This window comes from Podarcis liolepis (assembly GCF_965112155.1).
Source record: "Podarcis liolepis genome assembly, chromosome: 9".
NCBI classification, from domain to species: Eukaryota; Metazoa; Chordata; class Lepidosauria; order Squamata; family Lacertidae; genus Podarcis; species Podarcis liolepis.
This window is the reverse complement of record NC_139564.1, coordinates 2,259,381-2,543,164: the sequence shown is the minus strand read 5'-3', so window position 1 is coordinate 2,543,164 and position 283,784 is coordinate 2,259,381. Positions and strand designations below refer to the sequence as shown.

Below are 283,784 nucleotides of genomic sequence, written 5' to 3'. Positions count from 1 at the left end.
AATCTGTAACTTAAGTACATCCCTAACTCTCTCTGTGTGACAGCAGCCAGCTGAGACCAGCTTCTGTGGAATTGCAAAACCCCCAAAACTCCTGGCTTCCTTTGACTTGAGAAAGTGTTTATCATTCTTGCTGTTCTCTGGATCCTTTCCAACTTGTCACCCACATCCATCTTGAACTGCAGTGCCCAGCACTGAACCCAGAAGGCTGTTCCCTTCTTCTTCTTCCTCCTCCTCCTCCTACCTCCCTCCCAAGATGTCTCATCAGCGCTGAACGATGAGCGTTTTAAGTGATTGGGCCCAGAATGAAAACAGCTGACACAATGGGGGACTTCCCAAAAAGGGGAGGCAGATAAAGCTGTCCCAGACCAGAAGTTCTGCATTCTCCTGGACCGCTTTGTCCTTGAGGTCCAGCATCCTGTTGAGAAGCCCAGAAGCAGCATCGCTCCATTGTGTGTGGCAGAGAGTTCCAAAGGACCGCGGAGATCTGTTGCAGGAGGAGCTGCTTTCTGGGAAAAGGCAAGGCAGACCCGTTTCAATCATGTTACTGGTTGTTGTTGTTGTTGTTGTGCTTATTTTGTACTTGGTAGCCGCCTTGGGCATTACTGATTATTTGAGAGTATGCAGAGTTGGAAAAGGTTTGGAAAAGGCTATGAAGCAGCTCCGCTACGAAGGAAGATTGCAGCGTTTGGGACATTTTAGTTTAGAGGGAAACAGAGTAAGAGGTTACACGATGGAAGTTTAGAGAATTCTGCATGGCGTAGAGAAAGTGGATTGGGAAAAGCTTTTCTCCGTCTCATAACACTTGCAGACATCCAGTGAAACTGAGGAGTGGAAGATTTGGGACAGATAACACGAGAACAGGGCCTTTTCTGCAGTGGCTCCCCGTCTGTGGAATGCTCTCCCCAGGAAAGTTCGCCTGGCACCTTCATTATACACCTTTAGGTGCCAGGCAAAAGCGTTCCTCAGGAACCAGGCCTTGGGCTGACTGACATCTAATACCCTTTTAAAATGTGCTGGGGAAGGGGGAATTCTTGGGTTGTTTTTGTTTTTATTATGTTTTTTGTGTTTCTACATTATGAATTGTGTCACAACAACTTATTCATGCAGCACAGAGTTGAATTATGGCACTTGCTCCCATAAAGGCACGTCAACCCCATGGGGCTGAGCCCTCTACAACCCACCCCCAATATCTGCTGGGACAGGGCTAAGCCCCCCACCAATCTTTTTTATATATAGAGAAAATCTTTATTAATTTTCACATAGACAAATGTACGTAACATATAATACAAAAGACGATACAAATGGAAAAAGAGTAAGAAAAGACAGAAAAACAAACATAAACAAATGCAATATATTACACTTACATAACAAATTAAAATAGTAACTTCCAATAATTCTCATTATACTTATATTATCTGTATTCCTTGCAGAGATTCATATTATTTTATTTTGTATATAGATATATAAAATCCACTATTATATTTTAGATAATTCTTGGTTAACAGTATCACTCTATTTCTGCAAGCATCTTATTGTTTGTACTGTACATTTTCAAGTATTCTTTAAATATTTTCCATTCCCTAAATACCTTTTGGTTTGACATTCCTCTAATTTTTCCAGTCGATTTTGCTAGTTGCAGGTATTCTATCATAATAATTTGCCACTCTGTAATCGTTGATAAGATTTCATTTTTTCCCATTTCTTGCCACTATTATTCTGGCACCAACTTTGGAGAGGCCTGGCAGAATTTCGCCCTGGGCTGCACTACATTGGGAGATGTGACCTCACCCCCCAGCACCATGTTGGCCTCAACTCAGCGCCTGTGCTCCCATAGGGGGCAGGGGCAGCCCCCAACGTGGATGGCTTTAAAAGAGGATTAGACAATTTAATGAGGAGAGGGCTATCCATGGTTACTAGCCAGGATGCCTATGCGCTGCCTCCATGGTTGGTGGTAGTGAATGCCAGTAGCTGGAAGCACCAGGATGAGAGAGTTGCTCTTGTGTTCGAATCCTGCTTGCAGGCTTCCCCCAGAATAGAATAGAATTTATTATTTATGCCCCACCCATCTGGCTGGGTTTCCCCAGCCACTCTGGGCGGCTTCCAACAGAGTATTAAAATACAGTAGTCTGTTAAACATTAAAAGCTTCCCTAAAGAGGGCTGCCTTCAGATGTCTTCTAAAAGTCTGGTAGTTGTTTTTCTCTTTGACATCTGGTGGGAGGGCGTTCCACAGGGAGGGCACCACTACCGAGAAGGCCCTCTGCCTGGTTCCCTGTAACCTGGCTTCTCACAGGGAGGGAACAACCAGAAGGCCCTCAGCACTGGACCTCAGTGTCCGGGCTGAACGATGGGGGTGGAGGTGCTCCTTCAGGTCTACTGGGCCTTTGAGGCCATTTAGGGCTTTCAAGGTCAGCACCAACACTTTGAATTGTGCTTGGAAACATACTGAGAGCCAATGTAGGTATTTCAGGACCGGTGTGATGTGGTCTCGGCGGCCGCTCCCAGTCACCAGTCTAGCTGCCGCATTCTGGATTAGTTGCAGTTTCCGGGTCACCTTCAAAGGTAGCCCCATGTAGAGCGCATTGCAGTAGTCCAAGTGGGAGATAACTAGCGCATGCACCACTCTGGCAAGACAGTCTGCGGGCAGGGAGGGTCTCATCCTGCGTACCAGATGGAGCTGGTAGACAGCTGCCCTAGACACAGAATTGACCTGCCCCTCCACGGACAGCTGTGAGTCCAAAATGACTCCCAGGCTGCACGCCTCTCTCTCTCTCCCTCCCTCCCTCTCTCAGAGAGAGAGAGAGAGAGAGAGAGAGAGAGAGAGAGAGAGCCATGTCAATCTATTCGGCTCAATCAAAGCTTGGTATGTTCCATCAGACGCTATAAAATTCCCAAGTGGAAATGGAAAAACATTTAAAAGCTTGAATGATGGATAGGCAAGGAGGACTTGATCCCATATCACCCACATCCCATTTTCCTCCCACGAGATCACAAAGCAGCCTTTTGGACTCACTGAAGTAGGTTGGGCTGAGAGAGAGTGCAACAAGGCCACTTGGTGCTTCAAAACAAAGCAGGGAGACTCATGGAGGTCTCCCTCTGGTCCACGTCCAACACTTTCCACTTCTATCCTTCTGAAGGGGGGAGGAAATCCAGACACACAGAGAGAAACCAGTTTTCAGGGTTCTGGATTAGGGTACCTGGGGGAGAAGTTATTGTTACACACCGCCCCTGGCAGCAAGCACTATTTTTCATTTTAAAATACAGCATTAAAGGTAAAGGGACCCCTGCCCATTAGGTCCAGTTGTGGCCGACTCTGGGGTTGCGGCGCTCATCTCGCTTTATTGGCCGAGGGAGCCGGTGTAGTAAAGTAGACATATTTAGAAAATCATTCCTTGGTCAAGTAAAAGAGTGTGGCCTTGTGGGTATTTCATCGGCCGCAAGGACCATGGGAAAAGGGAGTTGTGTTTCTTTAAACTCCAGACAATTTGGCTCCTTGGCGTGAGAGGTTTATGGGAAGAAAGGAATCCTTGATTTAATGAAAGGCCTGACACCTGGGTTTCGGAGTGTGAACCTTCCCCCCCCCCCCTCAGTGAGGTTATCTGTCCTTAAAGTGCTTGGGAATGGGGATCTGGTTAATTTCCACAAATGGGAGGAAAATTCTTTGATTGGGGTTCAGACCTAAAATTGACCCAGCTGCAAAAGAGTAAATTGGTCAATTAGGACTTATGATTGGCTAGAAAGTTACGACGCCAAGTAAGAATTGTAAATAAAAAGATCAAGGAATTGTTTGAGAGTGCTCTCTGCCATTGCTCTGCAACTGCAAAGATGCCCGGCTGTAACATCCACCTAATAGCCATCGTTTCGTCTTTTGAAATGGAAATCTCCAAACAACCTCAATATGCAGATGCTTGAAAAGACTATTGACTATCCTAACCGTTTGTCTTTGTGAGTATGTAAAGTTAGTTAGACTATACAATGCTTTTGTTTTCTTCGCTTGTAAGTTTCATAAGATGCGCCTGTTGGTTTCAACATGTTTTTTGTTATTCTTTTAAAATAAATTTTTAAAGAAGAACCTGTTTGGTATCTGCCTTTTCCGAGGGAATAGCTAAATCCTAGCCTTCCGCTTAGTTACGCTCTACCGTGAGAATTTCTGTCTGCAAGTCTGTGGATTCAGCTTGTGGAGGGGGGGAATTGCCAGGTTAACGGGACACACCCTTCTCCCTGGGTTGTGGCTCTGGGTTCCCCTGAACAAAGGGAGTGGTGGCAGCCCTACCAGTGTTATTTCGGCCTGTGTTTCTGAAAAAAGTAAACCTTCGCCAACCAGTCTGCTCAAGAAACCTGTCCTGGCCGGAGAGCAAAGACAGGTGAGGGAGGGGCAGTTGGGGGCGAAGGCTTTACCACAGCCGGCGTACAGCTTCCGGGTCATGTGGCCAGCATGACTAAGCCACTTCTGGCGAACCAGAGCAGCACATGGAAACACCGTTTACCTTCCCGCCGGAGCGGTACCTATTTATCTACTTGAACTTTTGGCATGCTTTCGAACTGCTAGGTTGGCAGGAGCAGGGACTGAGCAACGGGAGCTCACCCCGTTGCAGCGATTTGAGCTGCAGACCTTCTGATTGGCAAGTCCTAGGCTCTGTGCTTTAACCCACAGTGCCACCCGCATCCCTAAAATACAGTATTAGAGAGCTTGTATTCTTTAGTGGTTAGTGGGTCAGGCTAGGACCTGGGAGATCAGGGTTCAAATCTCCACTCAACCACAAAGCTCACTGAGTGGCCAGGGATCAGATAGAGTTTCTTGGCCTAACTCACCTCACAGGCTTGTTGTGATGATAAAATGGGATGGGAGAGGGAGAGAACCATGAATGTGACCTTGAACTCCTTGTAGGAAAAGTGTGATATATTCTGCCAACAGAGATTTAGCAGGCACCTTCTGTTTTAGCACTGAAACACCTGCTGATTTTTTTTTCTATTCCGACAGCCAATTAAGAATACATCTTTCCATAATGGTTAACTGAGGTGCATTTTTAACTTTAACTTTATATATATATATATATATATATATATATATATATATATAGAATGGTTTTATGCATTTCTGTTGTAAGTCACCTTGATTTTAAAAAATGAAATAACTACTTTTAAATAAATAAGTAATAAACACATGTCAGAATAAATAAATCCATTCGAACATCAAAAACTCTCCTGAAATGTGAACCCTGATTTCCCAGTGTAGGGCTTCAGCAATAAAGATTATCGTATCGTATCTAGGCAGTGGTTTCAACTAGATGACTCTAGTCCAACACTACACTTCTAGGATTCCAACTGTTGCCACATAGCTCTGTTGGCTCCCACAGTGGCATATTAAAAAATAATGAATAACTGTTGACCTGGGCCTGACTAGCAGAAGTGCAAAACTATTCCTCCTCATGTTATGGTTTCAGTGACGCACTATGGGCTGGGAAGGTCTATCAAAAGCCAGTGACATCTGGCCATTTGCCTGAGCATCCCACTCAGACCTCCAAATAGCAAGTGGGCCAGGGCGTTTTTTCAGCCAGAACTTGCTGGACCTCTCAGGTGGGTGCCATTGCAATTATAAGAGAACAAGGGAGGCGTTCGTGGTGAGTTCCAGCACTTCTTTTTCTAGAAAAATAGCACGGGGGACATCTATCAGGGAGAAGAGGAAGGGGAGCGTTGCTCTCCATCTCCCTTTCGAAACGTCCCGTCTGTTTCCTGAGCTCAGCCCTTGGCAGCAGCTTCCAAATGAGTTTCGTTTCTTCCGATCAGCCTCACCCATCTGACCCCAGAGCCCAAGTTCCTCTGCTCGCAGCAACAGGGCCTGACCAAGGCATGCAGAGTGGGGCTGTCTCTGATGGGCTCTGAAATCCAAAATCTGGATTAATGGTTTCAGTTTCCTTTGAGCAACCAACAGCCAATGGCCATTAACATCTGCGCGCGTGCGTACACACACACACACACACACACACACGTGTATTTTCCTTGCAGAAGTCTATCTCTGGTCCTAAAAGGATTGACGCTGGAAGGCAATTGTCATTGTCCCATACAGAACAACGACATTGAGAAATCTGCATAAGACATTCAAAAACCAACAAGCCTGCTATCCCAGTCATCCCAACCTGGTTAGCCCCCTAAAAACTCTGATACCCCATAATTAAATACAATATACTCCCATAGAGACTCCTTACACTGCATTTAAAACCAAAATCACATGGATAGAAACTGTTTCTCAGGCGGCTAGTCCTAGTCTTTATAACCCTGGACCTGAAAGAGAAGCTGAAAGAGATCATTTCCGGGGTGCACACTGTTGTTGTTTAGTCATTTAGTCGTGTCCGACTCTTCATGACCCCCTGGACCAGAGCACGCCAGGCACTCCTGTCTTCCACTGCCTCCCACAGTTAGCTGCTAGGTAGGTGGGTGAGCTGAGCTGGAAGAAGGCAGGAAGCTATAGACCCAGAGACCTGCTTGCTCTGTGCAGGATCCAAAGCTGTGACTAATGAAGAGGCAAGATATTTTAAGGTGTTGTTGTTGCAAGCCCCTCTGTCCTATGCTCAGGTTGCATATATAGAAAGCCTCCAAGTATCTCTATTTTCCAAGGACAGTTCCGGATTTACATAAGCCATTCTCATTTCTGATTTGATCCTGGAATGACCTGCTTAGGACAATCCTGTTTTCATTGGAGAAATGTTGGAGTGTATGTAAGACCGGATATCCTAAAGACAGCCTCCACTAGGCAAGTGCCTGGAACCCCTGGTGTCTCTAACCGCTCAGAAACTGGGGTGGCATGTGACGTTATTATTGCTGCGGTCGTTGTTGTTGACAGATTTTACAAACAAGGCATTCCCTGCCTGCAGGCTTGCAGTCTCCTGGGCACGACTCAAAAGGGCAGTGCTGACATCGCCTTCATCATTGCAACAAAAACAGCAATTCAGCTCCATTTGGTACACAGGATGAGACCCTACCTGCCTGCGGACTGTCTCGCCAGAGTGGTGAATGCTCTAGTTATCTCCCACTTGGACTACTGCCATGCGCTCTCCGTGGGGCTACCTTTGAAGGTGACCCGGAAACTACAATTAATCCAGAATGCGACAGCTAGACTGGTGACTGGGAATGGCCACCGAGACCACATAACACCGGTCTTGAAAGACCTACACTGGCTCCCAGTACGTTTCCAAGCCCAATACAAAGTGTTGGTGCTGACCTTGAAAGCCCTAAACAGCCTCAGCCCAGTATACCTGAAGGAGCATCTCCAACCCCCATCGTTCTGCCCAGACACTGAGGTCCAGTGCTGAGGTCCTTCTGGTGGTTCCCTCGCTGCGAGAAGCCAAGTTACAGGGAACCAGGCAGAGGGCCTTCTTGGTAGTGACACCCGCCCTGTGGAACGCCCTCCCACCAAATGTCAAAGAGAACAACTACCAAACTTTTAGAAGACATCTGAAGGCAGCCCTGTTTAGGGAAGCTTTTAATGTTTAATAGACTAATGTATTTTAATATTTTGTTGGAAGCCGCCCAGAGTGGCCAGGAAAACCCAGCCAGATGGGTGGGGTATAAATAATAAATAATAAATTATTATTATTCAGCACATTGAGAGAGTGCATAGCTCAGAGACTGAGCACATGCATTGCACAAAGAAGGTCCCAGGTTCAGTGTTTGGTGTCTCCCCCTGAAACAGGGACAGGGAACCTGAAGGCTTCGAGATGCTCATAGACCCCAGCTCCCACCAGCCCCAATTGCAGGGAATGATGGGAGTTGTAGTCCAACAGCATCTGGTGGGCCACAGGCATTCCACATTCCGTGGCCCATTTGGTCAAAGGTGTGCTCATCTTTTGGTGAGGTCTTGAATCTAACTGTGAACTTTGCTTTGCTTCCCCCTCCAGGAATTTGCCCTTGAATCAGCCGCTCCCACCGGCTATGCCTTTGCCCTTCTTCCTTTTTGCATTCTCCAGTTATGTCGCCCAAGGTATGTTTGCTAAATACTAAACCTGATTGCTGAAATGTAGCCTAGGGTGAGCGTTGCTCCCAGAACAGGGAGGAAGGAGTCAAATGACACCGAGGTTGATTCAGAGAAAGAGTTTATTCTGCTCTCCGGATAGCAGAAGGCACTTGCGTGGTCAGTTCACAGCAAGCCCAAAGAAATGAGAGATTTCATGCAGTATATATATCCTCCAGGCACCGTCTCCCCCCTTCCCCAGGAATCCAAACACGTAAGCTTATACATGTAAGTTGACATCACAGATGTTCCTGCTCGTGTACTCTTAACCATAAAAGGGTGTTCCTGTTCCTGTGCTCTTGACCATAAAAGGGTGTTCCAGTTCCTGTATTCCTTATCTTGGGGTAAGAAGGTCACCAATTCTAAGAGTCCTCCTGGCGCCGTTCCCGGGGGGCTGACAAGGTCTGTGCGTCACTGTGGTCAGGAAGTAAGATAAGACCCAGACGTGCCATCCCTGCTCCACTGGAACTGGCAAGGCCATCCATTGCCGTCACGGGCTGATAAAGGAGAGGGCTTTGAGCACTTGTTTATACAGCTGGCTTTCTGTTTATACATTGACTCAAGAGCTCAAGTTAATGCATTTTAGAAATGCTCCCTTGGAGGAGGAAAAATGAGGATTTTGGGTCCCGTTTCAGACTGACTGCACAGAACCCGTTCCTTCCCCCTTCAGTAACAAGTCCTTTCAGGGGAAAAGGTGGGATATAAATAAATAATAATAATTCCTATTGCAGCCTTTGGTTCCTGGGCTGTCACGACCCCCGAACATTTGAGGAGCGTCAAAGACTCCTGCGTCGTCATCCCGTGCACCTTCAGCTACCCCAGCGACGTCGCTGCCCCAAATGGCATCACGGCCATTTGGTACAAAGAAAACACAGGGCAGAAGGTTTTGGTTTACCACTCAGCAACTCCTGGTAGCGTTGAGGGTGGGTTTCAAGGACGCACAGAGCTGCTGGGAGACCCCCTCCAGCGCAACTGCACCTTGCTCCTGAGGGGTGTGACAACCGCAGATGCCGGCAAGTACACTTTCCGGTTCGAAATCAGCGAGCGGAACCGCTGGTCCGGTCAAAAGGGGGTTGATCTAACCATCACTGGTAAGTACCCAGACACTCCCTGCCCACAAAAGTCTGCTTTGTGATGCATCCCGATTTCTCGACTGTTTTTGCTAAGCCTACCCATCCTCAGGGCTTAAGCCAGCCTTCTTCATCCTGCTGCCTTCCAGATGTTTTGGACTACAACTCCCATCAGCCAGGGAGCTGGAGTGCAGAACATCTGGAGGGCAAAGCCTGGCTTAAAACAACTGAATGTTGCTGTTTAGTCGTTTAGTCGTGTCCGCCTCTTCGTGACCCCCTGGACCAGAGCACAACAGGCACTCCTGTCTTCCGCTGCCTCCCCCAGTTTGGTCAAACTCATGCTGGTAGCTTCGAGAACACTGTCCCACCGTCTCGTCCTCTGTCATCCCCTTCTCCTTGTGCCCTCCATCTTTCCCAACATCAGGATCTTTTCCAGGGATTCTTCTCATGAGGTGGCCAAAGTCTTGGAGCCTCAGCTTCAGGATCTGTCCGTCCAGTGAGCACTCAGGGCTGATTTCCTTTAGAATGGAGAGGTTTGATCTTCTTGCAGTCCATGGGACTCTCAAGATTCTCCTCCAGCACCAGAATTCAAAAGCATCCATTCTTCGGCAATCAGCCTTCTTGATGGTCCAGCTCTCACTTCCATACATCACTACTGGGAAAACCATAGCTTGAACTATACGGACCTTTGGTGGCAAGGTGATGTCTCTGCTTTTTAAGATGCTGTCTAGGTTTGTCATTGCTTTTCTCCCAAGAAGCAGGCGTCTTTTAATTTTGTGGCTGCTGTCACCATCTGCAGTAATCATGGAGCCCAAGAAAGAAAAATCTCTCACCGCCTCCATTTCTTCCCCTTCTATTTGCCAGGAGGTGATGGGATCAGTGGCCATGGTCTTCGTTTTTTTGATGTTGAGCTTCAGACCATATTTTGTGCTCTCCTCTTTCACCCTCATTAAAAGGTTCTTTAACTTTAAACAACTGAATGGAAGCTACTAAATTAGGAAAGGCTGCGCACCACTGTATCAAGCTGGAAAAACCCCTCTGCTGTTTAACCAAGCCATTTATAGAATCATAGAGACATCTAGTCCAACAAACTGCAGTGCAGAAATATGTGGTTTGCCCTTACCGGGAACAAACCCATGACCTTGGCTTTATCAGCACCACGCCCTAACCAGCTGAGCCACCTGCAGGCCATTATCATCAGGGATTTGTGATGGAGTGAAGGCTGTTCACTGATTGTGGTTGGCTGAGCTGCTCTGAGGTCACAGAGAGGCAGGGCAGGCAGAAGGACCTGGCTGTGATTGGCTGGACTGCTTTGACCTAAAGCACAGTTGGCCAAAAAAATTTCCAACATGAGGGCTGTATTGATGGTCAGGGCCACATGCCAGGAATGGGCACAGCCAATATATCTGTTTGTGTGTGAGTGTGTACACCCACACTGCATGCAGCACACATGTGAGATGCACACAGATACACTCGCCACTAGGGATGGCAACAAAAGTGAACAAAAGTGAACAAAAGAGCAAGCCTGGCTCATTGCAGGGGTTGCATTAGATGACCTCAGGATTCCTTCCAGCTCTACAATTCTATAAGCACAGTCTGATCACAAGCGGGGAGAGATCTGTTGTGCTCAGATTCTGCTGCCAGGCTTCCCATGGAAATCTGGGTGGCCTCTGTGACGAAGTGGGCCGTTGGCCTGACCCTGCTGCAGGTCTCTTCCTGTGGGATATATTGATTAATATTATCCTTCCTAACTCGTGTTAGCAAGTTTCTTCACTTTGTTGTTGTTGTTTAGTCGTTTAGTTGTGTCCAACTCTTTGTAACCCCCTGGACCAGAGCACGCTAGGCCCTCCTGTCTTCCACTGCCTCCCAGTTTGGTGAAACTCATGCTGGTGGCTTCGAGAACACTGTCCAACCAACTCATCCTCTGTCGTCCCCTTCTCCTTGTGCCCTCCATCTTTTCCAACACCAGGGTCTTTTCCAGGGAGTCTTCTCTTCTCATAAGGTGGCCAAAGTATTGGAGCCTCAGCTTCAGGATCTGTCCTTCCAGTGAGCACTCAGGGCTGATTTCCTTCAGAATGGAGAGGTTTGATCTTCTTGCAGTCCAAGGGGCTCTCAAGAGTTTCCTCCAGCACCAGAATTTAAAAGCATCAATTCTTCAGCGATCAGCCTTCTTTATGGTCCAGCTTTCATTTCCATACATTTCCCTATTACTCAGCAGCTAGCTGGCTTTCCCAGACTGAAATACAGTGGTACCTCTAGTTACGAATTTAATTCGTTCCGGAAGTCCGTTCTTAAGCCAAAGCGTTCTTAAACCAAGGCGTGCTTTCCCATAGCAGCGGGGGACTCAATTTACAAATGGAACACACTCAGCAGGAAGCAGAACATGTTCTGCTTCCAAGGCAAAGTTCACAAACCAAAACACCTACTTCCGGGTTTGCAGCGTTCTTAATCCAAGTTGTTCATAAACCAAGCTGTTCTTAAACCAAGGTACCACTGTACTGGGGACGATACGATACGATACGATATCTTTATTGTCATTGTCCCGTACAGAACAATGAAACTGAAAAATCTACATAAGACATTCAAAAACCCCTAAAAACTCTGAAACCCCATTTTAAAATGCAATTATCACTCTATCTTGCACCTCCCAGTACCAAATACAACTCTGAACGGCATGATGCAAAGCCAAAAACCACTAGCAGATCCCCAAGCAGCTTCCTGACTAAAGATGTAAGATTTAACAGAAATACAGTGGTACCTCTGGTTATGAACTTAATTCGTTCCGGAGGTCCGTTCTTATGCTGAAACCATTCTTATCCTGAGGCGCGCTTTTGCTAATGGGGCCTCCGGCGCACGATTTCCATTTGCATCCTGGGGCAAAGTTCGCAAACAGGAGCAGCTACTTCCGAGTTAGAGGAGCTCGTAACCTGAAGTGTTCGTAATCAGAGATACCACTGTATGTTCTATTATTCCTGATAAGACCCCTTTGATCCCTCCTAAAAGAATAAAGACACAACAATCTTATTCAAAAGTAACAAAAAGAAGTTTTACTCGCGATCAGGTGATCCCTGAAGGCAGGCTTTAGGCTTAAATTTACAAATACTGTATGTACAAACAGGTTTACCCCATATAGGTGATAACCAGGTGAAGCAGGAAGCATGCAGAAGGAAAAAGAAGGAAGAGAGAGGGAGGTGGCTACGTGACTTGGCTTTCTACCAGGTTTGGAAAGGTCATGCCCACTTACTAGTCACATGCAGAAGGAAGGATGCTCCAGCCAGGTGTAACAGGAAGTTCAACTGGCTGGACCAACATTCCCCTGCATGTTCACTCTAGGCAAGCAGGAGATGTTGTACTTGACTGCTCCAGAGGATTACATCCCACACTTCCAACACGTTTATGTTCAATTGTCTGTTTAGAATGGAAGGGAGGTTGGGTGTCCAGACCCGGCAGTTAAAGAAATGTGGACATTGTTGAGGAGGTTCGTAGGAGAGGCTGAGCCAGCACAAACCAGGAACTGAGAAGGAAAATGAAACAGTCCATTGCACATTGTGGATTTTTGACTGCAGTGTGATGCCTTTCATGGGCACCAGAGGAAGTGCAGGCAGGCAGCCTGGCGCCCGCGGGCACTATGTTGGCTACCCCTGATCTAGTGCTGCTTCTTATCTCCCTCCTCATTCAGACCATCCTTTTCTTTTCTTTTCTTTCTTTCTTTCTTTCTTTCTTTCTTTCTTTCTTTCTTTCTTTTTGTTTGCTTTATTAAAGATTTTCTTGATATACAGAAGTATGTGTAATGTCTCTCATATTTTTTCCATGTAACATTTTTACAAATCAGTTTCATTTGTTGAGGCATTAGGAAGAAAAAGGATGGAGGGGGGGAAGATGGGTGGGGTCAGGTGGCGATGTTCCTACTTTCAGCAGCCAGAAACACCATAACCAGACACTGGAGAGACCTGTCAGGAGTAAGCATGGACCAATGGTACCAAATAGTATGGGAAACAGCCCTACTAGAAAAATTAACTAATAAACTGAAACTGACACGGGGACAAACAGAAGAAGACGCCTTCACCCTGGTATGGCTCCCCTTTATCACATACACAGCCCAACAGGACAGTGACAATAATCCACCAACAGCATACAAATCAATATGGCTAACCTGATCCAAAACACCCACCCACCCCACTCACACATGAAAACAAAGACCGCCACACCCTAGGCCAACTCCAACCTCTCTCACCACTAGAGGAACACAAGTGAACAGCAGAGAACCTGCACAAGCAACACTGACACCAAACCCTACATACATTAAGCAAAACAGACCATCCCTTTCTATTCCCTTTTGTTTAACCAGGTTGGGGTGTCTCCTTCCAGCTGATTCTCTTCCCATCGCCAGCTTCCCCTCAGTGATAACCATTCACCGAGTTTATGCACAAATTTGTCCTCCCAACCCAGTGTACACCCAGCACACAGGCACTCTGCTTGGTTCCTCATTCTATCTTTAGCCCAGGCATTTCTCAGGCTGTTCCTCCAACAAACAACAACAACAAAAAAAACTTAAGAGCAGCTAATTAGAGCTGAAATCTGAAACTTAAGCATATTTGCAATGGAAAGCCTGTGTCCCATATTCAAAAACAGAGGATATAAGAGCTGAGCTGAGATTCACTTCTGCATGTTCATTTCTAACTGCTTTTAGCCTGTGATGTCTTCCTTAGGTCACCTTCCAAACAACCTGTTTACATACACTCCAAGGGACAATCCTGGATTTACGGAAGCCGTCCTGGTTTCTGATTTGATCCCAGAATGTCCTGCTTTTCCTTTGTTGTTGTTGTTTAGTCGTTTAGTCGTGTCCGACTCTTCGTGACCCCCTGGACCAGAGCACACCAGGCCCTCCTGTCTTCCACTGCCTCCCGCAGTTTGGTCAAACTCATGCTGGAAGCTTCGAGAGCACTGTCCAACCATCTCATCCTCCGTCGTCCCCTTCTCCTTGTGCCCTCCATCTTTCCCAACTTCAGGGTCTTTTCCAGAGAGTCTTCTCTTCTCATGAGGTGGCCAAAGTCTTGGAGCCTCAACTTCACGATCTGTCCTTCCAGTGAGCACTCAGGGCTGATTTCCTTCAGAATGGAAACGTTTGATCTTCTTGCAGTCCATGGGACTCTCAAGAGTCTCCTCCAGCACAATAATTCAAAAGCATCAACTCTTCGGCAATCAGCCTTCTTGATGGTCCAGCTCTCACTTCCATACATCACTACTGGGAAAACCATAGCTTTAACTATACAGACCTTTGTTGCCACGCTTTTCCTTAGGATGCCCCTATTTTTATCAGAAAAGTGTTGGAGGGTACGGAATTACCCTCCAAGCCAAGGAGATAAGTAACTGTACAACCTTTAGAAGACATCTGAAGGCAGCCCTGTATAGAGAAGTTTTTTTTTAAAAAAAAAAGTTTTAATATACGTTGGAAGCCACCCAGAGTGCTGAGGCAACATTCTGATGATGATCATCATCATCACCTCCACCAACACCATGGAACAGAATGTCCCTATTTTCAAATGTTGGAGGGTATGTGTTTATTGAGCATTCACCCTGATTGGCTGGAACCAGATTGGCTGGTTAGACAAAGTTGGCTATTTAATGAGCAGCCTTTCTGATCTGCGGGGAGGTTAGCCCATGTTGTATCAAGCAAAAATTATCCTACACTTTCCAGTTCATTTCCCAGTCGTTTTCCTTTTTGCAAAATGCCAAATCAGGTTTAATAGCGCAACCTGAATTTTCTGGTATGTAATTTATCCCACCTGAAAATCACGCCCATATGTTTCCCCCACCCCCCACCCCAATAATTATGTGTCACTCTTCCCCTCTTCCTATCTACAATTAATCAAATGACAATTAATCAGTCATCTGTATCTGTGCGAATATGATATTGTTGGTTGGTTTGTGTTTTATTGTGTGTTTTATGTTCTTATTTCGTATTTTTATGCTGTGAACTGCCCTGTGATCTTCAGATGAGCAAAGAGTTGATCCTTCCTAACTCAAAAGATTCTGCTCAGCTAAGCCCATCCTTTTGCCCTTTCTCCTTAGACTCGGTCGACATTCCCACCATTGCCTCCCCGGACGACCTTCGCGAAGGGATGGAGGTGTCCTTCAGCTGCTCCAGCCCCTACACCTGTCCCTATGACAGCATCTCCATGAGATGGCTTGGCTACGACACGACAGCCTCGCTTGTGTCCAAAACACTGCAGCTGGACACAGCAGCATCACTCAGGAAGCAAACCCTGACCACTTCCTTGTCCTGGAAGGACCACAACCGGGAACTGAGCTGCGAGGTGTCTGTTGGGGATCAGGTGGTCACGGGAAGAATCACACTCAACGTGAAACGTGAGTTTATCTGTGTGAGGAGGATGGAGCGGCCAGGAGGGGCAGTTATCAGTGACAGCAAATAAATTAGTTCTACAGTGGTACCTCTGGATGCAAACAGGATCCGTTCCAGAGCCCCGGTCGCATCCTGAAGCGAACGCAACCTGCGTCTGCGTGGGTTGCGATTCACCGCTTCTGGGCATGCGCGTGACGTCATTTTGAGCGTCTGTGCATGCACGAGCCGCAAAACCCAGAAGTAACGCGTTCTGTTACTTCTGGGTCACCGTGGAGCGCAACCCGAAAACGCTCAACCTGAAGCAACTTCAACCCGAGGTATGACTGTGCAGTGGTATCTCGGGTTACATACGCTTCAGGTTACATACACTTCAGGTTACAGACTCCGCTAACCCAGAAATGGTACCTTGGGTTGAGAACTTTGCTTCAGGATGAGAACAGAAATCCTGCTTCGGGGGCACGGTGGCAGCGGGAGGCCCCATTAGCTAAAGTGGTGCTTCAGGTTAAGAACAGTTTCAGGTTAAGAACAGACCTCCAGAACGAATTAAGTACTTAACCTGTGGTACCACTGTACGTCTAAGTCCTGTGTAGAAAGGTGAACAGAACGGTTGTTGTTATTATTGTTGTTAATAAGTGAGTTATGTGGCTTGATGATGGCGTCCGGCACATTCTGCTGCACCACACTGGTCTCCTGTGCTTAGCTCACCGTCAGCGTCCTTCAGCAGAGTCTCCGCAGCAGTAGAAACTGTTGCAATGTGTGGGTAATAAATCAGACTGTACGCAGGCTTGTTGCTTATCTCCAACAGTCTTTAATCGTGTAGCAAAACATCTTAAATCATCCTGGCGAAATAGCACACATCTTTCACCTCTTGGTCAAACCGAAAGAAGACTCACACACAGAGAAACCACTCCCGTATGTGAACATAGCCACGCCTCAGAATGTAAGACGTCACTCAGAACTGTTTAACCCTGTAAGTTCTGATTATCTTCACAAGTTAGGGGCTTCCCCTGCATGCGAAGACAGGCTTTGGCGAACGGAGCAGACGAGATCATGAGTGGCTCCAACAGGCAAGAATTCGGTTCTGGACATGTTGTAAAGAGGGAAGTGAGGGGCAGATGAGGCTCCTCAACCGGGGAAGGTGGCCCCTCTAGGAGAAGAGAACTCTGATCCTAAACCACAGCTACCCTGAGGGACATCTTTGGGAGAAGAAAAGGCTCAGGAGTAAACACAAATTATAAGTGGAGTCCCTAAGATGGTTGGATGGCATCTTGTGCTCCTTCTTCCGGCAACTCCTGCAGCCTAGCTGGTGCCAAACGTCTTACTCTGTTTTCCTTTGGACCCCATCAGCGAGGTGAGGAGGGGGGGTTCTTGTCATCTGGGCAGCCCAAAATCTCCAGACACCCTGCCCAGGCTTGCTCCCCAGAGAAGTCACTTGAGTGACGCAGCAGCTAAAAAAGCCAATGCAATTCTGGGCTGCATCAATAGGAGTATAGCATCTAGATCAAGGGAAGTAATAGTGCCACTGTATTCTGCTCTGGTCAGACCTCACCTGGAGTACTGTGTCCAGTTCTGGGCACCACAATTCAAGAAGGACACTGACAAACTGGAACGTGTCCAGAGGAGGGCAACCAAAATGGTCAAAGGCCTGGAAACGATGCCTTATGAGGAACGGTTAAGGGAGCTGGGCATGTTTAGCCTGGAGAAGAGGAGGTTAAGGGGTGATATGATAGCCATGTTCAAATATATAAAAGGATGTCATATGGAGGAGGGAGAAAGGTTGTTTTCTGCTGCTCCAGAGAAGCGGACACGGAGCAATGGATCCAAACTACAAGAAAGAAGATTCCACCTAAACCTTAGGAAGAACTTCCTGACAGTAAGAGCTGTTTGACAGTGGAATTTGCTGCCAAGGAGTGTGGTGGAGTCTCCTCCTTTGGAGGTCTTTAAGCAGAGGCTTGACAACCATATGTCAGGAGTGCTCTGATGGTGTTTCCTGCTTGGCAGGGGGTTGGACTCCATGGCCCTTGTGGTCTCTTCCAACTCTAGGATTCTATGATTCTATGAGTGCTGCTAACACAGTGATTTGACTTCACCCCTGGAGGTGAATACTCCATTGTCTCTTGAGATAGATGGGTGCCAGCAGCAACCATTTATGCCCTGCCTTTCTGGTCCAGGTAGCTTTCCAAGAAATTTAATGAATAATAAGGATGTGTTTGTGGGAGCAGAGTTCTTGGGTTTCTTGCATTTTGTGTTCCCATTTTGCGTGGTTATGCTGTAACATGCCCTGTGATCTTCCAATGAATGGTACCTCAGGTTTAATTACAGTGGTACCTCAGGTTACAAACACCTCGGGTTGCAAACACTTCGGGTTACAGACTCCACTAACCTGGAAGTAGTACCTCGGGTTAAGAACTTTGCTTCAGGATGAGAACAGAAATAGTGCAGGGGCGGCAGTGGTACCTCAGGTTAAGAACGGTTTCAGGTTAAGAACGGACCTCCGGAACGAATTAAGTTCGTAACCAGAGGTTACCATTGGTGCTGGTTTTGACCTTTAAAACCCTATGTGGCCTAGGACCCACGTACTTATGGGACCGCCTCTCCTGGTATGCCCCACGGAGGACTTTAAGGTCCATAAATGACAACATTTTGGAGGTCCCAGGTCGCAAGGTGGTTGGATTGGTCTCAACTAGGGCCAGGGCCTTTTCAGCACTGGCCCCGACTTGGTGGAACGCTCTGTCCCAAGAGACTAGGGCCCTGCAGGACTTGACTTGCAGGCCTGCAAGACAGAGCTGTTCCACTGGCCTTTGGTTTGGACTCAGTCTGTCCCTTATGTTTCCCTCTCCTTATGGTTTTGATCTATGGACTACTTTTAAAATGAGGCTGCATTTTAAATTGCATTTTAACCTGTATTTTAAATTGGGTTTTTTTCTGTTTTCCTATTATGTTTTTACTGTAATTTTACTGGTGTTAGCTGCCCTCAGCCCGGCTCTGGCCGGGGAGGGCAGGGTATAAATAATAATAATAATAATAATAATAATAATAATAATAATAATAATTACCACCACTGTAATTAATAATAATAATACAGCACCCTAATAATGAAAAGACAGTGATGGCTGCCAACCTGTAAAAAAGGTAAAGGGACCCCTGACCATTAGGTCCAGTCATGGCCGACTGGGGTTGTGGTGCTCATCTCGCTTTATTGGCCAAGGGAGCCGGCGTACAGCTTCCGGGTCATGGCCAGCATGACTAAGCCACTTCTGGCGAACCAGAGCAGTGCACGGAAACGCCGTTTACCTTCCCTCTGGAGTGGTACCTATTTATCTACTTGCACATTGACGTGCTTTCAAACTGTTAGGTGGGCAGGAGCTGGGATCCTAGTTCCTGGAAGCAACAGGAGGGGGAAATGTTGCTCTTGTGTTCGAATCCTGCTCTACTGGGTTTCCCAGAAGAGGCATGTGGTCAGCCACTGTGAGAACCGGTTGCTGGAATAGATATTCTGTTGGCCTTACCTTCTTATGAAAAGACAGCCTTCATTTCCCTATGATGGATTCAGTGCTCAAGAAAATGGATGGTATTTTGTTTTTCTTTCTTTTTTCTTTTCTTTTTCTTTCACTGTTATTTCTTTATGCTGACTTTACACTTGCATCTGAAAAAAGCAATAAAAATATTTTTTTTAAAAAAAAGAAAATGGATGTTGCGCTCAGCGAGCCACCGTCATTCCTGTTCTTCGTCTCAAAGTCTTCCGCTTGCTCTTAGATCCCCCCAAAGGCGTGAAAGTGTCGCTCAATCCCTCCTCCAAGAATATCCGAGTGGGCGATGAGGCATCCCTGACATGCACTGTGGACAGCAGCAACCCCGAAGTCACCGCCTACAGGTGGTTCAAAGATGGCGTCTCCTGCGGAAGCGAGCCACTTAAAACCATCAGCAGTGCTGCCCGTGAGGATTATGGCCTGTACCACTGTGAGGCAGAAAACTCTGTGGGCACTGGGGTGGCCGAAGGGGTAACCCTCTATGTTTTCTGTGAGTACCAAGGAGAGGGACTTTGGTGTACGTATCTGTGTACATATTTATTCATTTTTGAGCCAGTTACATGCATCTTCATTTAAAGCAAAGGATTGTGGGAAATGTAGTTTACCCCTGAAAGAGCTACGGTTCCCAGAATCTCTTAACAAGGATTCTTTGCTTTAAGTGGTGTATGTGTGATCTAAATCCAGGAGATTAAGCAGATGGCATGTGTGGGGAAGGTGGGCTCCATCCCATATGGCCTCTGCTTTCAATTGTCCAGCTGTTGCTTTTGCTTAATCTCTTGCTTATGCCTGAAATTATTTTGGGAGTTTTGAGTGGTACCCATGCAAATGGAGAACTGACCTGTGGCTAAAGAAAAATAAGCTGAATCTTGCAAATCATTACAAATGTGCCACAAGGTTTAAGTAGAATATGCTACGCAAGCCTGTCGATGTTTCAGACTTCCATCAGCCTCAGCCAGCATGGCCACTGGGCTGGGATGATGGGAATTTGAGTCCCACAACATCTGGAGAACAGCAGGATGGGTAGCAATATTGTCCATTCACCATGAATGGGGTAACTGTGCCCCTGAAAGACCAGGTGTGCAGCCTGGGAGTCATTCTGGACTCACAGCTGTCCATGGAAGCGCAGGTCAATTCTGTGTCCAGGGGTGCTGGAGCATGGTGATGGAGCATGGTAAATAGAGCATGGTAAATAGAGCATGGTAAATAGAGCTACAAAGCTCTTTGCTGTCCCTTGACTAGGCGTGTCACCCAATGAAGGAGGGGAAGTGTGACCAGCGCCATTAATTCCGGGGTCATTCCATTTTTATTTCTGGTTTTCAATTTTATACATTTCAATAACTTTACAATAATTTCAACATTTTGAAAATCGGCTCCCCCCCACCTTTCTGCAGTTCCTTTTTTATATATTTTCTGCATATTCCAAATTAACTTAACTTACTCATTTATTCGTCTGCTTTAAATACATACTCTTATATAACTGCAGGTTGTACTGCAAGATTCCGGGGTCATTCCAAGTATGGCATTACTGAAACTAGCTTTTTCTCACGGTTCCTTCTCCCCTAATCTTCCAGCTGCTGTGCTGTCCATCAGCCCTTCTTCCAGTGTCAGGGAAGGGGAGACGGTCACGCTGACCTGCGACGTCCCTGGAGAAGACAAGCAGGAGATCCACTACAGCTGGTACAAGAATAACATCTGGATCAAGGAAGGCAGCGCCCGGATCCTGGTCTTCCATGAGGTTTCGGTGGGAGACACTGGCTATTACTCCTGCAAGGTGCAGAATGACAAAGGGAGTGAGACATCCCAAGCTATTGGCCTGAGCGTCTTCTGTGAGTTTCCTGATGTTCCCTCTTGCGCTTCATGTTCAGGGCACACTTCGTATCAGGGATGGGGAACCTGTGGTTTCTCAGAGGTTGCTGGATTCCAACCCCCATTATCAGCCCCAGCCAGCATGGTTAATGCTCAGCAAATAGGGGAATTGTGGCTCACAGCATCTGGGGGCATCTGCAGATATATATACAGTAGACCTGAAGGAGCATCTCCACTCCCATCGTTCAGCCCAGACACTGAGGTCCAGCGCCGAGGGCCTTCTAGCGGTTCCCTCCCTGCAAGGAGTGAGGTTACAAAGAACCAGGCAGAGGGCCTTCTCATAATAATAATAATAATAATAATAATAATAATAATAATAATAATAAATTTTATTTATACCCTGCCCTTCCCAGTTCAAAAACCGGGCTCAGGGTGGCTAACAACAAATTTAAAACACTTAATTGTAAAAGCAGCATAAAATACAGTATAAAAACATGAATGACAATAAAATTCAAAGTTCAGAAATAAATTTAGGGGAAATCCATCTAATAAGCATTCTCAGTACAGTCATACCTCATGTTACGTCACCTTCATGTTATGTTCTTTCAGGATACGTCCCGCAGCGACCCAGATGTACTAGAAAGGGTTACTTCCAGGTTTCGCTCCTCACACATGTGCAGAAGCGCAAAATGACGTTACGCGCATGAGCAGAAGCAGCGAGTCGCAGCCCGGCAGGCGGGCCGCTGTGGGTTGCATTCTTTTCATGTTGTGAACGGATCCCGTTCACAACCAGAGGTACCACTGTAGTGGCGCCCTCCCTGAGGAACACCCTCCCATCAGATGCCAAGGAAATAAACAACTATCTGACTTTTAGAAAACATCTGAAGGCAGCCCTGTTTAGGGAAGTTTTTAATGTTTGATGTTTTATCGTGTTTTTAATATTCTGTTGGAAGCAGCCCAGAGTGGCTGGGGAAACCCAGCCAGATGGGTGGGACATTAATAATAATAATAATAATAATAATAATAATAATAATAATAATAATAATTCCCCACTCCTGCTGTATCTGAACCTTTCCAACAGTGGATAGGAATGTTTTTCAACCTGTAGCAAAATCCCTGCATTAAATGGGGGTCATCTGGCATAGAGATGAAATACAGTCGCTTACAGATGTCCCCACTCCCATGAAAAAAAACGGAACTGATTCACAAAACCATCAATTTTCACTTGATTGGGTGCTGAACAAATTGGCTGGAATTTTATACAGATAGAAATAATAGTTCTGAAGCAATCAACATACTCCCTTGCCTTAATCCATCCTTTCATTTCTTTAAAAGATTCATTTTTTTAAATTATTACATTCCTATCCCACCTTTCCTCCAAGAGCTCAAGGTGGCGTACCTGGTTCTCCTCCTCCCTAGTTTATCCTCACGACGACTCTGTGAGGTAGGTTAGGCTGAGAGAGATACGGTCTGGCCAGGGCCGTCTTACCCATAGGCGCTAGGGTGCGGGGCACCCGGGCGCCGGGCTCTCAGGGACGCCAGGCCGAGAGTTTGCGGCCCGAGAGTTGAGTCCGGGGAAGAGCCCGTCTGTTGGTCAGAGCGCCGCAGTGGGTTCTTCTGCGAGTTCAGGGGGAACCGAGCCAGCGAGACACTGAGGCAGCTGGCCATCCAGTCCCACCCCCCTGCATGCCTGGGACTGGGCAACCTGGGGGGGGGGGCGCACCAGGCAGATCTTTGCACCCCTGTGCTGCATATGCTTAAGACAGCCCTGGGTCTGGCTCCTGGCAAACTGAGTGGGGACTTGTTTCCGAGCACAATTCAAAGTGTTGGTGCTGACCTTTAAAGCCCTAAACGGCCTCAGCCCAGTATACCTGAAGGAGTGTCTCTACCCCCATCGTTCTGCCCGGACACTGAGGTCCAGCACCAAGGGCCTTCTGGCAGTTCCCTCATTGCGAGAAGTGAGGTTACAGGGAACCAGGCAGAGGGCCTTCTCGGTAGTGGCGCCCGCCCTGTGGAACGCCCTCCCACCAGATGTCAAAGAGAACAACTACTACCAGACTTTTAGAAGACATCTGAAGGCAGCCCTGTTTAGGGAAGCTCTTAATGTTTGATGCATTACGGTATTTTAATATTTTGTTGGAAGCCGCCCAGAGTGGCTTGGGAAGCCCAGCCAGATGGGCGTTGTAATCAATTATTATTATTATTATTATTATTATTATTATTATTATTATTATTATTCCCTGTTCTCCCAGGTCCTAGTCCAACAGCAACACCACACAGGCTCCTATATGGTATTCCTAGGGTCGGTCACAACCATAGAGATGATCTGCAGGGCCAGCCCTACAATTAGGCAGATTATTGTCCGGTGTTGGTTTCTGTGGGGCAGGAAGTGGCACTGAGGTGTGGAAAGACAGAGCTCTGCGTGCCCCTTGCCCAGCCTGACATCCTCTGAGCCAAGGATGGGAAGATGTCAGGTTTGCGGAGACAACTTAGGTCTCGGTTTGCTTTTTACTAAAACCCTGAAATCCACATGCAAAATGGCAGTTTGAAATGGGAAGCAGCATGCACAGGGCTTATTCACACTTCATTTTCGCCCTACACTTTTCAGGGCAGAGGTCTGTAGTTTAACACTTCGTGTCCAAAGGTCCTTCTCCCTCCCTATTTTTCTCCGAAAATTTCCCCCATGCAAACTGCTCTTTAAAGCCAAATCAGAGCCGGCAGCAATTTGGGTTTTTCGCAGATTGATGTTTGTTCCAATTGAGCTCTAAAGAGCAGTTTTTCTGGGGGAAAGCTCCAGAGAAGGGAAGCTTGGACACGGAGCTTTAAAGCACGGACCCTGCATGGAAAGAGCAGAGGAAAAGTGAGTGTGGATGAGGCCTTAGAATTGTGAGACGAGGGACGTCTGGCCCTGCAGCCGATTCTGGAATTCCCTGCCACTTTAGGCAGCTGGGATTCAGGGTAGAGTAGAAATTCAGTCCTTATTGAAATGCAAACTTATCTAACTTGTACTTCCTGGGAAAATACGCAAACCGAAATGCAGCTCTCTTTTGATATTCTCTCTTCCTAGAATTTTGCAGAACACCTCTCCCACCAAAAGTGCAAACCTGAGCAGAGAGTGTGCGCAGCCATGCGCATGTTAGTGGGAAAGACATACAAAAAAGCATTATATTAGAGAAAATCGCATGCAAGAATGTATGTGTTAGGAGAAAATGCACACCCACATATGCAGCATGCAATATTTTGCAAGCTAACATGGAAATGTGGAGAACTGAATTTAAGAAGGGAGACATAAAAGACGAGAGAAACTGAAAGTGGTCAATTTGTCCGTCCTAATTTGGGATCAGTGCGGCGTTTCTGTTCAGTTGGAGGGGAGGCCCTCCTACGAACCTGGAAATGTACCTGCTCCTAAGATGTGCATGCAACGATCTTGTTTCTCCTGCACAGACCCTCCGAGGGCCCCTTCCCTCTCCTTGTTCCAGGAGGCCCAGGAAGGGCAGCTGGCCATCATCTACTGCACCGTCGACAGCAACCCCCAGTCCGCCCTGAGCCTTTACCGGGACAAGCGGCTGATCGCCACCACCAGCTCGCACTCGGCTCCCAGCCAGCGGATCAGCATCAGCACCACACGCAACTCTTTGAAGCTGGAAATCCAGAAGGTCGTTCCAGAAGACCAGGGCGAGTACCAGTGTGTAGCCTCCAACGCGTACGGGAACGCCACCACTGCGAGATTCTTCGGTGCTCAAAGTAAGATTATTGCAATGGGCTGTGTGTGTGTGGCTGCCTCTGGGACTTCAGCTGGTGCAGAAATTGGCAGCCAGGTTGCTCACCAGAGCAAGCCGCTTCGAGCGTATAAATCCAATCCTGGCTGCCAATTAGTTTCTGGGTCAAATTCAAAGTGCTGGTTTTGACCTGTAGTGGTTTGGAGTTACTCGTGCGTAAACTGTCCCCTTTTGGAGCTTGGCTGCCTGAGTTAAACCGTCCTGACTGCACAGCCCATCTCAGCGTGGCTGCCTCAGTCGCTCGCAGAGTCTGTCTGTGGGCGTTTCTTAAACCATTGCCAGCATAAGAGTTGCTTGACTCCCAATCGTCTCCGCCTCTCATTGCGCGGGAGTCTCCTGCGCAAGGAGGGCGTGGGTAGTGGAGGACCAGGGCTCTCCTCACTGACTTCCAAGGAAGAATCCCGGAGCCCTTCCACCTCTTCTCCCATTTGCTCTCCTGGCTCCTTGGTGTTACGCTGATTTCCTTCCCCCTCCATCAAGCTGCGTCTCCCCCTAGTGCTTGTTCCTTCCCCTGCAGAATCAGAGAGCCTCTCCTTCGCCTGTTGCTCTGATGTCAGTTTCCTGACATGACCTATGAAAGCTTAAATGGCTCAGGGCTGCAACACCTCAAGGACCGCCTCAGCCCATGTGAACAAACCCAGACCCTGCGATCATCCTCTCAGGCCCTTCTTTGGGTGTCTGCTCTGCGAAAGGTTCAGAGGGTGGCAGCACGAGAACAGGACCTTTTCTGTTGTGGCTCCCCACTGGTGGAACACTCTCCCCAGGGAGGCACACCTGGCGCCTTCATTCCATATCTTTAGGTGCCAGGAAAGAAACATTCTTCATCAACCAAGCCTTTGGCTGTTCAGCAATCTATGGCCTTTTAAATGTGTGGTGGGGTATTGTTCTTTATATCATTATGTTATGCATTTTGTCTTTTTATATTGCAAAACATAACATCTCCAGTTAAAAGACTCTCAGGCAGAGCAGAGTGAGACCCCAGAGTCTGTTCAGCTGCGAAGTCCAGTGATTCGGCTCAATATGAAACCTCTTTGTATCTCCACTTGATTAGGGCTTGCCCTTCTAGCTTTGCTTGGTCAACACCACTCACCAGTTGGATGTGGTTTCTGCACAGCACGGGGGTTGGACTAGATGACCCTTGGGGTCCCTTCCAACTCCACATTTCTATTGTGGGAATGTTCTGGGGTGCAGGAGAGGATATATTGACTAATTATATCCTTATCCAACTTGTGCTAACAAGTTCCCAAAATATCAGCAGAGTTCATATACATTCCCCTTTAAGTTCGCAACGGTAACGTGTGCACAGGTTCGCTAGAACCTCTATAATAATTACTCTGGTAATTTCCCCTTTGTTCCCTCTTAAAATACAAGACACAACACAGTCTTCTGTTCACAATATGATCCCAGAAGGCAGACAGGCTTAAAAAGGTTACATACACTTAGAATCTATCTTATAGCAAGATAGACCTTATCTCCTCTCTTGGCTGAGAGCCACGAGGGCATCTTTAGATGCTTCCTCATCGAAGGAAAATGGCAGAGAGAGAGAAATGGCTGCCTGCCCTGTGCTTTTGTCATTACCTGCACAGGTGAGGCCACACCCACCTCTGGTCACATGCAGAGGAAGTCCGTCCCCAGGAAGTTTACCTGCTTGCTGGACAGACATCCCTCCCCATGTTCTAACATGTACACTCTAGGAATGTTGTCATTGACTGCTCCTGTGTTTACATCCCACATCTATGAGGTTGAATCCTGACAAGAGAGAAGTACTGTTTTAGGGGACAGGAGGCGGGTGGGTGTGGGGGACTCCCTGGTCCTGAATGGGGTAACTGTGTCCCTGAAGGACCAGGTGCGCAGCTTGGGAGTCATTTTGGACTCACAGCTGTCCATGGAAGCGCAGGTCAATTCTGCATCCAGGGCAGCTGTCTACCAGCTCCATCTGGTACGCAGGCTGAGGCCCTACATGCCCGCAGACTGTCTCGCCAGAGTGGTGCATGCTCTGGTTATCTCTCACTTGGACTCCTGCAATGCGCTCTGTGTGGGGCTACCTTTGAAGGTGACCCGGAAACTACAACTAATCCAGAATGCGGCAGCTAGACTGGTGACTGGGAGCAGCCGCCAAGACCACTTAACACCGGTCCTAAAAGACCTACATTGGCTCCCAGAACATTTCCGAGCACAATTCAGAGTGTTACTGCTGACCTTGAAAGCCCTAAACGGCCCAGTACACCTGAAGGAGCGTCTCCACCCCCATCGTTCTGCCCAGACACTGAGGTCCAGCACTGAGGGCCTTCTGGCGGTTCCCTCACTGCGAGAAGCCAAGTTACAGTGAACCAGGCAGAAGGCCTTCTTGGTAGTGGCACCCGCCCTGTGGAACGCCCTCCCACCAGATGTCAAAGAGAAGAACAACTACCAGACTTTTAGAAGACATCTGAAGGTAGCCCTCTTTAGGGAAGCTTTTAATGTTTAACAGACCACTGTATTTTTTTTTAAAAAGGAAAAATTTAGACCACTGTATTTTAATACTTTGTTGGAAGCCGCCCAGAGTGGCTGGGGAAACCCAGCCAGATGGGCGGGGTATAAATAATAAATTCTATTCTAGTCTATGATTCTATGATCAACGGTCTCTGTTTGCTCTTCTCCCAGCTGCTAGGGTGGTGGCCAGCCCTTCCCAAGAGTTACCCGAAGGCGAGCGAGTCACCCTGACCTGCATGTCCACCTTGGAGATGGGAGATGGGACCAAGTACACGTGGTACAAGAATGCCAAGTGGCTGCAGGAGGGGGTGGAGAGCTCCCTGGTCTTTCCGGCGTTGGCCAGCGGTGATGCAGGAACATTCCACTGCGTTGCTCGGAACGAGAAGGGCAGCAGCACATCGCCAGCCATCACCCTGCGCGTCTTGTGTGAGTAGCCCATCCGACCCATCTCATAAAACGTGGCTGGAGCCATAGCGGTCTAGAGCAGGGGTAGAGGACCCAAGGGCCACATTGCCTTATGGGAACCCTATAGGGCCTGCATGTCACTGGTGGGTGGTGCTAGAGGAAAGGTGTTATGTACTGAAGTTCTCACCCTGGGCCAGCAGGGGGATACTGTAGATAGTTATGCAAAGCTAAAAAAGCCAATGCAATTCTGGGCTGCATCAATAGGAGTATAGCATCTAGATCAAGGGAAGTAATAGTGCAACTGTATTCTGCTCTGGTCAGACCTCACCTGGAGTACTGTGTCCAGTTCTGGGCACCACAGTTCAAGAAGGACACTGACAAACTGGAACGTGTCCAGAGGAGGGCAACCAAAATGGTCAAAGGCCTGGAAATGATGCCTTATGAGGAACGGCTAAGGGAGCTGGGCATGTTTAGCCTGGAGAAGAGGAGGTTAAGGGGTGATATGATAGCCATGTTCAAATATATAAAAGGATGTCACATAGAGGAGGGAGAAAGGTTGTTTTCTGCTGCTCCAGAGAAGCGGACACGGAGCAATGGATGCAAACTGCAAGAAAGAAGATTCCACCTAAACATTATGAAGAACTTCCTGACAGTAAGAGCTGTTCGACAGTGGAATTTGCTGCCAAGGAGTGTGGTGGAGTCTCCTACTTTGGAGGTCTTTAAGCAGAGGCTTGACAACCATATGTCAGGAGTGCTCTGATGGTGTTTCCTGCTTGGCAGGGGGTTGGACTCGATGGCCCTTGTGGTCTCTTCCAACTCTATGATTCTATGATTCTATGAAATGATCGAAAGTGACGTTCAGTGATTCAGCTCAGTTCAGAGGGTGGCTGCATCTGGCTGTGCTCTGATGTCCATCGATCCCACCTTCGTCGCCAGAGTTAAGTTTGATTGGATAGTTTTAGAAAGTTGTTACAGTAATGTGGTACTGGAGCTCTATATAAGCAGGCTGACTGAGCCCTTCAGTTCAGTTCTGTTCTGGCCTCTTAATAAACAAGAGCTGTTTGAAGAATCGCTGTGTCGTCTGATATGTTCACCCACAACTTAACACGAAGGTGGGTGGAGCGGTGATGGGACACTTAGCTTTGTTCCAGGAAAGGGTTGTGGTTGATTCTTGCACTGCAGGGGGTTGGATTTAATACTTTGTTGGAAGCCGCCCAAGGTGACTGGGGAGACCCAGCCAGATGGGCAGGGTATAAATAATAAATTATTATTAAATTATTATTATTATAACGGATTGTTCTCCACTCCAAAGATGCCCCCAAGCAGCCGGCGCTGAGGTCCTTCCTGGAAGCCCAAGGAGGACACCTTGGTGTCATCCAGTGCACAGTTGACAGCGAACCAGCCTCCGAGATAACTCTGCGCAAGGGTGACACGCTCATCGGGTCCACCACCATTGCCCACTCCTCCGCCGACCCAAGAGTGAGCGTGATCCAGTCATACAACACACTGAAGGTGACCATCAAGGGCGTGAGGCTGGAAGATGAAGGAGAGTACTTGTGTTCTGCTCAGAACCGCTATGGACAATCCACAGCCTCCATGGACTTCACAGCAGAAAGTAAGTCACAGAGATTTGAGAAGCTAGCGGTCCAGTTGTCAAAAACCTCCCCCCCCAAAAAAAAATGGAGGTTACGCTTTATATTACATTCAGACCCTGGTATTCTTTCCTTCCTACCTGCCATCCTTAAGTGGCATGTTATGTACTGAGTTGAATAGGATCCAAAAGGCAGCAGTCTGATTGGTCCTAGAACAATAGGATCCAGAATGCAGCAGTCTGATTGGTCCACAGGAGCCACCCAATCCAGCTCCTGGTGGAAGTGAATCCGCAACCTGATTGGCCTACAGTCCTGGAATTAGCCAATCACGTGGGGCCCATTGTGTAAATAATGTATATAAAGCAGATATTTGGGGGAACTCCTATTCCTCACTACTATGAGCTGAAAAAAGAGCATGAAATCCACACTCGACTCCGAGTATATTTCAATGCCCCTTGAGGGTCCCTTCTATGATCGATTGCTGCTGTATCTGTGTTAACCCATTAGGGTTTACTCCCCTTTAAGGCACTCACCTCTGAATCACAGACTTGTAGAGTTGGAAGGGACCCAACTGCCTGCAATACAGGAATTGTTGTTGTTGTTTAAACTTTTTAAATTTATTTACAACATAATCCACAACAGCTCATACATACAAACAAACCCACCACCATTGACAATTAAAACATATCAAAATTAAACTCCTATCCCCTTACACAAAGAAAACATATCATAAAAATAAAATTTCCCTTATCTTGTAAATGGCCTCCTTATTTACTTCTTGTATACTGTTTCTTTTATATGTGATTATTACAATTTTTCCTAATTATGACTTTAAAAACCGCAAAGTCTCCTGTAGGAATTAATCGAAACAAGTCCAGGTGTATATTTTGGGGCACTGTTTGGTAAAGTAGTCTCTGCATTTCCCCCATTCTTTTTTAAATTCTTGTCTAGGTTGTCCCCTAATTGTCTCTGTTAATCTGGCCAATTCAGTATAATCTAATAATTTATCCTGCCATTCCTTTTTCGTTGGCACAAATTCTTTTTTTCCAATTTCTGTTGTTGTTAGTTATTTCTGCGGTTTATATACTGCCCTTTATCTAAAGATCTCATGGTGGTGCCCAGCATCAAGGACACAAGAAGCACACCACAGCTAAATGCAGGAATCGCAGCTGACAATTGCCCCTGTTTTATTTCCCGCCCAACTGTCCTCCAGCTGCAAGAATCACCGTCTCCCCGTCCTCAGCGGTGCGTGAAGGTGAGGCGGTCCAGCTGTCCTGCGAGGTGAGCAGTGATAACACCACCTCCAGCAACTACACCTGGTACAAGGATGGCCTTCCTCTCCCCGAGGCCCGTGGGGATTCCCTGGAGTTCCAGCGAGTGTCCAGAGGCGATTCGGGAAACTATCGCTGCCAAGTGGAGAACGAGAAAGCCAGCAAGAGCTCCACCGCTGCCACCCTGTCTGTGCTGTGTAAGAGTCTCTGCCTTTTGCAGTTTTGTTCAAGATCAGAGGTCAGCAAACTTTTTCAGCAGGGGGCCGGTCCACTGTCCCTCAGACCTTGTGGGGGGCCAGACTGTATTTTTAAAAAAATAATGAATGAATTCCTATGCCCCACAAATAACCCAGAGATGCATTTTCAATGAAAGCACACGTTCTACTCATGTAAAAACACCAGGCAGGCCCCACAAGTAACCTAGTCGTTTAGTCATGTCCGACTCTTTGTGACCCCCTGGACCGGAGCACGCCAGGCACGCCTGTCTTCCACTGCCTCCCACAGTTTGGTCAAACTCATGCTGGTAGCTTCGAGAACACTGTCTCACTATCTTGTCCTCTGCCGTCCCCTTCTCCTTGTGCCCTCAATCTTTCCCAACATCAGGGTCTTTTCCAGGGAGTCTTCTCTTCTCATGAGGTGGCCAAAGTATTGGAGCCTCAGCTTCGGGATCTGTCCTTCCAGTGAGCAGTCAGGGCTGATTTCCTTCCGAATGAAGAGTCTCCTCCAGCACCAGAATTCAAAAGCATCAATTTTTTTGGCTATCAGCCTTCTTGATGGTCCAGCTCTCACTTCCATACATCACTACTGGGAAAACCATAGCTTTAACTATACGGACCTTTGTTGGCAAGGTGATGCCTCTGCTTTTTAAGATGCTGTCTAGGTTTGTATTTGCTTTTCTCCCAAGAAGCAGGCGTCTTTTAATTTCGAACCTGCTGTCACCATCTGCAGTGATCAAATAACCTAGAGATGCATTTTAAATAAAAGGACACATTCTACTCATGTAAAAACATGCTGATTCCTGGACTATCTGAAGGCTGGATTTAGAAGGCGATTGGCCCGGATCCAGCCCCCGGGCCTTAGTTTGCCTACCCATGTTCAAGATGCTATCAAATTAGACTTCCGGAAGTCTTTCCCCGCAAACACTCTCTCACTCAAAAATCTCATATACATATAGCAAAAGTAGGCAAGGCGATTCCCTCCCGTCAGCTGGCTTCATGGCTGTAAATTAATCAGCTGCTCTCAGATCTATTTCATATGAGATAATCCAGGATATCACATCCACGTAGGAAAACAGCATGTCCTCTGTAACCTGCCCCACCTGTCTTTGGGCCACAGCTCTTGGATTTAAAGACTAACAAAATGCAATGCTAGAAAAAGAGGCAACGTCATAAATGTTTGTAAAATTATGCGTGTCCTTGAGAAAGAGAAGAGAGGCAAGTTTTGTAGTGCATATAAAAATAATAATAATTATTATTTTATTTATTTATTAAATATGTATACCTCCTTCATCCGATGATCTCAGAGGAGTTCACAAGATAAAAATACAGGATAAAAGCACACAATAAATAGTTAAGACTAAACTAAACAATAACCCCACTCCCACTAACACATTTAAAAGGCCACAGAATATTCATCAGCCAAAGGCCTGGTTGAAGAGGAAAGTTTTCGCCTGACACCTAAAGATGTATAATGAAGGCTGAAGGAGCGTCTCCACCCCTGTCGTTCTGCCCGGACACTGAGGTCCAGCTCTGAGGTCCTTCTGGTGGTTCCCTCACTGTGAGAAGCTAGGGAACAGGGAACCAGGGAACCAGGCAGAGGGCCTTCTCGGTAGTGGCACCTGCCCTGTGGAACACCCTCCCACCAGATGTCAAAGAGAAGAACAACTACCAGACTTTTAGAAGACATCTGAAGGCAGCCCTGTTCAGGGAAGCTTTTAATGTTTAACAGACCACTGTATTTTAATACTTTGTTGGAAGCCACCCCAGGGGGCTGAGGAGACCCAGCCAGATGAGTGGGGTATAAAGTATTAGAATTAGTATTAGGCTCCAGATGAACCTCCCTGAGGTGATACTATAACCTTGAAAGATAGCCCTGGTGGGACCCTCCCTCTGATCCTTGCTCCTCCCGATCCAATGCCTTCAAATTTCTCTTTCTTTCCCAACTCCTTATAGTTTCTTCCTATAGTTTCTATAGTTCCAATCCTATAAAACATACTATTGGCCAAACACTCTCTATTCAAAGTTATACATTTTCATCACATAAATTAAATGCTATTATCTGATCAGTTGTCAGGCAACTCATTCGGAGCAAGAGATATAATTTCGCATTATATAATTTCGCATTATATAATTATCCAACTTCTTATAGTTTCTTCTGAAGTTTCAGTCCTATAAAACATATGGCACTGTTAATTATAATGCAATTTCGCATTATATAATTTCACATTGGCACGGTTTCATTCGTTAAAAGCCTGGGTCTCACATGTGTGTCCTCTGGTTCCAGACCCCCCTGGGAAGCCTCGGGCGTCAGTCTTTGCGGAGACGGAAAGAGGTCGGGTCGCCATCTTCCAGTGTTCAGTGGACAGCAACCCTCCATCCCAACTGGTCCTGTATAAAGGGGGTGAAGTCGTGGCTTCCAGCAGCTCAGTGAACAGCGCAGCCTCCCAGAGGGTCAGCATCACGGCCGCTCCCAATGCCATGCGGGTGGAGATGAGAAACATTGAGCCACAGGACGAAGGCAGCTACAACGTCACAGCCACCAACACCTACGGCTCTTGCTCCAGGCTGGTGTACTTCCGTGTGCAGAGTGAGTGCAGAGAGGCTGCGATTGTGGCGCCGATAATAGCCGTGTGTCTATTTCAATGTTGCCGCCATATTGCCAGGCGTGGAGAGTCCTCTCCTCCCTTCGGCAACTTCACAGATGAGAATTAACGAGCAGTTTATCATTTATAGTCCTTTTTATTCAGTCGTCTGGTTGCAAGCAAAAATCCACATCTCTCAACAAGGAGGGCAGTTGGCTACTCCAGATCCTCCCCCTTTCCGGCCCCCACAACATCCTGGGCGATAACAGGAAGTGTGGTGTAGTGGTTAAGAGCGGTGGACTCGTAATCTGGTGAACCAGGTTCGCTTCCCCGCTCCTCCACATGCAGCTGCTGGGTGACCTTGGGCCAGTCACACTTCTTTGAAGTCTCTCAGCCCCACTCAACTCACAGAGCGTTTGTTGTGGGGGAGGAAGGGAAAGGAGATTGTTGGCCATTTTGAGACTCCTTAAAGGGAGTGAAAGGCGGGATATCAAATCCAAACTCTTTTTCTTCTTCTTCTACATACTTTGTTCTCTAATAAGGGCAGATCTCCTAGTTTCGGGAGAGGGAGGGTCCCCCACACCACTCAGTGTGATGTAGGAGAGCCAGTGTGGTGTAGTGGTTAAGAGCGGTGGACTCGTAATCTGGTGAACCGGGTTCGCTTCCCCGCTCTTCCACATGCAGCTGCTGGGTGACCTTGGGCCAGTCACACTTCTCTGAAGTCTCTCACCCCCACTCACCTCACAGAGTGTTTGTTGTAGGGGAGGAAGGAATAGGAGAATGTTAGCCACTTTGAGACTCCTTAAAAAAGTAAAGGTAAAGGAACCACTGACCATTAGGTCCAGTTGTGGCCGTCTCTGGGGTTGCACACTCATCTCACTTTACTGGCCAAGGGAGCCAGCGTACAGCTTCCGGCCCATGTGGCCAGCATGACTAAGCCGCTTCTGGCGAGCCAGAGCAGCGCACGGAAACGCCGTTTACCTTCCCACTGGAGTGGTACCTATTTATCTACTTGCACTTTGACGTGCTTTCGAACTGCTAGGTTGGCAGGAGCAGGGACCGAGCAACGGGAGCTCACTCCGTCATGGGGATTCGAACCACCGACTTTCTGATCGGCCACATGACCCGGAAAGCTGATTGTGGACAAACGCCAGCTCCCTCGGCCTGAAAGCAAGATGAGCGCCGTAACCCCATAGTCACCTTTGACTGGACTTAAATGTCCAGGGGTCCTTTGTCTTTACCTATACAGTCATACCACATGTTACGTTTGCTCCATGTTGCGTTTTTTCATGTTGCATCCCACGGCGACCCGGAAGTACCGGAAAGGGTTACTTCTGGGTTTCGCCAGTCGCGCATGCACAGACGTGCGAGATAACATCACGCACATGTGCACAAGCGCTGAATCGCAACCCATGCGTGCACAGACGTGCCGCTGCGGGATGCGTTCCTTTCATGTTGCGAACGGGCCTCCAGAACAGATCCCGTTCACAACCAGAGGTACCACTGTATAGAAATATCTGCATGAATGAATAAATCCCCTGAGCATTCATTCTTTGCTGCATTTAAGCCTGTTACCTAGTTTCCTGGAATTCTAGACTTGTTCCATTGGAAGGGGTCATCTAGTCCAACCCTCTGCAATGTTGGAATCTTTGGCCCAACCTGGGGCTCGAACCCATGACCCTGAGATTAAGAGCCCCATGCCTGACTTTCTTCCCCAATCCAGCTGCAAGAGTTCTGGCTTCGCCATCCCCCGAGTTGCTGGAAGGAGAGGCGCTCACCCTGAGCTGCGACGTGATGGGGTCTGCTCCCGAGGAGTCCACCTTCTCCTGGTACAAAAACAGCAAGCGCCTCCAAGAGAGCGATGCCAGCACACTCACCTTCAAGGCCATCACCAGCAGCGACGCTGGATCCTACCATTGCAAAGCCCACACGCTGGATGAGGCCAGCACCAGCGTCTCTCCAGCCATCAGCATAACTGTCTTTTGTAAGTGCCGGTGTTTTGCCGGTAGCATCCCTAACTTGGATTAGACTCCCTTCAGTCAGCTTGGGGTGGGCGATAGCCAGACGTTAAGCATGCAATGAGGAAATGCCACATCCTTCCCAATCCCAAGGGACAGATTCATTAACATTAACAAAAATGAGGTCCAGCGCCGAGGGCCTTCTGGTGGTTCCCTCCCTGCGGGAAGCCAATTTACAGGGAACCAGGCAAAAGGCCTTCTCGGTGGTGGCACCCACCCTGTGGAACGCCCTCCCACCAGATGTCAAAGAGAAAAACAACTATCTGACTTTTAGAAGACATCTGAAGGCAGCCCTGTTTAGGGAATCTTTTAATGTCTGATGCATTATTTTAATATTTTAATATTTTAATATTTTGTTGGAAGCCGCCCAGAGTGGCTGGGGATACCCAGCCAGATGGGCGGGGTATAAATAAATTTATTATTATTATTATTATTATTATTATTATTATTTCTTAACATGTGCCCTGGAAATCTGGAAAATTGGATCCCCTCCAAAGTGATGCCAAAGTTTTGTGATGTTTTGTGCCACGAACCCTGCATTTCATGCCACCCCCTGAAACAGAGTAATTCATACTCAGACCAGGAGCAATGGGTGCCCCCCACAAAACCCAACACCGTCCGATTCACCCCAAACCAGTGCCAAACTTTTGCAAGAGTTTTAATAAAAATTAAAACAATTGTATTATTTATAACCCCACCACCATCACATCCGGCTGGGTTTCCCCAGCCACTCTGGGCAGCTTACAGAATATATAAAACACAATAAAGCTGTTTTGTGCCACCCCACAAATGGAGTAACTGATATTCAAACCAGGGGCCATAGGTATCCCCACTAAAATCCAACCCTGGAGGGTGGGGATTCTCAACACACAACAGCCCAAAATGAGCCCAAAACATTGGCATCGGTTTGGAGTGGATCCAAAATTCCTGGTTCACGCATTAATGAAGCTCCAAGGGACCTCCAAGCCATTTCAAACTGGATTCCTCCATGGCACTGCCTACAGGTGATCAAAAATCCGGTTGTGTGTCTCCTTGAGAGTTTATAGACAAAATCTTTTCATAATCTATGGCCTTTTAAAGGGATGACATGAGGGTATTTTCTCTCTCTCCCCCTCCCTTACTATTATTATATTAAGTATTTTGTGTTTTCTGTTGCAAACCTCCCTGGTCTCTTGAGGAAGGGCAGTTTTATAAATACGATAAAGGATAACGTAATAATCATTTGCCTGTCCCGAGTCAACAATCAGCTGGAAAGGAGGTAGTCTCCACCATCGACCCTAAAGCTGGCGTCTCTCTCCTGCCTGCACAGATCCGCCTCGGAAACCTCAGGTGACCTCCTTCCTTCAGACACAGGGCAGGCAAGTGGCCGTCATTCACTGCAGCACCCAGAGTGAGCCCCAGTCCCAGCTGGCCATCTACAAGGGTGGTGAGCTCCTGGCCTCCACCATCAACTCTGGCATGGTGGTACCCAACCCGCGGGTCGGCGTATCAGCCTCGTACAACAGCTTGAGAGTGGAGATCTCCCACGTGGTGATGGAGGACGAAGGAGAGTACTTCTGCTTTGCTGGCAATGTGCACGGCAACGCCAGCTCCTCGGTGATGCTCATCGCAGAGAGTGAGTAGGAGAAGGGGTGCGATTGTGTGAAGGGTGGCTCAGCAGGTAGAGCATGAGACTCTTTATCTCAGTGTCAGGGATGTTCCTCCCCAGAGCGACAGCGAGGACTCCGGAGAGGAAAGAGGGCAGACTGGGGGGGGGGGGGAGTAGAGACTTGATTCCTTCCCACATTGAATCATAGAATCATAGAATCATAGAGTTGGAAGAGACCACAAGGGCCATTGAGTCCAACCCCCTGCCAAGCAGGAAACACCATCAGAGCACTCCTGACATATGGTTGTCAAGCCTCTGCTTAAAGACCTCCAAAGTAGGAGACTCCACCACACTCCTTGGCAGCAAATTCCACTGTCGAACAGCTCTTACTGTCAGGAAGTTCTTCTTAATGTTTAGGTGGAATCTTCTTTCTTGTAGTTTGGATCCATTGCTCTGTGTCCGCTTCTCTGGAGCAGCAGAAAACAACCTTTCTCCCTCCTCTATGTGACATCCTTTTATATATTTGAACATGGCTATCATATCACCCCTTAACCTCCTCTTCTCCAGGCTAAACATGCCCAGCTCCCTTAGCCGTTCCTCATAAGGCATCGTTTCCAGGCCTTTGACCATTTTGGTTGCCCTCCTCTGGACACGTTCCAGTTTGTCATTGTCCTTCTTGAATTGTGGTGCCCAGAACTTGAGAGTGATGTAAGTCCTTCACGCTCTGGATTGCAAGCTGTTGAAGCCGGCTGCAGGGCAACAGCCACTGTTAGATTTGGCTCAAGAGGAGGAGGGGCTGGCTCCTCAGAGCAGGAGGAAGAGCTGGGTATTAGGGCAACGTCGGCCCAGCAGGAGGTGGGGGAAAAGGTGGAGGATATCCTGCTGGCGCAGACAGCAGCATCCAGTGGGACCAACTGATTCATCCAGTGGAGCTCAGATTGCAGCAACTGTGTAATTACTAAATAAATCTAAGAGTAATTAACCTGCCAAGGGACGCGGGTGGCGCTGTGGGTTAAACCACAGAGCCTAGGACTTGCCGATCAGAAGGTCGGCGGTTCAAATCCCCGCGACGGGGTGAGCTCCTGTTGCTCGGTCCCTGCTCCTGCCCACCTAGCAGTTTGAAAGCACAAAGTGCAAGTAGATAAATAGGTACCACTCCAGCGGGAAGGTAAACGGCGTTTCTGTGCACTGCTCTGGTTCGCCAGAAGCGGCTTAGTCATGCTGGCCACTTGACCCGGAAGCTGTACACCAGCTCCCTCGGCCAATAAAGCGAGATGAGCGCGCAACCCCAGAGTCGGCCACGACTGGCCCTAATGGTCAGGGGTCCCTTTACTTTTAATTAACCTGCCAGCTTGCCGTGTCTTGTATGAGAGAGACATTGTAACTCCTGACACTCAAAGTCATGGGTGTTCGAGCCCCAGGTTGGCCAAAGAGATTCCTGCATTGCAGAGCAGCCTTCCTTTTTTAGATCTGCCCATTAACAGAGCTCTGTTTTCCTGCCTTCCATGGTCGGTCTGCTTAGCTGCAAGAATCTGGATTTCTCCTCCGGATGTTCTCGAAGGGAATGCAGTGAACCTCACCTGTGCAGCTGACAGCAATACAGCTGGCGATCCGCACTACACCTGGTATAAAAACAACAGGTGGTACGCTGAAGGCGCATCGAATATGCTGTCAATTCCCCACGCTACTGTGGCTGATGCTGGCTCCTACTACTGCACAGTGAAGAACCAGGAGAGGGTTCGGAACTCCTCCTTGGGCACTCTGAACGTCCTCTGTAAGTCCCTGAATTTACAAACTGTTGTTGCCCAGTCTCTGTGGTGGTGGGTGCCCATAGAGCAGAAGGAAGGGAGGCCACCTGTAGGTGGCGCAAGAGACAGCGGCAGGCAGAGTCAGCCAAACGTAACTTTCTTCTCCTACCTGTTGAGTTCTACAAAGGCAGCACTGAGACTATGAGCTGTGCATAAATTCTATGGAATAAATAAATAAGGATCAGGAGAACTGAGGCCTGCAATAATAATAATAATAATAATAATAATAATAATAATAATAATAATAATAATAATAATAATTTATTATTTGTACCCCGCCCATCTGGCTGGGTTTCCCCAGCCACTCTGAGCGGCTTCCACAGAAACAAAAAATACACTAAAATCACACATTAAAAACTTCCCTGAACAGGGCTGCCTGCAAAAGACCCCTTAACGCTACCCCTGCCTCCCCTCACCAAAAATGCAAGTATGATGCTTCTAATTTGCATAATTTTCGAGCAGTCGAAATCTCGCAAGTTAACTGTGCATAAGATGCAATCACACTATGCTGCATTTTAATGCATTCCCCTCCCCCCCAAAAAAACTTGCTTAGATCAAAACTGGAAAAAAGAATGGCTTGGCTACATTTTAAACCCAGAATGCGTACGCACATCTTTTTGTTACTGCTGCATAACTCAGTCCCCTGATTCTGCTGATTTCTCTCCTCTTTCCCCCTACTGGAAGATCCTCCCAGGAACGCTTGGGTGAAGTCTTTCCTGGAGACCCAGAAAGGGATGCTGGCCATCATTGTGTGCTCTGTCGAAAGCAACCCCGGGTCTGTGCTCTCCCTCCTCCGAGGCAACAAAGTCCTCGCATCAAGCTCTTTCCAAGCCAGCCGGGCGCCAAACCACAGGCTGCGCGCTGCTGCCTCTCCAAACTCCTTGAGACTCGAGATCAAAGATGTCGGCCTGGACGACGAGGGGACGTACGAGTGCCTGGCTAGCAATGGCATTGGCAAGACCAGCACCTCCTTAGACTTCACAGTGGCGAGTGAGTGAAGACACCTGGCGCTTGGGGAAGGGTTGTATCTCAGTGGCAGAAGGTCCCAGAAAGTCAATCCCCAACAGCTCCTCTAGGTAACTGGGGAAGTAGGTCAGACCCAAGAGAGCCCATCTAGTCTAGTATTTTGTTTTGTGGCCAGCCAGGTATCCCAATAGAAAGCCCCCAAGCATTACCTGAGTGCAGCATCTTTCTCCCCGCTTGCGATTCTCCAGCAAGTGGTCTTCACAGGTGTATTCAATAGTGGTAGGAGAGCACAGCCATGTTAAGATTCCTGCTCCGTGTTTGCAGTCATGAGATTGTTGTCTATCACATGACGGTGTATGTTTTCATTCCACAGGGTGGGAAGTGACGGAGACAGGATGTTTTGGTGTTACTGTGTTCCGTGAAGTGGGACTATTGTCCTTTGTTCTTTCTCTCTTTGCTGTCTGATGAGAAAGAGGAAGGAACAAAGGGCAAAATGTGCAATATATGTAATATATGTAAATAAACGTAGATTAGCCACAATGCTGTGCTACTGAGTTTGTTACGCAAACTGCGAATACTCTGCAGGATCCCTAAGCGTGCCAATGCCTTTTGGCATCAGTCGCTGTGATGGTTGGGCAGAAGAAAGCTTTTGACGCTCCTGAATGATTTACCAGGAGGGAGAGAACATGCCAGCCAGGTGTGTGTCTCTGCCAGGGTCCTACACGAGAGTAGGATGCTCCTAACAAGCCATTGTGGCTAGTGGCCATTGGTAGACTTGGCCCCCATTCATTTTGTCTAATCCTCTTTGAGAGCCATTGAAGTTGGCGGCCATCACTACATTCCATGGCTGCTAATTTCGTTGTTTACTTCTGCACCGTGTCAAGGAATGCTTCCAAACAATACAGGCACAGTATATTTTTGTTTTCCATGTTAGTGTACATTAAACAATGATACTTAGCACAGGCCAAGGAAGCCAATAATTCCCTGTTGGAGCTGGTGGCTTCAGTCCGTTTCAGCTTCCTTCTTCTCCATCTTGCAGCTACGAGGGTTGTGATTAAGCCAGTCTCAGAGGTGCGTGAAGGGGATCGGGTCTCTCTCGTCTGTGAAGACAGAAGCTCCCCATCAACAGCTGTCTACACCTGGTACAAGAATTCCAGGTGGCTGTCTGAGGGCCCGGCCCCCTCCCTCATCTTCCAGGCGGTGGCAACCAGCGACGTGGGCTCCTACTCCTGCCAAGTTCAGAACGAGAGGGGGACCAGGAAGTCTCCACCTGCCGCCCTGAGGGTGCTCTGTGAGTACAGCAAGAATTCCCTTTTGGAATGGGTTTGTGCGTGGACTTACGAAATGTTCCTTAAACCATGGGGCTGGTCTTGCAATCTGCACACTGGAGCCTGTTAAAATGACCCATTTTGGCCAGGGAAGAGTCACTGTGCACAGTGCTGATTGGCTAGCACCTGTGCCGTCATGAGTCTACTTTCCTTCTCCTCCTCCACACCTCCCAAACTCCCAGGGTAGTTTTTCAACTTATAAAACGTTGAGTGGAGCAGGGGACAGGAGGAACTTTTTAGGAATGGACACATAGGGCTCATTAACTGGGAAAGGGGGATTCTTCTGCTATGAAAAATCTTGAAAACTTTTCAAAAAGGAAAGAAGAAAGAATGACTTGTGCCTTAAATATGGAGGCAGAAGCTAAAGTGACAACTAACTCAGCGTTCTTATTGCTAATCTCTGCACTTTCTGATTACAATCTGAAAGGGAGGGAATCTGGGCTCTCTCCCCATGGGGAAAAACACTTGATTGTGACTTCCATTTCGGAGACAAGATTGTCCTGAGAGACATTTTGAAGACTTGGGGATGGAAGTGCCTGTCAGCCTATTTCCTTCCTTCCTTAGGTACAGTTCAGTCTATTTCTGCAACCATTTGGGTTAGTTTTCATACATTTCTACTGATACAGTACACATATTTAGCACCCAGTTTGATCTAACATATGCCTTATTGCAAGCCATTTCTCCTAATCTGATCCATTTTTGTGAACACTTTCCCTTAATATACAGTACACTTCTTTGGTTGGATAGCTGCGCTGCAAAATCCAGAGAAGTACAAATTAAAATGCTGCTTGCATTTCATGTCTCATAGTGAAGTGCAAATTGGAGGGGGTCACATTAAAAAAATGCAAAACAAATTTCTCTCCCATTCTCAGTGAGGACTAGAAACTCTTTCCACAAAGCAATCTGAGGTTTGCAGTACGTACCCAGTACTTAGAATTATAGAATCATCGAAGAAGTGGAAGAGACCCAAAGGGTGGCGCTGTGGTCTACACCACTGAGCCTTTGGGGCTTCCCTATCAGAAGGTTGGCAATTCAAATCAAATTCTTCTTTTGTGTTTCAAAAGTTTTCAACCAACCTAGCTCCTGCCAACCTAGCAGTTCGAAAGCATGCCAGTGCAAGTAGATAAATAGGTACTGCTGCGGCAGGAAGGTAAACGGCATTTCTGTGCCCTCTGGTTTCCATCACGGTGTTCCATTGCACCAGACGCGATTTAGTCCTACTGGCCACATGACCCAGAAAGCTGTCTGTGAACAAAGGCTGGCTCCCTCGGCCTGAAAGCGAGATGAGCATCTCACCCCAAAGTCGCCTTTGACTGGACCTAACCGTCCAGGGGTCCTTTATTATTATTTATTGAATTTATATACCGCCCTATACTCAGGGGTCTCAGGGTGGTTCACAAAATAAAATCAAGGTATAAAGCCACAAAATATCTAATAAAAATAAAAACAACAAACCAATAGCCCCCCCAGAAAACACATTTTAAAAGGGCATAGTATGTAAATAAGCCTGGTTAAAAAGGAATGCTTTTGCCTGGCACCTAAAGGTGTATCATGAAGGCACCAGGCAAACTTCCCTGGGGAGAGCATTCCACAGACGGGGAGCCACTGCAGAGAGGGCCCTGTTCTCGTGTTGCCACCCTCCGGACCTCTCGAGGAAGAGACACATGAAGAAGGGCCTCAGAAGATGATCTCAGGATCCGGGTAGGTTCATATGGAAAGAGGCATTGTGAGGTATTGTGGCCCTGAGCCGTTTACCTTTACCTTTACCTTTACCTTAGCTAGTCCAGCTCCCTTGCAATGCAAAAATGCAGGTATCCATGGTTTAAATCTGGCCCTTGCTGCCAGGCCACCACCTCTTGTGAAGAAACATCTTGACACGTGACATCAATTCTCCCCCACAGATGCTCCAAAGCAGCCCTCCCTGACTTCCTTCCTGGAGACTCAGTCCGGGAGCCAGGCCATCATCGAGTGTACGGTTGAGAGCCACCCACCCTCTGATGTCACCCTGTACAGGGAGGGCGTGATCCTGGCTTCCAGCAGCAGTTCTGGGACTCTCCCTACCCAGCGGCTCATTGTCCACTCAGCCCACAACGCCCTGAAAGTTGAGATCAAGGACCTCCGCCTCGAAGACAACGGGCAGTACCGATGCTCCGCTAAGAACACCTATGGGGAGACCACCGCTTCCATGCGCTTCAATGTGGAGAGTGAGTGATTCTCTGCCACCCTCTCCCCTTCCTATGTGGGGGAATGACCCTTTTATGGGTGTCCAGCAGAAGCACGACTGCCAACATGCGTGCCACTTTCGGCCCCAGAAGGGGGCAGAACAGGATAGGACAGGGGCGGAAGAGGCTTACGCATGATGCACCAGATGCCACAAAACATAATAATAATAATAATAAATAGGTATTGTTGTGGTGGGAAGATAAATGGCATTTCTGTGCGCTCTGGTTTCCGTCAGTGTCCCATTGTGCCAGAAGTGGTTTAGTCCTCCTGGCCCCATGACCCGGACAAACGCTGCCTCCCTTGGCCTGAAAGCAAGATAACCATCCAGGGGTCCTTTACCTTTTTACCTTTTACTTAAGGGCTTTCGATACTAATAGCAACACTTTGAACTTGGCCCAGTAGCAGATGGGCAGCCAACACAGACCTCTGAGCACCGCTGTTCTGTGACTACAAAGCATCCCTCCTGTCAGCAAGGGTGCTGCAGCCTCCTACACTAAGGTTACAAGATTTTTTTCAAAGAATCCGGGAACACTTTTTTAAGAGAGAGAGAGAGAGAGAGAGAGGGGGGGGGGAGTTATTTTAAAAAAGATTATTATTTTTCAAAAAGAAGAAGTAATATCTTCTCTTCTGTGGTTTCCTCTGTCGCGTGGCCTTCCTCTGGGCCCCATCCTGCTCTCTCAGAGCGCTAGCCGCTGTGGAGTAGGCTCAGGTCAGACCTGGGCTCGGCCACATGTCCGTGCTCTCTTACCTCTCCTCCTCAGAGGCGGCAGTGGCGTGGCAAGGTCAGGGCTCCCCTCTTTTTTCTCCTTCCTCTTTCTCTCTCTCCCTTCTCCCAGTGGCGTAGCGTGGGGGTGCAGGGGGGGCCGGGCGCACCGGGCGCAACATCTGGGGGTTAGGGGGCGCAAATCCACGGGTTAGGGGGCGCAAATCCATGGGTTAGGGGGCGCAAATTACTTGCCTTGCCCCGGGTGCTGACAACCCACGCTACGCCACTGCCTTCTCCTTCTCCTCCTTCTCCCTGCATCGGCTCTGGGGTTTTCCTGGCCCCAGAGAGCCGCTGGGCAGTTGGCCGGGTGCTCTCACTCCCGGCTCAATTTGGGTCAAGGGGAGGTCAGCAGTTCCCCCAGCTGACACACCGGGCATCCCCGGTTCCCCCTCGGCAGTGGCAGCAGCAGCAGTCTCAGCAGTCCGGAGCCAGCCTGGTAGTGCAGTTGGCTCTGGCTGGCTTCAGGAGCTGTTTGCTGCCATGGCGCCCGCCATTTTGCCTCACCGGAAGTCCCCGTATGATGTGTCTTGTACCGTTGAACCAATCACGCGACATTCATTCCCTACTAATAAATCTATAACCAGTGGTGTAGCGTGGGGGGTGCAGGGGGGGCCAGCCGCACCGGGCGCAACATGTGGGGGGTGCGCGCTCACACTTTCAGCTCTCTGCCCCTACCTGGCTCACTCACTCTCTCTCACTGCAGTGCTGGCTGTGCGAATCCGATCCGAGCCGCCGGGTCGCCGCCCACTGTGGAGGGGGTGGGTGCCAGGCGTGCAGTGCGGAGAGAGCGCGAGGGACTATCTGGGGGAGGGACAGTGCAGCGGCCGCCCAGCGCAGCGCTGAGCACGGGAGAGAACCACACAACACCAGACCAGACCAGGCAGCAGCAAGAAGAAGCTGGCAGCGGCGGCAGGTTAGGGGTTAGGGGGCGCAAATTACTTGCCTTGCCCCGGGTGCTGACAACCCACGCTACGCCACTGTCTATAACACTTAAAATATAAATCCGGGGACATTAAATGAAATCCGGGGACATTCCGGGGACGGATTTTGTCCAGGGACAGATTTGTAAATTCAGGGACTGTCCCCTGGAAACGGGGACATCTGGTAACCATACCCTACACCCATTGCAGCTTCCGCATCAGGCACGAGCAAAGCCTCGCATACAGTGCATTGCAGTAATCCAGCCCTGCGGTAACCAATGCAGGAAGCAGAGGGCGACAAATGATTTTGTTTTCTGTCTTGCTCTTTTCCCTACTCAGATGCCAGGGTCGCGATTGAGCCCTCTCCCGATGTCCAGGAAGGAGCCGTGGCCAACATGACCTGTGTGGTGGTCAGCCAGGCGGCGGGAGAAATGAACTACACGTGGTACAAGAACAGCAAGTGGCTCCAGGGTGGTCCAGAGCGGTCCCTCCTCCTGGTGGGCGTGGCCAGGGACGATGCTGGCTCGTACCACTGCCAGGCAGAGGGGAGGACGGGAACCGTGACCTCTGCCTTGGTCATCCTGAACGTGCTTTGTAAGTTTGTGAGTCTTTGTGAGATCTGTGAAGGCTGCTCCAGGGCCAGCTCAGCCCACTGGGCTGTCCCACCTCCGATTCATAGAATTGTACCATTGGAAGGGCACCCAGGGTCATCTAGTCCAGTGTTTCCCAATCTCAGGTCTCCAGCTATTTTTGGACTACAACTCCCATCATCCCTGACCACTGGTCCTGCTAGCTAGGGGTTATGGGAGTTGTAGTCCCAAAACAGCTAGAGACCCAAGGTTGGGAAATACTGATCTAGTCCAACCCCCTGCAGTGCAGGAATCTCAGCTCAAGCATCCATGACAGATGGCCATCCAAATCAAGGGAAGTAATAGTGCCACTGTATTCTGCTCTGGTCAGACCTCACCTGGAGTACTGTGTCCAGTTCTGGGCACCACAGTTCAAGAAGGACACTGACAAACTGGAACGTGTCCAGAGGAGGGCAACCAAAATGGTCAAAGGCCTGGAAACGATGCCTTATGAGGAACGGCTAAGGGAGCTGGGCATGTTTAGCCTGGAGAAGAGGAGGTTAAGGGGTGATATGATAGCCATGTTCAAATATATAAAAGGATGTCACATAGAGGAGGGAGAAAGGTTGTTTTCTGCTGCTCCAGAGAAGCGGACACGGAGCAATGGATCCAAACTACAAGAAAGAAGATTCCACCTAAACATTAGGAAGAACTTCCTGACAGTAAGAGCTGTTTGACAGTGGAATTTGCTGCCCAGGAGTGTGGTGGAGTCTCCTACTTTGGAGGTCTTTAAGCAGAGGCTTGACAACCATATGTCAGGAGTGCTCTGATGGTGTTTCCTGCTTGGCAGGGGGTTGGACTCGATGGCCCTTGGGGTCTCTTCCAACTCTATGATTCTATGATTCTATGAACCTCTGCTTAAAAACCTCCAAGGAAGGAGAGGCCACCACCTCCCGAGGGAGCCCGTTTCAGCCCGTCGAGCAGATCTTACTGTCAGAAAGTTCTTCCTGAAATTTAGTCAGAATCTCCTTTCTTGTAACTTGAAGCCATGGGTTCGAGTTCTACCCTTCAGAGCAGGAAATAACAAGCTTGCTCCATCTTCCATGTGACAGCCTTTTAGATATCTGAAGATGATGATCATCTGTTTGGGTGATTGGTTAGAGTGTGATGTTGATAATGCCAAGGTTGCTGGTTCGATCCCTGTATGGGACAAATGCATATTCCTGCATATCAGGGGGTTGGACTAGATGACCCTCGTGGTCCCTTCCAACTGCATAATTCTATGATTCTAATTACAGCTTTGGCCAACCCGATGCCCTCCAGATATTCTGATCATCCTGGCCACCCTCCTCTGCACACCTTCCAGCTTTAAGGAGGGCATGTCAATATCCTCATTAAACTGTGGTGCCCAGAACTAGACACAGCATTCCCAGGGTTGGAGAATCCTAGAGGCTCTGGGTGAATTGGGGAAAACTGCGGTGCCACCTGAGACCCATCAGAAAATGGCGGCAAAATGGAAGAGTAATGAAATTCCCTCTATACAAGATTGGATTGAAAAGCTGACAGGATATGCAGAATTAGTTGGTCTATCAGGAAAAATAAAGAATAAATCAAAACAGGAATTTGTTTCAAAGTAAGTAAGTGTTCCAGTTTGCGAACTTTTTTCAGAAGCCAAATGTGCTCCGTTTTGAGTCTTAACGCTTCCGATTTGATTGCCACACTTCCGTTTTGAGTGTTGCACTGAGCTCTGTCTGTTTTTGCTATTTATTTTGCGTTTTTGCGGCCTTTTGTTTTTATGACTCTGTGGAACCCAGTTCAGCTACTGATTGATCGACTGATTGATTGATTGATTGATTGATTGTGTGACTGCAGTACATTGTTTATTGCTTTCATTTTATGGATCAATGGTCTTGTGAGATAGCAAAATTCATATAATTATTTTTTTTTAATGTCCAGTAGCACCTTAGAGACCAACTAAGTTTATTCTTGGAACGAGCTTTCATGTGCATGCACACTTCTTCAAATACCTGTTTTAGGGGTTGATTTTAAAAGCCTGGAACAGATTAATCCATTTTGCATTACTTTCTATGGGAAAGCACACCTTGGTTTGGGAACGCTTTTGTTTTGGAACGGTCTTCCGGAATGGATTAAGTTTGAGAACCAAGGTACCCCTGTATTTGGTCAAGAGAGCCATGGACTCCAAAAGGTTGAAAACCTCTGCCCTAGGGGGTTCCCCCAGCTGCAGCCTCCTAGCACTCCTCTGCATCCAGCCGGTCCTTGACACCTCCGGATTAGATGGACTATCTTTTTTTTCTATGTTCTTACCCATCCAGATGCACCCAGCACCCCTGCCATCAGTGCCTACCTGGACAACCAAAACGGGAAGATGGGCATCATCGACTGCAAGGTGGACAGCCATCCCCGCTCCCTGCTGGCCTTGTACAAAGGAGATCAGCTCCTGGCTGCCACCAACCACTCCCATGCCGCAGCCGGCCTGCGCTTCGCCATGTTCCCCTCCTACAACAGCCTGAGGGTGGAGATCCGAGATGTCACGCCAGAGGATTCAGGGCGTTATGTCTGCCAGGCTGCCAACCCATTTGGAAAGACCACTAGCACCGTTGACTTCAGCGCGGAAAGTGAGCAGAACTCATGCGGGGGGGGCGGGAGACAGAAATGGAGAAATGAGTGGGGTTTTCAGAGGAGTGGGGAGTCCATTTGTTTTCTAAAAACCAGTACACTATGGGGTGGCCACCACCATCCCATGGGCTAAATCTGACCCACAAGGCTGTTTTCCCCCAAACCACACCTACCTGCCTCACACCAGGCTGTCAGGAGCTTGGCCTACACTCGAGTAGGACCCTGGCAGAGACACATGCCCGACTGGCATGTTCTCTCCCTCCTTTCTTCAGCCCGAACATCACAGTGACTGATGCCAACAGACATCGGCACATTTAGGGATCCGCAGAGTTTGCGCATTTCGGGTGAAAAACTCAGCATTTTGGCTAATCTACTTTTATTTACATATAAACACACACGGAGCACTGCAACTTGGCTCCCTCTCTCTCTAGCATCAGACAGCAAAGAGAGAAAGAACAAAGGACAATAGTCCCACTTCAGGAAACACAGTAACACAAACATCCTGTCTCCGTCACTTCCCACTCTGTGGAGTCAAAACATATACTGTCATGTGATAGACAACAATCCCATGACTGCAATCACGGAGCAGGAATTCTAATACAGACATCGTAAGTGGCGTCAGATGTGCGGCAGGTAGAGATGAGGCTGGATCAGCTGTGTGACTGAGTTTCTCTTAGGGAACTCAAATGCACAGTTGATCCTTCCAGACAGGAGACGTGAAGTCACTGCCTATCAGCTGACAAACTTGGAGGACTCAATTCTTCAGCCGATTCCTGCAGAAAGCAGGGCTGAGGTCACCACCCACCCATCAGCTGGACCTCTTCTCATAATCCCCAATCCAAGAGGTCCTGTATGATGGAATCATAGAGTTGGAAGGGACCCCAAGAGCCATCTAGTCCAACCCCCTGCCTTGGACCTCAGCTAAAGATGGCCATCCAACCTCTGCTTAAAAACCTCCAATGGAGGAGAGTCCACAACCTCCTGAAGGAATCCATTCCACTGCAAAGTGGCTTGCGGTGGACTTCTTCAATCAACACACCACTGCGATGCCAGAGAGAGTTTTGCTTGGTCAGAACAACAGCAGCCGGTGGAGAACCTGCAAAAGTGGAGTCCTCCGTCCTGTAAATCACACAGGTTTGTGTAGAGGCATTCCCACTTTACACATGCCCAGAAATTAACACACATTCTCAGAGGAAAAGCATATCTGCGTTATCAGTGCTGGATGCCTGATTCAGTGAGAAGGACAGAGCACCTCCTTTCCGTTGTTTTATGTTGTAAACCGCCCTGTGACCCTGGGTTGAAGGGCGATATATAAATTTAATAAACAATAATATCAGGCTAGCTCAAGACTGGGCTTTTTCCTGTACAAGTCTTCTTGACACACTCCTAATAAGGTTTGAGGAAGCAGGTTCTCCAAACAATATCCTTTTCTGCCCTTCCTTTCACTGCCTTTACATCTTAGGCTAGAAATATGCTTATTGATAAGCCTCCCACCATGGGTGGTTCTCAGTGTCCTCTTCTGAGCTATTTTCTCACCCACTTCAACCTCTGTTTGCCTGCAGCGCTCTCTGACCTCCACTTGTTCAAGATCCTGGCTGGGGTGTTCTTTGCCTTGACTTGTGCAGCTCTGCTTTGTGGCTTGGCTCTTGGGGTGCAAACATATTGGACCCGGTAAGGCTGGCTGGTGTTCGCTTCCATTGATCATTAACACAATGGATTCGGGAAGAGGAAGCCTGTCATCTGGTTGGCCTCTGAGATAACAGGATGCTGGATTTGATTGGCCACTGGCCTGATCTAGCAGGGCTATTCCTTTGTTCTTATTATTTCTAGGACCTTTCTGGGGGGAGGAGTCCATGGGATTTGCTGCCACAAGTTGTAGCGATGGCCACCAACTTCCTGCCCTCCAACATTTCTCCAATGAAAATAGGAACGTCCTATTCCATAATTTAGGACACAGGGGGCACTGAGGTCTAAACCACAGAGCCAATCAGAAGGGCAGTGGTTCGAAACCCCGCGACGGGGTGAGCTCCCGTTGCTCGGTCCCTGCTCCTGCCCACCTAGCAGTTCGAAAGCACATCAAAGTGCAAGTAGATAAATAGGTACCTCTCCGGCGGGAAGGTAAATGGCATTTCCGTGCCCTGCTCTGGTTCGCCAGAAGTGGCTTAGTCATGCTGGCCACATGACCCGGAAGCTGCACGCCGGCTCTCTCGGCCAGTAAAGCGAGATGAGTGCCGCAACCCCAGAGTCGTTCGCAACTGGACCTAATGGTCAGGGGTCCCTTTACCTTTACCTATTCCATAATAATAAATTTATTACTTATACCCCTGCCCATCCAACTAGGTTGCCCCAACCACTCTGGGCAACTTCCAACATATATAAAAACGTAACAAAACATTAAACCACTTCGCTATACAGGCGTGCCTTCAGAAGTCTTCTAAAGGTTATATAGTTATTTATCTCCTTGGCTTGAGGGTCGCATAACTCCATACCCTCCAACATTTCTCTGTTGAAAATAGGGACGTGCTAAGGAAAAGCGGGGCATCCTGGGATCAAATGAGAAACTGGGACGGCTTCTGTAAATCTGGGAGTGTCCCTGGAAAACAGGGACACTTGGAGGGTCTGCAACTTTTACAAGGATTAGAAGATAAAGCTAACAATTACCATGATTGCATGCTGCCTCCTGAATTTGCTACCACTGGCTGGGGAACGAGAGTGAAAGAGGGCCGTTGACGCCATATTGTGTTGGTTGCTTCCCATTTGGTTGACTGAGGTTGACTAGATAAATACTACACCAGCTGGCTGGGGCTGATAGGAGTTGCACTCCCAAAATATCTGGAGGGCATCAGGTTGGCCAAAGCTGTACTAGAATAATAGAACTGTACAGTTGGAAGGGACCACGAGGGTCATCTAGTCCAACCCCCTGCAATGCAAGAATCTTTTGCATGGGGCTTGAAGCCATGTCCCATGCTCTGCCAAATGAGCTATCCTAGATCAGGAGGTCCTCTCCTTCTGTTTCCACTTGCATTAAACCAACGTAAGTAGCGATAGCCACCCACCTGGATGGCTTCTAAAGAGGAGTAGAGAAACTCGCAGAGGAGAAGGCTGTTGGCAGCCACGTTCTCCCTCCTCTGTCCAAGGCAGGAATGCTTCTTGCTGCCAGCTACCAGGAGAAATCGAAAGTGGGGAGAGGTGCCACTGTTGCCCTCAGCTCCTGCTTGTGGGATTCCTCCTGTGGGCATCTGGTTGACCGCAGAATGCTGGACATAGGGTTGATCCAGCAACCAGGCTATTCTCAGTTCCTAAGTTTGCAGCGCAGCCACACCCAAAGAGACAGCCCCTCCAACCTCTTGTGTTATATTTTCCAGGATCAATGAAGAGTGCAAAGGGTGGAAGCAGGAGAAAAACAAGAAGGCGGAAGCAGCAGCAGGGGCAGAAAACAGAGACGAGACTGTCCAGGTTCATAGAATCATTGGATTGTAGTGGGCATGTTCAGGGATGCAGGAGAGGATATATTGTTTGATTATAGCCTTTCCAACTTGTGTTAACAAGTTCACAATTTAGCAGAGTAACATTCCCCCTTTTAAACTCACAGCGGATGCATTTGCTCAGGCTCGCTAAAGCCTCTATAATAACTGTTCTGGTATTTCCCCCTTATTCCCTCATAAAAGGTAAGACACAACACAGTCTTCTAAAAAAGTATAAAAAGAGTTTACTCACATTCTGTTCACAATTGGATCCCAGAAGGCAGACTTAGCTTAGAAAAGTAACATACACCTGGAAACTATCTCATTAGGAGACAGTCCCTTTGTCCTCTCTTGGCTGGAGGCCAAGAGGGCATCTTTGGCTAAGCAGATGTTGCTTCTTCGATGCATGTAGTCAAAAGGTGAGAGATGACTGCCCTGCCCTGTGCTTTTGTCATTACCTGCACAGGTGAGGCCACACCCATCTCTAGTCACATGCAGAGGAAGTCTGTCCCAGCCCAGAAGGAACAAGAAGTTTACCTGCTGGCTGGATAAACATTCCTCCCCATGTGTAAACATGTTCACTCCAGGAATGTTGTACTTGACTGCTCTTGTGCTTCACATCCCACAACTGTAAAGATAGTAGGGGTCCCCAAGGGTGATCTTGTCCAACCCCCTGCAATGCAGGAACCACAGCTAAAAAATCCTTGGCGGGTAGCCATTAGGCCTCTGTTCCAAAAGCTCCAGTGATGGAGAGTCCACCACCTTACAAGGGAGTCCATTCCACAGTCAAGCAGCTCTTACTGTCAGCAAATTCTCCCTCATGTTTAGTAGAACTCTTCTTCTTTGTCATTTGAATTCATCAATTCAGGTCCTGCCCTCTGGAGTAGCAGAAAACAAGCTTGCTCCCTCTTCCATGTGACAGCCCTTCGGATACTTGGCTTTCATATCACCTCTCAGTCTTCTCTTCTCAGTCTAAACCTACCCAATTCCCTCAACTGTTCCTCATATGGCTTTGTTTCCAAAGCCCTTTATCATCTTGGCCACCCTCCTCTGCACAACTTCCAGAGAGTTTCAACTCTCTTCAAAGCTATTGCCTTGCCTCCATCCAAGCCCCTAGCACTAGGATTGGATAGGGACACAAACTCGGAACAGGAGATTACTTCTGCCTTAGAATGGGATCAGTTGCTCTGCAATGTCAGGGCTGCACGTGGCGCAAGTTTCCTTTCTTGAAGTCATGTGGAGGTGAGTCACTGGTGGGAACGACTGATTGATCGTGGGCAAGTGTAAGTAATGTGATGGGGTGGTGTAAGCCGAGGTTGATGAGGGAAGACTCTGCTCTGGTCTTCAGGAATCCCTGTGGGGCAGAAGGTGTTTCCTAATCCATGTCACCTTCAGTTCCTCGCTTAGGCTACTGGGTCACATTGGGAGCTGCGAATCAACCTCAGGAGCCTTTTTGGATTGCTGAGGTTCCATATATCTGACTTGGTCACTTGGCTCTTTCCACAGCTGAGTGAGCAGAACCCAGGAACGCCTCCAGCCGGCCGGTTCTGCCTCTCCTACAGGAAGCTGCGAGCAAAGACCGACATTCCTCCACAGGAAGAACCCTCTGAACAGAGCTGCACAAGCGCCTTGTGAGCAGTGGGAAGAGATCTGGTGGGAGTCACAGCAACCAGAAGACCATGCCAGTTGTGGAGGACGAGGCAGAAAGTGTGATCATCTAAAGGCTGAGTTGGAATCATAGAATTGTAGAGTTGGAAGGGACTCTGAGGGTCATCTAGTCCAGCCCCCTGCAAGGAAGGAACCACAGCTAAAGAGGGACCCACAGCCTCATCATTTCAGGCACCCCATTTTTCACCAAACCACCATGAACCTTTTCACTCATTTAAAGTTTCAGAATCAGTTTTGGATTTTGAACTTCATCAGATTTCATTTTTTTAATATATATATACAAATTTTTATTAGTTTTTTAACATACCATTTTCAACAGTGATTAAACATATTTTTACATCTTCAATTTTTTTGACTTCCATCAGTCCTGTCTGAAAATTTTCCTGTCTAATCTCTTAGTATGCATTTCTTATTTTCCCTATTACATTTCAAACTCATAACCAATATCTCTATCTTTTTCTACTTTGTAACACTTCGTATGGGACGTGGGTGGCACTGTGGGTTAAACCACATAGCCTAGGACTTGCCGATCAGAAGGTCGGCGGTTCAAATCCCCGCGACGGGGTGAGCTCCCGTTGCTCAGTCCTGTTCCTGCCAACCTAGCAGTTCGAAAGCACGTCAAGTGCAAGTAGATAAATAGGTACCGCTCCGGCGGAAAGGTAAACGGCGTTTCTGTGTGCAGTTCTGGTTCTCCAGAAGCGGCTTAGTCATGCTGGCCACATGACCCGGAAGCTGTACGCTGGCTCCCTCGGCCAGTAAAACGAGATGAGCACCAGGAATAGCAGAGCAAAACAGCAGCCAGTAGGCTCGGTCATTATTGAAGATTGTTGTGACAAAACTCCCACCTGCCACAAGGTGGAACAAGATGGAAGCCCCAAACAAAAGAGCCCCCAAACTTTTATTACGGTAGCTGCTAATCCCCATGTTACACCCCCCTCAAACTACATCATGGTTACATCATGAAAGGGGAGGTCTGGTGGCAGGAATCTGAGCATCCTGGACCCTGCCCCTTGGTTCTCCTTCCCCTCCACCAAACACCCATCAAGTGAAATAATAATAATAATAATAATAATAATAATAATAATAATAATAATAATAAATTATTATTTATACCCCGCCCATCTGGCTGAGTTCCCCCAGCCACTCTGGGCGGCTCCCAATCAGTGTTAAAAACAATACAGAGATATTTACATTTCCCTGTTTCCCAGCCAAGTTAATCACACCCTTTTGGCTTCATCTGGGTTTGTTATTTGTGGGATGACTACCTGTCTGGCACTCAGGTATCAGGAGGCCAGGAATTATCACTCAGGCAGAGGGGCTGCTGAGTAGCTGATTTCACATGTCTATATGAATTTCTGAAGTTTTCCCTGTGATCCAGTACAGAGATACATTGATCAGTGAATTCTTACATTTGGTATCGTGCAGCAGAGGCCCGTTGAATAGATAGGAAGAAATTGTCAAATCACAAAAGTCACAAAAGTGATTGTGCTGGTTTTGGTAGTGGGCTGCATGTGCATGATATCTGCAGGAGGGGCAACCCTCCCCCCAACCTATACATAAATTCCTGCAGCACATTCATATCTCACTTTTTTCTTCAAGGAGCTCAAAGTGGCAGACATCGTTCTCCCTGCCCTCATCTAATCCCTACAACAACACCCCTGTGGGGTAGGTCTGGCTGAGAGGCAGAGACTGGACCAAGCTCACCCAGGGAGCTTCACGGCCGAGTGGGGATTTGAACCCAGGTCCGGGTCCAATTCACTAGCCATGCTGACTTCCCTGCGAGACTTGGCTCAGTCATGTTGCAAAGGATGAAATCACACCTTCCTTTTCAAAGTACTTTAAAGTCACTTGAGAGTCTTCCTTTGCTTCAGTTAACACACATCCCCACATTCTCCAGCTACACCATTCCATGTGCAAAAGCCGCCTTTTCGGAAGTCCGGAAGACCCAGTTTGAAAACTAGTGAGGGTGACACCTGGTGGAAAACGGGTAGAAAGGCAACAGGCTAGCCTAGCCTTCAACAGCTCTTTCCAGCTGATAATGGTGGGGGTGCAATTTGGTGGGGGCTAGGACTCCAAATGGAGATGGCATGAGGAAGCTGGGACCAGCTGGCTTTGCATTCAGCCGACCCAATTCCTATTTTTTGCAGAAACAAAGTCAGCTGAAGGGATTATGGTTTCTATGATGATGAGCTGCCTTTGCTCCGTGGAGTTTGCAGTGCTGATTTGGTCTCGAAAACGCTATGTGCATGTCCAGATGGTGACATATTGGGTTCCCGCTCATTCGAAATGCTTTCAGAATATATCCCCGTTTTGCAGTGGGAGGCACACACTCAATCTGCCCTCACCACCAGTGAAATTTCTACAGTTCCAGCTTGTACAGGCACAATGCTCTACCTCCTGATAGCACCAAGATGCCCAAGAATACGCCATGTTGCTGCTCCATCATTTGAATTGCCATCTGGGCATTACAAGAGGCACCTATAAAGTCCTAAGGTGTCTTAAATCCAAGGCACCTGACATTTCGAAAGCACGTCAAAGTGCAAGTAGATAAATGGGAACTGCTCCGGCAGGAAGGTAAACGGCGATCCCGTGCGCTGCTCTGGTTCACCAGAAGCGGCTTAGTCATGCTGGCCACATGACCCAGAAGCTGTACGCCGGCTCCCTCGGCCAGTAAAGCGAGATGAGCGCCGCAACCCCAGAGTCGGCCATGACTGGACTAATGGTCAGGGGTCCCTTTACCTTTACCTTTAGGTCTAAACCACTGAGCCGAGGGCTTGCCGATCAGAAGGTCGGCGGTTCGAATCACCCCGACGGGGTGAGCTCCCGTTGCTCGGTCCCTGCTCTGCCAACCTAGCAGTTCGAAAGCATGTCAAACTGCAAGTAGATAAATAGGTACCACTCTGGCGGGAAGGTAAACAGCATTTCTGTGTGCTGTTCTGGTTCGCCAGAAGAGGCTTAGTCATGCTGGCCACATGACCCAGAAGCTGTACGCCGGCTCCCTTGGCCAGTAAAGCGAGATGAGCGCCGCAACCCCAGAGTCGTCCACAACTGGACCTAATGGTCAGGGGTACCTTTACCTTTACCATTTTCCTTTCCAGTTACCTTTACCATTTTCCGTTGTGACACAGCACACAGTTTGGCTGTGGAACTCCTTCCAACTGGAGACACTGATGGCCACCGGCCTGGGTGGCTTTAAGAGTGGCTTGAACAAATTCATGAAGAAGAGGGCTATCAACGGTTACTAGCCAGGATGACTCTGCTTCAGGTGTGCCAACTCCATGTCCACTGGAATGGGGCTCAGCCCCCACCCACCCCCAATCTTGAGGGGACAGAGGAGGCCTGGCAAGATGTCACCCCGACATGGCACAGCCTGGCAGCATGCTGCCCAGGGCTACACAGCATCTCTGGATGACAGATGGCCTTCTGGGAAGTTGCCCCGGGCCAACCAGCGCAGCCTGGCATTTGAATGTTGCATTGGGAAGGAACCTGGCAGGCCTCTCCCAATGCAACAGAGACAAGGTAGTATAAACTAGAACAATTTGTCGTGGAATTCTACTCAATATTTATCAGATCAGATTCAAACATATACAGTATAGTGGGATCCGTTCCAGAGGCCCGTTCGCAACATGAAAAGAGCACAACCCGCAGTGGCGCATCTGCACACACGCGGGTTGCAATTCGGTGCTTCTGTGCAAGGGTGTGGTGTCATTTTGCACTTCTGCACATTTTGCCCTCCATCTTTCCCAACATCAGGGTCTTTTCCAGGGAGTCTTCTCTTCTCATGAGGTGGCCAAAGTCTTGGAGCCTCAGCTTCATGACCTGTCCTTCCAGTGAGCACTCAAGGCTGATTTCCTTCAGAATGGAGTGGTTGGATCTTCTTGCAGTCCATGGGACTCTCAAGAGTCTCCTCCAGCACCAGAATTCAAAAGCATCAATTCTTCGGCGATCAGCCTTCTTTATGGTCCAGCTCTCACATCCATGCATCACTACTGGGAAAACCATAGCTTTAACTATACGTACTTTTGTTGGCAAGGTGATGTCTCTGCTTTTTAAGATGCTGTCTATGTTTCTTCCCTGGCCATTTTGTGCACCATTTTGTGGGTTTGCCTCTGGCACCAAAATGTCCTGAGTTGGCCCTGACGAAGACTTCTAGTGGACTCACGAAAGCTTGGTGATGTTTGAAACCTGATTTATGTATAAGCTATACAAGCTATAGCTTGGGGCCCCACTTTCTTGGGAACCCCCCCAAAAAAAAAATTAAAGGGGGCGGACTGAATGTACATTTCCAAAATATAAGATAAGAAACAAATAAAATAAAACCTACATACAGCAACAGTGTTTTGTGTTGTGTAGGCTCCTGTGATGTAAGTCATGGTCCCCGCCTGCTAGCCTGCTCCCTAAAATATCAGTGGTTAGATACCTATTAGATCCATAAATGACCATATAGCACATATTCAACTCAAAAAACAGCGACAATTTGTTGTTGACAAAGGACAGCTGGACATATAAAGGGTTCCGTTACCTTCAGTAGCTTAGGGCCTCATCAAACCTAAATCTGGCCCTGGATGTTTCCATTGGTCATAATAAAGAGACTTTGGGTTTTTTTCTAAAATAAAAGTAGCTGTTTAACCCTTAGCCATGCATGCTAAGACCATCTATTTCTTCCTCTGCTTACTTCTTTTTCTTTGGCATGCAAAACATTAGCAAGTAGTGCTCCAGGAAATGACATCATTCTATCATATATCATCATATAAGCCACACACCCTGGCCATTCCTGCTCCACTGAGTTGGGTTCCACCTTGTAGTACCAAAAATGCCATAGTTTAAACTCTGTTTTCTTCTCTCTGCCCTGGATCTCCCAGCACTCAGCTCCATCAGATGCCCTCATCGGTTTCTAACATTATGAGAGAGGGAGAGAAAAATTCTACCCACTTTCTCCACACAACACATAATTGCATGCGTTTCAATCATTTCCTCCCTTACTTCCCCCCCCCTCAACTAAAAAGCCCAAGCATCACAGTTTTAATAGTTAATTGGTTTTGTTCAAAGGTGTTTTTGCAGGATACAGTATGCCAGTTAATTGCTGTAAGCTGCCTTGCGAGGGTTATGCATTAAATATAAATACATTAAGTGAACAGATCAGATCAGAATTAACAGATGGGTCTGTTCAAAATTCATCAGCTTAAGTGACTGACTGGATCTACCTTATCTTTCTCCAGTCCCAGCCCTTCAGCCTCCCTTTACTCACAGGGAAAACAGGATTCTGTCTAATACCTAGCCAGACCACTGCTCCATCTAGCTCAATATTGCTTGATCATTGCAAACCACTGCTGACATTCCCAACTTGTGGGAATGTTCAGGGATGCAGGAGAGGATATATTGTCTGAATTTAGCCTTTCCAACTTGTGTTAACAAGTTCACAATTTAGCAGAGTAACATTCCCCTTTTTAAACTTGCAGCCGATGCGTTTGCTCAGGCTCGCTAAAGCCTCTATAATAACTGTTCTGGTATTTCCCCCTTATTCCCTCATAAAAGATAAGACACGACATAGTCTTCTATAAAAGTATAAAAGGTTTACTCACACATCATTCTGTTCACAATAGGATCCCAGAAGGCAGACTTAGCTTAGAAAAGTAACATACACCTAGAAACTATCTCATAAGAAGACAGTCCCTTTGTCCTCTCTTGGCTGGAGGCCAGGAGAGCATCTTTGGCTAAGCAGATGTTGCTTCTTTGATGCATGTAGTCATAGAGAGAGAGAGAGATGGCTGCCCTGCCCTGTGCTTTTGTCATAACCTGCACAGGTGAGGCCACACCCACCTCTAGTCCCATGCAGAGGAAGTCTGTCCCAGCCCAGAAGGAAGCAGGAAGTTTTCCTGCTGGCTGGACAAACATTCCTCCCCATGTGTAAACATGTTCACTCCAGGAATGTTGTACTTGACTGCTCTTGTGTTTCACATCCCACACAACTAAACACCAAGAAGAATTTTCTGGCAGTAAGAGTAGTTTGACAGGAAACGGTCTCCTTCGGGAGGTTGTGGACTCTTCTTCCCTGCAGGTTTTTAAGCAGAGGCTGGATGCACATCTGTCATGGATGCTTGAGCTGAGATTCCTGCATTGCAGGGGGTTGGACTAGATGACCCTTGGGGACCCCTTCCAATTCTACAGTTCCAATATTCTAGGATCTGATGGCAATACAGTCATACCTCGGGTTACAGACACTTCAGGTTGGGGTTTTTTTGGGTTACGGACCACCGAAACCTGTAAGTACCGGAACGGGTTACTTCTAGGTTTCAGCGGTTGCTCATGCACAGAAGCGCCGATTCACAACCTGCACGTGCGCAGATGCGGGTTGCAAACACTGTGAGTTGTGAACATGCATCCCGCATGGATCACGTTCGCAACCTGAGCACCCACTGTATACATAGTCCATGTACAATTACAGATCAGTATGGAATAAAACAGGCATGAAATAAAACCAAAGGCATGCATGAGGCCCAGCCAAGGAGCAAATGTCCAGAAGAGACCGGAGGACCACACCTATGCTGCCGGTAAGATGATGGAGACCAGAAGGCTCCTTTCACCTGCCCCCTGTGGAAGACCAGGGGATGGCTGAAACTGACTGGAACATGCTTCCCTGCTGTTCAGTAATGCAGTAATACCTACTTGCTTGCCCTCTGAAACAAACTTGTTAAAAAAGCAAATTGGCCAGGCATATTATTTGTTTATATTTGTCCTGATAGTTCCTGCACAACCAAAAGCCATATCTAGGTGGCAGTGTTGGAGCAGAGATTAAGACATTGAGACTAAAATGTAGACATTCCCTCCACAATGAAACTGTCTTGAATCTTGATGAACGGATTTATTTTTTTAAAAAATAATTATTATTTTTTATGCTCACATGGGGCTGATCCTCCCGTAGGAATCTCAAAGCAGCAAGCTAGTGAACCTCGTGGACCTAATTATTTCATTTGTTGTTGACTCGATTGATATAATTATGACCTGACAAGGGTTCCAATTGGGCTGGCTTCCCCCAAAGCCATCCCCACCTGCCCTACACATGCCATCATAGGGGCAGCATCCATCTATCAATGCTGGCCTGCAGGGGCTGGAAAAAGCTGGAAAAGAACTGACTGAATCCAGTTCTTGTACGAGAGCAACAGGTTTCATCATCTAAACGTGATTCTCTCTCCCTCCCTCTCCCCCCCCTCTCTCTCTGTTGTTAATAACAGTAATGAGAATACATCATCATCCTCATCATTACACCCTTCTTTCCTCCAAGGAGCTCAGTGTTGCTTACATAGGTCTCCTCCCCATTTTATCCTCATAACAACCCTGTAAGGTGGGTTGGGCTAAGAGCAAGTGGCGGGCCCAAAGGCTAAGTGGGGATTTGAACTCTGATCTCCCAGGTCCTTGTCTGATACTCTAACCACTGCACAACACTGCCCCTCACAGACCAAAGGAATCACAGGCCAGCTCTCTGGTGCTCTGCAGCGCCACTCCTGCAACTGCCATTTACCTTCCCGCCGGTACCTATTTATCTACTTGCGCTTTGACATGCTTTTGAACTGCTAGGTGGGCAGGAGCAGGGACCGAGCAACGGGAGCTCACCTTGTCGTGGGGATTCGAACCGCCGACCTTCTGATCAGCAAGTCCTAGGCTCTGTGGTTTAGACCACAGTGCCACCTGTGTATGAAAACATTTAAAAATGTTTTTAAAGCAACGAAACACAATAAAACAACTAGATAGTGTGTCTGGGTAGACAACCTTTTCTGCAAGGGTCTTGCTGTAACTGCAAGCAGCTCAAGGGGGCATGAATAGTTCCCCTCACTTCACATTTTATCCTCACAGCAACCCTTTGAGGTGTGTTATGCTGACAGAAGGCGACTGGTTCAAGGTCACCCAGTGAGTTTCACAGCTGAATGGGAATTTGAACCCAGGTCTCCCAACCCCCTAGCCTAACAGTCCATCCGCTGCAACACACAGTATCTCCTCCTTAGACCCAAATCATTTTATGATGTCCTATACAGCAGAACAAGATGTTTTCCTGAATATTCCCCACATATTACTATTTTTCAATCTAATCTTATTTTATTTCGGTGTCGGATGTTTGACGTGTCGATATCTGGAAGTGTTGTGCCACAATTAAGAATTTCGTTTAACAAGTGTTTGAAAGCTGACAAGGCAATGGCATTTAACATTTGACAATACTGGATGGTTAAGAATGTATGAGATTACATAATTGGCACCTGACTCCATCAAAGCAGCCCAATGATGCCAAGAAGTCTGAAGTCTTCTAATTCAGAGGTGGGTGGAATTTCACAGCCTTGACAAATATTCATTTCAGGTTTAGCATAATGCAGATTATAAGAAGATTATAAGGAGGCAGCACACTGGTTAATTATCATTTATTACTGGTAGCTTCTTCATCTACCAGCTCAGAATATTGGTCCATCTAGCGCAGTATTATCTACACTGACTGGTAGCAGATCTTCAGGGTTCGAGACAGAAATCCTTTCCCAGCCAGGGGTTGAACCTGAGCATGTGCAGAGTGTCTTTTCTCAACCAGCCAGGAAGCAAGCCCAGCTCCTTCCCATTCAGAGCAGAGATGAAGCATCAGTAATTGAGCTCCAGTGCCTGTTGATTTATGAATGAATTCCTGGAGTGAGCAGAGGACCACTAATGTCTGAATGAGCTTCATAGACTGGATGAACAAGGTGGGAGGAAGTTTGTTACAGTACTCATGTTAGCAGTAGACTGGAGGGGTGTAATGGAAACCCCACTTCTCCAACTTGTTCCCCTGAAATCTCGCTGTGTGCTCCCTGTCGGATGGATTTAGATGAGTAGGAGAGGATATTTTATTTAGTAATTATCCTTTCTCTTTCTCACTTATGTGAGAATGCAAATATTTATTACAGTAAAGTTTAAAACCACCATCTAGGCACAGCTTATCTTTAGGAGCTATGAGGACAAAGTTGCAAAACCTTCTAGAACAATTATGATATGTGAGGATGCTTAGGGAAGCTTTTAATGTGTAATAGGTTATTGTATTTTAGTGTTCTGTTGGAAACAGCCCAGAGTGGCTGGGGAAACCCACCCAGATGGGCAGGGCATATAAATAAATTATTATTATTATTATTATTATTATTATTATTATTATTATTATTGGCAGACTTGGATTATTTTCTCTTGTTTATGTTTCCCTCATAACAAAGAACTCTCAGACTGTAAAATAAACAAGAAAATCCAATGTTTACTCACATCAAAACCTTGCCAGGATTCAACAGCTACAGTGATGAAAATCAGGCATGCAATAACCCTTAAACGTTACAAATATCCAAAGTCCATCCTCCAAAAATATGGGCATGTAAACCTGTGTTCTTTTCCTTCTTTTCATCTCTTCCCCTATTTGCTTGTATGACAGTTCATAATAATAATAATAATTTATTATTTATATCCCGCCCATCTGGCTGAGTTTCCCCAGCCACTCTGGGCGGCTCCCAATCAGTGTTAAAAACAGTTCAGTAGTTACTGAGCATTTACATAAACATATACATTAATATATGCCATTCATATGTCAAAATAAGCATCCAAATGAGACTGCCAATGGTAGGATAAACGTTCAGAGGTGGAAAGAGAAGTAAAACCTTCAGACCACAGAGCAACAGATAGTGGGTATTTACCCTTCCAGTCATAAAGCACAAGTCTCTTTGCTCACAGGATCCACTGTCATTGTCCACCTGTTAATCCCCACATCACATCACATCACAGGTAAAGTCATGGGTCGGCAAACTAAGGCCCGTGGGCCAGATCAGGCCCAATTGCCTTCTAAATCCAACCCGCGGACGGTCCGGGAATCGCCGCGTGGATTGACAGCATGCACGTTCTTTCCCTCTCCCTCCCATGGCAGCGCCACTACCGCTCCTCCCTCCCTCCTCCTGGCTTCTCCCTGCCCTGCCTAGAGGAGGAAGGGGGCTGGGCTTTCTTGGTGCCAGCAGCAGCCCCTCTCCAGAGCCCTTTCACGCACCTCTCATTGCCTTCCACCACCTGCCGCTCACAAGACACAAGGTAAGAAGCCACTGGGGCTCTTGCATCATTCCCCCTCCCCCGAAATATAGTCCAGCCCCCCACAAGGTTTGAGGGACAGTGAACCGGCCCCTGCTGAAAAAGTCTGCTGACCCCTCTGATTGTGTAAGGTTGTGTTCACCTGAATCTTACATTGAAATCAAAGCGCCTTTTAGTATGCTGTGGCCATGCTGTTCTGCTGTGCAAGATCTACCTCCTTCGAGGGATGGGACTTGCCTGCACATTATATTTTCTGAGAATCCTCCGGAAAAACAATCTCTCAAAGGACCTGTTGATGGCATTTTACCATTGTACTGTGGAGAGTGTATTAACTTATGGTTTCTCTGTGTGGTTTGGGAGCTGCATGCTCAGGGGAAAAACAATGCTGTCCAGGGTTGTAAAGACTGCAGAGAGAATAATTGGGTGCACTCTTCCCACCTTGGATCAAATCTATGCTTCCAGGTGCCATAAGAAAGCTGCAGAGATAGTGCAGGACAGTGCGCACCCCGGAAATGATCTCTTTCAGGTTTTGCCTTCTGCAAGAAGGTCCAGGGTTATAAAGACTAGGACTAGCCGTCTGAGAAACAGTTTCTATTCAAATGCGATTTTGGTTTTAAACACAGTGTAAGGTAGTTTCTGTGGGACACAGTTGGTGCTGTGGGTTAAACCACAGAGCCTAGGACTTGCCGATCAGAAGGTCGGCGGTTCGAATCCCCGTGACAGGGTGAGCTCCCATTGCTCGGTCCCTGTTCCTGCCAACCTAGCAGTTCGAAAGCACATCAAAGTGCAAGTAGATAAATAGGTACCGCTCTGGCGGGAAGGTAAATGGCGTTTCCATGAGCTGCTCTGGTCCGCCAGAAGCGGCTTAGTCATGCTGGCCACATGACCCAGAAGCTGTACGCCGGCTCCCTCGGCCAGTAAAGCGAGATGAGTGCTGCAACCCCAGAGTCAGTCACGACGGGACCTAATGGTCAGGGGTCCCCTTGACCTCTACCTAAGGTAGTCTCTATGGGAGTATATTGTATTTAATTATGGGGTATCAGAGTTTTTAGGCTGAGATAGCTGGGATAGCAGGCTTGTTGGTTTCTAATGTCTGATGTAGTTTTTCAATTTTGTTGTTCTGTATGGGACAATGACAATAAAGATTATCGCATCGTAACGGCTATTTCAAGTTCCCTCAACTGTGCCACACTCGGTCGGTCGGTCGGTCGGTCTGCTGTGGGTGGCATGGAGTGAGGTTGAGAGGAACTTAGCCAGAGAAAAAGAGACACTAACACTTCTAAAGTTTCAGAAGCTGATCCTCAGAAGCTGTCTGTGTTGAATTCTTTGGGTAGCAATGCTGCCTTGAGACAGCTTTCCAGTATGGCTGGTGTTGCCACTTTGCTTACAGCTTGCTCTTCTGAAAACAGAGCATTCCAGAACATGTTGCTTGACCAAACTCATGCCTTAAGAAATGCCATTATTGAGCTCATATTCCAGGTGAAGCACACAGCAATCTTGGATGGTTGATGCAATAAGGTCCCATATGACGACACACTCTGCCTATGTGACCGACCTCAGGAGGAAGGCATCAGACATGACTTGGTAATCTGCCCTTTATGTAGGGATCCAAGAGATCAACTCCATTGCTAATTCCTGGAAGCAGGCTTACTATGGTTTGCTTCATTTTCTGTGACGCTAACAGATTTGTGGCACATAAAGTAGTGCTTTATGCTCCAGCTGCAAGGAAGATTAGAGAGAGCTAGACAATATTGCAACAAACTGCGCTGGAAATTCAGAGGTCTAGTGGAAGTTCAGCTAGGTATGAGGTAGCAGATGATGATGATGATAAAAGTGTGGTTTAAATTCGCGACCTTTCAAACATTGGCTTTTAGGATATCGCTGCTGAAACAGACATATGGTAAAATGGAACGGGTGTGAGTGCCTGCAGAATTTTAAGGGAGTGGCTTATACTCGGGTATTGTCTTCCCCCCCCCCCTTGAATTTTAAAGGTGTGGCTTATATTCTGGTGCGGCTTATATTCAGTTTTATTGCAGTGTAAGGATAGTATCGCTATTTGGGCAGGCAGAGACACATACCACTGAAACAAAATGCTATAACAGCACAATCGTACAAAACGTCTACTCAGCAGAAAGACCCTTTGAGTTCAGTGGAACATACTCCTGTATAGGATTACAACCTAATTTATCCTTCCTGTCTGTGACATTTTGAAATGGGCACTTAGACAGAAGTCCTATATGGAAGCTGGCCAGGTTGGACCCATGTACGTCAGTGGGGCTAATCATGTTAAATCCAAGCTTAATGGCTTGTAGATTGGGAAACTCGGGGGCGGGGGACGTGCAAGACCCCAGTTCCCCTTCTTTGGCTTCCATTAGGGTCCTTCATTTGTTAGCTACACATTTCAGGCTGGGTAGATTTCAGTTAACTACTGTGGGGCAGGCCCTCTTGGTGGGCCATTTCCAGCTTTGGAGGACCCCTATGCATCATAAAGGTCCGTAGAGTTCAAGCCATGGTTTTCCCAGTAGTGATGTATGGAAGTAAGAGCTGGACCATCAAGAAGGCTGATCGCCGAAGAATGGATGCTTTTGAATTCTGGTGCTGGAGGAGACTCTTGAGAGTCCCATGGACTGCAAGAAGATCAAACCTCTCCATTCTGAAGGAAACCAGCCCTGAGTGCTCACTGGAAGGACAGATCCTGAAGCTGAGGCTCCAGTCCTTTGGCCACCTCATGAGAAGAGAAGACTCCCTGGAAAAGACCCTGATGTTGGAAAAGATGGAGGGCACAAGGAGAAGGGGACGACAGAGGACGAGATCGTTGGACAATGTTCTCAAAGCTACCAGCATGGGTTTGACCAAACTGCGGGAGGCAGTGGAAGACAGGAGTGTCTGGCATACTCTGGTCCATGGGGTCACGAAGAGTCGGACACAACTAAACGACTAAACAACAACAAATCCATCATAAAATTAAAAACGACAAGTGAAAACTTAATAAGGCACCCCAGAAAGAGAGTGAGGGGTTTGATTAGACCAGTTGTTCCCAAATTTTGGGGGGGCCACCACCCGCTTGGTTCCAAACACCTATGCCCATAAACTCATCCCCTATAACAAACGTTATTCAGAACAGCAGTTTGCATGACACACTAGATAGCAACACAGTGAAATTTAAAACGGTCCCAATTAATTGCATATTTATTCACAATCCAGTCAAAAGTCTTTAGTTTAATTAATAACAAAATGGATGAACTTTTCAGAGTCTGATAATCATTTACACCTCCAGCACCCAGCTGCCTCCATACTGTGAGTAAACTTCTTTTTACTGACTTTAAATAAGATTGTCATGTCTATTCTTTTAAGAGGGACAAAAGGGAATGACCAGGAATCCTATATTTAGAAGCTCAAATGAGCTTGCAACAAGCAAACCGCTGTGCATTTAAAGGGGAATGTTTAAAACTCTGCTAAGATACAGAACTTGCTAGCACAAATTAGGAAGGATATTATTAATCAATATATCCTCTCCTGTCTCCCTGAACATTCCCACAGGTACTGCCCCCTGGAGGTATTCCCTGGGGGGGCTAAGAGGCAAGGGAATCATCATAATCATTTATTATTTATACCCCGCCCATCTGGCTGGGCTTCCCCAGCCACTCTGGGCGGCTTCCCAAAAAATATTAAAATACTGTAATACATCAAACATTAAAAGCTTCCCTAAACAGGGCTGCCTTCAGATGTCTTCTAAAAGTCCGGTAGTTGTTGTTCTCTTTGACATCTGGTGGGAGGGCGTTCCACAGGGTGGGCGCCACCACTGAGAAGGCCCTCTGCCTGGTTCCCTGGTACCCTGTTCCCTAGCTTCTCGCAGTGAGGCAACCGCCAGAAGGCCCTCAGTGCTGGACCTCAGTGTACGGGCAGAACGATGGGGGTGGAGACGCTCCTTCAGGTATACAGGACCGAGGCTGTTTAGGGCTTTCAAGGTCAGCACCAACACTTTGAATTGTGCTCGGAAACGTACTGGGAGCCAATGTAGGTCTTTCAAGACCGGTGTGATGTGGTCTCGGCGGCCGCTCCCAGTCACCAGTCTAGCTGCCGCATTCTGGATTAATTGTATTTTCCGGGTCACCTTCAAAGGTAGCCCCACGTGGAGTGCATTGCAGTAGTCCAAGCGGGAGATAACCAGAGCATGCACCACTCTGGCAAGACAGCCTGCGGGCAGCGAGGGTCTCATCCTGCGTACCAGATGGAGCTGGTAGACAGCTGCCCTGGACACAGAATTGATCTGCTCCTCCATGGACAGCTGAAAGTAAATTGAAAGTAAAATGGAGTCCATTGAAAGTAAAACGGATCAGTTCATCAGTTCACAATTGGATCCCTGAAGGAAGACTTAGGTTACAAAATATCTACACGTGGAATCGATCCCATAAGGAGATAGTCCCTTTGTCCTCTCTTGGCTGGAAATTGACAGGGCATCTCTAGCTGAAGAGTTGTTGCTTCTTTGACAAAAGCAAGAGGGAGAAGAGAGAGGAAAGAAGAGTGGAGCTGTGCGCCTTTTGGTTTTGTTACCTGCACAGGTAAGGTCACACCCACCTCTAGTCAGATGCAGAGGAAGTCTTGTCCCAGCCCTGGAGGAAACAGGAAGTTTGCTACCGGCTGGTACAAAGCATCCTCTTTGGTTTAATTAATTTTTATAATGAAATATTTTTAGATTGTGTGACTATTTGACTGTTTGATTATTTGATTGTTGTTAGCCGCCCTGAGCCCGGCTTCGGCTGGGGAGGGCGGGATATAAATAAAATTTATTATTATTATTATTATTATTATTATTATTATTATTATTATTATTATTATTTCTACTCTAGGAATGTTGTACTTGACTGCTCTGTCTTTGGGAACTTTGGGAACTTCTGATTTATAAAATGAGAGGAAACCTTCATTGTGGCCTGATCTGCTGCCATCAGAACACGCCCGTGTTAATTCTTTCATATGACAAGACCTGTATCAGTTAACCCCCCAAAATGCGGTTTACCAAATCACATCTCTTAATCGCTTAGATTTGCCTCTCTAAACTGAGAGAGAATATGTGGCATTTGGGTCTGGTGTGCATAAAAACAGGTGGTGAAATGCCAAAAAGAAATTCAAAAGTGTCTAAATCTGAGGGTCAGACTCAGGGAAAATGACCCACCTACCCAAAAATGACGTGAGGTTGTTGGGGTTTGAACATATTTTATTTGGGATCTGGACCCTTAAGTAATGTTTAGCAGAGAGAGGGGGGGGGGAGAGTTTTAATCTTTCAAGTCCACTATCATTCTAAATTTCCAATAGTTTTGAATTATTGTCGTTATTTTTTCTTAGTTACAATTTTATTGTTTTATCCTTTCTGCAAACCGCTTTTAGGCTTGTTACAATCAAGTGGTGCATAAATTTCATTAACTAAATAATGACTAATAATAGATAGGAAGATAAGATGCTTGGTCCTCCAAACAGGAGGAAGGTATCTCAGTTCAGTCAAGTTTAAAAACGGTTCCGAGACAGCGGTGGGATTCTGCAAAGTTCTTAAATATTTCCTCATGGAAATCGAAACCAGCGGGACCCGGAAGCGTTTTAATCTTGGATCTCCGGCACCAACACCTCTCTCAAAACTGGTCATGGGATTTAAAAACCGTTCCGGCCATTGGAAACCGCCTTGGATAGCATCGGGTTAGCAAACCGGTCCAGCCACCCCGATGGGCGAACAGCTCTTCAGAGTCCCAGAATAAGCTCCTTTTAAAGGGGGTTGCTGAGGAGAGGACCTGGGCGAGGGGGGTTTTGCAGGGACTCATCCGGCCCCAGAGCAGCTCCCCCAAAACCCTCGTGTAAATCCCCCGAGATTTCTTGAGGATTGACTGCGGCTCAGCTGGGGCTCATGTCCAAGACATGTTGAAGCAAAACAGCAAAGGCGTCTCCCTGCTCCCCAGTGTTGAATGACAGAGTCCCCAAGACCAGTCAAGTTTGTTTGTTTGTTTGTTTGTTTGTTTGTATATTGCATTTCATAGAATCATAGAGTTGGAAGAGACCACAAGGGCCATCGAGTCCAACCCCCTGCCAAGCAGGAAACACCATCAGAGCACTCCTGACATATGGTTGTCAAGCCTCTGCTTAAAGACCTCCAAAGTAGGAGACTCCACCACACTCCTTGGCAGCAAATTCCACTGTCAAACAGCTCTTACTGTCAGGAAGTTCTTCCTAATGTTTAGGTGGAATCTTCTTTCTTGTAGTTTGGATCCATTGCTCCGTGTTCACTTCTCTGGAGCAGCAGAAAACAACCTTTCTCCCTCCTCTATGTGACATCCTTTTATATATTTGAACATGGCTATCATATCACCCCTTAACCTCCTCTTCTCCAGGCTAAACATGCCCAGCTCCCTTAGCCGTTCCTCATAAGGCATCGTTTCCAGGCCTTTGACCATTTTGGTTGCCCTCCTCTGGACATGTTCCAGTTTGTCAGTGTCCTTCTTGAACTGTGGTGCCCAGAACTGGACACAGTACTCCAGGTGAGGTCTGACCAGAGCAGAATATTTGTTGTTGTTTAGTCGTTTAGTGGTGTCTGCCTCTTCGTGACCCCCTGGACCAGAGCACGCCAGGCACTCCTGTCTTCCACTGCCTCCCTCATGCTGGTAGCTTCGAGAACACTGTCCAACCATCTCATCCTCTGTCATCCCCTTCTCCTTGTGCCCTCCATCTTTCCCAGCATCAGGGTCTTTTCCAGGAAGTCTTCTCTTCTCATGAGGTGGCCAAAATATTGGAGCCTCAGCGTCAGGATCTGTCCTTCCAGTGAGCACTCAGGGCTGGTTTCCTTCAGAATGGCGAGGTTTGATCTTCTTCTAGGTTTAATATTGCATTTATATCCCACCTTTTCCTCCAAGGGGCCATATATTGCCCTCCCCTTTCCTCATTTCATCTCCACAACAATCCTGCGAGGTAGGCTAGGTTGAGAGGCAATAGCTGACTCCCAAAGTCACCCAGTTACTTGCATCATGGTCCAGTGGGAATTCGGACCCTGGTCTCTCCCAGGTCCAATTCTGACACTCCAGCCGCTACCACACTGCCTCTCAGAAAGAAAATGTTCCTCTCTTAGGAGGAAGATCCCACGGACTCCTCTCCTCCGCCTGTCTGCAGTAAATACCCAGACAGAGTAATTCAGAGTAATTCACACACGAATAATTCAAGGGATCATTAACCATTTTTCACAAACTCAAAATTTGCTGCCTGAGGCATCTCTGCCTAAGGATAGGACCGGCCCTGTGGAGTTCAGCCCCATAATTTATCAGCTGCAACGGGAGCTTCTCCTGCTCAGGCACGCTTCCGAAGGAGACCCTTTCAGCTGGATCAGGCCCGTTGTGGTTTCTGCAGCCAATACCGTATCGAACCACTTCGGGTGTCAAGCGCTTTTCTGTTGCGGTCCTCTTCCTACTTACCTCGGAGTAAGCCTCATAACTCTTAACGGGGCTTTACCTGTGAGTTTGCACGCTTTGAGAGCATCCCGTGTCTGCTCAGAAGCTGAGTCCCGTGCTTCTCACGGGAGCTTACTTCCAGGTAAAGATAGAGTTCCACTTTCGTAGAATCAGGGAATCATAAAATCATCTAGTCGAACACCCTACAGTGCACGATCTCTGACAGATGGCCATATAACTTAGTCTTTCAAACCTCCGCTGAAGGAGAGGTCGCCACCTTCCGAGGTGTCCCGTCCGCTATCCAATGAGATGCTTGCATGGTCGGGGGTTGGAACAGATGGCCCTCGTGAACTCTTCCAACTGCACGGTTTTGTGGTCCTAAGGTCGAACACCTTTATTTCGTTCCATGAATTGAACTCGCTGCAGCGAGGGCCTGACAGGTAAGAGCGCATCCTTTGGGGCCCTTGGTTATGCATCCCAGGATGCCAGAATCATAAAATCACGGAACTGTAAAGCTGGAAGTGGCTCTGGAATTGAATTCGGAAGTGAGAAGCCTGGAGAGCAAATCCCGGGAATAAGATCTCCTGCGCAAACCCTCTGCAAAAGCCAATGGGGCTTGCGCAGAAGAACTTCCGGGTTGGTTCTCTGCCACATCCCCTCCGCGCTCACAGTTTGTTCTAATAAAGCTATCTAGTTAAAGCTATGGTTTTCCCAGTAGTGATGTATGGAAGTGAGAGCTGGACCATAAAGAAGGCTGATCGCCGAAGAATTGATGCTTTTGAATTCTGGTGCTGAAGGAGACTCTTGAGAGTCCCATGGACTGCAAGAAGATCCAACCTCTCCATTCTGAAGGAAACCAGCCCTGAGTGCTCACTGGAAGGACAGATCCTGAAGCTGAGGCTCCAAGACTTTGGCCACCTCATGAGAATAGAAGGCTCCCTGGAAAAGACCCTGATGTTGGGAAAGATCAAGGAGAAGGGGACGACAGAGGACGAGATGGTTGGACAGTGTTCTCGAAGCTACCAGCATGAGTTTGACCAAACTGCCGGAGGCAGTGGAAGACAGGAGGGCCTGGCGTGCTCTGGTCCAGGAGGTCACGAAGAGTCGGACACGACTAAACGACTCAACAACAACAACCATAAAGGACAGGGCATGTGGTGTAAAATAGAATGGGGGGGTGCGCCTTTCTCCGCTGTTTCGCATCCGCTTTCAAGCTCATCCCCACCCCGCGCAATAATCGGTGGGAACTGTAGTTTACACCCTCGAAGACTCCTGGGAACTGCAGTTTACTCCTTCAAAAAATCTTGGAAAACCGTAGTTGATCCTTCGCAGAGTTGCAATTCCCAGCACCCTCGGCAAACTACAATTTCCAGGAAGCTTTGGGGCACGTGTGCGCGCTTTGAACTGCTTTGCGGTTCTGGTTGCGCGCAGACGGGCGTGCTCTCTGTGCTGGCGAAGATCAGACCGGGTGACACATTTGCCCTTTTTGTCCCCAAAAAAGGAACAGATCCATAGCTCAGCCGCCTGCCCCCATTCCCCCCCCACTTTCCTAATAAATGCAAGCCTATGCGCACCTGTTTGCAATTGAAATATATGGATTTGCTCCCAAAAAGCGGGGGGGGGGGCGAGAAATGCGCACTTCATCGTGTTGTGGTTCAAGGGCTGGCGAGAAGCGCCCCCGGAAATTTAAGCGCTCACATTGCAACCCTATATCTACTCCGCTAAATTCAATGAAACTTGCTCCCAGATAAGCGTGCACGCAATTGCAGCCATATAAACTCCCCCCTAAAATATGTCTCCGCCGCAATTTATATCCCTGACAGGTTCATCCTATAGAACCCTACTTCGAAATTATGTCTCACTGTGTTCAATGATATTTATTACCAGTATTGCAGCCGAAACCACTTACTTCTGCCACACACGGACACACACCAAAAAATCTATTATCCGTATCAATATATTCCTATAAAGTGTGGGGGGGGAGAGAGAGGGGTGATGGGGAGACGCCCCACACTTAATTCTTCTTAAATTGTAGCACAGTTCCACATTGAGCTCGTAAGGGATCTCTCTGCGGCTTTTAAATGAATTATTCCGTTAAAAGGTCCTCCTCCAAGAACGAATTCGTTTTAAAAACAGCGTCGCTAACCAGCAGCGACAATAATAATCCCGTCACTGTTTAGGACGGATCTCGAAGAAGGAAGTGGAAAGGAGGCAGATTTTCACAGCTAATAAAACAGATTTCAAAGAAAGTGTGCAGCGGTGGAAGATACAGGGTTGCTGTTTTATATCTATATACGCCTTTTGGAAATATAATCTTGCACGGTTCTTGCAAACGTTCCTCAAAGAAGTACCGGTATTATACAAAATTCCATTTTTCTTTCGTCCTGCAAGGATAAACATGGAGAGCTTTTCGCTTCCTCCCTTCCAGTCAAAGCTATTAACTTTTCAGGGTGCCCTTGATTTAAATGGGGGGGGCTGAAACCCGTGATGACTTCTCCCGCCGTAATCCCGGAAAAATCACCTTTATAACTGCCGGATTGGAGTCTCAGGCAGAGGGGCATCCTCACAGAAACCCCCTTCCCAAATTGTGGCGGGGCACACACCATAGGAGCCAACTCCTGGGGGCCGAAGGGCTTCGCCTCCCCTAAAATATTTGATGGGGAGCCCCCCCCCCATTGACGGGAATTGCCATTCAAATAGTGTGCGTGCATCGCGTCATGTGATCGAATATGTGGGGCGGGGCTTACTTGCCTGCCCCCCCATATATTTTATTCAAGTTGGCACCCCAGCCACAAACTATACCTCTGAGGCACATTCCCTCACCCCTCTTCTCAAAGGATTATGGGCACCTGAGTTTGTTGTGGGAACTGTGACCCTGTAAAATCACAGCACCCCCAATTATTTGAGGGGTGGGGGAATGTGCTTCAGGTTTACACACCCCTTCGTTTCTGTCTCGGAGAAAAGATTCCCAAATGTATGTGTTGGTGTTGTTTATTATTCGGCATTCACCTTAAAGTCCCATTATGGATTTTTGTTTGTTTGTTGCATTTCTAACCCCCCCCCCCACAAGGAGCTCAAGCCCTCCTCCTCCTTTAATTCCCAGGTCTTCTCCCGGGTCCTCCTATTCCGTCTCCCTAACCACTATGCCACAAACACTCTCTCCCGCTCTTCCAGGTTTTCTTCTCCCTATTTCGAAATTCCCTCCTTTCCCATATATTCCACTTTCTCTTCCTCTTTTTCTCCCCCACCCCAGTACCCTCAATAAGATGGGGGGGGGATCTGACGCGTTCTGGGCCAACCCTCCCTCTCCCTGCGCCATCCTCTGGCCAAGGGATCCACAAAAACTATTGAGAAGCATTGAAAGTATTCCATTCTGCCCCCCTCCCCTTAAGAAAGCTCAACAAGTTTGGTGCGTGATCTCCTTTTTTAAAAAAGGGAAAAGATCAACAGCTTTGGCTGCCCCCCCAAAAAAAATCCTGGGTACGCCCATGCCTCTGGTCCTTAAGTGGGGCTGGGGAAACGCTTCACCCCACCCGTGGCATGACTATTGAGAGCCCCTCCCCTTGCGCCCAGCTGCGCCTCCCACCGCAGCGCTGCTGTCCCGCCGAAGCCGGCCCCTCCCATCTCCTGCCCCCCCCCTCGCAGCCGCAGAGCGAGACCAATGTTTGTAAACACGCTCAATGGGGGCTTTCATCAAAGACAGACAAAAGTGCTTCTTGTGCTGCCCCGGAGCACCTGGGACGAGACGCCACTGGAGACGCCACGGGGGGGGGGGGTAGGAAGGGGGAGGGGGTGGGACCTTCAGTGTCTGGAGGTCTGGGCGAACGGGGATGTGGAGGGAGCAAAAAGGAGGAAGGGGGAGTGGGAAATAGGGGGGGTTGTTCCTCTCTTCCTCCCTCCTCCCCCCCCATTTACTTGCATTCTCCCAGCCCCCCCCCGCTCCCCACTAGTGCATTTAGCGCTCTCTCACACCCACACACCACTTCAGACTTGTAGGGTAATTCCCAAGAGCAAAACCTTCTCACCAGGTGCCAACCTGAATAAAATAGGAGGGGCAGGTAAGGTCCCAATTCTCCTTCCCCGGGGGTTTCTAAGCAGAGGTTGGGTGGCCCTGTGTCAGGGATGCTCGAGCTGAGATTCCTCCCTTGCAGGGGGTTGGACTAGATTGCCCCTGAGGGTCCCTTCCACCTCTACCGTTCTCCGATTCTGTGATTCTATAATCGATCAGAAGACGTGGGGCACGCACACCATCTGAATCGTCACCATCATCATTTTTAATTTGTATACCGCCTTTCTGTCTTGCAACACTCAAGGCGGTTTACAAGCTGAAGAAACAAAAAAATGTACATCTTATAACAATGTAGTGCAATACAAAAACGTGATAATAAAACAAAACTTTAAAATAAGCAACCTACGTCAAAAAAGTAACATTCGACCATTATTAGAATAGTATAAAATAATAATGTCAACGTATAAAAGTTAAACAGAAATGCACTCAGCAGGTACAATAAATAATTTCTAAACTATGATCAGTAAAACAATGGCAAGCCGCGGTACATAAAATAATACAATGGAAACTGAGAAGCAGAGACTAGAGGGTGGGGCATGGCAGATGGAAGGATAGTCTCCCCCCTCAGAGTTTTTCCTCCAATGCCTGTCAACTTGGGGGGGGGAGCCCCCTCAAATATTTTATTGGAGGCACCAAAGGGACCTCGTCCCCTAGGACTTGGTTTCTATGCCACTCGGTGACCTTGGGCGGACAGTCCTGGCCTCTCAGCCTGAAATAGGAACTAGGAAGCGGCCTTATCCCGACCACAGGGTTCATCCACCTAGCTAGGCATTGTCGACACTGGCTGGTAGCAGCCGACCAGGGTTTCAGGCAGGGGGCGTCTCCCCCAGCCATACCTGTTGCTGAGCTGAAGGCCTGCGGGCCTACATCGCAGGGTGGTTGTGGGATTAACTGGAGACCAGGAGACCCATGTAACTGCCACCCCCTTTATCTTCATGCAGAAAAAGGTTGACTATAAATAAAGTAGTGATGTATGGAAGTGAGAGCTGGACCATCAAGAAGGCTGATCGCCGAAGAATGGATGCTTTTGAATTCTGGTGCTGGAGGAGACTCTTGAGAGTCCCATGGACTGCAAGAAGATCAAACCTCTCCATTCTTAAGGAAATCAGCCCTGAGTGCTCACTGGAAGGATAGATCCTGAAGCTGAGGCTCCAAGACTTTGGCCACCTCATGAGAAGAGAAGACTCCCTGGAAAAGACCCTGATGTTGGGAAAGATGGAGGGCACAAGGAGAAGGGGACGACGGAGGACAAGATGGTGGGACAGTGTTCTCGAAGCGACCAGCATGAGTCTGACCAAACTGCGGGAGGCAGTGGAAGACAGGAGTGCCTGGCGTGCTCTGGTCCAGGGGGTCACCAAGTGTCGGACACGACTAAACGACTAAACAACAACAACAACATCAAACAACTCCGATTCGGATTATTCCTACGAGGCCAAACGACAGCAAATGCTCTTCGATGCTCCCTCGACGTTTTGCAAATGAATCTTGAAATATCTCCAAGAGCTTATTTTTGGGGGGAGATCCCTACGTGACGCCCGGCCTCCGTGTCGGGACCAGGTCAACCCAGTGGCTTTTGCTTTCATACGTTCTCTGCAGTTTGCAGGAGATTATAATTTTTATTTGCCTTTTACTTGCTACATTCAAAGTGGCTTGCAAAACATGACACTCCCCGCCTCCCAGCAAAAAAATATAACCATTCATTCCTTCATTCCTTTAGATGGAAAAGCAGAGGAGCCATTCACACAAAACGCGCGTCCCTTTCCCAACCACACCTGTTTTTCGTGGGATTCACAGCGATCCTCAACACCCACCCACACAGGGAAAGATACTCTTAGTTTTATTATAAACAGCCATTCATCAAAAGCTCCACCCGGGTATTATTTTCCAGCTCCCTCTGACATTCTCTAGGGTCTAATATTAATCCCTGCGCACGTGTGAATAGGGAACTGACGCGCATGGATTGAGGGGCAAAGGAAGGCGCGAGGGGGATGTTGCTGTAGGGCTCTGGGAACACAAATGCGTCAGAGAGAGAAAAGGATAAGGCAGAAAGGAAAAAGGAAGGTCACATCCGGCGTTTAGCTCCGGGGCTCTCTAATGCTTCGACTTAAATCTTGAGAATTATTATCTTTTCTTCCGGGATATAATTCTGCTGCTAAGAGAGCGGAGGAGAGGCTCTGCCCAGGAGCCAGCGAGGCTGTGGCTGAAAATAAAAAGGGGATTATTATTTTTGGGTGTTTTCGTTTTAAGTAAATCCTGCGGGGCAGATTTTAACCTGGAGTCCATACATCGCCGGAAGAGGCTGCGCGTGTAGCTGGGAAAGGAAAGCGGGGAGCAGCGGCGTGGCCGGGATTTTTGTTTGGGGGTGCTAGGACTTTTGGGGGGGGGCAGAACCGAGCTATCTGCAAAGTGATTGGTCAGTTAGTTAAGAATTTTTACTTCATCTGGGGGGGGGGGCAGCTGCCCCCCTCTGGTTACGCCCAAGACGGGAGGTATTTTTTAGGGGAGGGCAAATCTCAGAAGAAAAGTGGGGTCCACCTTCGCGCCCTCCAACCAGCCCATCTTCCTCCTCTCTTCCGAAGGGCGTGGGCCCGATTCTCCTGCCCAAGTCCCCTTTCCCCTGATCCGGCCCATTTCCAGAGCCTTAGTGCAGGAGATGGCTGGATCGTACCCCTCACACCTTTCCTCCTTCTCTTCTTCCTTTTCGGTGGAGATCTTCCTTTCCTCCGAGTAAGCTCCCAACTCCACCCCGCCCTGCGTGGTCCCGATTCACCTCGGAAATAAAAACAGCAAAACCTTTGTTTTGTTTGTTTAGAACAGAAACGAAAGACATCATCACAAGCCCGCACAAAAAGCTATCTGCTTTTTAACCTCATTCCCCCCCACCTCCGATATAATAATAATAATAATAATAATAATAATAATAATAATAATAATAATAATAATAATAATTTATTTATACCCCGCCCATCTGGCTGGGCCTCCTCTTCCTTGTCCCTCCAGGCTTATTGCATAGTCTTTTAACGCCTTCCAAGGATCCTGCACAGTTTACATTACACAGAAAAAAGCACTTTGGCGAAAATAACTCGCAGATACCCGCTGCCCTGCTCTGTCCCTTGATCTGTTTTCGTGTGGTTCGGTATTATTATTTTTTACTAATGAGTAATGATGTTAATTTCCTTGATTTTTAGCCACGTTGGCATCCAGTGAGATTCACACGGCTGCCTAGGCCCCGATCCTCCACGGTCACTGAACTATTCAGTCCGGACACTAAAACTCTTCGCTGATTTCAACCCGAGCAAGAAAAGCGTTTTAAAATGCACCTTTACAGACGTCTACTCGGAAGTAAGCCCCACGGAATTGCATACAGGAGCTGCGCTTCCCTGGGAGTAAATCTCATCCTGAGCTAGTCGGGACAAGGGTCTCTTGACAATGAAGAATGAATAAGAAATCTCGAGGAATCCTTGTGACTTTGAAAAGCAATACTTTTCCTTGTTTAGGAAAAGTCAGAACAAACATAAAGCCATATATATGTATGTATATATCTTTTGGTGAGGGCGCGTGTGTATTTAACGTATGTATTCCATTTGGCTGCCGCCTGCCCTCCAAACAGCACAAGGCTGTATACCTACTTCTCCCCGACCCCAATTTCGCCCTCACAACATCCCTCCGAGGCAGGTTGAGAAGCAGCAATTGCCCAAGCGCCACCACTTCAGCCTGGCAGCCCCTGCACTTCGGAACTCCCTGCCGATTGAACTCTTTTCGGGGCCTGCTAAAAACGTTCTTGTTTAGGCAGGCAAGATCTTGTTTAAGCCAGATCTTTAGAAAGTTGGTGCGTGTTTGTCGTTTGTTGTTATTTTAACTTCTTGAAAATTTTACTTTATTGCTGCTGATTTTTCTTATTGATTATTGCTTTATCTCTTTTATAAACTTCTTTGAGGTGTGGGTTTCTACAACCAAGTGGCAAATGTATAAATATATAGATATATACATGCCAGCTTCATGGCTGAGCGTTGAGGGACAGAGTGAAAAGAATGTTTTGTTTTGTTTTGTTTTGTTTTGTTTTGTTTTGTTTTGTTTTGTTTTGAGATGTATACACTTTGACACTTGAGATTTTGTGTGGGTGTGTGTGGGTGTGTGGGTGTGTGGGTGTTCGACCTTATTTATGTGGCTGGAAGTTGCTTTAAACTGTTTCTAACATTGTGTTTTAATTGTATTAAAACAATTATTAAATTTGTATACCTTCCTTCATCCCTAGATCTCAGGGCGATTGATTGCATCAATCAATACGTTTATTGTTCTCTAGCCAAAGGCCCTGGCAAGTTCAAAAAATGATATTAATAAAATAAGGCAGAACATACACCCTTAATATAAACTGACTTCCATGGTGTTAAGAGAAAGAAGATACTACAGACACCAAGGTGGAGCTTAAATCTAGTTTAATTTCAAATTAAACCTCCGAATCACCGCAACAACTTAAAGCGATTTGATCTAACTCATTTTTCCTCTTTTTTGAGGATTAAGTTTTAATTGTGCAAACTTTGCATTGGGACCTTAGGGGGACGGGTGAGTAAATTAGCGATGATGATTGTAAAATGTCCCCAGAACCTGTAACACCACAAAGAATGATGGTTGAGGCGTCACCTGTTCAAAGGAGGGGGAAATGATGGGTTTGTCGCAGGACAAGGGGCTCAGCTACATTCGTAAAGGTAAAGCGCTTTATATGCGTTATAACACTGTGACACCAGAGGGCGCTGTGGAGTCCCTGCTTTTGCCTACCGGATTTCCCTGTATGAAGTTTACCACGCGTTTAACTGAAACGCTTCTTTAATGTGTCTAGATCCAGCCAAGGTCTCCAGGCCAGAGTCAGACACCAAGGACCCCTGGCTGGCAGGAATCCGGAGTCTCTCTCCTCCCGCACCCAAATTTCTCTGACTTTGGGGGAGCTCTGGGTGGGTAGGCGGTCAGGTCCTGCTGGCGGGCCTGATCCAGCTTCCAGGTTCTTCTGATGGAAAGAGGACCTGGGGGGGTGGAGAGGTGGGGGGAGCTACTCAAGTGGCAGCTGCCTGTGTTTAATAGAGGCCAAAATGCGCAAGCGAGAGAAAAAAGGCCTCTTGCAAAGAATGATCATGGATTCTTGGAAAGGTCCTACTTGGGGGGGGGGGGGATATCAACAACCTCAGGTATGCAGATGACACAACCTTGATGGCAGAAAGTGGGGAGGAATTAAAGAACCTTTTATTGAGGGTGAAAGAGGAGGGCGCAAAATATGGTCTGAAGCTCAAAAAAAACGAAGATCATGGCCACTGGGCCCATCACCTCCTGGCAAATAGAAGGGGAAGAAATGGAGGCAGTGAGAGATTTTACTTTCTTGGGCTCCATGATCACTGCAGATGGTGACAGCAGCCACGAAATTAAAAGACGCCTGCTCCTTGGGAGAAAAGAAATGACAAACCTAGACAGCATCTTTAAAAGCCGTATGGCTAAAGCCATGGTTTTCCCAGTAGTGAGGTATGGAAGTGAGAGCTGGACCATGAAGAAGGCTGATCGCCGAAGAATGGATGCTTTTGAATTCTGGTGCTGGAGGAGACTCTTGAGAGTCCCATGGACTGCAAGAAGATCAAACCTCTCCATTCTGAAGGAAATCAGCCCTGAGTGCTCACTGGAAGGACAGATCCTGAAGCTGAGGCTCCAAGACTTTGGCCACCTCATGAGAAGAGAAGACTCCCTGGAAAAGACCCTGATGTTGGGAAAGATGGAGGACACAAGGAGAAGGGGACGACGGAGGACAAGATGGTTGGACAGTGTTCTCGAAGCTACAAACATGAGTTTGGCCAAACTGTTGCTGTCATTGGTTTCCTTACGCCGCCGTTTTGTACAATGGGCTTACTTCTGAGCACATGCGCCGTTAATGCTGGGTAATGATCGGTGCCAGAACAGTATTAAGAGTACTAGTAGTGACACGATCTTTGCCCGTGAATACATCTCACTATGTATATGAATGCGTAAGGAAGCCAGGACCAGGCAGACGAGCGAAAGACCCAGCGACACGCTTGTGCTCCGTACACACGTGCACGCTCAAGGGGCCTACTCTCTGCGTGTCGGACGCATCAGTCCTGCATAGCCATTCCGAAACTAAAGCTGCATCGCGCCCTTGCTCGCTAAAACGCGCGTGAGCGCGGGCGCGCACCACTAGCGGCAGCCCTTGCCCCTTGGCCTGTACACGCTGCTCTCTGTCTCCACGTGATCAGCACCGTAACTCACGGCGCAGACACCCCTGACCTACGCGTATCCCTTATTTTAGAGAGGTGCGGGGAGTCCTGCGCGCACGGGAAGCGGCCCCTTTCACCTTTCAAAACCAATTGCTATCACTCGCTCCCCTCCCCCCCCCTCCGCCAGCTGTTTGCTTGCTTAAACAAATAAAGCACATAACCCGCTGCAGCCAAAGAATCTGCTAGGCGCTTTCCAGGAAAAAGCGTTTTCTGGCGCAGCTTGGAGGCTTCCGGAAGCATTTGATTCATTTGGTTCTTTCGCTGTATTTCCGTCGTGGAAGCAGCAGCTGTAAGGTACCTGAGACTGAGAGCGTCGTCGTTTGCACTCTAGCCATTGCACAGCTGGCTCCTCTAATCCTACTGAATAAGAAGACCCTTGGAAATTCCTGCAAGAACATCAAGAAGGCCCTGGCACGTCTGAACAACACCGTTTTGCACGGGATCAAAACCCGACGCTTCTAATTGTTTGCTGATGCGTTGTTCAGGTATATTCACTCCAAAGAAAAAAATCAGTTCGCATTTTCGGCTGCCAGTAAGTAAAGGAAGTGAGGGAGAGTAAAGGAGATAGATGCACGTGTGAATCCAACTCAAAGTCCTTTTGGCATCGGGCTGTGAGTCGATTAGTTTTCTTCTCTGCCATTTATCAAAAAGAGGGAAACTTGGCACAGAATAAAACGTTGCTAGCCAGGAAATGAAGGCTGAGAATCACAGCCCATCACTGAAATCTAAAGCAATGGAATATAAACAGCCTCGGTCCAGTGTACCTGAAGGAGCGTCTCCACCCCCATTGTTCTGCCCGGACACTGAGGTCCAGCGCCGAGGGCCTTCTGGCGGTTCCGCTGCTGCGAGAAGCCAAGTTACAGGGAATCAGGCAGAGGGCCTTCTCAGTGGTGGCGCCCGCCCTGTGGAACGCCCTCCCACCAGATGTCAAAGAGAAAAACAACTACCAGACTTTTAGAAGACATCTGAAGGCAGCCCTGTTTAGGGAAGCTTTTAGTGTTTCATAGGTTATTGTATTTTAATATTCTGTTGGAAGCCGCCCAGAGTGGCTGGGGAAGCGCAGCCAGATGGGCGGGGTATAAATGATAAATTATTATTATTATTATTATTATTATTATTATTATTATTACTACTACTACTACAGACTGTAGTAGTAATAATATGATACAATGATACAATCACTGCTAGTTAACACAGGAGACGCGTTTATCTTTTACATGCGATGTGTACGTATAATAAATCCGAACATAGGCAACGCGGACGAACCAGTCTTAGGAACATAAGAAGAGCCTATTGTGGGAAGCCCGTAAGCAGGATCCGGACTCAAGAGCCCTCCCCCCTCCTGTGACTTCCAACTGATATTCCCAAGCATGGCTGCCTCAGACCGTAGAGGCAGAAGATAGTCATCGTGGCTACAAGCCATCCAGAGCTCTCTCCTCCTCCATGAATTAAAATCCTCTTTTAAAGCCATGTAGGTCGGCGGCAATCGTTGCCTCCTGTGGGAGGGAGTTCCACAGGTTAACAATGCATGGAAAAGGAGCTTCCTTTTATCGGCCCTAACTCTTCCAACAATCAGTTCGTTGGATGCCCACGAGTTCAAGTGTTCCTCAAAACGAAAAGTACTTTTCAGTTCCTTTGGTTGCGATGGAGGGGGAGAGATTGTTTAGATTGCAGTCTTGCGGTCCGAACTGTCTCTTCTCAAGGCCTGTGCCTCCTTGAACCGCTAAAATGTGGGGGGGGGGGTGGGATGGGGTTCCTCGCGTGGAAATCTTTCCAGGAGAGGGCTCCCTTCCCACCTAAGGGGAGTCTTTGCTCACAAGTAATGAGGACGCGGGGAGCGAGTGAATAGCCCAACACTCAGACGTGTACAAGGCAAACGTCTGAAGGGAGTGAGGGATCTTTCCCGTATATACGGCGGGAGGGAGGTGATTTGGTGGGAGGCACCACAGGACGATTCACAAAGAGGCTTGGGATACTGGCAGGATACAGCCCATTACAAAACTCTGATATGAATGCTATTTCAGGGAAGTTTTTAATCTGTGATATTTTACTGTATTTTTGGTTTCTATGGAAGCCGCCCAGAGTGGCTGGGGAAACCCAGCCAGATGGGCGGGGTACAAATAATAAATTATTATTAGTAGTAGTAGTACAAACTACTTGGGTTTCTTATTATTAAGCTGCTAAATAAATAAAAGCTGATTCCCACGTTTGACAACGCATCATCATCACCATCAGCAGAACTATGGAGCTGGGAGATTAGGGTTCAGATCTCCACTCAGCCAGACAGCTCACTGGGCGACTCTGGGCCAGTCATTATAATGCTCGACCTAGCCTACCTCGCAGGGTCGACGTGAGGATAAAATCGAGAAGCACGAACTACGTGTACTGCTTTGGAGAAAAGGCAAGCTATAAACATACTGAAAAAATAAAGAGAAATAAGAATTATATTTGCACCCACTTACTCTTAACCACTTATGGAAGTGAGAGCTGGACCATCAAGAAGGCTGATGGCCGAAGAATGGATGCTTTTGAATTATGGTGCTGAAGGAGACTCTTGAGAGTCCCATGGACTGCAAGAAGATCAAACCTCTCCATTCTGAAGGAAATCAGCCCTCAGTGCTCACTGGAAGGACAGATCCTGAAGCTGAGGCTCCAGTCCTTTGGCCACCTCAGGAGAAGAGAAGACTCCCTGGAAAAGACCCTTGATGTTGGGAAAGATGGAGGGCGCAAGGAGAAGGGGACGGCAGAGGACGAGATGGTGGGACAGTGTTCTCGAAGCTACCAGCATGAGTCTGACCAAACTGCAGGAGGCAGTGGAAGACAGGAGGGCCTGGCGTGCTCTGGTCCAGGGGGCCACAAAGCGGCGGACACGACTAAACGACTCAACAACAACAACAACAACAACAACTCACAAACCATCCATGCAGGGCTTCAGCGTTGAGCGAGCTGTTCCTCCAGGCGTTTGCCGGAAGGGCAAGAGAGAGTCTGGAGATGGTGCGATGAGCTTTCGGGGTCTTCTTCTGGTCCAGATGAGTCTCCTGAGGAGTAGGACGTCCTCTCAGGGAGGGAGGGAGGAACCTTCAATGGAGGCTGCCCCCGCTCCCCGGAGAAGGCCCCAAGTTGCCAACTTGCCCCGTCCATCCAAAGCCTTGCGCTCTTGCGCGATCCCGAAGAAGCTGCACCTGGCAACGGATCTCTGCCCTCCCGCTGGGAGCAAAGTTCAGGAGGGGTCTTCTGCGGGAGGAGGGGCCGAGCAGAGCAGAGCTTGGCAGCAGGCGGCCGTGTCCTTTTCACAACCCGGGACGCGGTTCATTCACCTCCTGGCATCTGGAGGGGGGGACGACGTCCCTTCCCCGGCGGTTTTATTGAGGGTGGCAGCAGGTGGGGGGAGGAGGAGGAGGAGGAGGGGAAGGGATCACGTTCCTCAGGACGAAACCTGGATTAGCCCCAGCAAAGGGGCCTCGTGGGAAGGAGGAAGCGCGCAAGGCTGGCTGAGTGCAGAGAAGCGGCTGTGCGGCACAGTGGTTAAAGCACCCTTGAACCCGGACACAGTCAGACTCGCGCGAAAGTCATCCCTGCTGAGCTTACTGCCTCCCTCCAGCAGGTCGGGCATTGGAGACGGAGGGACGTTCTCCTGCGAAAGCCCCCTGAAAACGAAGGGGCCCCGCTGAGTCTAGTTTCGCCACGTTTCTTGCTATAACTTCCAGCACTTCGAAGCATATCGTTGGGGGAAGATTCCATAAAGCTTGTGCAAGAGGAAGTTTGCAGCGGTTTGGGACTTTCTAGTTGAGGGGGGGCACGATAGAAGTTAATGCAATTCTGCATGAATGCGGCCGCTAAACGGGTGACTGGGAGCCGCCGCCAAGACCACATAACACCGGTCTTGAAAGACCTACATTGGCTCCCAGTATGTTTCCGAGCACAATTCAAAGTGTTGGTGCTGACCTTGAAAGCCCTAAACAGCCTTGGTCCAGTATACCTGAAGGAACGTCTCCACCCCCATCATTCAGCCCGGACACTGAGGTCCCGCACTGAGGGCCTTCTGGTGGTTCCCTCCCTGAGAGAAGCCAAGTTACAGGGAACCAGGCAGAGGGCCTTCTCGGTGGTGGCACCTGCCCTGTGGAATTCCCTCCCACCAGATGTCAAAGAGAAGAACAACTACCAGACTTTTAGAAGACATCTGAAGGCAGCCCTGTTTAGGGAAGCTTTTAATGTTTAATAGGTTATTGTATTTTAATATTCTGTCGGAAGCCGCCCAGAGTGGCTGGGGAAACCCAGCCAGATGGGCAGGGTATAAATAAAGTATTATTATTATTATTATTATTATTATTATTATTATTATTATTATTATTATTGATAGAGAAAAGTTCCCCCTAGAACTGTTGGATAACCACTGATGCCGAAGGTTAGGAGATTCAGGATTGCCAAAAGCAAGCCGTTCTTCATGCAGCGGATAGTTAAACTGTGGAACTCTCTGCCACAGGAGGCAGGGATGGCCACCACCTTGGATGGCTTTAAAAGGGGATCGGACAAATTCCTGGAGGAGGAGAGGACTCCCCCCTACTAGCCACGAAGCCTTTGCTCTGACTTCACAATGAGAGGCAGCAACGAATACCAGTTTCTGGAAAGAGAGGGCTATTTTGCTTGAACCCTGCAATTCAGGTCCCTCTTGGCGTTTGGGTGACCCTTTCCATCGGGGCCCCGCTTTAAAAACTATAAAACCTTGATTGTTTAAAGCCCGATGGATCGGTTTGCTCCCACACACCAAAAAGTCGCTTAGCCACCCCGGATTTATTCTTCTTCTGTGATAGTGAGCAGGATATAAGTTAGAATACATATATGAAAAAGAAAAAAAAGAAAAAGAAAACTGAGGTAGGTCAGGTTAGGAAATGGAATCGGGTCATTTTGTGTCTCCGGACACATTTGGCTCGCTTGCCCTCGGGATCATAGCTGTCAACTTTTCCCTTTTCTTGCGAGGAATCCTATTCGGAATAAGGGAATTTCCCTTTAAAAAAGGGAAACACAATAAAACATCAAACTCTTGAAACTTCCCTATACAGGGCTGCCCTCAGATGTCTTCTAAAGGTTGAATAGTTGCCTTTCTCCTTGACATGTGATGGGGAGGGCGTTCCTCAGGGTGGGCGCCACCACCGACAAGGCCCTCTGCTCAAAGGCTGCAGCTCAGTGGACCAGCAGCAGTCTGACACCCGAAAGGTCCCAGGTCCAGTCCTCGACTTCGGACTGGGAAGGCGCCCCTCTGAAACCCTGCAGACCCAGTCGGTGTAAATTAATGGTCTTCAACTGGCGGGTCCGGACCCAGTTCCGAGTGATGGCTCGATCAAGGTGGGTCTTAACTCCACGACCTGCTAAGGTAATAACACAACGAGATTCAAACCAGTCATAACTGAGGGCACATTTATTCAAAATCCCATTAGTTTAGCAAAACTGAGACTGGCTTTTCCATGCCTGATAGACATTTACATCTCCAGCCCTGCACTGCCCCACCACCAGGGGGCAGCACCGTACACTGGGGTAGTTACACATATAGGCCGGTGGTCTGGCTCAGTAAAAGGCAGGTTTTCTCGGCCACAGGACCTTTTCTGTCTAGCTGGTATCAGCCGAGGGTCGCCTCCTGGCTCTCAAGAGCGACTGAGCAACCCTCTGGCCTTTTTCTCTGTCAATTAACTATAACATTTTGAGAGTTTTTCCCCCCTCTAAATTTGCGTCCGCCTTTCCTCGTCTTCTCCTTTTTAAGCAGCTTCTCTCACCTCAGAATTAAATCCACTTTTAAACCTTTGGGTGTTTTTAAAAAAAGCTATCTCGTTCAGCATGGCTAGGGCAACCCAATCAGCTGGGCGAGGTATAAATAAAAAAATATTATTATTTCAGTTTGGTTCCCAAACAGACCCACGAAGGTAAGCGTAAGAAATTGCAAAAAGCAATTTGATTCCATGTCTGAGTTCTGAAAGATAAGATGACGTTTCATTTTTAAGCATTTTTTTCAATAAAGAGCTCTTGATTTCGATGGAAATAACTTTCGAGTAAGCACGTGTAGTTTTGTAGTTTACTTTTAACCTAATTGTTTTAATTCCCAGGTATGTTATGTTAAACATCTCAGTAGTGCTTGGAACACGTTGTTCCTAGAGATCCAGACTAAGACCTGCTACATCTGATCTACCAGTCAGGTGAACGTGTGAACACCCTGGTAGAGTTGTTGTAGTTCATTCCCTCCATTTTGAGACCATGAGCTCTCTCTCTTTGTTATTTTATTCCCCTTAACTTCTCCCTACCTTCGCTTGCCCCCCGCCCCCTTCTCCGCGTGGAAAACCTCTAACAGGAAAATCATGAACAATGGGATTTCCTAGTGATCTAAGCATGTCGGGATCCTGTCCCGCACTTCCTTCCGAATAAGAATTTTTAGTACGGTAGACCTAAGGAAGGATGCTCTCCTGCGCAAGACCTCCAATGACTGGGAAGTTCACCTTCATTGCAGTGGGGCTGACGCAGGAGATCTTCCCTCCCAGCTAGTGTAAGGTCTACAGACGGATCTTCTCGCGTTTCGTTCGTTTCAAGGGGACTTGCGCAGGAGAACGGCCTGTCTCCTCCTCATTGACCGTTCCTCGAAGGAACCTCGCCGCCTGCCTCTGATCCATCTCATCCCAAAATATCCTGCCACAATAAATCTCTCTATTTCCAATTTTTTAGAACACATTTCTATCCATTTTTCCTTCCTTCAAAGGAACAGCAGGACACGTGATTCCCAGGCGGTCGCCCCCCCCCCAGGCCCTGATGCTTTGGGAAAGTGGGGGTCCTATTCTGCCTTCAGACCCTACTCCAGGCGCGTCGGTCTTCTCAGGTGAAACGCACACAATTTCAGACAGCCCCATTTGTTGGTTTAAAATCTACGGTGCCTGTTTAGGATATTTCATAGTCAGTTTTACAGCTGAAGCCTAATCCCGCTCACTTGGGCAATATACTCCCATTGACTCCAGTCGGACTTTCCCTTCCAGCAATTCGGGTTAAGATGGCAGCCTCTAAATCGCTTAACGTGGGCCAGGATCGTTTCCATGCAACCTCCGCCTCAGCTGTGGTTCCTGCACCGCAGGGGGTTGGATTAGATGACCCGGGGGTGGGGTATCTTCCAACTCTACAAGATTATGACCCCGTGATTCAATCGCAAAGTCAGTTGCTGGCCTAAACCACAGGTTGTGTTTCCCACTCCTTGCCCATCACTTCCGGGGCGCTGCGATTTCCCTCTCTTGGGTGCAAGGTAGTAGATTAGCGAGTTCTCTAGTATCTCTCAGTGGTATCTCTCAGCAAAGCAGCTCTGGCGAGTTAACGCGGCGAAATGCTTTTCTAAAGGCTCCACAGTGCTTGCTGTTAAAGACAGAGGCTCTTGTACCCATTTTACAGACGGGGGAACCGAGACGCATTAGGGATCGGGGTGGGAATTTCAAGCGCGCACGAGGCAGGAGCCGGAGGGAAGGGAGAATGCAATAGTTCCCCCCTGGTTACTATTCAGGTCTCTAATAATCAGCGCCGTTGCTTTTATTTTTCAGGGTTAAACCTGAAAGGGGCTGGGGTGGATAATAGGACGACGCCCAGGAGAACTTCCCAGTAGACTGGGTCCTAAATATTGACACCCAGGAGAATTAAGGTCACCCTTGGAGAAGCTGAAAGCAGCAAAAGTTTGTAAGCAAGACTGCGGGGGGCTGGGGGCGTCCTGGATGGCAGACCCGAGGCGCGGATAATCTTCAGTTAAAGCGGCCTAACGCGCGCGCACCAGACATCTAAAGCATATTTAAAGCACACGGCTCCCCGCAACGAATCCTAGCAACCAGAGTTAGTTTAGGGTGCTGGGAATTGTAGCTCTGTGGGGGGCAAACTGCGGTTCCCGGGACTTTGGGTGGGGAGGGGGGCTCGGTGTGCTCTAAGTGTGTTTTATGCGTATTGCTTTCAATGAAAAACGCAGTTCAATCCTATTACTCAGAGGCAGGTCTCAAGAGTAAGTGTGCGTAAAACGGGCTGCTTAATTTGCACCCAGGCTGCTTAGTCAACAACCACCCAGGATGTGAATGGACGAGGCACGTCTACTCTTCGGCGATGGTGACACTTTAATCCTTTTTCTCTGCCTGGATTTTCCCGGAGAATATTTTTCTCTATTTAGCAGCACATTAGCGTTCTCTCTTTCTCCTTCCTGCCCCCACAGCAACCTCCCTCTCAGAGCCGAAACATCCTATAATCTAGCCAGATTGCTTTCGGTTAGTTGGGGGTTTTTTTTATTAAAAAACAACATTATCCGTCCCAGCGCTTTCTCAAAACCCACAGCCCAGTCTGGGCTCTCAGACCGGCTTTTCTCCCAGCAGAATTGCAGCTCCATCTGCATTTGCAGGGTGGCTAAAGCATCCCTCCGCAAGATGAATTCTTCCCAAATCTTGAGGAATGCCGCCATTCGAGCGACCTTGTTCTTTCGGCCCTGCAAAAGATCTCCTAATAAGACACTTTCCAGGTCGGCGTTTTCTAGGCTGCGAAGTAGGCAGCGAGAGGGAAAATAAGGGAGACGTTTGTCAGTTTCTTGCCAGCCCCCCCCCCCCAACTGTAATTGACACCAATCCGTCGACAACGTCTCCCACTGCAGCGAACGGCAGGCTGCGGTGCTCTTGCGCTGCTCCTGTTCATTGCAGCAAGGCTGTGCGCAGGAGACCTTCCGGCTGGATCGCGCCCACTCAATGAACCATCGAGCCAGATTCGCGCCCCCGGATCTTCGGGGGTTTCTGGGAAGGGAGGCGAGCAAAACAAACCCCCTGTTCGACTGCATTCCTAACATTACAGAATTCAGAAGAGGTTTTTGCCCCTGTTCTCATAGTGGCGGAGGTGGTTGTTGATGTTGTTGTTGTTGCTGCTGTTATAACTATTATTATTATTACACCGGTTCTGTCCTCACAGCCTGCCTTAAAATGAAATCTATCTTGAAGGGTAACGGCCACAAAACGCTGCTCGTGAGGACTGCCTCGCCCTCGTCGTTTTCCTACAGGCCACTGGCCTCGGCTTCCAGGCTGGACCGGCGGAAACGCATTGCGGAGGGAACAGCGCGTCCCCTTTCCCGGCCAGCTCCGAGGCCTGCTGCTGCGTCCCTTCCTCTGCTCCCCGAGCAGGATCCTACCCGGAACCCCTCACTCCTCTCGTCTCACCAGCAGCGCTGGAAACCGGGAGAGTTCTATTATCTGCCATCTTTTCGTCTTCCCCTCTTTAAAACTGGAGCAGGGATGGCGAATCGGCGAACCGCAGCGACTGCAAAGCGGAGCTTCTTTGGAGAAAATGCGAAGATGGACGGGGAAGAGGGGGGGGCTATGCACATTCCCACCCAGCTCCTCATCTCAGTGGGTTTGAGACCAAAATTTGACAGGAAGCAGCCGGCATCCCAATATCAAAAAATGTTGAAAAGCCAGATCCGGGCTCCGTCCCAGCCTTCTCTTGAAGCTGAAATTCGGACTGGCGAGCGCTTTGCTGGCTGGGCAGGCAGGCAGAGCGAGGCCGCTTTCTCGGCTCCTCCCTACCTGGACCTACTGTTTGAGCTCGGGGAAAGCCGATTTCTTCGCCCCCTGAGAAACCAACGGGCTTCTCTGCCTCTCTCTCCGCAAAGCTTCGGATAAAATAATTTTTTTGCCAGGGATTCTAAGGAAGAATTAGGCCTCCAGAACACGCAACGCCTTCTGCAGTGCGTGGAAGAACAACCCAGAATCTGGTCGCGTCTTTAAAGGCTCACGCCATTTTATGGTGGCGCAAGCTTCCGAGAACCGGAGTCCGCTTTCAGTCCACGCAAACTTATACTGTATCTATTTATTGAATTGTTATACCCTCCTTCGTCCGTAAATCCCAGGGCGATTCTCAGCATAAAAATGCGAGATAAAAACACAAAACACATAATAAAAACAGGAATAAACTAAACCAATAACCCCCTCTTCCATAATCAAACAATGTGATGGCGTTTGAGGCGCCGCAATATTCCTGGGCGGTTTAGCTACTACAGGATTCTAACACAGCGATCTTCAATGCACGCCTTTGTTTTGGGCAAGCCTCTCTTGCAACAGTTCAGCCTTTATAAAGTTGTGTGTGAAACACGGTGTATAATCGTAATTTCATTTGCCCAGGCGTACAGCTCAGACGTGCAACAGGCGCATTGTACCATCACGCCGTAAAGTTACCAGCCTACAACATCTTGTTGCGCGTGCGGACAGGGCATCATCGCGCTAAAAACTCCAACCTCCCTTATGGCACTGAGAGGCAGGTATACCTGGGCGCACCTGGCTGCTCCTGTTTCGTACGCCGAGCAGGCGATTTTGTCCGAGTTCACTTTGCTTTGGCCTGGTTTGTTAATTGCCTGTTTAGCGGCCTGTTGCCTCTCTGAGCTGTCAGTTCATTTTTGGCCCATCAAGCAGGGACATAAGTTTGAAAAGTGATCCGCACACAAACGATGCAACTGAACATAGTGAAACATTCAGCAGAACGGAAATGCCACTTGTTGTTGTTGTTGTTGTTTAGTCGTTTAGTCATGTCCGACTCTTCGTGACCCCCTGGACCAGAGCACGCCAGGCACTCCTGTCTTCCACTGCCTCCCGCAGTTTGGTCAAACTCATGCTTCCCGCAGTTTGGTCAAACTCAAGCTTCGAGAACACTGTCCAACCATCTCGTCCTCTGTCGTCCCCTTCTCCTTGATCTTTCCCAACATCAGGGTCTTCTCCAGGAAGTCTTCTCTTCTCATGAGGTGGCCAAAGTATTGGAGCCTCAGCTTCACGATCTGTCCTTCTAGTGAGCACTCAGGGCTGATTTCCGTAAGAATGGATAGGTTGGATCTTCTTGCAGTCCATGGGACTCTCAAGAGTCTCCTCCAGCACCATAATTCACCTTTATAATTTACAGAGAAACCCTGAGATTTCCTGGGTTTTATTGCAGGTGGGGCTCAGGTTCCTCGCGTTGGCGACCCTCCACACCTGAAGATCCCAACATCACCCTGAACGTCTCTTATGTCCTTACATTTCTGTCCACAGTTTCGTCCAGGCGGCTTCCAGGCGGTCAGGCACTGACCATCCGCCCTGCTTTAGCCAGGTGGGGGCCTCAGATCTTCTTGGACTCCCCGTCTTGTCTCCATCTCAGATGGATCGTCCTCTGGGGCGCCTCCTCGGCACATTTCAGCCTCAGTCTCCCAAACCGAGGTCTCAGAAGGGACACAGGCGATGCCTGAACCGGCGCGCAGCCGGATCCTATGATTGTTTTTCAGACTGCCTCATACTTCCTCTCTGCGTATATGCGCCCTAAACATTAAAAACAACAACAGCTATGGGGCGGCATAGAAATGTTTTAAATCAGTCCATAGCAATCCTACACATTCTGGTTCACAATCCCCACCAGCCTATTGAAATGTGTGAGTGGATGGCGCCCATTAAAGAGCCAGCGCGCCTAAATTAGCATTTTAGGAACCGAATGTTTGCTTAAGTAGCTACGTGAAGTTCTCTCCATGTCATCCAACCGGTTCCCACTGTCTGTCTACACAGAGGGAACTCGTGATTTTGAAAGAAGATACAGGCAAGAGACGTTATGTGACCTCATTCAGACGCCATACCGGAAATACACCAAAACGCAGCCGAGGCGAGGTCGGTGTGCTCCGAGAAAGGGACACACCAAACTTCCTTCTGCCCAGGCAGCCTCTGCTCCGCGCCTCTTCTTCGGCTCGACCGCACCTTGGCCGCTGCCAAGGTCAAATCCAGCAGCGGTTAGAGAGACAGGAGTGTGTGTGTGTGTGTGTGTGTGTGTGTCAGTCACTGACTTTCAGGAGGCCTGAGCTGGTCTCTTTTCAGAACCACAATGAAACCCTCAGAAAACGCGTTTATTTTCACTTGGAGGAGTGGGTCGCTGGGGATCCGGGTCTCCCTGGATCGCTGTTGCCTGCCGCTGACTCGAGAGGAAACATGAGTTCCACCTGAGACTCCTAATTCCTTTTCAGTGTAGAACGAGGGACACTCTGGCACCACTCTTGCCCCGAAGGAGACCCTGTTTTTCCCCTTCTCGGAAGTCTTTCCCCTGTTGCATTCCAAGAGGATACAAAGTTAAAAATTAGTTGTTGGTCTGCCGTAGTCGAAACAAAATAAAAAAATTCATTCCAGTAGCACCTTAGAGACCAACTAAGTTTGTTCTTGGTATGAGCTAGAACTATGGAAGGCACCACATTGAGCCGCATGAAACGAAAGCCCATCATCCGGTATCTGAAGAAGTGTGCAGGCACACGAAAGCTCATACCAATAACAAACTTAGTTGGTCTCTAAAGTGCTACCGTAAGGATTTTTTTAATTTAAAAATTAGTGCAACGGAAGCAATGAAGGAACGTAAAATTGCAAAGAGGTCGCATCCAGTTTCGCACCAGAGAAGGAAATGAACGAGGGGTCCCTAACGCTGTTTTCTTGGGAGCGTTGAATGGGGCTAGTAAGAAATACTAGCTTTCTTTCTTTCTTTCTTTCTTTCTTTCTTTCTTTCTTTCTTTCTTTCTTTCTTTCTCCAAACCTTTATTAGGCATTACAGATACAGACCATCTTAAAACATCCATATATGTACAAATAAACAGCCATATAAGATTTTTAGTAACAGAAAATTTCATTGGAGTGTCTTCCTGATAAACTGTGCCATTCACCACTCTAAGAGATACTATTGACAGAAACTCAGCCGCCTCCGGTTTAAGATCAGACAGGTAGAATCTGATATTTTAATTGTGCCATGATGTTAGACTACCCAAAAAGAGAGATAACACGCGTTTATGTAGCTGGTTGTACAGTGGACAGTAGAAAAGAATATGTTCTAAAGTGTCCCGCACATTCAAATAACATCAGCAATGTTAATCATTTCTAGGGATGGTTAAATATCCGCTCTTAACAAAAGCTGAGGGGAAAACGTTCAGTCGGGCTAACGTAAATGTCCTGCGTTGGGCTGGAATTATTAACTTTGAGATAGAAGTGATCCTGTTATCGGTTGTATTTAAACCACAGAACTTGGGGGAACAGATTTTATTTACAGCTGACTCAATGTTTTGTTTTTCAATGTCCCTTAATCTAATTTGGATATTGTGATAAATATATTGATCACTAGAATTATACAGTACAGTAATTCCAAGTCAATACCAATAGGTCTAATTTTGCTGTGCATGAACTGGAGCCATCTGGATTTATAGGAGTCCTTAAGTAAATCGGAAAGGAGACTCGAAGGCTGGGAACGACAATGGCGACGCAGCCAGTATTTTATAGTGCTAGTCTACACTTACTTACTATATATTAGTATATATTCTGCATTACTTATTATAGATTAGTAACTAGTATACTCACCAGTATGCTTCCTGTATATTAGCATATGTTCTGTATTATTTACCACATATATGTTCTATATTACTTACTACAAATTAGTAACTAGTATACTTACTAGTAGTTTGCTTACTAGTACCTCTGAGTAAAAAAGTTGCATCGGAAGGCTAGCATGTAAGTTAAACTTCAAGCTAAAAATGTATTTAGCTAAATGTGCCTTCCCCAAAAAAGACTGACGGGCTAAGAGGAAGGAAGAGATGGACCGTGATTAACAGTTGATATACAGGGAGATAATTTTTTTTTTCTGAGTCATTTTGTCCAACAGAGCAAACAAGTAAATAGATACAGGATCGGGGCACATTTGGGAACACTTTGCTTCGATATAGGGTGCGGTTGGCAAGAGGCGGCGATGGGCGCCTTGCCAAAGAGATTTCTGGTACTTCGATGCCGCAACTGCAGCTCTCACGTGGAAGGCTAACTCCCCCCCCCTTTCCTATTAAATGTCTAAGAAAGCAGCCCCGTCTGACACCTGAAAATGATTATCCTTTTAAAAAAAAATTTATACATATATTCCACCGACCGACCATTCCAGCTCCGGGTAATAATCAGCACGTGAGAAGCATTCAAACATGAAGGGAATGGGATGCCATCCTGCAGACACGCGAGGTTACGATCCTGCCAGCACTTTCAAGCGCCGTTCACTTTAATGGGAGAGCTAAGCACGTGCGGGAAGGAAAGACGACGGCAGAAGGACACAGAAGTGTGCTTGTGCCTTTGCTCTTGCCACACATACGTTTTTTAAAAGCGAATATTTTTCCAGAAACTGATATTCCAGGCGGGCACCGTCTCGACTGCAAGGCGTGCAGGCAAACTCCCTCGGAATCGGTAGTCACTCCGGATTTAGGTCAGCGTCCCTGAAGTTACCGCAACTGACCAAAACTGTAATAGATCAAATGCTGACCTGCAGCTAGAAGAGCGGCAGACGGTGGTCTTCGGTCTGGGTCGGTGTCCTCGGGGGGCCTTGACTTTTTACCTGTAAAAGAAGCGAGTCGTTTGCGTCTCGACGTTTCCCGTGACTAATAAAAGCTGATCTCTGCCTAAACCAATATCTGGAACTTTCTTCATCCCCCCCCCCCCTCTCCTTTCCCCGGTCTGCCTAGTAAACACGTTGTGCGAGGTTTATTTTGATTTTATTTCCGATTTCAACAAGTGACTTGAAAATAAAATACGTTATCCGACGAGGACGCATTCAAGCACTCAAAGTGGCTTTTAAAGCGCTTGAAAAATGAAATGAAAACGTGTCTCTTTATGTCTTGGTTTATTTTGGGGTGTGTGTGTTATATCTTTATTAATAATAATTATTGTCTTTCTTTCTCTGCAAGTCGAGACAGGGAAGAAAGGAAGTAGCAGGGAGAAGCTTGAGCGCCGAAGTCCTTACGAGGAGCTGCAACCTTTGGGCCCAATTTAGAGGGAAGTTCTCCTGCACAGTTCTCCCTCCGTCTTCGGAGGAAATGCACTGGAGCTGTGGGGGACCCGGGTCATTGCATCGGGGCTTGCGCAGGAGAACTTCTCGTTGGCGAAAGCCAGGTTTTGAAACCGGCCTGTGCCTAGATTTAGTTCCCTCTTTCCCGGCGCGCTTTTTTACACCATCCAAGTCAAGAACGAAGATAGCTTCTCCCCGCTTTCTTTCAATTGGAGAGTTTTAACTGGTCTGGATACGCAAAGAGGCCGAGATTGTGCTCTGGGCTATACATTCCTGTGCACGCCTTGGACAATTTGGGCTTACACCCAAGTAGACCACCATAGGCTGGCTATGCAACTTGGGTTCCATCGCCATCTCCAGCAGAGTTTTTCGCATATATTTTAAATGCGAAAAACGTAAACACCCGCACACTTCCAAATATTTTATATTTTTTTGTGTGGAGAAACCATCCCAATCTCTGAAGTTAAGAATAATACTAGTAATTTAAGGCAGCCTTTTGAACCACAGTTCGCTGCAAAGGGCCCGCTGCCTTGAATGCTGCGGGCAGGTCAAGCAAGGGCCATCCTCGGGCATTTCCTATGTTGCAGCAAAAGCCCTCTAATAATTTCTAGGGCCTGAGGGAAGGGAAGGATCCGGGCCAGAAAGGGATTCTTGGGATATAACCCTGGGAACGCTTAGCAGGAAGCATGTAAGCTGGATTTGCTTATGAGTAAACATGCAGAAGAAAGATGCCCTGTTTATATGGCGATCGGAAAGTGAAATCTCCATGATCCTCAACTTGGCCCGCGCCTGCCACGCCAAGCCAGCCAGCGGAGGGTCCCAGCCTAGCTAAACCTGACCCTTACTGGCCTCCACTGAAAGCAGTGGGGCTTCAGGGAGTCGAGACTGGCTTGTTCCCTCGACTGGGTCCCGAGTCCCGTTAGCTGGCTCAGGAGTCAGTCGGTGGAGGAGCGTTGCTGCGAATTACACCGGTGAAAGCAAGTTCAGATAATGTATTTTTTGGCTGTGGCTTTTACGGCTCTCTAGATGCGCAGCCGGTGAGGCCATACAAATAAAATCAGAAGCGGACAGCTGGACCTAAGAGGCTATATCGTTTATTTCCAGAGTTGCTCATCTCCCCTTTCCCACCACCCACAGCCCAGAAAGCAAATCACTCCGGGTGGAGGCGAAGGGGAGGGGAGAGGCACAAATCCCAGGATCACTTGTCAGTCAGGTGGAAGGCTGTCACTCGAGGGATGAAAATACACACAAGCGGCCCATTTCGGCCCTGCAAAAGCGGCTCCCTGTGTTGGAGCAACATTTGCAGAGATGGCGGGGGACGTTTGCGGGGCTTAGAGAAATCACTCCTCTCTATAGACACACAATTCAATCAGCTCCCCACCCAAATAAACCCGCCTCACCCACATTATCCCCCTACCAGCCCCCTTTTATATATATATATAAAAGGTTGCTTAGAAATCCGAAAAGCACCCTCGATTCCTCTGTCTCTTTTTCTCTCAAAAGGAAATGTTTCAGGATCACGCCAACCCTTCCATTTCCCTTTCAACCGCCCTGCTAATCATAATAATCAGCGCTCCCCTAATGAAGCGGGAACAGAAGGCACCTTCCAAAGTGGGCGAGACGTTTTCACCCGTCTGTTGAAAACAGCGACAACAAAAACACCCAGAAGCGCCATTCACCTCTCCATCCATCCATCTCTCCGGAGGGGAGCGCGCGCCTGGTCCTTGCTCGGCCTGCTGAAACGGACTTTGCCCAAACTGGCCAAGCATTCAGAGCCTGAAACTGACTGGCTGCCTTGTATTTGACAAGAGCAACAGCTTGAAAGTGGCGCATTTTAATTCACTTTACAGTGCTCACAGTTGCCCGAAAGGGAGAGCTTTAAGCAAGCCCACCAATTGTTCCTTACACTGTATTATTATTATTATTATTATTATTATTATTATTATTATTATTATTATTATTCCTTCCCTGGCAATGCTTCTTTTGACAAAGTCCAAACCCGGGGGGAGTTTTCCTTTGCGGAGCGGGGGGCGAGAATGCGTGCAGAGCCGAGCGGCGATTCTTTGTTTTGCCAATGAATGGCGAGGGACTCGCGAGCAGGAAATTACGTGTGTGGCCGCCAGTCCATTTGAAATCGCTCCTTTCCCTTCCTCGCCTGGCTCTTTATCCCCAGCTCGCTCTGCTTCCCTCCTCCCCCCTCCCGCCCCTCAGAGGAACATTAAAGTGCCAGGGACGGAATGTGTATGCGTGTAGGATGGGGGGGGGGGGAGAAGGATTTCCTTTCTTCAACAAATAAATGGGAATTGGGAATAGGAAAAAACAACAACAACCAAGCGGTGGGTGGAGAGGAATTATGGATTGTCTCCTTGCCTCCTTCCCTCTTCTTTTTCTTCTTCCTCCTCCTCCTCTTCAGCGCCACCCTCCTCTGCCCCCCCCTCGCACGCCGAAATTCTCTCCACCCACGTTGCCAAAGACGCATCGATCTCCCATCCGCGGAAGGTCCAACCTGGAAGGATGTGAAGTGCAGGGGGGGGGGGGGAGAAGCCGGAGGGAGGGGGAGGGAGAGGGAGGGAGGGCTCGCTTAGCTGCGCTCTCGCCTCTCGCGCCTGGTCCTCCTTTTCTGCCTTTGCTCATCAGAGGGAGACGGAGGGAGAGAAAGAGAAAGAGGGAGAGAGGAAGGCAAGAGAGGGATGGAACCGGGCGGCAGGGAAGCTCTCGCCAGCAGGCCGGACCGGTGAAGTTTGGCCGGGGCTGCCGAGCCGAGGGGCAGCGGCAGTTCCAATGGGGGTGGGGGCAGCTCAGGAGCCTGGATCCGAGCGGGGAAAGTTTTTAACTCTTCGCCTGCCCGATTGACATCCTTTGGCTCCGCACCTTTCCTAAAGGAGAGCGTTCCCGGGAAAGCAGCTCGGAAAAGGAAGAAATCAGTCGAGGCGAGGGGTTTCTGGACACCTCAAGACGGGGAAAACTGGGGGGCAGATCCGCCTCCCAGCACCATGCTGCTGCTGCTGCCGGCCTGGGTCGCCTGGCTGGGCTTCCCGGCCCCCGATTGCTGACCCTCCACTTTCGGGGAGCGCAAACGGGAGGCAGCAAGAGGAGCGGGGAAAAGTGGAGGGGGCAGCCGGCGGATGTTCCATCCCCGGGCCGGGGCGCCCCCAGGCATGAGCGATGGGGGGAGCGAGGCTGGCCGACGCGCCCTCCTCCTGGGGGACCCCGGCGGCGCCCCGGAGCGAGCCCGGGACAAGGAGGCGCGCGCAGCCGCGCTGGAGAGCGCAAAGTTGCGCGGAGGGGCTCCTGGAGGAGGAGGAGGAGGAATCAAGGACCTGACGGCGGGGACCTCGGCTGCCAGCCCCGGCTCCTCCAAGGAGTGCGCCCCAGAGACGGAGAGCCAGCCCTCGGCGGGCGAGGCGGACTACTGCCGCCGGATCCTGGTGCGAGGTAAGGGAAAGGCCCCCCCGACTCGCGGAGGGGCGCGCGGCGGCTCTTGTACCCCGGCCTTCCATCCGATCCCGAATCCAACTCCTTCGACCAAAACGCACACCTGCTGCATGTATCCCGACCCACCCACCGTGCGGTCAAGATCTGCCTCCCCCTTCTCCACATCTGTCGCCAAAGTCCGGCTCCAGAGACTTCTTCACCCAACCCCACGTTGGACCCTTTTTGCACGCTTCCTGCTCCACCTGTTCTTTTTTTGGGGGGGGGGCATTTTAAAAACCAGAACACCTCTGTCTTTCTGCAAAGATGCGCGCCAATCCTAACATCGCCCTCCAGCCACACTCTGCCCCCCATTCCTTCTCCCTCTGCCCCTCTCTAAACGCTTCCTGCCCTTTCCCCCTAGCTCTCCAGACCCCAAACCCCGCTGTGCCTTGGCTTCTCCTTGCCCCAGCCTGCGCCGGGTCCCTCTCTGCTGCCAGTCTCCTTCGCCTTCTTGAGACCCGGCCGGGTCTCGGCTGCCCAGTTCACTGTCTCCAACCGTGGCTAGCCTGCAATTGTGTCCTCCCACCGCCCAGCCAGCCAGCCATCATCTCCCTTCCCCCTCAGCATCTCACCCTCCTTGAACGCTTTCCCTGCTCCAAAAAAGCGGCCCTCCTCTCCCCCCATGTATCCCTACTTCCCATCACATCCCTCCCCAAATCTGGCCCCATATGCTCCTTTCCAGGACCCTGCCGATGGAGCGAGGAAGGGGCACAGCTAGCGACAGGGGCCCGATCGCGTGGTTACTGCTAAGGGCGCGAGTGGGGGGCTGATTTGGGCTGGAGGTTTTCTCTGGCGCGGGTGGGGGGAGGTTGGGACATTCCAAGCAGGCAATGGCACGGGGGTGGCATTTGCAACAGAAGCAGCAGATGGAGGTGATTTTTATTAAGGGAATCGGTCTTGCCCTCGTCTCTCTTTCTCCCCGGACCTGACCCCTTCCCCCGGAGCTGCGCGTCTTTGGGGGGCAACGCGTGTGCGCGCGTGATAATAATTCCAGGTGGCTGCCTTGGCTGGCAAGCTGTTGTCGCAGGAAAACAGCGTCACTGCAGCACCAGCAAGTCAAAAGCTATTTTCTCCCCGCTTCTCTCTCTCTCGCACACACATCCTGCACTGAGCTCTTGGAAGGAAGGCAGAGGCTGGAAACGTTCCCCTGGGTTCCCTCTGCTCGTGACCCTCCCCGGCTCTGCCCGCTCAAAAGGGGCTCAACCCTTTGCACGAGTCTTTCGAGGATGGGGACGGGACCCCACAGAAAGGGGGCTGCGCAAGGGGGTGGGGAGACCCTTTCACTGGAATCCAAGCCTGAGATTCCAAGCTGTAAATACTTCCCCGTTTCGAAGGCCGAATTATTACCCTGTAGACGCACAGTAGACTGAATCGAAAGGCAGCACAAAGAATATTCTCTCAGTTCAGAGCTGGTTTTGCTGAAGATGGCAGTAGCAGTTATGCAGGACTAGAAGATTCACACAGCTAGCAATTTCTCTCTCCCGATTATCTTTCAATCTGTCGCGCTTGGGTGTGGGTGTGGGTGGGGGTGTAGACCCTAAAAACTATGGCAATCTTCATTAGATGCACGCCATAAATCATAAATCTCTGTCTTGGTTTGGCTTGTTTCCCCCCATTCTTTCTCTCGTTTCCCCCTGATGCTTATCAGCTATCCTTGTTATGAGACTTAGTCTGGAGGCGCGTGAATCTATTTCTCACAAACACAACATTTCAGCTACATTTGCTATATTTTTTTACTCGATTGACCCGTCCTCTTTTTCCGCCCGCCCAAATCTAATTATTTTCGTTTCGTGACGTTTCGTTGTTTTTCTCCTTCGTTGCGTTTCGTGATGATAGATAGATGAGTTGTTGTTGCTGCTGCTTGTCGAGGATCCAGGGACGCCTCTCGACCACATTTGCGCTCAAAGCAGGTGGACAAAATTAAATAAAAGGAATCGCGGGTGATAACTGAGAAATGCGTCCATGCAACTTCTTGCTTTTCTTCCGAGGCCTTCCGAGGCCTTTGGAGACTCTCGGAAAGAAATCTCGGGCGGGCTGCAGGCCTTGCGCCTGGCGATGGCCGGCTTGTGTCTTCTACAGCAGGGTCCGGATCCTCTCTGGAGCTGGCCGGTTGCTCTTTGCAAAAAACACCCCAAAGGGCTGCGGTGGCGGAGGAGCCATAGCCAAGATGCGTTCCCAAGAGATCAGGGAGGGAGCATAGGAAAAGGAAGGAAAGTCAAGGGCCGAGAAAGCCCTCCTTGTCTGCTGGGCCTGAAAAACCACGGCCCTTCATTGTTTGAGTTACTGCCGGGATTTGCGCCCTAGAGACATCAGCCCTTCCACGTACATGCACACGCCACACACAACTGCTTATCTCCTTTTGCAACGAGGCCTTCCCAACGAAAGCTCAAAATATTTGAAGCGAATAGGCGTATTCTCCTTGCAAAGATTTTAAATATATTTTTGCAACGGCGGGAGCGAAAAGATCGGAGACCTGCCTAAAGTGGCGACCGGCCCTGTGTCCCTCTCAAGCTCGCCCGTAACCCCTATGTCTTTCTGGCACCCACCCAAATTGAAGAGGAGGGAAAAGGCGGGAGAGGCTTGAATTCTGCAGATTTGAATTGTGTGTATGCGTGTGTGTTGAAATATAATTTGCCCCTGAGAGACTGGCACGAAGCCTGGGCCTAAACGGCGAATATTTGCAGAAAATCCCACAGAAGGAGAAAGAGAAATCTGGGCATTTCTGCTTCCTGGGTCCTGCCCTGGTTCTCCCGTCGCCGTCTGGCCCACCCAGCGAAGCCTCCAGCCATCTTTTTTCCATGCCGCCCTCGCTCTCATCCGTTTCTCTTTCCGTTTCCCCAGCTTAGCCCCGAAGCCTGCGCGAATTCAAGGTGGTTTTTTAGAAAGATTTCCGCGTCACCGTCTCTTTCTCCGTCCTCCTCGCCTGCTTGCTGGGAATATATGGCTGATGCGTGTTACAATTGGCGGATGGATGGAAGGATGGCTAGATAACCGTAGAGCCATAGGTCTGAAGGCAAGTACTGTGCGTTTGTACACACCGCCGAGTCATTCTCGATGGTCAAACAGGTCGGATCCACGCGGCCGTGCAGACTCCCTGACATTTGCACGGAGAAAATTGCAAAGAACAGAACAAAAACCGTGGCGCGTTCCAGAGCGAGAGGAATGTGCATTATTTGTTTGAAATAAGTGATTGATTTAAATTCACATGCACACACATATGGAAATAAATTTAATAGGCAATAGAGAGAAAGGCTCGCTTGTGCCCCGAGGCCTGGCCGTTTGGCACGCTTTGTTTGCAGTTATTTTCAACGGGAGTTGAAATCAGCTTGGATCCAGATCACCTCAAATGGGTGATGGGATCTGGTCAGAAGAGGCAAGATTCAGTCGGATCGCCCAGGCACTTGGGGTAGTTTCGTTGGTTTCGGTGGGAGAGTCGAGTGTCTCCTATCGAAATCTACGCGAAGGCGCTTACTTTGGGGCTGGATCGTGCCCTGCTTTGGTTAGGCAGCTTCCAGTGCAATTCTGCACGTGTCTACTCAGAAGTAAGTCCCATCGTTTCCCGTTAGGCTCTTTAGCCTCAGGAAAGCGTGTGCAGGACTGCAGCCTTCGCGTTATCTAACCTTGCAGGATGCGGTGGCTTTTGCAAAGATAGTATTTGTTCCACTGATGATTTTATTGGTTTGTTTTTTAAAAAGTAGGATTTGTACGCGTTGCTCACGTAAGAAAGCAGAAAGGGTGAGGGAAATGGCAGGGGTTTGAGCTGACCTTCGCTGCCATTTGAGGACACAATCGAGGCTAAGAGAAAACAGCTTTGAAAGTCATATTGATTCCAGGGCACCAATCCACCGGGAAGGTCTCCTGCGCCAGAACCGGTGGAAGTAACTGCGCTTGTCTGCGCAGGAGATCTTCCGCGCTGACCTGCCCAGAGTTAACGCTCGGATCCCTTACACTGGAGAAACAGAGAGGAAATCTGGTCAGTAGAGCAGGCCATGCTCAGTTATAAAATATAGCTGGTTGCGCAAGGGGTGTGTGTGTGTGTGTGTGTATTTGTAAGCCTCCCTTGCACCTTCCCCTTCCCTCATTTTCGCTCTCCACCTACATGTACGACCATTTGCGAGAGACAGTTGTGTAACCTAACCTCTTAGGCCCATGATCTTTTTATGTAAGTTGCATTAAAACGCGCGCGCACATCCTCCTCCCTGAGGTCCCTGAGTCTCGCTCACCTCTGTTTTCCCCTAACGCGGAGGCACCCCTCAATTTTCTTCTCTAGAAAAATGCTCCTAACTACGAACCAACCTTCCTTCTTTCTCTAAGGCTTCCTCTTTTAGTTCCTCCCTTCCCTCTCTGAAAGACCCTTGTTTAAAAGCCACCACACGTCCCCTGTTTCTTTTCCTACTGACAGAGAACAGTAATGATGATAACAACAACAACAACAACAACAACAACAACAACACAGTAATAACAATACAGTCATAATAATACAGTAATAATATTGTTATGTATATGCCACCCATATGACTGGGTTGCCCCAGCCACACCGGGAAGCTTCCAACACACCTATATTCTTAGTAGGACCCCCACTCTCCCTCCCCCGACTTGGTCAACAGATGACCTGCTTCTGAGGGCGTCTGGCCTGGCTCTGGCATCACACACAAGGGGGGGGGTGGCGGAACAAGCCAAGGAGGCCTCTTGTATGTTTCAGTTTCATCATGTCAATTTCGCCCTAGGACCTTATGGGGAGGTGGGTTTTGTTTAGTTTCCGCGAGGCACATGGCTTTGTGTAAGCGCAGATCTCAAATTTTGCATCTTGCGGGGGCGGGCTGCTGCTGCTGCTGCAGGGAATTTAGGGCGGGGAGGAAAGGGGACCCGAGATTGTGTGTGCGCGCGCGCGCGTGCGCGCGTGTGTGTTTGTGTGTGTTTGCGTGCCTACGTGTGTGGAACTGGAGTGTGTTCCAGGGTTTGGCCTTATTTTAAAGCTGACGTTTGGAGGATGCACCGGATACCTTGAGAGAAGCCGGGGTCATCCCGAGGGCACCGGGACGCTTATACTCCAAGCTCCTGCGCTCCCTTGCCAAACACTTTAGCAAGCAAAAGCCCGGGCGCTCGTTGGGCTGGGACGTGCCTCATCAGATCCTAATCAGCCCGGCTTGAAACTAAGTTATCGAGACAGATTAGGCCGGTAGGTGGGTCGGTAGGTAGGTAGGCAGGCTGATTACTGCACAGTGGAATTAGAGGGGGAAACGAGGGTCTCATTGGTAGCTAGAATCCGCACCGGGCAAGCGGTACAGGCCGCAAAAGAGCCGGGCGGCGCTAAGTACTTCCAAGTCACATTGATTTAAATGAGAGGGTTAAGCGCGCGTTGAAATCCCACCCGTGGAAAGCGCTGAGCTCTGGGTGGATCGGGCCCAGTGCTCGCTTGCCAGCAAAGCCAAGTGCATTCGCCTACTTGCCTACAACACGCCCCCCCCCCCAGGACACGAGATGAGGTTTTATTTCTGCTCAAATTGAGTGCTATCTAAAATCCTGCCGTGTGTAAACAGATCGGGGATTTATTTGCAAATATCTAACACTGCCTTGGCGAGGTTTTGGGTGGGGGACACACGACTTCTTTAATTTATATATAATTTATAGAGGACCCGTCCTATATCCACTGGCGTAAACCGCTTACAGTTCATAACTTTAATATGTGGTTTAAAAAATAATAATGATAAAATGGAAATATTTAGGCCTTTTAGAATCACACACCACGAAAAGGCGTTTGAAAGTCTGTTGATTCCCTTCCCGTGGATTGTGGCTGGACTGGACTTTACATCCGAGGAGCCCAGCAGCGGTAGGCCCCTGGCGTCCAGGAGACCCTGCTCAGGAGCCCGACCAGCTGGATCGGGCCCCGAAGAGGAATAAAGGAACAAACCCTAATTCTGACCATATAACGATTTCTAGGGCGCTTTTCTCTGGTTGCGCGAACGCCTGACCCTTTCCGAAATCTGCTTCCAGGCGCCCGCGGTGCCATTTTGAGGATGTGGAGCCGCGTTTGCTCTTCCAAACAAGTAGCCAGAGGCCTTCGTGGACCGTTTCTCCCACGTCACTTGCCTTCCCAACTCCTCGTCTCCTCTCCCTCTTCGAAACCGGAACGCGCCTCCCTTTTCCTGCAGCATCTGATTTTGATCCGGATTGCAAAAGTTAAAGGAGAAATGAAGAACCGGAGGCGATTCCGCTTCGCGCTGTCAGATTTCCTCCATTTTGCCGCAAAGGCACCCCCCCCCCACCCCCAGCTCTGACAAAATGGAGGCAAAAAGGGTGGTAATTCCATAAAAAGGACCCGGACAGACAGTCCTAAGATCCCTTGGGATCAATGCCCAGAACTCTGCCGGATTGTGATCAAGGCCCGAGCGCGCAAACGCAGCTCCACAACGCTTTTACGCAGAGACGAAGACCCACTGATTTCAGTCTTAGATTCACTTTCAAAACCACCGCAGGTTTATATGTGTGTATCTGAGTGTGGTTTATATTTATAGCCTTTTTGGCCTAGCAACTCCAATACATGATCTCTATGGTTTCGAAATGTGTCTAACTGCTTCGGCCTCAAGAATCGAGATTTGAGGATGTCTTCCTTTCCGAAATCCGGCCTGGAATTTTCTTCGGGAAGCAAATCCTCTCGCCCTCTCGCAATTTCCGCCTCTACTTTCTCTCTTTTAATTCCGATATAGATTTCTTTGTTGCTGCTTTTGTGAGAAAAATGGGAAATTGTTGCGGATTCGGGGGCTAAATGTATGAATTTCATATTAGCAAATATACACCGGTGTTTCCCCCCACCCCCCCAAAAAAAAACACTCGGGGCGGATCTGTCCTCGAGGCCTGCTGCTCAAACCTTCCCAGGGAACACCGTAGCGGTTTTGCGCAGTAATTTCCGCCGGGCTTGCGGAGACATTCCCGCTCCGTCGCTTGAGAGCGCCGCTTCCTTATTTATCTCAGATAATTTCATGATTTTCATATTTTTATTATTGCCTCAACTTCGAAAACTGTGTAAGAATAGTCACTATTAAATGATAGATGGTATATTTCTTTGTTTTTTAAACGATATGAAGTGTGCCTGTTCCTGTGTGTCTCTCTCTCTGTGTGTATGTGCGGTCCTACTCTTTCCTGTGGAGAGATTCTCCCCCTAACATGCTTTGTGGTGGGGGTGGGTGGGAACTGAACACAGTCCAGGGATGCAATTTATCCAGGGATAAATTATTGGGCGTCACTGAAAAAACAGGAATTCACTGAGACTCGCTTCATGCCTGTCTTTGCGGCATGAAAACAGTGTTTTAATTACTATCATTTATTTCGAAATTATTATTTTTTTCTATCTTCAAAAACTGCGGGTAACTGCTAAGAGAAAGTCGACTCCGCCTCTTCCCTCCCCCGTCATGTTATAACTGTTTTTATTTCACATTTACAAGGGCGCTATGAATATTTCTGGATAATTAATACACCCCAGTTTTGAAGACTTTTATTGAGCGATCCGAACGCAGCAAAGCAAAGAACCAAGCGGCTAGATATTCCTTCGGAACATAAAGGAGCCCAGTCCAAGATCAGTCAAAAGGATGGGGATATTTTCGTGGAAGCGAAGAGGGCCGATGGCAATGGGGATTCACATGTAATCAGAACCGAATAAAATAAAATTTGGTAGGAACCTGCTAGTTACGACTTTGCTTTTTAATATACACCAGCAACACCCGTAGCGGCGCAGTCCATTGGCTTATCTTATACTGTACTGTATTCCCATGTGCCTGTGTATGTAATCATTATATGGATAAATTGTGTGTGTTGAGAGAGAGAGACATTATCTATCTATCTGGTGCTGGAGCAACATGAAAAGTGCTATACATACGATAACGCAGGAAATTCTGTAATACCACGCTGGCAGATAATATACACGTAATATACAGGGTTCGCGCGCACGTATAATTTGCGAGCGTAATTCTTCAGACGAGGCATCCGCGCGGAACCGAAAGGACCCGAGGCGCAAAAATAAGCGCCAAGGGATCCAGTCGATCCAAGGTCTCGCGGCCGCTTCTGCACGGGCCGGAGGAGCGTTTTGCTCCGCGAGAGGATCTCTGGGCCTCTGCCCGGTCCACGGACTGGTCGGGATGTCCCGCCCTATGGCCTAGCCCATCTCCCACAGAGGAACACCGTGGGCTGAGGACTCGGATCCTGCAAATCAGCTCTCCAAACTCCAGGGCTTCGGCTGGACTGATGAAAGACAGAAGCCCCCAAGAGTTTGGTGGCACCTAGAAAGAGACATCTATTTATTAAGGCAGAAGTTTTAGGGGATCTCGTTCCCCTTCGGTCAGATACAAAAGCAGAGCGGAACTGGGAATCTACTGGCTCCTCGCGGGAGAGAGATCTTTCCAGGGCCCACCCTAATCTCCAGACTGTAAACTTGTTGAATCTTTAATTTTGATATTGTTGTCACCCGCCCTGGGGCCTGATGTTGAAAGACGGGGCAGAAATCCAACAAATGGCGTTATTATTTATTTATGTATATTAGGATTAGGATTATTCGCAGGTGCCACGTCCCACGTTCTGCATTTGTAAGAACTCGGTATTTTAGTGTGGCAGCAGCACCTGCACTTTGGAACTCTCTGCTTATTGATAATCAGGGAGGCGCTTCTTTGCGTTTTCGGAGGCTGCTAAAAACATTCCTGTCGAGACAAACCCACCCAGATCCTTGGAAAGTTGAGGGGAGTTTTAAATCGGCTTTTCGTCTAGTGTTATTTTAACTTTTTGGAAGTTTCGTGGTTATTTTAAATAAGAAAGCTGCGGTTTGTTTTTAACAATCAAGCGATGTGTAAAGCTTATGAAATTTATATTAATAATTATAGAGATAATATTTGTAATGATAGATATAGATGATAGATAGATAGATAGATAGATAGATATAGATAGATGATAGATAGATAGATAGATAGATAGATAGATAGATAGATAGATAGATGAAAGTGGTCCAACCGTTTTCACTTTCATCTGGAAATATTACTAGAGTTTCCTTCCTTTCCAGAGAAGTGATTTCGATCACAGACGGGAAGGTCTCAGTAATGGAGATATAATAGACGATAGAAGAATACAACAGAACCCACAGGCGAAGCGCCCTTTTCGATGCGCGAATATGTCAAGATATGGTCCGCTGTCCCGCCACGTCCCTTGCTTTTTCTCGAAAGCGGATACACTTGATGTCTCTGGACTTTCCCCTCAAAGCCAGATGAGATCTGGCTGGCCGTTGAAAGGGCCTGTGGATCGAGGCCTTTGCATTCTCCTTCCCCTCCGGCTTTAAGAAATCTAACTAGATAGCTGCCTGGGTTTTTGCGCAGCGAGCGACCGCGTCATCTCCTCGTCACGGCCCCGATCCCCTGGAATGGCAAGATCTGCTTGCTAGGGAAGTTTTCCCATCACCTCCCTCGATCCTCGGCTTCAGCCGCCTCCAGAAAGCGGCCCCATATTTCTCGTTTGATGGGAAACTGATACCGGGAGAGAAGAACGAGGGGCAAATCCAGACACGCGGATCACTAGCTTCCAGCGAACGGTGTGGATGTGGACAGGTACCCGTGAAGGCACCAAGGCCGCCGTCAGAGCTCTTTTACTCCACGGACCTCCGTTCCAGGAATTTTGCATTTTTATATTACACAAAGTCTGCCCAGCGCCTGCTGCGCTAGGCGGCCCCTTTGCCCATAAAATACTCGTGTGTATAACAGCAAATAAAACATCAAACCATGCAATAAGACCAGAAAAAAATTAAAACATCAATTAAACATTGTGGAGAGATGTATTTTGAGTTGCCTGCCCAAGCCTGGTGGAAAAGGAAAGTTTTCAGCAGTCTTTAATAATAATAAGTTGGCACGATAAAGTGGGATAAATCAGTTTCCTTCTCCTCTGTAGCTACCAACCGATAGCTCTCCCTGGACAAGTTGAATTCTTGAATTCGCTGGGAAATATCAGACAAGCTTTGCCGCCTTCGCGGTCCTGCGAGGGGTGAACTCTGCGCGGCCATAATTCCGGTTGGACAGCCGAATCCAACCCGTTCCTGCGCCCCTTACGCTGTCTCCATTCCCAGCGCGGAGGAAGAACCCGCCTCCTTTGGAAATTGGCAACAATCAAGGTTTACTCAAAAGAGAAGAGAGGGAGGGGAAAGGAGGAGAGAAAGAGAAGCCAAACTGAAAATACTATTGCGCCACCACGCACGAACACTCTTGGCGCCCCTACTTTTGAAAGATCTCTGTCTGGTTCTTGGCCCGGGCTGGGAGTAGCGGATTCACACGTGCGCCCGTGACCGCTGAACCTGGCGCATTCCCCCAGCTGGGAGACGATGGCTGCCGCTGGGTCATTTATAGTGCACCCCCCAAAAAAGTGCATTTATGGTGAAACGGCTTCCGGAAATTTTATTTCATTTTATGGGAAGCGTTTGATAAATGACACTTGGGGACGCTGGACTTTTCTGGGGTATTCCATCACGTGTGAAGCGCACCATTCAAATTTCATTCCCCGCTTTACAACTTCCTGATATATTTGGGGCGGGGGGAGGGAGTGTCACTGAGAAAGGAGGTGCGGGTCAGCTCGCCAGGCCCGATTTTATTTTATTTTATTTTTTAAGAAGGGCGTGGGGAATCCTCTGAGCATGTGCAGCTTGGCCTTTTAAACTCGCTTAAATTATAGCTCCATCACGACTGTGGGAATAAAAAAGGGGTCGGTTTCTGCAGCCCTGAGGTCGAGTACATTTCCTCTGGAATTAAGAGCCGTTGTGTTGCTCTGCAACAGTTGCAGGGCAGGAAAATATGTTTTAAAAGGAAAAATACTAAAAGGAGCTTCTGTAGCTATATGTGCATTCCTGGCTGCAAACCGAGATGGCAAAAAGGTAGAATTCAGGCCGCAGCTGCACCAGTGGGCCTGGCCTGGAGTGTTCGTCCGGTGCTGCTGGCCGCTGCAAATTTTGGAAACGGCTGGGCTGCGAGGTCCTGAGTTCAGTCCTGTTGTTGTTTAATCGTTTAGTTGTGTCCGACTCTTCATGACCCCCTGGACCAGAGCACGCCAGGCACTCCTGTCTTCCACTGCCTCCCGCAGTTTGGTCAAACTCATGCTGGTAGCTTCGAGAATACTGTCCCACCATCTCGTCCTCTGTCGTCCCCTTCTCCTTGTGCCCTCCATCTTTCTCAACATCAGGGTCTTCTCCAGGGAGTCTTCTCTTCTCCTGAGGTGGCCAAAGTCTTGGAGCCTCAGCTTCAGGATCTGTCCTTCCAGTGAGCACTCAGGGCTGATTTCCTTCAGAATGGAGAGGTTTGATCTTCTTGCAGTCCATGGGACTCTCAAGAGTCTCCTCCAGCACCAGAATTCAAAAGCATCAATTCTTCGGCGATCAGCCTTCTTTATGGTCCAGCTCTCACTTCCATACATCACAACTGGGAAAACCATAGCTTTAACTATACGAGTTCAGTCCTAGGGAAGAGTATACGGTAAAGGCCCCTACTTTACTCGAAAGTAAGTGCAAGGTGGGGTGCTTCTTGTGTTTTCTTTTGACCGTCTTTCTCACGAGCAAGCCCCCTTGAAACGAATGAGAGACGCAGAAGTTGCATTTCTTTAATACTTACATTGATATAGCCCGCCTTTCCTCCCAAAGGAGCCCAAGGCGGCGAACAACCCAAACCTCTAAAAACAGTGCCAGCCCAGAAAGGCAGACAGGGAGGGACCTCTCCTTTTAAAAAAATCATTGTGCAAGAGACAGATCTTCTTTAGTAGTCTGGAGAATTGAGCAATTGGTGTGCCTCTTGCGAGGAGAGAGGTGGACACTTGACCTGGCGTCCTTCCTTCACACGATCTGTCCCCTCCAAGAAGAGGCCGTTTCTGGATAACACCCAGCTCTGTGATCTGCGCCCTCAGCTCCACGGCCTGGTCCAGATCATCTGCCCAAGACCTTTAATAGCAAAAGAGGATGAGAAGGTTGGGTCCTCTCCCACCACCAACTTCTCTGCAATATCTTGATAGTAAGGCTGGCCTACCAGACAGGGTTGGTGTGAAGATCGCTCAGATGAAATACGTTAAAGCTTGAGATGCGCGCGTTACAGTTGCTACAGCTGCAGCCCTGACGCCCCTGCTAAACAAATCGTATTTAGCGCTGCGCCGCGCGCCGCCGCCCCTCTGTTTTTCAGAGAGAGACTTGGCTCTTTCAACTGCTCTTACCAGCAAGCGTAAAATGACCGTTGCTTCCTGCTAGTCGCCTCGGAGTATGCAAAAAGAGGCCATGCTTTTCCAGGAGGGTGTGCGCGATTTATCTTCTTTATCTTCTCTATATATTAGCATTCTATTTAGCTATATATTTGCGCTTTGATTCCTGCATTGCTTCAGGGGTTTGGACCAAGCGATCTTTGGTGGGGATCCCTTCCAATTCTACAGTACGATGATTCTATATCCCACCACAAGGCATCCCAACAGGAAAAACAACAACAATTGCACCATAATAATGTCAGCCACTTACGACACAGAATGTCTCAAAGTGACTTATGAAAATGCCACACCTACAATCGCCACAGGGAACTAAGCAACTTCATTTACTAAGAGTGCCCATCTTGCAATATTATATAAAGGAAAAAGCCAGCCACGCCCTGCTAAAATATGAACCCCCAAACAGGCGAGGGGTATGGTCCCAATTAAAATTCTAGCGTTTGTAATCTTGTATTTTTATGTTGTGAACTGCGCTTAGGGCAGTATATAAATTTAATAATGGTGATGACGATGATGATGAATAAAGAGGAAGAAAGTCCTTGCCTGGCAGCTAGAAGTGGAGAAGGATGGCTGGGGAGAGCACCCCAAATATAATTATTATTATTATTATTATTATTATTATTATTATTATTCCAACAGAACACTAAAATACAATAACCTATTAAACATTAAAAGCTTCCCTAAACAGGGCTGCCTTCAGATGTCTTCTAAAAGTCTGGTAGTTGTTTTGCTCTTTGACATCTGGTGGGAGGGCGTTCCACAGGGCGGGTGTCACTACGAGAAGTGAGCCACTCCTGAACAGGCCTGTTTCTGCTCTCCACCTTCAGAGGGGGCACATGAAGAAGAGGCTCCCCAGGCACACAGGGGCTGGCTTCCTTCAGGTGGGGAGAAGCAGACCTTGAGATCCTGGGCTCCTCAGGCACACCAAAGCTTTCCCCATCAAAACCAGCACTTTCAACTGAAGCCAGAAACCAGTCATTTAACTCATGCTATTCAAGGTTGCTCTCTCTAAGCAGATATAGGGTAGGATGACCAGGTTTTATATCACATCCAATATATATGTGGGGTGGAAGGGGCTTCACGAAACGACACCTTCCGCACCTCCAGTTTGGTATATCTGGGTTGTTGATTTTTTGACAAGTACTGCTGGAACTGTGTAGATGAAGAGGTTAATAACGTATTTTGCAAATCTGCCTCTTTCATGCATCTTTCTGTTCTTTACAGATGGCAAAAGCTCCACAGTAATTTTCACTACATAAAATGCCAGTGGACAGCGTCTATTGAGAAGGTCTCCTGCACAAGACCCATTGCTATAAATGGGAGATGTGTAGTAGTAGCACTTTCCACATGCATAGCATCCAGTGACTTCAGAGGGACTTGTGCAGGAGATGCTCCCAATCAACCATAACCAATTATTCCTTCTTAGATACCATGTGGAACACTTCAAGATGATTTGTTTATCGAGCGTTCCTTAGGATCTGTTTGCAGGGAATTTAGATATTTGCTCCTCGATGGGCATTTGTTCTGATAAGTTTGCAGGGAGGTTAAACAACAAAGAGTGTTAGCTTCACATTTTCCAGTGTGGTTCTCCATCACATCCCTTATTGCAAAATTCTGATCTTTTGAGACAGCAGGTTGGTTGTGCAAGACCTCCTAATCAATGGCTGGTATTCTGAGAAAATAGTGACAGTCTGGAAGCCTAGGAAATTTACTAGTTTGTAGCCAGTCATCTGTCTTGCTCAACTCTGAAGAGTGAACAACAAAATGTCCTGTTGTCTAGGCCAGACAAATAGCTGCGGAGGATTTTCTTGCTTCTGGAAACAACATTTGGAATCAATGGCATTTTTTTTCTGGGTTGTGTCTTTAGGATTGGAAGAAATGGAACTTTAGTCCCACTAAAATGATCTGGGCTGCTCTCAATAGAGGTGGTATTCTTTGGCTTCCTCCAAAAATATTCTTTCTCTCTCTCTCTCTCCTGCCCATTAAAACAAATTACGGTAGGTTAGGGGTTAGAGACATTCTTCTTCCCCACAAGTTCATCCTTTGCACCCACATCCTTCCTATGGGGACTTGTGGGTGCTGCCAAGTCATCGCTCACCCGCCATCCTCTCACTCTTGCATTTTAAAATATTTTGTGTTTTTATACAGTGGTACCTCGGGTTACATACGCTTCAGGTTACAGACTCCGCTAACCCAGAAATAGTGCTTCAGGTTAAGAACGTTGCTTCAGGATAAGAAATCGTGCGGTGGCAGTGGGAGGCCCCATTAGTTAAAGCGGTGCTTCAGGTTAAGAACAGTTTCAGGTTAAGGACAGACCTCCAGAACGAATTAAGTACTTAACCTGAGGTACCACTGTATTGTATTTTTATGTTGTGAACCTCCCTGAGATCTAGGTATGAAGGGCAGTATACAAACTTAATAAACAAACAAACAAACATGCAATTTATGGACTTCCACGATGTTAAGAAAACCAGCAATTTATTTAAAAAAATTCTTTGTCACTATAAACAAGAGCAGGCAGGTAAGAGAAGGGTATGATGAACATTCCAACCCAGATGCAGAGTTCTGAAAAGCAGGTGCAAAACTATCCAGCAGAAAAGAGGATAAGTCATAGAATCATAGATTTGTAGAGTTGGAAGGGGGCCCCCAAAGGTCATCCAGCCCCACCCTGTGCAATGCAGAAATTTCAACTCAAGCATCCATGACAGATGGCCATCCAACCTCTGCTTAAAAATCTCTGAGGAAGCGGAGTCCGCCACCTTAAACAATGCCTCTGTTGTTATTAGGCTGCGGCCACTGCGGAAGGATAGAAAATCCAGTATTTGTTTTCAGGTAGACGGAAGCAGAAAATAACAAGCTAGATAAGGAGGATAAAGCAGGGGGTGGGAATAGATGGGGAGGCTCAGATGGGAAGGGATGTTTTGGGGCGTCAGCTGAGCAAGGGGCCTGATTAACAGGTGGCAAATTGATGGACTGGGCCACATTCTTCTTCTTTATTTGCATTTGTTAGTAACTTTACACAGAAGAATCTGGAGGCAACTGAGTAACAAGTTAAAATACAAACAGGCGAAATCAATGCTGCGAAGCCGCGTCAAAGCAACAGCATGCAATGATAAATTCTTCCCCCCCAAAAAAAAATATTATTAGTTTTTCAACAAAGTTTTAAAACAAACAAACAAATAGACAAACAATACAAACAAACATAAATATTCACTCTATTCAAACCAAACTTCATTAACTTTGTTAAGTGACTTCCTCGTATCTCCCTGGCTGAATTTCAGTGTAAATTATTTTAACGGTTTTCCAACACCAATATTCTTAAACAATTAACTTATTCATTAACATCTTTCTTTCTTTTCAATTCAGCATTACGTCATCTTAATTCATCACTTAACATATTAAAATCCTAGGCCTATCTGGTATTTACAAGCTTTTTCAATTAAATTAACTTAACATGTTTACCTAAATAATCTTTAAATTTCCTCCATTCTTCCTGGTAGTCCTCCTCCTTCTGGTCGCGGATTCTCCCAGTCAGGTGGCCTAGCTCCGAGAAGTCCATCATCTTCATCTGCCAATCTTCCACTGTTGGTATTTCTTGTGTTTTCCAATTCTTAGCTAGTAAAATTCGAGCAGCAGTTGTGGCATACGAAAAGAATTTAACATCTTAATGCTTAATGCTTCCTATGATGCTCAGCCAACAATACAAGTCCTGCCCCCATCCTATTAAAAGATGTGGAGAAGCTAACTTAACCCACACACGGGATTCTTCAGCTATGATTCCTGCATTGCAGGGGGTTGGTCTAGATGACCACTGGGATCCCCTTCCACCTCTACGGTTCTATGATTTTATGAAAAGCCCGAGAAGATGAACATATCTTAGCCTGTTGCCAGGCTTGGAGTCATCACTGTACTCCTTTTGGTGCCTGCTTAAAACGTTTTTGCTCTCAGCATGTAAAACTTATGTTTGCTTTATTTCTTTTTGGCTACTGCTGATTTCAATAATCTTTTCAATATTTTAAAGAGCCGCTTTAACAGCGGTTTAGCAATATTTTTTCATGTTTAGTTTTATGCTCTTGCAAACCACTGAGAGGTATTTGACACGCAAGAAGTATATACACTTTGTTAAATAAAAAAAACTAAATAAAATAATTGGCGGCGGTGGGGATTTTCAGTTAGTCCCACCAGGTTTGAGTGAAATTTGAGGAGCAGTCTTTGTTTGGGAGATCAGGAATGAGAAATGGGAGAAGGGAAGTCAAGGTGGTGGGAGGGAAAGGAAATAGAAAAATCTCTAAATTTGTTTTGAGGAGATGAACTGAGAGCCCTTGAAGGTGAGAGGAAGCTAATATTTCCCTTGAAAGGAGAAGGAAAGAATCTGGGAATAGTTCAGGGAGGAATATTGTGAGATAGTTGGCGTATGAACTTGGATTAAGTTCTTGTGCCCGTTTGTTGTTTCTTTTACTGCACATTTTAATTGCGAGGTTTGCTTATGGAATTGTTTTCTTGCATGCTTTAATTATGCACTTTTTTGTTAATTGGTATTTTATATTTGTAAACTGCTTGGAAGCCACTTTGGCACTTCAGGAGTATATAGAACAATCGTCTGAACATACGCAACTCTGAGAAAACACACCATGCAGAACTGAATATCTGAAAGCCCACCCTTATTTATTTAGTTCATAAAATCTGTATGGTGCTTGATTGTAAAAAACAGCAACCAAATCTCAAAAAAGATAAAACAGTAAATAATAATAATTTTAAAAACACAATAATTTGAATGAATGAATTTTATTATTTCGGTCACAGACCAGTTCCAGCCCGCATACAATATCAATAATTTAAGGCTTTTGGAAAGCTAAAATAACAGTAGACTGGAAACAGATTAAAACTCACACCACCTTTCTATGTACATAGGTGAGCAGGCTTGTCTGAACAAAGATGGGAAGTTCAGGAAGGTGGTGGTAGCAACCTAGGAGAGGCTACTGTTTTTGGCGGCGGCTGAGCTGTGGAATTTCCTCCCCCAGATGTCTGTCTGGTGCCTAAACTGTACAGCTTTAATCATATTCTGAAAAGGAACCACTTCAGCTGGCCTCTCACCCCTGAGATAACCTTAGAGTCCACCTTAGTCTTCCCATCGCAAATGGTTTTAATGGATCTTAATCCTGTATTTGTATATTGTGGCAACTCTACCTGGGACTTTCTGGAGAAGGGCGGGTAAGAAATCAAAATCAATGATGATGATGATGTAGATTTGAAGATGCAAGCACATGGCTTGAACCTTTCCAGATCATCTGCCTCTTACAAACTAAATGTTGTCCCTAAGCCCAAATCCTTGTGGTGTGCCTCTCACTGAGACAGAAAGGTGTGTCTGCTTCAAAAAATTCCCCATGCTCACACACCCTCCAACATATCTCTGATGAAAATAGGGATGTCAAATATAATAATAATAATAATAATAATAATAATAATAATAATAATAATATTTATTATCTATACCCTGTCCATCTGATTGAGTTGTCCCAGACACTCTGGGCAACTTCCAATATATAGCTATCTCATTAAAAAAACCTTCCCTCTACAGGGCTGCCTTCAGATGTCTTCTAAAGGTTGTATAGTTACTTATCTCCTTATCTCTTTGACTCGGGGGTTGCATAACTCCATACCCTCCAACATTTCCCCGAAGAAAATAGGGTCATCCTAAGGAAAAGCAGGACATTGCTGGATCAGATCAGAAACCGGGGCGGCTTCAGTAAATCTGGTAGTGTCCCTGGAAAATAGGCACACTTGGAGGGTCTGTGTTCAACTTGCTAAGGGCATCTCTGAAATCTTTGCAGTGAAGTTCTGATGGGGTTTCCAAGCCGGCTTATGAAGGGCTGATGATGAATAAAAGGGTTGTCTGCTAGGCACACCGCAGTTCACTTACGTAATTGTTGATTTCTTCCCGTAAGAATGGCTATCCCCCACAGCTCTTGAAAGCTGCGTTTATCAATTATATATCTCCTTCAAATCACATCAGATTTTCCATTCGCAGAAACCCTCCCTCTCTCCTTTCCTCAGCAAAATTACCTCAAATGCTCGGCTTATCTTTTTCTGTCACCCTGGACTGGCTGGGCCATCATACACAGCTGGAGACATTTTGCAAAGGCGCAAATTCGTATCACTAAAAATCTTCTGCTTTTGCAGCGAACTGAACCTAGGCTGATCTCATGTGGTGTCTCTGTTCATTCTGAAGCTTCGGTGTCAATGGCTTCAATGTATGCACCTCAAATTTGCACAAGGCCCTCAGTGACATTTGTAAAGGAGCTCCACCTGCATGATTTACTTACACGTGTTGTTTATATCATTTGTTTCTGAAAGTTTTATAAACAACTTTTAGCCTGGTGCTGTTTCCGGGACTGCTTTTCTTTTGCACATCAAAACTTCTTTTTTGGCAGCAGATGAAACTTGCTTCCAAATGGGCTTAGGGGCCATATCTGGTGTACTTTCTCCTGCAAAAGTACTTTCAAATCAGTGGGAAAGTCAGAAAAACTCAAGAGAGTTCCTTCATGGCTTCATTTCCAAATAGCTTCAGGAAAACCATTATTTGGAGTTGCAATCATGAATAAAAAACAGCTACTGTATAGCAGGATTGGATTGGATTGGATCCAGACTTTGCTGAGCTTAGAGTAGGCCTATTGCATACCCTTCAAGTGTCCCTGTTTTCTTTCTTTCTTTCTTTCTTTCTTTCTTTCTTTCTTTCTTTCTTTCTTTCTTTCTTTCTTTTTTCCTTCCTTCCTTCCTTCCTTCCTTCCTTCCTTCCTTCCTTCCTTCCTTCCTTCCTTCCTTCTTTCTTTCTTTCTTTCTTTCTTTCTTTCTTTCTTTCTTTCTTTCTTTCTTTCTTTCTTTTTTGGGCTTCCCCAAATCCCACCTATCTGATTTTCATTTTACTTCATCTTTAGCAGTTTACATATATCATAGTTTCTAACCATCTTTTTTTTATCACTTAAAATAACTTCACATTTTATCACTTACAAATAATACTATTTTAAAATACACTATCTTCTACTTCTATCCCTACAGCCTATATCCACTTCCAAAGCTATTCAAAGATTTATATATGAACATATTTTTTTCAAATATTCCTTAAACTTCTTCCAATCTTCTTCCACCATCTCTTCTCTCTGGTCTCAGAGTCTCCCAGTCCGTTCGGCAAGTTCCATATAGTCCATCATCTTCACCTGCCATTCTTCGATAGTTGGTAAATCTTCTTTCTTCCAATTCTTCGCTAGCAATATTCTCGCAGCTGTTTTTCCTCCTCCCTCCCTGGAGGGTTGGAAGTGCCCAGGGCAGGGGGGCGCTGTGTGAACTCTCTCCGCAGCCCCCCTCCGCAGCCCGCCTCTCAGCTGTAGGGTGGCTGAGGCGGTGGGCAGACACAAGCCCTCGATAAAGCAGCACAGAACTTGCAGGCAGTTCGCTCACCGCCTCCCCCTTACAATACTATAGTAAAGGCAAAGGGTAAAGGGACCCCTGACCGTTAGGTCCAGTCATGGCCGACTCTGGGGTTGCGGTGCTCATCTCGCTTTACTGGCCGAGGGAGCCAGCGTACAGCTTCTGGGTCATGTGGCCAGCATGACTAAGCCGCTTCTGGCCAACCAGAGAAGCACACAGATACGCCGTTTACCTTCCCGGCAGAGTGGTACCTATTTATCTACTTGCACTTTGACGTGCTTTTGAACTGCTAGGTGGGCAGGAGCAGGGACCGAGCAACGGGAGCTCACCCCGTCGCGGGGATTCGAACTGCCAACCTTCTGATCGGCAGGTCCTTTAGCCGCAAAATTGACAGGGCATATCACAAACATAGGCGTAAAGATACAATAAACGGAGTCTTCTCAGATGTTTCCTGGGGCTCCTAAAACCATTGCACTCCCTGGGGTGTGTACTTTGCTGCTGGTGTGCATCTGTGTTCCCGACTACCTTCCCTCAATGATTCAATTTATTTCATAACATTTGCACCCTGCTTGGATGCAAGAAGAAACCTCAAAGCTGTTTGCAAGAAGAATAAAACAAAAAATAAATAAATCCATAAAACAGCAGTTAAAAACATTTTTTTAAAAATCAACAAAGAGCTAAAAGAAAACAGATTAAAACACGCCAGCATTTCTGGGTACGCTTGTCTAAACAAAAACAAAACAATGCTTTTAGCAGGGGCCGAAATGAGGGAGGGCGCCTGCCTTGATGTCAATTGGCAGGGAGTTCCAAAGTGTGTGTGCTGCCGCACGAAAACATTGATTTCATATAAATGAATATTACGTGTGGCGCCTACTGCACCAGCACTGACTGAAGAGTTGGGCATACAGGTGGCGAGGCAATTTCACAGGTCATAGTGTTTCCAGGCCACATTGTGATCTTGCACGCAGGTGTTCGCTTCCCTGTGCAATGCAATAAAAAAAGGTTGAGATGCAAGTTTTCTGATATACAAAAACAGCAGGTTAAATGTCTGGATAAAATGTGTGTGTGTTACCTGGACTCCCTGAGATTCGTTGCGAGCCAAGCAAACCAATTTCTGTTTCTTTTTGAGATAGAAGTTTTCAGAAATTGGCAGGGTGGGGGTTTTTGGGGGGTTTTTTAAAGTGTGTCACGTCCAGCTCCTCCAACAGCCTTCTGGTGAAGCAGGAGCTGAGTTTAAGGTCAAGGCAGAGGTGAATGAACAATTGGAAGCTACATGATGGTCCCTAGGGGAGGAAGGAATTGGGAGCCCTGTTTGGTGCACACCCACCCACTGCAATGTCACCATGATGGGGGATCACCCCTACAAAAAAGGCACTTCTTCACACAGCACAGAGTTAAACTATGGAACTCTCTGCCACAAGAGGCAATGACCAACCTAGATGGCTTTTAAACAGGATTAGACAAATGCATAGAGGAGAGGGATATCAATATATCCTAGGCTCCTTCTCCATGGCCGGCAGCAGCCATGCTTCTGAATATCAGTTGCCGGAAACTACAGGAGGGGAGAGGGCTGTTCTTGTGCCCGGATCCTGCTCGCTGGCTTCCCATTAGGGCATCTTGCCGGCCACTGTTCCTCTTGTTGTTCCTCTGAGCCAGGGCGCATCAGAACATTTCTGCTTAGAGACACATGGCGGCGGCAGTGGGGACACCTCTTTGCTCTGCTTTTGGATTAGGATTGGCTGAGTCGGGCTGAGGGCTGAGGAGATTGACAGAAACGCCTTTATAGATTCAAAGACGTGCGCAATGTGGGGGGGGGGGGCAGAAAAAAAGTGTGCGGCTTTGAGATTTGAAGGAGGAAATGTTTAAAAATGGCTTGGCGTTTTGCAATGTGGGATAGCTGCGTTCCAGTAACCGAACTGGATCAGCTTGCAGCATCAACCTGCAATGATATTGTATTTTTGGAATGAAAGCAGGTTCTCAAGAAAATCATTTTTTGCAATAGATCTACACCAGTTGCTCCCATAGTAGGAGGGACGGCCCCTGGGGGCAATTCTGTAGTGGGGTAAGGTAAAGGTAAAGGGACCCCTGACCATTAGGTCCAGTCGTGGCCGACTCTGGGGTTGCGGCGCTCATCTCGCTTTACTGGCCGAGGGAGCTGGTGTACAGCTTCCGGGTCATGTAGCCAGGATGACTGAGCTGCTTCTGGCGAACCAGAGCAGCGCACGGAAACGCCATTTACCTTCCCACCGGAGTGGTACCTATTTATCTACTTGCACTTTGATGTGCTTTCGAACTGCTAGGTGGGCAGGAGCAGGGACCAGCAACGGGAGCTCACCCTGTTGCGGGGATTTGAACCACTTACCTGAGAGCCAGTGTGGTGTAGTGGTTAAGAGTGGTAGACTCGTAATCTGGCGAACTGGGTTCGCTTCCCCGCACCTCCACATGCAGCTGCTGGGTGACCTTGGGCCAGTCACACTTCTCTGAAGTCTCTCAGCCCCACTCACCTCACAGAGTGTTTGTTGTAGGGGAGGATGGGAAAGGAGAATGTTAGCCGCTTTGAGACTCCTTCGGGTAGTGATAAAGCGGGATATCAAATCCAAACTCCTCCCCCTCTTCTTCTTCTTCTTCTTCTTCTTCTTCTTCTTCTTCTTCTTCTTCTTCTTTAAGAACCCACAGTGCCACCTGCGTTCCCTGTAGTGGGGTGCTAAGAAGCAAAGGGGCAGCCGAGGGGTTGTGGAGGTGTAAATGACTACCAGACTTTGAAAAGCTGGTATGATAGGTGCCAAACTCCCTAGGGTACCCAAGCACCCACAAAATCCCCCACAATGGGGCCGGGCACCCACAAATTTCAAGTTGGCACTCCTAGCTGGTATCACAGCTTCAAGTTCAGCAGTTTTGTTGACTCAATCAAACTAAATAGTTTTAACTGGATTTTGAATAGACCATTAGTGTGCAATTAATTGTGACTGCTCTGGATTTTATTGTGTTATTATCTTCCTTAGTGAGTCAAGGAAACTTCTGTTATGAACGATACTTTTTATAGGGTAAAGTGGGGGACTTGGGTGTAGCCAGGATTCATTTTATCGGGGGCAGACTTTATGCTGGGGGTGGGGGGAACAGAACCAAGTTATCCATGATGCAATTGGTTGGTTAATTAAGTATTTTTATTCGTTTATTAGATTGGGGGGGGGGCAACTTCCCCTCTGCACCACCAGGTGGGGGGTGACTTTTGGGAACCAAGGGGATTTTGACGAAGGAGGCGAGTAACTAAACAAACTTTAGAATAAATCTGAAGGCAGCCCTGTATAAGAAGGTTTTTAAATTTTTAATGTTTTTATATATGTTAGAAGCCGCCCAGAGTGCCTGGGGCAACCCAGTCAGCTGGGCGGGATAAAAATAATAACATTATTATTATTATTATTATTATTATTATTATTATTATTATTATTGAATAGGACGTCCCTATTTTCACTGGAGAAATGTTGGAGGGTATGGTATAGTATCAGTTTTATTATTATTTGCAGAATATGGATAGATACCTTTTCAAAATGAGAGCAAGAGAATCAAGTCATACTGAGGACAATCCTAGCTGTGTTTTCCAGCGTATTTCTTATCAATGAAAAATTTGGCATGGTGCAAGCCAATTTTGTGTGGTGCAGGGGGGAAAGTTTGAGAACCACTGCCCTAGAATGATCATTAGAAGCCAAAGGCCTGGTTCGAAAAGGATGGTTTTCGCCTGACGTACGCAATTTTGTTTTGTTTTAGCCGCTTGCTTTTCAAATTTTATTGAATTGACCCTTCTCTTTTTGGATTGTTGCATTTAATGTTCCTTCCATGCTATATGGAAAGGCAGGGGACAGAAGTCTTAAAGAGACACAGGGAACAAGCATGCTTTCCTCAGATGCTCCTTTGAAGAAAGGGCCCTTTTGTGCAATGGATTTTGCATGAATAGCGGAATGGCAGGTGATGGTTTGACAGGCTGCTTTCTGCCACGGCCCTGGTCTATAATTATCCAAAAGAGAAAGGGTGCAATATTCCTCCTCCTTTTTAAAAACAACAATAACAACCCAGTAACAATCTGTTACACGTAAGATTGAGACCCTATTAAAAGGGATGGGCATATTTCCACAAAATAACAGTGCCAAAATCTGCAGGCATCGCAGCAGAAACTAGAACGCGGTTGAGGAAAATAATATCTTTCCCCCCAAAATTTTTAAAATTACTTTTCCACATTATTAGACAAATAAACAAACACAAATCATAACTGAACTTAATCCATTGTTAATATCATAATTAAATGACTTCCTCAAATTCCCTTGACTGAATTTCATTATATATCATTGTAACGGTTTTCCAAAATAGTATTTCACAAGATTTACTTAATCCTCTTAACATCTTTATCTCTTTTCAGCTTAACTTTAAACATATTGTTTTTTTAATTTCACATATTTAGATCCTTGGCCTATCTGTTATTTTGCAAGTATTTCTACTTAATTTATCTTAGCATATTTGGATAAATAGTCTTTGAATTTCTTCCATTCTTCCTGGTGCTCCTTCTCCTTCTGGTCGCGGATTCTTCCAGTCAGGTCAGCTAGCTCCAAAAAGTCCATCATCTTCATCTGCCATTCCTCCTCTATTGGTATTTCTTGTGTTTTCCAATTCTTGGCTAATAAAATTTGAGCTGCAGTTGTGGCATACAAAGACAATCTAACATCTTTTCTGGGCAATTCCAACCCTATTATTCCAAGAAGAAAGGCCTCTGGTTTCTCAACAAATGTATATTTCAACATTTTTTTTGAGGAAAATAATATATTATTCTGATGGGGAATATGACGTGGTGGTGTTCAGTCTAGGAAATTTTTATGCTTCATTTGTTTTGCGTTTTACAATATGTATTGATCTATTGATTATTTATCCCAGCTTTTTCCCCAAGGACCTCCTCATTTAAAACCCACAACAGCCATGTGAGGTAGGTTAGGCTGAGATAATAATAATATAATAATATAATAATAATTTATTATTTATACCCCACCCATCTGGCTAGGCCAGCTGGCCAATGGTCACACAAAGTCAGCTTCATGGCTGAATGGGGTTTTGAACCCAGGTCTCGCAGGTCCTAGTCTGACACTCTAACCCCTGTGAGGCCACGCTGACTCTTTATATACCTTCAATTTTTAATATATCTTTATGCACTGAAGCTTAATCTTTTAAAAGAAATATAAGCCATTTTCATAAAATAGTATACAAATTCATGAAATGGATTTTAGGGTCTGTTATAACCTCCTTCTTCTTTTGCACAAGACGTTTTATTTTATTTATTCCAAACTTTGTTGAAATTGCTTTTAAGGAACAATTGCTAAGCGTAAGGTTTTGTCTTCCAGGACAAATGCATATACAGATGTTAAGGCTTGCAGGCAGTCTTCTCCGTATGGCATCGAAACAGACTTGGAGATTTTTTTTTACATTACAGATTAAGCTCCCATCCGCAGGGTATATAATATCCTTCAGATCAAGAGCGTTGAGATAATTTCTCCATTATGGCTGCTGCGACTGAGTTGGAAGGGAGATTACGGCACCATTGTTAATAAACAATATAAATTGAGGCCATCATCTTGAAACTCAATATTTTAAAGCGGCTGCATCCCGTTTCAGTTTGTGTTTTTGCGGCTTTGGCAAGCTGGCCCAAGAAAGGGGAGAGGCAGGAATCTAGAAACTGTTTTAAACGGTTAAGTCAGTATAATAAGTATCAGCCCTTCCAAAGATGGGGCTGAGCTCAGTGACTTATGAACCCCCTCTTCTAATAAATAATAATAATAAAAATAAATTTTATTTATGCCCTGCCCTCGCCAGGCTCAGGGTGGCTAACACCAGTAAAAATACAGTAAATACATAATAGGGGGGGAAACAAATTTAAAATACAGGTTAAAATTCAATTTAAAATGCAGCCTCATTTTAAAAGTAGCCCATAGATCAAAACCATAAGGGGAGGGAAACAGAAGGGTCAGACTGAGTCCAAACCAAAGGCCAGGCGGAACAGCTCTGTCTTGCAGGCCCTGCGGAAAGATGTCAAGTCCTGCAGGGCCCTGGTCTCTTGTGGCAGAGCGTTCCACCAAGTTGGGGCCAGTGCTGAAAAGGCCCTGGCCCTAGTTGAGACCAATCTAACCACTTTGCGACTTGGGACCTCCATTTGTGGACCTTAAGGTCCTCCGCGGGGCAGACCAGGAGAGGCGGTCCCGTAGGTACATGGGTCTTATCCGCAAAGGCAGTCCAAGGAGAGGGTCAGAGGTGATTTCTGAGAATTTGTTCCTCCAAGCGCTTTTTAGAAAGGCCAGCCCAGCTCGAAAACAGAGGCTCCTGAGCTTTGGGGGCACCATCGGCTCCTCGGTTCCATAAACTCATTCCCAATGACCCCTTTCCCCCACGAAAAGCATTTATCCAGGGGGTTGGACTAGATGACCTTTGGGTTCCAACTCTACAATTCTGTGATTCTGAGAGTGGTTTGATGACCCACTTAAGGAAGGTCATGGAATCGTAGAATTGGAATTGACCATTCTATTCCGACCCCCTGCAATGCAGGATAACGCAATAAAATTCAAGAGAGTAAAACTTAATGTTCACAGTCATTCAGACTCTTTAATTCAACAAAATGGATGTACTTGATCCAGCAATAACAGCTTTTAAAAGTCTGATAGTCATTTACTCCTCCCTACTGCCCCAGTGGACGCGGGTGGCACTGTGGGTTAAACTACAGAGCCTTGGACTCGCCAATCAGAAGGTCGGTGGTTCGAATCCCCGCAACGGGCTGAGCTCCCATTGCTCGGTCCCTGGTCCTGGCCACCTAGCAGTTCAAAAGCACGTCAAGTGCAAGTAGATAAATAGGTACCGCTCCGGCGGGACGGTAAACGGCGTTTCCATGCACTGCTCTGGTTCGCCAGAAGCAGCTTAGTCCTGCTGACCACATGACCCGGAAGCTGTACGCCGCCTCCCTCGGCCAGTAAAGCGAGATGAGCACCGCAACCCCAGAGTCGGCCACGACTGGACCTAACGGTCAGGGGCCCCTTTACCTTTAATGCTCCAGTACACATAATTATATGTGTGCACCCCCTCCCAGGTAATCCCATTGCCTCCCAAGGAGTGGCACCTCCCACTTTGGGAACAACAATACAGTGGTACCTCAGGTTAAGTACTTAATTCGTTCTGGAGGTTTGTTCTTAACCTGAAATTGTTCTTAACCTGAAGCACCACTTTAGCTAATGGGGCCTCCCTCTGCCGCTGCGCCACTGAAGCATGATTTCTGTTCTCACCATGAAGCAAAGTTCTTAACCTGAGGTACTATTTCTGGGTTAGCGGAGTCTGTAACCTGAAGCGCCTGTAACCCGAGGTACCACTGTATAAAGGAAAGGAAAGGGGCTGGAAAAAGAGGCAGTTTTGTTCCCAAGTGCAAGTTGGATGGGCAATCTTTAAATCTGTGCTTTCAATATTCGTTCGTTCGTTAAACATCTATCCCCTGCTTCCTCCCAAAGGAGCTCACACTGGCAAATACAAAAGTGATAAAATAAATAAAATAAAAACGTATTTAAAACACTTAAGAACAGTGGCAGCTGTGTCCCACTTTCTCTCTCCATGGAGCTCAATGATCTACAGCGTAGGAATCCCTGCTGAAGTTGAGAAGTGCAGTTTGTGAAGTATGAATGGGGGTGGAGATAACGGAAGGAAAGTTTTCTTACAATGCTATGCTAATACTATGATATGATACGATAATCGTTATTGTCATTGTCCCATACAGAACAACGAAATGGAAAAAATCTACATCAGACATTCAAAAACCAACAAGCCTGCTATCCCAACCTGGTTAGCCCCCTAAAAACTCGGATACCCCATAATTAAATACAATATACTCCCACAGAGACTACCTTACACTGCGTTTAAAACCAAAATCGCATTTGGATAAAAACTGTTTCTCAGGCGGCTAGTCCTAGTCTTTATAACCCTGGACCTTTGTCCAAAAGGCAGGAGCTGAAAGAGATCATTTCCGGGGTGCGCACTATCCTGCGCTATCTCTGCAGCTTTCTTATGGCACCTGGAAGCATAGATTTGATCCAAGGTGGGAAGAGTGCACCCAATTATTCTCTCCGCAGTCTTTACAACCCTGGACAGGATTGTTTTTCCCCTGACCGTGCAGCTCCCAAACCACACAAAGTTAATACACTAAGAAGAATTGAACTGTGGAGTGGAAAGGGATCCCCAAGGGTCATCTAGTCCAACCCCTACAATGCAGGAACCTCAGCTAGAACATCCATGGCAGGTAATCCAGTCACGTAAGGAGGCAGGATGGCCGTGAGGTTCAAATGGGCAACGGGAAGTTATTCTTCACACAATGGATATTTGACCTATGGAACTCACTGCCACAAGGGGCACTGGGTTAGGTGGCTTTTTGAAAGGGTAGGACAAATCCATGGCGAATAGGTCTGTTAATAGTTAACGGTCTGGATCCACAAGTGGAGGCAGCAGTTGCTGGAAGTCCCAAGGGCACCTGGTTGGCCGCAGTGAGAACAAAATGCTGGACTGGATGGACCATTGACCTGATCCAACAGGCTCTTCTTATTGTTGAAACCATTCCCTCATCCATGAAAAGCAGGCAGCCTCATAGTATAATCAGCTGGTCAGTGATGACTTCAAGCTTCTCTAGGGTTACCCAGGCTTCATTATTCCAATCAGTAGCTGATCCAAGCGGGGCTTGAAGTCCCCGTCCATCAGCTGACCAAGGGTGGCTTCAAGCACTGCTTGGGTCAGCTTGGATCTCCCTGGGCAGCGTGACTTGAACTCAGGCCCAAAATCAAAACCACTAGAATTCCTCTATTACGCAAATCCATTGAAAAAAACCCGTAAACATAATAGGCCGTATAACAACAACTGTAAAGCTATTTACTAGAAACTACTTCTCAAAAATAGATACAGCTTCTCATAATGTCAAAATCAACATCATGACATAACGTATTAAAATGTAGCTTATACCACCGAGTCCAGCATGTACAAAATGCAATTCCTATTTTGTCAGTCCCGTAGTACATTCACATTCTAACTTCTTCATCTTCTCTTGTCTTTTTCTATCTAACGTATTCCTTAGAAGAGTACAACATTAAATCATTTGAACACTGGCACTGGTAGATGCTGGCACAGGCAGACAAGACAAGGATTCCTGGATATTCCCCTGGATTTGCCCCAAGGAGCTTCATCAGCTGTGTGTGGTTTGTTACTGTATAAAAGAGCTTGTTGTTGCTGTTGTTCAGTCGTTTAGTCGTGTCCGCCTCTTCGTGACCCCCTGGACCAGAGTACGCCAGGCACTCCTGTCTTCCACTGCCTCCCGCAGTTTGGTCAGACTCATGTTTGTAGCTTCGAGAACACTGTCCAACCATCTCGTCCTCCGTCGTCCCCTTCTTCTTGTGCCCTCCATTTTCCCCAACATCAGGGTCTTTTCCAGGGAGTCTTCTCTTCTCCTGAGGTGGCCAAAATCTTGGAGCCTCAGCTTCAGGATCTGTCCTTCCAGGGAGCACTCAGGGCTGATTTCCTTCAGAATGGAGAGGTTGGATCTTCTTACAGTCCATGGGACTCTCAAGAGTCTCTTCCAGCACCAAAATTCAAAAGCATCATTTTTTCGGCGATCAGCCTTCTTGATGGTCCAGCTCTCACTTCCATGGAACTTATTCGTGATAAGGCCACCACCATGCATTATGGGGACATCAGAGGATTGACAAGTGGGCGGCTGTGTGTGTGTGTGTGTGTGTGTGTGTGTGTGTGTGAGAGAGAGAGAGAGAGAGAGAGAGAGAGAGAGAGAGAGAGAGAGAGATATGAGTTTGAGCTCAGGCAGCCCAATTCACCCCTTGCCACCCTAGTTTTGTTTTGCTTTTCCACCAGGCACCTTCTGCCTTTGTTGTTTGACTTGCAGTGTGTGATTTCAGCCGGCAGGTGTCCCTTTGCCTTGATGTGTCTGTTCACATCCTTGCCTTGGAGGTAGTGAAATTGTTGTTTTTCAGGGACTGATATCTTCACCCTAATGCTAAAGTGTTCACACCTTGGCTAGAGAGGAAACAGGAACCGCTTAAGGCAGAGCTTTCCAAACTGTGTGTCATGAGGACTTGACTGCTCCCCACACACCTCCCAAGGCTGGAGATGGGTTAATTTAACCTCCAGTTTGCTAGTAAAATTGATTTACTGTGTCTAAAAAGTACGTTGCCAACATGAAAAGTTTGGAAAGCTTAAGGGCTCCCACTGGTGTGCAGCTGGCTGGAACTACAGCACATCGAAAGGCAGCACCTTACAACAAAATACAGGATATATTTGCATTTTGGATAAGGGTTGTGTGAACACAGATGGAAAACCCACCTCTGGGATTGCATAAGGAGTGTGAACAGAGCCTTAGAGGAGCGCCTAAGGCCTCATTCATGCCACACATTTAAAGTGCTAGGATACTGCCAAAGATCTCTGGGAGCTGTAGTTTGCTAAGGGCGCTGAGAGGTGTCAAACAGCCCCTCTTCCTCCTCTCACAGAACTACAATTCCCAGAGTTCCCTGGGAAGAGGCATTGATTGCTAAACCACTCTGGGCGTTTTTGGACTTGCTGCACAGGCATTCTCAATCTCTTTCAAGCCACCACAACTGGGACGTATATCGAGATGGCAGCAAAGCAATCTCTCTCTCTCCCACTCATGCCTAGACCAGCCTTCATCCCAAGGGATCCCAGAGCAATATGAACCGAACTCAATTTCCAGAGAGGTAGAATCTGCATCCCTCTCTTGCAGGAAAAGCAACCAAGGGTCCTGCGGTGCCTTAAAGGCGAAGAAACGTTTACCATCATATTAGTCAAGCGGAGAGTAATTAGCAGTTGTAGAATACAACAAACAGCCCTGCTGGCTGAAACAGAAGATGCTGGCATGGGGGATGAAATATAGTCGAGAGTGGATTTCATGCTCTTTATTCAGCTCATAGTGGTGAGGAGGAATGGAAGTTACCCCAGAATGTCTGCTTTATAGACATTATTTACACAATGGGCCCCACTTGATTGGCTAATTCTGGGATTCTCCTGTGGGCCAATCAGGTTGCGGATTCACTTCCACCTGGAGCTGGATTGGGTGGCTCCTGTGGACCAATCAGACTGCTGCATTCTGAACCCTATTGTTCTAGGACCAATCAGACCACTGCATTCTGGATCCTATTGTTCTAGGACCAATCAGACTGCTGCATTCTGGATCCTATTGTTCTAGGACCAATCAGACTGCTGCATTCTGAATCCTGTTGTTCTAGGACCAATCAGACTGCTGCATTCTGGATCCTATCATTCTAGGACCAATCAGACTGCTGCCTTTTGGATCCTATACAACTCACTTCCAGGCTTCATTATTGTAACTCGCTCTACACAGGGCTGCCCTTGAAACTGACCCAGAAACTTCAGCGGGTGCAGAATGCCATGGCGAGACTCCTTACTGGGTCCTTGCCGCGGGATCACATTCATCCAGCGCTTTACCAACTGCGCTGGCTTCCGGTGGAGTACAGGGTCAGGTTTAAGGTGCTGGTTTTGACCTTTAAAGCCCTATGCAGCCTAGGACCCACGTACCTACGGGACCGCCTCTCCTGTTATGTCCCGTGGAGGACCTTAAGGTCCGCAAATGACAACACTTTGGAGGTCCCAGGTCGCAAGGTGGTTAGACTGGTCTCCACTAGGGCCAGGGCCTTTTCAGTACTGGCCCCGACTTGGTGGAACGCTCTGCCACGAGAGACCAGGGCCCTGTGGGACTTGACATCTTTCCGCAGGGCCTGCAACACAGAGCTGTTCCGCCTGGCCTTTGGACTCCATCTGGACTCAATCTGACCCTTATGTTTCCCTCCCCTTACGGTCTTGATCTATGGGCTACTTTTAAAATGAGGCTGCATTTTAAATTGCATTTTAAATTCAATTTATTTTAAATTGGGCCCCCCCCCTCATGTTTTTACTGTGATTTTATTGGTGTTAGCCACCCTGAGCCCGGCTCTGGCCAGGGAGGGCAGGGTATAAATGAAATTTATTTATTTATTTTTATTTTATTTGCTTATTCATGGACATCAAATGAAGCTGAATATTGGAAGGTTCAGGACAGATAAAAGAGGCAGAGGAAGCACAGAGTTAGACTATAGAACTCCCTCCCACAAGAGGCAGGGACATTAAAAGAGGGTTAGACAAAGTCGTGGAGGAGAGGGCTGTCGATGGCGACTAGCCAGGATTCCTAGGCTCTGTCATCCACAGTTGGAGGCAGCCCTGCTTCTGAAGACCAGTTACTGGAAACCACAGGAGGGGAGAAGGTGGTCTTGCGTTCGAATGCTGCTTGCTGTTTCCCCAGGGTCAGACCCTGTGAGAACAGGATGCTGAGCTAGATGGGCCACTGGCCTGATCCAGCGTGGGCTCCTCTCCTTTTCCGATGACCTCCCCTTTGCTTTTGCCCCCAGATGCCAAAGGGACCATCCGGGAGATCGTCCTTCCCAAAGGTCTGGACCTGGACCGGCCGAAGAGGACCAGGACTTCTTTCACCGCTGAGCAGCTCTACCGGTTGGAGCTGGAGTTTCAGCGCTGCCAGTATGTGGTGGGCAGAGAGAGGACGGAACTCGCCCGGCAGCTCAACCTCTCCGAGACGCAGGTGAGGGATGGGTGCCTTTGCCGAAGAAGGCGTCGCTCTTTTCCGCCCCACACTGATTCTTCCCCTGCTCCTTTTCATTCTCTCTTCCTCCTCCATTCTCATTCTCTCTCTCTCTCTCTCTCTCTCTCTCTCTCTCTCTCTCTCTCTGAAATATACTCGGAGTCCTGGAGTGAATTCAAGCTCCTTATTTCCCCCCCATAATAATATTTATTATTTTCCATACATAGACATAACAAAAGAAAAAGTTGACAATAATAAAGGAAAAAGACTGAAACAGAAAAAAGAAAAAAGAATATAGAACATAAAATACAACAAATCATCACTACACTAACACTTAATTAATTAGTTAAGATCCATCTTCATAAACATATTATTTGACTTCCTCAAATCTCTTCCATCTGAATTTCTTAGTAATTATATATAGCAGTTTCCAATATCATTGTTTCATAAAACCATATCACAGTCATAATCATATTTCCTAACTTTTCTTATTGTACATTTTCTTATTTATATATTTAATCCTAATTTAATCCTAGGCCTAATTAATTCTTTCGAGTGATTACATATCTTTAATATTACAATATTTATTCAAATAGTCTTTAAATTTCTTCCAGTCTTCTTGGTGTTCCTGTTCTTTCTGGTCGCGGATTCTCCCGGTGATATCAGCCAGCTCCAAAAACTCCATCATCTTCATCTGCCGATTTCAAGCTCTTTATTGTAGCTTGTAAAACAGTGATTGAATTGCCCCCCAAACCTCAGGCTTTTATAATAATAATTTATTATTTATACCCCGCCCATCTGGCTGAGTTTCCCCAGCCACTCTGGGCGGCTCCCAATCGAGTGTTAAAAACAATACAGCATTAAATATTAAAAACTTCCCTGAACAGGGCTGCCTTCAGATGTCTTTTAAAGATAGGATAGCTGCTTATTTCCTTCACATCTGAAGGGAGGGTGTTCTCAGGGTGGGCACCACTACCAAGAAGGCCCTCTGCCTGGTTCCCTGTAACCTCACTTCTCTCAATGAGGGAACTGCCAGAAGGCCGTCGGAGCTGGACCTCAGTGTCCGGGCAGAACGATGGGGGTGGAGACGCTCCTTCAAGTATACAAGACCAAGGCTGTTTAGGGCTTTAAAGGTCAGCACCAACACTTTGAATTGTGATCAGAAAACGTACTGGGAGGCAATGCAGATCTCTCAGGACCAGTGTTATGTGGTCTCGGTGGCCACTCCCAGTCACCAGTCTAGCTGCTGCATTCTGGATTAACTGCAGTTTCCAGGTCACCTTCAAAGGCAGCCCCACGCAGAGCGCATTGCAGTAGTCCAAGCGGGAGATAACCAGAGCATGCACCACTCTGGCGAGACAGTCCGCGGGCAGGAAGGGTCTCATCCTGCGTATCAGATGGAGCTGGCAGACAGTCACCCTGGACACAGAATTAACTTGCGCCTCCATGGACAGCTGCGAGTCCAAAATGACTCCCAGGCTGTGCACCTGGTCCTTCAGGAGCACAGTAACCCCATTCAGGACCAGGGAATCCTCCACACCCGCCCGCCCCCTGTTCCCCAAAAACAGTACTTCTGTCTTGTCAGGATTCAACCTCAATCTGTTAGCCGCCATCCATCCTCCAACTGCCTCCAGACACTCACACAGGACCTTCACCGCCTTCACTGGTTCTGATTTGAAAGAGAGGTAGAGCCTCTCTAATATACATTATTTACACAATGAGTCCCGTCTGATTGGCTGATTCTGCTTTCCTCCTAAAGCCTGATTGGTCTTTTCCTGCAGGCCAATCAGTTGTTGCATTCTAGGATCCTACTTGCCTATTGTTCTAGGATCCAAGCTTAGTACATAACACACACACTCTCTCTCTCTCAGCTTTCATGACACAATGGGACTCTTTTGGCTTATTTTGAGCTTTAGCAAGCAACAGATGTCGCTTTGACTGCATCAGTACCCACAAGACACTCAGCATGAGTCACCCCAGGCAGGAAACTAGAGTCATGTGGCTGTGTGGTGTAATGGTTAGAGAGTGCTGGACCAGGACTTGGGAGAGACCAGGGGGAGGGGAATTCTGTTTGGTCACAGAGATTCTGTATAAAAAGCATCTTTTTGAGTGTCCCAAGCCCCTAGCACTGGAAGCATGTCCTGAGGGCTGAGTCCTGTAGTGCCCAGAAGCAAATGAGCTTCTGGATCTTGCAAAATACTCGGAATCCTACCATTGTAGAGTTGGAAGGGAGCACCAAAGGTAATCTAGTCCAGCCCCTGCAATGGAGGGACCACAGCTAAGCAATCCCTGACTTATGGCCATCCAACCTCCGTTTCCAAATGAAGAAGAGTCCATTACTTTCCGAGGGAGTCCATTCCACTGTCAAACAAGCTCCCCGCCCCCCTAACGTTCAGCCAGAATCTCCTTTCTTGTCATTTGAATCCATAATGATAATAATAATTTATTATTTATTACCTGCCCATCTGGCTGAGTTTCCCCAGCCACTCTGGGCAGCTCCTAATCGCATGTTAAAAACAATACAGCATTAAATATTAAAAACTTCCCTAAACAAGGCTGCCTTCAGATGTCTTTAAAAAATAAGATAGCTGCTCATTTCCTTGACATCTGATGGGAGGGCGTTCCACAGGGCGGGCGCCACCACCAAGAAGGCCCTCTGCCTGGTTCCCTGTAACCTCACTTCTCGCAATGAGGGAACTGCCAGAAGGCCCTCGGAGCTGGACCCATAGCTGTCAACTTTCAGATTTGAAAATAAGGGATCAGCAGCCTCACCTGTCCCAGAGACAGTCTACGGGATATCTAACAATCCAGGATAGCAGCAGGAATAAGGGAATTTCCCGCAAAGAAAGGCAAGCTATGGCTGGACCTCAGTGTCTGGGCTGAACGATGGGGGTGGAGACGCTCCTTCAGGTATACAGGACTGAGGCCGTTTAGGGCTTTAAAGGTCAACACCAACACTTTGAATTGGGCTCGGAAACGTATTCATTGGTTCAGGTTGTCGCCTTGGGAGCAGCAGAAAACAAGCTTGCTCCATTTCCCGTCAAAATAAAAAAATCCCTTCCAGTAGCACCTTAAAGACCAACTAAGTTAGTTCTTGGTATGAGCTTTCGTGTGCATGCACACTTCTTCAGATACACTGAAACAGAAGTTGCCAGATCCTTCTATATAGTGAGAAGGTGCGGAGGGGTATTACTCAGAAGGGTGGTGGGAATGGGAGATTGGCAGATAGCTGAGATGAGCCTGTTGATGACTCTTAACAACTGTAATAGGTCTTACAGGAAAAGGCAAGGGGTGAGAAGGTGAGAAATGGCTTAGTCATGTATAATGAGATAAGAATCCAATGTCTCTGTTCAGACCAGGTCTCTCCATGGTTTTGAGTTTGGTAATGAGTTGCAATTCAGCAGCTTCTCTTTCCAGTCTATTTCTGAAATTCCTTTGTAGTAAAACAGCTACTTTGAGATCTTGTATAGAATGTTCCCGTGTGAGAGCCCTTCAGATATTTGAAGGTGGTTCTCATCACCCCACAGTCTTCTCTTCCCCCAGGCTAAACCTCCTCAATGCCCTTAAACGGAAGGCTTGCTCTCCATCCCCTTTATCACTTTGAGGAAGAAGCAAAAGGCCCCATCTCACTGTGGCACCAAACACATTTGCAAGATGTTTTGCTGTCTGAGGACAGTCGAACACTTAGAGCAGGGGTAGGCAACCTAAGGCCCGGGGGCTGGATCCGGCCCAATCGCCTTCTCAATCCGGCCCGCAGACTGTCCAGGAATCAGCATGTTTTTACATGAGTAGAATGTGTCCTTTTATTTAAAATTCATCTCTGGGCTATTTGTGGGGCCTGCCTGGTGTTTTTACATGAGTAGAATGTGTGCTTTTATTTAAAATGCACCTCTGTGTTATTTGTGGGGCATAGGAATTCGCTCATCCCCCCCAAAAAAATATAGTCTGGCCCACTGCATGGTCTGAGGGACGATGGACCGGCCCACAGCTGAAAAAGTTTGCTGACCCCTGACTTAGAGCCACCCATTCTACAAAGCGTAGTGAATCCTACCGTAGTTCAGTACAAGCAATGGGGCACTGGGCAGCGCCCTAGGGAGACCAGCAGGGTAGAGGACAAGGTACAGCTACCTTCTCCAACAAAAGGGTCTGGTCAGAGAGCTCAGGAGGAAGAGACTCCCAGCCTTTGGTGCCTGAGGCAGTTGGGTCACTCTGCCTAATGGTAGGAACTGCCCTCTGCATTTTTGCATGTAGTAAGTCCTCGGCTGCCTCCCTGGCAGAACCAGGGATTTATTTTTGTTGACTGCTTATTCACACGCCAGTTTTTCCTCCAAGGAGCTCAAGCCTCCACACATGGTTCTCTCCCTCCCAGTATGTTTCCACCCCCATTGTTCAGCCCGGACACTGAGGTCCAGCGCCGAGGGCCTTCTGGTGGTTCCCTCCCTGCAAAAAGCCATGGCAGAGGGCCTTCTTGGTGGTGGCACCCGCCCTGTGGAACACCCTCCCACCAGATGTCAAAGAGAATAACAACTACAAGACTTTTAGAAGACATCTGAAGGGAAGTTTTTAATGTATGACATTTTAATGTATTTTTAATCTTTGTTGGAAGCCGCCCAGAGTGGCTGGGGAAACCCAATCAGATGGGCGGGGTACAAATAAATTATTATTATTATTATTATTATCATCATCATCATTATTATTATTATTCCTCCTTATTTAACCCCCACAACAACCCTGCCAGGTAGGTTAGGCTGAGAGGCGTGACAGGCCAAAGGTCACCCTGTGAGCTTCACATCCAAGAGGGGATTTGAACCCGGGTCTCCCAGGTGCTAGTCCGTAACGCTAACCACTATACCATGCTGACTCTTCAAAGGATGATGGAGAAGGTGGCCCTGGAGAGATGCTTCCAGGCAGAATGTGACTCTAGTCAGCTGAGCAGCCCCAAGCTGGCAGAAGTCACGTTCTTATGATGTCGGAGCAGCTTATTTTATTTATAGCTGCATAAGGAAGTCTGCTCTGTTAAAAATTAATCGCAATAATAGCAATTAACAATTCATTACCATGAGCAACAGAGATGATGGAATGACACTTTGCATCTTTCACACACCCCGTGGCTTCATAGATGGCAAAACTCCCGCAATGTGGAAAAGGCTTTCATGCGGGAATTGCTCTGAAATCTGCACTCAGACCATCACCCTGAACAAGCAGGAACTTTGCTGCTTCGTCATGTGTGGAAAACGTGCAGCTTCTTAAAGCATCTTTATGTAGATGAGAGCCAAATAGCAGGCAGGTACAGATCTACTTGCAGATTTCATGTGACTCGATGGGCGTCTGCGTAGGAACATATGGCAGGTTTTGGACGTTCTGATCATAAGAATATAAGCCAAGCCTGGTTGGAACATGGGATAAGAACGGCTTATGGGCCAGTAACTGGTTGAGGATCAGGAGGAAGAGAATTTGGGCATCTCCAGATTGCAGGACCTCTCCCCCCCCCTTTTCTTTTTCTTCTTTTTTTTGCTGCAGGAGTGGGGGATATATTCTGCAATATGTCATGGATGCAATAATAAAAATGCAGTAGTGGTGGATTAATACTGACTCATCCACACCACATTCCACTTTATTAGTTGCTCTGTGACGCTCCCCCAAGGTTATTGTGCTGTTGCCTCCTGGAGGGGCTCTTTTGCACTGTAGCGCAGCAAAAAAATAAGCTGGAACATTAATGGTAGAAAAGGTTACGGGTTTTCGGCAGCAAGTTAAGAGAAATGCGTTGATTGGAAACAAAGCAGTACGACGACCACTCTGAAATGTTTGCAGTCACAAACATATTGAAAATGATGTTGCGTATAACCAGCCTAGGGTTACAGGACGTCTGGGTGGGTGAGAATGTATTTAATTGAAGAGGAGGAGCTGGCTGCAAATTATAGGATAGGCATTCTGGGTTCTGCCCTCCTTTGTTCCCCTCTCCCAATTAACCTCCATCTCCAGAGGTCTCCTCCTGTAATATCACCAGGCTTCAGGTTTGGGCCCTGAAATCTCGGGGTCTGGGCTGCTCCAGACCTGGCAAGCCTAAACCACCCTGATCTCATCATGAGCACAAATAAACATGAATGCATGATGAATGGGCACCCAGAGGGACCCTAGGAATAAATGGACAGTACTCACAGCCCTGCTGGATCAGGCTAAAGGCCCACACAGTCCAGCATCCTGGACCAGGCCAGATACCTATGGGAAGCCCATGAGGAGCACCTGAGTGCAACAGTGGTGTAAGAAGTGGGGTCTCTCAAGGGGCCTGAACTGGAACTGTTAACTTGCTCATGAATGACCCTGGAGTCAGGGGTGAGCTGTGAGGTGGCCAGGCTTGCTGATGACCCCCAAATTGTTCAAGGTGGTAAGAAGAGAAAAGGGACCGCAAGGGGCTCCGAAAGGATCTCTCCCAAGTGGGTGAAAGGGCATTAAAAGGGCAAATGTGGTTCATTTGGGAAGAAAGTTCCCAACAGGACAAACACCCCTATTATCTCAAATAGACACTGATCGGGTCTGAGCTGGCAGTGACTGACCAGGAAAGGAACCTTGGGGTCTGAGTGGACAGCTCAGCAAAAACGTCGACCCAGTGTATTGCAGCTGTGGAAAAGGTGAATTCCAAAATACTGGAGTGTTAGAAAAAGTTCAGAAAAGGACAAGCGAGGTTGTTGTTGTGACGGTGGCACTACGGGCCCGACGGACCAAGAGGAAGACTGGCAGGCCGGCCCCTCCCTTCCTTCCCCCGCCCGTCCGCACCGGCGCCATGAAGTGGATGTTCAAGGAGGACCACCCCTGGAGCACCACTGCGTGGAGTCCACCAAGATCCGGACCAAGTACCCTGACTGCGTCCCGGTGATTGTTGAAAAGGTCTCGGGCTCTCAGATTGAGGACACTGACAAGCGGAAGTACCTGGTTCCATCTGACATAACTGTGGCTCAGTTTATGGGGATCATCCGGAAGATGAAGGCAATATTCCTTTTTGTAGACTGTCCCGCAATCCAGCCTGACAATGGGATAGCTTTACGAGAAGGAGAAGGACGAGGATGGCTTCCTGTATGTGGCCTATTGTGGAGAAAACACCTTTGGCATCTGATTGCATCTCCTTCCCTCTTGTGTCTCGTAAATAGCCTCTTGTTTGTTATCATGACCCCGGGGCACATCCTGCATCTATCACTGGGTTGATTTAATATATGGATAGATTTTTGTTAGCCTGGTAGTTTGCTGTTGTTTGGTCATTTAGTCTTGTCCGACTCTTCGTGACCCCATAGACCAGAGCATGCCAGGCACTCCTGTCTTCCACTGCCTCCCGCAGTTTGGTCAAACTCATGTTAGTAGCATCAAGAACACTGTCCAACCATCTCGTCCTCTGTCATCCCCTTCTCCTTGTGCCCTCCATCTTTCCCAACATCAGGGTCTTTTCCAGGGAGTCTTCTCTTCTCATGAGGTGGCCAAAGTCTTGGAGCCTCAGCTTCACGATCTGTCCTTCCAGTGAGCACTCAGGGCTGATTTCCTTCAGAATGGATGTGTTTGATCTTCTTGCAGTCCATGGGACTCTCAAGAGTCTCCTCCAGCACCAGAATTCAAAAGCATCAATTATTGGGCGATCAGCCTTCTTTATGGTCCAGCTCTCACTTTCATACATCACTACTGGGAAAACCATAGCTTTAACTATACGGACCTTTGTTGGCAAGGTGATGTCTCTGCTTTTTAAGATGCTGTCTAGGTTTGCCATCGCCTTTCTCCGAAGGAGCAGGCGTCTTTTAATTTCGTGACTGCTGTCACCATCTGCAGTGATCATGGAGCCCAAGAAAGTAAAATCTCTCACTGCCCCCATTTCTTCCCCTTCTATTTGCCAGGAGGTGATGGGCCCAGTGGCCATGATCTTCGTTTTTTTGATGTTGAGCTTCAGACCATATTTTGCGCTCTCCTCTTTTACGCTTGTTAAAAGGTTCTTTAATTCCTCTTCACTTTCTGCCATCAAGGTTGTGTCATCTGCATATCTGAGGTTGTTGATATTTCTTCCGGCAATCTTAATTCCGGCTTGGGATTCATCCAGCCCAGCCTTTCGCATGATGAATTCTGCATATAAGTTAAATAAGCAGGGAGACCATATATAGCCTTGTCGTACTCCTTTCCCAATGTTGAACCAATCAGTTGTTCCATATCCAGTTCTAACTGTAGCTTCTTGTCCCACATAGAGATTTCTCAGGAGACAGATGAGGTGATCAGGTACTCCCATTTCTTTAAGAACTTGCCTGGTAATTTATTAAAGTTTTATTTCCCCATTGCACATTGTACTCATAGCTGTAAATTCCATAGTCTCTCTACTCTGGGACACATATACTGACATCATTTAAATACTGAAGCAAGGTAGCTGAGGGATTAAGGTGAGCGGGGGATTTTGAAATGAAGGTTTGACTAATTATTAATTATTACAATTTCATAGTAAGGGCGCTTCTAGATTGTTCCAAACAGTCTCAAGATGCTAATACGTTGATTTTGGCTAGTGTCTTCCTCTTGATGAATTTTGCTAGAGGAAACTGATTAAAATTCCTCTCACAAAAAAAGAAAAAGAAAAGGACAAGCGTAATGAGCAAGGAGCGACTCTCCTATGGACAGATAAGCCTACCCCAACCTTTGACCTGGAAGCCCAGTTTCCCAGAACCTGCCTCTGTCTGTCTGTATCTCTGTGGTGGGGAATTGCGGAGAGGGCTAGCTGTCCTTGAACTCGGATCCCAGCCCAAGGTGCAACGCCTGCGCCCCCTCCCCACCGGATCCGGGGCTTGAGCAAACACTTCCTTTGAACGCCTCTGCTCACACAAACCGGCCTTTTCACATGCCGATCAAAGCAGGCTTGGGAGCCTTGCAATTACGGCCGACGCTGTTTGGGGTTGCAGTTCCAGCTTTTGTTTCTCCCGAAGCCGGGAGAAAATGCGCCAGGGCTGCCTCTCCCTCTGTGTGTGTATTATTTGTGCGATGGGGGTCATTTCAGAGCGCCCCCAGCTCAATCTCCTCCCCCCTCCCACGATGGCTGATGTGGTTTTATTCCTCCACCCAGGCCCAGTTAATTGAGGGGATGGGGAAAGTAGGGTGAAAGGGGGGGAGATTCAGAGCTGGGCTGCTGATGGAAATAATTATACGCCCAGCCTTTCTCTCCAGTTCCCCCGGATGCCTAATTAAGTCTTCTCACTCTGACAAGACCCTTTCTACAAAATAAAATAAATGTCTCCGGATCCTGCTTTTGTCATTGCGACGACAACAAAAAAGGAGAAACACCAGACAGGAGCTGGCAGCCTCTGCCTTGGTCTGCCTTAAGACAATGAGCTGCAGGTGGCTTTCCCCCTCCCTGCCCAATCGGGACCCCAGGTGATGCCCAGAACGCCAAATGTGTTTTCCTTTCTTCGGGCGAGAGGCAATGGGCGGCGTGAGGCCACCAAATGTGTTGAGAGAGAGCCAAGGAGGCAGGAACAGAAGCCGTCGCCAGCAGTGTAGAAGCCAAACCGCCCAGCTCATGCTGGGAAGAACAGAAAAAGAGCGCCCGCTGGATCAGGCCATTGGGGGCGCGTCAAGTCCAGCATCCTGTCCTCACAGTGGCCCACCACCAGACGCCTGTGGGGAACCCACCAGAGTGCTCTCTTCTCCTGTGGTCTCCCACAACTGCCAAGGGCAGGCAAGAATGTTTGAATTCCCAGGCTTGATTCTCAAGAGTCGCCATGTTGGTGGCCTGGAGTCAGAAATAAAGGCCTGCGGATTAGCTGCCAGGTGAAACGGTGTGATTCCTTGCATGTGAAGTCTACTCCAGGGGGAAGAGGTTCTCCATAGATGGGTCAGATGCCCTTTAATCCAGGAAATTAAGTTTGAAAGTTGCTGTTGAGTTCAGGTCATGTTTGCAGGCTTCCGGTATGGATCTGGTTGGCTGCTGTGAGAATAATAATAATAATAATAATAATAATAATTTATTATTTATACCCCGCCCATCTGGCTGGGTTTCCCCAGCCACTCTGGACGGCTTCCAACAAAACACTAAAATACAATGACCTATTAAACATTAAAAGCTTCCCTAAACAGGGCTGCCTTTAGATGTCTTCTAAAAGTCTGGTAGTTATTTTTCTCTTTGACATCTGGTGGGAGGGCGTTCCACAGGGCTGGTGCCACTACTGAGAAGGCCCTCTGCTTGGTTTGCTGCAACTTGGTTTCTCTCAGTGAGGGAACCGCCAGAAGGCCGTCGGAGCTGGACCTCAGTGTCCGGGCAGAACGATGGAGGTGGAGACACTCCTTCAGGTATACTGGACCGAGGCCATTTAGGGCTTTCAAGGTCAGCACCAACACTTTGAATTGTGCTCGGAAATGTACTGGGAGCCAGTGTAGGTCTTTCAAGATCGGTGTTATGTGGTCTCGGCGGCCGCTCCCAGAGAACAGGATGTTGGACCAGATGGGCAATTGGCCTAATCCAGCAGGCCTCTTCGTATGGCCTTCGGTTCGTCCTGACTGCGCCACTCACCAACCTCCCCACCATTTCTCTCTCCCATGTATCTAACCCCCTAGGCAGCAGTTCTCAACCTGTGGGTCCCCAGATGTTGTTGGACTACAACTCCCATCATCCCTGAGCTCTGGCCTTGCTCACTAGGGATGATGGGAGTTGTAGTCCAACAACATCTGGGGACCCACAGGTTGAGAACTGCTGCGAGCTTCCCCTTCTCACCCCACACAACTGCTAAGCTGACTTTTCCTCTTCCCAATCCCCTTTCTACATGCAAATCCGGGATTGTGACGTGGCGTTACCAACCCACCAATAGGGGCTGCACTCTCATGCAAATCTAGGATTGTGACTCAGCACTGCAAATCCTCCAATGGGAGCTGCGTGATGACCGCATTACGTTTTTATGTATATAGGAAGAAACGTACCGGTCTCATCAAGGAATCTCATTGGGGAAGGGCCATAATTCAGTGTGAAATCCAGAAGGTCCCGGGTTCAGTCATGGGAGTGGAAAAAGCTGCCTTGTACTCATTCAGACCATTGGTCCATCAGGATCGTCCACAGTGATTGGCAGAAGCTTTTCAGGTTTTCTCCTAGCCCTACCTGGGATTGAACCCAGGAGATCCTTCCTTCAAGGGAGAGGCTCTGACACTGAGCCATGCCTCTTCCCATCTTCAGTTGGGGCTGGGAATGTCCCCTGCCTGAAACCTTAGAGGGCCTATGCATAGGGGAAAGTGTTTTCTCCCTCTTTAATAACATCTGAACCCGCAGACATCCCATGAAGCTGAATGTTGGAAGATCAGGACTGATGAAAGGAAGTCTGTTTGGTGTTCAATATAATGCCCTGATTTCCTTCTGCTCTCTCAGGCCGGTTGGCACTTGACAGAAATCTCCACTTAGCCACTCTTGTGCTGTCCAAGTGGTGGGCTTTCCCTCTTCTCCTCAGGGTCTGTTTGTGTGGCCCAGCCCATTTGAAACACAAGTCGAGTCTTTAGAGCATCTTCCTTGGCTCCTGCCTCTCTTCTCCTCCGCCATCACTCACCCTTTCTGGAGTCTCTTACAATCCTCTTTAGACCTCGTTGACTCACTCAGATTAGGGTCGTCCAAGCCTATTTATAGCATCGCAAATCCCAGAAGCAACGGTGATTTTGCCACGGACTCGTTGGGCTGCTGGCTGCTCTGTATCCAGAAGGCCTGGTACATGGAACGTAAACCCCCAGTTTCATGGGGATTTACTTAATTGTTGAATTTTCTTCTTTTTTTATTTATAAATTTTATTGGTAATTTTATTTACAACATAACATAAACCCTCCAATACAGAAATCCACCCTCAATAAATGTGAACATAACATACAATGAGCATAACATACAACAATATAAACAACCAAATAAAAGACTTCCTTTATCCTGTATCTGGCCTCCTTATTTACTTCTTATAAGCTGCTTCCTTTATGAGTAATTATTAAGATTTTTCTAATTATAACTTAAATATCCACAAAGTCTCCAATTAGGAGCGGCAAGGATCCTAATTGCTAAAAACTGGGAAAAAGAAACTGTGCCAGCAAAAAAGGAATGGCAAGACAAACTGTTAGAGTATATTGAACTGGCTAGATTAACAGAAGCAATGAGAGATCACACTAGACAAGAGTTTCAAAAAGCATGAGGGAAATGCAGAGAATACTTCACAAAACAGTGCCCTACAATACATACCTGGACTTGTTTCGTTGAACTTTATACGCTGCTTGATTGCAAAAACAACCACCGCCACCACTTCAAAGCGGGTCGCAAAAAGGATAAAACAATAAAATTATAAACAGGAAGAAATGGAAGCAATAATTTAAGACACCTGAAAAGTTAAAATAGCAATAGTTTAAGGTAGCCATGGAGGTGGTGCAAGGAGTGGAGGCCAGGAACCCAAGGGCACCCACAGCAAACATTTTGTGGGGGCCTGGGTCTCCAGGGGCCCCTTGAGATAGCACCAGTGGCTCCATCTTCCCTAACAGACCTCTAATCTGCCCTTCTGTTGCAAAGAGTTCTTATCTCTGCTGGCTTGCTGCTCCTATCACCAATATTTACAACTGCATATTATTCCATAATCTATATTTTGTATCCAACCATATTTCCCATAGTATTTGTTACATTACAAGTGAGATTAAAATCCTGCTAATGTTTTCATCTGCTTGCAGTGATCTCTTAAATAAATTATAATTCCCCCCCCCCCTTCTTTTTTGAAGTTTTTGCCCTCTTGGCTCCTGAGTTTTCCAATCAGCTTTGCTATTTCGACGTAGTCCATTAACTTAGCCTGCCATTCCTCTCTGGTAGAGACTCTTCTTTCCATCTCTGGGCTAGTAGCATCCGAGTGGCAAAAGTGTTGCTGAGACGACAAGGACTGAGCAGTGGTTGTTTCCTTGAATAAAGGTTTAGCTTCACTGTCCTTGGGCGGTTTATTGTTTTCGTTGCTGACTTATGCCTGACTCCAACCGGGACTTGTATGTTGGCAAGCAACCAAGGAAACAGGGGCAATTGGAAGGCCCCCAGCTGGCTCCAGCCCACCGGCCAGTGTGCCGGGCAATTTCCAGTCCTTGGCGCAACATCTGCGACCCACAGCTTCAGAAGCTAGGGCACGCTACTCAGCAGAGATAACGCTGCGCAAACAGAAGTGGCAGGAGAGGCTGTGTGAGCATATTTGCAAGCAGTTTATTCAGCGTACAGCAGGACAAAAGGAAACATGTCTGATCTCCTTCGTGTCCAAAGCAAAGCGGCAAAAGCAAAAGCTATACACAAACGGAAGTTCCCAGCAAACTGTGCTGGAGTGTAAACAGGCATGTGACACACAACAATTCCACACGTCTGTCCTTAAGGTGGAACGGAATATCCCAACAATGTGTTGTGCCCTGACCAAAAACTGCCCATGGCCTCTATCTCTCCTGCCAGCTGACTAGTGTTGACCGGATTCAACATGGGTGCTGCTGTGTGACCTCCTCTCACCTCTCTCTCTCTCTCCCTTCCCAGGTCAAGGTCTGGTTCCAGAACCGCCGCACCAAGCAAAAGAAGGACCAGAGCAGGGACTCAGAGAAGCACGCCACTTCCACCTCGGAGTCCTTCGCCACCTGCAACATCCTGAGACTCTTGGAGCAGGGGAGGCTCCTGTCGGTTCCCGGAGGGCCCCCCAGCCTGCTCTCCCCTGCCCCCAACCCTGTCGGCAACCCCTCCGGAAACGGGTCCTCGATGGGCGCGTCAGGGAACACTTCGCCAGGCCTGGGTGGCGGGGGCAGCCCTCCGGGGACGGGGGCCTTCAGCTTGCAGGTCCCCTCGCTGGCTGCCCCCTCGGTGTCCCCTCGGCTGCCGGCGGCCCCTCTTTGCTTTGGCGGCCCTTTGCTGGGGACCCTCCATGATCTCCCCGGCGGATACGCACTGGGCACCTCCGCCTTTGAGCCTTACACACGGCTGGAGAGGAAAGACAGTGGTGCGCTAGCCAGCAAGAAGCCGAGCCCTTAAAGAAGAGAGATGATTAACGAGAATTCATTCATTCATTAATAATAACGACGACGAAGAGAAGTGTCAAAAAGGACGCCCCCCACGCTGCCGTCCCCCTGACCGCCCGTCCTCCCACCCCACCTCACACTGAGTCCCACGCACCCAACCCCACCAGGGGCTTCTCTTTCGCAAGGGGTGTGTGTGCGTGTGTGTGTGTTCAAAGACTGTTTACCAAATGTCAACCATGTGATGTGTGCCTCTGCGTGCGTGCCTGGGTGTGTGTGCGTGTGTGTGCTCCTTTCACGGAAATTAAACGACATCGACAGACAAAGCTGACTTGGTATGGTGACTCCTTTGGCAGGGGCGACTGGACGTACACCGGGTTCAGAGGGTTGTAGAGCTGGGTGGTGGCGGCGGGGTGAGGGGTGAGGGGTACCCAAGGATCATCAAGTCCAACCCCCTGCAAAATAGGGGGGGAGGGAAGAGGCAACTTTACCCCAAATGAGGAAGTTGGTCAAAAAGAAGTTGAGAGGCAAAGCCATTGGGGTCAAATCACGCCAAAAGGCTGTTGTTGTTGTATAGTTGTGTCCGACACTTGGTGACCCCCTGGACCAGAGCACGCCAGGCACCCCTGTCTTCCACTGCCTCCCGCAGTTTGGTCAAACTCATGCTGGTAGCTTCGAGAACACCGTCCCACCATCTCGTCCTCTGTCATCCCCTTCTCCTTGTGCCCTCCATCTTTCCCAACATCAGGGTCTTTTCCAGGGAGTCTTCTCTTCTCATGAGGTGGCCAAAATATTGGAGCCTCAGCTTCACAATCTGTCCTTCCAGTGAGCACTCAGGGCTGATTTCCTTCAGAATGGATAGCCTTCCAAAAGGCTAGGGAGTTGTTTAAGAACACAACATTAGAAATTCAAATTGAGTGTACATTGCAGATCAGGAAAGGGACCATTGAGGGCACTGGTATGGTTGATGAAGAGGGTCAAAAAACCATTAGAGGCAAGAAGGCTTCCTGCAAAAAGGAACAAAAAACTCTGGCAAAAAGTGTAAGCAGGCAATGACGGATACGTCAAAAGACTTTGAGGAATTTCTGAAAGTATTAAAACCAACAGCTAAAAGTTCCTTCAATATATTAGCAGCAGGAAACAGTCTCAGTTGGCAGAATGGGCCCTTGGATGGGAAGGGTGTCAACGTGCCCGAATTCTGCTTGCTGGTTTCCCATGCGGGCATCTGCTTGAGAACAGGAGGCTGGACTGGATAGGCCCCTTGGCCTGATTCTGCAGACTTCTTCTCATGTTTTTAAGGCAGCAATCACAGCAAAATGGCGGGGGGTGCAGGCCGTCCACATGAGGTTTCCCCTCGGCCCATATGGACCCAGGTAAGGGCATTGGTGATTCTCTCAGAATCATTCTGCACAAGCGCTAGAAACCCTAATCCAGCCCCACCCCAAACCTTTTGCTCTCTGGGTGTTTTGGACTACAACTCCCAAGCCCAAAACTCCTTGAGAATGACAGGTTGGGAAAGGCTGCCCTAGGCCCTCTCTCCCATTCCCCAAGAAGCAAATGGCTTCTCTTGGCCTGCTGCCAACAGACCAAGGGGCCTCGGTTCACGGTCAGAGCACCTGCTTGGAATGCAGAACACTGAAGGTCAAATCCCCTGTGTTTTCAGTTCGAAGGACCAGACAGAGTGTAATGGGGAAAACCTCCAGCTGAAAACCGTGCATTGGAGATCCCGCATTGCAGGGGGTTGGACTAGATGACCCTCAGAGTCCCTTCCAGCTCTACCATTTGATGGTTCTAAGTAGCCTAACCTGGTGCAAGCAGCTTCCCATAGGGACCTAGCTCATTGGTAGAGCACGTGCCCGGCCTGCAGAAGGTCCCGGGTTCAATCCCTGCTACTTCCAGATAGTGCTGGGAGATATTCTTGCCTGAAATTCTGGAGAGCTGCTGCCAGCCAGTGTAAGACAACACTGAGTGAGATGCACCAATGGTCTGACTCAAGACAGCTTCCTGTGTTCCTATACAGTACGATTGCATCATGCCCGGGGGTTCCGTTCTGGAGATGGCACATATATCCAAAAACACCACCCGAGTTTCCTGCTCTGACTCCTCTTGCTGTCGGTCACCCTGCCTTCCGCCCTATCAGTCCCAACAGGTGTCAGGAGCGAGCCAGCACTAAATCACACTGAGCAAGTTGTAGTTAACTATTATCAAAAACGCAATGTGCACAGACTTGGCTGAGTGTCGGGCCAATGAACACAGCAGCTTATCCCCAGCTGGTCTTGCTCCATGGATCAGTTGCTGAGACAAAAGGTCCCAGCTTTCCCACAGTCGTCTAAGTCCCCTTCTCTCCAGGGTTTTCCCCAGGCAATCGGAGACTATGCCTGCCTGCAGCTAAACCTCTCCTCCGCCCTTTTCATGCCTCTTCTGGGCCTGGGAGACCAGCAGGGATGGGAGCTGGTCTCCGCAGGAGGGGGAGACACCTGTGACTCTTCCTCATCCAGACTCCTCTCTGCCTCCTGGCCTCCCTCCTCTCCTGCTTCAGCTTCTGCCTCTGATTCTGCACTTCTCTCTGCAACAGACTCTCCCAGCTCACCAAACCCTACTACCTCTTCAGCTTTTGACACCTGGTTCAAGACTGTGTTGTGTTAACCCTTTGCTCTTGCTGCCATCCTGATTTGAATCATCTTCCCCCCTTACCAGCTACTTGCAATGGGAAGGAAAGGTGTCAAAAAATGTTTAATGCCCTCCCCCTGCCAGGTTATGCATTTTTCAAACATATCTATATGTCGCTTTTGCATAGCAGAGCCGTACTCAAAGCAACACAGAGAATAAAATATAGCAGCAATTCAAGACAGTGCATTAACAGTTACAAAATGCAGGAGAGGATATATTGTTTGATTATATCCTTTCCAACTTGTGTTAACAAGTTCTACAGTTTAGCAGAGTAACATTCCCCTTTTAAAACTTGCACAGCGGATGTGTTTGCTCAGGCTCGCTAAAGCCTCTAAAATAAGTTACCTGGTAATTTCCCCTTTAAAGGTAAAGGGACCCCTGACCATTAGGTCCAGTTGTGACCAACTCTGGGGTTGCGGTGCTCATCTCGCTTTATTGGCCGAGGGAGCTTCTGAGTCATGTGGCCAGCATGACTAAGCCGCTTCTGGCGAACCAGAGCAGCGCACAGAAACGCCGTTTACCTTCCTGCCAGAGCAATACCTATTTATCTACTTGCACTGGTGTGCTTTCGAACTCCTAGGTTGGCAGAAGCAGGGACCGAGCAACAGGAGCTCACCCCGTTGCGGGGATTTGAACCGCCAACCTTCTGATCGGCAAGTCCTAGACTCTGTGGTTTAACCCACAGCGCCACCCGCATCCCAATTTCCCCTTTAGTCCCTCATAAAAGAAATAGACACGACACAGTCTTCTATAAAAGTATAAAAAGAGTTTACTCACTCACTCATTCTGTTCACAGATGGATCCCAGAAGGCAGACTTAAGTTACAAAAGTAATACACCTGGAATCTATCCCGTAAAGATATAGTCCCTTTGTCCTCTCTTGGCTGGAAGCCAAGAGAGCATTTTAGGCTAAGCAGATGTTGCTCCTTCGACAAATGTAGTCAGAGAGAGAGATGGCGGCCAGTCCTATGCTTTTGTTACCTTCACAGGTGAGGCCACGCCCACATCTGGTCACATGTAGAGGAAGTCTGTCCCAGCCTAGGAGGAAACAGGAAGTTCCGACTGGCTGGTCCAGACATCCCCTTTTTATGTCCACTCTAGGGATGTTGTACAGTGGTACCTCGGGTTACATACGCTTCAGGTTACAGACTCCGCTAACCCAGAAATAGTACCTCGGGTTAAGAACTTTGCTTCAGAACGAGAACAGAAATCGTGCTCTGGCGGCGCGGCAGCAGTGGGAGGCCCCATTAGCTAAAGTGGTGCTTCAAGTTAAGAACAGATTCAGGTGAAGAACAGACCTCCGGAACAAATTAGGTTCTTAACCCGAGGTACCACTGTACTTGACTTCTCTGTGTTTCACATTGTTTCAAAAACAATACCCCACACACCAGGGTGTGGGGCAAGGCAAGTGGGGAAACCTGCCCTTGAGGTTCCAGCAGACTCTCCCCAGTAGCAAACTCGCATCCTGGGGCAAACTCTGCAACAACTTCCATGCCTACTTGAGCCCTAATCCTGGCATCAGTTGCTGGATACCACTATCAGGCTCTGCCTTGCCTCTCCATTTGTGCTGCAATCTCTGCCCATCACGACGTATCCATTTTCCAAATCCTTGCCCCTGACAAGCAAGCTGCAGTTTCATTATACATTCATCCAATCTTTTATTTATACTAGGATCCCTGCTTTGCCTGTCTAAGAAAAGTCGATGCGAGGAAGCTTACTGTGACTTAAAATAAAAAAGAGGAGAAAAACAATTTTCAACAACAAAACATCAGGAACCAGCAGGGAAGTAACACAGCAAAAGGTGTAGAGCGCACACACGGACGCACTTGCAGAACCTTCCTGGGTGATGCCCAGGGGCTGATGGGAGTTGTAGTTCAACAAAGGCTGGAGGGCACCAGGTTGGCACAGGCTGAGCTGATCAGTCTTTACTTAGTTGGCACCTATTTTGGGGCAAGGGGCAGATAACCTGTTTGAGTCAGTTTGAAATCAACATCCTGCTCCACATCCCAGGATAGACAATCTGAAGGGGAAGAACAGAGCGCAATGTCCCAGCCTCAATTGTCAGGAAGTTCTTCCTGAAGTATAGTCAGAATCTCTGGAGGTCCTCCCTCTGGAGAAGGAGGAACTGGGCTTGCGCCACCTTCCTTGCGACAAACATCTACAGATGTTTGAAGATGACGATCTTCAGTTAGTCCTCCATTCCTGGGCGGTGGCTAGTCGAGCATCAGCAAGTAATTGTGGAAGGAGAGATTTGACTCAGAACCATTAAGAAAAATGGAATGGATGAAAAAGAAAAAAGCCCATGCGATCCACATGAGATTCTCCAGTGGGCGGTGAAAAGTACGGTGGTTGCCTGCCACATGATAACTTACCATGATACACAACTCTCTAGGAATCCCCATCTCAGTGGAGAGCTGAGCAGGGAAGCAATTGCAGGGCTGTCAGGAGATGAAAGTTTATCTCATAATCAGGGTAAAGTGAATATCATAGAATCACAGAGTTGGAAGGTGTGGGAATGTTTAGGAAGGTAGGAGGAGATATATTATTATTATTATTAATTTATTTATTTATTATTTATACCCTGCCCATCTGGCTAGGTTTCCCCAGCCACTCTGGGCGGCTTCAAACAGAACACCTGTTAAATGTTAAAAGCTTCCCTAAACAGGGCTGCCTTCAGATGTCTTCTAAAAGTCTGGTAGTTGTTTTTCTCTTTGACATCTGGTGGGAGGGAATTCCACAGGGCAGGTGCCACCACCGAGAAGGCCCTCTGCCTGGTTCCCTGTAATTTGGCTTCTCGCAGTGAGGGAACCGCTAGAAGGCCCACGGAGCTGGACCTCAGTGTCCGGGCAGAACGATGGGGGTGGAGACGCTCCTTCAGGGATACTGGGCCAAGGCCGTTTATTGTTTCGATGTTATCTCTCCTCACTCACGCTAGTGAGAAAACAGCAGAGCACATTTCCTTGCAGCTTATAGTGAAGCCGTTGACTCACTAGAGCTTGTTAAAATAAGAATTAAGCTTGTTAAATAATTTTTTATTAATTTTCATTTATAAGAATCCAATATGCACCATATTATATTAATACCAAATAGCAATGCCAATTCAAATACAATTCAATTACATAGCCAATTATAATTTTTTGTGGCTTCCCACATGCTGTTCTTCAAGGTCTAATTCCCTTTAATTCTGCTTCCAGACTATTGCTCAAACCAAATATAATCCACTCTTAATAAAATCCCACTACAATAATTAACTTCAATCCGCATTAACACATATAATAATTTGTAAATTCGCAAGTGAATTTCTCCTTTCTTCTTCCTGTGTGAGGTTTTAATTTCCATCAATTGTTCCTCTAATTCTTTATGAAATATTACGTCCATATTAGTTATTCCTGATCCTTTTCTGCCTTATAAATAAAGTAGGTTAGCCAAATGCTGAGTTGCTGAGGTCTGTCACACGCAAGTTGCGCAAACTCTGCGGATCCCTAAGTGTGTCGGTGTCTGTTGGCATCGGTCGCTGTGATGTTTGGGCTGAAGAAAGCTTTTGAAGCTCCCAATGAAAGACCAGGAGGGAGGGAACATGCTAGTCAGGCATGTGTCTCTGACAGGGTCCTACTCGAGTGTAGGCTGAACTCCTGACACCAGCTGGTATATGCACACTAATCTTCTGGCATAACACAGCAAAAAGAGTGAGACATCGTAGAACTAATCTACAGTGGTGCCTCGCAAGACGAAAAGAATCCGTTCTGTTATTCTCTTCATCTAGCAGTTTTTTCGTCTTGTGAAGCAAGCCCATTGAAGGATTAGCGGATTAGCGCTATTAGCGGCTTTTAGCGGCTTATCTGCTGATCGGATCAGCTGATAAGCGGCTTAGCGGCTTAGAAAAAGGGGGGAGGGAAGGGGGGGAAACCAGCAGGAACTCGCAAGACATTGTCGTCTTGCGAAGCAAGCCCATAGGAAATTCGTTTTGCGAAGCACCTCCAAAATGGAAAACTCTTTTGTCTAGCGAGTTTTCCGTCTTGCAAGGCATTCGTCTTGCGGGGCACCACTGTACTATTTATTTACATACTATGTACAGACAAAAGCATCATGGCGTCCATTCTCTCCAGCTCCGAGAGAACAAACAGGAAGAAATAAAAGTGAAAGTACAGTGCAATAGTACCCGCAGCGGAAGAGATAAGACTGTCTTCCTTTCGCAGAGCGTCCCAGACAGGCGTGTGATTTACAACAATCTCATCTGCAGCAACGGAGGAGTGAATTGCTAACAGTGTCCACCCTAGGAAACAGGGAAATGTCGTACTTGACTGCTCCTGCAATACATCCCACAGAAGGGATCCCCAAGTGTCATCTAGTCCAGCCCCATTCAATGCAGCTAACAAAGCCACGACAGAGTCCAACCTCGATAATAAAATCTCATAAGGTTCAGCTGGAATCTCCTCTCTTTTTTCTCGTTTGAATCCATTGGTTCAGGGCCTTCCCTCTGGAGCAGCAGAAAACAAACTTGTTCCATCTTCCCTGCGACAGCCCTTCAGTTATATCTCCTGCCACATCTCCATCATCTAACATATTGTCAGGGAACTGACATCGGAGCCAGAGGCGGAGGCAAGGCTCCCAAGTGATGCTGGAGAAGGGCCCAGCAGGGAGAGAGGCAGCTCATCAGCGGGGGAAGGAAATCAGCGTAACACCAGGGATAAAGGGGGGCAGATGGGGGAATCGGGGAGAGGGCTCCAGGACTCCTCGCCGGAGACCAGCGGGGAGAGCACGGGTCCTCCGCTACCCACACCCTCCCTGCGCAGAAGACTTCCACGCAGGGAGAGTAGGAGGAGACTTGGTGTCAAACAGCTTTTATGCTGGAAAAGGTTTAAGAAACGCCCACTGACGGATTCTGCTAGCGACTGAAACAGCCACGAAGTGAAGGGCTGTCCAGGCAGAAAAGGTTTAACTAGGCAACCTAGCCAGGAGTCGCGGCAACTTACGCATGAGCAACCCCTATTATTATTACACATATCAACGCAAGTTGTGTTTCACTTCAGTTCACATGTGTCACTTATAACTATAGGCCATCACCATATGAACAGGGAAGATGGACTTTCTCTAATGAGATAAATAAATCGGCACAACTCAGTAAAGCCCTGGATGTTGACCCAACTAGTTAAATGAGTGCTAACTAGATAAATGACTACGAGGTTCAGCTTGACTGGTCACATTCCTAAATTTTTTTTTTAAATAGTTTTTATTGCATTTTTTCAGGCACAGACAGAAAACAGAAGAAGAAAAAAGAGAAAGAAAACCATTCAACAGCTTATTTCAACTTTCTATCGAACTTCCCCGCATCTCCCGCACAATGCATTCTTAATAATAAATTTATCAGCAAATTGTAACCTTGTTTCATGTGTTTCTTTGGTACTTTCAATTGCAATTTAAGTTTAAATCCCTTATTGTCCATTTACTCTAAAGACAAAATGTATTATCCTTTTTAACATTTAAACTTTGATCCCTTCAATGTTGTTATCCAATTTCATAAATATTGCACTCTCATTGCTGGGGCTAGCATTTCAAATTATGCATCATTTTATAGTTCATATCACATTCCTAAATTTTAAATTCCATTATACCAGGTTCCCATTTCAGTTCTTTATGAGCAGTATCTTAAATATAATTAACAGGATGCACACAAATAAAAGGAAAGATAGCTGAAACAGCCAGCCTTTTCCAGTAGACTCTTTTACATTCGCCTTATAAAATTTGGCTCTTGCCATTAAGGAGTTTGTGATTCTTCTCAACACAACATTATTAAAAACCAACCAACCAAACAAACAAACAAACAAAAAACCAGTTGGGGACCATTTTTAAAACATCTGATGCCCTTTTAAAACATGTCGTGAAAGGGAAGATTATTGGGTTGTCTTCATTTTTGTTATGTATTTTGTGTTTTATATTGTGGTTTTGTGTTGTGAACTGCCCTGGGGTGTACAGGTATAGAGTGTTATACAAATTGAATAAAGAAGGAGGAGGAGGAGGAGGAGAAGAGGATCTCCAGTTTTTCCAGATTCCTGGTTGTAGAGAAGACAGGACATTTATCTGACTCAAACAACCAAAATGGCTTTAGCAATAGTCCCCTCCCCCACATATCTCACATGGGGGGCTTCCTGTCTGTCTCTCTCCCAATGAGGGTCCCAATGGGTCAACAGACTCTTGGCAGCTTATGAACAGCTTAACACCTTTCACTGCCCCCACCCTGACTCTCCACCCTCCAACGCACCCAGAGGGCCATGAACTGTTCACCCACAACATAAGCCTCTCACCATTGTTCTGAACAGCAGCAACAGAGCAAATGAACAAGGGAGAGGGACAGTCCCGGATTTACAGAAACCACCCCAGTTTCTGATTTGATCCCAGAATGTCCTGCTTTTCCTTAGGACATCTCTACAGTGGTACCTCGGGTTAAGAACTTAATTCGTTCTGGAGGTCTGTTCATAACCTGAAACTGTTCTTAATCTGAGGTACCACTTTAGCTAATGGGGCCTCCTGCTGCCACTGCGCTGCCGCGGCACAATTTCTGTTCTCATCCTGAAGCAAAGTTCTTAACCCGAGGTACTATTTCTGGGTTAGCAGAGTCTGTAACCTGAAGCATATGTAACCTGAAGCGTATGTAACCCGAGGTACCACTATATTTTCATCGGAGAAATGTCAGAGGGGATGGAGTTATGTGACCCTGGAGCCAAGGAGTTAAGTAACTATACAACCTTTGGAAAACATCTGAAGGTAGCCCTGTATCATAGCTGTCAACTTTCAGATTTGAAAATAAGGGATCAGCAGCCTCGAAAATAAGGGATCAGCAGCCTCACCTGTCCCGGGTACAGTCTACAGGATATCTAACAATCTGGGATAGCAGCGGAAAGCAGCGGGAAACGGTACTGGAATAAGGGAATTTCCTGCCAAAGAAGGGAAGGTTGACAGCTATGCCCTATATAGGGAAGGTTTTCGGGGTTTTTTAATGTGTAAATGTGACGTATAAACAATACAATTATTATTATGTAATAGGACGTCCCTATTTTCATTGGAGAAATGTTGGTGGGTATGTTTCTCTGCTACCCGCATTTCTCTGAAGACCCTCATGGTCAGCTGGACCACCAAAGAGGGAGCATGCAATGAGGTTTCCCGGCCTCTCCCATCTCTGCGCAGAGACAAACAGCCGTCAGCAGGACCCGTAAAGCATGAGCAACGAACCATGTGCAGGCCGTTGAAGCTCTGCATCTGTCACAATCCTGCATGGCAACCATCGCACGACTTGCTTCCACAGAGGAGCTGTCCTTGTAGGAATTATACACCATGCGAATCAGATCCAAATGAGAAGTTTGCTTGCTTGATGTAAAGATGAAGAATTCTGGGCAATTCCCAAGCTTGTAGTGTTCGAAGCCCCGATACAATCCTGCCTTTGGCTCCTCTGTTTTGCAAGACCAGGCTGCCAGTCTCTGTCTCGGTGAAATATAACTTTTGTCATAGTAATAATTTAAGGAAATTCCCTGGCCTTTTCAGGAGCAGAGAAAGAGAGGGATGTTGTCATTCCTTGCCTGGGAATTCCATGAATTTTTAACCAACAGCAGGGCATGTACAAAGCCCCCAAGTCTTTCAAGGTATGCTGCCAAAATATCCCTGTTTGGTGTTTTCTTTTGCAAACAGAAGAAAGGATGCATTTGCAATCAGCTGGTGGTTTAACAGAAAGCAGAAAGCAAAGAGAGTTAGTAGCGTTTCCCCTCCTGGGATCGAGTTAGAGAGGGAACACGGGTACTGCCACTTAGCACAACGGTTTGGTGGTCCGGCTGGAGGTTGAAGTTACCTCATGGCTGAGTGGGCAGCCCGTTCCTCCTCTGGCCTTGTCTAGAGCAGAATGGGGCGCCTTGCTGGAAAAAGTGCTAAAAGCAAAGCCCTGTACGAGATAATATTCCTGGGCAAAGACGCCTTCCTTCTGCCGGCCTAGTGCAACCCTTAAGATACATTAAGACCTCCTCCGTAGCAGGGGAGGAGAAGATCAGCCTCTCTGCAAGGAGGACTACAGCAGTGCTAATGCCTCCTGCAACTCTGCTGCTGTGTTTTATTCTAAAAGATTCAAAGAAACGATATATAAGATGGCAGGAGCCCCAAGGAGGGGCTGTGTGGGGAGCAGGCTTCAGGCACCAGGCCCATTGGCAGACCCACTCTGCCTTACAAAGACGTCTGCAAACATATACCCTCCAACATTTCTATGATGAAAATAGGGACATCCCATTCCATAATGATAATTTTCCTGTTTATATCCCACACAACTTACTGGGTTGCCCCAGGCACTCTGGGCAGTTTCCAACATATATAAAAACATAATACTGTAAAACATTAACTTCCCTATACAGTGGTACCTCGGGTTAAGAACTTAATTTGTTCTGGAGGTCCGTTCTTAACCTGAAACTGTTCTTAACCTGAAGCACCACTTTAGCTAATGGGGCCTCCCGCTGCCACTGCGCCACCGCTGCGTGATTTCTGTTCTCATCCTGAAGCAAAGTTCTTAACCCAAGGTACTTAGCAGAGTCTGTAACCTGAAGCGTATGTAACCTGAAGCATCTGTAACCCGAGGTACCACTGTATAGGATTGCCTTCAGATGGCTCGGGGGTCAGATAACTCCATACCCTCCAACATTTCTTCAGTGAAAATAGGGACATCCTAAGGAAAAGTGGGACATTCTGGGTTCAGATCAGAAACTGGGACAGAGTCTCCAAATCAGGGATGTCTCTGGAAAATAAGGACACTTCTTCCCTGTTTCCTCTGTGCTGCTCCTTCCCCCTCTGGCACCCGTTGCCACCAACGGCAATATTTTGCGTTCACAACATGTGCTGTTTATACTTTCAACAGCCCAAGCTTAGTACATTGTCAAGGAAAGATTAGTGTTTCCCTCTGGAGAGAGCAACATCGCTTGACGCAACTGACCTTTGCTGGAAGGATCCACACACACCCCAAGTTCCCATCAAATCATCTCCCACCTTTTGCTCCTTCACAGAGCTCAAGGTGGTCATAGGTGGGGGCTTCTGGTGAGTGTCCCATTCAGACACTGGCTAGATAGCTCCTGCCCAACCTGGTTGGACCTGCCAGACCTGCTTGCCCAGAACCAGCCATGTGACAAAAGAAAAGAGAAACCTCTTCCTTTCTTTTTTACAAATTTATTTATTTGATTCTACACCTTAAAGGTTACAATCACACCGCAACACCTTCCAGAGGTACAAGATTCCCACAAATCTCTGAACTTCCCTCTTCTTCCTCTGTGGGTCCCATTATTAAACCTTTTCTACTGCATCTTTTATAGTAATCTAAATTTTTATATATCTCTCTCCATTATAAACAGGGCTGCCTTCAGATGTCTTCTAAAAGCCCAATAGTTGTTTATTTCCTTGACATCTGATGGGAGGGTGTTCCACAGGGTGGGTGCCACCACTGAGAAGGCCCTCTGCCTGGTTCCCTGTAACTTTTCTTCTCACAGTGAGGGAACCACCAGAAGACCCTCAGCGCTGGACCTCAGTGTCCGGACAGAACGATGGGGGTGGAAACACTCCTTCAGGTATACTGGGCTGAGGCCGTTTAGGGCTTTATAGGTCAGCACCAATACTTTGAATTCTGCCCGGAAACGTACTGGGAGCCATTGTAGGTCTTTCAGGACCAGTGTAATGTGGTCTCGGCAGCCGCTCCCAGTCCCCAGTCTAGCTGCCACATTCTGGATTAATTGCAGTTTCTGGGTCACCTTCAAAGGTAGCCCCACATTGCAGTAGTCCAAGCGGGAGATAACCAGAGCATGCACCACTCTGGTGAGACAGTCTGCTGGCAGGGAGGGTCTCAGCCTGCGTACCAGGTGGAGCTGGGAGACAACTGCCCTGGACACAGAATTGACCTGCGCCTGCATGGACAGCTGTGAGTCCAGAATGACGCCCAGGCTGCGCACCTGGTCCTTCAAGGGCACAGTTACCCCATTCAGGACCAGGGAGTCCCCCACACCCACCCGCCTCCTGTCCCCCAAAAACAGTCCTTCTGTCTTGTCAGGATTCAATCTCACTCTGTTAGCCACCATCCGTCCTCCAACCACCTCCAGACACTCACACAGGACCTTCACTGCCTTCACTGGTTCAGATTTAAAAGAGGGGTAGATTTAAAAGAGAGGTAAATTCCTATCCTGTCGCCTCTTACTCAGTTAAAAAGGGCTGAAACCTTTCCCTCAATCATTTCGCTTGCCCTTTTCTCAACCTTCACAATCTCCTTCCTGAAGAAAGCTGGTGTATTCCCCAACCCGACATGGCAGTGAGAATATCGCTGCTTGGGGGGAAAAAAGCCTTACACGCCCCAGATTTTTGCAGCGAGACCTTTGCAACATGCATCTCAAACCTGCAGCTGCCGGACAGTTTACAGGCAACAAATAATTCTGTGTTCAGGGACAACACGGAGGAGGAGGCAGATCACTGCAGCTGGCCTCTGTCAGGCAGATCAGGTACAAAAACTTCAGAGACCAGCTCTTGCTTTCCGGCTTGCGTCGATTCCCCAAGGACATGGCCACCAAGGTGGAAGTGAGGGTCAACGGGCACCCCGGAGGAGTCCTGGCCGAGGCACGAGAGCATGTTCAAGCAGTGACCAGGAACTACATCACCCACCCGAGACTGAGTGAGTATTTTCGGGATGCCTTCAGGAAAAAGGGAGCTTGAGAAATCTCTTGCCCGTGCGCACTTCGAAAAGGATGCTGCGATTGCTAAGACTTCTCCAAAAACTTTCTCACTTTCTCCCACTTTCCGTGGCTTCCTCCTTCTCCTGGGGGAGAGTGCCTGGGAGGGGAGAAGACCGGGACGCTGAGGATACTGGAAAACATATTATGAAACTGAAGAGGAAGAGTGTGAGAAACTAGCGCAGGAGATCTCTCTCTCTCTCTCTCTCTCTCTCTCTCTCTCTCTCTGGGTTCTGTTCAGCCTTAGCCTCCTGGGCAGCACCTAATAATAATAATAATAATAATAATAATAATAATAATAATAATTTATTATTTGTACCCTGACCATCTGGCTGGGTTCCCCCAGCCACTCTGGGCGGCTTCCAACAAAGATTAAAAATACATTAAAATGTCACACATTAAAAACTTCCCTGAACAGGGCTGCCTTCAGATGTCTTCTAAATGTCAGGTAGTTGTTTATCTCTTTGACATCTGGTGGGAGGGCGTTCCACAGGGCGGGTGCCACCACCAAGAAGGCCCTCTGCCTGGTTCCCTGTAACTTGGCTTCTCACAGGGAGGGAACCACCAGAAGGCCCTCAGCACTGGACCTCAGCATCCGGGCAGAACGATGGGGGCGGAGACGCTCCTTCAGGTAGCTTGGGTGCCTGGGGACCTGTCATTCCATGCGTTCATATGTTGCCTGGAGAATGAGGTGAACAAGAAATTGCACCCCCAATTCCAAACCCCAGGAAAGGTTTTGCACCGTGACGAGAGAGGGAGGATTTGGGACTGGGGTCTGCAGAGCAGCCTTGGCGAACTTCTGCCTGGGGAATACCTTAAAGCAGAGCAGCTCTTTCAGAGTCTGCCTCCCAGGGCCTGATCCCCAATTGCACAGGCATGCTGCAGAGTGCAACACATTGGTGTGTGTTTGTGTGTGCACATGGACGCTTCCCCGTGGTTTGTGAGGTGTGTTGCGGGAGATGCATAATCACAAACACAATCGCGCTTCTGGGTATTGCTGAAGAAGTCCGCCCAGTAATAGGCGTTGGTGATGAGGGTGGCATGGGCGTAGCCCCCACCCCCATCAAGTAAATAAATAAAATTGCTTGACTAACCAAGGTAGGGCTGCCATACGTTTGCAAAAAAAAAAAAGCTCAACAACTGTGGCCAAAAAAAGCTCAACAACCTTTGTGCCTGGATTCACCTCTTGAAATATGGCAACCCTAAGAAAGGATCTAGCTAATAAATCCTAGCTATGCCCATGAAAGGCAGTGGTTATTGTATTGTTACTCTCAGTGCTTTTTTTCTTTTTAAAAAATGTTTAGGGGTACTCTCATTTTGATTTAAGAAAACCACCATTTTATAGTTTAAATTGGGGGAAAGAAATATGGTAAATGGACAAAAGTACAAAGATTCACAAAATGTTTAGGGGTATGCGTACCCCTGTGCCCCCCCGAAAAAAGCAGTGATTACTCTAGTTTACATTTATATCCCACTTTTCCTCCAAGAAGCGCAAGTTGGCATGGGTGGTTCTTCCCCTCCCCTTTTAATCCCAACAGCCCTGTGAGGAAGGTCAGACTGAGAGGCAGTGACTGACTCCAAGGTCACCCTATGAGCTTCACAGCCAAGAGGGGATTCGAACCCTGGTCTCCTTGGTCCTAGTCCAACACTCTAACCACTAGGCCACACTGGCTCCCATGTGCCCCATCCAGTTGGAACACAGATATTGTTCTGAGTTTTATTCTTTGTGGATCAAGTAATGTGTCCCAGGCTGGGTAGCTCATGAGGATTTCTTCTCAATTCACCTGCCTGCTCATGCATCTCTCTGTGTGAATACGAAACATGAAATAATAATCATCATCAATAGGAGTATAGCATCTAGATCAAGGGAAGTAATAGTGCCACTGTATTCTGCTCTGGTCAGACCTCACCTGGAGTACTGTGTCCAGTTCTGGGCACCACAATTCAAGAAGGACACTGACAAACTGGAACGTGTCCAGAGGAGGGCAACCAAAATGGTCAAAGGCCTGGAAACGATGCCTTATGAGGAACGGCTAAGGGAGCTGGGCATGTTTAGCCTGGAGAAGAGGAGGTTAAGGGGTGATATGATAGCCATGTTCAAATATATAAAAGGATGTCACATAGAGGAGGGAGAAAGGTTGTTTTCTGCTGCTCCAGAGAAGCGGACACGGAGCAATGGATCCAAACTACAAGAAAGAAGATTCCACCTAAACATTAGGAAGAACTTCCTGACAGTAAGAGCTGTTCGACAGTGGAATTTGCTGCCAAGGAGTGTGGTGGAGTCTCCTTCTTTGGAGGTCTTAAATATGTCATGAGTGCTCTGATGGTGTTTCCTGCTTGGCAGGGGGTTGGACTCGATGGCCCTTGTGGTCTCTTCCAACTCTATGATTCTATGATTCTATGATCATCATCATCATCATCCACCCATCTGGCTGGGCTGCCTCAGCCGCTCTCTCCATACATGTGAAAACAGGCACCTAAGTCTGCAACACTGGACTTATAATATATTTGTGGGGCTGGACTCCCACAAAGTCAGTGAGCAAAGTTGAAGTCCTTCTGGGCAAGGTGGCACCTATGGTCTGCAAGCACACACAAACACACGCACCTTCGGTAAGGCAATTCCCCAATGACCTTGGCCGAGGTGACAGCTTTGGCCTGAAATCTCCGGGTTGCGGTTCCAGCCTGTCTGCATCTCGGCGCAGCAGGTCAGAAACAGCTCTGAGCTGCCCCAGCCCAACGTGGTCGGATGGGCTCTGGCAGGCCCAGAGGGTTTTATTATTAACCACAGCAAACAGGCGGAGTCTCGAGTCACAAGGAGTTGCTGGTATTTCCCCCCAGGTCTTGAAGGCGAGCTGGCTGGGGCGTGAGAGGGAGAGAGAGCGAGAAACAGAATATTGCTGCTGCTGTTATTTCAGGCACTGTTTGATTACCACACGGGTGCCAGGTGCTGTACGTAGCAGAGCCAGCCTGTGAAAGGGCTGGCAGCCCATTTCGCCTCCCAGCTTTGCCACTGGGGAGAGGGGGGAGATTCCACACACCCCCCATCACGACTTTGCATTGGCTTCTCCTGCAGCGAGGAACCGATGCAAAGCCCCGTTGCTGGGAAGGGGGGTGGCGCAGGATCCAGAAAGGATATTTTCTTACAAAGTAATCCAGAATGCGGCAGCTAGACTGGTGACTGGGCAGGCCGCTGAGACCATATAACACCGGTCTTGAAAGACCTACACTGGCTCCCAGTACATTTCCAAGGACAATTCAAAGTGTTGGTGCTGCCCTTTAAAGCCCCAAACAGCCTCAGTCCAGTAGACCTGAAGGAGTGTCTCCACCCCCATCATTCAGCCCGGACACTGAGGTCCAGCACCGAGGGCCTTCTGGCGGTTCCCTCACTGCGAGAAGCCAAATTACAGGGAACCAGGCAGAGGGCCTTCTTGGTGGTGGCGCCCGCCCTGTGGAACGCCCTCCCATCAGATGTCAAAACGATAAACAACTACCTGACATTCAGAAGACATCTTAAGGCAGCCCTGTTCAGGGAAGTTTTTAATGTATGATATTTTAGTGTTTTTTTGGTTTCTGTGGAAGCCGCCCAGAGTGGCTGGGGAAACCCAGCCAGATGGGCAGGGTACAAATAATAAATTATTATTATTATTATTATTATTATTATTATTATTATTATACGTTTATACCTGGCACTGAATTTTTTTTTTTTAAAAAAAAGCTTTTTAGTGGCTTTTATATATAGGGTTCCTAGGATTTATTTAAATGAGACAAATAAACAGACCAATTCTTCTATGTCATTTGTACATCACAAAAATAGCACGATAAATTTGCAGTGATATCTACAACGTAACAGCTCCTTATCAGCGGTCAGTGTACAAGTTCTTGGCTCGTGGCAGTGGTTTAAAGGAAAGCAATAACAGGAACAAAGGAGAAACAGGCTACAGATGAACTATTATTTATTTCTTGAATTTAAATGCCGCTCTATATCCGGAGGTCTCAGGGCGTTTGCATGAAGAATCCCTTTCTATTACCTGTCCTGACTCCCCCAAATTTTCCTCGGAGCCAAGTGCTGGGGGAAGGGGCCCCAATCCGTCACACGCACCTCCCGCAGCTCAATGTCCGGAGGAGAGTTTGGCATCCCTGGAAACGCCGCCGTGAGCGCAGCAAATTGTTTATTGCATTATTATTTTTTTGAAAAGCTGGGATCTTCCTCTCTCCTTTTTTTTGGCAGTCCAGCACATTTCGGTTCACGCTCGGGTAGAGCGGTCATTCTTTGCAACCTCCCCACCCCCTCCTCCCCCCAAAAAGGGGGGGAATACCCCGTAGAGTCACATGACCGTGCAGGTGTGTATGGGAACCCTCTGCTGCGGGGTCCTAATTAGTGGCATAATGTGCAGCCCCCCCGCTGGGCCTTTCACAAGCTCCGCTCGGCTGGGACGGGCCGATGTGTTTGACAGCGCTGCGCGAAGTGACACATCGCACAATGAGCAGGTTGCGCCGGGGAGGGAGGCGGAGGAAAAGCGGACCCACTAGGGACCATCGGGAAAGTTTGGGACGGCGAGCCGGGAAGGATGGAGATGTCGGTGGCGGTGATGGAGCACACGCAGAAGTTTCTGGGTTCAGTCCCGCGCGGTGGCAACTCAGAGAGCTGCCAGCCAGAGTAGGCGGTACTGAATTGCATATGGACCAACTCTTTTAATAATAATAATATTTTATTTAATAATAATCATATTTTATTTAATAATAATCATATTTTATTTAATAATAATAATATTTTATTTAATAATAATAATATTTTATTTAATAATAATATTTTATAGTTAAAGCCATGGTTTTCTGGGGACGCGGGTGCCACTGTGGGTTAAACCACAGAGCCTAGGACTTGCTGATCAGAAGGTCAGCGGTTCAAATCCCTGCAACAGGGTGAGCTCCCTTTGCTCTGTCCCAGCTCCTGCCAACCTAGCAGTTCGAAAGCACGTCAAAGTGCAAGTAGATAAATACCTTCTCCAGAAGGAAGGTAAACGGCGTTTGTGTGCACTGCTCTGGTTCGCCAGAAGCGGCTTAGTCATGCTGGCCACATGACCCGGAAGCTGTACGCCGGCTCCCTCAGCCAGTAAAGCGAGATGAGCGCCCAGAGTTGGTCACGACTGGACCTAATGGTCAGGGGTCCCTTTACCTTTACCTTTTATGGTTTTCCCAGTACAGTGGTACCTCGGGTTAAGAACTTAATTTATTCTGGAGGTCTGTTCTTAACTTAAAACTGTTCTGAACCTGAAGCACCACTTTAGCTAATGGGGCCTCCTGCTGCCGCCGCACGATTTCTGTTCTCATCCTGAAGCAAAGTTCTTAACCCAAGGTACTATTTCTGGGTTAGCGGATTCTGTAACCTGAAGCATATGTAACCTGAAGCGTATGTAACCCGAGGTACCACTGTAGTGATGTATGGGAGTGAGAGCTGGACCATAAAGAAGGCTGATCGCCGAAGAAATGATGCTTTTGAATTTTGGTGCTGGAGGAGACTCTGGAGAGTCCCATGGACTGCAAGAAGATCAAACCTCTCCATTCTGAAGGAAATCAGCCCTGAGTGCTCACCGGAAGGACAGACCCTGAAGCTGAGGCGCCAAGACTTTGGCCACCTTATGAGATGAGAAGACTCCCTGGAAAAGACCCTGATGTTGGGAAAGATTGAGGGCACAAGGAGAAGGGGACAACAGAGGACGAGATGGTTGGACAGTGTTCTCGAAGCTACCAGCATGAGTTTGAGCAAAGTGTCTCAGTGTCTGAACAGAACGATGGGGATGGAGAGGCTCCTTCAGATATACTGGACCAAGGCTGTTTAGGGCCTTAAAGGTCAGCACCAACACTCTGAATTGTGCTCGGAAACGTACTGGGAGTCAATGTAGGTCTTTCAAGACCGGTGTTATGTGATCCTGGCGGCCGCTCCCAGTCACCAGTCTAGCTGCCGCATTCTGGATTAGTTGCAGTTTCCGAGTCACCTTCAAAGGTAGCCCCACGTAGAGCGCATTGCAGTAGTCCAAGCGAGAGATAACCAGAGCATGCACCACGCTGGCCAGACAGTCAGTGGGCAGGGAGGGTCTTAGCCTGAGTAATGAAATGAGTAATGAAAGCCACTAAGGGATTTAGATCCATGGAAAGCATGGAAAGAACAAGGAGGATGCAGGTTGGATGGCTGACTATCATGGAGGCTTCAGCTGAGATTCCTGCATTGAAGGGGGTTGGACTAGATGTCACTTTCGGGTCCCTTTCAACACTACAGTTCTTTGATTCTATGACTTATTAGGTGGCTGACAATAGAAAAGGCCACTCACCACCTACCTAGCACCTGAAGTTGGGGAGCCTGGGGAAGGAAGGAGGGTCCTTAAGAGATTAACACAAGAGGCTTGATTTAATTGTTGGCTTGCAATAGAGACAACTTTTCTGACCATCACTCAAAGCAACAGGAAACCCCCAAAGCATCAGACCTCAAGGATGAAGATGCAGAAACAACGTGAAAATACCATGCGGGTGATCAAATAGTCACCAGGCAGCAAGGACCCCTTTCAGTTTCTCCCCAATAGGTCTTCTCATTGAAGGCAGCAACATGCACCCCAGTGTCAGAGGGGGTAGGATTCTGCCCCCAAGCCCATGGGAAGAGATGCAATTCATACATATAGGAGGAAACCCAAGGGTGTATTCAAGGATACAGCTGGAAGAAGAGTTAAACTCCTGTGGATCCTCACGCAGGCCTCAATTCTGGGCTGGGTGGAGAGTAGCTCTTGATGCAACTCATTTATTTATTTGTTCAACACAGTTTTATAATGCTTTCCCAAAGTAACTGTGTGTATGTACACACACACAGAGAGAGAGAGAACACAATAATCAATAACTAACTTCTTCCCTATGACAGTTACAATTAAGCTTAGATGGATGGGCTAATAATAATAATAATAATAATAATAATAATAATAATAATAATAAAATGGTTGGGTTGCCTCAGCAGGCCCTTAAGTTTCTTTTTCTTTTTTAATTTGTCTCTATTGATTTAAAATATCATCTTACATATATATTACAAATAGTTACATCAAAATTAAGCACAAAAATACAATAGAAAAAAGATAAAGAAAATAAAAATAAAATGCAAAGAAGAGTTAACAATAAGAAATGAATATTGGTTATAACATCCTGTCTTTTCTAATGAAGTCTTCTGAAAGAAACTTCTCGTTGTACTTTTTCTATTGTCTTAATTTTATCGCACGGTTTGTTTTATGACTTTTCCTGTATATTTATCTAGTATATTTATTCCATTATATACAAGTATCATTCAGTTCTGCTAGGATATTGTCATTTTTACAATATAATCTTATATATTCTTTGAATAGTCTCCATTCTCTGAATATTTTTTGATTTGGGGCTCCTCTGACTTTTCCAATCAGCTTTGCTAATTGAAAGTACTCTAGCATGAGTGATTGCCAATCTATTATTGTGGGTGTTATTTCACATTTCCAACTTCTGGCTATCAGTATTCTTGCAGCCATAACTGAATACAGGCTCTTGAGTTTCTAAGTCTTGTCAGGACAGAATAGTGCCAGGATCAGATAGTAAAACTGTTCCTGGGCTGCATGGCCCTTTAAGAACACCAGGAGAGCCGGCTGGAGCCAGTCAATGGCCCATACCTAGCCCAGAATCCTGGTCTTGCAATGGCCAACCTGATGCTATAAATTTGTCTAATCCTCTTTTCAAGCCATCTAGGTCACTGCACGCAGTGGCAGGGAGTTCCATAGTTGAACTCTTCTCTGTGTGAATAATAAATCCTTTCCTTTATCTGTCCCAAATCTTCCAACCTTCAGCTTCATTGAAAGTCCACAAGTTCTAGCATTAGGACAGGGACAGAAACACTTTTCTATTCTAGCCATTCTCCTTCTATGCCATGCGTAACTTCACAAATTTATAACATCTTGCCTCTTCGAAACAGAGAGGCCCTGAACAGCCTTGCTCCAAGAAATAAGTTGTAGGGTTGCCATATTTCAAAAGGTGAAAGTCCAGACACAAAAGATGTTGAACTTTTCTTTTTGGGGCCAAAGTTGTTGAGTTTTGCTTCCAAAATCTCCCCAAAAAAAGAGAAAGAATTTTTTTTGGAGCAAATTTTAAGGAAATTCACCAAAATCGACATTTCCAACGTGGGTTTCCATACACCCGGATTTCCCCAAACATTTAAGTGGTTTCCGGACACTGTTTCCAAGGGCTGAATCCCTGCAATGTCTGGGAAATTCCAGACACATGGCAAGCCTAAATAAGGACCACGCAAAGAGGTGGCCAAGACCCTCCTGGAGACCCTCCTGTCCTCCTGCCTCTGAGTAAATGAAACCTCTGCAGGCTGAATACCAGCTAATTCATGGCGAAGGCTACAAGGCTGTTCAGCATAAGCATCTCGGGTTCTGGGCAGATGAAGTGTCCTTAAGCCCCCTTGAAATCCATGGTGCTTGAGTGCATTTGTATCATTCTCAAGAAGCAGCGTTGACAGAAAACATCCCCTCCAACTTTGGGCAGGAGAGACGACGGTGCTTGTTTTGCTCTCAGTAGACAAGGGTGTCCCAATATGGTAGCAACTAAAGGAGAGCAGTCGGGAAAAGAGCGCAGCACAGCCATTTATTATTATTTATTGTTATTATTATTAAAGATTTTCTTGTTTTACAGAAGTATGTGTAATGTCTCTCGTATTTTTTTGATGTAATATTTTTACAAAACAGTTTCATTTGATGAGACATGGGGGGAGGGGATGGAGGGGGAAAGATGGGTGGGAGGGGTGTCGGGTGGCGATGTTTCTATTATGCTTAATGTATGTAGGGTTTGGTGTCAGCGTTGCTCGTGCCGGTTCTCTGCCATTCACTTGTGTTCCTTTGGTGGTGAGAGAGGTTGGGATTGGCCCAGGGTGTGGCTGTTCATTTGTGGTTGGCTGTGGTGGTCTTTGTTTTCGTGTGTGAGTGGGGTGGGTGGGTGTTTTGGATCAGGTTAGCCATATCGATTTGTATGCCGTTGGTGGATTATTGTCATTGTCTTGTTGGGCTGTGTATGTGATAAAGGGGAGCCATACCAGGGTAAAGGCGTCTTCTGTTTGTCCCCGTGTCAGTTTCAGTTTATTGGTTAATTTTTCTAGTAGGGCTGTTTCCCATACTATTTGGTACCATTGGTCCATGCTTACTCCTGACAGGTCTCTCCAGTGTCTGGTTATGGGGCTTCTGGCTGCTGAAAGTAGGTGGGTTATGAGTTCTTTGTGGTGTAAATGGGCATTGTTGTCTTGGAAGATGTTTAGTAGGGCCAATTCTGGGGTGATGCCTAATACTTGCAGAGTTATTTTACATATTTCTCGTGTGGCTGTTGTCCAGAATAGTTGGATTTTGGGGCACTCCCACCACATGTGGAGGTATGTGCCTGTGGAGGTGCACCCTCTCCAGCATTTTGGTGAGGTTCCTGGGCGTATTAGCGCTAGTTTTCTTGGTGTTAGGTCAGAGCTGCCATTTTTGTGGGATGCCCGGAGTACAGAAGGACAAACCTGTCCATTCTGGTTGCCTTAATTTTTTCACAATCATCAATTCAGCTCTCCACACTTTCGCATCAGTTTATGAATTCAATCATCCCTGATGCAGATCAACGCTATGAATTTTATCTCACGCACAAACATTTTTGAACACAGTCTTGCACAGTGTAGACATTTTTGCAATGCTGTTTCCCCTCCTTTACCAATATAAGCAGTTATATGCACACTAATACCTGCATTTTTGTATACGGTGCATTAGTCAGATGGGGAATTGCATTGCAAAATTCAAGAAAGTGCGAATTTTGCAGGATGGCTGCGTTTCAGGTTATCGTTTCTGGAAGAGCAAATTTGGTTGGTTCTCCTTTAAGAACTGAACTTCTCCTCCACTGATTCAGAAAGTGCATTGATCTGCCACAAAATGTCTTGCACTTTTATTGCCTGTAAATACTTCACTGCCAAAAAAACGAAGGTGAGAGATCCAGAATTCAGAAATTCAGTACGGTTTTGCGACCTAGTTTGCAAACCAGGCCACCAAAGTCAACCTTTATTCTCAGCCCCTTAATCAACTCAAAATTTCAGTTGATTAACTGAGCCATTTTAGCTCTATCGAAAAAGGAAACTTTTTGTTTCATGAGGAGTGGTAGGTTCAAGAGCACCCAAAGATCACCCACGCGGAAGTTTTGGGGATATGCAGAATTATTTAAAGTTGACTGTTGTTGTTGTTTAGTCATTTAGTCGTGTCCGACTTTTCATGACCCCCTGGACCAGAGCACACCAGGCCCTCTTGTCTTCCACTGCCTCCCGCACTTTGGTCAAACTCATGTTGGTAACTTTGAGAACACTGTTCAACCATCTCGTCCTCTGTCGTCCCCTTCTCCTTGTGCCCTCCATCTTTCCCAACATCAGGGTCTTTTCCAGGGAGTCTTCTCTTCTCATGAGGTGGCCAAAGTCTTGGAGCCTCAGCTTCAGGATCTGTCCTTCCAGTGAGCACTCAGGGCTAATTTCCTTCAGAATGGAGAGGTTTGATCTTCTTGCAGTCCATGGGACTCTCAAGAGTCTCCTCCAGCACCAGAATTCAAAAGCATCAATTCTTCGGCGATCAGCCTTCTTTATGGTCCAGCTCTCACTTCCATAGATCACTGCTGGGAAGACCATAGCTTGAACTATACGGACCTTTGGTGGCAAGGTGATGTCTCTGCTTTTTAAGATGCTGTCTAGGTTTGCCATCGCCTTTCTCCCAAGGAGTAGGCGTCTTTTAATTTCGTGACTGCTGTCATCATCTGCAGTGATCATGGAGCCCAAGAAAGTAAAATCTCTCACTGCCTCCATTTCTTCCCCTTCTATTTGCCAGGAGGTGATGGGCCCAGTGGCCATGATCTTCGGGGGGGTTTTTTATGTTGAGCTTCAGACGACATTTTGCGCTCTCCTCTTTCACCCTCATTAAAAGGTTCTTTAATTCCTCCTCACTTTCTGCCATCAACGTTGTGTCATCTGCATATCTGAGTTTGTTGATATTTCTCCTGGCAATCTTAATTCCGGCTAGGGATTCATCCAGCCCAGCCTTTCACATGATGAATTCTGCATATAAGTTAAATAAGCAGGGAGACGATATTCAGTTGGTTCAAAAACCAGGCAACGAATCATGTAACAGCAGGCTAAAATCGCCAAGCGGCCCTCTCCAGAAAAAAAAGGGGATGAAGAGTCTGGGTGCCACCGCTGAAAGCACAAGGAGATGTTCTCTGGCCTAGAGGGAAGCCTGAACTTTGCAGAGGACCCCTTAGGCTTGTTTGAGAAGGGGGGACCGACCCAACAGATGCCGGGGAAGGAGAGGGGGGGCTGGTGGAGTGGAAGCAATTAGCGACTTGGTGTCATTGGGCTGGTTGCCCCCTTTGTCAGCACGGTCAATTTCCTTTGCTCCCTGCTCTGCCCCCCTCGCCTCTCCCTCCCGCCCCATGGGAGTTAATCGGACACAATGGTCAGGGTTAATTCAGATTGTCAAGGATGGGAGCTGTGAATTTGAGGGGGGAGGAGGGCGGGCAGAGGGGAGCCTCCGGGGGGAGAAAAAACACCCTGCGTGCACACACACATTTTCCTTTTTTAATTTTTTTTTATGGCCTCCACAATTGGGCCCAACAGCTTTGGAGACACCTTTTCCCCTCTCCCCCTGACTCCCTTCACCTCTGCCAAGGAAGCCCACAGCCCACCCACTCTGCAGCCCCCAGGAAGCCTCAAATCCTCTTTTTCTTTTTTGCAGCGGCTCAAGCCCTTAATGATCTGAATTGGTGCTTTCCGGTGGGGCTGTGGGGGGGGGCAGCATTCTCCCCGCCTCATTTTCCTGCTTTAAAATGAAAAATGGAAAATCTTCCTTCTGCAAAATCCAGCCCGGTGGGCCGTTCCGTCTCGCAACTTCTCCCACGGAGAGGAGCAGTTCTTCCTCTGCTGGGCGGGGATTTGAATTGGGCCGTGAAGTCGCATTGCTACGGCTTATCTGCTTTGGGTTTATTTGGCCAACACTTATAAACCGCTTGCTCCAAAGAGAGGGAGGGAAAATAATATCCTCCAAGCTGCCTGTCATTCATATCATTATTATATTTATTCATATCCTACCTTTTCCCCAGACTCAAGGCGGCTTATAGAAGTTAAAAACAGCTAAATAAAATAAAATGCAAGAAGTTTAAAAACTTATAGCAGGTAGTAATTAAAAAGTAATTAAATTCTAATAATTAAAACAAGATTTAAAAAAACTAAATCTATTAAAACACATGTAATAAAAACAGCACAGCGCTATTATTATTATTATTATTATTATTATTATTATTATTATTATTAATATGAATAGCATTAATGTAATTAATTAAATTTGTATACTGCCCTTCATCTGTAGATCAACCCTTTCCTTTAAATCGCTGTCAGTTCCCAAAGGAAATTGTCTTCTCCTGCTGGTGGAAAGACAACAAGGAGATTCAATTATATGCAAATATTCAATTATATATGAAACATGACTGAAACGCACAAACCAATTTTTTTAAAAAAACAAAAAACAAAATTTGCATTGTTAAAAATATCAGTAAAGCATTTAAAAGAAGCTTTAATTAAATCATCCTGTCTGGATATTCTTCCTGGAACAGGAAAACTTTCAGCCGGTGTCTAAAACAGCATAACAACAACAACAACAACAATTTTATTATTTGTATGCCACCCTTCTGACTGGGTTTCCCCAGCCATTCTGGGCAGCTTCAAGCGGATACAAGAACACAATAAAACATCATTATATTCAAAACTTGCCTATACAGGGCAGCCTTCGGATGTCTTCTAAAAGTTGTGTAGTTATTTTGAGGGTTGCCCTACCTTGAAGAGCAAAAAAGAGGGAAGTCTGGGCTGCTGCCTGCCTGAGACAGGGAAAGAGATGTGCCTTTCCCCCCAGCTTAGGCTGGCAGTGGCTGCAGCATGCAGACCAACCTGCCCCCCCCCAAAAAAACCTTGACATTTCCTTTAAAATGTAAAAATCTCCCCAGAATGGCATGTTGCCCCCCCCCAAAAGAGGACATGTCTGGGTTTTCCCGGACGTATGGCAAGCCCATCTCCTTGACATCTGATGGGAGAGTGTTCCACAGGGCAGGTGCCACCACCAAGAAGGTCTTTGAAGACGCTCAAACTCAGGACGCAAGGGAGAAACGTGCTAAGAGGAAGGCACACTTGGCAAATCCACACCATGATCAACTCCCGCCTGGAAACCAATGTCCCCACTGTGGAAGGACGTGTGGGTCCAGAATTGCCCTCCACAGTCACATACGGACTCATTGTTAAAACTGTGTTTATGGAAGACAATCTTATTCGGCTATGAGGGATCGCCAAAGAAGAAGAAGAATGCAGGAATCTCAACTCAGGCATCAGATGGCCATCCAACCTCTGCTTAAAAACCTTCAAGGAAGGAGAGTCCAGTTCATTATATATCAGCTGGATCTATAATGATCTATAATGAAATGAAAAAGGTACTTAAATATGCCTTCCTGAAGAAACCAGAGGCCTTTCTCCTGGGCATTGTCGGCCAATTGGTGCCAAAGAAGGACAGAACTTTCTTTATGTATGCTACAACAGCAGCAAGAATACTCATTGCAAAGTATTGGAAGACACAAGATTTACCCACTCTGGAAGAATGACAGATGAAGGTGATTGATTACATGGAATTGGCAGAAATGACTGGCAGAATCCGAGACCAGGGAGAAGAGTTGGTGAAAGAAGACTGGAAGAAATTTAAAGACTATTTACAGAAATATTGTAAAATTAAAGAATGTTAGAAGGATGCTGGATAGAAACTAAGGGGTTTCCAGCTGTAATGCTTTAGGAGATACGAAAAAAAAGGTTTATAAATGGGTAAAAGCTTAATGGTAAGGATTTGCTGAACTAACAAATTGAAGTGGAATACAAAGAAGGGAGGTATGAGGAGGTCTGGGGAAATAAGCATAAGGAAGATATATTATGGAAAACTATTTGTTTTTTAACTGTTTTTATGTTGTATTTTGTATTTTGTTTCTTTTTATTTTTTATTTTTTTTCATTGTTATATTTTAAAAACTTTAATAAATATCTTTGGGGGGGGGGAGGAAGGAGAGTCCACCCCCCACCCCCCACCCCAAGGGAGACCCGTTCCACTGAGTTGGGTGTGAGCAGGAAAGTGGCAAATTTTGCAGACGCTCCTAAATTGCTCAGGGGTGCTAAAACCCAAAGAGATTGCCAAGGTCTCCAAGAAGAGCTCTCCAAATGGAGAACTGTTCTTGTGCCAGATAGAAATGGGGAAAAAGAGTTGGGTGGATCCATCCCCTCTTTCATCTCAGGGGTTAATGATGATAATGATAACGATAATAGCCGTGTGTCCCAGAAATTCCTCTGGCCTCTGAGGACTTTCCGGGGAGGCGCGTTTTCTCGGGCAGCTCCCCCCCCCCGTCCGCCCGCATCTCGCAGCCTCAGCCCCATTAGGCCTGACACGTACAGCCACCATTTCTGTAAAGGTCGTAACCTGCTCAGTGGGGCTCGGCAAGGCCAGGTTGCTTGAGCTCACACATCTGCGCGCTGGAGCCTAGACTGCCCCGCGGAGAGGAGGACAGAGGCCAGGAGGACGGAGGGACCGGGAGGATCCCACATGCACTTTTGGGGTGGCGCATGTTCCCTGGTGCTTTTGGGGGGAAGGGCTTTGCTTCTCTCCCTCCCATAAATAAACAGAGAGAGTGGCCTCTGCAACACCAATGTGTCTCTGGATTATTATCTATATTTATATTCTATTTCTATTATTTCTATTATTTCTATTATTTCTATTATTTCTATTATTTCTATTATTTCTATTATTTCTATTATTTCTATTTCTATTATTTTCCTGTTTGTAGAACGCTCTCCCCAGGAAAGTTTGCTGGGCGCCTTCACTATACAATTTAGGCACCAGGCAAAAATGTTCCTTTTTAACCAGGCCTTTACCTTTACCTTGCCTGACTTTATTTACATCCTATACTCTTTTTAAAATGTTGGCTCTTTTTTTGGGGGGGGTGTTATTGGGTTGTTGTTTGATTTTGTGTACAGTGGTACCTCAGGTTAAGAACTTAATTCGTTCTGGAGGTCCGTTCTTAACCTGAAACTGTTCTTAACCTGAAGCACCACTTTAGCTAATGGGGCCTCCCGCTGCTGCCGTGCCGTCGGAGCACGATATATATATAATGGGATATATATATATATATATATATATATATATATGCAGGTTTTGGTGTCCTCGGGTGTCTTCCCGTGTAAAAGTTGGGGTGTCTAGGCGACGTTTCGACGAGGTCTCACTCGTCATCTTCAGGCTGGTGCTTTCGGCTTCTTGTTACTGGAACAGCTCTGTTCCAGTAACAAGAAGCCGAAAGCACCAGCCTGAAGATGACGAGTGAGACCTCGTCGAAACGTCGCCTAGACACCCCAACTTTTACACGGGAAGACACCCGAGGACACCAAAACCTGCATTCCTATACCCGTGAAAATCTACGAAAACATATATATATATATATATATATATATATTTGCTTTCGTAGATTTTCACGGGTACAGGAATGCAGGTTTTGGTGTCTTCGGGTGTCTTCCCGTGTAAGAGTTGGGGTGTCTAGGCGACGTTTCGACGAGGTCTCACTCGTCATCTTCAGGCTGGTGCTTTCGGCTTCTTGTTACTGGAACAGAGCAGGATCTCAGTGTTTGAGTTCCTATAAATACTGTTGAGGGGGTGTGGTGTATAGCCTCCAAGGTTCTGGGCAGAGAGGAAGTTCCCAGGTTAGTGTGCCTTTTCTTCTTTTGTTCCTTAATTACTTGAGGGATATCTTGAGTGATTTCTTGAGTGATATTCTGAGTACCACTTAGGTGGGTCATTAGGTGTGGATTAGTTGCTAAAGCTTTCGTGTCTTGACCTCTTGAGCTTGTGAAGAGTTTTTCTGAGAAGATGGCTGTACTGCACTTAGTTGTGCTCTGGCTTGGCTTCGTGTATAGGGGCGAGCTGTGGTTTTGTGCCCTGTGCCAGCCAGATCTGTGTAGGGATTGCAGGGGGGTGCAGCATCCGGAGGTGCCACTATGGTTTGGCTACTGGATGGTGTCTGTAATTTATCTGTGGAGAGGGTCTGGGTTTGGGTCTGGTGTGGTTGATTGGTGATGGCGTTCTGTGTGCCTCTGGTTCTGGTGTCGGTTTTTGTGGGGAGGGCTAATTTCCAGATGTCTGGCAGGCGGGACGTGTCGTCACGCTTGTTCATGTTGTGAGGGTGTTTCTCTATCTCGATGGCTTCCATGATTATTCTCTTGTGGTGATGTTCCATGTTAAAGAGCAATTTGGAATCTGCAAAATTAATTTCGTGTCCTGTTTCTTTCATGTGTTGGAAAAGAGAGGAAGTTTTTTCTTCTTTTTTGACGGCATTCTTGTGTTCTGCGATACGTGCATTTATTCGTCTGTTTGTTTGTCCAATGTACGTGGCTGGGCAGACTTTGCAGGGTATTTCATAGACCCCTTGGTTTTCCAACTGGATTTTATCTTTGGGGTTTCTGAGGATATTGGCTATTTTTTGGTTGGTGCACTTCCCTTCCTTGACGTCCTAGTCTACAAAAAACCTGATGGTTCCCTAGGACACACTATCTACCGGAAAAAAACACACACCAACCGCTACTTACATGCACAATCACACCACCACCCTGCACAAATAAACTCCGTAGCCAAGACTCTCATCTCCAGAACCAAACGCCTGGCTGACAAAGACCACTTGACAACTGAGTTACAGAATCTCTCAAATGTGTTAATCGCCAATGGATACCAGCAAAACAGGGTTACGAAGCTAATCCAAAAAGAAACACCCCCCAAAAACCAAGACACAGAAGAAAACAATGGCATGGCCCTCCTTCCTTATATCAAGGGCACTACAGATAAAATTAGCAAAATCCTCCATAAACACAATATCAAAACAGCCTTTTGCACCAACCAAAAAATAGCCAATATCCTCAGAAACCCCAAGGATAAAATCCAGTTGGAAAACCAAGGGGTCTATGAAATACCCTGCAAAGTCTGCCCAGCCACGTACATTGGACAAACAAACAGACGAATAAATGCACGTATCGCAGAACACAAGAATGCCGTCAAAAAAGAAGAAAAAACTTCCTCTCTTTTCCAACACATGAAAGAAACAGGACACGAAATTAATTTTGCAGATTCCAAATTGCTCTTTAACATGGAACATCACCACAAGAGAATAATCATGGAAGCCATCGAGATAGAGAAACACCCTCACAACATGAACAAGCGTGACGACACGTCCCGCCTGCCAGACATCTGGAAATTAGCCCTCCCCACAAAAACCGACACCAGATCCAGAGGCACACAGAACGCCATCACCAATCAACCACACCAGACCCAAACCCAGACCCTCTCCACAGATAAATTACAGACACCATCCAGTAGCCAAACCATGGTGGCACCTCCGGATGCTGCACCCCCCTGCAATCCCTACACAGATCTGGCTGACACAAGACACAAAACCACAGCTCGCCCCTATACACGAAGCCAAGCCAGAGCACAACTAAGTGCAGTACAGCCATCTTCTCAGAAAAACTCTTCACAAAGCTCAAGATGTCAAGACACGAAGGCTTTAGCAACTAATCCACACCTAATGACCCACCTAAGTGGTACTCAGAATATCACCCAAGAAATCACTCAAGATATCCCTCAAGTAATTAAGGAACAAAAGAAGAAAAGGCACATTAGCCTGGGAACTTCCTCTCTGCCCAGAACATTGGAGGCTATACACCACACCCCCTCAACAGTATTTATAGGAACTCAAACACTGAGATCCTGCTCTGTTCCAGTAACAAGAAGCCGAAAGCACCAGCCTGAAGATGACGAGTGAGACCTCGTCGAAACGTCGCCTAGACACCCCAACTTTTACACGGGAAGACACCCGAGGACACCAAAACCTGCATATATATATATATATATATATCCCATTTCCCCCATCCCCTCAAGGCAGGGAGGGCTTACTGCTAAAACAGAAACAACTAAAAGCAGAGAGGCAGCAGGGAAGTCAATATTAAAAACCAATTAAGCATTAATAGAATCTATCTATCTATCTTGCTATCTATCTTGCTATCAATCTATAACCAGTTTGTTTGTTTTGGTTGGTTGGTTTGGCTTGGCTTGCTTGTTTGTAAGTCACATTGGGTTGCCTTGGGTAATAATAATAATAATAATAATAATAATAATAATAATAATAGTAAGTTATTATTTATATGCCACCCATCTGACTGGGTTGCCCCGACAAAATAAAAACACAGTGAAACATTGAACCAAAGCAACGAACAAATTTAATAGGGCATGCACGGGTCACGATTTGCCGCTTCTGTGCATGCGCCTGATGTCATTTTGACCGTCTGCGCATGCACGAGCGACGAAACCCGGAAGTAACGCGCTCCGTTACTTACTGCTGGGTCGTCGCAGCACGCAACCCGAAAATATTTATCCCGAAGCTACTTTCAACCCAAGGTATGACTGTAAATAGACAGTCTCAGCACTGGCCCTCTCCTTAAAGGGCCACAGCAACATGTGCCCCACCCTGCACCCACATTCCACCGCCACAGATGCCCCCCTCAACCCCCCCCATTGGCCAAATTGCCTAATGTGTAATTAACGTGGGATTAGCACTCCTCAGCATCCCCCCCCCCAACACACACAAATTCCTCTCTGCGCTGAGGATTCTGGTGACATCATTTGCAGTGACAGTGGAGTGACTGGGCGAGAAATTAGCTGCGCACGCTTCAAAATGTCACCGTGCGCCTTCTACTGCGGCAAATCGAGAGGCGCGGCCTTCGGTGGCAAAAGCCCCATCGCGGTTGAGCTTGGAAAGTCGCCGGATCGGAAGCAAATGGCGTCAATAAATAAGCAAGGGATCTTGTCTTTTTTCATGGGGGTTTCCTTCCAGTAACTGGAAGATGGGCAAAGCTCAATCAAAACGGGTTTGCTTGCAGCAGCTGTGCCTGTGTGTCTAGAGCAGGGGTTGGCAAGACTTGCCGAGCATGGGCCGGATCACTCCTGCGGACAGTGGCGTAGCGTGGGTTGTCAGCACCCGGGGCAAGGCAAGTAATTTGTGCCCCCTAACCCGTGGATTTGCGCCCCCTAACCCGTGGATTTGCACCCCCTAACCCAACCCCCAGATGTTGCGCCCGGTGCGGCCGGCCCCCCCTGCACCCCCCACGCTACGCCACTGCCTGCGGAGATCCAACATGGGCCAGACCAGCACAGCGCGGCACCAGAAATAGCTTCTGCGCATGCCCAGACTCCGAAAATCACGCATGCACAGAAGCGATTTCCAGTGTCTGGGCATGTGCAGAAGCAATTTCCAGCGTCTGGCCATGCACAGGTGCGATTTCCGGCCTCTGGGCATGTGCAGAAGTGATATCCAGCCTCTGGGCATGTGCAGAAGTGATATCCAGTGTCTGGGCATGCGCAGGTGCGATTTCCGGCGTCTGGGCATGCGCAAAAGCAATTTCCAGCGTCTGGGCATGCGCAGGTGCGATTTCTGGCATCTGGGCATGTGCAGAAGTGATTTCCGGAGCCACGGAAGAGAGTCCCCATGCTGCGCCGGTTTAGTGCAGCATGCGGAGACTCGCCAAGCGGGCAGCTCTGTTTGGGGCAACTTGGGGGCCGATTAAATGGCCTCCATGGGCCACTGGTTGGGAACCCCTGATCTTGAGGCTGGAGGAAGAAGCAGGCTGGAGGCTGTGAGGGAGAGACATGCCTGATTTCTGCTCACATCCAAGGCCATGGCGGCGGGAGAAGCAAAACCCTCTTGGGGTGTCAGTGCTGTGAACCCCTCAGGATGTGTGTGTGTGTGAATAAATCATGTATCATACAGCTGCACATATGTTCAGCTTGCAGACTAGAACAAGAGAACAAGAAGAACATGTGTTTAGAGAAGAACGGAAAACGTTTATTGAATATATGGGGGGAAATTGAGTACACTTGAAAACGCTGGCAGCATTCAGATCACTTCAACAGCGTCAATAAGTTTTGATGCATGCGGTAATGGAACAATGAATGGTTTGGTTTTTGTAAAATATGCAGAGGTTTGTGATATGCAAAATGACCCATGGAAAGAGAAGAAGGGAAGTCATTGATATTTTAAGGATGTAAAAATGAGTATTTTAAATTGTAAAATAGAAAAATTAATTAAAAAATGTGTGTGTGTGTGTGTGTGTGTGTGTGTGTGTGTGTATCTATATTTCTATATTTCATATATCTTACAGAAACCGCAGTCTGCACTTTCCCTCATTCCACAGAAACACAAACTTTGCATAAGCAAACCAATTTTTGTTTTTATCTATAGATATAAATTGCTTTTTTAATTTTAATTGTTCATTTTCACCTTTTACAAATATGTTAAATAAAAGCAAAACCTTTACATATCTAATTTACCTTCCCCTCATCTTCCCTCCCCTCCTTTCTGTAGTTATTCATTTCCTATCCTTTTATTCCTGCGTATCCAATTCAAATCTATTAGCCAATTTCCCCTTATCTTCCCCTTAAGTATCTCTTACTGCAGATGTTTATATCGGTCCCGCTAATGTTTGAATTTGTTTACAATTTATCTTCAAATAATCAATACATTTCCCCCATTCAATTTTTAAAAGCCTCTCTGCTTGATTTCTTATTCTTCCGGTGAGTCTCGCCATTTATTCATACTCCATGGATTTTAGTTGCCAATCTTCCTTTGTCAGAACTGTTCCCTCCCTCCATCTTTGGGCGTAAATCCTTTGAGCAGCCGTGGTAGCAGACTTGAAGAATTTTTTTCTGCTCGCTGAGTACTTCTCCAAGGATTATACCTAAAAGAAAAGCTTCCATTTCTTTTCGTAAAAGTCGTTACCTGTGCAGGTAATGACAAAAGCACAGGGCAGGGCAGCCATCTCTCTCTCTGTGACTACATGCATCGAAGAAGCAACATCTGCTTAGCCAAAGATGCCCTCTTGGCTTCCAGCCAAGAGAGGACAAAGGGACTGACTTCTTATGAGATAGTTTCCAGGTATATGTTACTTTTCTAAGCTAAGTCTGCCTTCTGGGATCCGATTGTGAACAGAATGATGTGTGAGTAAACCTTCTATACATTTATGGCAAACTGTGTTGTGTCTTATCTTTTATGAGGGAATAAGGGGGAAATACCAGAACAGTTATTATAGAGGCTTTAGCGAGCCTGAGCAAACGCATCCGCTGTGAGTTTAAAAGGGGGAATGTTACTCTGCTAAATTGTGAACTTGTTAACACAAGTTGGAAAGGCTATAATCAGACAATATATCCTCTCCTGCATTCCTGAACATTCCCACACTGGCCCCACCCACAGCTGGCTCAGAGCAGTTGCGCCGCCCCAGGTGCCCAACTGGCTTGCTCCTCCGCTGCCTGACACAGCTACTTTTTTTATTCACCCCCCACACCAATCTGTGCATGTTTGCCTTCCTCTCCGGACGTCCCCATAATTCTCTCTTCCTCCACTTTCTCTCCACAGCCTACTGGACCGTGAGTGGCGTGAATGGACCGCTGGTTGTCCTGGACAATGTTAAGGTACGAGACCGTTGCCTTTCAAATGCCATTTGAGATAAATATATGGATATGTTAGGGATGCAGGTGGCACTGTGGTCTAAAACACTGAGCCTCTTGGGTTTGCTGATCGGAAGGTCGGTGGTTCAAATCCCTGCTACTGGGTGAGCTCCCGTTGCTTGGTCCCAGCTCCTGCCAACCTAGCAGTTCGAAAGCACGCCAGTGCAAGTAGATAAATAGGTACTGCTCTGAAGGGAAGGTAAATGGCATTTCCGTGCACTCTGGTTTCCGTCACGGTATCCCATTGCACCAGAAGCAGTTTAGTCATGCTGGCCACATGACCCGGAAAGCTGTCTGTGGACAAACGGCGGCTCCCTCGGAGTTGTACCTATTTATCTACTTGCACTTTGACGTGCTTTTGAACTGCTAGGTTGGCAGGAGCAGGGACCAAGCAATGGGAGCTCACCCCGTCGCAGGGATTCGAACCGCCGACCTTCTGATCGGCAATCCCAAGGCTCTGTGGTTTAACCCACAGCACCACCCACATTCCATATAGCATATATTCAAGAACAAAAACCAGTGACAATTTGTTGTTGACAAAGGACAGCTGGACATAGAAAGGGCCCCATCCTCACCAAACCTAAATCCGGCCCTGCGTGGCCCCTAGGTTACTACTGAAATCCTGCATCCTTTTAAACCGCAAGTGTTCTGATTTAATTTTTGTCCAGCTATGGATCACAGGTTTCCCCTCCAGAGGGCAATAATGGCATAACACCAGGAAAGCCTCGCAACACAACAAACAAAGCGGAATTGTGTTCGGAGGGTGCAGTATGAAACCCCCCCACAAATGCATCCATGGCATGTTGCAGAGAACACCCCACCCCCATCGGTGCTAAGCTCTGGGAGCAGAAGAATTTTCCACTGGGATAAAGTGGGAATCTAGCCCCCTTGTCCCCCCTCCCCAGCAAAAAAGGAAGCCTGGTTTCTGTAATGATCTCAGCCAGGTCTGTTGGAAACAATCTGGGCTTTACCTGTATTTTAAGAAGGCAAAAAAAACCACATTGGTTTGAAAGACTGACCTCTAGTGACCAAAGAGAGCCATGCCTCATCAAGAGAAGGAAAAGTTGCATTTTATTGGGCCAACTGACTATTTGATAAAGCTTAATTATTTGGGGGGAGGTTAAAAATGGGGGGGGATGTTGCATATTATCATCACCATCAATTTGTATGCTGCTTTTCCACGTTCAAAGCAGTTTGAAAAGCTTGCATATAATTCGCAAACGGTTACAAGACATAAAGGTAAAGGTAAAGGTACTGCCCGTACGGGCCAGTCGTGTCCGACTCTAGGGTTGTGCGCCCATCTCACTTAAGAGGCCAGGGGCCAGCGCTGTCTGGAGACACTTCCGGGTCACGTGGCCAGCGTGACAAGCTGCATCTGGCGAGCCAGCGCAGCACACGGAAACGCCGTTTACCTTCCCGCTATAAAGCGGTACCTATTTATCTACTTGCACTTAGGGATGCTTTCGAACTGCTAGGTGGGCAGGAGCTGGGACCGAACGACGGGAGCTCACCCCGCCGCGGGGATTCGAACTGCCGACCATGCGATCGGCAAGCCCTAGGCGCTGAGGTTTTACCCACAGCGCCACCCACAGCCAACCTACAAGACATAAGAAATTTTAAATTCTTCTTTGCAAACCGCTTTGAGGTTTTCTACAATCAAACGGCACATAAATGTCATTAAATGGCTAATAAATAAATAATTTGTCATAAACAGCAGGCAAATGGAAACCTTTAATTATATGGGGTGGTTGCTGGAGTCCATTGGAGATGCACTATTTTTGCCTTTATTTTTGTCATCTTATTCTTAAGCTTTATTATGATTTATCCATAGACTGCTTAATGTTATTGTATATTTATTTGTACAGGATGTTTTCATTAGCTTGCTGTTTAAAGCTATTTAAGCAATGTGTGAATTGAAGCAGAGCCATCCTTCAAAATTCTCACCTCTCCAGTTTTTTTGCACTGCATTTCTTCAGCTAAGCAACATGTACCATAATGTCTCTGCAATGGTAAAGTGTGCATATCAACACACACGTATTTCCAGAAATAACATGCAGAGGGTGCATTATTTTAGGGTCAATGGCGCTGCAGAAATGTGCATATTGGGGTGATTTTATGCAAAGACGTGTACGTTACGAGAAATTTGCACCGAAATGCTGCTGAATTTTCACGAGGATTTGTTGAAACAAAAATTCACGGACGAATGTGGAAACCAAAAAATCACAGATTGGTAGAGTCAGAAGGGACACTAAGGGCCATCTAGTCCAACCCCCTGGCCCAAGGTGGGGCTCAAACTCCCAACCCTGAGATTAAGAGACTTCTTCTCTACCGAGTGAGCTATGTGAAGAACTGAACGTAGAACTGGGGAAGAAACTGAGAGAAATCAAAATCGATATAATTAACCCATCTTTATCTCTCATGGGAGCAATTTCCATAGTTTAACAATGAGCTGTGTAAACAAGTAAATGAGCACATGCAGAGTCCTGATTTGTTTCTTTATAATTACTTAATTAATTAATTCACGTCCCTTCACCGAAATGCCACAGGGCAGTTTACGACATAGTAACATAATAAGAGAAACATACCATACAAGCAGGTGTATTCAATTTAACTTAAAGCAGGTGCATTAAACTATATTTAAGCTGAGTTGTTGTGCCTCGCCCTGGGATTACTTCGAATGAAGCGTGGACCAGAAATACATTAATAAATAGCATAATATCCATAAAATCACATGACATCCATAAAACACAGGAGAATTCAAACTGTTATATAAATACATTCCATAATAAGCAGTGCATTGTTTTTAGTTTTTATTTTATTAATTACCCAGTCTTCACCCGAGCAATCGAAAATACAGCATTGAAAGCAATTCTAAAAGCTTACAAGTACAAAAAATGCAACTGCAAAAAATCACATCTAACAAGAATAGCAATCACAGCAGTCTGATAAAAATAACAGAAGTCTTCCCAGTTGCTTATTTTTCTGACTTTAATTCAAATTTGGGATTTCTCTATCCAATGCTGGACTTTGCTCAAAATTTCTTCCACTGGAAGATCTGGGTTCTTGTCTGTCCTGTTACCTCGCTTGCATTTCAATCTTTTTGTTTTCTAATTCAGACATAGCTCCCCTCCCACCCCAACCCAGGCTTAACTGTTGTTGTTGTTTAGTCGTGTGAAGCCATGGACCAGAGCACACCAGGCTCTCCTGTCTTCCACTGCCTCCCGCAGTTTGGCCAAACTCATGCTGGCACCTTCGAGAACACTGTCCCACCATCTTGTCCTCTGTCATCCCCTTCTCCTTGTGCCCTCCATCTTTCCCAACATCAGGGTCTTTTCCAGGGAGTCTTCTCTTCTCATGAGGTGGCCAAAGGACTGGAGCCTCAGCTTCACGATCTGTCCTTCCAGTGAGCACTCAGGGCTAATTTCCTTCAGAATGGATAGGTTTGATCTTCTTGCAGTCCATGGGACTCTCAAGAGTCTCCTCCAGCACCAGAATTCAAAAGCATCAATTCTTCGGTGATCAGCCGTCTTTATGGCCCAGCTCTCACTTCCATACATCACTACAGTGGTACCTCGGGTTACATACAAACTCTGCCTGAACCCACTTCGAAATGTATCCAGATGGCCCCTATCCTCCAGAAACTCCTGCCACTGCTCTGCCCGCCACACTCTCCACCACCTTGCCCAGGAAAGGGGCATTCATGTCCAGGTGGTCATGAGGAGGAGGAAGAAGAAGAAGAAGAAGAAGAAGAAGAAGAAGAAGAAGAAGAAGTTGTTTTATTTATACCCACCCTCCCCAGCCAAGACTGGGCTCAGGGTGGCCAACACCAGGTATAAAAACAATTGATTAAAATGCAACTTAAAAACAAGATTAAAATACAACATTAAAATGCAGCCTCATTTCAATGGAAGCTCAAATCAAAAAAATTTGGGGATGAAAACGTCAAGTCTTCACCAAGGCCAACTATCTAGACTGGTCCTACGTGGGCCAGAAAAAAAGCCAGGGAAATCCCCAAATAGGAGTTCCATCACAGAAGGAGAAAGGAAAGAGGGGAAGGGGAACAAGTTGATTCCAAGCCAAAAGCCAGGCAGAACAATTATTGTCAACTGTAGTTACATTATCGGCTAAAAAGCTCTTTGACCAAAAGAGCCCAGTAGAGGGTTCCAAATGGTCAAGCATTCCCCTTCCACAGGAAGCCAGCTGCCTCTGCAAAGCCGGGCATGAATTGCTCCTTTCCTTTGTCCTCAGTGCCTGGGGTCCAAAGATAGATTGCCCCTGGCTATGGAAGTTCCACTGAGCCATCATAACTTCTATCCATTCAGCCCGGACACTGAGATCCAGCACCGAGGGCCTTCTGGCGGTTCCCTCATTGCAAGAAGTGAGGTTACAGGGAACCAGGCAGAGGGCCTTCCCGGTAGTGGCGCCCGCCCTGTGGAACGCCCTCCCACCAGATGTGAAGGAAATAAGCAGCTATCTTCTCTCTAAAAGACATCTGAAGGCAGCCCTGTTTAGGGAAGTTTTTAATATTTAATGCTGTATTGTTTTTAACACTTGAGTGGAAGCCGCCCAGAGTGACTGGGGAAGCTCAGCCAGATGGGCGGGGTATAAATAAATTATTATTATTATTATTATTATTATTATTATTATTATTATTATTATTATTATTATTATCCACTGGCAGCCGCAAAGGGTCGTAGTGGGTGGCAGGTGAGCAGGCTTACTTGGAAATAAGTTCCATTAAAATCAAAGGGGCTTACTTCCCAACAAATCTGTTTAGTCCCCGAGTGAGGAACAGTAGGAATGTAGAAAGGACCTAATTTCTGGCACTCCCTGCCCAGTTGACAGGTCTCCAAGTGAGCTATGATACGGCCAATTAAAAAACCCACATTCCAAATTCAAGCAGTGATGAATTGAAGCTTTGTGGGGCTGTGCCCAGCACAATACACCGTTTCTATGCGGCCCTTTCATCCTGATAGGTGCAGGAAGGGGGATTAATAAGATCAATTAAAGAGCCGGATCACAGAGGTTTTCCCCCTCCGTTGTGGTGGTTGGCAAGGCTTAAAGTCCAAAGTACAGGCTCAGCAGAAAAGAGGTACATTTGGGAGGATGGAGGAGGGCAGGACAAGGCTAAACTTGAGGGTGTGAGTAGATGCCAAGAGTTAAGGCGCAGTCTGTGGGTGGCTAAAGCCAAAAAAAACCCTCCAAGTCCCAGTGCACTATACCACTGAGTAATTGGTTTTAGGGGCAAAGTCTCAATAACTATCATCAATATTATATTTATTTTGTTGTTGTTGTTGAGTTGTTTAGTCGTGTCCGCCTCTTCGTGACCCCCTGGACCAGAGCATGCCAGGCCCTCCTGTCTTCCACTGCCTCCTGCAGTTTGGTCAAACTCATGCTGGTAGCTTCGAGGACACTGTCCAACCATCTCGTCCTCTGTCATCCCCTTCTCCTTGTGCCCTCCATCTTTCCCAACATCAGGGTCTTTTCCAGGGAGTCTTCTCTTCTCATGAGGTGGCCAAAGTCTTGGAGCCTCAGCTTCACGATCTGTCCTTCCAGTGAGCACTCAGGGCTGATTTCCTTCAGATTGGAGAGGTTTGATCTTCTTGCAGTCCATGGGACTCTTAAGAGTCTCCTCCAGCACCATCATTCAAAAGCATCCACTCTTCGGCAATCAGCCTTCTTGATGGTCCAGCTCTCACTTCCATACATCACTACTGGGAAAACCATAGCTTTAACTATACGGACCTTTGTTGGCAAGGTGATGTCTCTGCTTTTTAAGATGCTGTCTAGGTTTATTTATTTATACCCTGTCTTTTCTCGTGACAGGGACTCAAGGCACCTTACGCAAATTAAAACAGCATGATATCGAAAGATTATGAAAGATAATAGTGAAAGAGTAATTAAACTATGCAGAATGAAAACAATATAAAAATGGATCTGTTAAAAGACAGCACAGCATTATTAAAAAGCCCTTTTCTTTTTTAAAAACAAATGAACTGTCAGTTCCCAAAGGCCTGTTGGAATAAAATAGTCCTCACCTGCCGGAGGAAGGACAGCAAAGGAAGAGTCTGGCTGGCTTCTCTAGGGAAGGAATTCCAATGTCTGGGAGCCACCACCAATAAGGCTCTGTCCGGCGTCCCCACCAGGTGTGCCTGTGAGGGTGGCAGGACTGAGAGCAAGGCCTCCCCTGAAGAGCTCAGAGCCCAGGCAGGTGGGGGGACGGACGCGAATGTGGTCCTTCAGATAGCCTGGGCCAACGGGATGGCTTCCACCTTCATGGCTGGCTTGTGAGCGCCATGGGGTGAGGTGCTCTGACTACTCCTTGAGGGCGTCAGTGCATTTCTTTAAAATATTGCAACGTGTTTGTTTAAAGCATGCAGCCCTCCTGTCATTCCGAATGCCTTGCAACAACAACAACAAAATCCGCAACGTGATTGAAGTCAGTCTCCGTTAAAACATCAATCTGGAGCATGGGACAGCTCAGTTGGGGGAGCATGGGACTCGTAATCTCAGGGTCATGGGTTCAAGTCTCACGTTTGGCAAAAGATCCCTGCCTTGCATGGGGTTGGACTAGATGACCCTCGTGGTCCCTTCCAAGTCTATGAAAAGAGCTCCAGAGCTTGTTTGTGCCTTAAAATCACTAGAGGAGCCGCTGCTTCACATCTTCGCCCTTGTTTCCTTCATCCTGCCTCGGCAGTCAGTCTATGCATAGTTAACCTATGGAACCTTCTCCCACATGAGGCAGTGATGACCAGTAACTTGGATGGCTTTAAAAGAGAATCAGACAAATTCATGGAAGAGGAGAGGACTATCGATGGGCTAATAGTCAGGATGGCTCTGCTCTGCTTCCACGGCTGGAAGAAGCAATGCTTCTGAATCCCAGCAGCTAGAAACTGCAGGAGGGGAGAGCTGCGTTCGAATCCTGCTTGCAGGTTTCCTACAGGCATCTGTCTGGCCACTGTGAGAACAGGAGGCTAGACTAGGTGGGCCATTGGCTTGATCCTGCAGGCTCCTCCTATGGAAGCATCATTTCACTAGGACAGGCATAGGCAAACTCGGCCCTCCAGATGTTTCGGGAGTACAACTCCCATCATCCCTGACCACTGGTCCTGCCAGCTAGGGATGATGGGAGTTGTAGTCACGAAACACAATCGGCGCTGGAGACACCGGCCCGAGGCACAGTAAGTTTGCTGACCCCTGCTCTAACCTTTTTTTTCAAAAAAAATATTTCCCCAAAACATGTCATCTTTGGTGGTTCCCTACCCCCACCCCATTTTCCTCCCTCCCTCCCCCCACCCTCCCATACAAACCCCCACCCCCTGACTTCCCTCAGTTCCAATCTTTGGTTTCTCTGTAAAAGCTATTCTCTGCATGTTACAAAATTGTATAAAAAAATTATCTAACTGATTATTGTAAATAAAGAGTTTGTGAGTGTTTATTCAAAACCTGCCAAGGAGTCCAGTTCACTTTGTTGCGTCTTCAAATATTTTGTAAAGGGTTCCCATTCATCTTTGAAGTCACAGTTATCCTTGTCCCATAGCTTATGTGTCAATTTTGCCAATTCTGCATAATCCATCAGTTTCTCTTGCCATGATTCTTTGGTTGGAATTTCTTCAGTCTTCCATCCTTGTGCTATTAGGACTCTTGTGGCCGTTGTCGCATACATGAAAATGTTTTCCAGCTTTTTTGGCAGGTCTTTCCCTAGAATCCCTAACAAAAATGCTTCAGGTCTTTTAACAAATGTTAAGTGGAACATTTTCTTCAATTCATTATATATCATTTCCCAAATTTTTTTGATTACATTACAATCCCACCAGAGCCCTGCTCTAACCTTTGCCTTGCTTCTCTCTCCTTGCAGTTTGCCCAGTATGCAGAGATTGTCAACTTCACTCTCCCGAACGGCACGCAGCGAAGCGGCCAAGTGCTGGAAGTGTCCGGCTCCAAAGCCATTATCCAGGTGGGTGAGAACGACTCTGTTGACCCCGTGTCTCAGTGGGACTCGGTTTGAACCAGAGCCTCCAAGTGTCCCTTTTTACCAGGGACATCCCTGATTTAGAGAAGACGTCCCGGTTTCTGATTTGATCCCAGAATGTCCCACTTTTCCTTAGGACATCCTTATTTTCATCAGAGGGGATGGAGTTATCCAACCCCCCGAGCCGTCTGAAGGCAATCCTGTAGAGGGAAGGTTTCTAAAATGTGTCATGTTTTATTGTGTTTTTATACATGTTGGACGCTGCCCAGAGTGGCTGGGGCAACCCAGTCATGTGTGTGGGGTATAAATAGGAAAATTATTGTGGCGGAATGGGACGTCCCTGTTTTCATCAGAGAAAGGTTGCAGAATATAAGCCTGTCCCCTGCATTCATTGCTCACTTTGGGGACATTTCGACAGAGCACAGCCATCACTTTGCATTTATACCCCACCTTTTCTCTAAGAAGCACAAGGTGCCGTCCACAGAATCAGAGGACCATAGAACTGGAGAGTTGGAAGGGACCCCAAGGGACATCTAGTCCAACCCCCTGCAATGGAGGAATCTCAGCTACAGCATCCATGATAGAGGGCCACCCAACCTCTGCTTAAAAACATCCAAGGAAGGAGAGTTGAATTCTCCCATGTCAGGGGCTCAGGAACAGAGGCACAGGGGAGAGAGGAAATGGAGAGTGAAGGGGAAGAATCCGAGGGCAGCGTAGGGGAGTATGGCAGTGACCCGAGAGATTCCTTGAGCTTCTCCAGCGAATCAGAAGATTCCCAGAAGGAGGCGCCGATGGTCAGGGCAAGGGGGGTCCCAGGGGGGACACACCAGAAACAAGGGGCCAGTGGGGACTCCCAAAGCAGCAGCGGGAGATCAGGACCAGCTTCCCCACCAGAGCGTAGTGGGGGGGGGAAGAGTCCCATGTGTCAGGGCCAGCGTCTCCTCCAGCAGGGAGAGAAGATGAGTCAGGGCTGACCACGCCTCTATCGGAGAGTGGGGGAACGGAGGGGAGGTCAAGTCCAGCTAGCCTCCCCGAAGGGGGAAGCAGTGACAGGAGCAGTGTAACGGTCAGGAGGAAGGTTGCCGGCTGGGCGCGCGCGCCAAGTTCAAACGTACAGGCGCGCGGGACAGCAGAAAGCCCGGATTGGGAACCAGGTCCTAAAGCCCGCCGGAGGCAGGGGGAAGACTCAGGGGACTCAGCGTCAGAAGAGTCTAGGAAGGGGGAGACCCCAGCGGACAGGCGGACCCAGAGGAGGAAAGAGCAAAGGAAGAGGTGGAGCAAGGCTAGAGTCTTAAACTGGTGTCTGGGGGGAGGAGATTCAGACGGAGCTTCGGCGGTCTAGAGTTTCAGACGTAGAGCTGTACACTGCGGCTGTGAAAGCGAAACTGAACTTCAATAAAGACTTTTGTATATAACAATGAACTGGCGTTGGTCCTTTGTGAGCTGGGACCTCGGGCAGCTCTGACATCCCACATCCTCATTTACCGTATTTTTCACTCCAAAAGATGCACCTTTTTCTTCCTAAAAAGTAAGGGGAAATGTCTGTGCGTCTTATGGAGCGAATGGTGGTCCCTGGAGCTGAATTACCCAGGGGAGAAAAGCAAATCATGCTTTTTTTTTTTTTTTGAAAGAGGGAAGTGGGTGTTGAAAAAAGGCGCAGATCATTTGCCAATCGGGGAGAGAGATAAGGGACGCTAGGGATAAGGGAGGCTGCCTGGAAGAGGGGAGGAAAAGACAGCAAACTTGCAAAGGGGGGAAACAGGAAGACTAAAGCAATAAGGAGAGAAATTAGAAGAAAAGGAGGAGCAAAAAACTGTGCCAGCTAAGGAAAAGACACTAAGGCAAACAAGAGGGAAGGGAGTGTTGAAAGGAAACAGCTGATCAGTCGGATCAGAAGAGAGATAAGGGACAAGACTGCCTGGGAGGGGGGAGGTAAAAGCCCATGGATCCTCAGGATTTTTGCATTGGGTCACCCCAAATTCACCATCAGATCACATTGCATGTCCATGGCTACAGCCTGCAGCAAAAAATCACGCACCCACTGTTGTGTGGAGCCGCAATGGCACAAAAACGTGGTTACAAAGCACGGATCCACATGGATCCTCAGGATTTTTGCACTGGGCTACCCCAAACTCACTGTCAAATCATATATCATGTCTGTGGCCACAGCATGAACCACAAAAATCATACATCCACTGTTTCGTTCAGAATATTTTTTTCCTCTCGTTTTCCTCCTCTAAAAACTAGATGCGTCTTATGGTCAGGTGCGTCTGATGGAGCGAAAAATACGGTAATTCCCACAAAAACCCTGTGATGTAGGCTAGGCTGGGAGGCAGTACCTGGCCCAAGCTCGTCCAGTGAGCATCATGGTTGTGCGGGGATTCGAACCCTGCTCTCTCCCAGTAGTCTAGCCACTGAACCACAGTGGTTCCCATTACCATTTATATTAAACTCCACTGGTTTTGGATGGCTTCTGACTTTGTTGGCTTTTTTAAAGAGGATTGGGCAAATTCATGGAGGAGGAACGGGCTATGGATGGCTCCCAGCCATCTTGGCTCTGCTCTACTTCCACAATCAGAGGCAAAAATGCTTCTGAAGACCAGTTTCTGGAAACCACAGGAGGTGAGGGTCGGTCTTGTGTTCGAATCCTGCTTGTGGGTTTCTCACAGGCATCTGCTGGCCACTGTGAGAACAGGCTTTGGCCGGATCGAGCAATGCTCTTATATTTTTATTTACAACTTTCCTCTGCCATAGCCTGTGCTGTTTTCTCCCTATCTGCTATGGCTGAGCTAACATAATTAATTATGTCATTTCAATGCATTCCAGTGGCAGGGATACGTCAAAAACAACGCAGAAAAAAATTACAGATAGGTAGCCGTGTTGGTCTGCCATAGTCAAAATAAAAAAATTCCTTCCAGCAGCATTGCAACTCATTACCAAACTTAAAACCATGGAGAGACCTGGTCTGAACAGAGACATTGGATTCTTATCTCATTATACATGACTAAGCCATTTTTCACCTTCTCACCCCTTGCCTTTTCCTGTAAGACCTATTGCAGTCGTTAAGAGTCGTCAACAGGCTCATCTCAGCTATCTGCCAATCACCCATTCCCACCACCCTTCTGAGTAATACCCCTCCCCACCTTCTCACTATATAGAAGGATCTGGCAACTTCTGTTTCAGTGTATCTGAAGAAGTGTGCATGCACACGAAAGCTCATACCAAGAACTAACTTAGTTGGTCTTTAAGGTGCTACTGGAAGAAAACAATGTAATTATTTACAGAACGTTTGAAGGCTCCAAAGAAAATCATGGTAGCGAAAGCTTCTTGTAGGAGCATGCAGATTGTAGCAGATTTAAACCATTTTGAGGGGAGTACAAAAACACAAAGATCTAGCCCAGCTCCAAGGAGATAGTAGAAGTATCAGCTCATACAAAGATCCCCTTTACAAATAATAAAAGTTGGATGAAAATAAAAGTATTTCCCCTGTGAGCTCAATTATTGACAATAAGATTTAAATGAGCCACACGCAATATTCGTATGAGAAATAACATATACTTTTTAGTCTGTGGGATACCTTTTCAAAAAGCACAATTTGCCGGAGTTTTGAATGCTATCCATCCAAATGGTGGCAGTTTTCTGTTTTCCTTTGGGACAGAATTCTTCCCCTTCCTTACTCCCGAGTAAAAGCAGACAGGGCAGCAGCCTTTGCCCTTTGCCTTTTCAGGATGTGGTTCGTTCTCTGCTTAAGACGTCTCTGCAGCAGAGAGAAACTGATGCTTCATGTTGTTCTTGAACTGCGAGCCAAAAGTCAAGGCTGAGACACCTGGGCAGGTGAGGAAGACCTGGAAGTACAAGGGCCATAAATACATAATGCCCTAGAGGGATACTTTGAGACTTGGAGAAGCAAATAGAAGGCTAAAATCTCTGGGAGTCCAATCGAAAGCTCTAGCGCAGATAGAGAAAGCAGGAAGCCGGAAAGGATGTTGGTGGGTGGGGAAGATTTCGGGCCACATCCCTTTCAGGGTAGCCTTCCGGGGGCCACAGAGCCATGGTGGGCGGGTCCAGAGGGAAAAGTGGGCGGGCCCTTTGTAAGGGAAGCCAAGTCTCTCCAGAGAGACACACACAGGACAGCAGAACATGGCCCCGGGTGTGTGGGGCGACTTTTGAACTGGGGCACTGGGGAGATTTCAAAAAACAGCAAACATTTAAAAATTTAAAAAAGTTTCTCCTCTTCTGGCGGTTCCCTCATTGAGAGAAGTGAGGTTACAGGGTACCAGGCAGAGGGCCTTCTCGGTGGTGGCACCTGCCCTATGGAACACCCTCCCATCAGATGGCAAGGAAATAAGCAGCTATCTTATTTTTAAAAGACATCTGAAGGCAGCCCTGTTTAGGGAAGTTTTTAATATTTAGTGCTGTGTTGTTTTTAGCACTCAATTGGGAGCCGCCCAGAGTGGCTGGGGAAACTCAGTCAGATGGACGGGGTATAAATTATTATTATTATTATTATTATTATTATTATTATTATTATTATTGTTATTATTATTATTATAGGTTGCTTTTCTCCTAGTCATTTGTACCTTTCATTCGGCTGCCTCAGCTCCACCCTTCTTTCCCTTTCTTACCCCAATCTTCCAACCTGCGCCTGTCCCTCACTAGCGCATCACCTCCTATTCCGGAGAGGGTTGCCAACTATTTCGCCAGCAGTGCTGCCATGCCTCTAACAGAAGCCCAAGCTAGCAGATGACAACAGCTCTCCTTGCTAAATTCCCTCCGCCATCTGGCTGTTGTTAAGGGCAGTGGCGCCCGGGAAAGAAAGAAAAAAAGGAAGGAAGGAAGGAAGGAAGGAAGGAAGGAAGGAAGGAAGGAAGGAAGGAAGGAGTTGGCAATCTCAACCCTGCAGGTTTTCTTCCAGCCAGCCAAATTGTCCTTCCACAGCGTCAATGTACGAGGACAGACCTTTCCCTCGCCAGCACCCAGAATGTTTGTCCGCATTCCGTGACCGCACAGCAGCTCTATCCAGAGGACCAGATCATGAAAGGAGCAGACCCTCTCTAAGCGCAGCCCCTGGGGGTGAGTGGCTGGCTGGGACTTCGGCTTAGCAAGGGTCTTCTTCTATCTGCTGGGAGGGGGCTGCACAGTTTGCCCCTCCATGCGGAGAAGCAGGTGCCTCCCCAGGGATGCTCGCTTCTCTAAGCCCCCTGACCTTTCCTCACCCTCTGAGATCGCGCAGAATGCCCTTTCCCGCCGGCCCTGCTCTGATGAGCAACGCCTTGAGCCTAGTAGCCCTGTGGAGGCGAGGGACCCGCGAGGTTGACCTGCGGGGGACCTCTGCTGGCGAGCGGCCAGACTTCAGCCCTGTAATGCCACAGAGACCTCTGCAGGGCCCTCCTAATCCTATTAGGGAGTCAGCCTCGCCGGCACCCCCTGCCCGGCCTTTGGCAGAAGCCGCTTAGGGAAAGCCTGATATACACGGAGCTGGGGTGGGGGGGGCTTATTCCATCCTTCCCAGCCCCCCACCCCACCCTGCCGCAACAGCTGGCCGACGTGTGAACATTCTTTCGCAAGGGGCCACACGGATCTAATTAAAGCGGCGGTCCGGAGGTCACTGCCTTCAAACGGTGTCAAATATTATTCCGATCAAAGGGAGCCTTTCGGGGGTCCCTTCGGGATGGATAGGGGAGGGGGAGGCACGCTGGACCCAATTAGAACATAGCTGTCAACGTTTCCCCCTTTTTAAGGGAAATTCCCTTAAAAGACGCCTGCTTCTTGGGAGAAAAGCAATGACAAACCTAGGCAGCATCTTAAAAAGCAGAGACATCACCTTGCCAACAAAGGTCCATATAGTTAAAGCTCTGGTTTCCCCAGCAGTGATGCATGGAAGTGAGAGCTGGACCATAAAGAAGGCTGATCGCCGAAGAATTGATGCTTTTGAATTCTGGTGCTGGAGGAGACTCTTGAGAGTCCCATGGACTGCAAGAAGATCCAACCTCTCCTTTCTGAAGGAAATCAGCCCTGAGTGCTCACTGGAAGGACAGATCCTGAAGCTGAGGCTCCAAGACTTTGGCCACCTCATGAGAAGAGAAGACTCCCTGGAAAAGACCCTGATGTTGGGAAAGATGGAGGGCACAAGGAGAAGGGGATGACAGAGGACAAGATGGTGGGACAGTGTTCTCGAAGCTACCAGCATGAGTTTGACCAAACTGCGGGAGGCAGTGGAAGACAGGAGTGCCTGGCGTGCTCTGGTCCAGGGGGTCATGAAGAGGCGAACACGCCTAAACGACTCAACAACAACAACCCCTATTCCAAATAGGATTCCTCGCAAGAAAAGGGAAAAGTGGGCAGCTATGAATTAGAAGAAGGTGCTTTTCCCTCCGGCTAACCACGGCCTGCATTGGCCATGGGAGCAATGCTGGGCTACTCCTTCCGTTGCAGCGGTTTTCCAAAAATGCCAGTTCAGAAGGGATGCTGGTGACTCGGGTCCCCTCTCCCCCAAGGAAGCCGGGAAGGATCCAGGCGGCGCCAAGCAACTGAGGCCAGTTGCTCCAAACGTAGCGCATCATGTGTGGGAGAGAGAGGAGGGCGCGTTGGGCCACCCAATGGGGTCTGCACACCTCAGTTTCCCTCTTCACGCAACCAACTGGGTGGGGGCTGTGGAGGCGAAAAGGGTGGGGGGGCAACCAGGATGATTAAGGGTCTGGAAACCAAGCCTGATGAGGAATGGTTGAAGGAGCTGGGCATGTTAAACCAGGGAAAGAGGATACTTGAGAGGAAATAATAATAATAATAATAATAATAATAATAATAATAATAATAATAATAATAATAATTTATTTATTTATTTATACCCCACCCATCTGGCTGAGTTTCCCCAGCCACTCTGGGCAGCTCCCAATCAAGTGTTAAAAACAATACAGCATTAAATATTAAAAATTTCCCTAAACAGGGCTGCCTTCAGATGTCTTTTAAAGACAAGATAGCTGCTTATTTCCTTGACATCTGGTGGGAGGGCGTTCCACAGGGCGGGTGCCACTATTGAAAAGGCCCTCTGCCTGGATCCCTGTAAACTTGGCTTCTCTCAGGGAGGGAACCACCAGAAGGCCCTTGGAGCTGGACCTCAGTACAGTGGCGTAGCGTGGGGGTGCAGGGGGAGCCGGCCGCACCGGGTGCAACATCTGGGGGTTAGGGGGCGCAAATCCACGGGTTAGGGGGTGCAAATTATTTGCCTTGCCCCGGGTGCTGACAACCCACGCTATGCCACTGCCTCAGTCTCCGGGCTGAACAATGGGGGTGGAGACGCTCCTTCAGATATACTGGACCGAGGCCATTTAGGGCTTTAAAGGTCAGCACTAACACTTTGAATTGTGCTCGGAAACGTACTGGGAGCCAATGTAGGTCTTTCAAGACCGGTGTTATATGGTCTCGGTGGCTGCTCCCAGTCACCTGTCTAGCTGCCGCATTCTGGATTAGTTGCAGTTTCTGGGTCTCCTTCAAAGGTAGCCCCACGTAAAGCGCATTGCAGTAGTCCCAGCGGGAGATAACCAGAGCATGCACCACTCTGGCGAGACAGTCTGCGGGCAGGGAGGGTCTCATCCTGCATACCAGATGGAGCTGCCCTGGATACAGAATTGACCTGCGCCTCCATGGACAGCTGCGAGTCCAGGATGACTCCCAGGCTGCACACCTGGTCCTTCAGGGGCACAGTTGCCCCATTCAGGACCAGGGGTCCTTTGTCCTTTGTCCTCCCTCCACTCTTGGAGGCATCAATGCTTCTGAATGCCAGTTGCTGCAAAACACAACTGAGGAGGGTTGCCACTGCTGCGCTCTGGTCCTGCTCGGGCGATTCCCATTGGCTTGCTTCTTTCTTTGTCATTCTGTTGTGTATTTTCATGTTTTATACGGCAAATCGTTTGCAATCTTCGGCTGAAGGGCCATATATACATTTTGTAAATAAAATATACCTGAAGGAGCATCTCCACCCCTATCGTTCAGCTCGGAAACTGAGGTCCATCACTGAGGGCCTTCTGGCGGTTCCCTCACTGCCAGAAGTGAAGCTGCAGGGAACCAGGCAGAGGGCCTTCTCGGTGGTGGCACCCGCCCTGTGGAATGCCCTCCCATCAGATGTCAAGCAGATGAGCAATTATATATCTTTTAGGAGACATCTGAAGGCAGCCCTGAATAGCGAAGCTTTTTAATGCTTAATGTTTTACTATGTTTTTATATATGCTAGAAGCTGCCCAGAGTGGCAGTGGCAACCCAGTCGGTGGGATACAAATAAAGTACAGTCATTTCTCGGGTTACAGACACTTCACCAAACGAGAGGCACATGCCCTCCAACGTCCTGCTGATCAAAATCGGGACACTCAATTTTCCATCCGGTACTTTGGCGCAAGCCAGCTGACTCGCATCGCCAGAGTGCCGGGCCAAAAAACAGGACATTCCGGGAACCATTCAGAAGCCAGGATGGCTCTTGTAATTTGGGGACGCCCTGCTCAAATTGGGACGGTTGAGGGGTATGGAATGAATCCCCCACAGGACTGTTGTGTCCACAACATGCGGCAGAATACGCCCCCTGCAACCAAACATCCATCTGGAGAATACCTGAGCTGTTCTTCCTTATCTGCTCACTTCCAGTCTCTGCTGGGTGCTCCAAGCCGCAGGGAAGGGGGTGACAATATAGAGTGCCAAAGGTCCAATTAACACTTGTTTTCCTTTTTTCCCTTCCAAATTTTTCTTTGTTTTTAAACAAATGCAAGAACCGTCAAACACTTAGGCAGCAGTGCACCTAATGTTTGTTTTCTCCATTGACTCTAGGCATAAACTAACGCATTCAGCATTCAAACATATTACTTAATGTAACCTCTCCATGGAGAATATTGAGTACAGTGGATGCTCGGGTTGTGAACGTGATCTGTGCGCGAGGCACGTTCGCAACCCCCAGCGCCGCATCTGCGCACGCGTGGGTCACGATTCGGCGCTTCTGCACATGCACAAAGCGCGATTTAGTGTTTCTGCACATGCATGAGCGCCAAGACCCGGAGGTAACCCATTCCGGTACCTCCGGGTTCGGTGCGGTGTGCAACCCGAAAACACGCAACCTGAAGCGTCTGTAACCCGAGGTATGATTGTAGTTGGTATAACAAGGTCTTGAGTTGGGCCGTGGACATAGTGAAAGAAAGGGGCCCCTGTTTCTTGGAAGGTGTCTCTGTTCATTATGCCTCCAATTGCCCTCCTGTGTCTGGTAAAATATTCAGACATTGCTGCAGCCCTGATATTATTTAACCTTGTGTTCATGAAGCCACTTTGGTGCTGCTAGCACAGCGATTTCACTTCACCCCTGGAGGCAAACTCCATTGCCGTTCATGACATCAGGGAATGGGGTGGGCCACAGTGAGAACAAGACGCTGAGTTGTGGGGACCCATTGGCCTGATCCGGCAAACTCTCCTTCAGTTCCAGAGGCAGTCTACTGAGATTCCTAGGTTCATTCATATATATATATATATATATATATATATATATTTGTTTTCGTAGATTTTCACGGGTACAGGAATGCAGGTTTTGGTGTCCTCGGGTGTCTTCCCGTGTAAAAGTTGGGGTGTCTAGGCGACGTTTCGACGAGGTCTCACTCGTCATCTTCAGGCTGGTGCTTTCGGCTTCTTGTTACTGGAACAGAGCGGGATCTCAGTGTTTGAGTTCCTATAAATACTGTAGAGGGGTGTGGTGTATTGCCTCAAAAGTTCTGGGCAGAGGGGAAGTTCCCAGGCTAGTGTTCTTTTCTTCTTTTGTTCCTTAATTACTTGAGGGATATCTTGAGTGATTTCTTGAGTGATATTCTGAGTACCACTTAGGTGGGTCATTAGGTGTGGATTAGTTGCTAAAGCCTTCGTGTCTTGACCTCTTGAATTTGTGAAGAGTTTTTCTGGGAAGATGGCTGTACTGCACTTAGTTGTGCTTTGGCTTGGCTTCGTGTATAGGGGCGAGCTGTGGTTTTGTGCCCTGTGCCAGCCAGATCTGTGTAGGGATTGCAGGGGGGTGCAGCATCCGGAGGTGCCACTATGGTTTGGTTACTGGATGGTGTCTGTAATTTATCTGTGGAGAGGGTCTGGGTTTGGGTCTGGTGTGGTTGATTGGTGGTGGCGTTCTGTGTGCCTCTGGATCTGGTGTCGGTTTTTGTGGGGAGGGCTAATTTCCAGATGTCTGGCAGGCGGGACGTGTCGTCACGCTTGTTCATGTTGTGAGGGTGTTTCTCTATCTCGATGGCTTCCATGATTATTCTCTTGTGGTGATGTTCCATGTTAAAGAGCAATTTGGAATCTGCAAAATTAATTTCGTGTCCTGTTTCTTTCATGTGTTGGAAAAGAGAGGAAGATTTTTCTTCTTTTTTGACGGCATTCTTGTGTTCTGCGATACGTGCATTTATTCGTCTGTTTGTTTGTCCAATGTACGTGGCTGGGCAGACTTTGCAGGGTATTTCATAGACCCCTTGGTTTTCCAACTGGATTTTATCTTTGGGGTTTCTGAGGATATTGGCTATTTTTTGGTTGGTGCAAAAGGCTGTTTTGATATTGTGTTTATGGAGGATTTTGCTAATTTTATCTGTAGTGCCCTTGATATAAGGAAGGAGGGCCATGCCATTGTTTTCTTCCGTGTCTTGGTTTTTGGGGGGTGTTTCTTTTTGGATTAGCTTCTTAACCCTGTTTTGCTGGTATCCATTGGCGATTAACACATTTGAGAGATTCTGTAACTCAGTTGTCAAGTGGTCTTTGTCAGCCAGGCGTTTGGTTCTGGAGATGAGGGTCTTGGCTACGGAGTTTATTTGTGCAGGGTGGTGGTGTGATTGAGCATGTAAGTAGCGGTTGGTGTGTGTTTTTTTCCGGTAGATAGTGTGTCCTAGGGAGCCATCAGGTTTTTTGTAGATTAGGACGTCAAGGAAGGGAAGCTGGTTGTTGGCTTCTATTTCCATAGTGAATTGTATTTTGGGGTGTAGGCTGTTGAGATGTGTGAGGAAGCTATCTAGTTTTTCTTTCCCGTGTGGCCAAATTACAAAGGTGTCGTCAACATATCTGAGCCAAAGTTTGGGTTTGTGTTCTGACTTGTCTAAAGCATTGGTTTCAAAGTGTTCCATGTACAGATTTGCGATGACCGGTGAGAGGGGTGATCCCATAGGTGCTCCTTCTATCTGTTTGTATCTTTGTCCATTGTGGATGAAGTACGTGTTGGTTAGGCAGTGGTTGGTCAGGTCCAGGATGTATTCGGGGGGATTGTATTTGTTTTGAATGGCTGTCAAGGCTTCATTAATGGGCACTTGTGTGAAGAGAGATACAACATCGAAGCTCACAAGTAGGTCATCGGGATGTAGGTTTTGCTTCTTTATTGTTTCTATGAACTGGAAGGAGTTTGTAACGTGTGAAGAGATGGATTCTGCATAGGGCTGAAGTTGCTTAGCGAGAAATTTAGCGAGATTTTGTAGAGGTGAGCCTATGGAGCTGACTATTGGTCTGAGTGGTGTTCCTTCTTTGTGTATCTTGGGGAGGCCGTAGAGTTTGGGGCATCTGGATGATTTTTCTCTGGGGATGATTCTTAGCTGGATTTCTTCACTGATGGGAGAGGCTTTTATTTTGGATTTGGTGGTTTTTTCCAGATAGGTGGTGGGATCTGTTTTTATAGGTTGGTAGGTAGGGTCTTGGAGTAGATTTGATAGTTTTGCTTGGTAGTCCGATGTGTTCATCACAACAGTGGCATTACCTTTGTCTGCTGGGAGAATGATTATGTTGTTGTCTTTCCTCAGGTTGGTGAGTGCTTTCTGTTCTTCTTTGTGTAAATTGCTTCTGGGTGGTTTGCTGGAGCAGAGGATGTTGGTGACTTCAAGTCTGATTTTATTGGCTTCATCTGGGTTGATTTTGGTTAGGCTAGCTTCGACTCCGCATATGATGTTTTCCGTGGGGATGCGTCTCGGGGTAACTGCAAAGTTGAAACCTTTGGAGAATCCATCTCTTCACACGTTACAAACTCCTTCCAGTTCATAGAAACAATAAAGAAGCAAAACCTACATCCCGATGACCTACTTGTGAGCTTCGATGTTGTATCTCTCTTCACACAAGTGCCCATTAATGAAGCCTTGACAGCCATTCAAAACAAATACAATCCCCCCGAATACATCCTGGACCTGACCAACCACTGCCTAACCAACACGTACTTCATCCACAATGGACAAAGATACAAACAGATAGAAGGAGCACCTATGGGATCACCCCTCTCACCGGTCATCGCAAATCTGTACATGGAACACTTTGAAACCAATGCTTTAGACAAGTCAGAACACAAACCCAAACTTTGGCTCAGATATGTTGACGACACCTTTGTAATTTGGCCACACGGGAAAGAAAAACTAGATAGCTTCCTCACACATCTCAACAGCCTACACCCCAAAATACAATTCACTATGGAAATAGAAGCCAACAACCAGCTTCCCTTCCTTGACGTCCTAATCTACAAAAAACCTGATGGCTCCCTAGGACACACTATCTACCGGAAAAAAACACACACCAACCGCTACTTACATGCTCAATCACACCACCACCCTGCACAAATAAACTCCGTAGCCAAGACCCTCATCTCCAGAACCAAACGCCTGGCTGACAAAGACCACTTGACAACTGAGTTACAGAATCTCTCAAATGTGTTAATCGCCAATGGATACCAGCAAAACAGGGTTAAGAAGCTAATCCAAAAAGAAACACCCCCCAAAAACCAAGACACGGAAGAAAACAATGGCATGGCCCTCCTTCCTTATATCAAGGGCACTACAGATAAAATTAGCAAAATCCTCCATAAACACAATATCAAAACAGCCTTTTGCACCAACCAAAAAATAGCCAATATCCTCAGAAACCCCAAAGATAAAATCCAGTTGGAAAACCAAGGGGTCTATGAAATACCCTGCAAAGTCTGCCCAGCCACGTACATTGGACAAACAAACAGACGAATAAATGCACGTATCGCAGAACACAAGAATGCCGTCAAAAAAGAAGAAAAATCTTCCTCTCTTTTCCAACACATGAAAGAAACAGGACACGAAATTAATTTTGCAGATTCCAAATTGCTCTTTAACATGGAACATCACCACAAGAGAATAATCATGGAAGCCATCGAGATAGAGAAACACCCTCACAACATGAACAAGCGTGACGACACGTCCCGCCTGCCAGACATCTGGAAATTAGCCCTCCCCACAAAAACCGACACCAGATCCAGAGGCACACAGAACGCCACCACCAATCAACCACACCAGACCCAAACCCAGACCCTCTCCACAGATAAATTACAGACACCATCCAGTAACCAAACCATAGTGGCACCTCCGGATGCTGCACCCCCCTGCAATCCCTACACAGATCTGGCTGGCACAGGGCACAAAACCACAGCTCGCCCCTATACACGAAGCCAAGCCAAAGCACAACTAAGTGCAGTACAGCCATCTTCCCAGAAAAACTCTTCACAAATTCAAGAGGTCAAGACACGAAGGCTTTAGCAACTAATCCACACCTAATGACCCACCTAAGTGGTACTCAGAATATCACTCAAGAAATCACTCAAGATATCCCTCAAGTAATTAAGGAACAAAAGAAGAAAAGAACACTAGCCTGGGAACTTCCCCTCTGCCCAGAACTTTTGAGGCAATACACCACACCCCTCTACAGTATTTATAGGAACTCAAACACTGAGATCCCGCTCTGTTCCAGTAACAAGAAGCCGAAAGCACCAGCCTGAAGATGACGAGTGAGACCTCGTCGAAACGTCGCCTAGACACCCCAACTTTTACACGGGAAGACACCCGAGGACACCAAAACCTGCATATATATATATATATATATATATATATATATACACCGTATTTTTTGCTCTATAAGACTCACTTTTTCCCTCCTAAGAAGTAAGGGGAAATGTGTGTGCGTCTTATGGAGTGAATGCAGGCTGCGCAGCTATCCCAGAAGCCAGAACAGCAAGAGGGATTGCTGCTTTCGCTGTGCAGCGATCCCTCTTGCTGTTCTGGCTTCTGAGAGTCAGAATATTTTTTTTCTTGTTTTCCTCCTCCAAAAACTAGGTGCATCTTGTGGTCTGGTGCGTCTTATAGAGTGAAAAATACGACACACATACACACACAGACACACACACAGAGAGAGAGACATTTTTATTGGTTTTTTTAACATATCATTTCCAACAATCATATAACATACCTTCTTATCTTATACAATGTTTTAGACTTCCGTCAACACCTCTGATGATTTGTCGCTCTTATCACTTATTCTGCATTTCTTAATTTCTCTATTTCTCTTAATTATCATTAACTAATAATTCTCCTCATAATCTTTCTTGCAATATTTCAAATAATCCTCCTTACAGAACTTCTTGCAGTCCTACTAGCGTAATCTGTTGATAACAAATAGTTTTCAAATAGTTCATATATTTACTCCAGTCTTCTAAGAATCTCTGGTCCTGCAGGTTGTGAATCCTTCCTGTTAATTTATCCAGTTCTGCATAGTCCATCAATGTCATCCGCCATTCTTCTTTCCTTGGTAATTCTTCTTGCTTCCATTTTTGTGCCAATAATGAGATTCCTGGGTTATATGAGGAGTTTGGTAGGGTTGCCATATGTCCTCCTTTTCCAGGACACACCCTCCTTTTCGTGAGGAGAGTCCTCACAGCGACCCATAGTTATAAGTAAAGGTAAAGGGACCCCTGACCGTTAGGTCCAGTCGTGTCCAACTCTGGGGTTGCGGCGCTCATCTCGCTTTACTGGCCAAGGGAGCCGGCGTACAGCTTCTGGCTCATATGGCCAGCATGACTAAGTCACTTCTGGCAAACCAGAGCAGCGCACGGAAACGCCGTTTACCTTCCCACCAGAGTGGTACCTATTTATCTACTTGTACTTTGACGTGCTTTTGAACTGCTAGGTTGGCAGGAGCAGGGACCGAGCAACGGGAGCTCACCCCGTCGCGGGGATTCGAACCGCCAACTTTCTGATCGGCAAGCCCAAGGTTCTGTGGTTTAACCCACAGCGCCACCCGCGTCCCATAGTTATAAGTAAAAGTCGGCAAATGTGTCCTTTTTTGCTCTTCAAAATATAACAACCCTAGAGTTTGGGCACTGTGAAAACGGGCTGCTGGGCTAGACGAGACACTGAGTATTTTTATGTTCTTAGGCTTAAATGGGAGATTGCGACCCAGAGAGCCAAATTGTCTGGGGAGGAGCGAAAGAAGCAATGAGAGAGACGCTTCTTTTTCATCTTGCTGGCGAAAATTCCTCCAAATGCAGATCGCCCAGCGCAAAACCGCAGCCCCCTCTCCCTGCTCCCTTCCCATCTGGACCTGCCTGGCCTCATTTGCCGTTAATCCTCCTTAATTGCCCGTAATTGGGTCCTTGCCCTCTGGGGCCCTTTGCCTTGCAGGTGTTCGAAGGAACATCTGGGATCGATGCGAGGAAGACGTCCTGCGAGTTCACGGGGGACATTCTCCGCACACCTGTTTCCGAGGACATGCTTGGTACGTAGAAAACAGGGGAATCGGGGAGGAGGAGGAATCCGTCTCGGGTAATGCGTTGCTACAGCTGCAAAGTGAAGTGTGAGCTAATCCCGTCGGGGGAGCGAAAAGGCCGCCAGAGGCTGCAGGAACAAAGGAAAGAGAAGGGAAAGGCCAAAGGGCAGCGGGAGATGGCCCTGGCTGCCATGGAAGGAGCTGAAGCAGGGAGAGGCTTTCGGGTGCCGGAGTGGGGGACAGGAACGGGCTCTGAGCCACAGGAGCCATGGGCATAGCCAGGATTTTTGTTAGGGGGGGGCAGAACCTCAGTTTAATACTAATAATAATAATACTAATCATAACAATACTACTACTAATAAAAATAATACATTTTATTTATACCCCGCACTCCCCGGCCAGAGCCAGGCTCAGGATGACTAACACCAGTAAAATCACAGTAAAAACATAAGGGGGGGGCAATTTAAAATACAGGTTAAAATGCAATTTAAAATGCAGCCTCATTTTAAAAGTAGCCCACAGATCAAAACCATCAGGGGAGGGAAACAGAAGGGTCAGACTGAGAACCAAACCAAAGGCCAGGCGGAACAGCTCTGTCTTGCAGGCCCTGCGGAAAGATGTCAAGTCCCGCAGGGCCCTGGTCTCTTGTGACAGAGTGTCGGGGCCAGTACCAAAAAGGCCCTGGCCCTAGTGGAGACCAGTCTAAGCACCTTGCGACTTGGGATCTCCAAGGTGTTGTCATTTGTGGACCTTAAGGTCCTCCGCGGAGCATACCAGGAGAGACGGTCCCATAGGTACCTGGGTCCTAGGCCATATAGGGCTTTAAAGGTCAAAATCAGCACCTTAAACCTGATCCTGTACTCCACCGGGAGCCAGTGCAGTTGGTAAAGCACTGGATGAATGTGATCTCATGGCAAGGACCCCGTAAGGAGCCTCGCTGCGACATTCTGCACCCGCTGGAGTTTCTGGGTCAGCTTCAAGGGCAGCCCCGCATAAAGCGAATTACAATAATGAAGCCTGCAATGTGTTTTTATTGATTTTTATTAATTTGGGAGACAGCTGCCCCTCTCTGCCCCCCAGGAGTCATCTGGGGGTTCACTCCAGCAATGCTTGATGGAGGGGGCACTGAAGGGAGTTAGAATCATAGAACTGTAGAGCCGGAAGGGATCCGAGAGTCATCTAGTCCAACCCCCTGCAATGAAGGAATTTCAGATAAGCATTCATGGCTTTGGAGTTGTCTAGGGTTGCCATATTTCAAAAAGTGAAAATCCAGACAAAAAGTTGTTGCCAAAGCTGTAGAGCTTTTTAAAGTTTTGCCCAGAGTTGTTGAACTTTTGCAAAATCTCAAAAAATAAATGAAAAGATTTTTGGATCTATTTTTTAGTAAATTCGCCAAAACCTACACTTCCAACATGGGTTGGCCTACGGCCAGATTTTCCTGAACATTTCGGTGATTTCCCCCCAGATACTGTTTCCAACAGCCGAATCCTTGTAATGTCTGGGAAATTCCAGATGTATGGCAACCCTAGAGTTGTCGTCCCAAATATTAGGAGGGCACCAGGTTGGCAAATGCTGGCCTAGACACTGACCCTGGGATTAGGCTGGTCCGTCTCCTCCCTTGGGGGGGTGTAGCTGAGGATTCCAGCAGTGGGAGAACTGGGAAGTGGAGCTCCCTCCATCCTGAGCTCTGCTGTGCTATGGATCGGTCTTTTGATGCACCGAGTGGAAGATTATGAGCCATGGCGGCAGGGAGAGAGAGGGAGTGTGAATTCAGCAGGGCTGGGTTTGCCGCGGGTTGTTAGCTTGGCTAACGTTGTCAATGCTGCTTTGTGGATTATGAGTGCTGTAACGCTTTGTGAAGTTCATAATAGGACTTTCCTTGCGGTTGTGCGGTTCAGCCTATTTTTTAAGCCATTTTGCAAAGTGCTTTATAGAAGGCGTTAGTTTTACTGATGGTTCATAATTGTTTTACACGATTCAAGTTGCAGTTGTGATGTTCTGTTATATCTGGCCTTTGGTTTGGACTTGGTCTGACCCTTATGTTTCCCTCCCCTTATGGTCTTGATTTATCAGCTACTTTAAAATGAGGCTGCATTTTAATTTGCATTTTAACCTGTATTTTAAATTGGGGTTTGCTTGTTTTTTTCTCCCCCCCTCCCGTCTCCCCCCCATTATGTTTTAACTGTGATTTTATTGGTGTTAGCCACCCTGAGCTCGGCTCTGGTTGTGGAGGGTGGGGTATAAATAAAATTAATAATAATAATAATAATAATAATAATAATAATAATAATAATAATAATGCAATTTATTGTATGTAAGCCGTACTGTATTCTGACTCATGTCAGTGAAAATTGGCCTAGAAATATAATGAATGAATGAGCTGTGAAAAGGCTAGCTCCATCAGACCTCAGGCGCCACCATCCCATCACTATCCCTTCTCATTTCATCACCTTTGCTGGAGGCCCAGCTCCATCGAGCACCTCTGTGCCTCTGGACTGTGCCAGCTGCCCATTATCGGAACAACAGCTTACAAATTGGAGTCTGACTTTTGGTTTTCCTCTGCCATCCCTGTGTCCTTTTCCTTGTGTGTTGTGTCATGGCATGCCATTCTATTTTTTAAAACAGATTGTAAGCCTGCAGGGTAAGGGCTGCTGTGTTCAGATTGTATGGATGCTCTGAGAGCCTTTTTGGCTCAAGAGCTGGGTTCAGAAGCTCTAGATAAATAAATGAGGAGCGGAAGAAGAGCCTGAGAAAAAGCACCCAGCAGGATTGAACCCACGGCTCACCAGGGTTCAGTGCAGCTGGCTGCGGGGTTCTACTTCACCAGTGTGTTTTCTGCAGCGAAGGTCTCCAGGGTTTGGGGCAGCTGTCCCCAACCCAGCATGGAGACACCAGCATTCGAACCTGACACCTTCTGCATGCAAAGCCAATGCTCTTACCACTGTACCATGGAGGAGGGGGTCACCCAGTGGGTATTATCAGCCCTTACGGCTAAAAACAGGAGGAGACCAGAGGCTACTGGGCCAAAAATTGGCCATGGCTGTCCTCCTCCCAGGCTGCCACCTCCCTCCAACCATGGTTGTCCTCCTACCTTTTAGTAGGAGGGGGCGGGGTCTTAGGGGGCCAGGCCCACCTGGACCAGGTGGGTCTTTGGCTTGATTGTGCAAAGGCCGCGCTTGAGTTTGGCAGAGCAGGAGACAGGCCTGAGCACCCGGGTCAAGGTGAGCTTCAGCGCACGGCCGCATCTCCTGCACCTATAATAATAATAATAATGATAATAATTCATTATTTATACGCTGCGCATCTGGCTGGGCCTCTCCAGCCACTCTGGGCAGCTCACAACAGAATTAAAAGCACAACAGAATCTCAAACATTAAAACCTTCCCTAAACAGGGCTGCCTTCAGATGTCTTCTAAAAGTCAGATAGTTGTTTATTTCCTTGACATCTGATGGGAGGGCGTTCCACAGGGCGGGCGCCACCACCGAGAAGGCCCTCTGCCTGGTTCCCTGTAACTTGGCTTCTCACAGGGAGGGAAAAGCCAGAAGGCTCTCAGAGCTGGACCTCAGTGTCCAGGTAGAACGATGGGGGTGGAGATGCTCCTTCAGGTATACTGGGCCAAGGCCGTTTAGGGCTTTCAAGGTCAGCGCCAACACTTTGAATTTGCTCGGAAACGTATTGGGAGCCAATGTAGGTCTTTCAGGACTGGTGTTATATGGTCTTGGTGGCTGCTCCCAGTCACCAGTCTAGCTGCCGCATTCTGGACCTCAGTGTCCAGGCTGAACGATGGAGGTGGAGATGCTCCTTCAGGTATACTGGACCGAGACCATTTAGGGCTTTAAAGGTCAGCACCAACACTCTGAATTGTGCTCGGAAACGAACTGGGAGCCAAAGTAGGTATTTCAAGACCGGTGTTATGTGGTCTCAGCGGCCACTCCTAGTCACCAGTCTAGCTGCCGCATTCTGGATTAGTTGTAGTTTCCGTTTCACCTTCAAAGGTAGCCCCTCATAGAGTGCATTGCAGTAGTCCAAGCGGGAGATAACTAGAGCATGCACCACTCTGGCGAGACAGTCTGCGGGCAGGGAGGGTCTCAGCCTACGTACCAGATGGAGCTGGTAAACAGCTGCCCTGGACACAGAATGGACCTGCGCCTCCATGGACAGCTGTGTGTCCAAAATGACTCCCAGGCTGCGCACCTGGTCCTTCAGGGGCACAGTTACCCTATTCAGGACCAGGAAGTCCCCCACACCCGCCTGCCCCCTGTCCCCCAAAAACAGTACTTGTCAGGATTCAACCTCAATCTGTTAGCCACCATCCATCATCTTCCTCTGCCCCCCACCGACTCATTTCCTTAGGTGGCCAAATTAACCTTTCCGCCCAAAGATCCGTCTTGAACATCCGCCAGACCACCTCCTCTTTATAGATTGGCTATCGGCCACCGCAGGGGAGGAATCAATACAGCTGCATTCGCCCTCCCTGCCTCCCCCTCGCCAACGAGTCCCCCCCCCCCAACACGCAACAACTTTCTTCCGGTCCTTTAAGAGGGACGGTAGAAAAGCACTGTCCTTGTCACAGCAAATGAAGATCAATGCCAAGATGGAAATGGGAGGAAGGAGCCAGAGGACCATGAAAGGCCAGTAAGCTTGGTATTCACCACGACGCGTTCTATTTGTCTTAGACACACATCACTGAAGCACAAAAAAGAAAAGGAGAGAGAGAGAGGGATGAGGGAGGAGAGAAAGAGCAGAGAGAAACCTTTGCTCAATCGAAGCACCTGCAGCTGCAAAACAAGGCTGGAATCCTGCGCTTGCAAGATCTGCAGCTTAGCCACTCGGAGTGACACACACCATAGGTGCCAACTCCCTGGAGCCCTCCCAGCACCCGCAAAATTCCCCATGAAGGGGCCAGGCACAAATTTTGGTGCCAGGGCCAGGCACGCTGCATGGCACCATAGCCCCAGGCACCCACAGTCTCAGGGCCAAGTTGGCACTCCTGCCACACACATACCTCTTGGACCTACCTCCTGGTCTCCTTTGCCCACTCCCTTCCTGAGGATTGTTGTTGTTTAGCCATTTAGTCATGTCCGCCTCTTCGTGACCCCATGGACCAGAGCACACCAGGCACGCCTGTCTTCCACTGCCTCCCGCAGTTTGGTCAAACTCATGCTGGTCTCTTCGAGAACACTGTCCCACCATCTCGCCCTCTGTCGTCCCCTTCTCCTTGTGCCCTCCATCTTTCCCAACATCAGGGTCTTTTCCAGGGAGTCTTCTCTTCTCATGAGGTGGCCAAAGTCTTGGAGCCTCAGCTTCAGGATCTGTCCTTCCAGTGAGCACTCAGGGCTGATTTCCTTCAGAATGGAGAGGTTTGATCTTCTTGCAGTCCATGGGACTCTCAAGAGTCTCCTCCAGCACCTGAGGATTAGGTGCAGCAAAAGCACAAGCCACACACACTGCCAATCCTGCCCAGGATGTGCCACACCCACCATGGCACTTCTGAAATGCAGTCGGCGCCCTCTGCTGGTGGGGTGGAACTTGGCTGCTTTCTGCACAGTCCTGTACAGGACTATCAGCTCACATTCTGTTTTATATTATTATTATTATTATTATTATTATTATTATTATTATTATTATTAATCCAGTTCATCAGGCTGGGTTAAAAATACAGCATATCCTATACAGGCAACAAACTAACCAATCAATCAATCAACAGAAACTAGTAATAACAAAAACAACAAAAACAACAATAATAAACCATTTACAGTTATACCCAAATTATAATAACCGCCAACCCCAGCTAAACACTTAACTAACCCCAATCTGACAAAAATAAAAGAGTGGAATCAAAATTAGAACCGTTTAATACATTGTAAAACATTTTAGCCAGTTGCCCCAACCCAAGAATTGTTCCAGCAAGGGCCCTCTGGCCTCCCAGGAGCCTCTTTTAACTCTTTATATTTATTTATGTGTGTCCCCCCCCCCTTTCCTCTTTACTGAAGGCACCCTGCAGATAAAATAGAAACAGCCAGAAACATAGGAGAAAAAGCACATTAAAAACAATTTAAGATTAATAGAATTAAAGAAAGATGGATAGATAGATTGATGATGATGATATAGATAGATAGATAGATAGATAGATAGATAGATAGATAGATGATAGATAGATAGATAGATAGATAGATAGATAGATAGATAGATAGATAGATAGATGATAGATAGATAGATGATGATGATAGATAGATAGATAGATAGATAGATAGATAGATAGATAGATAGATAGATAGATAGATAGAAGATAGATAGATAGATAGATGATAGATAGATAGATGATGATGATAGATAGATAGATAGATAGATGATAGATAGATAGCTAGCTAGCTAGATAGATAGATAGATAGATAGATAGATGATAGATAGATAGATGATGATAGATAGATAGATAGATAGATAGATAGATAGATAGATAGATGATAGATAGATAGATAGATAGATAGATAGATAGATAGATAGATAGATAGATAGATGATAGATAGATAATGATAGATAGATAGTCAAGTACTTTATTACGGTCATAGACCAGCATAAGCAAACATCTAAATAAATAGCATAAAAGTATGAATCTAAATGAATAATTATTAAATAAATAGGAGCAAGAACCAAACATAGATTTAAACATATACAGTGGTACCTCGGGTTAAGTACTTAATTCTTTCCGGAGGTCTGTTCTTAACCTGAAACTGTTCTTAACCTGAAGCACCGCTTTAGCTAATGGGGCCTCCTGCTGCCGCCGCGCCGCAGGAGCACGATTTCTGTTCTCGTTCTGAAGCAAAGTTCTTAACCCAAGGTAATATTTCTGGGTTAGCGGAGTTTGTAACCTGAAGGGTATGTAACCTGAGATACCACTGTATATAGAATATTTAATTAAGCATAGATAATGGGTGCGTAAAAGTTTATAAGAAAAATTAAAAGATCGGTTAAAACAGCTATATGGGCTTGGCTTCAGAAGTGCAGATCTAACAATATGGGTCTTCAGTTTAGGGTTGAATTGTAGCATAGACCATTCGTCATATATATATGAAGGCGATGCACAAGGGATGTCTCTGCTTTCGACATTTCTCCTGGCGCAGTGAGAAAATCATGTTGACTGTTCTCATATATGAAAGATCTATTGAAAGATCATATGAAATATCTATTAAAGCATAGAATCATAGAGTTGGGACCCTGAGGATGATGTAATCCAGTCCACTGCAACACAGGAATATGGATCAAACCTGAAACCTTAACCTTGTCAGCTCCACCCTCTAACCAACAGCTGGTGATCATTGCAGCAAAAACATCACATTACCAGCCCTTTCCTTAAAAAGAGGCAATTCCCCAAAGTCTGTTGGATAAGGCTATGGAATGGCTCTACTCTGCTGCCCACAGCTGGAGGCATAGCTGTCAACTTTTCCCTTTTCTTGCGAGGAATCCTATTCGGAATAAGGGAATTTCCTTTTTAAAAAGGGAAACATTGACAGCTATGGCTGGAGGCAGTAATTGCTTCTGAATGCTGGTTATTGGAAACCACAGAAGGAGAGAGATGCTCTTGTGGTTACAGCCTTCTCGCAGGTACCCGGTTGGCCCCTGTGAGAACAGGAGGCTGGACTAGATGGGCCACTGGCCGGATCCAGCAGCCTCTCCACGTGCATGATTCCTGCGCATGCCTGCGGTTGTGTCGCACACCAGGCCCTCCTTCTCACACCCGTGTCTCTCCGCAGGCCGAGTCTTCAACGGTTCTGCCAAACCCATCGACAAAGGACCAACCGTTATGGCAGAAGATTTCCTGGACATTAACGGTGAGACCTTAGTCTGATCTGTGCAGGTGGGGAGGGATTCAGCTGGACCCATCCCTTCCGAAAAAGACGCTGTCAAAGGGAACGGGTGAAAGCCCTGACCTCCCTCTGCTCTTAAACAGGTCTCCCATATCTAGAAGCAAAGTGTCACGGTCATAAGTAAGGAACTACCGTAAATTTTTCCAGGCAGAGAAAACCCGTGGTTTTTCCTCTGTTCACCCACATTTATTTATCTACTTCCTTTATATCTGGCTGCTGGGGTCTCCTCACCTCTATTCCCCCCTCTCCTTTTTTGCCAGCACTGCCAAAATCAGTAGGGTCTTAGGGAGGGACCCAGTTCAGGCAACGAAATAGGGTTTCAGTATCCCTGGTATAGGTAAAAGGTAAAGGGACCCCTGACTGTTAGGTCCAGTCGTGGCTGACTCCGGGGTTGTGGTGCTCATCTCGCTTTATTGGCCGAGGGAGCCGGCGTACAGCTTCCGGGTCATGTGGCCAGCATGACTAAGCCGCTTCTGGCGAACCAGAGCAGCGCACAGAAACGCCGTTTACCTTCCCGCCAGAGCAGTACCTATTTATCTACTTGCACTTCATGCTTTCAAACTGCTAAGTTGGCAGGAGCAGGGACCGAGCAACGGAAGCTCACCCCATCGCGGGGATTTGAACTGCTGACCTTCTGATCGGCAAGCCCTAGGCTCTGTGGTTTAACCCACAGCGCCACCCACGTCCCTGGTATAGGGCTCCTTTATTTATTTTTGCACTTATACCTCAAGATGGTCTACATGGTTCTCTCCTGCCCCTTATTTAATCCCCACAACACCCCTGTGAGGTAGATTAGGCTGAGACTAAGGGCTTCTCTACATTTACCTTCGGCATTGCTCTTTCCAGCGAAGTCTGCACTTAAAAGCTCCGTGTCTGAGCTTTTTTGGTTTTGTTGTGGGGGTTTTGGGGGGGCCTGACTCTTTCCCCACAAAAACCCACTCTTTAGCATTGAATCAGAACAAATGCCAATTCTTCCGTTTGCTCCTATTGAGTGATAAGAGCAGGATTTCACAAAGAAAGCTCCGGGACAGAAAAAAGATTGGAGTTATCAGACATAGAACTTTAAATCTGCGCTTGCCGCTTTTAACAAGACAGGAATGGCGACTGTTTTGTGGGTCCTGCTGCACCTTTCACCAGGCTTTGAACTGAGACTCCCATCAGCCCCAGCCCACCACGTAGTTCAAAACATCTGGAGGGCACCAGGTTGGCAACCGCTGGTCTACCAACATCAGCGAGGCAGCAAAACCTTATAGTCTCTGCTTCGATATGACCATTGCTCTCTGCTTAGTGACTAGCCATCCCTGACTGGCCAGCTGTGATTGCTCCATTTCAGCTGCGATTCCTGCACTGCGGGGGTTGGACTCTACGATTCTATGACCCCCCCCTCTCTCCTCCTGCCTTGTTTTCCCCAGGCCAGCCCATCAACCCGCACGGGCGCATCTACCCAGAAGAGATGATCCAGACTGGGATCTCCCCCATCGATGTCATGAACAGCATTGCCAGGGGTCAGAAGATCCCCATCTTCTCTGCCGCAGGTCTCCCCCACAATGAGGTAAGCGTATGCACCTGAGGTCCGGATCCTAACACACACACACACACACACGTTTTGCTCCATCCGGAATTTGTTCTGTCTGGATTCTCGCTTTCATTTTTAAAATCGAAGAGCCACACGCTAGAGAATTAACGCTCTCTGGGACCAAGATCTCAGCAGGCAATTAAACGTTGGCACAGAAGTTGCCTGCTGAATTTCCAGTGGCAGAGAGTTCCACAGGACTGGGCCCATGACACTCAAGGTTCCGCTTCTCCTTGTTTTGAAACCAGCCTGCAGGTGATTTCATTTGGGACACAAGGGCTCAGGCGGACCCTGAGGCACCCTTAACAGATGTTGCTCTGGACTTTTTGTAAATCAATTTAAGGACCTTGGACCTGGATCACACAGACAATCCTGTCCTATTTCCTGGCAGGAAATCTGGACCTCTGCTGACACGCCAGCCTGCTTTGCCCCACAGTGCCCTTTGACCAGTGGCGTAGCGTGGGTTGTCAGCACCCGGGGCAAGGCAAGTAATTTGCGCCCCCTAACCCGTGGATTTGCGCCCCCAACCCTAACCCCCAGATGTTGCGCCCGGTGCGGCCGGCCCCCCCTGCACCCCCCACGCTACGCCACTGCCTTTGATGGACTTAATAATAATAATAATGATAATACATTTTATTTATACCCCGCCCTCCCTGGCCAGAGCTGGGCTCAGGGCGGCTAACACCAATAAAATTACAGTAAAAACATAATGTGGGGGGACAATTTAAAATACAGGTTAAAATGCAATTTAAAATGCAGCCTCATTTTAAAAGTAGCTGATGGATCAAAACCATAAGGGGAGGGAAACAGAAGGGTCAGACTGAGTCCGACCCAAAGGCCAGGCGGAACAGCTCTGCCTTGCAGGCCCTGCGGAAAGATGTCAAGTCCCGCAGGGCCCTGGTCTCTTGGGACAGAGTGTTCCACCAAGTCGGGGCCAGTACTGAAAAGGCCCTGGCCCTAGTGGAGACTTGAAACATTGAGGCTCATCTCTGTGTGAATGCACCTGGGGGCAGGGTGTGCAGCCCGGGATAGAGACCAGGGTTCGAATCCTTGGCCATGCAGCTCACTGGGTCTCTGTCTCTCCCAGCCCAGGCTACCTCACAGGGTTGTTGTGAGGACTGAATGAGGAAGAGGGGAAACCATGATGCCATCTTGAGCCCCATGGAGGAAAAGGTGGGGTATATATCCAATAGACAAATGAATAAGCAGACCAGTTTCCTTGCCACAGATACACACCCAGGGAGGAAGTCAGGTGGAAACTGTTCTGACTAATCGGGAGTGACAGGCGAGAGTGAATATGATAAACTCAGGACCCGGCGTGTTGGGCGCTCCGCCGCCTGACAGGAGAGTAACGGAGGGAGGTGGGTTGAGAGGCCAGCAAAGGCCCTTCATTTATTTATTTCGCAGAGTTGCAGAGTTGTGGGAAGGACTGCAAAGGGTCCAATCCCACTGCAATGTAAGAATCACAGTTTTGGGCACACAGCTTGCTTTTTTCCTCCAAGGATCTCAAGATGGCACAAAAGATGTTCTCTCTCTCCTCGTTCTCCTGCGGCAGGAATGCATATGTTTTTGTCCAAAACACAGTACAGTGGTACCTCGGGTTAAGAACTTAATTCGTTCCACAGGTCCATTCTTAATCTGAAATTGTTCTTAACCTGAGGTACCACTTTAGCTAATGGGGCCTCCTGCTGCTGCCATGCCGCCAGAGCACGATTTCTGTTCTCATCCTGAAGCAAAGTTCTTAACCTGAGGTACTATTTCTGGGTTAGCGGAGTCTGTAACCTGAAGCGTCTGTAACCCGAGGTACCACTGTAATATCCAAAGCAACACAATGACCAAGTACAACAATGCAACATCAATATGAACCCTTTATATAATCTATATGGAACATTGAACAATATGAAAAACCAAATAAACAGAGATCTTATAAATCTCTGAAGACACAAAATGTGCACTCTTAATGGTTTCTCTTGAAAACATAGAACCAAATAGACATAAGTTTTATAAGTCTCTGAAAGTCTTTGTAGACTATGGAAGTCTCTGAAAGAAGCAGTGGGTCAGATTCTTATCTGACGAAAACAAGCCGTAAAGCTTTGTTTTATGATGCCCAACACTGCCGAAGTGGTCTGCAAACAAACGTAGCGAACATTGATTCTGGATATAGCCACTGTTTCGTGGAATTCTTCTTCAGTGCAGCAGAAGGATACAGAAATGCTTCATAAACTGCAAATGAATTATTGAAACAATGGCCTGCATACACATTGCAACTTACATTAACTCAAATTATTACAAACTATATGCATGAACTGGAACGCAGGTGGCGCTGTGGGTTAAACCACAGAGCCTAGGGCTTGCCGATCAGAAGGTCGGCGGTTCAAATCCCCGCAATGGGGTGAGCTCCCGTTGCTTGGTCCCTGCTCCTGCCAACCTAGCAGTTCGAAAGCACGTCAAGTGCAAATAGATAAATAGGTACCGCTCTGGCGGGAAGGGAAACGGCATTTCCGTGCAATGCTCTGGATCGCCAGAAGCAGCTTAGTCATGCTGGCCACATGACCCAGAAGCTGTACGCCAGCTCCCTCGGCCAATAAAGCGAGATGAGCGCCACAACCCCAGAGTCGGCCACGAATGGACCTAACGGTCAGGGGTCCCTTTACCTTTACCTATACGCATGAACTATGATGACAATTCAATATGAAATAAAACCAAAAGTACATACCCCATCTACCGTATATGGTGAAGGGAAGTGTATAACAACAATTATCTGTGGAGCAGTGGTCATAAAGTTATGTCCAAAACACCCCAGAAACTGGTACAGAGGGTTAAAAACTCACTAGCTGATTGAGGGGTATGTGCAAGAAATGGGAGAGGAGTCGAGGAAGGTCAGGGGTGTGGGTGTGTGACGCCTTATTTTCATCTGAGGAATGTTGGAGGGTGCGCCATCTCCTCTGTTCTGTCCTTGAGACGGTAGCCTTGCCTTCCTTTCGCCTCTCCCCTCAGATCGCGGCCCAGATCTGCAGGCAAGCAGGGCTGGTGAAGAAATCCAAAGACGTCATGGATTACCACGAGGACAACTTTGCCATCGTCTTTGCCGCCATGGGGGTGAGTTTTTGTTCCCGTTTGAGCATCATTTAGCTGTTGGTCAGCTTTCTCCCCATTCACGTTGCACCAGAGTAGGCAGCGCTCCTTGCATTGACACATGAGGAGCCATTGGGATCTCATAGAATCACAGAATCACAGCATTGGAAGAGACCCTAAGGATGATCTAGTCCAATCCTCTGCAATGCAGGAAAAAGAAGTTGTCCCCTCTGGGGATCAAACCTGCAACCTTGGCATTATTGGTATAATAATAATAATAATAATAATAATAATAATAATAATAATAATAATAATAATTTATACCCCGCCCTCCCCGGCCAAGACTCAGGGCGGCTAACACCCAATATAAATACAGTAAAAACATTAAAAACAAAACGAACAGTTGGTTAAAATATAAGTTAGAATACAGTTTAAAATGCAGTTTAAAATGCAGCCTCGTTTTAGTGGTAGCCTATAGATCAAAGCCATAAGCGGAGACAATGTCAAATATCATGCTCTAGCCAGTGATGTAGGAACCTTCCTGGAGGGATGCTCAGCGGAGGCGGCAGGGCTGGTGGCGCAAGAGGCTTCCCTCTGGGAAAAGACAACCTTCCCTGCCGCATCCTCAGGCTTTGAGCATCTCCCAGGCAGCCAGGTGAGCTAATTGGCAGCATCTTGCTCCCCCCTAGTGGACAGCCACGTCCTTGCAAGCACTTCCTTTTGGCAGCCCACCTTTGACGCTGGTCCCCAGGTCATCTTTATTGGCAGGTGGGATAAAAGAAAGTCCTTCCTCCCACAGCGCATAGTTTAAACTATGGAACTTGCTGCCACCGGAGGCAGGGATCGCTAGCAACTTGGATGGCTCTGAAAGAGGACAAGGCAAATTCATGGAGGAAGAGATGACTATTGATGGCTGCTAATTGTGATGTCTACGCTCTGCCCTCCACCTGAGGCAGAATGGAATTTTTATTATTATTATTATTATTAAGGATATTTAGCCGCATCTTGATGGAGGGAGGTTTTCCTCAACTGCTCTTGTGGATGTGATTTTATAAGACTCAGAAGTGTGGGAATGTTCAGGGATGCAGGAGAGGATATATTGTCTGATTATAGCTTTTCCAACTTGTCTTAACAAGTTCCCCAATTTAGCAGAGTAACATTCCCCCTTTTAAACTCACAGCGGATGCGTTTGCTCAGGTTCGCTAAAGCCTCTATAATAACTGTCCTGGTATTTCCCCCTTATTCCCTCATAAAATGACACAGTCTTCTATAAAAGTATAAAAAGAGTTTACTCACATTCTGTTCACAGTTGGGTCCCAGAAGGCAGACTTATCTTAGAAAAGTAACATATACCTGGAAACTATCTCACAAGGAGACAGTCCCTCTGTCCTATCTTGGCTGGAGGCCAAGAGAGCATCTTTGGCTAAGCAGATGTTGCTTCTTCGATGCATGTGGTGAAAGAGAGAGAGATGGCTGCCCTGCCCTGTGCTTTTGTCGTTACCTGCACAGGTGAGGCCAGGCCCACCTCTAGTCACATACAGAGGAAGTCTGTCCCAGCCCAGAAGGAAACAGGAACCAAACTACAAGAAAGAAGATTCCACCTAAACATTAGGAAGAACTTCCTGACAGTAAGAGCTGTTTGACAGTGGAATTTGCTGCCAAGGAGTGTGGTGGAGTCTCCTTCTTTGGGGGTCTTTAAGCAGAGGCTTGACAACCAGATGTCAGGAGTGCTCTGATGGTGTTTCCTGCTTGGCAGGGGGTTGGACTCGATGGCCCTTGTGGTCTCTTCCAACTCTAGGATTCTATGATTCTATGAAGTTGACCTGCTGGCTGGACAAACATTCTTCCCCATGTGTAAACATGTTCTCTCTAGGAATGTTGTACTTGACTGTTCATGTGTTTCACATCCCACAAGAACAACACTTCACGCCTGAAGAAAGCTATATACAGCTGTTAAGGACCTAAGATTTGCCTGCTGGATCAGGCCCCTGACCCATCTAGTCCAGCACCCTGTTCTCACAACGACTGACCAGAGCAACTCTCCATTTAACTTTCCATTTGAAAATGCTGTTTGACAATATGAAAGGAAGAAAACAAAGCTAGCCTATTTTCTGGCTAAACACAGAGGTACCATACTTATTTGTGCCAACCCAGCATACATTTTCTTTTTTCTTTTTTCATTAATATTTTATTAAGTTTTATCAATAGAAAAGTTCAGAAAAATACAAAAACAAAAAAATACAAAATTACAAAATACAAAAATACAAACATTAAACACAAAAAAGAAGAAGAAGAAACACATATAAAAGAAAACAAAGCTCCTCTTTCTTGATTTCTCATCTTTAGTTAACTTATTTTCCTGACTTCCTCACACATCCCTTTTTTGTATCCCTTTTAAAAATTGGTTCAGCAAATTCATATACTATTAGTTTATCTATTATCAATCCCATCTTACATTTTACCTTGTTGCTAGAACCCCTTCAATTCATTTACCCAGCATACATTTTCTGACCGGCTAAAAGGATTTGCAGTTTTGCTAAAACCTGGAAACAAAATTATATACATAAGGGCTGTTGCCATCCAAAGACAGATGATGTCTTGGTCACAGTCCTCTGCTGTTCTGACTGATCTTGGATGTCAATTTATATTTGCAGCGCTGTTCCGGAATGTTGGCCGGTTGGGCAGTCGGAAACCCTTAGAAATTTGTTGGTTTGTAGGTTTTTGACATAGGTCTTTAAATGCCTGAACTGGCTCTAGCTGTCTTTGACTAAAACCTTCACCACTCTGGTTACAGGTAGGTAGCCGGGTTGGTCTGCCGTAGTTGAAACAAAATAAAATAAAAATAAAAATTCCTTCCAGTAGCACCTTAGAGACCAACTCAGTTTGTTATTGGTATGAGCTTTCATGTGCATGCACACTTCTTCATGCACACGAAAACTCATAACAAAAACAAACTTAGTCGGTCTCTAATGTGCTACTGGAAGGATTTTATTTTATTTTATTATTTTGTTTCTTCACCAATCTGGTTTGTGTTGCAAACTACAACTCAGCCTCTGTTCCTTTGCTGGCAGGTAAACATGGAAACTGCCCGCTTCTTCAAGTCGGACTTTGAGGAGAATGGCTCCATGGAGAACGTCTGCCTCTTTCTGAACCTTGCCAATGACCCCACGTGAGTTTTTTGTAAACTGCTTTGAGGTTTTCTTACAATCAAGCCTTGTATAAACTTAATGAAATAAATACACGAATCAGAACAGCCTGGCAGCACCCCTGATTAAATCACTGTCCAGCCTGGGGGTTTCTGTGAGTTCAATGGAAGACGACCCAGCCAGCAGCTTGTGGGAATGAAGGAGCCTCTTCCCAGAGCGCAGGTGTGCTTCTCCCACCTGCAAGCAGCACCTGTGCATCAGCTGAGACAACTTCTCCACCCATCCATGCAACAGCGCACAGGGGCCTCGTGGGCTTTTGTGACACGGGGTATGTCAGGCAAGGAGTAATTTTTGCATGCAAAAACCCACACCTTATTGTAATGGTGTGTGCAGATAATGGCTACAGAGCCCTGCATTGAAGACCCTTCTAGTGTCCCTATTTTCCAGGAACAGTCAGATTTACAGAAGCTGTCCTGGTTTCTGATCTGATCCCAAAATGTCCCGCTTTCCCTTAGGGTGGCCCTATTTTCATTGGATAAATGTAGGAGGGTATGGAATAGAACATCTTTATTTTCATTGGAGAAAGGTAGGAGGGTATGGAATAGAACATATTTATTTTCATTGGATAAATGTAGGAGGGTATGGAATAGAACATCTTTATTTTCATTGGAGAAAGGTAGGAGGGTATGTTGGGATACTGCCAGGGAGACAAAGTCCATCATGGCCCCACGTCGCCTCCGGACGTCCATCAATCTCCCGTAGACACGCAGTATCAGCAATTAGCGACATGAGCTCCAGAAATAGCTTCCCACATTCTGGAACTGATGCACGCTCTTATCAGCAGATAATGCACAGCGTAAGATGCACGCAGGAGAGCATTTTTCATAAGTTTATTCTGCGTTAGTCAGAACAGAGAAAAACATGACTGCCTTCTTCAGTGTTGAGGCACCAAGAGAGAAAACGAAAGCAATAGAAAACATAAACATCCTGTGAACAGGAAATGCGCAGACTCTGTGACTCACAAAGCCTGCTCCCTTTTAAGGTGGAACGGTAATATCCTAACAGGGTATGGAATAGAACATCTTTATTTTCATTGGAGAAATGTTGGAGGGTATGGAATAGAACATCCTTATTTTCATTGGAGAAATGTTCGAGGGTATGGAATAGAACATCTTTATTTTAATTGGATAAATGTTGGGATAGCCATATTTTCTTTTTCTTTTATAACCTTTTTTTTAAAAAAACAAAACTTTATTCCAAAACCAAAAAAGAATTACAAACATCAAATTCAAAATCCATGTTCATTTTGTAACATAAGCCTATTACATAGCTGACTAGATTAAAATATACCTAATTGCTATAGGCTTCTCTTTGCTATATATAAATGCAATGCAATTAGAAATATTATATTAGAAATTTTTATAAATTCCCCTATACCCCCCACTCCCCTTCACCCATGTGTGACCTCAATATTATTTTCTTTTACTTCTTCCATCTTGTTGTGTTGCTGTAGTTTAATAATTATTCAGTTGATCCTTTTATTATTTCCTTGCTTACCCTTGCACATTTTACACATTATCTATTAATATTCCAGTTCCGGAACCATATTTTTTCATGTATTCCTTCATTGGATAAATGTAGGACGGTATGGAATAAAGGTAAAGGGACCCTTGACCATTAGGTCCAGTCATGACTGACTCTGGGGTTGCGGCGCTCATCTCGCTTTACTGGCCGAGGGAGCCGGCGTACAGCTTCCGGGTCACGCGGCCAGCATGACTAAGCCGCTTCTGGTGAACCAGAGCAGCACACGGAAATGCCATTTACCTTCCCGCCAGAGTGTTACCTATTTATCTACGTGCTTTCAAACTGCTAGGTGGGCAGGAGCAGGGACCAAGCAACGGGAGCTCATCCCACCGAGGGGCTTCGAACCACCAACCTTCTGATCACCAAGTCCTAGGCTCTGTGGTTTAACCCACAGCACCACCCACGTCCCTTCAGGGTATGGAATAGGACACCCTTATTTTCATTGGAGAAATGTTGCGATGTCCTATTTTCATCAGAGAACTGTTGGGGGGTATGTAGTAAGGAGAAGACTTGGGCAAGACTGGATGCTCGGCTTGCAAGGCTCAGCACTCCAGACCCCCGTGCTGACACCTCCCTCCTTCCCACAGGATTGAGCGCATCATCACGCCACGCCTGGCCCTGACCACAGCCGAGTTCCTCGCCTACCAATGCGAGAAGCACGTCCTCGTGATCTTGACGGACATGAGCTCCTACGCTGAGGCGCTGCGCGAGGTCAGAGGGGCATCCCGCAGCTCAGAGAGGGTGTGGGCCGGGGCGCCTAACATGGCAGGAGATGGACCCCCTCTCTGTGCCCCATAATTCACCCCTTTTCCCCCACCAGGTCTCGGCTGCCAGGGAGGAAGTCCCTGGGCGCAGAGGCTTCCCAGGATACATGTATACTGACCTGGCGACCATCTACGAGAGAGCCGGGCGCGTGGAGGGCAGGAACGGCTCCATCACTCAGATCCCCATCCTGACCATGCCCAACGATGGTGAGCGGGGAGGGGGCGCTGGGAAAAGGCTCAGGGAAAGCCTGGGCCACTGACTTCTATGGGGAAAGTGGTTTGGGGGAAATGTCCGGCAGCAACAGCAGCTGGGAGTGAGGAATGGCTGACAAGGGGGAAGGGAGGAAGGCAAATTTTACTGGGAGTCTATCCCCCCCCCAAAAAAAAGCGCACACACACTGTGGGAATGTTCAAGGAGGTAGGAGAGGATATATTGCTTAATTATATCCTTCCCAACTTGTGTTAACAAGTTCTACAATTTAGCAGAGTAACATCCCCCTTTTTAAACTTGTACAGGGGATAACGTCTTTGCCAGGCTTGTGTAAGCCTCTAAAATAAGTTTCCATGGTAATTCCCCTTTATTCCCTCATAAAAAGATAGACACGGCACAGTCTTGTATAAAAGTATATGAAATAGTTTACTCACATTCTGTTCACAAATGGATCCCAGAAGGCAGACTTAAGTTATAATATTAATAATAATAATTTATTATTTATTCCCCAGCCACCCTGGGCGGCCTCCAACAAAGTATTAAAATACAGTGGTCTGTTAAACATTAAAAGCTTCCCTAAACAGATGCCTTCAGATGTCTTCTAAAAGTCTGGTAGTTGTTCTTCTCTTTGACATCTGGTGGGAGGGCTTTCCACAGGGCGGGTGCCACTACTGAGGAGGCCCTCTTCGTGGTTCCCTGTAACTTGACTTCTTGCGGTGAGGGAACAGCCAGAAGGCCCTCGGCGCTGGACCTCAGTGTCCGGGCAGAACAATGGGGGTTACAAAATATATACACCTTGAATCTATCCCATAATGAGATAGTCCCTTTGTCCTCTCTTGGCTGGAAGCCAAGAGAGCATCTCAGGCTAAGGAGATGTTGCTTCTTCAAGGAATGAAGTGAGAAAGAGATATGGCTGCCTCCACTGAGGTATTTTGTTACCTGCACAGGTAAGGTCATGCCCACCTCTGGTCACATGCAGAGGAAGTCTGCCCCAGCCCAGGAGGAAACAGGAAGTTCTGACTGGCTGGTCCAGACACCCCCTTTTTATGTCCATGCTAGGAATGTTGTATTTGACTGCTCTGTGTTTCACATCCCACATACACTCCAACTTGAGATCAGTTGATCTGCAAGATTGCCCAATCCCATATATGCCCGCTGGTCTGCTTCGATCGGCAGAACTGGAAATGTTACAGGTGCCACGTAACACCTGCTCCACGTTGGTAAGAAATCAACCTTTTAGTGTGGCAGCACCTGCACTTTGGAACTCCCTGCTGATTGACATCAGGCCGATGCCTTTGCTGTACTCTTTTTGGCACCCACTAAAAGCTTTTTTGATGCTTTTGAATTCTGGTGCTGGAGGAGACTCTTGAGAGTCCCATGGACTGCAAGAAGATCAAACCTCTCCATTCTGAAGGAAATCAGCCCTGAGTGCTCACTAGAAGGACAGATCCTGAAGCTGAGGCTCCAAGACTTTGGCCACCTCATGAGAAGAGAAGACTCCCTGGAAAAGACCCTGATGTTGGGAAAGATGGAGGGCACAAGGAGAAGGGGACGACAGAGGACGAGATGGTGGGACAGTGTTCTCGAAGCTACCAGCATGAGTTTGACCAAATTGCGGGAGGCAGAGGAAGACAGGAGTGCCTGGCATTCTCTGGTCCAGGGGGTCACGACTAAACAACTAAACAACAACAACAACAAAAAGCTTTCTGGGGGAGTTTAGATGTTTAGAAAGCTGGTACGACTTTTAATCTGTTTTTAGCCAATTGTTGTTCAAACTTTTAGAAAGTTTTCTGTGAGCTTCGCTCAGGAGGTGGCCCACAACATCTCTGCATCAAAAGTCGACGCTGATTCTCAATGGTCTTCCGCATTGCTTCCTGTATTCCTTGCATGGAATTTTATTGCATTGCAACCTGAAGTCTGTGGGATGCAAATTGCAGTGGGATGAAATGTGATGTAAGGGACACAAGAAGCAGCAAAAACAGGGTTAAAACCTTGCAGCGCAGTTGATTAGAGTTGCCACTGCAGGGTGAAAAAATCATTTGGTCATTTGCTGAGACTCTCAGCATTTTTCAAGTGGTCCAGTGGGGTCGGTTGGATTGTGGAGCGTTGCTTGAAAGCCTCCTGCAACAAACTTCCCAGTTCAAGGCACTGCTGGCTGAGAAACCACAGCCTCGCCAAACACTTCATCTCTCTCAGCCCATTCAAGTTTAGACCACCTTCCTGGCCGCAGCTCAGCGGCTGCCTTAGCTTTTTAAAGGAAAGGGAACCTGCTTCCTTTTGAGCGGGGATCAAGAGAAGCAAGCGATAAAAAGCAAATTCTAGTTCCTCAGACGGTCTTCCGCACGTTCTCTCGGTTCCTTTGGTGAAATCAGTCATCATCGGGGCTGAAACGTACCTTAGGATGAAATCTGTAGGTATTTATTTCTGCAGGGGAAGAGGCGAGACAGGGAGGGGCGTTTGAAATAATGGGGAAGATGTGAGAGGATAAGATAGAGATGAGTGTTTCTAAAAGTCACACACACCCTTGTAAAATATAGCGGGGGGAGGTGTTTCTGAATGTTGGGGATGATGTTAAGAGTCTTAAGATATGAGGTAAGTATTTGCAAACAGAGGTAAGTTAAGGCTCAGGTATCCTTAAGAAATACAGAGCTCTCCTTGGACTTGCCAGTTGTGAGGAAGTTTCCTAATTCAGGTGGATATGCAAGATGGGGATTTATTTTGGGGGCACTGGGAAGGGGGGAATGGCATAGAGACCCTCCAGGTATCTTTTTATTGTGCATTCATGGTGGTTTCATAAATTCATAGAATTGGGAGGGGTTCCCCAGGGGTCATCTAGTCCAACCCCCTGCAATACAGGAATCCCATACCAAGATCTCATACCTTTTTGTGCCACAAATGCCACGTTCCGTTTTTTTGTTCTGCTTTGGTTGTGCCAGAACACACAAGTAAAACAGTCAGAGCCGTTTGAAACTGGAACAGACGCCCTCATTGTGGGAATGTTCAGGGATGCAGGAGAGGATTTATTGTTCGATTATAACCTTTCCAACTTCTGTAAACAAGTTCACAATTTAGCAGAGTAACATTCCCCTTTTTAAGCTCACAGCAGATGCGTTTGCTCAGGCTCCCTAAAACCTCTATAATAACTGTTCTGGTATTTTCCCCTTATTCCCTCATAAAAGATAAGACACGACAGTCTTCTATAAAAGTATAAAAAGAGTTTACTCACATTCTGTTCACAATCGGATCCCAGAAGGCAGACTTAGCTTAGAAAAGTAACATATACCTGGAAAGTATCTCATAAGGAGACAGTCCCTTTGTCCTCTCTTGGCTGGAGGCCAAGAGAGCATCTTTGGCTAAGCAGATGTTGCTTCTTCAATGCATGTAGTCAAAAAGAGAGCGAGATGGCGGCCAGTCCTATGCTTTTGTTACCTGCACAGGTGAGGCCGCGCCCACCTCTAGTCACATGCAGAGGAAGTCTGTCCCAGCCCAGAAGGAAACAGGAAGTTGACCTGCTGGCTGGACAAACATTCCTCCCCATGTGTAAACATGTTCACTCTAGGAATGTTCTACTTGACTGCTCTTGTGTTTCACATCCCGCACTCATAAGGTCCCTCCTTCCTTATAGGTTTCTAAGCAGAGGTTGGACGGCCATCTGTCCTGTATGCTTTAGCTGAGATTCCTGCACAGCAGTGGGTTGGACTAGATGACCCTCGGGGTTCCCTTCAAACTCTGCTATTCTGTGATTCTCAGTGCCCCTCCAGATGGCAATCATGCAGCGATCCCTGGAGGAGCCTTGCAGAACTGATAAAGCAGAAGGGTGTGCGGATGGTTCGGTGCAAAACCCAATGCCTATGCGCTGCTGTTGCACCAGTTCCATGTTGCATGTTACAGTGGTGCCTCGCAAGACGAAATTCATCCGTTCCGTGAGTCTCTTCGTCTAGCGGTTTTTTCGTCTTGCGAAGCAACCCTATTAGCAGCTTAGCGGATTAGCGCTATTAGCGGTTTAGCGGCTATTAAAGGCTTAGCGGCTATTAAAGGCTTAGCGGATTAGCGGCTAAAAGGCTATTAGCGGCTTAGCGGCTTAGAAAAGGGGGGGGGAGCGGAAAAAAATCGGAACACTCGCAAGACATTTTTGTCTTGCGAAGCAAGCCCATAGGGAAAATCGTCTTGCGAAGCAGCTCAAAAACGGAAAACCCTTTCGTCTAGCGGGTTTTCCGTCTTGCGAGGCATTCGTCTTGCGGGGCACCACTGTATATGTTGCATCAGTTGCACTTGCAAAAAAACAGCACCACACCTGCCTTGAGAGACCCCTAGTGAGAAACCACATTAGCCCAGGGAACGGAGAAGTCACTTGCAATGTTAGCAGGGCCAGCGGCTAATCTACCTGCTTCCCCCCCTTACAGATATCACTCACCCCATTCCTGACTTGACCGGATTTATCACCGAAGGGCAAATTTATGTGGACAGGCAGCTCCACAACAGACAGGTAGGTTTACCTGTGGCTTCCCTTTCCCCTTTGATCCTCACCTCTGCCCGTGGTTCTATCCTTGCAAAGGAAAAGGAAGTGGACATATTGGGGATGCTTCCTCCACTGAGTAGACTGCTGTAGAAAGGACACATCCTTGGAAAGAGGTTGACATTGTTGATGCTCATGCCATATGGTGGTAACAAAAATTGGTGGTAGGGAAAGGCTTGTGGGAGATGGCTTGAAGGTGGAGACCCAGAATATGCCCCTAATCCTTCTGAGTTATAGAGTCCATTCAAGTAAGGAGAAGGATACGGTTCTCTGTGCTCTTGACTAGTCTAGGGGTGAGACTGTAACTGGGCTGCTGTGAGGGCTTGAGCTTTTCAAACTTTGGTCTGGACTACTTCTTGCTGACGCGGGTAGCACTGTGGGTTAAACCACAGAGCCAAGAACTTGCCGATCAGAAGGTCGGTAGTTCGAATCCCCATGACGGGGTGAGCTCCTGTTGCTCGGTCCCTGCTCCTGCCAACCTAGCAGTTCGAAAGCACGTCAAAGTGCAAGTAGATAAATAGGTACCACTCCAGCGGGAAGGTAAATGGTGTTTCTGTGCGCTGCTCTAGTTTGCCAGAAGCGGCTTAGTCATGCTGGCCACATGACCCGGAAGCTGTATGCCGGCTCCCTCGGCCAGTAAAGCGAGATGACCACCGCAACCCCAGAGTCGGTCACGACTGGACCTAACAGTCAGGGGTCCCTTTACCTGTACCTTTACTTCTTGCTGAGGGGCTCGGTGTGGTAGAAGACTGGATAGGTGAGTGGGCAATGTAACTTGGCCTCTCAATCCTGTAAGCCTTCAAGCAATCTTCAAGGATGGGCTGTCGGATTGGGTAGACAATACAAGGATAGAAAGGCTTTTCAGGACTACAAATTTTTCTCAAGCCCTCCAAGTCTTTTTCCTGAGTATGTGGATAAATGTGGCTATAAAGTAAGTCCTTTCCTTTGAAGTGAGCATTTTAAACATGGGGCATTGCTTCCCCTGCTAAGGAGTCAATAATAATAATAATAATAATAATAATAATAATAATAATAATAATAGTTTATTATTTATACCCCAGCCACTCTAGAAAACTCCCTGCGAGTTTCTGGGAACTGCTCTGAGGCCTCCAGGTATAGGGCGGTATAAATTTACAGTTGATAATAATAATAATAATAATAATAATAATAATAATAATAATAATAATAATAATAATAATGTCTTCCTAAAGAACTTTTCTCTTGCTGTTTCAGCTAAGGGCTCTTCCACACCTTGGCTTAATGTGGATTTGGGACCCTTTGTGGATTTTGAACCCTCAGCCCATGCGTTGTTCACTTCCTGCTGTCCCACGCTGTCTCCTCCCTGAACCCAGAGATCCCCTGTCCTCTTAAATTCTGTTTCTTAAAAAAACACCAGTTCATTTTTAGTTTTCCATTTTACAACAAATACATGGTTACTGAAATCAGTGGCGTAGCGTGGGTTGTCAGCACCCGGGGCAAGGCAAGTAATTTGCGCCCCATAACCCGTGGATTTGCGCCCCTTTAACCCTAACCCCCAGATGTTGCGCCCGGTGCGGCCGGCCCCCCCTGCACCCCTCACGCTACGCCACTGACTGAAATCATCTCACTATCCACGACTTCCCTTCCCCACCTTCTGTGTTTCGTTAACATTTCCCCTGTTCAACTGCATGTGCAAAATGCTCCTTTTATTTTTCCCTCGTTTCATTTTATTAAACTTTCTCTGCTCTGGTTATTCTAGTCCTGCTAGTGTTTTATGATGTTTACAGGAATTCTTCATGTATTCCACTTCCCCCATTCTTTCTTTAAAATCTCCTTCTCTTGGTCTCGAACTCTGCTTGTTAACACAGCCAGCTCAACATATTCCCACAATTTCATCAGCCTTTCCTCAGTATTAATGCTTCCTTCCATAAATTCCGAACAGGAGAGTTACATTGATTGTCAGCAAGATTCCCTGCGAGCCAGTGGTGAGGTTTTGCCCCCTCCCCTAACAAAAACCCTAGCTAAGCCCATGGTGTCAGACTAGGATCGGGTTCAAATCCACACTCAGCCAGGAAATGTCACCAGGTGTGACTTCGGGCTGGTTGCTGCCCCTCAGCCTAACCTACCTCACAGGAACAAAATAAAAAGCACCTTAGAGACCAACTAAGTTTGTTCTTGGTATGAGCTTTCATGTGCATGCACACTTCTTCAGATACACTGAAACAGAAGTCACCAGACCTTTATATATAGTGAGAGGGTGGGGAGGGGTATTACTTAGAAGGGTGGTGGGAATGGGTGATTGGCTGATAGGTGTGGTAAACCTGTTGACGACTGTTAACGACTGCAATTGGTCTTACAGGAAAAAGCAAGGGGTGAGATGGCTAAAAATAGCTTTATCATGTATAATGAGATAAGAATCCAATGTCTCTATTCAGACCAGGTCTCTCCATGGTTTTAAGTTTGGTAAAGGTAAAGGGACCCCTGACCATTAGGTCCAGTCATGGCCGACTCTGGGGTTGCGGCGCTCATCTCGCTTTATTGGCCGAGGGAGCCGGCGTACAGCTTCCGGGTCATATGGCCAGCATGACTAAGCTGCTTCTGGCGAACCAGAGCAGCGCATGGAAACACCATTTACCTTTCCGCCAGAGCGGTACCTGTTTATCTACTTGCACTTTGACGTGCTTTCGAACTGCTAGGTTGGCAGGAGCAGGGACCGAGCAACGGAAGCTCACCCCGTCGCGGGGATTCGAACCGCCGACCTTCTGATTGGCAAGCCCTAGGCTCTGTGGTTTAACCCACATAAATTGCAACTCAGCAACTTCTCTTTAAGTCTGTTTCTGAAATTCTTTTGTAATAAGACAGCTACTTTGAGATCCTGTATTGAATGTCCTGGGAAATTGAAGTGTTCTCCTGCTGGTTGCTCTGATTCCTGATATCAGATTTAGGTCCATTTATCCTTTGGCATAGGGTTTGGCCTGTTTGTCCAATATAGAGAGCTGAAGGGCACTGTTGGCATTTGATGGCATACACAGTGTTAGAAGATGAGCAATTAAATAGCTCTGAGATGGTATGTTTGATGTGGTTGGGGCCAGTAATGGTGTTGTCCGGGTGTATGTGGCAGCCAAGTTGGCCTACCTCACCGGCCGCCTCAGTGTCTTGCTGGCTCAATCGCCCCCGAACTCGCGGCGCAGAGCCACCCGCAGTAGAAGAGCCCGCTGTGGCATTCCGACCGACAGGCAGGCTCTTCTGTGGACTCAACTCTCGGGCCCCGGACTCTCAGCCTGGCGCCCCTGAGACCATGGCGCCCGGGTGCCCCACACCCCTAGCACCTATGGGAAAGATGGCCCTGGTGGGGATTATTCAGCAGGAGAACCACGTACACCAATTTGAACCCCTTGCAGCAAAGGTGGGGCATAAATGCAAATACATAGAGTATTTCCAGATTTAAGGAGGAGAATGTGTGGGGCAGCAGTAGCTGGAGAGATACGCCACACAGGCAAGGAGGAATTCAAGAAGGCACAGGGTGTCCTGGAATCTACCTTAAGCCGAGACACAGATGGGCCCGTAGGCTAAACATACACACACAGAGTGTATTTCCAAAAACCAGAGGTGCCCATCTGCTTTCTCTTGCCACAGATCTACCCTCCCATAAATGTCCTCCCGTCCCTCTCCCGTCTGATGAAGTCAGCCATCGGGGAAGGCATGACCAGGAAGGACCACGGAGACGTCTCCAATCAGCTGGTGAGTGTTTGAGCCTCTGCGGAAAAGAGGGGTGGGGGTGGGGAGCGCATAGCCATCGAGAGAACGGAGCGGCAAATATTGTTGCACGCCACCCGAGGTTCCAGGCTCTTACCTGGAGTCCGTGTTTTCTTTCAGAAATGAGGCTGTTGTAAACAAAAATCTACCCTTTTTCCCTTATGGGGTATCCAAGAGCCCATATAGAGTCCTTACGTAGGTTCCCTAGTGGTAGGAGAAAATAACAGAGGCCAACCAGAGAATATTGAGAAGCAAAGCAGCTAGTAAGCCTGATCTTCATTGATCTGTTGCAACAGGGTGCTCCCCTCACACGCAGGAAAGGAGGAGGACCCAGAACAAAGGTGTGCCCGCCCTTATATAGACATTTTAAATTGCCCACCCTGGAGTCCAAGACCACCCCCAGAAACATCATACCTACATCACAGAAAGGGGCGGTCTACAACAGAAATCTGAGTGCGTTGTTTACCTCCTGTCTGGCAGGTTACCTGTTAATGCTCACTTGATTGGATACCCTGGGGAGCCTGGCCAGTCTTTTGTAATGATAAATACTTAGTTCCTGAGCCAGGTCACAGGCTCACCCTATTCATACACAGACATACACTTAAGACAGGATTTGTGAAGGAAAAGACAATGGGGAGGCTTTTCCATTTCCCTTTGACTTTTCAGAGAAAACATTTGGTCAGTTTGGGAGCCAAAATGGCTTCATGGCTCTTTTCCTGTTCTTCCTCAGAGATGTGGGTTATATATTTATGTACATGTTTGCTTAGTACATTTATGAACATTTATTATATATTTAAGACCTTAAAAGTCTTATCACAAGGCACAGCAGAGACTGTGGAGTCTTTATGATATACATATATCCATATCCATAGTTATGTATATATACAACCTGATGGAGGGGCTCACATTATTGACACCCCCGAATAGTCTTGCTTTTCCCATCGCCGCAGCCCAGGATTCAAAACAGGCTCCAAAACTTCTGAGTTTTTCCTCCAGCTTGCTGACTTTTATAGACGGGAACCTTTCTGCAGAAACCCAGTCCTAAACTATGTCTGAAACTCTGACCTAATCTAACTCTGAGCTGAAGGAAAAGTCTGTCTCCCTGGTGAGATTCCTAATGGCTGGTTGTTTTCCTTAATAGTCCACCCCAGGTGATCTCCTGAACACAGAAATCCAGACTTGCTTGATTTTAACATGCTAAATCCAGTGTCCAGCACCCAGACATTAGAAGGGCAGTCCAGGCACCCCAAAATCTTGTAGCAAACCCCACAAAAAAGAACATTGTGGCTAAATGCACAAGATGCCTTGATGCAGAGGGTAGATTTCGTGCATCTACGATGCCCATGTTTTTAAAAAAAACCAGACACCTTTATAGCTAAGACTTCAGAGCTTCTTTTTGAGGGTGGTTCTGGGGTTTTCCTGGCTGCCTTGGTGTCAGGGCGCTTGTCTCGGGCAGGACCCTGACTCATGCCCTCCTTGTGGTTTCCCGCTCAGTACGCCTGCTACGCCATCGGCAAGGACGTGCAAGCCATGAAGGCCGTGGTCGGGGAGGAAGCCCTGTCAGCTGACGACCTCCTCTTCTTGGAGTTTCTGCAGAAGTTCGAGAAGCAGTTCATTGCACAAGGTAGGCGGGGGACGGAGGTGGCCAGGAAGCGCTGACCTGGGAGGGACCTTTGTCCTCCTCGCTTGGCACGGCGGTGGGAAGGAGCAGCGTGGCCTTAGAGCAGGGCAAGGGGAACTCAGGACAAATGCGGCCCTCCAGCATCTCCAGCCGGCCCCAGGCCACACCCCTTCCCTAGGATGAAGCCTGTGCTTTTCCTGCTTTGCATCTTCCTTATGTGTTTCTGCAGGGCTGGAATGTGCCTCTGGACTTTGTTAATGCCTCTTGCTTGTCTGGATGGAGAAAGAATCTCTCTCTCTCTCTCTCTCTCTCTCTCTCTCTTGTGTGTGTGTGTGTTGGAATCTAGACACATATAAAAAACGTGAAAATGATTTTCTTAAAAAGCGTTTTGAAAAATATATTGAATTTGCCATAAGCTCACCATCGCCATCTAGTGTCACATTTGTAAAGGGAAAGGGAAAGGTACCCCTGACCGTTAGGTCCAGTTGCAAACGACTCTGGGGTTGCGGCGCTCATCTCGCTTTAGTGGCCGAGGGAGCCGGCGTACAGCTTCCGGGTCATGTGGCCAGCATGACTAAGCCGCTTCTGGCGAACCAGAGCAGCGCATGGAAACGCCGTTTACCTTCCCACCGGAGTGGTACCTATTTATCTACTTGCACTTTGATGTGCTTTCAAACTGCTAGGTGGGCAGGAGCAGGGACCGAGCAATGGGAGCTCACCCCATCGCGGGGATTCGAACCGCCGACCTTCTGATCGGCAAGTCCTAGGCTCTGTGGTTTAACCCGCAGCGCCACCCGCGTCCCTGTCACATTTGTATAACACACTTAAAACACGCTTAAAATGTTATATTTGCAGGTGTATAGCTGAGTCCCAGGTGTTTAAACTACCTTACTGTGCAAAAAGTAGCATGATTGATTGATTGATTGATTGATTCCCCAGCCACTCTGGGCAGCTTTGAACAGAACATTAAAAACAGAATAGAACTTAAACATTAAAAACTTCCCTAAACATCTGTTGCTCCTCCCAGTTTTTCCTCTGGTCCCAACCACCACTGCTATGAAGCCCCTGGGAGGCTACCCAGAAGGAAATGTGGCTTATCTGGATCTTATGGGATGATGAAGAGGACAGGTCATAACCAGGCCACATACATCCTGTACAGTAAATGCACCTGGAGCCCTTCTCTGCCTCACTCTGAGACAACGGCAAGGTCTTAAATGTGTAGCGTTGCCTCTAAACCAGTGTTTCCCAACCTTTTTTGGGCAAAGGCACACTTGTTTCATGAAAAAAATCTCGAGGCACACCACCATTACAGCCCCGTGATGTCAGCGCGCAGCGTCACGCCGGGAGGGACATGAATTGCTAGCAAATTACCGTAGTTTTTGCTCCATAACACGCGTTTTTTTCCTCCTAGAAAGTAAGGGGAAATGTCTGTGCGTGTTACAGAGCGAATGCTTCCCTCCTCCGTGGTTTCCAGCGGGAGAAGAGCCGCTGAGTGGGGAGGAGAGAGGGACAGAGTGCCTGCTTCTTTAAAGGAGCAAAGCGAGAGGGGAGAGGAGCCGCTTACACGAGTGTAAGCGGCTCCTGTCCGGTTGGCTCCTTTAAAGCAAGCAGGTTCTGCTTCTCTCCCTCCTCCCCACTCAGCGGCTCTTCTCCCCTCTCGCTCTTTCAGCTCGCTAAGGTGGGGGCGGGGAGGGAGAGAAGCAGAGCCTGCTTGCTTTAAAGGAGCAAAGTGGGAGAGGAGCCGCTTACACGAGTGTAAGCGGCTCCTGTCCGGTTGGCTCCTTTAAAGCAAGCTGGCTCTCTGTATCTCTTTCCTGCCGCTTTGCTGGAAATAGCAGGCAAGATTTTCAGTGTCCTCCCGCTTTGCTTTTCAGCTCGCTAAGGGTGGGGGGGAGGGGGGGGAGGGAGAGAAGCAGAATCTGCTTGCTTTAAAGGAGCCTACCGGACAGGAGCCGCTTACACTCGTGTAAGTGGCTCCTGTCCGGTAGGCTCCTTTAAAGCAAGCAGGCTCTCTGTCCCTCCAGCAAAGTTTTTCAGCTTGCTAAGGAGGGAGAGAAGCAGAACCTGCTTGCTTTAAAGGAGCCTACCGGACAGGAGCCACTTACACTCGTGTAAGCGGCTCCTGTCCGGCAGGCTCCTTTAAAGCAAGCAGGCTCTCTGTCCCTTCAGCAAAGTTTTTCAGCTTGCTAAGGGGGGGGGGGGGAGAGAGAAGCAGAGCCTGCTCCACGCGTGCTCCTTGTCCCTTAAGTGCTTTTCCTTCCCTCCCCACTTAAAACGTGGTTACAAAGCACAGATCCACATGGATCCTCAGGATTTTTGCACTGGGTCACCCCAAATTCACCATCAGGTCACATAGCATGTCCATGGCTACAGTTTGTACCAAAAAAATTTACGCACCCACTGTTGCCTGGGGCTGCAGTGGTGCAAAAACATTGTTACAAACATGGATCCACATGGATCCTCAGGATTTTTGCATTGGGCTACCCCAAACTCACCGTCAGATCACATGTCTGTGGCCACAGTATGAACCACAAAAATCATACATCCACTGTTTCGTTTAGAATATTTTTTTCTTGTTTTCCTCCTCTAAAAACTACATGCGTGTTATGGTCGGGTGCGTGTTATAGAGCGAAAAATACGGTACATAATCACCTCCTTGAGGGCTGGCTCATCTTCTCCGAAGGCAGAACCCCATTAATTAACAGCACAGACTCACACCATAGCCAAGACGAGGGGGGAAAACCTCAGTCATGCACAGTCATGCACATGTGGGGGCTAAATGAGGACAAAGACCGGGCAGAGAGCAGGGTTCAAATCACCCCACCTGGCCAGGACAATCCCTGGGTGCTCCCTTGGGCCACTCGCCTGACCCACCTCGCAGGGCTGTTGTTGCGAGGATAACACGGGGAGAACCACGCGCGCCCCCGGGAGCTCCTTGGAGGAGAAAGCGGGCGATGAATGCAATGCACGAAATATATGAGAGGCGACCAGGTTTTGCAGGTGAGGGGCCCCCGCCAGCCTCCGCTTCCAACACCCGGCGCAACGACGCCGAAGTTTCCCCCCGGGCTCGGCTCGGGGAGCAGCGCTGCTCCCCCCGGCTCCCCCTCGCCCTCCCGGCTCTCTCTGCCGCCCACTGGGGACCCCCCTCACCTGCCAAGTCCGGAGCGCCGGTGGAAGTTGCATGCATGCATGCAGGGCGCCGCGTTGCCATTGCATTGCACTGCACTCCATGCAACGCCTGCACGCACGCATTGCCTTGCACGCCCGCCAAGGGGTCTCCCCGCGGTTCGATGCGTCCCCTCCGGCGCGGATGCAGCATTGCAAAAATAAAAAAACCCCGACGCAGCCCTACCTGGGGGGCAGCCTCCGCCTCCGCCGCTCTGCCTCCGCGGGGATCCCCGGGCTCCATCCTGCCACCCGATCTCCGCGGGGGCGCAGGCAGGCTGCGCGGGGTCTGCGCGGAAGAGCCCCTGCTCGCCCAGCCGCCGCCGCCGCACTCATTCCATGGCCGGGAGAAGAGCGCTTCAAACAAAACGCCCGGCCCGCCAGGCCACGCTGGGAAACGTAGTTCGCGCACCCTGCGCGGGCGCGGAGCCCAAGGGCAAGGGGACTACGGATCCCGGCAGCCCCCGCACCGGGGACGGAGGGGGAGAGGCCGGGTGCAGGGATGGAGGGACGGGTGGGCGAGCGAGTGAGTGAGTGGCAGCCGCCAAGCCTTGGCCGAGAGCCAGGAAGGGCCTCCCTGGAGGAGGAGGGAGGCGCAGAGCGGGAGGGAGGGAGGGAACCCCAGGGGTCATCTAGTGACGGCGCCCCAATCGAAAATTTGACTTTTTAAAAAAAAAACTTTCGAATTTTTTAATTTTTCCTGCGGCACACCAGGCAACACCTCGCGGCACACTAGTGTGCCGCGGAACAGTGGTTGGGAAACACTGCTCTAAACCATCACCTTTTTCTTTTCCTTGTTTTGAATGTGCAATATTAACTGTCTTGGACTGGCTGGATGGAGAGGAACAGTAGGAGGCCCCAGCTGGGGAACCCCGGATGAAGCCCCCTGAGGCGTCCCACTGAGGCTCCCATCCTTTGTGTGTGGACGCAAATGCACATGGGTTTGCGTGACAAACTGGGTCTTTGACCCAGGTGAAATAAAGCCTCGTTTCGCCCCTGCCCAAGGGAGGAAGGCTCAGAGTCCGGGGATTGGTGGTGGGATGATGATGAGTGGTCAGAGGGAGAAGATTGGGAAGAGGAGGTGTCAAAAGCTGGAGAGATAACAGGGCTCTGTGAGCGGGGAGAGTCAGTGGCAGAGAACAGTCCAGACTCAGAGGCAGAAGATGAAGCGGGAGAAGAGGGAGACCAAGAGGCAGAGAGGAGTCTGGCTGAGGAAGAGTCACGGGTGTCTCCCCCTCCTGCGGAGAGCAGCTCCCATCCCTGCTGGTCTCCCAGGACCAGGGGCGGAGGAGAGGTTTAGCTGCAGATAGGCATAGTCTCTGATTGCCTGGGGAAAACCCTGGAGAGGAGGGGACTTAGGTGACTGTAAAGAGTCAGGGACCTTTAGTCTCATGGGTGCAAGACCTGCCGGAGATGAGGTGCTGTGCTCATTAGGCCTGACTCTCCTGTGCTTTTACTAATCAAGAGTTAATTCCAGCTTTCTTGCTGGCGATTTATTGCTGGCTGGCTCCTGTCCTTAACCCACCGACGATGTTGGTTTTTCCCCAGGCGCCTACGAAAACAGGACCGTATTTGAGTCGCTCGACATCGGCTGGCAGCTGCTGCGGATCTTCCCCAAAGAGCTGCTGAAACGGATCCCAGAGAATATCCTGGCAGAGTACTACCCCCGGGAGGCCAGAGGGGCTGATGGGTCCTCCAACACGGCCCTCTGAGCCTCAGGGCTTGTCCACGGTGGGGCGCAACCCACTTAACTGACTTGGCGGCGGGTGGGGGGGCTGGTCCAAGGCTGTGGGGACATTCACACATCACCTCCAGAAAGGGAACTATGAGCCTGGATGTATGAACACGCTTTTATTGCTGTGAAATAATCAGTTGTCATTGCTGTCCTGATTCAAAATAAAAGTGTCTACCCAAATCTTGAATTTTTTATTTTTAGAAGCCTTTTTCAGGATGCTTCCTCTCTGCCTCCCCCGTTTCCCTACAACGTACCACTAAAATCAAAACTGTAGTGCGGTGTAGTGGTTAGAGCGTCAGACTAGGACCTGGGAGAGATGAGGGTTCGAATCTGCACTCAGCCAAGAGCCCCTCTGGGAGTGACCTGGGGCCAGCCACTCACTCTCAGCCCAACCTACCTCACAGGGTTGTTGTGAGGACAGGACAAGGAGAGAACTGCATTTCCACCTTCAGCTTCTTGGGAGAATGGTGGGCGATAAATGTAATAAAATGAGAGAGAGGGAGAGGCGGCTAAATCTCAGAAATCCTTAAGGCTGACCTCTTAGGGGAAGTCTAAAGAGGAAATGGCGTCTCCTTGGAGGAAATGAGACTTTGCAGGGAGATAACGGGGAGGCGTTGGGGGGCGCGTGTGCCCATGACAGAAGTCATAAAGGCAGGCACCCAGTTCCTGGTTTTCCTGAAACACCCAAGTTGCAACTCTGAGGCAGAAGCCATTGGCAAACGCTGCTGGATAGCAGAGCCAGACTCTTAATATTAAGGACTCCTAATATCCACAGTATCCTCCTAATATTCGTGACCCCCTGGACCAGAGCATGCCAGGCCCTCCTGTCTTCCACTGCCTCCCACAGTTTGGTCAAACTCATGCTGGTAGCTTCGAGAACACTGTCCCACCATCTCGTCCTCTGTCGTCCCCTTCTCCTTGTGCCCTCCATCTTTCCCAACATCAGGGTCTTTTCCAGGGAGTCTCCTCTTCTCATGAGGTGGCCAAAGTCTTGGAGCCTCAGCTTCAGGATCTGTCCTTCCAGTGAGCACTCAGGGCTGATTTCCTTCAGAATGGAGAGGTTGGAACTTCTTGCAGTCCATGGGACTCTCAAGAGTCTCCTCCAGCACCATAATTCAAAAGCATCAATTCTTCGGCGATCAGCCTTCTTGATGGTCCAGCTTTCACTTCCATACATCACTACTGGGAAAACCATAGCTTTAACTATACGGACCTTGGTCGGCAAGGTGATGTCTCTGCTTTTTAAGATGCTGTCTAGGTTTGTCATTGCTTTTCTCCCAAGAAGCAGGCATCTTTTAATTTGATTGCATATGAGGCGGTAAATCCTATATCTTCTCGCCAGAGTTTCGATGAGCTCTGAAATCTGTTGGCCTCTTGCTAGCTTCTGCAAAAGAGAGCTCCTGGCTGCTGTTGCAAATGCAATTACCAGGTCAGTAAAAAGAAAAACCTAGCAGATTAAAAAAAAAAAAGCCCTGTGGCTTCTTGTGACTCCTCTCATGCTGGAGGAGGAGGAGGAGGAGAGGTTTCACTTCCCAGTTCTCTGGGGAAGCCTCATCCCTTTCATGCAACTGTGGAGAGAAGGGGCAGAGCAGGCTGGGCAGATCTTGCCTGAGCACAGACAGTCCGGACCTGAATGGAGCCTTTGGTGGAGGATCTCAGCCAGCTGGCAGGTAAGGATGGGAAATCTGCCTGCCCCAAAAGCAGGTTGAGAGGGGAAGCACAGAAAACGCTGTGGCATAGTGGTTAGAGCAGGGGCAGGCAACCTAAGGCTCATGGGCCGGAGGTGGCCCAATCGACTTCTCAATCCAGCCCACAGACAGTCCGGGAATCAGCGTGTTTTTACATGAGTAGAATGTCTCCTTTTATTTAAAATGCATCTCTGGGTTATTTGTGGGGCATAGGAATTCGCTCATATATTTTTTTTTCAAAATATAGTCCGGCCCCCCACAAGGTCTGAGGGACGGGGGACCGGCCAATGGCTGAAAAAGGTTGCTGACCCCTGGGTTAGAGTGTCAGGCTGGGTCCTGGCAGACACGGATTCAAATCCTCCCGTGGCCCCAAAGTTCTTAGGGTTGCCATATTTCAGGTGAAAATCCAGACACATAAAATAAAATCATCATCATCATAGCTGTTGTTGTTGTTGTTATACCCCACCCATCTGACTGGGTTTCCCCAGCCACTCTGGGCGGCTTCCAGCATATAAAAAAACATAGTAAAACATTAATCCTTAAAAGCTTCCCTAAACAGGGCTGCCTTCAGATGTCTTCTAGTCAGACAGTTGTCTATTTCCTTGACATCTGATGGGAGGGCGTTCCACAGGGCGGGTGCCACCACTGAGAAGGCCCTCTGCCTGGTTGCCTGTAACCTCACTTCTCGCATTGAGGGAACTGCCAGAAGACCCTCGGAGCTGGACCTCAGTGTCCGGGCTGAACGATGGGGGTGGAGATGCTCCTTCAGGTCTACTGGGCAGAGGCCGTTGGCAGAGTTGTTGAGCTTATTCTGCAAAATCTCAAAAAAGAAGTTGTTTTGAGCTATTTTCCTGGATGTTCAAGCTATTTCCGCCTGGGCAATGTTTACGAGAGTTGAATCCCGTCTATGTCCTGGAAATTTTGGACGTATGGCAGCCCTAAGCTGCAGTGGGCAAGTTATGCTATGTGCCTTGATGGATAACCTAAGATGCTAAGGCAGTGAAGGAAAGAATGAAAAGAATATTGCCGAAAGGAGGTTGTAAAGGTATAAAGTCGAGATGGCCGTGAAGATGTGTGAAGGAATTTGCAGACACCAGTAAATGAACCCGTGGCCTTACTCTCCCTCATTCCCTGTCTGGGAAGTTGCCTTTTGCTTTGTGCAATAAGGCCTGGTTGCAATTCTGCTTGTTGCAAGACTTAATTTCCACATGTGCAAAGCTAAGGTGGGGGAATTCCTCTGTAGGAGCCTGTGCAATTTATTGACCTGCGGACTCCACTTTGGAGGGTCCCCGCTTCGGATGCCACTTGGCCCCAAGTGTTTATGTGGTCTTAAGCATCGCAAGTGAAGGAAATCCACTGTATGACTTTGGTCCAGTGACCTCCCTCACAGGGGAGTTGTGAGGACAACGTGGAGAGGGGGAGAGCGGCAAGAACTGAATGTTTCAGGAGAGAGGAGATTTCTAACTAGCGATATGACCATCAAGGACAGATGGATTGATGGGCTGATGGGAGTTGTAGTCCAGAACTTCTGGAGGGTGCCAGGTTGGGGGAGGCTAGCAGAGCCTCAGTGCTGCCCCAGGGCATTTCGTGGCGACGTTCTCTTTCTGTTCTTCTGCAGCCATTTTGGAATCTGACAGTGACTCCGATTCGGAGAAAGATGAAGAAGCCGAGGTATGTGGGTCCTTTCATTTTTTTAAATTCATTTTTAAATTTTTGTATAGTTGATGCAGTTTCAAGCATAAAAACATAAAACCATACAATAAAAAGCACAATAAAAAGGGTTTTTTAAAAAACAACAACAATGATCAACAAAATAAGCTTCTATTCCTCATGGGAAATAGGTGTCAGGGTCAGGTTTCTGGAGTGAAGCCCCGGCAAATCGTGACTCAGAGAAAGTCCTATTCTCACAACCATTCACTGTGGCTTTCTAATCACTCCCACTGTTTTGCTTCAGAGGGCAGGACTCGAACCCGTGCATTCAGATGATGAGAAATGAGACCTTTTTGACAGTAAGAGCTGTCAACAATGGGATAAACCACCTCCTTCCTTGGGAGTTTTTAAGCCAAGTTTGGGCGGTCCTCTGTCAGGGTTGCTTTAGTTGTGATTCCTTCATTGCAGGGGGTTGGACTGGATGACCTTTAGGGGTCCCTTCCAGAATTCTATGATTCTAAATTCTGGGGTGGGGAAACGATTTTGAAGTCTGCATGAGCAGCTGTGCTGAGGATGGGGATGGTGGGGATGATTGCTCAGCGAAAGCAACCCTGCTGGCAGGACTGGAATCGGAAACATCAGTGACCCAGAAACATTTCTTCCCTTCCATCTTCCAGGAAGCGACTGCTTGTCAGGAAAGGGATGAAGCCAAGAAAAAGCTAGCCGAATTTGAGTATGGTAAGCATGATCTGTTGGGGTGTTAATGCTGCGAGCCCCTTACGCTCAGGTTGCATAGATGTATAAATACAACTCTAAATCCCGAAGACGCCACAGTCTCTGCTGATTCTCATTCCAAGGAAACCAAACCTGCTGAACGCCTGGAGCAGGGGTCCCCAAACTAAGGCCCGTGGGCCAGATAAGGCCTGGGGGACTCATTTATCCGGCCCTCAGCGACCCCTGCCGCCCGCTGTCACCGCCCGCTCTTACCAGCACTGCACTGCGTGGCTGCCCACGTCTGGGTCGGAGAAGCACCGGAAATATCTTGTGCACATGCGCAAGCATTATTTGCACATGCGCAAGTGTTATTTCTGGTGCACATCCGGGTCGGAGGAGGCCCGTGCACATGCGCACAAGCTATTTCCAGTGCTCCTCCGACCCAAAAGTGCGCCGGAAATAGCATGTGCGCACACATGCGAGCACGTGCTCCCCCGCCCTCCGGCCCACCGTGCGATCGGCACGGGAGACACCAGCCCGAGGCGCAGTAAGTTTGCTGACCGCTGGCCTGCAGCCTCTCGCTGCTCAGAGATTGGGATGGCAACTAGCTGTGTCCTGCATTTCCTGATCCCGAGTATTCACAGTGGTGAACCTCAGGGTGAGAGGGGGCGATTGCACCCGTGTCCGGCTTGTGGGCATCTCAGAGGACTCTGATCGGGCATTTTGGGAACAGGGTGCAGAACCAGGTCCCAGGCATATGAGATTTGTGGATGTGCTCAGGACACTTCCGTTGTTGGCAGCGGACAGTGGGCAGTAGCGACCCCTGAAAGGGCTTCGGGATTCCCTATGCAGCCTAGGGCTCACGACAACATGACTCATGACAACATTTTGAAGGTCCCAGATCACAAGGTAGTTAGATTGGTCTCAACTAGGGCCAGGGTCTTTTCAGTAGTGGCCCCGACGTGGTGGAACGCTCTGTCACAAGAGACTAGGGCCCTGTGGGACTTGACATCTTTCCACAGGGCCTGCAAGACAGAGCTGCTCCGCCTGGCCTTTGGGTTGGACTCAGTCTGACCCTTATGTTTCCCTCCTGTTATGGTTTTGATCTATGGACTACTTTTAAAATGAGGCTGCATTTTAAATGGCATTTTAACCTGTATTTTAAATTGGTTCCCCCTCCCATTATGTTTTTACTGTAATTGTACTGGTGTTAGCCACCCTGAGCCCGGCTCTGGCCAGGGAGGGCAGGGTATAAATAAAATTATATATTATTATTATTATTATTATTATTATTATTATTATTAGTGGGGCAAGAAGAGGCAAGACTACCAGACTTTGGAAATCTGGTATCATTGGATCAAGTTCACCAGTTTTGTCCAATGGATTAAACAGAATATGTTTAATATGTAAATTAATATGGTTTATTTGTTTGCTTGGTTGTTGTTGTTGTTAATTGAATTTGTATACCGCCTTTCATCTGCACATCTCAGGGTGGTTCACAACACCTGAATAGTTTAAATACCGTAAATGTGCAATTAATGGTTTCTGTTTTGAATTTGATTGCATATTATTATTGTTATGTATTCAGTGGCCTGTGTTGGCCAGAGCGTGAGTCTCCACTAAGGATTCTGAGCTCCTGTGTTCTAGTTCGATACATGATGTCCAATCACAGAACATTTTAGGATCTGGGCCTCTGCCATTGGCCCTTGAACTCTGAGTCGTGATTCGCAGCTTGGAAGTTTAGACAGCCAATCACGTTGGGAGTGGGAGGGGCCCAGGCTTTCAGGAATGTATATAAGCAGATGCATTGCCCCTGTTTCCCAGTCAATAAAGGTTCTTGCTGTTATTGCTGTGTCTTGCCTTGTGGGAACCCGCCTACACTTTAGTTATCTTCCTTAGTGGGTCGTGCAAACTGCTATTCTGAAGGATGCTTTTTGCAGGGTAGGGTCATGGACATTGAGGATCAATTTATGTCACAAAGTGGGGAAAGTCTGGGGAAACTGCTCTAGAGATGATCTTCAGCCTTCCCCCTCCTTTCATTCCCAGCTTCGCAAGCTTTGCTCGCTGAGCTGTCCACCCTGGAAGTAGAGTATGAAATCGAAAAGTCGTGCCGAGAACAGGCAGAAGCCTACGCAGCCCAGGTGAGCCAGGCAAGCTGGTGGACATGGCAAGGTGTCTAACCTGGGAAACAGCTGTAACTCAGGAGTCTAGCCCTTGTTTTGCATGCAAAGAATCCCTGCTCCAACCCCACATACAGCAAATGACTTTAGATACCTATTTTGTTGTTGTTTAGTCGTTTAGTCGTGTCCAACTCTTCGTGGCCCCCTGGACCAGAGCACGCCAGGCACTCCTGTCTTCCACTGCCTCCCGCAGTTTGGTCAAACTCATGCTGGTAGCTTCAAGAACACTGTCCAGCCATCTCGTCCTCTGTCGTCCCCTTCTCCTTGTGCCCTCCATCTTTCCCAACATCAGGGTCTTTTCCAGGGAGTCTTCTCTTCTCATGAAGCGGCCAGAGTATTGGAGCCTCAGCTTCAGGATCTGTCCTTCCAGTGAGCACTCAGGGCTGATTTCCTTTAGAATGGAGAGGTTTCATCTTCTTGCAGTCCATGGGACTCTCCAGATTCTCCTCCAGCACCAGAATTCAAAAGCATCAATTCTTATTTATCAGTTCTCAGCCTTCTTTATGGTCCAGCTCTCACTTCCATACATCACTACTGGGAAGACCAGAGCTTTAACTATACGGACCTTTGTTGGCAAGGTGATGTCTCTGCTTTTAAAGATGCTGTCTAGGTTTGCCATCACCTTTCTCCCAAGGAGCAGGCGTCTTTTAATTTTGTGGCTGCTGTCACCATCTGCAGTGATCATGGAGCCCAAGGAAGTAAAATATCACACTGCCTCCATTTCTTCCCCTTCTATTTGCCAGGAGGTGATGGGGCCAGTGGCCATGATCTTCGTTTTTTTGATGTTGAACTTCAGACCATATTTTGTGCTCTCCTCTTTCACCCTCATTAAAAGGTTCTTTAATTCCTCCTCACTTTCTGCCGTCAAGGTCATCTGCATATCCAAGGTTGTTGATATTTCTTCCAGCAATCTTAATTCCGGTTTGGGATTCATCCAGCCCAAGCAGAGACAATTTGTTGTTCATCCAGCCCAAACAGAGACAATTTGTTGTTGACAAAGGACAGCGGGACATAGAAAGGGCCCCATTACCTTCAGTAGCCGAGGGCCTCATCAAACCTAAATCTGGCCCTGTGTCTCCTGCAGGAGTGAGTTCCATAGTTTAACTTTCTTTTATCTGTCCCGCAAGACACCTTGGTTTGCAGCCCAGTCTCTAAGCCACCCTTCCACTGTGATCATCCTGGGCTTACCTTTGCCATTGCATCCTGACTCCTGCAGGTGAGCAGAGAGAACAAGAAGCTGAAGCGCATTAGCGCGGCTTTGCTCCCCATGCTCACCCACCTCCCGGCGGACCTCATCGACCCGGGCAACGAGGAGGAGATCCCCACCGAGCAAGTCCTGGATCCAGTGGGCCAATACCTGCAGCAAATCAAAGGTGAGCCATGTTGTCGCTTCCCCTCTGGCTCAAAGGCCACCAAGGGGGAGCTGCTGCTGCTGCTGCTGTAAAATGGCAGGGAGCGGTCTGGGCAGGGACTGTGCAAAATGCACTGATCCTGCAACAGTGGAGAAGACCAACCTTGGAGGAAGAGAGGAAGCATCCTTAAGGATGGAGAGGCAGTGTTCAAGAGATGCCTCTCATAATAACTTATAATAATAATTTATTATTTATACCCCACCCATCTGGCTGGGTTTCCCCAGCCACTCTGGGCGGCTTCCAACAGAATATTAAAATGCAATAGTCTATTAAACATTAAAAGCTTCCCTAAACAGGGCTACCTTCAGATGTCTTTGAAAGACAAGATAGCTGCTTATTTCCTTGACATCTGGTGGGAGGGTGTTCCACAGGGCGGGTGCCACTACCGAGAAGGCCCTTTGCCTGGTTCCCTGTAACTTGGCTTCTCGCAGGGAGGGAACCGCCAGAAGGCCCTCAGAGCTGGACCTCAGTGTCCGGGCAGAACGATGGGGGTGGAGACGCTCCTTCAGGTATACTGGACCTTCAGGTATACTAGATCTCACACCCCCTTCGGTGCCCAGCTGCAACACAACAGCCCTGCAGTGCTGTCCGAGGGTCTGATAGTTGCTGCCACTCCCCTCCCACTTGCTCCAGCATTGCCAGATGGGAGGGGATCTACTGTTAGAATTCCTGCTCCGTGATTGCAATCATGGGATTTCTGTCTTTCACATGACATGGTATGTTTTGACTCCACAGAGTGGGAAGCGACGGAGACAGGATGTTCATGTTACTGTGTTCCGTGAAGTGGGACTATTGTCCTTTCTTCTTTTTCTCTTTGCTGTCTGATGCTAGAGAGAGAGGGAGCCATGTTGCAGTGCTCCGTGTGTCGATTAGCCAAAATGCTGAATTGCTGAGGTCTGTTACGCAAGCTGCAAAGACTCTGTGGATCCCTAATTGTGCTGGTATCTGTTCGCATCGGTTGCTGTGATGTTCGGGCTGAAGAAAGCTTTTGAAGCTCCCGAACGATCGACCAGGAGGGAGAGAACATGCCAGTTGGGCATGTGTCTCTGCCAGGGTCCTACTCAAGTGTAGGCCGAGCTCCTGACACCTACAGGGCAGAACTCAGGTCTTTCAAATTTCAGCAAATTTGGGGGCCCCCACCTCTTGCCTTCTGTTCTGCACATTCAACTGTGTGTGTGTGTGTTTATTCCTGCATTGCAGGGGGTTGGACTTTCAAGGCCATCCACATTGGTGGCCCTCGCTGCCTCCTGTGTCAGGGAGTTCCCCTGTTTAACCACACAATGTGTGAAGAACTTTCTTTTACCTGTCCCGACTTTTCCAACTTTCAGCTGCCAGGAGGTGAAGTCAAGGTGGACTCTAGACGCATATAAAAATGCTTTTTTAAAACGTGTTTTGAAAAATATACTGAATTTGCTATAAGCTCACCATCGCCATCTAGTGTCACATGTGTATAATGCACTTTAAATGTTTTATTTTCTTTTTTTATAAAATATTTATTATTATTTTTGAAATATAACAGTAAAAATGAAAAAGAAAAAAGAAAAATACAAAATAAAAACAGTTAAAAACATACATTTTTTCTTTTACTTATTTTCTTTTAGCTTATTTCCTGGACCTCCTCATACCTTCCTTTTTTGTATTCCACTTCAATTTACTGGTTCAGCAAATCCTTACCATTAGATTTTAACCCATTTATAACCCTTTTTTCATATTCTCTTAAATCATTATAGCTGGAAACCCCTTAGTTGCTATCCAACATCATTCTACCATTCATTAATTTTACAATATTTCTGTAGATAGTCTTTAAATTTCTTCCAGTCTTCTTCCACCGACTCTTCTCCCAGGTCTCGGATTCTGCCAGTCATTTCTGCCATAAAATGTTTTATTTTCAGCTGTATGGTTGAGTCCCAAGAGTCTGTCCTGTGGTCTGGCTGCTAAGTTGGCTGTTATGTACAGTACTGAGTTGAATAGGATCCAAAAGGCGGCAGTCTGATTGGTCCTAGAACAATAGGTTCCAGAATGCAGCAGTCTGATTGGTCCACAGGAGCCACCCAGTCCAACTCCAGGTGGAAGTGAATCTGCAACCTGATTGGCCTACAGGAGAATCCCGGAATTAGCCAGTCACGTGGGGCCCATTGTGTAAATAATGTATATAAAGCAGACATTCTGGGGGAACTTCCATTCCTCCTCACCACTATGAGCTGAATAAAGAGCATGAAATCCACTCTCGACTCCGAGTATATTTCACTGGCAACAGTCTCTCCCCTAGGGAGCCAGTTTCCCTCAAATTCACCCTTCCCTTTCTCCTCCTTTTTTACCCAGACCTTCAAGCGAAGGTTTCCCTGCTGCTGGATGAAAAGAAGGAACTGGCCGTGCAAGTGACGGAGCTCCAGGGTCGGATCCAGCAGCTCCAGGAACAGGTATTGTGGGTTACTCCATGGGCACAGCCAGGATTTATGTTCGCAGGGACAAGACACCTGTCAGCATCCTTTGTCTGGCTCTGTCTAGCAGATCTGGAACGAAATGCCTCAAGAGCAGCTGTTTTAAGTTGCTTTCTTTTGAACCCCAGTCAACTGGAAGTCGAGTTCTGAAATGTTAGAATGATTGTAGAACTATTGAAATGTATATAACTGAAAATCAGAAATAAAAATGAAACAGAAATGAAACAGAAGCAAAATCTCCTTTGTGCAAAGGTGGAAGAAGAGCAGTTTGAGAAGCAATCCTTGCAAGCTCTGGTGGCGGAGCGTCAGAGGGCTTTGAAGAGGGTCAAGCGAGGTGAGTTGTGGGGAAAGGTCACAGGAAGAGCCTATTCTTGCACCCAGAGCCCCCTCCCTTCCTGAGCTGGCATTTACTTCCTTTTCCCCACCTGGTCCAGCACCCTCTTCTCGCAGCGGCCAGCCAGATGCCCATTACGGGAAACCCGCGAGCAGGATCCGAGTGCGAAAGCCACTCTCCCCTCCTGTGGTTTCCTGGTATTCAGAAGCATGGCTGTCCCCAGAGGCAGAGCTTCCAGATGAGCTACGCATTTCCATCCTGATCTCTTTGAAGGGAGATTAGACAACGTTGGCTCTTTGAACTTGCATTCGTTCCCATTTGTTTGTGGGGAGGATAGAGGAAGTGGCACCCAAGCAAATGTCACTCAAGCCGAATTAAAGTGGGAGCTAGGAAGGAGGTGCAGAGTCGACGCAGAGGGCATCTCAGCCTCTGCTCGCTCCAGGGACACACACACCTTTCCCTCCACATCCTTCATTTGATGCGCAGGTGATTGATGTCTCTTCTGCCCTCTCTCTCCCAGTGTCCCGGCTACTCACTGAGGAGTACGGCAAGGTGTCCCAACAGCTGGATCTGGAAGAGGAACTGAGGCAGCAAGCAGAGACCTTTGCCCGCCAGGTAGGAATTCAAGGGGCAAGCCTTTCTCTACAGTACCATGCTTCGTTTCCCTCTGGAAACCATGAGCCTGTTAGAATTCCTGCTCCGTGATTGCAGTCATGGGATTGTTGTCTTTCACATGACGGTATATGTTTTGACTCCACAGAGTGGGAAGTGACGGAGACAGGATGTTTGTGTTCCTGTGTTCCGTGAAGGGGGACTATTGTCCTTTGTTCTTTTTCTCTTTGCTGTCTGATGCTAGAGAGAGAGGGAGCCATGTTGCAGTGCTCCGGGTGTGTTTATATGTAAATAAAGTCGATTAGCCAAAATGCTGAGTTGCTGAGGTCTGTCATGTGCATGATGCACAAACTCTGTGGATCCCTAAGTGTGCTGGTATCTGTTCGCATCGGTCGCTGTGATGTTCGGGCTGAAGAAAGCTTTGAAGCTCCCGAACGATCGACCAGGAGGGAGAGAACATGCCTGGCGGGCATGTGTCACTGCCAGGGTCCTACTCGAGTGTAGGACGAGCTCCTGACAGAGCCAACCACGTGATGCAGCAGCAAAAAAAGCTGGTGCTATTCCAGGCTGCATCAATAGAAGTCTAGTGTCCAGATCAAGGGAAGTCATAATACTGCTCTCTTCTGCCTTGGTCAAACCACACCTGGAATACTGTGTCCAGTTCTGGACACCACAATTTGAGAAGGATGTTGACAAGCTGGAAGGTGTGCAGAGGAGGGAGACCAAGATGATCAAGGGTCTGGAAACCAAGCCTGTTGAGGAATGGTTGAAGGAGCTGGGTACGTTTAGCCTGGAAAAGAGGAGACTAAGTGGAGTTATGGGGGCCATCTTCAAATATCTGAAGGGCTGTCACGTTGAAGATGGAGCATGTTTGTTTTCTCCTGCTCTGGAGAGTAGGACTCGAACCCATGGCTTCAAGTTACAAGGAAGGAGATTCCAACGAAACATCAGGAAGAACTTTCTGACAGTAAGAGCTGTTCAACAGTGGAACGGACTCCCTCAGAAGGTGGTGGACTCTCCTTCCTTGGAGGTTTTGAAGCAGAGGTTGGGTGGCCATCTGCCATGGATGCTTGAGCTGAAATTCCTGCATTGCAGGGGGTTGGACTAGATTTCCTTTGGGGGTCCCTTCCATCCCTCCTATTCTACGATTTGGTACTCTGGACCTCAGGAAGCTGACGGGCAGTCACTCATGTTCCTCTTGGCTTATTTGAGATAAGGGCTCAACTCTGGAACTGACTGGTTCTAAATTGCAGCCCCCGCTCTAACCACTGAACTCCCACTCCCTTTTCTCATGTCACAGATGCTGGTGAAGCAGAAGGAAGCCAACCGGCAGAGCATGATCCTGATGCAGAATATTGGGCCAGAGACCCAGCTTCTCCAGGCCATGGAGGAGGTGGCCAAGATGACCCGGGAACTGGAAGAAGCCCAGGAAGAGCACCAGGCTAAGGTGGGTTTGGGGCGCCACCTGCCCAAGGACCTCAGCAGAGGCTGGTTCCTGCCCTTTCGATCCATCCATCCATCTACTTTCTTTATTTTACAAATTTATTTATTTGGTTTTCCAACTTAAATCATAAAAACGAGATTCCAAGGAATCTCCTGGATTTCCATCCTCCCTTTTGTGGGTCCTACTTGTCAGGGAACTGCCATCAGAGGCAAGACGCTCCAATGATGCAGGGGAGGGAACTAGCAAGGAGAGAGAGAGAGCTCCCGCTGGGGAAGGAAATCCCGGGGACACCAGGGAGAAAGGGGAGGCTGAGAGTACTGCGGAGGGGAGGCTCCGAGACTCTTCCAGTGAAATCAGCGGAGAGAGCACAGGACCTCTGCTTGGCACGCCCACGCTGCGCAGAAAGCTTCCGCGCAGAGAATCTAGGAGGAGACTTGGAGTCAAGGAATTTCTGTGTTGGAGGAAGTTTAGAAGACGCCCACTGACGGATTCTGCCAGTGACTGAGACAGTCGCGTTGTAAGGGCTGTCAAACCAGGGAAAGGTTTAGCTATACAACCAACTTGGAGCAGTTTGCAGTTTACGCACAAGCAACCCCAATTCCCATTACACTACTGTATTGTTAATCCTTTCCTTCTGCATCTTTTATGATACTCCAAATCCTTCACCTCTTCCATTATGTCCAGAATTCAACCTTAAACTACAAGTGTTACTCCAATCCTACTAACAATTTTAACTGTGTGCAATGCTCTTTAAGTTATAAATTTTCCCCATTCCTTATTAAAATTTTGGTCTTCCTGATTTCTGATTCTTCCGTTCATTTTAGCCATTTCAGCATAGTCCATCAACTTGATCTGCCATTCTTCTCTGGTCAGGACTTGATCTTCTTTCCATCTCTGGGCCAGTAACGTCCGCACAGCCGTGGTCACATACATAAATAGTATTTTCTGTTCCTTTCGGATTTCGGCACCTAGAATTCCTAAAAGGAAGGCTTCAGGCTTTTTAACAAAGGTTGTTTTAAACATTTTTTTTCAACTCATTATATATCATTTCCCAAAATTCTTTTACTACCTTACATTTCCACCACATATGATAAAAGGTGCCTTCTTTTTCCTTACATTTCCAGCAATCCATTCATTTTCTGTCCAGCCTGCCTGTTTCGCAAAGAAGCCCAGGACATCAAACACCAGAGCTGCAAAAGCATTGCAATTAAAAAATATTAATGAATTAATTGATCTCATTTATGGATCGCTTCCTGTAATGGCTTGAAGAGTGCCCAGGAAGGCTCTTCTGACTTCTTCATTATATATCTTTGTTGTTGTTGTTGTTGTTGTTTATTTGTTTAGTTGTTTAGTCATGTCCGACTCTTCGTGATCCCATGGACCAGAGCATGCCAGGCACTCCTGTCTTCCACTGCCTCCCGCAGTTTGGTCAAACTCATGTTTGTAGCTTCGAGAACACTGTCCCACCATCTCGTCCTCTGCCGTCCCCTTCTCCTTGTGCCCTCCATCTTTCCCAACATCAGGGTCTTTTCCAGGGAGTCTTCTCTTCTCATGAGGTGGCCAAAGTATTGGCGCCTCAGCTTCAGGATCTGTCCTTCCAATGAGCACTCAGGGCTGATTTCCTTAAGAATGAATAGGTTTGATCTTCTTGCAGTCCATGGGACTCTCAAGAGTCTCCTCCAGCACATATATCTTTAGGCTCCAGTAAAAACATTCCTCTTCTGCCAGACTTTGGGCTAGTTAAGCAATCTATGGCATTTTAAACTGGGGGCAGGCAATGTTTTCGTTTGTTACCATGGTGTATATTTTTGTGCTTTTATATTGCAAACCACGCTGTGATCCTCGGATGAAGGGTGGTGTAGAAATTTAATAAATCTTAATGATATGAATATAACGCATCTCAAAGCAATCTCATAACGCATCTTTAAAAGTGCATAGATCAGTTGTATATGTAAAAACCGTTAAAATAGTTGCACATGTTAAAACAATTAAAAACCATTACACTTTAAAACACACACACACACACACACACATATATAATTAAAATTAAAACATTCTTTAAAACAATTAAGAAAATCTAAAACGTGTAAAACCCTTAAGAACCCCTAAAACCAGTGCTTTTTTCTGGGGTGGTACGCAGGGGTATGCATACCTCTAAACATTTTGTGAATCTTTGTACTTTGGTCCATTTACTGTATTTATTTTTCCTGATTTGAACTATAAAATGGTGATTTTCTTGAGTCAAAAGGAGAGTACCCCCAAACGGTTTGTTGTTTTTTTTAAGAAAAAAAACCACTGCCTAAAACTGTTTAAAAACAGACACACAGCCTCACAGCTAATCATATGAAGGTTGCCGGGAGCAGAATCTTCCAGCCATCAAATGACTGAATAGGAAATGTTTTAAAAATTGCGCCTAAATGTGAATATTGAGAGAGACAGACTCCCTTCCTCAACCTTATCGGTTTAGACTGGAATGTGGCAGGGAGTTCCAGAGGTCAACTCTGCAGCATGCAAAGGAAGGACTGCGTCTTGTCTTTCCTGAATCTCCTGCCAATCCACAGAGGTATCTGGTGACCCAGTGCTGGCCCAGGACATTTCGCTGCCTGGGCAAAACCCAACCCAACAATCATAGAATTGTAGAGTTAGAAGGGGACCCCAAAGGTCATCTAGTCCAACCCCCTGCAAGGCAAGGACTGCTTTTTCAGAAATGGTGATGGGGCAGCATCCTTAGGGGGAGCTCTGTCCCTGTTGCCCCTCTCAGCATCTCAGCTTGCCTCACCTTGCCTAATTGGGGAGGCGAGTCCTGGGTTCAAGTGCTACCGGGAGGGAAGCCACTTTCCTGGTCCACGTCCCTCTGATGTCCTGGGGGAAGGGGCTTGGCTTTGGGCTCCGCGTCTGCTCACGTTGCTCCTTGCTCTCCAGGTGAAGGACCTGGAGGCGCAGCTGCTGGGACGGCCGCAGGCAGAAGAACTCCACAGGCTCCTGGCTGCGCTGGCAGCAGCGGAGGAAGAGAAGGTCTGCCTGGGGGAAAGGCTTCACCGAGCGGAGGAGAGGAACGCGGCTCTGGAAGAGAGAGGTATGGCATTTTCGGTTGCGTGGCTTAGAAAAGCAAGATAGGCTATGGTATAGATACAACCTGTCAGAGATTCTTTCGCTGCAATGATGGCATGGCAGGGGTCAGACTGGATGACCTTCGGAGGTGCCCTCCAACTTTACTCTTCTGTCATTCTGTGATCCTATGGCTTCAGAACCTCGGGATCCAAAAAGGATCAACATATTACTTAAAACTCTTTTCCCACAAAATAAAATAGAGAAAGTGTTTAAGCCATTCCAATAATAAAGAAAAAATAACCTTAATCATTACTCTCACCCCAGTATCAGGAAATAACAGGTACAGTCACATCCATTTTTTAAAAGGCGTATTTATAAAGCGTCAACTCCTAAAGAATACCAATGCAATGGACAATAAAGTGATTAAGACGTCATTTTGCTTATACAACTTCCAAAGCCACTTTCCCTGTATTGTTGTCCTGAGTCATTCTGCCGTGCAGCCAGCCTCTCTCGGTGTGTCTTTCAGGAGAGAAATGACCCCTTATTTTTCCTTTCCAGTTCTTCAAACTGCTGCAAAAGTGCAAAACCGTTATGAGGATGGCGGTGGGTGGGTGACGTCACAAGGAGTGGCCAATCAGTGCCATGCACAGCCACACACAGCCTTATCAAGGGCTGCCACCCTGCAGAAAAACAAAACAAAGGCCACCTTCTTTGTGGGGGCCTGAGACCCTGCCTTTCTCATTGCAGTGAAATCCCTGGAAGAAGAGGCGAAGGCGACTGGGACCCCGTCTCCCAAAACATGTCCTGAGGCTCCTCCCCCTCCCCCTCCCCCTCCCCCTCCTCCTCCTCTCCCTCCAGCATGTCATGTCCCAGTGGAGTAAGTATCATTTGCCATATATTATTATTATTATTATTATTATTATTATTATTATTAATGAAATGATTTTAGAATGTTGTATCATTTTACTGTTGTTAGCAGCTCTGAGCCCGACTTCAGCTGGGGACGGTGGGATATAAATAAAAAAGTTGTTTATTATTATTATTATTATTATTATTGTTGTTGTTGTTGTTGTTGTTGTTGTTATTTAAACTTTATATGCTGCTTGAATATATTAAAACCCATCAAAGTGGTTGAAATGGAGAGTGAAACAATCAGCTTATCAGTAAACACAGATAAAAGCAACTGTTCTAAACACTTGAAAACAATCGTTTTTATTAATTTTCCACTAAAAAACATTCAATTAACATATCAAATCATATTCCAATTAAAATAAAAAACTAAAATAAAAAAGACCGAACTATCATCCAAATTATAATTATTTATTTTTCGGGGCTTCCCATAGTCTGGACCTTGAAGCATATCTCCATATCTCAAACCGCGTTGTTTCCATATTTTCCACATCTCAATTTTAACGCTTTAAAGTTCTCCCTCTCTGGCTCTCCGGTTCTCAATCATGTCAGACATCATATATCCTTGCATCCATCGAGTACAGCTTTATTTGTGTGTGTGTGTGTGTGTGTGTGTGTGTGTGTGTGTATTTCAACTGTCTCTTTGCCAGCGCAGCTTCCTTTGGCTCCATTCCAATCCAGGCTGATGAGATGAGCCTGTCCAGACATGCAGAATTTCGATCTGTGCTTTAACTGTAAACACTTGAAAACACTTGAAGCACAGATCGAAATTCTGCATGTCAGGACAGGCTCATCTCAACAAAGAGGCCACCCGAGGGTCATCTAGTCCAACCCGCTGCAAGGCAGGAATCTCAGCTTAAGCATCCACCACTAGGGCTGCCATATGTCTGGGTTTTCCTGGACATGTCCGGGAATCGCTCAGAAAATTGGCATCCGGGAGGATTTTTGCTGAATTGGCAAAATGTCCTGGAAAACATGGACGTCTTAAAAGATCATTTTAAAAATCAAAGAAAAGCCCCAAATGAATTTCTTTTTTTGGGGGGTGGAGATGTTCCCCCAAAATAAAACTGCCCAAAAGAAAAGTTCAACAACTTTGTGTCCTGATTTTCACTTTGGGGAGTATGGCAACCCTCTCCATGGCAGGTGGCCAAGCAGATGGCGGAGTGGGGAGACCAACAGCATCATAGTTCTACCTCTATTACGGGGGTTGGACTAGATGGCCCCTGGGTGTCCCTTTCAACTCTCCAATCATGCAATTCTATGATTCCACAGTTGGAAGCAGCGATTCTTCTGAATCCCAGTTGCTGGAAACTACGGGACAGGAGAGTCCTGCTCCAAAGCTCATGTTCTGGTTTCCCATAGTGGGCACCTGGTTGGTGTTGTAAACAAAGTCTGCCCTTTTTCCCTTATGGGGTATCCAAGAGCCCATATAGAGTCCTTACATGGGTTCCCCATTGGTAGAAGAAAATAAACAGAGGCCAAGCAGAGAATATTGAGAAGCAAAGCAGCTAGTAAGCCTGATCTTTATTGATTTGTTGCAACAGGGTGCTCCCCTCACCACACGCAGGAGGGAGAAGGAACCCAGAACAATGGTGTGCAAGCCCTTATATAGACTTTTGAAATTGGCACCCTGTAGATCAAGACCACCCCCAGATACATCATAACTACATCACAGAAAGGGCGTTCTACAGCAGAAATCTGAGTGCTTTGTTCACCTCCTGTCTGCCAGGTTACCTGTTTAATGGTCACTTGATTGGATTGCCTGGGGAGCCTGGCCAGTCTTTTGTAAAGATAAATACTTAGTTCCTGAGCCAGGTCAGGCTCACACCCTATTCATATCTTAAATGTGCCCTTAAGACAGGATTTGTGAGGAAAGAGACAATGGGGAGGTTTGCCACTTTGACCTTGCAGAGAAATAATTGAGGTCAGTTTGAGAATCAAAAATGGTTTCAGGTAGGTCTTCCGGTGCTGATCTATGTAAATGCTTGGTTGGTACACTTATGAACATTTAACATATATCTAAGACCTCAAAAGGGACGCGGGTGGCGCTGTGGGTTAAACCACAGAGCCTAGAACTTGCAGATCAGAAGGTTGGTGGTTCGAATCGTCACAACGGGGTGAGCTCCCATTGCTCGGTCCCTGCTCATGCCAACCTAGCAGTTCTAAAGCACGTCAAAGTGCAAGTAGATAAATAGGTACCGCTCTGGCGGGAAGGTAAACGGCATTTCCGTGCGCTGCTCTGGTTCGCCAGAAGCGGCTTAGTCCTGCTGGCCACATGACCCGGAAGCTGTACGCCGGCTCCCTCGGCCAATAAAGCGAGATGAGCGCCGCAACCCCAGAGTCGGTCACAACTGGACCTAATGGTCAGGGGTCCCTTTACCTTTACCTAAGACCTCAAAATTCCTATCACATTGGCCATGGTAAGACCAGGATGCTGGGCGACACGGACTATGGGCCTGATCCTGCAGGGCTCTTCTGATGTACCTGGACCGCTCTTGACTTTTCTTCTTCCGTTCTTCCATCTCTGCAGCCCCCTGATGGCCCTCAAGCAGCGGAAGGGAAGGCAGCAAGCAAAATGCGGTAAGTGGATCAGGGGGGAGGGGGGTATTGAGGTGCGTCCCCCTCAAGCACTTACCTGCACTGAGCTGAGCTGCAGGGCAGTGACCCCGTAGCCAGAAGGCGTCTGGATGCAACCAAGGAAACGGATTGAGGTTGAATCCTGACAAGAGATTAGTACTGTTTTGGGGGGGACAGAAGGCAGGCAGGTGTGGAGGACTCCCTGGTCCTGAATGGGGTAACTGTGCCCCTGAAGGAGCAGGTGCGCAGCCTGGGAGTCATTTTGGACTCACAGCTGTCCATGGAGGCGCAGGTCAATTCTGTATCCAGGGCAACTCAATCTGGTACGCAGGATGAGACCCTCCCTACCCACAGACTGTCTCGCAGAGTGGTACATGCTCTGGTTATCTCGCGCTTGGACTACTGCAACGCACTCTACGTGGGGCTACCTTTGAAGGTGACCTGGAAACTACAACTAATCCAGAATGCAGCAGCTAGACTGGTGACCGGGAGCAGCCGCCAAGACCACATAACACCGGTCTTGAAAGACCTACACTGGCTCCCAGAACGTTTCTGAGCACAATTCCAAGTGTTGGTGCTGACCTTGAAAGCCCTAAATGGCCTCGGTCCAGTATATCTGAAGGAGCGTCTCCACCCCCATCGTTCTGCCAGGACACTGAGGTCCAGCGCCGAGGGCCTTCTGGCGGTTCCCTTGCTGCGAGAAGTCAAGTTATAGGGAACCAGGCAGAGGGCCTTCTCGGTGGTGGCACCCACCCTGTGGAACGCCCTCCCACCAGATATCAAAGAGAAAAACAACTACCATACTTTTAGAAGACATCTGTCAGGGCTGTGATTCCCCCATTGCAGGGGGTTGGACTAGATTACTTTTGGGGGTCCCTTCCAACTCTACAATCCCAGATTCTAAGCCAACCCCTCCTGCTTGCGGTAAAGGCAAAGGGACCCCTGACCATTAGGTCCAGTCGTGGCCGACTCTGGGGTTGTGGTGCTCATCTTGCTTTATTGGCCAAGGGAGCCGGCGTACAGCTTCCAGGTCATGTGGCCAGCATGACTAAGCCGCTTCTGGAGAACCAGAGCAGCGCACGGAAACGCCGTTTACCTTCCCGCCGGAGCAGTACCTATTTATCTACTTTGACGTGCTTTCGAACTGCTAGGTTGGCAGGAGCAGGGACCGAACGACGGGAGCTCACTCCGTCGCAGGGATTCGAACTGCCGACCTTCTGATTGGCAAGTCCTAGGCTCTGTGGTTTAACCCACAGCGCCACCCGCGTATCCCTGCTTGCGGTACAAGTCTCAAACTGGTGGTGAGGAAGGAGGTCTTTTGCAGGAGGCTCTTTCGGATGCATCCAGGCTCCCTGGGAAGGGGAAAAGACATCATTGCTGGGTTTTTACCCTTCACCCCATGAAAAATAAATATCCCTACAAATATCTCTTTTCCCTCTGGGCAGCAGCAAACTCCTGCACGGACGATGTGAAATCGAAAGCGGTGGAAGAAATGATGGCCAGGATCAAAAGCGGGGTGGTCCTTAGGCCAGCCAGAAAGGACGCTGGGGACTTCTCCAAGGTAAAGAAGCAGAGTGGGAGAGCAGAACATAAAAACCTGCCTTAATCAGAGCCATTGGCGCATCTAGCTCAATGCTGTCTACCCAGACTGGCAGCAGCAATCCCAGGTTTTTCGTATGAGCCTCTGACTATTATACAATTCAGTCTGTCTTCAGATTGAATTGTTTTTTCCTGGTAAGTTCCCTTGAATCCCTCTTAAAAGAATAAAGACACCACCATCTTATTCAAAGCCAATAAAAGAAGTTTACTCACATCAGTTCACAGTTGGATCCCTGAAGGCAGACTTAGTTACAAATATGTACATGTGGATCTACCCCATATGGGGGAATAATCCCAGTTCTTCTGCAAGTTGAGAGCTAGCAGAGCAGTCCTAGCTAAAAGCTGGTCCAATGAAGAAGGAAGTCAAAAAGAGAGGAGGGGTGCTGCGTGACTCGTCCTTTTGTTACCTGGACAGGTAAGGCCACACCCACCTTCCATCACATGCAAAAGGAAGGCTGCTCCAGCCAGGAGGAACAGGAAGTTTTGATGGCTGGACCAAACATTCCCTCGCATGTCTTCTCTAGCATTACAAGGAATGTTGTACTTGACTGCCTCTCATGGATCACATCCCACAGCCCGTGATTCTTCTCCTCTTTCTCCTCACAACGGCTCTGCCAGGTAGGCTAGGCTGAGAGGAGACAGCGATAAATAAGTTGGATTTCTTGTTATTAAATATAGCCAAAAAAAGCACATCAAGAACTCAGACCAATGTAAGTTTCAGTAGTCATAGTGGTCCCTCCTCGCGAATCAATAGGCAATTGTAACAAAAACTAATCCATTCAAAAGTATGTATTCTGACAAGGATTACAAACTCAAATAGAGATTACAGACTCAAACTCATAAGGATATGTATAACACAATAATTTGTTACAGAATTAGAGATAAGAGTTTATGAGTAGAGATAAGTTCATAGTCCATAGTCAGATTTGACGTGAAGGTCTGAGTTGCAATCACTGAGGAGAAGTCAGAAGTCAGTTATGGATCAGGGCCCTGTTTCAATGTATTCACCTTCATCAGCTGGAAGTATCAAATATTACATAAAAATACATTTAAATTCTAAATTATCATAAATTATAAAACAGTCATAAATTATAAAACAATATTATACAACATTTGTTTCCTTACCTAATTTTTAAGGGGTTGTATAAGTTTGAAGAATTCCTATAAATATATCCTGTTATTTTCTACGTTTCTCAGAGATAACAACTGAAAATCATGAATATTAATAATGATTACATGTTGAATCAAAGACCCTAAGGCAGCATATAATCATATGATTCCTCACCTACGTGTGAAAGCAGACAGCATCTGGCCCAAGTCCACCCTGTCAGCTTCCTTGCGGAGTGAGGCTCTGAACCCCGGTCTCCCCTGTCCTCAAGGGACGCTCTAACCGCTACTCCACACTGCCTCTCCTTGGAGGAGGAGATGGGAGCAAGCTCCTTCCTAATGGGCTCCCCATCTGTGTCTTCTCCACCTGCAGGCAGCCGCCGTGAGCAAGCGCCGAAGCACCACGATGGAGCTGCAGGGTCTCCTGGTAAGAATCGTCTCTGTGTGTGGATAATAATAATAGTAGTAGTAGTAGTAGCAGTAGTAGTAGTAGTAGTAGTAGTAGATGGGGTCCATCACTACAACAGCAATGCTGGTGGGGGGCCGCTTGGGTCATTTATTAATTAACCAAATACCGTATTTTTTGCACCATAACACTCACTTTTTTCCTCCTGAAAAGTAATGGGAAATGTCTGTGCGTTTTATGTAGGGAATGCCTACGGGTGGCATGCCTACGGATTTTCCTCCTCTAAAAACTACGTGCGTGTTATGGTTGGGTGCTGTTATAGAGCGAAAAATACGGTACATTTGGTCGTTGCTTTGCTCTTTATTAACAACAACAAAGAGCAAACATAGAAAAGGGAGGGGGACAGAGACAAAGAATCAAAAATCCAAACCATAAAGCATCAAAGGCTGGAAGGACTAATAATAATAATAATAATAATAATAATAATAATAATAATAATAATAATTGTACCCCCACCCATCTGACTGGGTTGCCCCAGTCACTCTGGGCAGCTTCCAACAAATTATAAAACCACAATAAAACATCACACATTAAAAACTTCCCCATTCAGGGCTGCCTTCAGATATCTTCAAAAAGTCAGATAGTGGACCAGCAGATCTACTGAGAAGGCAGTTCATCAAGTATTTACTAATACAAGGATTCCCTAATCATAAGGATATATAAAAAATAGAAGTTTTTGCTACCTGTAAGTTCCATTATTGTTGAGAATAAGAGCTATATATAGTCTTAAATGAGCCAGACGTTTGCATATACCAATGGCAGCGAGTGACCATGTGCCTCAATATTTGCATAAGAAATAAAATCAGGCCCTATGTGAAGAGAAGGGGTCATTTGAGCTCTGCGCTTTGGAAACTTTTCGTAAGAGTCATTTGAGAGTGGAACATGGTGACCTCTCCTTCCTTGGAGGTTTTTAAGCAGCGGTTAACTCTACAATTCTATGGTTCTAACAGCACCCTGGTGCATTTAATTCCGACCTTCTCATCTTTTTTTGTAAATTAATTTTTCATTCATTTTTCATTGATAACAATCCAATGGAGGCCACACTAATACAATGCCAAAGCACAATACAATCAAAAGAGCCAATTAAACAGTTCCAAATTGAACATTTTTGGATAACTTCCCATGTTCCGGCTATCAGGAGTTGATGTTGTTCCTTGATGCTGCGCCAGTTCTTTTAATTAATTCCGACCTTCTCAGGCCCGGAGCGGCACCAGGAGTCTGGGGCGGAGATCAAGCCGACGTCAAGGCAGCCAGAGGAAGCTCACAGACAACCAGCTGGAGTCCATCCTGCAGAGACGTCGCCGGATGGTTGACTGCCCAGCACAGGGCCAGGTCCCACAACTGCAACCTGTCATAATCACAAAACACATCACGTCCGTTGGAGTTCGGGAGGCCGTGGCGGGTGTCGTCTCTGCTACAGACCCACATCCTTCCACAAAGAGCTCTGGGGATCTTGGCAAAACTCCAACAGGTGGGCAAGCTTCTTGCTGAAACTGGGGTGGACTCTAGACACATATTTTAAAAAGTGAAAATACTTTTTTTAAAAAACAACCCGTTTTGAAAAATATATCAAATTTTCCATGGCTCACCATCGCCATCTAGTGTTGTATTTGTATAATGCACTTTACAACATATTTAAAATGTTTTATTTGCAGCTTTAGAGCTGAGTCCTGGCTGCCCTCATCAGCCAGGAAGGAACAAGGAGCCTGGTTCCCAGCAAAATAGCCGTCCCTGGCTCCTCCTTACTTTTGCCAGTTGTTGGTGAAAGGTATCAAGATGCTGTGAGCCGCCAGAGGGACTTAGCACTGCCAGATTACCAAATAGGTATTGGTCTATAGGCACTGCAGCAATGGATCAAAATGATATTGATTTGAGCTTGCAAGAAAATTACAGAAACGTATTAGGAGATAATTTGCGAGGGGGTCACTGAGATTTTGACTGCCTAGGGGCCTCCACAGGGTTCAATCCATCACATTAGGAACAAATGGTTAACATGTGATAAGTAAGACAGCCTGTGGTCAACATGTATGTAATTAGGACAATCTTGCAATAAAAATATAGTGCTTATATATCAATAAATTTATATGGGGGGCAGCTTTTGGCCATATTTGCACAATGAGTAATATAGGAAGTGGAATGATAATATGTTATTAAGGTAAATGCGATATCCTAGGGGTCAGCAAACTTTTTCGTCAGGGGGCCAGTCCGCTGTCCCTCAGACCTTGTGGGGGGCAGGACTATATCTTGGGGGGGGGGTGGACAAATCCTTATGCTCCACAAATAACCCAGAGATGCATTTTAAATAAAAGGACACATTCTACTCATGTAAAGACACACTGATTCCTAGACAGTCCACAGGCAGGATTGAGAAGGCGATTGGGCCGGATCCGCCCCCCAGGCCTTAGTTTGCCTACCCATGAGATACGCTGTAAACTCTGCTTGCTCTTTGCAAGTGTGTACAGTATCAATAAAATTTTACTATTTCACCAATTTTGTCCAGATCATTTTATTTAAAGGATCCTGGTTTTTTTAATCTCTCACAATGACCAACATCTCTTTGTTCTCCAAGGTGAGCCTGGCAACCTGGAAGCTATGATCCCACCATGTTCAGAGGAAGAGCCTGCCCTCGCTCAGTCGCAGCTCAGAGTAGCGCCCCTTCAGATGAGCAGAAGGATCGTGCTCGCATCAGGGAGTCGAGATCCCCCCTGAAGCAGCCTGAAACTATATTATGAGGCTGCCTGTATTGCTTTGATTCGGGATTGGATTAAATTAGAAAATACAGATTTGCTAAACCTTGAAGGACATGATAATAGATTGGGATGGCATGCGTACTTGTGGTATGACAAAGGGAAAGTGCACAAAGGATAACCATATAATTAGGAGATCATTTCTAACAGTCTGGGAAAGATATAAAGATTAACTAGAACAGAAAACTCTGTTGTGGTTATCACCAATAGAAGCAATATCAATAAAAAATAATAATAATAAAAGAAAATGGTTTACATATAGAGATATTTTAATAGAAAGGGAAGGGACATTAAAATTGAAAGATTTTGAAGAGATTCAAGAAAACATTAATGTTTGGTTGCAGTACAGTGGTACCTCGGGTTACAGACTCTTCAGGTTATGTGTTTTCAGGTTGTGCGCCGCGCCGAACCCGGACTTGCCGGAATGGGTTACTTCCAGGGTTTGGCGCTCGCACATGCGCAGAAGCACTAAATTGCAACCAGCGCATGTGCAGCCGCAGCACTGCAAGTTGCAAAAGCTGGAGGTTACAAACGTGCCTCCCACACGGATCACGTCCGCAACCCAAGGTTCCACTGAACCTTCAATTAAATGAGGTATTTAAAGAAGATAATAAGAAAGGATTTAATTACACTCTATCTAGTTTTCAAAGAGAAATTATAGAGGACAATATAGAGGTACAATATGTTGCTCAGAGTAGCACCCCTTCAGATGAGCAGGATGATTGCGCTCACCTCAGGGAGTCGGGATCCCCCCCCCCCGAAACTGCAAGTCGCCCCATCTTCTGGAGCCATTTCCCCAGCCTCTTGCCAATGGCAAAGTGATGAAGACAAGCACAAGATAAACGCAAAGCAAATTGTTCCGTTGCAGCGGAGCCTGAATTCATTTGCCCAGGAGTCTTCCTCCCTCGCCTGATTTTGGGGTGCTCAGGTCCCTTTCCTGGTAGACGCAGCTCTTTGCATCATGTGGAGCTGCTCTGAACTGGGACACGGGTCTGTAAGAAGTTCAACAGGTGGAGCTTTTGGCTGATAGCAGCCTCACATAGTGCAAAGGTTGCTGATAACCATGCTTGTAGATTCAGGTAGGTAGCCGTGTTGGTCTGATGCAGTCAAAATAAAGAAATAAAAAATAAAAATTGTCCAGTAGCACCTTAGAAACCAACTAAGTTTGCTCTAGGTATAAGCTTCTGTGTGCATGCCTTAAGGTTATACCCAGACCTTGGTCGCTCTGGTATCTGAAGAAGTGTGCATGCACACGAAAGCTTAGACCCAGAACAAACTTAGTTGGTCTCTAAGGTCCTACTGGACAATTTGATTTTTTTTATTTATTTCAACCTTGCTTGTCTTCAGGATTGCAAGGCCGGGGCAAATTTGAGCCTCCAGCCAGGAAAGGGGGGGACCCCACACAGAGGCAAGATTTTCTCAAAGGCTGTTGTACAAGTCTTACTATGATCCGGGGATTGAAGCACTAGGTCAATGCCACTAAAGTAAACGTGTCAGTGACACGTCATCCTAGATCTCCTTTCGGACTAGTAAGTAGGCTGTTATTTTTAACTGCACTAAATCCCTGAAAGCGTATTTGGAAGACTATTTGAACAGCATCATGCAGCTGATGTCTAATGACTGACTCTCAGTAACGATTGACTTTCGAGTAGCTAAGGGGTGAAATTATTTCCAAAGTATTTGCGGCATCAGCAAATCTTGAATTTTTTAAAAAGCCTGATTATTATTATTATTTAGAAAAATGTACATAGATTGTTTCAAAGGCCACCATGGGGTGGAAGGATGCTCATGTCAAAGACAACCAATCTATAAAACTAGCCTTTTAACTTTTCTCTTGGTATAACCTGTCGTTCTAACCCCTCTTTTGTCTGGTAGTTGGCACAAACTACGAATGAACCTGGAGGCTGAGGATATTCTGAGATTACTCATCAATTATAAATGCCTTCCTTTAAAGTTGCTATCAGTTATGAATTGTGTGTATGTAATTCGTCTGCTCATTCTAATTCGGATTTTATAAAAAAAAATACCTTTGATATTTGTTATCCTTGTTTGTGGTGCAAAATGTCTCAGTCGCTAAACGCTTTTATGTTTCTCTGGGTGTGCATCATATCTGCACAATTCTTTTATCAAGTATTTTTTAAAGTATATTCTAGTCCAATCATCTTGCAAGGCAGGAATCTTAGGCCCAATGTTGGGCTTGAACCCACAACACGAGCTGTTGACATGAGCCAACAGTGTGACGCGGCAGCTTAAAAAGCCAATGCAATTCTGGGCTGCATCAATAGGAGTATAGCATCTAGATCAAGGGAAGTAATAGTGCCACTGTATTCTGCTCTGGTCAGACCTCACCTGGAGTACTGTGTCCAGTTCTGGGCACCACAGTTCAAGAAGGACACTGACAAACTGGAACGTGTCCAGAGGAGGGCAACCAAAATGGTCAAAGGCCTGGAAACGATGCCTTATGAGGAACGGCTAAGGGAGCTGGGCATGTTTAGCCTGGAGAAGAGGAGGTTAAGGGGTGATATGATAGCCATGTTCAAATATATAAAAGGATGTCACATAGAGGAGGGAGAAAGGTTGTTTTCTGCTGCTCCAGAGAAGCGGACACGGAGCAATGGATCCAAACTACAAGAAAGAAGATTCCACCTAAACATTAGGAAGAACTTCCTGACAGTAAGAGCTGTTCGACAGTGGAATTTGCTGCCAAGGAGTGTGGTGGAGTCTCCTACTTTGGAGGTCTTTAAGCAGAGGCTTGACAACCATATGTCAGGAGTGCTCTGATGGTGTTTCCTGCTTGGCAGGGGGTTGGACTCGATGGCCCTTGTGGTCTCCTCCAACTCTAGGATTCTATGATTCTATGATTCTACGAACACTGAGACTCAAAGGAGTCTCCCTTCCAACTCTCCGGTCCTGTGGATAAAGAGATGTCCCCCCTGGACCCATAACCGGGTGTTCAGGCCATGCATGCAAAATAACCAAATAAATTCATGCATGTGCATGTATATACAGTCATACCTTGGGTTACAGATGCTTCAGGTTGCGCGTTTTCGGGTTACAGACGCGCCAAAACCCGAAAGTACTGGAATGGGTTACTTCCGGGTTTCAGCACTCACACATGTGCAGAAGCACTAAATCATGCTTTGCACATGCGCAGAAGTGCCGAATTGCAACCTGCGCATGCGCAGACATGGCGCTGCGGGTTGCGGATGTGCCCGAGCGTCCGATGTGTGTATGTGTGTTTGTGTGTGTGTGTGTGTGTGTGTATATACAGTGGTACCTCTAGGTGCAAACTGGATCCGTTCCAGAGCCCCATTCGCATCTAGAAGCAAACGTAACCAGCAATGGCACGTCTGCGCACGCGCACATCGCTTTTTGCCGCTTCTGCGCATGCGTGTGACGTCATTTTGAGCGTCTGCGCATGCGCAAGCAACGAAACCCGGAAGTAACGCGCTCTGTTACTTCCGGATTGCCGCAGAGCACACACACATATATATTTATTACGTGGGGAAGGGGGTGTCTTTTTGGGTGGGGGTTGGTTTTTATTTTGATTCTGTACTTTGTGGTTTTATATTTTCATTTTATCCTGTGAACCACCCTGAGACCTGAGGGCATAGGGCGGTATAATAATAATAATAATAATAATAATAATAATAATAATAATAATAATAATAACGCACACATACAATAGATGTATTTATACAATAACATGTAGACAGAGAGAGAGAGCAATGCAAGAGTTGCTGAATGTAAAACAGCAAACCAGGGTAGCAAATTACATTCTCCCATCACGATGATTCTCAGGAGGCGGGTGACATCCATTCTTATCATTTTGGTTTCCCACAATTCATTAATTATAAATTAACTTTAATTAATTAACTAATTTTGGGAGGTGGGGGCAAAGGTGGTTTTTTGTTTTTTTTTTGCAAAATCTCAAATAAAGAAAAGGAAATAAGTTCGGGGGTATTTTTGAGGGGCCGCCTGGTCTCTCCTTCCGCGGCGGGGCCTCGAACCCGCGTCTCCCGAGGGCGCCAGGGGGCGGCGCTTCCGAGCTGTCCCCGCCCCTCCCCGCCGACGTCAGCGCGCCTCTTCCGGCCTGCGCGGGTTGCCCTGGCAACGGCGGCGCCGCCGTCGGGATGGCGAGGCCCAAGAGCGGCTCGGAAGCGCACGGCCGCCTCAGCGCCTCCCCAAGGCCAGCGGGGGCGGGGCAGGAGGGTGTGGGCGGGGCCGGGCGGGAGGGGGCGGGGCGGACGCCGCTGTGGCAAGACACGCGTCTCGACCTCCCCCGACGCGCGTCTCCCTCTCTCTCAATCCCTCCAGCCACCCCTCTCGGCCAGGGCAGGTGGTGCGGTCCTGAGCGGGTGCAGGCGGAGCGGGGCTGTACCATTTCGCGCCGCAAGGGGGGGCGGCCGTCACTGAGTATTTTCAGTCCTCGCTGGGAAACTGGGCTGGGGGTCCCTGCCTTATCTCCCTCCCACCCCCAAAATAGATCCTTTGGGGCAAATGTAGGGGACCTCCACCCCCCCTCCAAAGAAACACCCCCCTTTTTAAAAAAATAATTTAATTTTATTGAGTACAAATTAGAAAAAAAAGAAAAAAGTACAAATATACAAAAGGAAGAAAATACATGTAACCAAGCGAAAATTAGAAAACATTTTACCTCTTCTCATATTGACAATTTTGTAGAGGTGTAAACAAAGAAACAGCCTCCTAATGCCTCCTTCTTGCATGGAGGGGGCTGTTTGGGCTGCATCAAGGGAGGGGAATTCTGCCAATCATCGTTTTAGCCACACTTGCCTTTGTTTTGTTTTGTTTTGTTTTGTTTTGTTTTGTTTTGTTTTGTTTTGTTTTGTTTTGTTTTGTTTCGTTTCGTTTCGTTTCGTTTCGTTTCGTTCTGCTCTCCAGCCTTAAAGGCTTGCCCACGGTCAACTTCTGCAATTCTAACCTCAAGGAAAGACACAGCACAAGAGGGCAAAGGGACAGGGAGGGAAGAGGAAGATCAAAGCTCCAGCACTAATCTCTAACTATATTGGCCGGCTGGCCCATTTGAGGAGCAGTTGGTGCCCAGCTCCCTCCCACAGAGGCTGTCCTTTGGGATTCCCATAGAAAGGATTGCAAAATGGATTCATCCGTCCCAGACTTTTAAAAGCAACCCCTAAAACAGCAATTTAACATGAATTTTACTATCTAACGAGACCCTTGAGCCATAAAATGAAAGCAATAAACAATGTACTGCAGTCACACAATCAATCAATCAGTAGCTGAACTGGGTTCCACACAGCCACAAAAACAAAACAAAAAAGCCACAAAAACGCAAAATAAATAGCAGAAACAGACAGACTTCAGCATAACACTCAAAACAGAAGTGTGGCGCTCAAAACAGAACATGTTCGGCTTCTGAAAAAAGTTCCTAAACCGGAACACTTACTTCTGGGTTTGCAGTGTTTGGGTTCCAAGTTGTTCAAGTACCAAGCCGTTTGAAAACCAAGGTACCACTGTGCGAGAGATTCTGCAAAATGTAGTGTCATCAGACAGGATCTGATGGTCCATATACAGACATAAAATAAACCACGAGGAAGTGAATTTGTGGGAGGTAGCAACTTGAACTATTTTATGGCACAGACATAATGGTTAAGTGCGACAAGGCTACAAAACATGGGCCCTGTTACACTAAGAGGAAGTAATTGGAGTACAGTATTCAGATGCCCCTGTATCGGCCCAATTCCCGCAGAGGACAGCTGGGGGGAGAGGATTCCTGATGCAGCAGAGACAATGATGGAGTGAGCTCTGTCTCCCAGGTCCTTGGATTTTGCAAATGGGTCCAAAAGGGGTGATTGATTTGGCCATGCCTTTTCCATCTTCTTCTTCAGTCTTCTCACCAGGAAGTTCTCTAAGCAGCCTCCAGCAAAGGTCCTGTCGAAAGACTCGCAGTACGCAGCCAGCAGCGGACAAGTTCACTGGCTCAAGATCTGTATCCAAAAAGCCGAAAGCCCGACTCAGGCCGACATTAATGTAAATATCACCTCGTTTGCACAAATTTGGGGTGCGACTGGGGGCACACGCAGTCTGATCCACACTTCGGAACTCCCTGCCTGTTGGGATCCGGGAGGTGCCTTCGCTGTATTATTTTCGGCGCCTGCTGAAACATTCTTGCTTAGGCAAGGCAAGCCAGATGCTCAGAAAGCGGTGTGCGGTGTGCATTTTAACCTGTTTTGGTGTTTTAACTTTTTAAAAGTGTTTTATACTATTGTTCTAAATCTTCCTTGATGGCGGGTGGTGCTGTGGGTAAAAGCCTCAGCACCTAGGGCTTGCCGATCAAAAGGTCGGTGGTTCGAATCCCCGTGGCGGGGTGCGCTCCCGTTGCTCGGTCCCAGAGCCTGCCAACCTAGCAGTTCGAAAGCACCCCCAGGTGCAAGTGGATAAATAGGGACCGCTTACTAGTGGGAAGGTAAACGGCATTTCCGTGTGCTGCGCAGGCTCGCCAGATGCAGCTTGTCACGCTGGCCACGTGACCCAGAAGTATCTCCGGACAGCGCTGGTCCCCGGCCTCTTGAGTGAGATGGGCGCACAACCCTAGAGTCTGTCAAGACTGGCCCGTACGGGCAGGGGTACATTTACCTTTACCTTACTATTGTTCTAAATCTTCCTTGATTTCATTGGTATGTCCTTTTGCATGGGTAGGAAAACTAAGGCCTGGGGGCAAGATCCGGCCCAATCGCCTTCTAAATCCGGTCTGCGGACTGTCCAGGAATCAGCATTCTACATGAGTAGAATGTGAGCTTTTATTTAAAATGCATCTCTGAGTTATTTGTGGAGCATAGAAATTCGTTCATATTTTTTTTCAAAATATAGTCCGGCCCCCCACAAGGTCTGAGGGACAGTGGACCGGCCCCCTGCTGAAAAAGTTTGCTGACCCCTGTCCTTTTGTAAACCCCTTTGAGGTTTGTTTCCCCCCTCCCAATCAAGCAGTATATAAAATTTATGAAAATAAATAAATTGCCTCCTCAAGGTCTTCAGCGCATATACGGGTGTTAAGTATGCAAATTCGGGGTTGTTTTATAAGCCATTTTGGTTGCAATTCTAGTGGGAGAAAGTGGATCAGCATTCACCAACTTGGCAAAGGATGGCATAGGGACCAGGCAAGAATAGATAAAGGGGCAGATCCAAACCCAGGCTTTTCTGGCGGTGTTGCCAGAGAGTAAGGCTAGGTTAACACTCACTGTGTTTCCAGTGTTGGTGTTTTAATCTGTTGTGAACAGCTGGGCGGGGGGAGATTTGTGAAACGCCCTTACAAACCTCACTGCGCTCAATTGTGTGAATACTGTACGGACTTGCTCTCTGTCCCGTCCCAGGGGGTCCCCCATGAATAGAAGAAATCCTTTCCAGAAAGCAGAGTGGAAAACTGAGGGTTATAAACCTATCACCTTAGGTACAGGCGGGATTTTTAATGGCTAAGAGCCTGTTTCAAGTCTTAGCTCAGCCAAGGAAGGCAATTTGCCTCCCCATTTCCATCTCAGCTCAAGACTCCCATTTGTGTTCCACAGAGGGAGTTTATATTATTCCATGCTTAGTTCAGAGTAGCACAGATGGGGCTCTCCCACCTGATGTTCACGACAGCCCTATAAAGAGCCAGTGAGGTGTCGTGGTTAAGAGCTAGGACTCGAGTTCAAATCCCCACTCGGCCACTATGTCCGCTGGGAGCAACCTTCAGGACCAGTCACTGCCTCTCAGCCTCACCAACCTCACTGGGTTCTTGTTGGGGGGACGTTATATGAGGAACCATATACGCCACCTTGAGCTCCTTGGTGGAAAAAAACGACATAGGAATGCAATGAAATAAATAAGGATAAAGTAGGATAAGGCGGTGATTAGCCTTATCCACGTGTTTCATGGCTGAATTGGGTTTTGAACTCCGTTCACAAGGCTGCTGTTCCTGCACGGATGTTTCATGCTGTGCAGAAGTTGCCGCAGAGGTTCCTGAGATGCCCCGGGGGCTCAGAGAAGCCCATCGGTCGACAGAGGCCGGTCGACCTGTCCTGCCAATAATAATAATAATAATAATAATAATAATAATAATAATAATAATAATAATTTATTTGTACCCCGCCCATCTGGCTGGGTTTCCCCAGCCACTCTGGGCAGCTTCCAACAAAGATTAAAAATACATTAAAATGTCATACGTTAAAAACTTCCCTGAACAGGGCTGCCTTCAGATGTCTTCTAAATGTCAGGCAGTTGTTTACCTCTTTGACATCTGAAGGGAGGGTGTTCCACAGGGCAGGCGCCACCACCGAGAAGGCCCTCTGCCAGGTTCTCTGTAACCTGGCTTCTTGCAAGGAGGGATCCGCCAGAAGGCCCTCAGAGCTGGATCTCAGTGTCCAGGCTGAACGATGGGGGTGGAGATGCTCCTTCAGGTATACTGGACCGAGGCCGTTTAGGGCTTTAAAGGTCAGCACCAACACTTTGAATTGTGCTCGGAAACGTACTGGGAGCCAATGTAGGTCTTTCAAGACCGGTGTTACATGGTCTCGGCAGCCACTCCCAGTCACCAGTCTAGCTACCACATTCTGTATTGCAGTTTCCGGGTCACCTTCAAAGGTCTTCTCTTCCTGCCAGGGCTTCTCTGCGCTGCACACGGCAGCTTTGTACGGGCGCCTGGACTGCATTCAGATGCTGGTGGAGAAATTCAAGGTCGACGTGAACCTGGCCAGCCTGACGGGCTGGAGGCCCATCCACCTGGTGCTGAGCAAGGAGAGCCGGAACGCGGCGCTGGAGTGCCTGCAGTACCTCATCAAGAAACAGGCCGACGTCAACGTGTGAGCTGGGCGGCCCTTGCCCCCTCTTCCCATCGTTCCCGTGTGCGCACCCGGCTATGCGTAGGAGGGGCAAGTGCAGGCAAAGTGGAGCCTCATCCCTTCGCTTAGCGGGATTTCCCTGGAGGGGGAGCGGCAGTCATTCGGTCCCGGGGCAGGCACAGCGAAAAAAGGGCCAAGTCTGGCTTTCTCAACCTCAGCCTTCCAGATGTTTTTGGCCTACAACTCCCATGAACCCTCGCTAGCAGGACCAGTGGTCAGGGATGATGGGAATTGTAGTCTCAAAACATCTGGAGGGCGAGGCTGAGGAAGCCTGGGCTAAGTGATGAACTAGCCCCGATCTCTGTCGTCCATAGCCAGCCCTACTGAGGATGGTGAGCATTTCAGACTATGCTTAGAACAGGATCAGGCCAGTGGACCGTCCAGTCCAGCACCCTGTTCTCACAGGGGCTGGAAAGTGGCTACATTGCCTGCCAATTAGTTTCTGTGCCCAACTCCAAGTGCTGGTTTTGACCTATGAATCCTTAAATGATTCAGGACCACAGTACCTCAAGGACTGCCTCTCGCCATAGGAACCTACCCAGACCCTGAGATCATCCTCTGAGGCCCTTCTTTGAGAGGTCCAGAGGGTGGCAGCACAAGAACGAGGCCTTTTCTGTGGTGACTCCCCTTTTGTGGGATGCTCTTCCCAGGGAGGCTTGCCTGACACCTTCACTGCACATCTTTAGGTGCCAGGCGAAAACTTTCCTCTTCAACCAGGCCTTTGACTGGTTGACATCCCATGCCCTTTTAAATGTGTTGCGGGAGGGAGGATTATTGGCTTGATTTTCTTGTTATTTTTATTATGTATTTTGTGCTTTTTATATTGTAATTTAATAATAATAATAATAATAATAATAATAATAATAATAATAATAATAATTTCTTTGTACCCCACCCATCTGACTGGGTTGCCACTCATTTATGCCATGAACCACCCTGAGATCTACAGGCATAGGGCAGTATACAGATTTAATAAATAATAACGATCACAGTTGCCTCTGGGAAACCTGAGAGCAGGATCTGAGCGCAAGAGCAAATATCCCGTTTTTTGGTTTCCAGCAACTGGGATGACAAAAGCATTGCTGCCATCAATTGTGGAGGCAGAGCAGTCAACCTCGCCCTCCCCTCCTCCATGAACTTGTCTAAAGTTTTGATTTCGTTTCATTTGCTTCATATAACGATGAGCGCTCACAATTCTAAGGCGTTTAAAACTGGAGGAGCAGAGAGCCCTTAGTCCTCTGGGACAATGGCCTTTTTGCTCCGGAGTGTGTGCTCTCCATCACCGTTTTGCGACTACTGCAATGCGCTCTACATGGGGCTACCTTTGAAGGTGACCCAGAAAGTACAACTAATCCAGAATGCGGCAGCTAGCCTGGTGACTGGGAGCAGCCGCCGAGACCATATAACACCGGTCCTGAAAGACCTGCATTGGCTCCCAGTACGTTTCTGAGCAGAATTCAAAGTGTTGGTGCTGACCTTTAAAGCCCTAAACGGCATCTGTCCAGTAGACCTGAAGGAGCGTCTCCACCCCCATTGTTCTGCCCAGACACTAAGGTCCAGCACGGAGGGCCTTCTGGCGGTTCCCACACTGCGAGAAGCCAAGTTACAGGGAACCAGGCAGAGGGCCTTCCCGGTGGTGGCACCCGCCCTGTGGAACACCCTCCCACCAGATGTCAAAGAGAACAACAACTACCAGACTTTTAGAAGAAATCTGAAGGCAGCCCTGTTTAGGGAAGCTTTTAATGTTTGATGCATCACAGTATTTTAATATTCTTTTGGAAGCCGCCCAGAGTGGCTGGGGAAGCCCAGCCAGACGAATGGGGTATAAATAATATTACTGTTATTATTTTTATTATTATTTTATTATTACTGTTATTATTATTATTCATCTTGGGCAAATTGATTCGGATTTCTGAAAACATTCTGCAGCTGACTCCGCAAAGAGCAATGAAACCCCGGGGGGTTCTTGTTTTCCAGGCAGAACCAAAGCGGGGTGTCTCCGCTTCACAAGGCGGCCAGCGAGGGGCGTGAGAACTGCATCTGGGAGCTGATCAAAGCCGGGGCCGATGTCCATATCCGGGACTATGAGGGCCAGAAGCCCATTGACCTGTGCAGGATGTGGGGCCACAGGTCCTGTGCCAAGTGAGTATTTTGCATTGAGGCGGGATGGACCAGAGGCGGCGATGGGAGGGGGCATTGTGGGCATACGCCAGGTACCCACCTCTGTGCTGCAAGTCAAGTGCACTCAGTCCTGCCCTTTATTATTATTATTATTAATTTTTATTTATACCCCGCCCTCCCCGGCCAGAGCCAGGCTCAGGGCGGCTAACACCAATAAAATCACAGTAAAAACATAACAGGGGGAAAAGAGAAGGAGGGGGGGAAACCAATTTAAAATACAGGTTAAAATGCAATTTAAAATGCTGCCTCATTTTAAAGTAGTTGATAAATCAAGACCATAAGGGGAGGGAAACAGAAGGGTCAGACTGAGTCCAAACCAAAGGCCAGGTGGAACAGCTCTGTCTTGCAGGCCCTGCGGAAAGATGTCAAGTCCTGCAGGGCCCTAGTCTCTTGTGACACTGTTCCACCACGTCGGGGCCAGTGCTGAAAAGGCCCTGGCCCTAGTTGAGACCAATCTAATCTCCTTGAGGCTCGGGACCTCCAAAGTGTTGTTATTTGTGGGCCTTAAAGTCCTCCGTGGGGCATACCAGGAGAGGCGGTCCCGTAGGTACGTGGGTCCTAGGCTGCAAAAAGCTATATTGCCTTTGGTGGATAGAAATGTGTTTTTTTTTTTCCTTTTCAAAATGTTGCTTGTGGGTTGCGAGAAGGAATCCCAGTTCTGCTTTGGGGAAGGAGCAACGCTCAGCAGAGCACCTGCTGACGAGTGTGCACCCAGGCAGAGGAAGCTTCAGAGTTGGAGGAAAAGGAGGAGGAAGAGGCAGGCCAGGCAAGTGAAGGGCCGAGTGCTTCCTCACCTTCTCCTGCACCATGTTTCCCAGAACCAGGAGGGGACTGAAGGGAGAAGAGCAGGGGCAGTTTCCACCCAGGCTCAGTCTCCGGCTACATGCATGCAGCCCGTCAGGGGGAGGTACATAAACTGGTGGAGGGGAAGTGGTACCCAGATGCCGCAACTGCTCTATAGAGCGCAGACTCGGGAACAGCTGCCTAGACGCAACGTTGGTGTGCATGCTTCTCCAGAGCTGTAGAAGTGACTGTTACCTTGGACAATAAAGGGTTGACCCTCTGCCTTGTGCATTCCTTGGCCAGGGAGCCCCCAGGTTCCATCCCCAGCACCTGCAGGTAGGGCTGGGAAAGACTCCCTGCCTGGAATCCTGGAGGGCCACTGCTGCCAGTCAGTGAAATGCTGAATTAGGTTGGTCAATGATCCGATTCAGAATAAAGCATCTGCTACGTCCCTGCGTCTATATTTTCCACTTTGGTATACATGAGATTCCTGGCACAAGCAAGAAGCCCCTGGGGAGCTGGAGCTCCTACATATGATCCTCAGAGCATCATAGGAGAATAAGAGTCTGAGTGCAGGATCAGGCCAGTGGTCCATCTGGTCCAGGCTCCTGTTCAAGGGGAAGCCCAGAAGCAGGGCCTGAGGCCAACAGACGCTCGCTCTCCCTTCCTGTGCTTTCCAGCAACTGTGGTCCCTCCAAATGACCTTATGCACCCCAAGTCTTTCTACAGGCTCTCAGTGCCTGTAGAACAGAGGTTAGCAAACTTACCGCTCCTCGGACCAGTTCTGCCGCGCCAATCGCGCGGCGGGCTGGAGAGTGCGTGTCCACACACGTGCAAACACGCTATTTATGGCGCACTTCCGGCTCGGAGGAGCACCGGAAATAGCTTGTGTGTATGTGCACAGGCCTCCTCTGACCCGGATGTGCATCGGAAATAACGCTCGCGCATGCGCACAAGCTATTTCCGGTGCTCCTCCGACCCAGAAGTAGGCAGCCGCACAGCACAGCACTGGTACAAGCAGGCGGCGGCAGCAGGGGTCGCCGTGGGCCAGATAAACGAGTCCCTCGGGCCTTATCTAGCCCGCAGACCTTAGCTCGGGGACCCCTGCTCTAGAAGCACCTGCGCAGGAAATGGTACGGATACCAGCAGGGGAGCTTTGCGATATGGGACGCTGATGCAGGTCTTTCTCTGCCAGTCATCTGAGGCAGATCCTCCTGCACACATCCAGGGTGGTGCTCTGCCTCCGCAGGTGTCTCGCCAGCGCCATGTGGAAAGCAGACAAAGCGCACTTTGCCCAGCAGGTCGCCAAACTGAACAAGATCAAGGAGGCGTGCGAGGTGCAGAAAATCGAATTCCTTAAAAGAGAGCAGGTAAGCAGCAGCATGGATGTGCACAGGCAAAGCCGCCTTCAGGGTCGTTTCGGTTACCGGTGCTCCTTACGCCACATGGCTGGGCTGTTTAAGAGAGGGCAAACCATTGGGGAGTTACAGCGCTGTCTCTGGCTGTAGAGGCCAATAGGGGAGAGACATGTTTTGTTGCAGCTGGGGCAAATGAAGGTTTTGCTGCTGCAGATGCACCATGGCGTTTCTCCTCTCCACTGATATCAATAATAATATGCAGATTGTGTTAATGAAATACATTTGATCATGAGCATTAGTAGCCACAATGCAGGCATTGATTGTAAACTAAGGTCTCGGCTTGTTGTTGTTTAGTCGTTTAGTCGTGTCCGACTCTTCGTGACCCCCTGGACCAGAGCATGCCAGGCACTCCTGTCTTCCACTGCCTCCCGCAGTTTGGTCAAACTTATGCTGGTAGCTTCGAGAACACTGTCCCACCATCTCGTCCTCTGTCGTCCCCTTTTCCTTGTGCCCTCCATCTTTCCCAACATCAGGGTCTGTTCCAGGGAGTCTTCTCTTCTCCTGAGGTGGCCAAAGTATTGGAGCCTCAGCTTCAGGATCTGCCCTTCCAGTGAGCACTCAGGGCTAATTTCCAACAGGTTGGATCTTCTTGCAGTCCATGGGACTCTCAAAAGCCTCCTCCAGCACCAGAATTCAAAAGCATCAATTCTTCGGCGATCAGCCTTCTTTATGGTCCAGCTCTCACTTCCATACATCACTACTGGGAAAACCATAGCTTTAACTATACGGACCTTTGTTTGTAAGGCGATGTCTCTGCTTTTTAAGATGCTATCTAGGTTTGTCATTGCTTTTCTCCCAAGAAGCAGGCGTCTTTTAATTTCGTGACTGTAGTCAACATCTGCAGTGATCGTGGAGCCCAAGAAAGTAAAATCTCTCACTGCCTCCATTTCTTCCCCTTCTATTTGCCAGGAGGTGATGGGCCCAGTCTCGGCTTATTTGAGTCAAAACCAGGGCTTAGCAGATTTGATCGGCCAACCACCCTGAAGAGGACAGACTGTGCCCCTTCTCCCACTGCCTTGTTTGTCCTTTCATTACAGATGGAGATAAATCTCAGCAACAAACTGGCCTTTGACGAGTGGCTGGCCAAAAAGCATTTGCCTCCGCCTCCGGCCAGAATCGTGCGCTGCGTGGACACGAAGCGAAAGTCTGTGCTCTCTCACAGAGGAACTCGGAAGAAGACCAGCCCGATCCTCTCCATCGAAGAAATAGTCCCGCTGAGAGTGGACGACACTTACCAGGTGCGGAAGGACCGGCGGTGCCGGCCGTGGAACGTCAGCACCAACGTAGCCTCCCTGCCGGCCACCTGCATCAGCCGGCCAGAGACTGTGCGCCTGGGCATCCATCCTGACCCGCCCGCGGAGCACGACTTCACCTCCTACCTCTTCCTCTACAAGAACAGCTATGGCAACCCCGAGATCCAGGTCGACGGCATCGGGAAGATCCTGGACATGCCCAACCTGCCCTTCGAAGTCCTCAAGAAGAGCCTCTATCCCGACACCCGGGTGACCCGTTTGGATGTCCCGGGGGATCTCAGGCCCCAGCACATCTTCGGATTGCAGCACAGGCGCCCCCCCGGCCCTGAGCATCGCTGGACCGATCAGATGGCGCTGAGCTTGAGGCAGACAGTGGACCCGGCCCTTCTGGGCACGCTGAAGGCCCACCTTGCCACCTACAGCGACCCCCAAGTGCTCTTGCCAAGGCTGGAGTCGGGCAGCGCCAGCGGCAAAGACATCTCCTCTTCCTCCTCTACCCAGAGCAAAGGCAGCAGCCACCAAGATTCACCCATGGGGTAGTTCGCTCGCCCAGCACAAAAATATGTGCCTGCCCCAGTTCTGTAGCAGAGCCCAGCAGGGCTGGAAATAATCATTTGAGTCTGGATTGAAACAGTTTGCTATGAAAACATTTGCACCAGGGGAGGTGGGTGGGTGGTAATTAAACCAGCTTATTTAATGCTCATTTTTGTGGCGCTGTGGGTTAAACCACCGAGCCTCTTGGGCTTGCCGATCAGAAGGTTGGCGGTTTGAATCCCTGCAACGGGTGAACTTCTGTTGCTTGGTCCCTGCTCCTGCCAACCTAGCAGTTCCAGTTTGTACTGTGTGTTGCTTGCACCCTCTAGAGGCCAGGAGTGTGCAGAACACAAAAGCCTCAAGGAAGCTGGCTTTCAAAACATTTTTCAGCTGTAAAGCGAATTATTCAGTACTGCAAGGCACGATGAACTAAATACGCAGCATCAAACTCCACTAGGGAAGAGTTGTGGGGCTGGTTCTTTTCAGTTCCAAGACATTCAGGGTTGTATAGCATAGGGATTAAATCCTACAGAGCCTGTTCAGCTCAGAGTACTGGCCTCTTATGGGGCACAGTCTAGTGTACAGCTGCCCCACCTTTGGGAAAACTGTAAGGATTCTTAAGGACACAAGAAGAGCCTCCTGGATCAGGCCAGTGGCCCATCCAGCCCAGTTCTCACAATGGCCAGACAGATGCCCATTATGGGAAACCCGCCAGCAGGATTTGAGCCCAAGAGCCACTCTCCCCTCCTGTGGTTTCCAGCAGCTGGGATTCAGCAGCATGGCTGCCTCCAACTGTGGAGGCAAGAGCATATAGCTGTCATGGCTAGCAGCCTTCAATAGCCCTCTCCCCCATGGATTGGTCTCATCCTTTCAAAGCCACCTAGATTGGGGACAACCATTGCCTCCTGCAGAAGGGAGTTCCACAGTTGCTTCCACCGCCTACCTCAGATCTGTCTTTGGAGGAACATACAAGCAAAGCGTGCCCTTGCCCCATGCCTGTGAAAGCCCCCACAGCCAAGGGGAGAGAGCCACTGCCACAGCAGAGTCCGCAGCCTGGACAAAGTCCGCCCATCCCTCTTGCATGGCATCACCGCCTCTTAAGCACAACAGCCAACACTAAGGCTGGGAGTGGGCTGTCCACATGGGGCATAGCACAATCTAGCTCGGGGGTCAGCAAACTATGGGCCGCAGGCCAGATCTGGCTCAATTGCCCTCAGGATCCGGCCTGCAGACAAGACATTCCGTGGATTGGCGATTCTGCTTTTTCCCGTTTATTTTTTTCCGGTGCTACCATTTTTTCCGGCGCCATTCCCCCCCCCCCCAACACATACACACCAGTGCCTCCTCCCTCCCTCCCTCCCTCCTGGCTTCTCCCTGCCCTGCCAATGGTGGAGGAAGGGGGCTGGGCTGAGCTGTGCCTCTCCAGAGCCAGCCAGACCTTTCGGGCCGCTCGTCCCTCTGCCGCCGCCAACAGCTGCACTCTCGCAACCGCGTCTCCGGTGCCTGCCCTGGCGAGCGGCAGAGGCCATTGTAGGTGGTGGCAGGAAGAGCAGCCCGAAAGCAGCTCTCGCAAGGGCAGGCACAGGAGCCACGGTTGGGAAAGCGCAGAGCCGGCGGTAGCAGCGTAGGTAGGCAGGGGGAGAGGAGGGGCTGGGGAGAGCGCCCCCTCTGCCACACATGTGGTCTGGCCCGCCACAAGGTCTGGGGGACGGTGAACCGGCCCCCTCTCCAAAAAGTTTGCTTGAAAAGTCCAAGAGTCCACCCATCAGCAAATGGAAACTCCCACATAAGGCTTGGGAGGTTCTGGCAAGAGATGAATGATCACGGAGGGATCTCATAACTCTCAGCCACTCAGCAAGACCAGAGCCTGCGAAGGATTCGGGTGCAGGCAAGCAGACACAAACGTCTAGGCTTGCCAGGCGTTCAGCAGCTGCACGCAGGTGTCTGCAAAGTCTCACCCCAGGAATGTGTCTTATATTAAGTCAGGCAGCTGGGCCCATCTCAGCACCAACAGAAGGGATGGAGACTGAACAGTGCCGGCCCACTCATGAGGCAGGGTAAAGCAGGCGCCGGAGATGGCATCCCTGCCTCACTGCTTCTGCCACCGCCAAAACGCTCCGCTCTTGCCGACTCTTGGCGAGAGGGGCGTTCCAGTGGCAGCAGAAGGGCTGGGGTGGTGCAGCAGGGACGGCGGGTTGGGGTGAGGGGTACGGCTGCATATTCCAGGTTTGCCTCTGGCTGAAACAGGGCAGGCTGCCCCTGGGGCCGAGGGATCTCTTCAGCCAGTCGCCTCTACTCCCTCCTAGTGCTGCAACAGCAATTTTGTCAAGCCCAAATGTGCCGTTAAGTAACTCCATGTGCCGTGCCAGAACCGCCACCCCCTTGCCCTAATTAGAAAACAGCCTCAGCTCCAGCAGCGCTGTTTGTCAAGCCTAAATGCGGCAGGGGCGGCTGTTTTTGGCACAGGACCTTGCTTGCAACACATGGGAAGGTCAGCCTCCCCAACTTCTGTGCTGCAGCATCCCTGCATTGCAAATAGGCTTTGAGGGGGCGGCGCAGTAATACTGCAGTAAGTTCTCCCCCACCGCCTGATTAAGGTTAAGAGTGCTGGATTGTGTGTGACAGAAAGCACGGCTGGGGGGCCATTTTTGTGCATGCAGGCGGGCACAGGTGCCTCTGTGTGGGTGTCCCTGCCCACGCTCTCTGCCAAGTCAGGCCAAAGGGTGTACCTCACCCCAGAACGGACTGCTCTGGCTGAAAGGGGCTCCCAAGCGCTTTCCTAAGCCGGTTATTGCAGGCTCTTTAGGTGAACACACTGGGGACCTCACCTGGGACTTTACATACGCACAAAACCAGCTCCAGGAATGAATGAAACCCCTGTACAGTGGTACCTCTGGTTATGTACTTAATTTGTTCCAGAAGTCCGTTCTTAACCTGAAACTGTTCTTAACCTAAAGCACCACTTTAGTTAATGGGGCCTCCCGCTGCCACTGCACCGCCGGAGCGCAATTTCTGTTCTCATCCTGAAGCTAAGTTCTTAACCCGAGGTACTATTTCTGGGTTAGCGGAGTCTGTAACCTGAAGCGTATGTAACCCGAGGTACCACTATACGTCAAACTGCCAGACAGGGGACTCCGGATAGGCTAGACTTGTCCTCTCCCTACAGCCAGGAGGCTGACATGATGGCAGAGGCTTTAACTTCCCCTCCTCTGCTGTCAATGCAGAAGGAAGTGCCTCATAAAGGGAAAGTATTTTCTTTTTTAAAAAAACAAACCAGCTCACAGGGTTCCTTGGCAAGGAGGTGGAAAGCAAACACTCTGGAGATGCTTCAGCCCACAGCAGAAGCTTTGGCTCCTGCCCAGACCCCAGGTAGCCCCTCCCAAGAGGTCAGGCAAATGCTTGCCTTGCCTCCAAGTCCTTGGGACGGAGCAACAGCCCAGAGAGGAGCACCCCACCATTCCAGAGGACTGTCCACTCCAGCTTCCGCCAGGCACCCGTGAGAGGAGAGAGCGGCTCGCCCTTCTTTGCTTTTAAGGCAAATTTCACCTAACACCTTTATTAACACAGACGGTGTGCTCAGACAGAAACCAAAACGTCCATTAATTTAAGAGAGAACAATGTGGTGTTGTCGTCAACATCCGCAACGCAGCGGGCAGCAGCAGGAGCAGCAGCAGAGCCCTCTTTCTTCAGAAACCAACCTAGAATACTTGAGGAGGTGCCTGCCCACGCCTTAAGAAACCAGATGGGAACCGGAGGAACCGGATTCCAAACCTGGATGAAAACAAAAAGCCCTTTGCACTCCAGGTTTCTTATTTGCACTTTCATTGTCCTCTTCTCCCAATGTTTTCAGGTATTTGTGAAGCTTGATTTTCACTCAAGGCAGCGTTCTTCCAGGTTATTAAAACCATTGAATTGGGGGGTGGGGGGAGAGATATACCAGCAATCTTTTCTTTTAAAACGGGGCTTTCAATTTATTACCTCGAGTGCTGCAAGAATAGTGCAGCTCTAGGAAATCTGTGCAAATGATCATCCCTAGATTGCCAAATGAAGTTATGTCTACAGCCTCCACACATACTGCCCCCCCGAAGCATCCTTGAAAGGACTCCCCAGTCAAAATGGGGCAAGAGGGGGTTCCCGCTTCCTAGTCACTGAGGCAAGATCCATTTGCACAAATGCTGATCACAGATTTGCCTCCAAAAAACGAGAGAGAGACATGTAGGATTCTGGGCTCCTGCCCACCTCTCCCCTACAAAGTCACGATATGTTCTGAACAAGTAGTGTCTATGAAAAGCCAGTCTCTCCATTGCTTCTCCATGGATTTCGACAAATAAAACTCTTTGGAAGAATCTTGGCAGTGGGAAGGGCTTGGGTGTGTCGATCATTAAGTCCATTCGAACCCCAGTCAAACCTTGGAACACCTTCACACCAGGGAAGAGGTGAGTCCATGGACAAAAGCACCTTTTGCGAAATGTTTTTGGCTTTTAAACGTGAAGAAGACAGCAACAGCTCATTGCGGGGCTCCATCCAGTTTAAGAGACGCAGGATCCAGATTTGGACAGGGCTGCTGCCTTCCTTGGCCACACAAGCAGGCTGTCAAGAAAGCACAACCACCCCGGAGAGTGGGCCGCCCAGGTCTGCAGCTGCTTGCCCAGCAATTTACAGTCTGTTCGTCCCAAACGCGTCCCTTGGACAGGCGAAAGGGTGAGGGGAAGGCCGAGGCCCAAGGACCTCTCGTTTCACTTGGGGTGAGTGTGTTTCCTCGTGAGCAGAAGACGCTGAGGGGCGGCTGGGAGGAGGACTCAATACATCTTCTGGCGGCTGGGCAAGATGGCTTCCTTAATGAACGAGAAGATGACCAGGATGCCAGACCGCTTCCCTCTCTTCCCTTTCGTGAAGTAGTTTGATACCACATCGTCTGAGGAGAGAAAGAAAAAGCCAGGGAGTCATCACATCATCAATTGGGGGGAGGGAGAGAGAGAGAGAGAGGGAGGGAGGGAGTCCTGCTGTAGCCGTTGCCTTTAAGCTCTGCACTATGAGACTTGTAGTTCCTAGGAGGCATTGCTCAATAGCTCAGATTGGGAGTGTGCCCCTTTGCCTAGGAGATTTGATCAGTTGGCTGGGCTGAAGGTAAGACAGGGCATTCTCTTGGCATTCTGTGCATCCACATAGCCAGAAAGTCAACTTTCTTGTCCTTAAGATGGCACTGGTAAGCTTAAAATTTCCTAAAATCTAAAGCCGCCAGTCCAACCCCAACCACTTCAGTCACCACCAGCCCTGACTTGCACAGCTGCCGCTTCCTCCATCCCCTGTTCTTTCCAGCAAATTCTGCTATGCATCTAGGAAATGCAAAATAATAATACAAGTCATTGATTTCAGCCGCAGAATCTGCTACAGAGTTCCCACCATTCTGGTCAGCAGGCCTCTCAACCTGGTGTCTGAAATATGTTTTGGACTACAACTCCCATCATCCCAGCGGCTGCCGTCCAGCAAGGCATACCATTTGGTCCAGAAACACTGGCTTGGAATTTCAGGCAAGGGGCATCCACAGTCTCTCTTGGAGGCACCAGGAGCTGAACCTGGGACCTTGAGCAGAGAAAGCCTGTGCTTCTGCCGCTCAGCTGAAGACGTCCCGTCCCCAGAAATTCCCAAACACCTGCAGGACACCAGGCCGGGGGAAGGTAGGGGCTGCGGAACTCACCTCCTGGTTGCACCGTGGAAGGCAGCACATTCTCCCCAGCTGACAAGGAAACAAAGAAGGCAAAGGGGATTAGCCACAGGCAGAAGGTGAAGTAGGCAAGCACCTGGGGGCGAAACATGGAGAGAGCATCAAGAAGAGCCACAACCAACGCTGCTCTGCAAATAAAATCCACAGGGTCCCAGAAAGCCACATGAGAGACAGAGTCTTAGTCCCCAGGAACAAGAGTACCCTGCGCCTGGCCCTGTCCTCAGAGTGGCCAGCCAGATGCCCATGGGAAAGCAGCAAGCAGGATTCTCTCCTCTCCAGCACCTTGTATCCAGATGCACTGCTGCCTCCAAGGCAGAGCAGAGCCGTCTTGCACAGCAGCCATCAAAAGCCCTCTCCTCCATGAATTAAGAGGCAGTTTCAATAGCTAGCAGTGCAAGTGTGAGATCAGATGGGAGACTGGTCCCTTTCTCTTTTTAGCAGAGGTGCTACACATGCAACACAAAATGGGAGCATTTTGTTTATGTTTAATAATAATAATAATAATAATAATAATAATAATAATAATAATAATATCATCCCGCCCATCTGGCTGGATTTCCCCAGCCACTCTGGGCGGCTTCCAACAGAACACTAAAATACAATAACCTATTAAACATTAAAAGCTTCCCTAAACAGGGCTGCCTTCAGATGTCTTCTAAAATCTGGTAATTGTTCTTCTCTTTGACACCTGGTGGGAGGGCGTTCCACAGGGTGGGCGCCACTACCAAGAAGGCCCTCTGCCTGGTCCCCTGTAACTTGGCTTCTCGAAGCGAGGGAACTGCCAGAAGGCCCTCGGCGCTGGACCTCAGTATCCAGGCAGAACGATGGGGGTGGAGACGCTCCTTCAGGTCTACTGGACCGATAGTGATAGAACAGAGCTGCCTCTGCCTGCTGAGACGGTGGCACCCTTTAGATTGCAGTAAGGGCCCTTTAAGATCAACATCAACACCAGCAACAACCCAGAGCCAGCATAAAAACCCTTTGCCATGAGACTCTCAAACATTTCAGCTGTCTTTTGGCTAGGTCCAGAGAAACTAGAAAAAGTGCTGCAGACCCAA

The 283,784-nt window shown here is 47.7% G+C and overlaps 6 protein-coding genes and 1 pseudogene across 15 annotated transcripts in view; 6 read left to right on the top strand and 1 right to left on the bottom strand.

The window, feature by feature from the left end:
• Positions 1 to 7,897: 7,897 nt before the first annotated feature.
• SIGLEC1 (sialic acid binding Ig like lectin 1) lies at positions 7,898 to 53,396 on the top strand. The gene is made up of 21 exons (XM_083520422.1): positions 7,898 to 7,976; positions 8,738 to 9,097; positions 15,149 to 15,445; positions 19,197 to 19,460; positions 20,542 to 20,796; positions 24,221 to 24,520; positions 27,199 to 27,453; positions 28,745 to 29,047; positions 30,238 to 30,492; positions 32,798 to 33,100; positions 34,819 to 35,079; positions 36,423 to 36,728; positions 38,224 to 38,475; positions 39,194 to 39,499; positions 40,515 to 40,766; positions 42,705 to 43,007; positions 45,052 to 45,306; positions 47,615 to 47,917; positions 49,481 to 49,589; positions 51,284 to 51,374; positions 52,889 to 53,396. The coding sequence occupies exons 1-21, from the start codon at positions 7,928 to 7,930 to the stop codon at positions 53,015 to 53,017; spliced, it is 5,208 nt and encodes a 1,735-aa protein (XP_083376548.1). The 5' UTR covers positions 7,898 to 7,927; the 3' UTR covers positions 53,018 to 53,396.
• Positions 53,397 to 98,308: 44,912 nt separating this feature from the next.
• VAX2 (ventral anterior homeobox 2) lies at positions 98,309 to 145,818 on the top strand. Its single transcript, XM_083458993.1, has 3 exons — positions 98,309 to 99,135; positions 131,328 to 131,515; positions 145,023 to 145,818. Exons 1-3 carry the CDS (start codon positions 98,826 to 98,828, stop codon positions 145,506 to 145,508), a joined length of 984 nt encoding a protein of 327 aa, XP_083315119.1. The 5' UTR covers positions 98,309 to 98,825; the 3' UTR covers positions 145,509 to 145,818.
• Positions 138,200 to 138,747, top strand: LOC310686213 (gamma-aminobutyric acid receptor-associated protein-like 2; annotated as a pseudogene). The gene has a single exon. The product of its transcript is annotated as a gamma-aminobutyric acid receptor-associated protein-like 2 (transcript).
• Positions 145,819 to 158,478: 12,660 nt separating the features above from the next.
• ATP6V1B1 (ATPase H+ transporting V1 subunit B1) lies at positions 158,479 to 237,185 on the top strand. The gene is made up of 14 exons (XM_083458831.1): positions 158,479 to 158,833; positions 180,461 to 180,516; positions 188,411 to 188,509; positions 203,974 to 204,067; positions 211,811 to 211,888; positions 213,337 to 213,476; positions 216,495 to 216,596; positions 219,644 to 219,741; positions 221,890 to 222,013; positions 222,123 to 222,273; positions 226,681 to 226,763; positions 230,409 to 230,513; positions 232,023 to 232,152; positions 236,863 to 237,185. The coding sequence occupies exons 1-14, from the start codon at positions 158,722 to 158,724 to the stop codon at positions 237,024 to 237,026; spliced, it is 1,536 nt and encodes a 511-aa protein (XP_083314957.1). The 5' UTR covers positions 158,479 to 158,721; the 3' UTR covers positions 237,027 to 237,185.
• Positions 237,186 to 238,583: 1,398 nt separating this feature from the next.
• Positions 238,584 to 262,166, top strand: LOC310685810 (shootin-1-like). 6 transcript variants are annotated; one of them, XM_083458793.1, is made up of 16 exons: positions 238,584 to 238,719; positions 240,356 to 240,408; positions 241,065 to 241,125; positions 243,148 to 243,242; positions 244,498 to 244,654; positions 247,016 to 247,113; positions 247,387 to 247,468; positions 247,989 to 248,083; positions 249,381 to 249,527; positions 252,447 to 252,600; positions 253,323 to 253,452; positions 256,015 to 256,064; positions 257,510 to 257,622; positions 259,141 to 259,194; positions 260,431 to 260,704; positions 261,803 to 262,166. In XM_083458793.1, exons 1-16 carry the CDS (start codon positions 238,683 to 238,685, stop codon positions 261,940 to 261,942), a joined length of 1,740 nt encoding a protein of 579 aa, XP_083314919.1. In that variant the 5' UTR covers positions 238,584 to 238,682; the 3' UTR covers positions 261,943 to 262,166. The 6 variants fall into 6 exon arrangements, with proteins under 6 accessions (XP_083314919.1, XP_083314918.1, XP_083314915.1 ...); XM_083458792.1 differs by having other exon boundaries at positions 257,507 to 257,622; XM_083458789.1 differs by lacking the exons at positions 238,584 to 238,719; positions 240,356 to 240,408; positions 241,065 to 241,125 and adding an exon at positions 241,415 to 241,648.
• Positions 262,167 to 266,855: 4,689 nt separating this feature from the next.
• On the top strand, positions 266,856 to 277,550 carry ANKRD53 (ankyrin repeat domain 53). Of its 2 annotated transcripts, none has more exons than XM_083458923.1 (5): positions 266,856 to 267,989; positions 270,594 to 270,793; positions 272,810 to 272,974; positions 275,025 to 275,166; positions 276,252 to 277,550. In XM_083458923.1, the coding sequence occupies exons 2-5, from the start codon at positions 270,648 to 270,650 to the stop codon at positions 277,005 to 277,007; spliced, it is 1,209 nt and encodes a 402-aa protein (XP_083315049.1). In that variant the 5' UTR covers positions 266,856 to 267,989; positions 270,594 to 270,647; the 3' UTR covers positions 277,008 to 277,550. The 2 variants fall into 2 exon arrangements, with proteins under 2 accessions (XP_083315049.1, XP_083315050.1); XM_083458924.1 differs by having other exon boundaries at positions 266,859 to 267,989; positions 275,046 to 275,166.
• Positions 277,551 to 280,521: 2,971 nt separating this feature from the next.
• The window catches only part of TEX261 (testis expressed 261), an 8,062-nt gene continuing 4,799 nt past the window's right edge, over positions 280,522 to 283,784 (bottom strand). For 2 of the 3 annotated variants that reach the window (XM_083460217.1, XM_083460216.1), the window contains exons 5-6: positions 282,700 to 282,802; positions 280,522 to 281,916 (exon numbers count right to left, since the gene is read on the bottom strand). In XM_083460217.1, the coding sequence (XP_083316343.1) occupies positions 281,801 to 281,916; positions 282,700 to 282,802 (219 nt within the window). In that variant the 3' untranslated portion in view covers positions 280,522 to 281,800. The remainder of the gene's footprint in view (positions 281,917 to 282,699; positions 282,803 to 283,784) is intronic. The other variant, XM_083460215.1, reaches the window with a different exon arrangement.

Excerpts from the sequence above, each read along its gene's own strand:
- ANKRD53 (XM_083458923.1), top strand. The coding sequence starts at position 270,648 with ATGCTGGTGGAGAAATTCAAGGTCGACGTGAACCTGGCCAGCCTGACG. Across the intron at positions 270,794-272,809 it reads AAACAGGCCGACGTCAACGT|GCAGAACCAAAGCGGGGTGT; the intron begins GTGAGCTGGGCG and ends CTTGTTTTCCAG. Across the intron at positions 272,975-275,024 it reads GGCCACAGGTCCTGTGCCAA|GGTGGTGCTCTGCCTCCGCA; the intron begins GTGAGTATTTTG and ends GCACACATCCAG.
- SIGLEC1 (XM_083520422.1), top strand. The coding sequence starts at position 7,928 with ATGCCTTTGCCCTTCTTCCTTTTTGCATTCTCCAGTTATGTCGCCCAA. Across the intron at positions 39,500-40,514 it reads CTTAGACTTCACAGTGGCGA|CTACGAGGGTTGTGATTAAG; the intron begins GTGAGTGAAGAC and ends TCCATCTTGCAG. Across the intron at positions 49,590-51,283 it reads GTGCAAACATATTGGACCCG|GATCAATGAAGAGTGCAAAG; the intron begins GTAAGGCTGGCT and ends TATATTTTCCAG.
- ATP6V1B1 (XM_083458831.1), top strand. The coding sequence starts at position 158,722 with ATGGCCACCAAGGTGGAAGTGAGGGTCAACGGGCACCCCGGAGGAGTC. Across the intron at positions 222,014-222,122 it reads ACGCTGAGGCGCTGCGCGAG|GTCTCGGCTGCCAGGGAGGA; the intron begins GTCAGAGGGGCA and ends TTCCCCCACCAG. Across the intron at positions 226,764-230,408 it reads GGCAGCTCCACAACAGACAG|ATCTACCCTCCCATAAATGT; the intron begins GTAGGTTTACCT and ends CTCTTGCCACAG.
- VAX2 (XM_083458993.1), top strand. The coding sequence starts at position 98,826 with ATGTTCCATCCCCGGGCCGGGGCGCCCCCAGGCATGAGCGATGGGGGG. Across the intron at positions 99,136-131,327 it reads CCGCCGGATCCTGGTGCGAG|ATGCCAAAGGGACCATCCGG; the intron begins GTAAGGGAAAGG and ends TTTTGCCCCCAG. Across the intron at positions 131,516-145,022 it reads TCAACCTCTCCGAGACGCAG|GTCAAGGTCTGGTTCCAGAA; the intron begins GTGAGGGATGGG and ends CTCCCTTCCCAG.
- LOC310685810 (XM_083458788.1), top strand. The coding sequence starts at position 241,438 with ATGCGCAAGCATTATTTGCACATGCGCAAGTGTTATTTCTGGTGCACA. Across the intron at positions 244,655-247,015 it reads ATACCTGCAGCAAATCAAAG|ACCTTCAAGCGAAGGTTTCC; the intron begins GTGAGCCATGTT and ends TTTTTTACCCAG. Across the intron at positions 260,705-261,802 it reads TCTTGGCAAAACTCCAACAG|GTGAGCCTGGCAACCTGGAA; the intron begins GTGGGCAAGCTT and ends TTGTTCTCCAAG.